Below are 288,358 nucleotides of genomic sequence, written 5' to 3' on the forward strand. Positions count from 1 at the left end.
TTGACTGTAGATTGTTAAAATAATTGATTATTTTCTATATTGGTAAATTATTTTATGCTTTATTTCTGCTTCTCTGTCTCTGTTCTCTGTGAGTGACGCAGGTCACTATCAAAGGTCAAACCTTGACTGTAATAAATATCTCTATGCATTTATATTAAGTCAGACAATATGATTTGATACATTGATTGTGTTTGTGTGTTAATATTGATGTAGAAAACTATGATTACTTTAATTACATATATTCCATTTGCTTAAACTGATTAAGATTCTATACATCACAAAGAATGACATCCAGATATATTGATGCACAGTTTTTGCTGTGTGTGTATGTGCATTTGTGAGTGTGTGTGTGTGTGTGTATGTGTGTCTGGAGAGGGGAGACCACAGAAGGCCGAATGAAAATCCCGTGTGAGAATCTCTGTAAGTCATAACAAGATACTTTTTTTTAGATGATTAGATTTTTTAGATGTCAAAAAAAACCCTGACTTTTAGTCCCTACTTTGGGTCTTATTCTAAAAATACCATGATCCTACACTTCCCATGATTCAACTTGATAACGTCTTTCATCAGACCCTTCCTGTCTAGTCAATGGCCACATATTTTAGTTTTTACTCTATCTGCTGGTCTGATAGGAAGTGTACAGTGTGTTTATGTCTGAAAACAAGGTCCACGAGGGCTGTGAAAGTCAACCACAACACCAGAAAACCAAAACAATGACCTGCAAGATGCTGAAAGCCCTGAACAGCTGAAAGGTGAGTCATTCTCTGAGGGATTATCACTTCTTAGTCATTTGATTGGTGTTTATAGAAAAGTCTGGATTAGTGCAGCTTTAAACAGACGCGTGCTTTAGGCTGCATTCACTTGATTGACCGGTGTCTTCCCGCATCAGTCAGCCCATTGTGTTCTTCCTTCACTCTGACCCCTGCAGGGTTCACACACACAAATAAAAATTAGTCGTCTCATAATATGATTTTCTGAATCTACCAGGACCACACCAATGTTTTTCTACTGGCATCATTTTTCTTTCACTCTACCAACTGGCACCCTCACCTCAAGATCTCATGTAAGGTGCATTTGTGATGTATGTGCATTGACCTGACCATGTGTCAAACCTGGGTACCACATAAGCAAGACACAGGTTTCATAGTTGCCTTCTCTCTTTATGAGTTTGTATCTCTTTGTGGTTGTGTTGCCTTGGTTGTTGTGTGGTCTCATTGTCTCTTTGCAGCTCTTTTGCATTAAAAATGCCTCACTCAGGTCATTTTGAGTCTCTAGAGTGATATTTTTTAGGTGAAGACCAGAGGACGCATGACATTTCGGGGGCCTTGGGGCCTGTTCAGTAATCCATCCACTGATCAGATATTGAGCTTTCTGGAGCTGTGTTGCTGTGCTGTAGTTTCCCGTAATGCTCTGACTGACAGGGTGTGAATAATGAAAGAATAAATAAACTACTGTGCTGTTGCTGTGGGGAAGAGACAACCCTCCCCCTGGCCAGGACCTGTGTGTTTTTGTGTGTTTACTCTCCTCACTCCAACACCCTCTGATATGGATTTCCTCTGGAGTAACTATCCAGATGCTCACATTTCATTATATAAGAAATATTAAAACACAAACTGTTTAAACAATGCTCTTGGTGTGCAGAAACATAATGCAAACAATTGTTCTTTTTTCTTTCTGTGGTATGCATCCTTTCTCTCATTGGTTATTCAGCTTCCACTGTGGGCGTTCACATCGTGCAGGCGGAGCAGCATGACCTGTTGTATAACTGTCCTGGCTGTACGGCAGCATGCGTGTGTTCATGTTGGCTCACAGCGCCACCCACTGGTTAGATGTCATTACTGCGTAGCGGAGAGACGTTAAACTCAATCAGGGGTAGGCAACCTGAGGCTCCAGACCCAGATGTGGATCTTTGGCCCCTCTCCAGTGACTCCCTGTTGCTTTGACCAAAAAAATATATGGAATTTGTCCACAATTGAATCCACATTGTTGTAGTGATTCTAACATTCTCCAATTGTAAAATAAAAATAAAATAATAAAATAATTGACCCTATAGACAGGGGGAAAAAACCCTATATTTTAGTCGACTTAAATGTGCATTATAGACTATGACCGGCTCTTCGCCCTATCCTACGTTTTTGCCAAAACTAGCTACAACAGAAAATAAAGATTCGTTTACATTCACTGCCAGTGCTTCACGCTGCAAACGAGTGATTTGCAGCTAGAAATTGGCTTTCATTATAAGGCTCAAAGATGCGGCTCCAGCAGAATTTTTCCTTTCTGTTTTTTGGCCAAAAATGGCTCTTTTCACAGAAATGGTTGCTGACCCCTGCACTAGATTATAAACTTTTATTTTGATGTTTATTAGGAATAATGCGGATAACTTTTATTTTGAAGAAGCACACCGAGCATGTTGGATTCAGAGCCGTTGGTTTTTGTGTTAGATTTTTTTAACCATTCTTAATCAACGGCTCTGGTTGGATTTTGCATAATCGTCACCCTGTAAAAAAATTCGTCTATTTTTTTCAAGTTTTGCAGGAAACACAAAAAACTTCAACAAAAGTGTAACATATGACATTTATTGATAATTTCACTCAAAGGGGACGTAAAGGGTGGCTATTGGCATAGTAATAACACTGTGTGTAAATTATGTAGCTTAAGAGAAAAAATGACTTAGGCAATTTTTGAACATGCCTTTGTGACTTAAGCAAGATATAGTAACACTTAATTTTGAAGGTGTCTACATAAGTCACACAAGCCTGTCAGAAACATGACATGTATCATGAGCATTAATGTTACTTCAAAGTGTCATTAATGTTCATGACACATCCCATATCATGTTTATGACTCGCTCATGTCACCCTTATGTAGACACCTTCAAAATAAAGTGTTACCATATCTTGCTTAAGTCACAAAGGCATGTTCAAAAAATTGCCTAAGTCGCAATTTATTTTGATTTAGGCATAAAAAATCCACTGAAGTCACACACTTGACATAGGCCATTATCTTAAAGGGGTAAAATCACATGATCTGATCAACTGAGGATGTAGGCGATTTTACTATAGGTGGCCGGCGTCATAAGGAGATGATTTAGGCAAAAAAAATGTTTTGACAAAAAATGACTTAGGCGATTATTTTGACAGTGTGACATCTTGTTTTTATATTTCAATTTTACAAAGAAAAAAAAATGTTTTCTGTATCATTTTGATGTAAGCAGAGGTAATTACACATACGTTTAAGTTAGTATTTTGCCATTGTAAAAAGTTTAAATGGATACTCCCGTTGTGGACGGAGGTTATTTCCCCCGCTGGCTGTACTCGCTCTCTTTGTTTTGGATGTTGAGAGCAAAGGTGGTGACAACAGGAGGTGATCTCTATTGTTCACTACTGTACCGTTATTAAAAAGCGGAGAGGGAGCTGCCAGAAAAAACAAACTTTAAATAACTGTCGTTGTGGTGTCCTCAATAAAAAAGAAATCAACACAACGCAGAGCACTACAACTGCACGAATGAATTCTATCATAGCACACCCATTAGTGTATTGTACGGAAGAGGATTAGGATTAGGATTTTTATATATTATATAAAACAATACAATATACAGTCATGGCAAAATGTAGACTACCCTTTTTCATACATTTCTTGTTCATTTTAATGCCTGGTACAACTAGAGGTACATTTGTTTGGACAAATATGACAAAAATAGCTCTTAAGTTTTATTAAAGAGCTGATATCTAGACATTTCCATGGTTTTCTTAATAACCAATGTCATTATGAAGAAAACCACGGAAAATAGCTATCTATCAGCTCTTTAATTAAACTCTTTAGAGCTATTTTTGTTATATTTGTCCAAACAAATGTACCTTTAGTTGTACCAGGGATTAAAATGAACAAGAAATTGAAGAAAACAATGGTCAATTTTTTTTCATTTCGGCACGTATATGATACAATATAGCCTATGTCTAAAAATTTCACATAAATTACATAAAAGCAGATTTTGCCCAAAACAATAGTTATGGTAGGTACTACCAAGAACAGCTTATTTAAGTGTAGGTGGATTCGGATAGACATGCGTTTCTCTGAAAACAATGTTGTTCTGATGTCTTATAGACACAAATCTGTGAATAACTTTCCAAATTTACTGAAAACAAAAACTTCACTTTATTCTCTCCATTTCGACTTTTTTCTCCAAATTGTATTTCAAGCATATTCTCGTCGTCTCGAATTCTTGTTATTGCGACTTTTTTTCTCGAATGGCATAATGAAAAAATAAATCCTCCTCACATCTTTTTCTCCTACATGGCCCCAATCATCTTCAGTAGTATTGTAAAGGATTGGTATAAGATATTAAATTTATTATTGATGTGAAAACAAAGACGATTAGAAGAGACAGCTGAATCTGCATTCAGGGGCAGAAGAACACTTTCAGTCAGGATTTTCATGGTCTTGGTTTCTAATGAATCACACATAAAAACATGCAAACTCAAATATATCATTCTCTCTGCCCAATCAATAAAAAGCAACATATACAAGTACTTATTAATTTATTTACACTTTTAAAATACACAAATACAGTGGCATTACAAATGAGGAGCAAAAAGTGGAAAGAAAGCTTTCCCATGAATCCACAGTAGGAGATGCATTGTGGGACATGAGCAACCATATCCACTGCACAGTTAAAAGCAAAAAAATGGACAGGAAGTGACAACATAAGAAAATAACAGAGAAGCAGACATGACAGACTGAAAAAACTATTATCCCTTGTAAAGTGTACTTGCATCTATCATAGCCATCATCAGTGAGACAAACAAGTTAATCTATCACTTTTTTCAAGCCCACAGGTGAGGTATATAAAAAAAAGTCCCTCAATACACCGTCACCATCATCTGGAGCCGTACCGAGGCTCAAAGTGGACGTGGTGGACAGAGTAAGCACGTCCTATAAACAACAACAGAACAAACATGTACAAGTTAGCACTATAACCCCTTCCCCCTCCAACTACTGAAAACAGCCTACAAAACTCTGCAGCCAGCCTACCACATCGACGATTTCCTACTTCAAAAATCTGCAGGATTCATTGGTCAGATCAGCCGAGCGCTCAGATGGAAGGACGCAGGTCACTGAACGGAGCCGCATTAGACTCGTATAGCTCCCATACCGCCGGGACTTCCTTTCTTAAGACAACACAGGGTCCATAGCTCTCCAAAAACCTCCTCATTTCCATTCAGCCTCATTTTAAAAGCACATTGCGCCATTTTCTACCTGGAACTCTCATGTCGCTCGGCCAACGTCAGTCAGAAAGATCTGAGCTGAACGGGGTTTTAACTAAAGTGCACAGGTGACACTAAGCCTTGATGAATTCTTCGGTTCATCCGGTCTCCTGACCACACAATAAATGGGTGGAAGTACGAAGAAATTACTACAAGAAAAACAGTCAAAATTGAGGCAACAGGGGCTGAGTCAGACCCCTCAGATCCTGCATAGTGCTGTCGAACTGGTGTTTGATGTGTAAAATTGGTGCATTTTGCTTTAATTTTGTCATTTGTAATGGACGTGTCATGTTCACCGAGTGCTGTACTGTGCAACAATGCAGCAAAATGTTGTGTATTGGCACATATTATATGCGATAGTAAATGATTTGGAGTAATGGATCAGGGCCACAGTCACAACGGAGCAGTTGGTTTTGCTTACCAGGATGCATTTCTCCAATAGAAAAGTCTAGAAAAAGACAAAAACAAAATCCTGCCTCTGTGGAGCAGTTTTGATGGTGTCTTGGCTGTGAATTTAGCAGCTCCTCATTGGCTCTGGGCTGACTGACACAAACTGGTTTTCAATATTGTCTACCAGGCTAATATTGGAGAGGAACATCCGGACAAGCAAGTTGCAACTCCCTGAAATGTTGTCTATGAATGAGAGACAGCGAGCGTTCGATGAGGCCGAGGTAGAAAATGGCCAGAGGTGTGACTGGAAAAAGCAAAGAATGGAGGGAGAGAGCCAGGTGAGAGTGAGGTTAGGAGGCAAAGGAGTTCAAACCCTAAAAGAAAAAGCCCTCAACTTGTTCATCCCCCAACCCTTTGAGCTTGTAGAACCCGAAGACAGAACCACACAAACACACACACAAAACCACATCACTGCACCGGGTTATAAACATCATGTCATCCATTCACAGCTTTCCCAAGCAGCACGCTGTCGTCTCAGCCGGGAGACTGGAACAACAGTGTGCTGCTGCTTTTTTTGGATCAACTACATCCTGCTATTCTGCTTTCCAACGCACCTGAGGAGGACAAAAACAACTTGTACTATTGGATCACCTTTGAAAATAGAACATTAAAAAGACCTTTTGTCCCATTTTTAAAACATCCTACCTTTACATTTAAACCTCAAACACCTAAAACTAAAGAAAAAACAGTTGACTTGTGGGATTTAAGGAGTCTTTCAGGAAACGAAACAGAGTTTAGGCACTGTCCATTAACACTGCTACGATGGATTGCGTCTTCCTGCTTTCATCGTCAAAAAATTGTCCCACACACTATTTTCAACAGACTTGTCATTCTCCGTTGTCAAACCCCTGTAGAGGCTGATCAGGGGAGCTGGTGTAAGTAAGAGACGTTTTAATGCTAAACGATGAAAATAAGTAAAACCAAGTTTAAAAAAAAAAAAAGAATCCATGGCTTCATCAACATGAGGGAGGGGAGGGGGGAGGGGGTTCCCACATCTTCCATGGAGAAGAAGGGAGGCCGTGGCTGCTACCAAACTGTACTCCACCCACCCATTTCTCTCTCTCACACACGCACACACACACAGACAGAGACACACACACACACACACTCTCCTGGTTGTGCACCTTGTTGTCAGGTGAAAAAGAGCGCAGCCAGACTCTGGTGCATTGGTTGGTAGTCCTCTTTGTCATTTAGAGTCCTGTGTGTAAATATGTGTGTAAATATGTGTGTAAATATGTGTGTATGTGTGTGTGTTTATGTGTTGCAGGTGGAGCATGTCGAGGCCTCCATGGTGCACAGGTGGATGGGAGGGTTTCATCGTGGAGCTGCAGACTGGAGGCCGCTGGGTGTGACCCGGGACAGGGCCTGCCGATGACACATGAACACAAACGTTTATTACGATGACATCATCATCACACCTATACATCTAAAGGTGTCACAATTAGAAATGTTTAAAATTAGAACAGAAGTACAGCTGCTGGTTGTTGTAGTAGTAGACTGAAGTAACTTTAGCTGGCTGTTCACTATTTGACCACCAGGGGGAGCACTAAATCTAGAAGCAGGAAAAGAACAAAGGAGTCAATGAGGCTGCTGGGAGCTCAGGTCAACACCTGCAGCAGGATAGGAGGCGATGCTCTTAAATTACATCCCAAAAAAAAAAAAAATTCACCCCTAATTTCAGTTGTTGTTCAGTTGTTCTGAATCCTAAGTATCCATAAGTACTGCTGGTACTAACCTATTTGGTTGATTCGTGTGAGTAGAAAAGGGGAACAAAGTAACATTTTGTAGAAGTGAAAAGGGAAGTATGTAAATAGTGATACATATTGTGTGTTCTCTTGTGATATATAGTTCCTCTGTGTCCGAGCACACATTCTACATTTCAAAATATATACTCTTGTGCAATGCAAAGTCCTCCCTTTCTTTTCCTGCTCCACTATGAAGAGTAATTCACTCAGACCTGCTGCAGGTTTCTTACATTACATCACTAAACAGAGTGTTTTTGTCTTTTTGAGAGTGTGTGCGTTACCTGGGAGGACATGCGGGATGTGTCTTGGCGTCCCGTCAGGTCTGAAGAGGAGATGTTGACAGGTGCCCCGCGATGAAGACGCATGCTCACCTTCCTCTCCTTCTCCATACCTGAAAAAAGTTAAACAAGTTGATGATTTCAGTGGTAAAACTAGACATCGAATTAACTGAATACCACTTGAGTTCAGCTTTTAAAAGTGTGTGTGTGTGTGTGTGTGTGTGTGCGTGTGCGTGTGCTGACCTGTGTGTGAGGCGGGGTTGAGCGGTGAGGGGGCTGCCACTTCTTGCGCTGCCCTGGCTCTTCCTGAGGCCGAGGCCATGCCCCGGGCCCCGGGGTTCCTGCTGTGCCTCAGCCTCTCCTCCCGCTCCCGACGCTCCCTCTCTGCATCCTCCACGGCCCTGTTGGCCCCCTGAGACCAAGAAGACATGTGTAAGTCATTCAGTGTCTTTAAGGCTACTAGACGTGGGGGGGAATCGATACAGCATAGTATCGCAATATTTTGCGTGACAATATTATAATGATTCATGGCCGCCAAGTATTGATATTTAGCGTTCTGGCAGCCCGCTGTTTTATAACAGTATAAAACATATATATATATATATATATATATATATATATATATATATATATATATATAGTACTGGTATCATATGAAACTAGAAGATCTAAGGCGTCTATAGGCACCATGTGTGTCAGGATATCGTGTCGGGAAGTTCAAAATAACGCTGCAAAGGTTTTTATGGTGATTTTCAAAGTGCACATGTGACCTCTGATTTCATGCTATCTCAATGAAAATAGGCTCTCTGGGTTCCCACAAGTCTCCTCTTTACATATACATGGCATGTTATTTGACAAAACAATTCCTGATTGAATTAAATTTTATGGACAGAAAATGTAGTTAAACAGTTAAATCGCAATATATTGTCTCGCAATACTCACCATATCGCAAAATGCTAAAAATCGCAATAGTGTCGTATCGTGACTCAAGTATCATGATTGATGATTGATGACTGATGATTCCCAGCTCTAAAGGCTACATGTACATAACCCTGGACTTAACAACAGAACAGCTTCCCTGGAGGACCACACACGATGATATAACAACTTACAAATTTGAGCATGTTCCAGTCGAAGACGTAGTCGTAGGAGAAACCCTGTCTGTGGAAGAGGTTCCTGAAGAGCTGGCGGAGGTACGAGTAGTCGGGCTTGTCATCGAAGCGCAGAGAGCGGCAGAAGTTCAGGTAGGTGGCAAACTCCGCTGTTGGGAGGAAAAGGAGCAGAACACAGGAGCAATTGAGGGTTTGGACCACTATTAATCAATGATTCTTAAAATCCCACATAGAACATATAAAAGCAGCTGCACATACATGGGTAGCCTTTGCAGAGGACCTCGATGGGTGTGGACATTTTCTTCTCACTGATGCGTTCGTACTTCTGCCTTTTGGTGGCGGCTTTGAGGCCTTGCCAGGGCAGAGAACCCAGGTTGAAGTACATGAGGACGTAGCCCAGAGACTCCAAGTCGTCCCGTCTGGACTGTTCTGTAGACAGAGAGGATAAAAAGTCAGATCTGCAGCATTGAAGGGGTGAATTACTTCAGCATCTGTGGTTGTCGGTCTTACCAATGCCGAGATGTGTGTTTATGGAGGCGTAGCGAGCGGTGCCAGTCAGGTTCTTGTTCTCGCGATAAGGGATGTGCTGGTGTGTGCGAGCGTCGCGGTACTTCTTGGCCAGACCGAAGTCGATGATGTAGACCAGGTTGCCCTTCTTACCCAGCCCCATAAGGAAGTTGTCTGGCTTCACGTCTCTGTGGATGAAGTTCTTGGAGTGGATGTATTCGATGCGGCTGATCTAGAGGGAGAGGAGGGAGAAGATCTGATGAGTTACAAAACCCAGACACAGACATCAAACAATATGGAATATGAAGTCATAGAGAGTCATGAAAGTCAAATGTTTCCTCTCACCATCTGGTCGGCCAGCAGCAGGACTGTCTTGAGGCTGAACTTGCGAGAGCAGAAGTTGAACAGGTCCTCCAGACTGGGCCCCAGCAGCTCCATCACCATCACATTGTAGTCCCCCTCGGCCCCGCACCACTTTATCGTCGGAATACCCACTGGAGGGGAGGAGGGGTGACAGGGCAATATTTAATATTAAATCACTTCTTAAAACCCACTTTTATAGACTTGGTTTTATGTAATGCTTTCTATTTTACTACTCCTTTTTTACTCCTTTTACCTTTTATTTTCTGTGCATTTGAGAATGTCTTGTGATTGTTACTGCTCTGTATTATATTGTTTTATTGGTTTTAATTTTTATTTAGTACTGTGATTCAAAAGTTACAGCAAAGCAGCTTTTAGAGTTCTGAGTAACTATAAATTGTGGTTGGTATGTTTCTGTTTTCATTTCCTGCAGTTCTGTTGATCCATGAAAAGGTTTCAGGAAAGTAGTTGGGCAAGCTTCCTTTGACATGACTTATTTTTTACCATCCTCCCAGAACTGTGCCAAAATACAATCTCTGTCTTCCTGATCCAATTGTCATTTCATTAGATTGATTGCTTAGTTTTTCATGTTTTATTTTCTGTTTACACATAGCATTTGCCTTCATTTATATGCAGGGTTTTCCCCTACATTCATTTAGCAGCAGCCTCCCCTCTTTTCCCAGTGCATGTATTTACTAAGCATTACAGTAAGAAAACCTTCAAAATAAAAGCAAACACATGTAGCTTTCATAATACAAGCACATGGGTGTGTGAGTCCACCACAGAATTTACAAGAAGACTGTTAAAATATGATGCCTTAAAAAAAACATAGGACCCATATTCTCCTTTACAATAATTAATTATAATATGCAATGATTAAGATTAAATAGTGGCATTAGAATGAGTGAGAGGCCATCAAATTTAGGCTTTAGGAGTAAAAATGTTCTCCGGACCCCCCAACTTTTTTCGGGTCCGCCCATCATAGTCTCATAAAATCTTGTGGAAAACACTGGTTCTAAAGCTTGGTTTACGTCCGAGTGTAATTTTTTTATACTTTCTAAATTGCTGATTGATATTTACATGTGCAAACCATCCAGGTGACAAATAACCCTTTACACCCGCTGCTGAAAAAAATCCTGGAGGAAACACTGATGACTCAGATATGGTGTGTTTTAATGATTACATGAAATAAGGGGTGGGAGCCCTTTGCAAAACAAGATTTTATATGGGGGCCCCCAAAAAAGTGAGAAACAGCCCTGCTAGCCAGTGTATCAAAGTGTGAGAAGTTGCAGGACACGATGCATCCGTGATGGGGAGAGGCACAGCTTTTCACCAAGCACAACATTAGATGGAGAGATCTGCCTCCTTGTTGTGTTCCAGAGAGGATGAAGAGGAAGTAAGTAAGTAAGTGCTTAATGATGTTGACCTGCAGAGTTGATTCCTCCTTATTAACGTCATGTTCACGCGATCTTTAGCTCACTCACTGCCTTGTTGACTTTGGTTTAAGTCCCTGGTGTGCTGTCTGTTGTGTATATGTGGGTAAGTTTATGTCTACAAGTTGGTTTAATAAAAAATCTGTGTGTTTTTATGTGCAGTCATCTATCTATTGCCTCAAATAAACACTACAGGACCAACAGCTTCCTAACCTTAATGATGTAGGTTTTAAATGTTTCACCCATGTGCATCACTCAGTCAACTCCCTGGTGGTGGGACAAATGTGATACCAGTATTACAACTTTTAAAAAGTAATCCACTGCTGGCCACAGTAATGTGTCTACAGAGAAGAAAATGTTGAGCATGCATACACTGCTGTCCCTGCACACACTCAGGAGCAGTGTAAAGGCAGGAGCCAGCTGGTTTAGTCGTAGCTGGTAATTGGCTGACGTTGCCAAGGCGAAGAGGCCATCTGGCATTTCCTTCTACAGGCAGACCGCAACAAAATGCTGTTGCTCAGCACTTAGCGCGCACACGCACGCGCTATTTATATACATACAAACGCGTACACAGTCTGGGTCAGCCACCATGCCCCGATACATCCTACCATGCAGGAACAAAAATACAAATGCATGTGTGCGCACAGTTGTGCTGACGGAGACAAACTGTCTCTTGGACAGTTCTTGTACATGCAGGCGACGACACAGAAAACACTAATAAACTAGTTGTAGTTTCAGTCCCAACTGTGCAGTATAGGACGGCCGATTGATATTTTTTAAACTGATCTGCTATAAAATAAATCAATGACTTACTCAAATTCATTACTAAGGCTCTGATCAAGCCGCCTGTCTGTCTGGAGCGTCACTCAAGGTCCTGACCACTAAAAACATCTGCGTCACGAGTAATAACACCACTGAAGGACAGTGAGCGAGTGGAGCTATGTGACCCTGGAGAATTGTACGGTAACATTTTCAAAACTAAGATTCTTATTTTGACTGTCAATGTATATCTCTCCAAAATATCATAATGTGTCCTTGACTGCACACTGGTGGAGCCCACTGTAAAGCTGCATCCGTGACATCCTCTGGTGAGCAGTGTGATAGGAGAGTGCAGCTGTCCGTTTCCTTCAACGTGCTGTCGAGAGCACTGCGCTGATACACTTTTACCTTACCTAAGGTACTTAACATGTTCCTCCGCCTCAACGTTCATGGTTCAAGGGAGAATTTTTCTACACCGCTAATGATTTAGAATAATGGATAGACGCTGGCTTGAAATATTGATGCGGAGGTTTCGTAAAAGCACAAACAACACTACATAGTGGCAGGATGTGTGTGAGTTAAGAAAACGCAGCAGCTCGGCTTCTTACCGGTTGTAACAGACGATATCACATCACTTCGATTTGAGCTTCTTTGCACTCACTGTTCGTTTTTAGGAATGATTTAAAGATTTTACTGATCACTTTTAAACCTCTTTTAGGTCTGGCTCCCAGCTATTTAAGATAATTATTAACTCCATAGAAGCCTACCAGCGTTCTTAGATCCTCGGGTGGTGCCCTTCTGACCGTTCCAAAGTCAAAACTAAAAACCAAAGGTGACAGGGCTTTCCGTACCAGAGCACCCCGACTTTGGAACGAGCTGCTCGAGGAGATCAGTCAGTAACTTCTTTTAAATCACTTCTTAAAACCCACTTGTATAGGCTTGCTTTTATGTAATGCTTTCCATCTTACCACTCCTTTTTACTTCTTCACGTTTTACTTTTTTACTACTTTCACCTTTTATTTTCTGTGTATCTGAGATTAGGGCTGGCCGATATATCGATATAAAAATATATATTGATATATTTTTAAATGTGATATGGAATTAGACCATATCGCATATATCGATAGTTATTTTTTTCCTTTTATATACAAATGCTGCCCTTACTAGGGTTTTTTTCATATTTAGTTATTTTGTAATGTTCGTTATTCTTTTCTCATATAAATATATTTATTTCAGAAAAAGACTGGCTTTTTTTATTTCATAGGTTATTTTTATTTAAGATTTTTTTATTTAAACGTGCACTTTATGGAACTTTGATTTAAAGAAAGGTGCTCCTGTTGTTATACAGTATTTATATTCACTTAAATAAACGGTTTCAATAAAACTACTTGTGACATGTCATATTTGGCTTTGACTGAACATTTGCTCTCACTTTGCGCTAATATATCGGGATATATATTGTATATCGATATTCAGCCTAAATATATCGGGATATGGCTTTTGGTCCATATCTCCCAGCCCTGCTGAGAATGTCTTGTGATTGTTCCTGCTATGTCTCTAATTGTTTTTCTTTTAATGTAAGAATTGTTTTTAGCCTTATGGCATCATTCTCTTTGTCATTAACTGCCCTTTGTTGCAGCGCTTTGTAAGCTGCTGTTTTAAAAGTATAAAAGTGTAAATATTATTGTTGTTAAGAGTATACAGTACCTCCGCCCTGCATCATCTTGTAGATTTTGCTCTCTATGTGGAGCTGCGGGTGTTTGGTCTTCACACATTCCAACTTGATGGCGACCTCCTCTCCAACAGAGATATCAGTACCTAGACAGACAAACAGAAAAGACATGTTGCATTAACAGTGCAGAATGTTTACCAGAGTTTAGGCATTTATCCTATCTAACAGCGTCTAGTCTGCTGCAGACTGTGGACAATCTAAGAGGTATTGCTGTCAGGTCAAAGTTCAGTGTTGAGCCTGTCCTTACTTTGTGTACAGTCATGGAAAAAATGATTAGCCCTTTTTCTTCAATTTCTTGTTCATTTTAATGTCTGGTACAACTAAAGGTACATTTGTTTGGACAATTATAATGATAACAACAAAAATAACTCATAAGAGTTTCATTTAAGAGCTGATATCTTGACATTTTCCATGGTTTTCTTGATAATATCCAAAATCATTATTAAGAAAACGATGGAAAATGGCGAGATATCAGTTAGATATCATGTATATTCAAGTTATATGGAGCCAATTTGATATGTAGATAACAGTTTGCTCTGTCAAAGGGTTTCATGGTGAGCAGGAGAAATCACGTGAGTGGCTGGTGATTAAAGTGGAGAAGGCCGCCTCAGGTAAACAAGGACATTTCTGTGGTTGTTAACGCAGGGAAGCCAGCCAACATGAAGGAGAAGCAAACAGTGTGCACTGGATGTACCCTGCTCTTCTTTCATGTAAACCAAACTCTTCACAGCTATAATTACATCTTCATATGCCTGAGACCAGTAGTCTGGATCTGACAAACGCTTTCTTCCTAAATATGGTGATGGGTCCAGTTCCCTCCACATAAACACTGCCACTGGACACCAGGTTACATAATCCCATTTCTCACAAACGCAGGCATGCACGCGGTCCTATCGTTCAGGCTCACAGCAGCACCAATAGAGCATCATTGATTTCCCCGTTGATGTCATAGAGGTGGGGCACACGGGGCAGGGCCATGACTCATTTTATAGTGGACATGTTGTAGAACTAGAGTGTGTGCGTGTGTGTGTGTGTGTGTGTGTGTGTGTGTGTGTGTGTGTGTGGATAACTGATATTTGCCTGTCCCTAGCTGGATCCAGATTGGTCTAAGTAGTAACGCCGAAGGTTCAATACACCACAAATCGGATTCAGCTTCATCTAGTAAATAAAATCAGGGAGGGCATTTAGTTTATCCACAGAAGGGACAAAAGTGGGATGTGAATTTATTACCAATATATTTATATAAACACACCCTTTTTCCCTACTGGTGACGAGTGGATGACTCATTTACTTCAGGGATGTCCTGATCCTGATCCGAGTCATTTAATACGGACTATCTGCTGATACCAATGTGCTGATATCTGCCAATTTTTTTTCTCTTAGATGATCATTTACATGAAAGTTACCACAATCAACCAGCAACTAAATAATAATAATAATATATAATTATTATAATATATAACAATAACTAAATAGTGAGATAGCAAACAAAATATTGCCAGCAACAAAAATAAAGTATAAAAACAACAAAGTCTTTGGCCTCGTCACTGTCTCGAGGGAATATCTCTGTCCTCCACTGTTTGTTGCTTCAGTAAAGTAACCTGAATAAACTTTATTCCACTGAGGCTCATTTATTTTCTTTGGGAGTTAATTAAAAAATAAAACAATGCTCAATGGGCAAAGCTTTTTTAAATTAAGGTAATTGTTTAATTATTAATAATGCAACAAACTATTTCTTGCAACTCAAAAATGATTGTGAGAGATTCATCATAACATAGTAACTAGGGATGGGCGTTGGGAAGGAACCTGCCAACTCGATTATCTATAACATTAACGATCAATTACATACTCCAGTATGTATAAAAACATGCTTACATCCGCAAAAAATAAAAATAAAATAAAATGTGTGTGTATATATACACAGTACTGTGCAAAAGCCTGTTTTGATAACGGACGCTCTTATTTTGAAAGGACGGAAAGAGCCTTCCTATCGATCGTAAAACTAAATCAAGTGATATTAAACTGTAACTGTCAAGGAGTTCAATGTTTTATGTTTCAGCCCCCGAAGAGGCACAAGGTTAGTTTTCACAGTAATCTTGCATATTTAAGTGTGTTTGGTGTTTAAATAAGTTTTGGATAAAATTAAACATAGTAATTCATGCTAGCATGGCTTGATGCAGTAAGCTTGTTTTGCTCAAATGAATACTCTTGTATTTCTCTGTGTGTTTTTATGATTGTTATTGCAACTTTCAGTTTGCAAACTGTAGCTTTATCCAATTTAATTCTCAGCTCTTTGGCTTATTCACGTACGGCCGCAGAACTACTGATACGCAGTCAGAGATCAAATTTAAAAATACACAGATCGATTAAAAATTCCACGTGGTCGACCAAATTCTTAAAAGGCCATTAATAATAGTAACAGATAAACACTTTTGCTTTCAGCACACTTTGTTCTAGTTCTGCACTTAGCCAAACAATTAATCAATCAATGTAAAAATGTTTTCTCTGCAAAGGCTCTTCGCAGTCTGAGCAGCACAGTTCAATTCAGTTTGTCTGCTCTATTGTATCACAGGAATGTGATTTGTCTGAACAGATTCTCCCCCTGAACTTCTCAGAGAGGAGAGGCTGTGTGTGTGTGCGTGTGTATGAAAGTGTGCGGTGTTTGTGGTTCTCCTGAGTGTTGCTGCTGGTGAAACCTGTTCAGACACGTCCCCCTACACAAACGGCAACAGACTCCATGTACACTTCAGTCAGCTGCAGCGTGTTCTGGAGCTGTGGGAGCTGTGGTTCAGAAATCAGACCCAGCTTACTGGACCACTGGTTAAACAATCCTGACCAACTCTGAAGTGTCTGCTTCCTGCAGGGGAGTGGGGCCTGAATTTTGCAACTACAAGCAAAAAAAAAAGCATTTCTCAACTCCAAAAGTTAGCGAGAAGTATAGTTGTCTGAGATGACGTCAACATAACCACTATAACAGTCAGTTTTTTTTACGCAATCCAAGCACAAAGCTTCATAAGGAAGAAGAGCAGAGAAGCAGTGAGTCACAATGTGAATCACAGGCAGCAGGAGGTCTGAGCAGGTCCGAACTTCTCTGTTGTTGTTAGTTTTGCTTATGTAAAAAAGGGCCCAACCCTTTTAGCATACTCTGCTTTCAGTTTACCTACATATCACAAGCCAGGTATCTGTTGCATAAGCCCTAGTCAAACAAGTCATAAGCTGATGCAGTGTTTTCCTTTTACAGCATGCAAATCCTGCTCCAGGTGCCCCAGAGCAGGCCTCAACCATGTGGATAGGAAAGTTATTGAATTGCAAATTTGTTTATCTTCTCATCTTATCTTCGGTATTATGTGCTATAGCATTATATCATTCTGTCAACACTGGATAAACTGCTCTGTCAGCAGGCCGGACCTTCGCGTTGTGATGAAATTAGATGAATTAATATAAAAAAATATATGTTTTTCACAGTAGAATACTATAGGTAAATATAATAATCATGACTAAACTTAAATAAAATCTGAGAAAACAAAAAAATGAAGACAAAAACACCCAGGCAACATTAAATTATGTTACTGATCTCCACTCGGTAAAGACGACACAGTATATAGTGTAAAGGCTGACTATTTCTCCACCACTCTAAATGTTTAGATAAGTCAAAGATTTCACAGAGGAAGCAAAACACAGTAACTTTAAATGGGTTTGTTTGTGAATGAACAGAAACCTACACTCACTGTACATTTACAACCACGAGACAACTTTACTGCAAATTTGTTCTCTGGTCAGATCGCCAACACCTGTTCTGATTCACAGCCACACTTTCTCTTACATCAATGCAGTATGTAAACATGGATTGCACTTAATCCTGACATTTGCACATTGTGCTGTGAGCACCAAAGCTTGTCATAGCATTTTACAGGTAGTTTTCTCTTTCTCTACTCTCATTTGCATAAGTCACATGGGCAGAAGAAAAGATGTTCCCGACACTTTGGTTGGTTAGATTGTGTTGCATACATAAATATTATCACAGATTTTGATAGCTGAAAATTGCATTCTGTTAAAATGTTATGTTGGTTTGAACTGGTTTAAATCATTCATGTTTAACGCTTGCATTTGCTAGATTTGCCAACGCAGTTCATTGTCAGATGACGATGCGATACACTGCGGGAAATGCTAAGCTTTTAGCACATGACCGAAGAGAGCGTCCAGGAAGTGACTACAATCTGGCATGAGACGTGTCCATCAGTACGGTGGATTCAGAGCCAGCCTGGCTGCCATCATTACAAACTATTGTACCAGTTCTGACATTTGCACCCAGTCAGACTCGCACAGAGGGAACCGTTGCCCTCATCTCCTCCTTTTGTCAACAACACACAACCTCACACACCAATACACGCAGACACCATCAGCATAGTAACAGTGGTCAAACACTGGATGCTTTGAAGCCTTACTGAATTACATCTATTGTCAGGTATTGACAGGTCATCCAACCCACTGCCCTAAACTTTATTCAAATGTCTTTGGCAAGTTTATGTAAAAACATGATTTACTTTAAGCACAAAACCCTGCCTTTACAGTCACACTTCTAAACGTTTGACCGCAGGGTGTGCCCGGCTCTGTGTTGTGGCTGACTGTGTTACGTCACATTAGTCAGCAGCCTCTCAGAGGGGAGGAAAAGTACTGGCAGCTCTCACCATCAGTCCAATCAACAGGTCATGTGGCGAACAGACTGGTGCACTCATTAAGCTTCCCTCTCCTGTGCTTTCAAACGTTGGGTTTAAAGGAATCCTCAGAGGGCGGCTTAGGTGCCGTCTTACCCACGGAACGACACAAGGGAAGTGTGAGATGGGTTTCTGTCTTTAAAACTACTTATTTATACTAATATTGCTAGTATAACATACAATACAAAAACAATCACAATATAGGATAATATAAGATAATTGGGTAATATTTGCAAGCTCAACTGCGCTGTGAAATCCATCAAAATAAAATATCAAAGTTTGATTCAATGTGTTGTAGGGAATGCGATCCAACTCAGCTGACATAATAAATAAGGAGAACTTTGGTACTTCATGGTATAAATCATTAACCATCAGGGGGAGAAGGCACAACATTTCACACACACAACAAATAGCACACAACACAACAGACATTTAATGAGTGTATATAATCTGTGTAGTTTTCCACATCCACACCATTTATCTGGAGGAAACTCAAACTCATTTTTTGATGATACATCATTAAAGCACATGAGCTCAAATGCAACTAGCTGTATGCTTCTTTATTAAATAGGAGTTCAGATTAAAAAAACAAAGTAGAACAAAACCACACTCAAAGGATAAGGCTTCCCTTGGCTCTTAATAATACTGGCTATACTACACTTTTGAAGTACTGAAAATTATGATTTAGGGAGATATTTTTTAAAGACTTTTATAGAAGATCAATGAAATAGAACTTATCCAAATATATTCCCCAATGAACAGCAGTTATGCAGATACTTCTGTGTTATACTGGCAGTATATTGGTTCGTTTCTGAATCGAGCCATACTGAATATCAATAATATAACATTGTGTCATAATTAAATCATATTGTGAGTGAGTGCCAATGGTCAGACTTGGGGGGTTTTCTCACTGGGTTGATATGATGTCAGTGATGAAGTGATCAGTCCACAGCCAGTAAAAACCACTTCATTAATTAATAATGTTTCCTCTCTATTGTTATCCAGATGACTAAGTCTTAAGCTGAGAAATGTGATCAGCTGTTCTCAAACACTGTGGCCAGGAGCTGTGGACCACCAATATGGCCACCAGAGGATGCATTACGATGGAGGTGGTGTAAGTCCATATCCCTGTGTTTAAAACATAATCTAATGAGACCGCTTTAAAAGTTCAACTTCAATGTTTGCTCAGTAATGATACACTTCCAATGTCCCCTCTGATATGATAAAAAGCATCATGGGTGACTATGTAAAACATCTGTTTGTGGAGAGAATAATGTCTAACCAGCAATGTTGATCTCTTCTACATGTACCTTCACTGAGAGGCAACACATCCAATCAGTTATTACCAAAACTGCCAAATCGATAGGCCACAACACACACACCCTTGGGCACTCTGCAGATGAAACTCAGTAATATATGAGCATGTCCCCTCAGGCTCTAAACAAGCAGCAGAATTATTAACCAGCTCCATGTCAACTCTACAAGACAAGCAGATAGAAATGCTCCTGTTTGGTAAGTACAGATAGTCTGGTGCTGAATCTGTGCACCAAAACACAGAGGTGGAAAATTAACCGACAAGCTGAGTTTAGTTTAGTTTCATGTACCACTTCAGAAAATCGACAGTAATGAAACTTGTGGCCTGGTAATTCTGTCTCCGGACTACTGCTGCTGCTATGCACAAAGTCAACTCAAATACATCTAGCAGCTAACGTTAGCTAATCGGCAATAAAGGAATTAGTTAGCTCCTAGCAGCCACCAGTCATTCGTTAACACAGTTCAGTTTGTAATTAATTTGATTTATGACAGGCCAAGTCAAGCTCACTGAACAAGTGAATTATTACCAGATAGCAGACGTCCTGTTACTGCTAGCTGCTGTGTTAGCTTCAGGAGCTAATGTTGCTAACACTAAACAGTGAACAGCTGATCAGCTAGTTGAGGAAGAAAGGACAGCCAGCTGACAGACTGCTGGAGCTTGTTTGCGTACCAGAATTAGGAGCTGGAAACAAACAACATAGCATTTATTGGACTGTAACTCACCCAGGTAAATGTCCCCAAATGATCCACTTCCAATTTTCCTGCCCAGTCTATATCGGTTCCCCACTCTCAACTCCATGGTCTGTGTTCGGCTAGCAAGCTTGTTCGCTAGCTCCAAAATATCCCCAAAATGTTCCGGTTAAAAGTCCAGGCCTGTTTTAAGAGCAAAACCGGACAAAACCCCGACACATTAAAAACCTCTTGGAGCTGTGATCTGTGTCTTCTGTGTGTAGTCTCCGGGTGAAGGCAATCCTTCACAATCTTTCGCCACTTATTTCAAAAGTCCAGAAACGTCATATTTCGGTAATACGCAGCTTATTGGAAAGATTAAAACGTGTACTTTATGCTCTCGCTGTTTTTGATATGGATACGAGTTACTAGTCCACGGATGAAGCTGGATTTTGAGGAGGTTAGTTTGGATTCTGTTCTTCTTGGTGTCTCTCCTAATCGGTAATCTGCTGGAGGTGTGTGACATCACTTCCTGTTGGGTGATGAGGAGGACGCTGCAGTCAGAGAGCGTCTCAGAGCGGAGAGCTGTCAGCGGACACACGGCCGCCAACAGCCGCAGCACACTGACAGTAGAGGTACAAGACTGAGAACCACCTCATCTATATCCACAAGATTTATTTGGATGCAGCCAGATATTAGCACTCACACAAACAACCAAGCACACAATGTAAAAAACAAAAAAATACATGTATACTTGAAGATTAAAACAAAGACTTGTGACTCTGTCAACTGTGATGAAGTCCAAAGAGAATCTGAAAACATAAAAGGCTTACACTTGCCACCACAGACAGATGTTTTATCAGTCAGTTGTGGCAAGTGTTTTGTTTTATGCTGCAGTCTGCTTGGGAGGCAGCATCAGACACAGAGATGCAAGGCGGTTGGACAGACTGGTCTAAAGAGCTGGTTCTGTGGTTGGAGTCAGGTTGGACACACTGGAGGAGGTGGTGGAGAGATGACCTGTCAACATGTTCCATCCTGAAATATACAGATCATCTGCTACACAAAACCTTTATGGACCAAAAAAAACAGCAGTGGACGGCTCCTCCTTTGCTCCTACAGACACCAGGCTGTCTCATTCTTTCAGAAATTCTACCAGACTAACTGAATTTCCCCTATAAATATAGGGGATAAATGAAGTAATTTTGATTTGATTGATTGATTTGATTTTACACCTCATTCTGATTATTTTAAACAACGAAGGCCAATAATAATAATAATAATAATAATAATAATAATAACAATAACAGTAATAAAAAAATAATTTAAAAAAATGACAATAGTAGAACTAGAATGTATGTATGTATGTATGTATGTATAGTTTATAGGAAATAAAAAGTTTGTGTAAATAAGTAATGATTAAAGTCCAATCATAAAATAAATGCTGGCATTTATAGCCTATATTATTCATCATACATTCTAGGCATGGGCAGTATATTGGTATTACGAGTTATACTGATATATTTTAGAAAGAGATATGTAGTTGAGACAATACCGCCATACAGATATATATAATATATCTTTTGATGTTGCCTAACTTATGACCGCTATTTGTTTGCTTGTCTCTGCACACTAGCAAGAGCTAGTTCCTAAGGAAAAAAAAACGTTTTTTTCTGTAATTTGGAGGTATTTTGGATTTTGGCTTGCAGATGCAGAGCAGAGCATCTAAATCTGATGAAATTGCTTCAAAAGGTTTAAGGTCGATGATGATTTCTTTTGGCGTTGAGTTAAAACTAATCTCTTGGCATGTGTTTTTTTAAAAATACCAATATATATCGTATATCACCATCCAGCCTAAAAATACCGGGATATCAGTTTTGGTGCATATCGCCCAGCCCTTATACATTCATCTGAAAACTTTTCAGGGACCCCTGGGGTCTACCTGGAATACCTGGTGATAGTTAAAGATCATTAAGCTTTTCATTTGAAACCTACCATTGATTGATTTGATAAGATCAGGCTCCCTGCCTGCCACACTTTTTATCATACATTTTTGCAGTGCCGCCTTGATTGATTAAATCATTCGTTAAATCTGAGTTATCACAGTCTCCAGATTAAAATATAATGAATCAAAATATTAATTATATGGGATCTACCAAATCAAATCAAATCAAATCAAAATTACTTTATTTATCCCAGAGGGGAAATTCAGTTAGTCCGGTAGAATCTCAGAATAAACCAATACGTGATGCCTGAAATGCATAACTAGGCATGTTGCAAGGCACTATTAATGTGTAATATAATTGTATATATTATCTTCCTAAAGTTCTTATTATATTTGTGTTTTAATGTTTAATACTTTTTATATTTCTACTTGTTTATAGTAAATTGTTGATACTTTTTAAAAATATTTTTTTAAACTCGTTTTAACTAATACCTTTCTTATATTTTTATTTTTTTTGCTATCCACTTTGTGAGGCTAATAAAGGAGATCTTAACAGTATGCCCCCATACACTGTATCTTTAAAATTAAAATAAATTCCAATGTCATGTAAACGTCAATGGGTTTTGGCAATTTGTAAAATTCAGCTATGTATATATGTATATATATATATATATTTATACAGTCTATGGGTTGTACATACCACGCACACACACGCCTTTACTGCACATGCGTGGCCGCCATATTTGCCTTCCCCGCTTATTGTTGTGTGTGTGTGTGTTTCCTGTAAGGGACTAATCTCCTCGAAGAGAAGGAGTCTGTTCTTGCACAACAACAAAAGACTGGCTCCTTTGTCCAGCTGCCCGTTAGCTAGTCAGCCAGTCTGTCCTCTCAGGGACAATAAACTGCACGGGTAAACTAAACACAGTCGCTTGTAAGTGTTAAAAGGAACTTCAGCATTTCTGATATATAACATTGTAAAAACGAAACTTCAGTCGTCGCACTTTCTTGAATAGGGAGCACAACACGACACAGCTGTATGTGACAACTCCAGTGTAATTATTGAAGTGTTTAAATTAACATAAAGTAACGTAAATAATGCTACTTTAGTTTTTCCGTATTGTTTATTGGTGGAAATTGCGCTTTTATTGTGAAGGATTGTGGTCGGAAGTCTGTTCCTGTCGGCAAGAAGGACACACCTTTGTGTTTCCTGCTTCTGTTTCCTCCTCAGAGAAACTTTGTTGTCATCATGGCTCAGACTGTAGACGGAGACGAGCTTTCTCTCCCGAGTGAGGCCGGAGAGGAGCCTCTTCATGTCGGCGAGAAGAGTGCCCCCAGCCGGTAACTTAACCTAACCTACTCCGTTACTATCTTAGCCTACGTGGTGCCATGGCAACCGTTCACAGGTTTAATGACTTCACTTTCTGTTTACTACATCGTCACACTGTTAAAATAATCGCGTAAGTTATTTTTTATCTGCTCATGTGATTTTACCCCTTTAAGATCATAACTTCTTTGACAATTTGCCACATTCATCGGGATCAGATAAGAACCCAGCAAAGAAGAGCTAGAGGGAGGTTGTTTAGTTATCAGTTTAGTTTATCAGTGTTTTATTGTTGACACTAATGTTGGTAACACTTTACTCTAAGGTGTCTACATAAGAGTGACATGAGTGTGTCATAAACATGACATGGGATGTGTCATGAACATTAATGACACTTTGAAGTAACATTAATGCTCATGATACTTGTCATGACAGGCTTGTGTGACTCTTATGTAGACACCTCCAAAATAAAGTGTTACCATATCTTGCTTAAGTCACAAAGGCATGTGCAAAAAATTACCTAAGTCATTTATTTCTCTTAAGCTACATAATGTACACACAATGTTATTACTATGCCAATAGCCATCCTTTGTTACATCCTTTTTGAGTGAAATGATCAATAAATGTCATATGTTACACTTTTGGTGAAGTTTTGTGTTTCCTGCAAAACTTGAAAAAATGAGTTAGGCGATTATTTTAACAAGGTGACGACATTTGAAATGACATTCAGTATAAGCCCTGCTTATTGACTTTAGCAGAAAACATGCATAATTTTACATTTATTCTATTACTGTACTTAGGCAAGCATTCTTATTATTATATTATTCTTATAAGTGCACCCCATTCTTAGGACCTGTACTTTTCTTGAGTATTTTCCTCTCATGATGTCACTTTCTACTCTACAACATCTCAGATGTAGTGGTGGAAAGTACATTTACTCAAGTACTGTACTTAAGTACAATTTTGAGGTACTTGTACTTAAGTGTTTTCATTTCATGTAACTTTATATTTATACTTCACTGCATTTTGAGGCAAATATTGTACTTTTTACTCCACTACATTTAGCTGACAGCTTTAGTTTCTTTTCAGCTCAAGATTTAACATTAAAAAATTAACAATTAAAGTGATTTGACTTTTTTTTTTTAATTAAACCTCATAGGCTAACAGTATATTAAGTAGTTAAAATTAGTCCTATCCTAAGATTAAAACACTTCTTTCATGAATGTATCAATGAAAATAATCTAATAATATATTTAGAATATATTTAATATTCTGAGCTGGTCCATTCTGCATAATGATTACTTTTACTTTTGATACTTTAAGTAAATTTTGATACTTTTGTACTGAATGCAGGACTTGTACTTGTAGTGGAGTGATTTCACTGCGTGGTATTAATACTTTTACTTAAGTAAGGGACCTGAATACTTCTTCCACCACTGCTCAGAGGCAAATGTGATACATACGTCTGACAGCTTTAGTTACTTCTCTGACAGTTTTTCATCTCCTGACTTGACAGACCTCCTCCAGAGCCACACGAGACAAGATAAAAGTTTTCGTAGACTAATTAGTACTTTCTGAAGCTGAGGTGTAAAAAATAAGTCAGAAAAATCAACTAGTTTTTGTACAGTTTACACAAGTCTCAGCTGTCACGTTGCATTCTCGGCAGGTTGGAGTCTTGTTTGGATCAACCGATGGGTTCAGGCAGTGTCCATGAAGACATCAAGTACACGCCCTCTCCACTGCCAGGTGAGCTGACTGTGGAGTTGCAGTAAAGTCTTGTTGTGTTGAGATCATTACACCACATGACACTTCATTTCCTTTCCCTCTCAGCCACACATTATGACGCTGACACCACCGAACCAATCAGCTGTGGTCTTCAGACTTTGGAGGAGCTGTTGTCGTGGAAACGAAGCGAGGCAAACCCCTTTAATGTGGCAGTGGTCCCTCTGGCACCTCGGGATCCTCCTCTGGCCAGCAGTCAACGTCGGACGCTGGTGTCTCATGACATGATGGGCGGATACCTGGATGACCGGTATGGAGCATATTAAAGAACAAAAAAACAACCTGACTGAACACAACTCTCATATCACTGTTGAGTGTGTGATTGAAAACCGGATAACAGTCCACTTTTCTGGGGAGGTTTTTTTTCCAGATGTAGAACCTGCTGCAGAGGTTTGCTCTAGAGGAGGCAGAAAAATTTATATAGCATAGTATCGTGATATTTTGCATGGCAATATTATATTCATTCATGGCTGGCTAGTATCAATATTTAGTGTTCCGACGGCTGGCAGTATTTTCACTGTTTTTTTTCCAGAGGCTGTAGCGTTCTCACTTTTAAGAATATACTGGCTGGTACCTTATGAAACTAGAAGATCTAAGGAATCTATAGGCCCCATGTGCATCAGGATATTGTGTTGGGAAGTTGGCGAAATAACGCTGCAAAGTTAGGCTTTTTTTTTTTCATGTTTCATGGTGATTTTCAAAGCGGTTATGTGACCTCTGATGTCATGCTATAGAGAAAATAACACAATCCGTTACTTTCTTCATTTGCAAAGACTTGAGGCCATACAACGTTTTGGAAAACGAGGGTTCTAGCTACATGCTAAAGAAACTGGAACCAGGTATGTGACTCTGTCACGACATTGTTTCACAGACACAGCCGTATCGAAGCTTTACAGAGCAGTGAAGCTTAAAATTGAGGACAGTGTGAGAAAATTTTGCAGTTGTTGTCGTCCATACATGTTTGATATCAGTTGAGTTCCGTTTGACTGAATACTTTGTTGGTCAGTCTGTCGGCTTGACAAAACAATTCTTGATCAAATTTAATTTTGTGGACACAAAATGCAGTTAAACAGTTGAATCGCAATATATTGTATCGCCATACTCACCATATCGCAAAATGCTTAAAATCGCAATAATATCGTATCGTGACTCAAGTATCGGGATAAAATCGCATCGTGGGGCCTCTGCTGATTGATTCACACTTCTATTTACTCCCATTTAAACAGCACAGCATCAGTTAGGACCAACACTGATGGTTGGTCACTGTTTCGCAAAGGTTATTCATTTCTTTATGGTATTCTGACAAAGGGTGTCCATATACTGGCTGTGTCCTTGCATCTTTAAACAGCAGTGCAGACTGATCACTTTAGAGCAAAAGCAAAACGTGACATTTCATGTTGATGTTCTATCTAGCTGAAGCATGCTCTACGAAGCACTCTGACTAGCTTAGCATTACATGTGAATTGGCCTCATGCAGGAACATTTCTGTGTTCCTATCCCGAATCTCTGTTACTTTTTCAGTGAGGTTTCATTGTTTCCCCTATTTAATTTTGAAAGTTTGATTCCATAATTCTCATTCATTTGCTCACCGTGATGCCATTGGATGCTCTCCGTTGTGCAGGTTTGCCCAGGGGACCAAAGCAGATGCTCCGTATGCCTTCTACCACTGGCCCTACATTGATATTTTCAACTACTTCACACACAAGCTGGTGACCATTCCTCCTGCAGTTTGGACCAATGCTGCACATAAACATGGAGTGATTGTCCAGGGTTAGTCCACTTCGATGTGTGAATCTCATATACAGTCATGGAAAAAGTTATTAGACCACTGATATCTAGACATTTCCATGGTTTTCTTGATAATAGCCAACATCGTTATCAAGAAAACCATGAAAAATGTCTAGATATCAGAAACTCTTATGAAATATTTCTGTTGTTATCATTATATTTGTCCAAACAAATGTACCTTTAGTTGTACAAGGCATTAAAATGAACAAGAAATTGAAGAAAATAAGCGTGGTCTAATAATTTTTTCCATGCCTGTAGTTTCAGTTCAGTGTCTCTATCATTCTTCCTGTCCTGATGTATCAAATCTGTTGCTTTCCAGGGACATTTATCACAGAGTGGACTGATGGAGCTGTGATGTGCGAGGCCTTCCTGAAAGACGAGGAGTCGTACCGGGCGGTGGCTGATAAACTCGTCCAGATCAGCCACTGTTACGGCTTCGACGGCTGGCTCATTAACATAGAGAACGCCCTCAGTGTGAGTTAGACTTTTATATAGTTATAGTCCTAGTGTGTCCATAATGAGATACTCAGTTATGATTCTGACTTTTAAAATCCAAATGATGAGATGAAAAATGAAACTTAACAAGTCAAAAATATGATTCACACTTAGTCTTGACTTATAAGAATTGTAATACATCAAAATTATAATACATTATTATATTTTTGTAATATCTAACTAACAGCAGAAAGAGGCTCCACCGACTTAAAGTGCACTTTATATTCTATTACGGTGAAAATGCGTTTTGATAAAATGAGGTAATATTTCCATCAACTCTATTTTAAGAGCTGCAAGCAGACAGCAGGTATGCTGATCTCAGCACATTCATATCCACTCCCATATATTAATCTAAAAATGGAGTAGTGTTCATAGTTCACACAGAGCTGTCTACCAGTTTGCTTCAGCCACTCTTCACAGACATATGATAGGTTCGGTCAAAGGGTTTAAAGATCCCTACGACTGCTTCCCTGAGTAACTGCACCAACAAGTGTGGAATCAATTTTTTGTCAACTCCAAGAAAACTCTTTGCAAAAAATCATTGAAGCAGTGGACAAACGACTCTGGGAAGAACAAGCAGGTTTGTAGAGATGAAGAAGGTGCTGAGCAGGTTTTCACTCTGGGTAATGTCAAAAAACAGTGCACAGAATGGAAAAAATCTTTCGACATAAACTTCTGACGGGCCTATTCACAGGGTCAGTTTAAGAAGAACATATGGGATTCTACAACAAATCATCCTCATCATTAAGAGTTTTTACACCAAGTTCACATGCCGAGGAGGAAATGGCAACCACATTTTTAAAGTTAAGATAAGACTGAGGGAAGTATGTGTGATGGTCTTTAACTGCATTTGTGTATGTGTTCCTGAGAAACAGACTACATGAACACAGCAAACGAATGGGCCTCATTATTAATTCTGGAAAGACCAAGGTGATGAGGGTCAAAATCAAATCTGACCAGGCAATAAATATCAAGAAAGTGGGGCTGAGTGCGTCTACCTTGGAGCCAACTTCAGCACAGATGGAGGAGCAATGAGCAACGCATCAGCAAAGCAAGACCTGCCTTCAGAACACTCTGACCTGTAAGGCTCTCTTCCCAGCTCTCCAAAAACACAAAAATCCAAATTTGAACTCAAATGTAAAATCAGTTGTTCATTATGGCTGTGAAACCTGGAAAACCACCAAAGCAATCATCAATAAATTGCAAGTATTATTTAACAACTGCCTCCGATAACTCCTGAGGATATGGTGGCCCAACAGAATACCAAATATAGACAACAAAACAGACAAACCAGGAGCAAATTAACACTCAATTCAAATGAAGAAAGTGGATGTGGATCTGTCACACACTTAGAAAAGAACCAACAAACATAGCTAGACAGGTGGTGGATTACAACCCACAAGAAAGGAGGAAGCCAGGAAGACCCAAAGCGAACCTTTCCCAAACACATTCACAATCCTGAACAATGTGTGGTCATCCCCCCCAATGCAGCATCAACACCAAGCTACTGACAGTCTTAACAAGGAGCCTCAGAAAACTCCGACCAACAGACACCGTCATTATGAGATGGATTGGACACATCACGCCAAGAAGTGGCCTCCACTGGACAAAAGCAGGAAGACAGACCTGTGGAAACTTGACGTGGAACAGAGATCTGAGATCCCTGAAGCTGACGTGAGGTACCATCCACAGGCTGGTGGATGTTGCTCTACATACAACGGGGCATAAAAGGCAGAAATTAAGTACACATATTCATGTTCCCCAGAGGAAGAGGGGTACTGAATTTACTCCTTTCCTCTAGCACCACCAGCAGGTCAACAATGTCTCTTATCCTGATGAAATATCTCAACCTGTACTGGATGGTTTGGCACAAGATTTTGGATGTTTCTGTTATAGAAAAATTATTGATCTTGACTCAGAGACAATGAAAGCTAGGGGACTCCGATGGCTTATGTTGAAATATTTTATGAAGCTCGTATGAGGTGAGATAACAATTCATCATGCATAGACGGGAGAACAGAGCAGGCGGGATATCAAATCATCTCTGAAAACCTTTCCCCTGGAATAATGCTTACATTCTATTCTGAAGGACAGAGATCAGTCTGGGACAGGGTGGAATGGTGCCCCAGAAACCAAAACATTGATAACATGTAGAGACGAACCCCTTGACTGGCACAACAAAGCTCTTATAAGACAAAGCTGACCTAAACTAGGGCACAGGTCGGTTGTAATATGGAAAATCCACCACAGTTTCCTTGGCAATGTCTTTTATTGACTTTGGTGATACATAATAATGTACATATGCAGGGTTTCCGCTATATTCATTCAGTAGCGGTGGCCCGTTACTAAGCATTACGGTAAGAATGTGCTAGACCCGCCTCCAGAATAAAAGCAAACACCTGTAGCTTTCAAAATAAGAGCACATGGATGTGTTAACACCACCGAATTTACAAGAAGACTGTCAAAATATGATGCCATAAATAAAACAGAAGAACCCTTATTGTCCTTTTACAATAATTCATTAAATTATGCAATGATTAAGATGGAATAGTGACATTAGAATGTGCAAGAGGCACCAAATTTAGGCTTTTCGGGGGAAAAAATGTTCTCTGGGGGACCATGCCCCCAGATCCCCCTACTTTGTTCAGGTCCCCCAATCATAATCTCAGAAAATCCTGTTGGAAACACTGGTTCTAAATCTTGTTTTGCATTTGAGTGTCATTTTTTATACTTTCTAAATTGCTGATTGATATTTACACACTCACACCATCCAGGGCACAAATAACCCTTTACCCCAGCTGCTGAAAAAAAACTAGAGGAAACACTGATATGGATTGTGGCAGACACACTTTAAGGACAGCATGAACTGTAATAACTGTGGTGATCATCTAGCACTATCACCCGCTCAGCATTTCAATGTGTCCAATATTTGGTTTTATTGCCTATTGACTTTCCATTAGCCTCAGCTGTACTGTATCTGAGTGCTAAACTGAGGTGGTGAATGTGGCAAACATTGCACATGTTGATCTCTAATGACCTGTAATGTCCTTTTTCTGCAGGAGACGGCGGTGAAGAACACGCCATTGTTTCTGCGCTATCTGACTGACCAGATGCATGAGCGGGTGTCCGGCAGCCTGGTCCTGTGGTACGACAGTGTGATCCAGACCGGACAGCTGACGTGGCAGAATGAACTCAACCAGCATAATAGGTGGAGAAAATTCAAATTAGAAACCGATGGTAAACAATCATTATGTCCATTTAGATGACGTTAATAACTATCATCTCTTGATCTCAGGGTGTTTTTCGATGCTTGTGATGGTTTCTTCACCAACTACAACTGGACAGAGCAGAATCTGGAGTGGATGGCGGACTACAGTGGGATCCAGGGTCGCCAGGCTGACGTCTTCATTGGAGTGGACGTTTTCGCTCGAGGCAAGGTGGTGGGAGGAATGTTGGAAACAAATAAGGTACACAGTGTGAAACACGTGTTTGTGCTGATAAGGAAGTGTTGATCATTAGAGGTGTGAATCAGCAGAGGCCCCACGATACGATTTTATCCCAATACTTGAGTCATGATACGATATTATTGCGATTTTAAGCATTATGCGATATGGTAAGTGTTGCGATACAATATATTGCAATTTAACTGTTTAACTGCATTTTGTGTCCACAAAATTAAATTCAGTCAAAACTTGTTTTGGCATTTTCTCAAACTTTCCTCAATTTTAGGCTTCACTGCTCTGCTAGCTCGGCTGTGTCCGTGAAATGACGTGACGACGGAGTCACAAACCTGGTTCCAGTGTCTTTAGCATGTAGCTCAAATGCTCGTTACTTTGCAGCGTTATTTCATCAACTTCCCGACACAATATTCTGATGCACATGCCTATGGATTCTTTAGATCTTCTAGTTTCATATTATACCAGTGTCTCTAGTATATTCCTAAAAGTGAGCCCGCTATGGCCTGTGGAAAAAAACAAAAAACAGCAAAAATTATTGACACTTGCCGGCCATGAATCGAATAATATTGCCACGCAAAATATTGTGACACTATGCTGTATCGATTGTTTCCCCTACCTCTATTGATCATTGACAGCGTGTTTGTTGTCTGCAGGCACTGGAAGTCATTCGGAAGCACAACTTCTCAACAGCCATCTTTGCTCCGGGATGGGTGTACGAGACCCACGAGGACAAGACTGAATTCCGCAAAAATCAGGACAAGTGAGACCAACACAATATAAACACACACATTAAGTACTGAAGAAGACGGCAGTGGCTGTTAGTTGGTGGAGAAGTTAAACAGAGTTGTGTCCTGTGTGCAGGTTCTGGGCTCTTCTGACAGACTACCTGTACATCCATCGACCTGCCTCGCCTCTTCCGTTCATCTCGTCTTTCTGCCAGGGCTTTGGGAAGGCCATCTACAGGAGAGGACAGGTACTACATGAAATGCATCTGCAACTTCTTGTCAGATTTTTCCTCACTGCAGTATATAATATATATATATATAAATGTTATTGGAAACAGCACAATCGTGGCTATAAGTAGGGAGAACTTAAACATGACTTTTGTGCAATATAAGTAGAATTTCTTTGGTTATTTATTTTACAAAAATTGTATCTATGCATACAACATTTCTGCACACAAGTGTTACCAATATTGTAAAAAAAAAAAAAAAGTTTGCTAAACATTCTATACATATTGACCGATTTCCATATTTCCAACCTCTCTTGTCCTCTCCTCTCTGTTCTGTGTAAACATCCTGCAGGGAATTGGTGTCCAACAATAAAGTTGGAAACATTTAAACAAGATATTTTGATGAAATATACATTCCGGTGCTCGTAGTACCATACAGAAAAAGATCTAGTATGTCCCAATACATAGTTTGTCTAGTGCAGTATATCATGAATACCAGGATGTCCTACTGTTTATGGCTACATTTCTGCAGTAGACAAGCCAGCATGTTCTTCTGACTATTGTGACTCAATTTGGGCGGCTGTGGCTCAGTTGGTAGATTGGTCACCCACTGATCGGAAGGTTGGTGGTTCAATCCCTGACCATGGCAGCCTACATGTGAAAGTATCCTTGGGCAAGATACTGAACCCCAAATTGCTCCCGATGCTGCGTTCATCAGTGTGTTATTTAATTTCCAATGGTGGCAGGTGTCACCGTTTAGGGTAGCCTCTGCCACCAGTATGAATGTGTGTGTGAAAGGGTGAATGAGCGCAGTTTGTAGTGTAAAGCGCTTTGAGTGGTCGCAAACTAAAAAAGTGCTGGTCCATTAATATTTACCCACAACCCTTTGCACAATATATATATGAGCCAGAGAGTCAAAGTTCAAGGCGCCATGTTATAAAGAAGTAGCCAGTCCCAAGTGTATTCTAAATACTGCCTGTAACAGTATGTACTTTGTATGGGCAGCTGCAGAACATACTAAAAGTTTAAAAACTGTGTTTGGTTCGTTGCTGTGTTCACTGAACAAAGGACTCAGGCCACAAGCTGCAACAGGTTCCTACTTTTATATGAAGCGTGCTTGCTGTATCGCCCTGTACAAGTCAAAATTAAAGCACAAAAGTCTCTGTAACATGCAGTCTCTCACAGACACACGGGTCTCTGGCCCCCTCCACATGGGAAACTCATTAACTACTTCTTTTTTTAAATGTGTAATCACTTTTTCTCATGTTTTTCATGTTAAACCTAAAAAGCTGTCAGTTAAAGGTAGTTGAGTAAAAAGTACAATGTTTGCCTCAAAATGATGTGGAGGAGAAGTATTACACATAATTTGGCTGACAAGATAAAAGATTAGTATAAGTAACATAAAAAATAAATACTCAAGTAAAGTACAAGTACCTCAAAATTGTACTAAAGTACAGTACTTGAGTAAATCTACTTAGTTACATTACACCACTGCTTAACAGCAACTCATAAAAGCACGCTACAACATTTTTCATTGGTTTCAAAAGGAAACTAGAGCTTAACAAAGAGCAGCAAAGAAAAACCTTACCTCCTCTTAGTAAGCAGGGTGAACTGACAGTACAGATGTAAACAGATATGTTTCAGTGAGCTAAAATAACACACATTGAAACTAATAAAACACATTTTTTTCTTATTAGAGCGGGATTTACATTTACATTTAGTCATTTAGCAGACGCTTTTATCCAAAGCGACTACAGGAAGAAAAAAGCAAACAATCAAGGTATAGTGCAGTAAGAGCTATTAGTGCATCAATAAGTGCTAGTGACAATTCTTTAAGGAGTAGAATTATCGTGTGGTGCTAGGAGAGAAGATGCTCTCTGAAGAGCATTGGATTTGGTTATTATTTTCACCTCTGGGTAACTTTTATTTCAATTAACACCAAGAGCACTTTTCATTCTACTGAGGATGACGGTGTGATCCTCCTCCTCCTCCTCCTCCTCTTCTATCTGTGTGTGTGTGTAGCTTGAGTCCAACAGTGGCTGGTTCAACCTGACTGCCCAGGAGATTCAGCCCTTGTACTACAACATGAAGCTGGAGGACCGGGGCTGGCTGTGCAGTCGCGGCTGCCCCGAGGATGCCTGGAACGGAGGCTGCTCACTGCTGCTGGACGGACTTATCCCCGTCACTCAAATGTCGCCAGTTTCTGCCAGGTGTGTGTTTTTTACTCATTGCTTCCTTTGTTTTGTGTGTGGTCTCACAGTTGATACTCTGTATGTGTCAGGATCTTCTCCCTCCACGTACCCCTGGCATCCAAGACTCTGGTGACCCTCATCTACAAGCCATCTGCTGGGATCACAGTGTCCCTGGAGCTGAAGACCACAGACGCTAGTCTTTGCACACACATGGATGTCCAGGATGTCAAATGTGAGTTTCTCACAATCCATCCACTGTCCATCACCCTGATCCTCAACCATTTAATCATTAATCAGCTTTAATCAGTAATATGTCGTCAAAATTTCATAAAAAATGTCATAGTATGTCATCAATTTAATAAAGAAAGCCATAGTATATAGTATGTACTCCAAATTTCATTAAAAAATGTCATAGTACCGGTGCATCTCAATAAATTACAATATCATAGAAAAGTTCATTTATGTCAGTAATTCAATTCAAAAAGTGGAAATAACACATTACATAGATCCATTACACACAGAATGAAACATTTCATGTCTTAATTTATTTAATTTCGTCTTCTAATGAATTATCATAAATTATAATGATTATGGCTTACTAATTTGGCTTACTAATGAATTTGAATATGTATTGAGTAGGCCTATGTATTTAGATGCACCTGTATATAGTATGTTGTCACAATTTCATAAAAAAAGTCATAGTATAGTATGTCATCCAAATTTAATAAAAACTCATAATATAAAGTAGGTTGTCAAAATTTCATAAAAAATGTCATAGAATAGTATGTCGCCAGAATTTCATAAAAAAGTAATAGTAAGTCGTCAAAATGTAATAAAAAATGTCATAGTATAGTATGTTGTCCAAATTTCATAAAAAATCATCGTAGTAAGTCGTCAAAATTTTTTATGAGTAGTAACAGTAAGATCATGAGGTCCAATGTATTCTCCTCCAATGCTTATTGTAGTTAGAGTGTCCGTGATGTCCTGGTTTTCATTTGTGTTTCAGCCACTCCCAGTGTGTCTCCTGTGGTCCAGGACGACGGGCTCCAGGTGATGAGCCACTTCTCACAGCTGTGTGGAAACCTGGGTCCAGACGGTTGGACTGTGGGGTAAGGCACTCTACAACAGCGGAAAAAAAGAGAAAGCTCAGTTTATGGATTTTATTCTAACGTCTTTATGTCTTCTTCATGTCCCCGTGTTTAGGTGTTCACAGTTGGAGCTTCGTGGCTGTTCTCTGAGAGAAGTTTGTCTGAACATCCAGAGGAACGGAGAGCCTCAGGACACACCGTTCAGCTGCAGGGTGGGAGAAATCATGGTGAGACACCTTTCTTCACTGTCTCCTCTGTACTGTACATTGGTAGAGGCTATTTGAATGTCTTTCAGGATTTGCTTTTCAACTGTCACTCCAACTGCATCTAGTTCAACTATGTTGCAACTAGGAATGGGAATAATTAATCGATGATCGATTAATGGTCGTTAACAATTGGGTCTGTGTATTTTTTAATTTAAATTTTATCTCTAACTGCGTATCAGTATCACTAAACTGAAACACTGCGTTCAGTTCTGCAGCCGAACGTCAATAAGCCAATGACCTGAGAATTAAGTTGGATAAAGCTACAGTTTGCAAACTGAAAGTTGCAATAACAATTAAACACATAGAAATACAAGAGTATTAATTTGAGCAAAACTAGCTTACTGTATCAAACCTTGCTAGCATGAATTACTAATTTTATACAAAAACTTTAAACATAAACACAAAACACATTTAAGTATCCAAGATTACTGTGAAAACTAACCTCAGGCCTCTTGGGGTGCTAAAACATAAAACACTGACATCATCTTTACAGTTTAATCTCACGCAAGTTAGTTTTACGATCAAAAGGAAGTCTCTTGTCGTCTCTCGTCCGTTATCAAAACAAGCTTTTGCATAGTACAGTATGCGGCCGTACGTCAGTAAGCCAATGAGCTGAGAATTAAGTTGGATAAAGCTTCAGTTTGCAAGCTGAAAGTTGCAATAACAATTATAAAACACACAAACATACAATAAACTTAATTTGAGCAAAACTAGCTTACTGTATGAAACCTTGCTAGCATGAATTGCTAGGTTTAATTTGATCCAAAACTTATTTAAAACATCCAACACACTTAAATATGCAAGATTACTGTGAAAACTAACCTCATGCCTCTTTGGGGGCTAAAACACAAAACATTGAACTCCTTGACATTATCTTTACCTACAGTTTAATCTCACGTGAGTTAGTTTGACGATCAGCAGGAAGTCTCTTTTCGTCCTTTCAAAAGAAAAGCATCCGTTATCAAAACAGGCTTTCTCATAGTACTGTGTGTGTGTGTGTGTGTGTGTGTGTGTGTGTGTATATATATATATATATATATATATATATATATTTTATTTTGCCCATGTATGCATGGTTTTATACATACTGGAGTATGTATAAAACCATAGCGATTAATCAATTAATTGATCGTCAACGTTATAGTTGTTCAAGTTGGCAGGTTTCTTCCAAACGCCCATCCCTAGTTGCAACTGCAAATTATCAGCACTAAGGACCCTTAATGTCTCCACATAAAATGTCACTAAATCTTCCCTCTCTCTCTCTTTAAGCTGCTTGATGATGCAGGTCTGCAGGCTCCCCCTCAGCTCGTAAAGGGCTTGTGCATTTATGACGTGGTGTGGCTGCGTGGTGCTGGTTCCTCTGCAGAGTCTACCTCTACCTGCCTACGCCTCAATGCCACTCTGCAATGGGATTACCCAATCGAGCTTGTGCGCCACTTCAGGGTGTACTGGCGGCGGCTGAGAGGACCTGATCCTAGAGTCCCCCCGGGTCAGCTGGCTCTGGTGGGCCGGGCGTACTCTAATATCTTCAGAGTAACAGAGCTGGAGGTGCCCGAAGCACCCGGCCTGCTGGAGGTGGTGGTGGAGCCGGTGATCAAGAAGGGCTTCCTGCTCCCAGAGAGCCACTGGGGAAGGAGAAGCCTCAGCTACTCTTAAGAATTAACACGATGACTGCTATCAGGACTCTTTACTCAGTGGTGCTGCAATCCTGGTCCTAATGACCTTCTCAAGGTCCGGCACTTCAGTGTCCTCCAGTTTGCTTTCCCCCGCTTAATACCTTAATATCTCAATGTTACTATATTTCACATTGATGCTAATGTGCTGGAATGATTACGCCTTGCAACTACTTGAACCGATCCTAGGTTTTCTTTAATAAAACAAAAGGTCCACATACAGGGGTTATCGACCAGAGCCAGTTCCTGGCCGGTGCCCAATTGCGAACGGTTCTTTGGTTTTCCACCGCCAAAGAGCCGGCTCCCGGCTGGGAAAACTGGTTCAACAGCGAATGGCCAAAAAAGTCATACCAGGGGCATCAGGGGCTGGGGGGTATCTGACCAACAGGACCAACTCGGTGCGTTGAGAGAGACCAAATAAAACGTCTATCATTCATTTATTTGATTTGATAACTGCAATGTGATTGATACGGGCAAGCTAGCGTGCTAACATTAGAGAGCTATCGCTAGTGTGCTAACGTTAGCAGGCTAGCATTACCTTACAACAAAGTCCAACATTAATGTCTTATGTTAAGTGTTAATAAGAATGTATTCGCCGTCCACAGTGATCAAATGGAGCAGCACAGATGTGTTGTAGAGACATGTAATCTGCCGTTGTTGTTGTACTTGCTGAGAGGGCAGAGACATATAGACGTTAACAGTGACGTAATGACGTGGCTCCAGAGCCTGTGGAAACAAACAGACAGGTTCGGAGATGGTTCACAAGTTGAACCACACGAGCACCGCCTCCAAACTGGCCGGGAACTGGTCAAAAAAGGGTAATAACAAGAAGATTTTTATCAGGGGTACAGCTGAAATCATAAGAGCTAGACAAGCTAGACCTGACTCTGCCCAGACGTTTGTTATTTTTACTGTATTTGGTAACTCACTGCTGGCTGTAGCTTCATATTTACTGCTTTTTTTAATCCTCATATAACTCTTAACGTGTTACCCAAAATGTTGAACTATTCCTGCTTCGCTACATTGTCCTTGTTGTATGTTCTTGACCAAAGAACTGTGTGCTATGGTGGCCCTGAAGTGCAAACCACAACAGCAATTTACACAACACACCAATTCATCACAACGGAAAGGGTAGGTACATATTTCTCCATGTACCTACCCTTTCCGTGATGAATTGCTGTGTTGTGTGAATTGCTGTTGTGGTTTGTACTTCAGGGCCACCGTAGTGAGCCAAGTGTCTGTGCTGCCGAAGACACAAGTCACTTCACGTTGGGAAATGCAATTATTCTGAAAATGACCCAGTCCTTTTGAGATGGATGGGTTTATGTTAAAGTACTCACGTTGAACCATATCCACGACTGACATGTACATACAGAGCATGACATTTGCACTGTGAACTCAATCAAATGCACTTCTACCACTACATCTCAGGTTTTTCAACCACACAGTGGACTTTTTCATTTCAGTCCACCTTCAGTTAATGTAGCAGTTTGCTGTGTGGTTGATCCCATGTTGATAACATTTTTACTAGGTTACAGGTCTAAATGAGTGATGTATCAGGACTCGTGTCATTTATATATACAGTACAATCATATGGAAAACAACATTTACAAATATAATCCATATGCTAAATCGTTTCTTTAAATTCTAATCATTAAATGTGATTGATTCATATCTTATGCACCATATAAAGCTTCCTGATCCACAAATAAACTGTGTGTTTGATGTCTTTGTTGATTTAAGGAGAACATTGTGTAACTGAAGGATCATTTTCATTGTTGTTGAAATTGAAATGCCATACTAACACAATAAACTACAACATGTGATCATCATTGTTACTCACATACAGCATTCAAGTCTTGGTCCAGGTCCCATTGGCCAAACCAGGTGCATCATGGTTAATCAAGTACTAACACTTTAACATTGTGTTTTTTGTACTGAATCTCGATCAGTTTCTCCTAATTTGTTCTAACTTTGACATTAAAAACGTTTTGATCATTGTGAAAAAGTATTTTTTTCATTTGGACGAAATTAATCTTTTCTATCTAACATACATCATGTTTGAATGAATGGATTTCAGCCATGCTAGCACCTGTGAGGCTGTACTGCACAGTGCTGCTTTAAGTTCAATACTAACATGCTGATGTGTAGCCAGCGCCCATACAATTTAGTATGCACGGAAAATTTTTATATAAGCACGGAAAATATTTATAATTTAGGATGTCCCAATACATACAGGTGCATACATTAGATACATTCCATATCATGGAAATGTCAAATTGCAGTAGTTCAAGTCAAATAGCCCCAACCAAGTATTGAGTGCATATAGATGGACATACTTTTCAGAGGCCAACATTTCCATACTTTTTAAAATTGGTCTTTTGTAATCAATTTTGAGACACTGAACTTAAGGTTGTCATTAAACGTAAGTCAATCATTATAATTAGAAGAAATTAAATTAAGACATGAAATGTTTCATTCTGAGTGAAATGGATCTATATAATGTGTTATTTCCACTTTTGAATTGAATTACCCAACATGAATAAACTTTTCTATTATATTCTAATTTATTGAGATGCACCTGTAGTTAGTCAAATGCAGTATGCAAAAATTACCAGGATGTCCTACTGTATCCACTCATAATTTACAGTGTTGCAAGCAAGCATACTTTTCGGGATATTCTTATCCACAATCCTCTGCATAGCATTTACAGTGGCGATAAAAAGTATTAGTAAAAAAAATAATAGAAGGATTAACTTAACTTTTCCACCAGCACTATGAATGGTTAATGGATGTGTCCAATAAAGTCATGAAATACTATCATGGTTTGTGTGGTCCAGCACATTTTTTTTGTCTATACTCGGGACTTGGATGCAGATCAGATCATTAACGCAGAAAAATAGGCAATTTCAAAGTGTTCACAAACCTTTTCTTGGCACTCTTTATGATCCAGTGGGTCAAAGTTCAAGGTGTAGTGTTAAGATGTAGTAGTTTGTCCTTATTGTCTGCATACTGTATGTAACAGTAAATACTTTATAAGGACAGCAGGAGTACTTACTAAAAAAGTAAAGGGAGAAAGTATGTAATTTGAGTAATTTGGAATGCAGCTCTGATCTTTACCATGTTCACCATCTGAGGTTAAGGCAGACAGTTGACTTTGTTAAAAAATGTTTTTATTAATATTGCCCAATCACACACATTTGCAACAAAGGGCTTTACACTAAAGTATACAACAACCTCACAAAAAGTAAGGAATGTCACTGTGAAGTTTTCTGTCAAACATTTGTATGTGCAGGTTATCAGAGATTTGACTTAAAACATTCTTTCGAGAAAACCCCCCAAAGCAATCATTCCATGATTCCAAGCTTCTCTGATCCGTAGAAAGAATAAGGACAAGCGTCTTTGAACAGTTTGATAGTGGGCCAGAGAAGGAGCAACAGCAGCTTTTACAAAACAGAAAAGTGTCTTTATTGTTGCCATGGCTGAAATTTACACAGGTCATTGCTGTAATCAGAGTACTGAGATTCTTCATTTGGTTTATTAAGTAAGTGGAATACATACAAAAAAAAAAATCACATCATTATTGTAATTGATTGTCAGAGCCATTCCAGCTGGCATCAGAGTTAGTGGATCAATTCTGGTCTGTGATCATCTTCATCATCTGCAACGCCATCGGTCCCTGGTCTGAGGGAATCTGTGACCACAGCAAAACACAACACTTGACTGTTTGAGGACTGAGCAGAAGTTCTACAGGTAGTTGAGCAGTCACCTAAATTCAATAGTACAGACTTCTTACTTCACTAGCATACTGTTCATACCACCATGTCACTTTACTGGTTTATTTGCACTCTGTTTACACCCGATCACATTAGGCCTTCTGTATTTTTTTCCTGTATTATACATGTCATATACCACTAACAGGTGCATCTCAATATCATGGAAAAGTCCATTTGCAGTTGTTCAAGTCAAATAGCCCCAACCAAGTATTGAGTGCATATAGATGGACAAACTTTTCAGAGGCCAGCATTTCCATATTAAAACATACTTTTTAATATTGATCTTTTGTAATATTACTTTTGAGACACTGAATTTTAGGCCTTCATTAAATGTAAGCCATAATCATTATAATTAGAATAAATTAAGTTTAATGGATCATTTCCACTTTTTGAATTGAATTACCGACAAACTTTCTATGATATTCTAGTTTCTTGAGATGCACCTGTATCATATACTGTGTACATCTCTGTACACATTTAAATATATTTATTCATTGATGTACATACTGCTTGATGCAACAACTTATTTAACCTATTTAACATGCTAAAATAGATTTTCTCCAATGTGCATTGATCAATATCTGTCAAATGCAAAGTACTTACAGGAAAACAAACACAAAATATATATTAATAAATGACAAAAAGCAGAAATGTATGTATATAATGTGTATAGAATGTATGTATATGTCTTATTTTTTTATATTCTTATTCTGTCTTCTATATTTATGTGTCTGTATATTGAGCTGCTGTGGCAACTAAATTTCCCTACTGCAGGATAAATAAAGTCATATCTTATCTTGCTTCACTAGGTCATAAGGCTTGCTAATATGAACAGTGTACTGCTTGGTGAAGATCCATGTTGATCACATTGGAAGGCTGTAGTAAAGACTCATATCAATGCCAACTTCTACTTGATTATACCAAAGAGGAAATACGATCTGTGATTTTATATCGTCTTACCATGTGACCGGCTTTAAGGATCCAATAGAAGGCAAAGTTCTTATAGGTCTTGCAGAAAGCTCCAGTAACACCTGGGGAAACAGGGTCATCCAGGGGGGTCCACCTCAGGTCGTTAAACCCAGACAGCCCCTCCCACTTCAGCCTCTTCACCCACAGCTCCTGACCTGTGACAGGGAGAAGAGATCCCAGTGATGCAGAGAAACTCAATACAAGGCTGCTTCACAGGAGCGAACACACTGAGCAAGTTACCCATGGTGTCCACTATGAGGTCCAGCTGTCCGTTGTAGATGGTGACATTGACTCCAGCATCCAGCAGCTGGTCGACTACATCCACCACAGGCCTCATGAAGTCTCCCGCCATGTAGCTAAACACGTACTCTGCCTGGCCTGGAAACACACAGCAGAGTGTCAGCACCTGAGCTCCCTGAGCCCTTCTGTGCATAATTAATCAATGATCGATCAATGGTCGTTAAGAATTTGGTTGATCATGTGGAATTTTTAATCGATCTGTGTTTTTTTAATTTTGTCTCTGAACTGAATACGACCGAGCGTTCAGTTCTGTTCGTTAGTAAGCCAATGAGCTGATAATTAAGTTGGATAAAGCTTCAGTTTAAAAACACACAGAAATACAAGAAACTTAATTTGAGCAAAACTAGCTTACTGTATGAAACCTTGCTAGCATGAATTACTAGGTTTAATTTTATCCAAAACGTATACATATATACATACAGTACTATGAGAAAGCCTATCTTTTATTATAAAAACATAGCGATTAATTGATTAACTGATCGTTAACATGCCCGAGTTTCTAACCAGGTTAGGTCAAGGCCTAACCCTAACCATGCATAGTACAGATCGGGCTTCTGGGACATATTGGGGAGTGGCAGAGAGGAGACCCAGAAATAAGACGAGGAAAGAAAATAAAAAAAACTAAAAACACTGAGTAATACACTACCTCCCCAGGTGACATTCTGGGGGATGATGCCCAGTTTCTTCCTGATTGGTCCATTCATGAGCTCGCCAAGTGATTGGCTGTGGAGCGGTCGAATATGACGACGTGTCAGAAGAGCTGATGGAAATAAAAACAGATAAAGCTCACACCTTTAATGAATAAATATAACCAGAGCCAATGAGCACAGTGTCTTACAGATGAAGTCTCCTCCCGCTGCAGATGTGCGTCTCTCATCTGGGTCCTGGGTCAGGATGTTGTAGAAGTTCACTCCATTGGTGTTCTGACATGAAAACCAGAAAATGACCACATCAAACCACATGCATGCACACCACACACAAAGAAAATAATCAACAGAGACTCTGAAGCTCAATAATTAACAAGAGAAATCGTGTTCATTTGTACACAAGCATCAAACTAGGGATGGGCGTTTGGAAGAAACCTGCCAACTCGAGCATCTATAACATTAACGATCAATTTATTGCTATGTTTTTATACATGCTCCAGTCTGTATAAAAACATGCATACATGGGCAAAATAAAAGATATATATACAGCACTAGGCAAAAGTCTGTTTTGATATCAGGCGCTTTTATTTTGAAAGGACGAAAAGAGACTTCCTGTCGATCGTTAAACTAACTTGAGTGAGGTGATATTGTAAAGATAACGTCAAGGAGTTAAATGTTTCAGCCCCCGAAGAGGCATGAGGTTAGTTTTCACAGTAGTCTTGCATATTTAAGTGTGTTTGGTGTTTAAATTAGTTTTGGATAAAATTAAACCTAGTAGTTCATGCTAGCAAGGTTTGATGCAGTAAGCTCGTTTTGCTTAAATGAATACTCTTGTATTTCTCTGTGTGTCTTTATGATTGTTATTGCAACTTTCTGTTTCCAAACTGTAGCTTTATCCAACTTAATTCTCAGCTCATTGGCTTATTCACGTACGGCTGCAGAACTGAACGCTCGGCCGTGTTTCAGTTCACTGAGTACTGAAACGCAGTCAGAGATAAAATAAAAAAAAATACACAGGTCGACTAAAATTTTCACGTGATCGACCAGATTCTTAACGACCATTAATCTATCATCGATTAGTTATTCCCCTCCCTACATCAAACCATGCTGTGTTATACTGACCTGCTCCACCACCGTCTCAGCTACCGACCACAGCTCTGTGGCCTTGGCGAACTGCTCCTGCTCCACAGCTTTCTTCACATCCTCGGCTGCACTGCTAACGTCCGCCAGGCCATGGTCGTCCAACAGCGACTGCACAGCAAAGCACCCAAATGACAACTCAACAGACCAGCTTCACAGCTACAGTGACATTTTATAGAAGCCTTTGCCTGTGGTTTGTTACTTACAGTAGTGTAGAGGTACGGCCCCCAGGTCATCACAGAGTCTGTGGGTGAAGCACACAAAGGCTTAGAGAGCAGACGGGCCATTTCTCCATGCAACATCTAAAGACAAGTTTACTTTCTTCTTGCTGATCAGAAGTAATGACCCCAGTAAAAGTCCTGAGAAATTCACCAAACTCCCTTTCAAAAATGGATTTTCATTTAAGTCTGGGAAAATATCAAAACACCTCTAGAATATACACTTACTGGCCACTACATTATGTACACCTGTTCAACTGCTCATTAATTATCTAATCAGCTAATCACATGGCAGCAACTCAATGACATCATCAGACATGTAGACATGGTGAAGATGAGCTGCTGAAGTTCAAAGCGAGCATCAGAATGAGGAAGAAAGGTGATTTAAGTGACTTTGAACGTGGCATGGTTGTTGGTCTGAGTATTTCACAAACTGCTGATCTAGTGGGATTTTCACACACAACCATCTCTAGAGTTTACAGAGAAACTTTACTCAAATAACCACTCGTTACAACCAAGGTGATATACAGCTATACAGTTCAGAGGACAAATGTGTAGTTTTAATTTGGGGGGTGAACGGTCCCCTTAAAAAGGGACTCTGTGGTGTTTGCTGCCATATTTTCATCATTTGACTTCTTTGTCACATTACGTTTTACAGACACAAACTTGCTGTGAAATCTACACAGTAGCAGTGCATAACAACATCTATTGCAGAGCAGCCTCCACTATAAAATCGTATCGTGGGGCCTCTGCTGATTCACACCTTTACAGCTCAACATGTCATCTCTTCCAATAGGCCATCCTTGTTTAAAATAAAGTGTGCTGTAGGCATACAGAGTCTGATTGATTCTCCTTCCTCAGTAAGCAAGTGTTAGTTTCCTTTATGGACCAGTTCACTGAATAAATCAGGAAGTAAGTGGTTTAGCTGAGGACTACAGTAAAGCATGTCTTTGTGGAATTTCAAAGGAATTTTGCTGAATCTACATGTGCAGCGTTCCAGTGGCCGTTTATGACCAGCAGGTACAAAGGTTATGTTAAAAGAACTGACTCATACTGACCCAGCGGGGAAATCCAAGAGTCCCCAAGTGCCACACCAGCAAAGTTACATTTCACTTTCCCTTGTCCTATGGCCTGGACACAAGAGACACAAATCAAAGAGTTAGATCACATGGTGTTGAGACAGTTTGTCCCGAGTGAGACACCAGAGAAAAGGTCCATAAGGTCAGTCCAGTTAAAAACAAAACAACAACTCTTTACGTATAAACCATGAAAATTACAATCTGAAGTCAGAGGAAGAAGATAAAACAGACTTCCATAGAGTTAGAATACACTAATTCTGAGGTCACGTGGGACCCAGCTCAGGATGGCAGCATAGACAGTTAGCTCCCGATCGAAACTCGAGAAAAAGCCCCGAACTCGGCTATTAAAACGTGTTTTAACATTTGGTTCTGAATATGGAAAGGGGAGGAAGGTCAAGAAGACGAAAAGGTACCAAAAACCCAGCTAAACAACCCGAATTGACCGACGACGGAGGAGACGTGTCGGACACGGGGGAAGAAGATGAAAGCATGGAGACCGAAACTGTTGAAATGCTACGTGCAGGTCTGAAAGACATCGTTAAAGAAATCAAAAATTTCAAAACGGAGATGAAAAACCAGCTCGCCACACTCAAGGAGGAAATGAAAAAAGAACTTAAGGAAGAACTCGAGGATTTTAAGAGAGACATTAATCAAAAGTTAACAGACACAGGGAAGGAGCTAGCTACGCAAACGGTGAGAATTACGGAGGCTGAGCAAAGAATTGAAGAGGCGGAAAACTGGAATGCAGAAGCAAAGGAGGTACTGCTCCAAACACTGAAGCAACAGAAAATACTACAAGAAAGACTGACAGACCAAGAGGGAAGAAATCGCAGAAACAACCTTCGGATTTTTGGCCTGGAAGAGGGAGCAGAGGGCACCTCAGCCGCACAATTCATAGATCAGCTGCTAAAAACAGAGCTCGCCTTACCGACAGAGATGGACCTACAAATACAACGCGCACACCGAGCTCTGGTACCAAAACCGGACTCCAGCAAATCCCCGAGATCTATCGTGGTTAACTTCCTCCAGTACACAACAAAAGAGACGGTACTGAGGGAAGCCTGGAAGAAAAGACCCCAACATAACAACCGGGCGCTGTTCTTTGATCACGACTATGCCACGGAAATAATTCAGAAAAGGAAGGAATACGCGGGGATTAAAAAAGTTTTAAAAGAGAGAGGAATCCGTTTCCAGACACCCATGGCCAGAATGAGGATACATTGGGACACCGGCCCGAAAACATACGAAACTGCGCGAGAGGCTGCAAAAGACCTGAGCAGGAGAGGGATTGAAGCGACAACCGTCCCGGCGGGGAGAGGTGCACCTGATACGGAGATGGAGGGCAGGCCATCGGTGAGAGGAACGTCTTCCGCGGAGACGGAGGAGAGACTAAAGAGAGCGTGGCCATGGCAACGGGTAGGAAACCAGGAGGACACCGCGACACGAGCAAAACATAAGCTACAGAAATACAAAGGAATGGACATATAAAGTATGTGAGTGCATCTAAATGAGTAAGTAAGTGAGAAATAGCACACGTAAGACACTGAAGATAAATAGTCTAAAAGATTGTATCTAAGAGGACCTGGGTAATTGGACTTAATAGTTTTCATTGTTAAGATTGATCGGGCTCTGTATATGTGAGCAATAATGAGACAGATGTTCAAGAGAATCGAGATATTAATAATGGACCTCAATAAGGAGGGGCCCTCATATTTTATGGGGATTTCCCCTCAACCCACGGGGGAAACGTGGGGGGCAAGTGCCTACTGTTGTAATCTTAGTTCGACTTTTTTTGCAGTTGAATTGCTCAATGTTCTTTGGGCTGTTGTATGTTCTCATGGCTGCAATATGGGTTCGAGGGAAGTGTATAACGTCATCTTCCAAAGCTATAAATGAACAGCACATCGTTAGTGTCGTTAAATGTGAATGGGTTGAACAATTCAATTAAAAGACGTAAGGTAATATTGAAAATGAGAAAACTTAAGGCTCAAGTTATCTTCATGCAGGAAACACATCTTTCCCAGGAAGAGCATGAAAAGCTGAAGAAATTTGGTTTTAGAAAGACCTATTACAGTACTTGTAAACAAAGTAACAAAAGAGGGGTGGTAATACTTATACAGAACTCGACTCACTTTGAATGTCTAAAAGAAATCAAGGATAAAGAAGGACGATACATTATAGTTAAGGGGAAACTACAGGAAGAGATGGTTACGCTAATTAATGTATATGCTCCTCCGGAGAGTACTAAACAATTCTTTAAATCATTATTCTCAGTTATGGCCTTAGAATCTGAAGGTATAGTGATATGTGCTGGTGATTTTAACATGATAATGGATCATAGGGTAGACACAACAAGTATAAAAAGAAATAAGACACACATATCTAAATTCATAAACATGTCGTTGAAGGAACATGGACTGGTTGATGTATGGCGTGAACTGCATCCGATGGAAAAAGATTATACACACTACTCTACTATATATAACACACACTCTAGAATTGACTATATTTTTATGAACAGTTGGGATCTATACAAAGTAAAAGAATGCAAAATTGGTGTAGCTGACATTTCAGATCACAGTGCAGTCCACTTAAATGTGCTTTTGAATAAAAGGCAGAAAAACACCACCTGGAGACTGAATGTAAGCATATTAAATAATAAGACAACAATAGAACAAATTAAGAATGAAATAAAGAAAAGCATAGAGGAAAATGACACAGAAGGAATCAACCCTACTATCTTATGGGATGCACTGAAGGCGGTGATAAGGGGGAAACTAATAGCCATCACATCAAGACAAAAAAAGCTTAAGCAGGCAAAATATCTCAATTTAGTTGAAAAACTAAAAAATCTCGAGGTAAAACGCCAAACCACTTGTACAGCCCAACTCCAACAAGAAATAAAGGTCATTAAAGGGGAAATAGATAATATATTAGGAAGTGAAATAGAGAAAAAACTTAGATTTCTGAAACAAGATTATTATGAAACAGGCCCTAAAGCCACAAGGCTTCTGGCGAGGAGAATTAGGAAACAACAAGTGATTAATACGATATATAAGATCAGAGACCCATTCACAGACCATCTAAGACATAATGAAGTAGTAATAGAGAACACATTCAGAGATTATTATGAAAAATTATACTCTCAACCACCCTCATCGGATGAAGATGCAAAAAGGCAGTTTCTTAATTCTCTTGATTTGCCATCTATCGGAGAAAAACAAAACAATGCTCTGACAGCACCTATAACTCCTGAAGAAATATCTAAGGCAATATCCAGGCTTAAGGCAAATAAATCACCAGGAAGTGACGGGTTTCCATCAGAGTGGTACCGAACTTTTAGAGAAGAACTAACCCCTCTCCTCGTCTCATCCTTTAACTGTACCCTTAAGGAAGGTAGATTGCCACCCTCATGGAATGAAGCAATCATATCTGTAATCCCTAAGGAGGGCAAAGATGTAGAATACTGTAGCAACTACAGACCCATTTCTGTACTCAACGTGGACTACAAGATATACACATCAATTATAGCAAAGAGATATCAGACTCTCATGACAGAATTAATTGACGAGGACCAAACTGGATTCATTACAGGACGACAAACATTAGATAACATAAGAAGGACTCTGCAAATAGTAAACTCAATACAAATGAAAGAAACTAAGGCTATATTGCTGAGTCTTGATGCTGAAAAGGCTTTTGATAGTGTAAATTGGACATTTCTTTATTTAACATTAGAACGTTTTGGGTTTAATAAAGAAGCCATTAAATGTATCAATACAATCTACCAGAATCCTATAGCTAGAATAAAAATTAATGGTAGCCTAACAAAAAGCATAAAGCTACAGAGGGGAACACGCCAAGGATGTTGCCTGTCCCCTCTCCTCTTTGCCTTATACATTGAACCTTTGGCGCAGGCTATAAGACAGAGTGAGGAAATAAAGGGAATACATATTAAAGAACAAAAACATGTAATAAGTCTGTTTGCAGACGACGTAATAATATATTTAGAAAGACCCGATACAAGTCTAACACATTTGATGAAACTTATAAGTATATTTGGAGACCACTCAGGATATAAAATAAACGTGAACAAAACACAGATTCTGGCTTTTAATTATACCCCTTCCCAGGAAATTACAAGAGCTTATAAATGGAAATGGAACTCAGAACACATAAAATATCTTGGGGTAACCCTAACAAAACAGATAAGCCATCTTCAGAAGATAAATTATGATCAGATTCATACACAAATTAAGAGGGATATTGAAAGATGGTCGACTATATCACTTGACTTTAGTTCAAGAATTGACATTATTAAAATTAACATCTTTCCTAGGCTGTTGTATTTCTTCCAATCCCTCCCTGTCAAGATACCGTTAGAAAGATTTAAAATTTGGGACAAGATGATATCGAGGTTCATTTGGGGTGGTAAAAAACCAAGAATAAAATATAGCACGCTACAAATGGCTAAGAACCGGGGGGGTATGGCACTCCCAAATTTAAAAGATTATTATGAGGCAGCACAACTTGGACCAATAGTTAAGTGGTGTGACAAGCACTATAACTCCAAGTGGAAGGAGATTGAGATGAGGGTAACTAACATACCAGTACAATCCCTTTTGGGCAACATTACATTAATAAAAACATTAAAAGACTCAATAGATCCAATAACCTCCCACACACTGACTATCTGGGCTGATTTCATAAAACGGCATAGATTAGAACAGGAAGTGAGATTGTTGAGCTGGATTGCGTATGACGAAAGATTCAAGCCAAACTTGAATGACATGACATTCAGAAATTGGGAGAGGAAGGGAATCACTGCCATGTGCACAATATTAAAGAATGGAAACATAATGTCTTTTCAGGACCTTAGGGAAACATATGGGTTAAAAAATGATGATTTTTTTAGGTACTTACAGCTAAGGGATTTTTTCATAAAAGAAATAGGGAGCTCAAAAATATTAAACGGAGTGATAGATGTACTAATGCGAGTGTATAATGGGTCAAAAATCAAGGTGGTATCTGTACTATATCAAAACCTGAGAGATTGTACGGGTGCTTCAACTGATTACATTAGGGCTAGATGGGAGAAGGAGCTGTGCATCGACATCACCCCTGAGGAATGGCTTGATATGTGTGAAACACCACACTCGACTACAAGTTCACAAACGTGGAGGGAATTTGGGTGGAAAAATTTAACCCGTTTCTTTATCACACCCAAGATTAAAAGTCGACAAAGTGCTACAGAACAACTATGTTGGCGGGCATGTGGGAGCAAAGAGGCTAACCATGCACATATTTTCTGGATGTGCCCCAGGCTGCGCTCCTTTTGGGATGGTGTCGGTGCCATAATTAAAGATATATTGGGGTATGAAATACCAAATGAAAGTAAAATTATGTACCTTGGAAATGTAACTGAAAGTGTAACTGGTAATGATAGTTATATAGTCAAGATACTGCTGATTGCGACCAAGAAGACAATAACAAGAAACTGGTACAAGAATGAATCTCCTACCATAGAACAATGGCTAGGGATTGTAAGAGAAATATACTGTATGGAAAAAATGACCTACCAACTTCGACTGAAGGAAGATGTTTCTATTTCAAAGTGGAAAAAATGGGTGTTGTATGACATAACGAAAGACATGTGAACTGTAAATTGTATGAATCTGATTTTGTAGAATATCGATACCCGCAGCCATGACTGTTGATACTGTTTTATTAATGTTAAGTGTTTTTTCTTTTGCTGTGTATGTCTCTTGTGTACATGAAAAAATACAAAACCTAATAAACATTACAGTTTAAAAAAAAAAACAGACTTCCATAAAGCATAACATTCAAGTTTATTACTTAGACTCCACACTCCCAATTCTACTGCTGTTTCTGTCAGGCTACTTTTGCAGATTCATCCATCACATGATAGCTGAGAACATAATTAAGAGTGCTGTAAACTCACCTTGTGGAGCTCCAAAGAGATCGCAGCTGCCATCTTCCCTCCATACGACTCAGAGAAGATGTAGAAGGGGACGCTCTGCAAACATTCAGTTTTGGAAAATAATCAAAGCCAAGGCTGCAATCAATACACTTGAGACTGTAATTAAAATGTGGTATTAACAGAAGAACGGGGATGAAGAACTAGTTTGTATCAAATGCTTGATTCACTCTGTTTAGTCCTTTCGTGTGAATTATGTTTTGGTCCAACTTTTATGATAATCAGCTCCTTGTCCTTGGCCCTGAGTTGGAGGGACTGCTGAAAAATGTATTTGAATCAGTGTCAGGTTCTCAGCTGTAATATGTGTAATTGCTGTAAGGTTTGCCCTGCTAATTTAAATCTAGCTGTAACATCAGGCAGCCTGTATCCGCCAATATTACAATAAGCTACAATTATATATTTTATATCCACAAAAATGTTTGAAGTGTCTGACAGAGATGAATCAAAACAACCAACTCATGTCCCTCCAAAAATAGCAATTTTGAAAAGTTGGGGCAAGTCAAACAGAAAGTCTGAATGATTCCAACTCTGGATGTTTACTAGAGGTGGAATATGATATTATTGCGTCTTTAAGCATTTTGTGATATGGTGAGTATTGCGATACAGTATATTGCGATTTAACTGTTTAACTGCATTTTGTGTCCACAAAATTAAATTCAATCAAGAATTGTTTTGTCAAATAAGAGAAAATTCTCAGTCTGTTCATCTCACTTCAGTCTTGTTATTTCTCCACAATGAGAGTCAAACACAGACTGATATCAGTTCAGTTCAGTTTGACTGAATACTTTGTTGGTCAAACATGTATGGAAAACAACTGCAGCATTTTCTCAAACTTTCTTCAACTTTAAGCTTGACTGCTCTGAATTTTTTTGGAATGAAACATAAAGCCTAACTTTGCAGCGTTATTTCACCAACTTCCCGACACGATATCCTGACGCACATGGTGCCTATAGATTCATTAGATCTCCTAGTTTCATATGATACCATATGATAATGTATCTATGTAAAAGTGACAAACATTGATACAATTTTATTGCCATGCAAAGTAACGGGATACTATGCTGTATCAATTTTTCCCCCACCTCTCATCTTTACACTTACTTTATGACTGATTGTGTTGGACCAGATAATAATGCCAGTAAAATAAAGCATAGAAATATAATATCATGCTTAAGTGAAGTAGACTGGTCTGCTGAGAGTCTCCAGAAGGACACACCTGGAACTCTGGCGCCTTGTTGAAGAAGTCTTGGAGCAGCACCAGCATGTCTGAGGCCACTGTGGCCACGTTGGTGGCGTAGCTGTCCGGCCGGTCAGTGTAGCTGAAGCCGGTGCCCACAGGGTTGTCTACGAACAGCACACTGGCTGCCTGCACCTGAAACAGCCAACAAACACATTCACACCACGTTAATCTGAATGTCAAAGTAAAATATAGCTCCATCACAATCCCATCCACACAGTAACAAAAGGAAGTCCCAGTGAATCACGGTCACAACTCTACACCTCGACAAACAAAAGGCTGATTACTTTAAATGGAACATTCTTACCCAGCTTGTCTTTCTGGGCTTGAGGTCCTTGTCCAACGGTCCAATCTCCTCAAAATTCCCAAAGCCACTTCCTGATCCTCCTGGTCCCCCCTGAAGACAAACAACAGCAGCAGATGGGCCATTTCAGGTTATACACAGGAGGCAAAAACATCTCAAAATACGTTTTTACTCATGCTCTGAGCCATAAATATCAACTTCAGCTACACTTACATTCACCACATTTACCAGTTTTATTCCTAAATATTTTCTGACGGTTTTTACAGAGGGGTTTGTGTGTGTATATATATATATATATATATATATATATATATATATATATATATTCATTCATACCCTGATTTATAGTACATTACCTTCCTAAAAACATGAAGAAAAATTGTTTTGTTTAATGGCTTTTGACAGTATTTTCTGATTTATGAAATAAAAGATATCCCAATTTCCTTCTGTAAAAATTCTGCATTTAATATGCCAACAAAATATAAATAATAACTTTAAATGTGAACATTGGATAAAGCAAATTTCATAGTCATGGAAAAAATTAGACCACCCTTGTTTTCTTCAGTTTCTTGTTCATTTTAATGCCTTGTACAACTAAAGGTAAATCTGTTTGGACAAATATAATGATAAACAAAAATAGTTTATAAGAGTTTAATTTAAGAGCTGATATCTAGCAATTTTCCATGGTTTTCTTGATAATGATTTTGGTTATTATGAAGAAAACCATGGAAAATGTCTAGATATCAGCTCTTCAATTAAACTCTTATGAGCTATTTTTGTTCTTATCATTATATTTGTCCAAACAGATATACCTTAAGTTGTACCAGGCATTAAAATGAACAAGAAACTGAAGAAAACAAGGGTGGTCTAATATTTTTTTCTGTGACTGCATGTCCTGGAAATGTATGCAAATAAGCACATATATAATGAGTTCATGCCGCATATCAAAACATTACATTTCGGAAAACTTGTAATGCAAAAAAATTTGTCCATATGTAAATATGAAACTGGGGAAGTTTCATGGTGAGCTCCTAAGAATTCTATATGCACCAACACTTCTATATACATTTAATAAGCTGTTATTTAAGACATGAGTGGTCTAAGAAGTAATTTAAGAGAAAAAACACAGTATGATCCACAGCAGGAACAGACAATCTTTTCCTCAGGTTTCATTTTTAAACTCAACTCTTTTTAACATCATGTTACTTCATGAGTCACTTCCTCCTCTGCAGGTGAAAATAGAAGCAGCACTGCTGTTACTCATCTCTCCTTTTTCTATCTTTGAGACCTTCCAAGTGTTACCACACCACAGCAGTGTCTCAGTGAGTAGGCCTGTTTACTATTAAAACGCTTTGTGAGTGACTGCCAGCAATTTACCATCATACCATAGTATCAGTGGTGGAAGAAGTATTCAGATCCCTTACTTAAGTAATAGTACTAATATCACACTGTCAAATTACTCCACTACAAGTAAAAGTCCTGCATTCAAAAACTTACTGAAGTAAAAGTACAAAAGTATCAGCATCAAAATGTACTTAAAGTATCAAAAGTAAAAGTACTCGTTATGCAAAATGAACACACTTACATGGTTTTATATATTTTAAATATATTGGATTATTATTATTGATGCATTTATGTACGCAGTGTTTTATTTTCTCAAGGTAGGGCTCATTTTTAAATACTTGTTATATACTAGGTCTATTTTTTTTTTTTTTTTTTAATCAAACATTACTTTTTATCATGTTTATGTTAAATCTCAACCTGAAAAGTGACTAAAGCTGTCAGCTAAATGTAGTGGAGTAAAAAGTACAATATTTGCCTCAAAATGTAGTGAAGTAGAAGTATAAAGTTATGTAAAATGTAAATGCTCAAGTAAAGTACAAGTACCTTCACATTGTACTTATGTACAGTACTTGAGTAAATGTATTTAGTTAAATTCCATAACTGCATAGTATTCCTGAGGCAGACATTCAGTTTCAGACTACTTTCACATTATAAGAGATGACAGTCAACAGCTTAAACAGAGCAGAGGGATCTTTATCAGAAAAAAAGAAGAAGTGGGGAAATCAATGAAGCAGAACATGAGACTAGATGACAAACCAATGCACCATAAAAAAACCCAAATAAAAAAAAATTAAAAACACTTCCCATAATGCAACTCAACATATTTGTTCGAGCTCTGCCAGGGGAATACCTATCACATCTTTTAAACATTGTACTTAGTTACTTTCCACCAGTGGTGGAAAGTAACTAAGTACATTTACTCAAGTACTGTATTTAAGTACAATGTGAAGGTACTTGTACTTTACTTGAGCATTTCCATTTTACATAACTTTATACTTCTACTTCACTACATTTTGAGGTAAATATTGTACTTTTTACTCCACTCCATTTATCTGATAGCTTTAGTTACTTTTCAGGTTAATATTCAACATTAAAAACACGACCAATTCAAAGTAGAGTATACTTAGTAGTTGAAATTAGCCCTAAAATTAAACCACTGATTACATAGATTCATCAATAATAAAAATAATAATTCTAAAATATTTTGAATATATAAAACAATCAGTGGATCCATTCAGCTTTCAGTCATGTTAAGTTACTTTTTAGGTTGAGATTTAACACAGATTATATGATCAATTTAAAGTGATTAGACTTTTTATCAACTAAATCTTATAACAGAACATTAAGTTCTTAAATGAGCCCTGTCTTAACGAAATTTAAACACTTCTTACATAAAAGCACCAATACAAATAATGTAATAATATATTTGGAATACATAAAACAATCTGAGTGGGTCCATTCTGCATAACGAGTACTTTAACTTTTGATACTTTAAGTACATTTTGATGCTAATACTTTTGTACTTTTACTTCAGTAAGTTTTGAATGCAGGACTTTTACTTGTAGTGGAGTAATTTCACAGTGTGGTATTCGTACTAATACTTAAGCAAAGGATCTGAATACTTCTTCCACCACTGTTCTCTAATAGGAGTTTTTTGTTGTTGTGGTTGCTTACTCTAAATTAAACAAGGAACACGGAAAGGGACGTGGACGTGTCTTACCTGCAGCCACATGATCAGAGGCAGGTCGGTGTACTGAGCAGTCTGGCTGTCAGCATAATACAGCCACCAGAACATGTGGGCCCCGTCCCTGACATCCACATAGTCCCAGGCCTCTTTACCCGCCAGAGGACTGCAGAGCCCTGCACAGACAACACAGACACAAGAAGGGAATCACAGCACCAGCATGACTCTGCGCTACTTGGACTAGCTGAGTCAGCACATGACTTCCAGCGAAACAGTTTCTGTTTGGCTTTGGGAAGTATTACACTGAATTACATACACACATGAAGCATAACAAATCATACCTTTGTTGGCGACAACAGCCAGTAAACACAACACACTACAAAAAGCTTCTGTCCGGCCCATTGTTGTGGAGTCTGGAGTTGTGTGTGGGAGTGGACCTGCACTGTACGGCTTTATGGCTACAAAGAAATCACATGACCGCGCCCGGGTCAGCTGACTAACGGCGTGTTTTTTTTCTTTTTCTTTTTCCAAGTGTACTTCCCTTCAGTGTGTTAGGGAAGTGACATTATAGATCAAATATAAAATGTAAAATATTTATTTAAAACAACTGTGTTTTAACTGATAAAGAGTTTTAAATGCAGGGCACTGTCTTTTGGTTGTCTTTCTAATTAACTACAGTTCCCATGAGTCATTGCGCTCAGTTTTTGCTGTTGCTTTCTGTCCCGCCGTGTGAGAGAAGAGCCTGACCGCCTCCAGGCCACCAGAGGGCAGTGTTGAGAAAGAGTTGGCTCTAGAGAGGCCACTGGCTAAACATTAGTCCTTCAAAATATAAGCCCAGGAGGACCAAGTATACATATTTAACTGATTTTAAGTCTTCAAAAGCCATAGACTTCAGGTGACTACATTTTAAAACTTTATTATTAGTGTATGTAGCACATATATCATTTATATGTTATTTATTCAAATTCTGCTACTACAGAATATAGCATTTTCATAGCCTATCATAACATTCATGCAAAAACACCAAACTCAATTATAATAGGTATATTACATTAGTATAATCCAATATGTCGATACATTCTAACTAATAGGCAGTGGTGGAAAGTAAGTACATTTACTCAAGTACTTAAGTACAATTTTGAGGTACTTTTACTCTACTTTACTTGAGAATTCCCATTTATTTAACCTTATACTTCTACTCCACTATTTTGAAGCGAATATTGTACTTTTTACTCCACCACATTTAGCTGAAAGCTTTAGTTACTTTACAGGTCGAGATTTAACATAAAAAAAACATGATCAATTTAAAGTGATTTGACATTTGTTGAAATTAAACCTCATAACAGTATGTTAAGAAGATAAAAAATAATTCTACCTTGAGTAAATTAAAATGCTGCTGACATAAATGCATCACTAAGAATAATCCAATAATATATTTGGTATATATATAACAGTCTGAGTAGGGCCATTCTGCATAACTTTTGATACTTTAAGTACATTGTGATGCTGATACTTTTGTACTTGTACGTCATTAAGTTTCTAATGCAGGACTTTTACTTGTACTGGAGTAACTTCACAATGTGATTAGTACTTTCACCGAAGTAAGGGATCTGGATACTTTTCCACCACTGACTAAATGTGAAGGAGCTGTTAATAAACTTATTTTGATTCTCTTTTCCACAGCTGAATACTAAACTAATTTGACACTCTTATTTTGAAGATCCCGAGTGAAAATCCTCTTCCTGTTGCGGAGTTTCTTTCGGCGGAGTGTGTGGTAGCCTGTCATGGCTGCTCACAGTAACAACTTCATCCGTGTGCGCCTACACTTTGACTACCCGCCGCCGGCCGTCGTGGACTGCCGCATGTGCTGGTTGCTCGTGGATCTGAACACGTGCCGTGTGGTGGCGGACCTGGAGAGCGTCATCAGGCAGAAGTTTGAGTTCAGCCGCAGGAGCATCCTCAGCCTGTTCGTGGAGGACTGCTACCTGCCGCACACAGAGAGCGTGTATGTGGTGCGCGACAACGACTGCCTCAGGTGCGCGTGATTCTTCATAAACTGTACCTGCGACCTGAGCTGGACTGCACGTGTCCAGTTCAGGTCCAGCAGCCACAATAAAGTATTTATTTCAGGGGCCCAGAAAAAACAGCACAGAGCATCCCTTATAATGGTGCCCTGAACCCATAGGGGCCTTGCTAGGACCAGGCTGGACCCCTGTCTTAATCCTGGGTGTCATGCAGAGGTGGAAAAAGTATTCAGATCCCTCACTTAAGAGAAATCACAAATACCACACTGTGAAATTACTCCACTACAGGTAAAAGTCCTGCATTCAAAACTTACTGAAGTAAAAGTACAGAAGTATTAGCATCAAAATGTACTTAAAGTATCAAAAGTAAAAGTACTCGTTATGCAGAATGGGCCCACTCAAATTAATGGACACACTAAAATTTTTAAATTCTAAATTTATCATGTTTTTCATGTTACTTCTCCACCTGTAAGGTAACTAAAGCTGTCAGCTAACTGTAGTGAAGTAGAAGTATAAAGTTACATAAGTACCTCAAAATTCTACTACAGTACTTAAGTAACTGTACTTATTTACATTCCACCACTGGTGTCATGGATATTACGGATGATGTGAATGTACCTGTTCCACCTCATCCTACAGGATCTCTTTTGTACTGAGACCTGGTGACTGTAGAGGTCATGTAAGTTCAGTGGACTCATCTCATCTTCCAACAGACCAGTGAAAGATGGTTTGAGCTCTGTTATCCTGCTGGAAGTATCCATTCGAACATGATTTTCTGTGGTTTGAATTTTCTGTAATTAACTGTTACCACCATTTCAAGGTGGGCTGCTTTTTACAGGAAGTATCAGACTATAGGCCCATTAAGCAGCACAGTGGCACAGCTAAAATAATGGTGAAATAGGAAGAGTTAGAAAGTTTTTGATGTCAGGACTACTATAGGCCACTCACACTTCTACTTAGTGTAGCCAGCATGGTAATAGAGGTGAGAAAAAATCGATCCAGCATAGTATCGCGATATTTTGCGTGTCAAAATAATATTGATTCATGGCCATCAAGTATCGATATTTATCGTTTTGACAGTCTGACAGTTTTTTGTTTTTTTTACAGAGGTAGCGGGCTCATTTTTAGGAATGTTGATACTGGTATCATATGAAACTAGAAGATGTAAGGAATCTATAGACATGATCTGTGTCGGGAAGTTGCAAAGTTACAATGGTTTTAGCTACATGCCAAAGACACTGGAACCCAGGTAAATCGTGTCGGGAAGTTGCCGAAATAACTCTGCAAAGTTCGGGCATTTTTCATGTTTCATTAAAAAAATCAGAGCAGTGAAGCTTAAAGTTGAGCAAAGTTTGATAAAATGCTGCAATTGATATTAACCATACATGTTTTATATCAGTTCAGTTCAGTTTGACTGAATACTTTGTTGGTCAGTCTGTGGGTTTGACTCTCATTGTGGAGAAATAAAAAGACTGAAGTGAGATGAATAGACTGAGAATTTTCTCTTATTTGACAAAACAATTCTTGATTTAATTTAATTTTGTGGACACAAAATGCAGTTAAACAGTTACATGACAATATATTGTAACACAATACTCACCATATTGCTAAATGCTTAAAATCGCAACAATATCGTATCGTGAGTCAAGTATCCGGATATAATTGTATTGTGGAACCTCTGGTGATTCACACCTCTAGTGGCCAGCAACAATACTCAATATGCACCACGAGCAGCAGCCTGAACCGCTGACATGAGGCATGATTCTGAACTTCAGAAGTTGACAAGCCAACGCTTTGACTGAGCTTTGTCTGTGACACGGCTACTTCCTGCGAGATAACACAACATGCCATCAAATTATGTCAAACTGGTTTATTAAACATGACAATAAATTCATTGAACTCACTCACATGGCCTCGACAATCACCTGATGTCAGACCAACAGAGCATCTTTTGGATCTGATTGAAGGTGAACTTTACATGATCAAAGCTGCAGCAGCTGCAGCATTATAATATGAGCAATATATTTCAGCACCTTGTTCAGTGTGTGACACTAAGAGTTGAGGAAATTGATGCAACCTGGTACTAGCAAAGTTTACCTTATAATGTAGCCACTGAGCCACTTTGTGCTATTGGGCAGTGTAAATAAAATGTAATTTATTTTGGTAGAGTTCTTCTTACATGGACTCTGTTATTAAATAGACTGTGTGTCAGAGCTGCTGTTCGGTATTCAGCTCGTACACGTCCAGCCTGACAAAAGTCTTAAGTCTGGTGTCTAACAACACTGCAGTGATGAGGTTTTCCCCCTCACATCCCTGCCCTCAATATTTCCTTTTTCCTGGGATCCTAGGAGGAGACTAGGTACCTAGGTACAAAGGGTGAGAGGTGCCCTTGAGCAACTTGGCTACATTGGAGGCAGTGGAAAAGCCTCAGTATTTTGTTCCTTTTTGTTGGTCCATGTCACTTGCTAAACTCTGACAGTTTCCCCAGACATTCAGTCTGCTCACTTTTTATGTGACTTAAAGCTCTGTGAAGTTGTGACAAAGTATATTTGTGAAAATGTTTGTCTCTTCTGTTAAATACGTGTTTCCAAATGCTCTAGTAAGTTCCATCTCCATTTTCTCCAGGGTGAAGGTTGACTGTCTGGCTCAGGGGAACGGGTACAGCAGCTGTCCAGATACAAAGAGTGAAAACTCCAGAAAGAGACAGAGACCCACAGAGGATGATGGACCAGGAGAAAATGGAGTGAATTTGGAATGGAAGAAGAAAAAGAGAAAGAAAAAGAGCGAGGAGAGCCCGGAGAGGAATAGCAAGCAGGCTTCAGAGGATGAAAAGAATAAGAAGTCAGGAGAAAAGAAAAAAAGGAAGAAGGCAGAGGAAAAAGTTCCACCTGTCAGCCCCAAACCTGCAGCTTCTATCAAAAAACCTCCAGTTAAAGGCACCAAGAAGTCGCAGACCGTCTCTTCTTCAGACTCTAGTAGCAGCAGTGGTGACGAGGATGAAGCGCCCAAAAAACCAAGTACCCAAAAACCAGCACCCAAAAAACCTGATGCACAAAAACCAGCACCCAAAAAACCTGATGCACAAAAAGCAGCACCCAAAAAACCTGATGCACAAAAAGCAGCACCCAAAACGCCGTCCTCCACCCCTGCTGCTTCCAAGGCACCTCCAACGACCAAACCCAACCAGACAAAATCTAAATGTGCTTCATCATCATCTTCAGACAGTGACTCCTCCTCCGATGAGGTCAGTGCTGTAAAAAACAACAGTTTAACCTCCACAACCCCCAAAGGAAGAACAACAGTACCCAAAAAATCTGATGCCCCAAAACCAGCACCCAAAATTCCATCGGCCACCCCTGCTGCTTCCAAGGCACCTTCAACGACCAAACCCAATCAGAAAAAACCTCACCCTGCTTCATCATCTTCAGACAGCGACTCCTCCTCTGATGAGGACAGTGCTGTAAAAACCAAAAGTTTGACCTCCACAACCCCCAAAGGAAGAATAGGCGATAACTCCAAACAGCAGCAGGCTCTTCCTGCCCTGCAGCTCACAAATGGTGCTCAGAAACAGGCTGCGAAAGATAAACCTTCTAGCTCAGACAGCGAAGAGGAGATCAAGCTGGTCATCAGACGGCCGCTGAAGCAGCCAGAATACGCTCTGGGCAGTGTGTCATCTTGGAACGGTCGTGGCCGCGGACAACCCAGGCATGGTGGTCCTGGTGCAGGTAGAGGGAGCAACAGAGACCACAGCAGCAACTTTGAGTTCAGCTACAACAGAGCCAAGGAGCCGTCCTGCCTGACTGATAGACTGACCAACATGTCTGTGGTCCTTGAGGTCAGTCTGTATGCCTGTGTCTGTCTGTACGTGTGTGATTTCATCACTAATAATCAGTGTACTTCCTGGGGGATACTGTTTGGATTTCAGTTTTTTAAAGGCCTGTATCATCAGGGTCGAGTGTCTCCCTGGAGAACAAACTGTCATGGATTAGAGGACGTCAGCTGAACTGCAACTAGTCTCTTCTCAAAGCCCCGCCCTCTTTTATTACTGTTGCTACACTGCAAACATTCTCTACCTGCATGCAGTTTAATAGAGGTGTGAATCCCCAGAGGCCCCACGATACGATTTTTTCCTGATACTTGAGTCATGATACTTTAATATTGCGATTTTAAGCATTTTGCGATATGGTGAGTATTGCGATACAATATATTGCGATTTAACTGTGTAACTGCATTTTGTTTCCACAAAATTACATTTAATCAAGATGTGTTTTGTCATTTAAGAGAAAATTCTCAGTTCTAAATTAGGAGGCATCCATGTATATGTAAAGAGGAGACTTGTGGGAACCCAGAGAGCCTATTTTCATTGAGATAGAATGACGTCAGAGGTCACATGACCAATTTGAAAATCACCATGAAACATCAAAAAATAGCCTAACTTTGCAGTGTTATTTGTTTCCTGTACTTGGTGCATATAGATTCCTTAGATCTCCTGGTTTCATATGATACCAGTATCGCCAGTATATTCCTAAAGTGAGCCCACTACAACCTCCGGAACGGCTAATACAGCGGGTCGTCGGAATGCTAAATATCGATATTTGCCGGCAATTAATCAATATAATATCGGCATGCAAAATATTGTGATACTATGCTGTATCAATCTTTTTCCCCCACTTCTAGTTTAAAATGTTCGTAGTGATAGTATTGCCAGTGCAAATAAGCCTATTAGCTGGACATGCTAATGTCTGCAGCCTATGTTGAAGGAGTCATGCACCAACAGTCCTGCAGTCTGAATGAATGTCAGAACCATTTCATTCCATGTTTATATCATTAGCATCCTAACAGAAATTGATTTAGGCATTAATGAGAGTGAGCCTAATTACTGCTTGGAATTGTTATTGTTATTATATATAAATTTTTTATTTGGGCCGTTGTCCATTGCACAGTGCCAGGTTGCAGCTGAAAGAATAAGACTAAATTTCTCATTGTCTAATTTTGCGCTTCATTGTTGAAAGACTGTAGACTTCTCCGTGTTTGTGATTGGTCATATTATGCAAACAAATCCCTGGGTTAATCTACAGTTACAACAGAGTTGATAATGAGCATTATAGGAGCGTTTAGCCCAAGTTAGGTTTAGTACAGCTCTAATGAAGATTACAGCTTTCAACAAGTTGGAAATGTCTGCCTTGCTTTTCAGTTTTGTGAACTAATACATAACTGTTTATCAGGTTTCCTTTCTTTTGTTGCATGAAGCTTTATGAAATAAGTCCTTGTTCCTTTTGTATCTAAGCTAGCAGTCCCTCGGCTGTCCTCACCAAAAACAGCCATGTGTGCAAACTAAGCACACAGCTTGTCCACTAAGAAATACTGTGTATGAATTGGCATTAATGATGTGCTGTGTTTAGCAGAACGGAGCAGAAGCTGCTCCCAAACGGGACTACAGCTCTATGCCCCTGCTGGCCGCTCCTCCACCGCCGGGGCAGAAGATCGCCTTCAAGGTGAGTCTTATTGTCTACATAGTCTGCTCTGGGGTTGATACAGCATGTCCACTGGGTCACCTCATTACTTTTGCTCCTACTGTTCAGTTTCATAAAGAAATGGTCAAATTCACCAGAATCCATCAGTAGAGATGACGTTATATATATTTGTTAGTCCATCAACAAATTTGTTTATTTCTCCAATGTAAGCATTTGTGATTATTGATTATGATTTATAAACAAATGGATGCAAATCATAACTTGGGTGACGCTCTGCTGCAAAAACAATTACTTCCTAGGCAGCACACATGTGCACAAAATGACAGCTAATCTTTTTTTTGAAATTGCATCTAAGCCAAAAGAAATACCAGACAAATTCTTTTGAGGCAACAAAGGTTCTTTTAGCAGGTCTATAATGTGTTTCTATGTGGATACCTGGGTTGTATGCAATGAAAGTACCTAATTCTTCACACTTGAATACTGACAGACATGTATCGAAGAAGAAATCTAAAGTTTAGATAACTGTGGAGCTATGTCAGCATTGAGATTCTTCTCCATCAGAAAACAAGCATTTTAAAGAAGTTTGCTTGTCATCTTGCAGATGGACCTGGCATGAATTCAGCCTTTTTACACATCAGCCTCATGCTGTAGTTATTTAAGCATCCTTTTGATTTGCTTATTGACTGATTAGATCACAACTAAATGTATTGTCCCGTCATGGACCAAGCTAACATTTAGCAGCTCTGAAAGCTTCTTTTCCCTCTTAAGTAACTGTCCTCTGATAATGATAATATGCACAGTCACGAGAACAAAATTCCAACAAACATATTCACTAACAGATCAAAAAACAGTGCTGTTAGTAAGACACTTAACTTTAAAGCTTGTTGCAGGTCTAACTTCCTAACTCTGTTCTTGTGTGTATGTGTGTGGTCACAGTTGCTGGAGCTAACAGAGAATTATACACCAGAGGTATCAGAATATAAGGTGAGTGTCATTGTGAACTGTTCTGTCATACTGGAGTCACCTTATCACCACTGACCGACCATCCTGCTGTATGTTTTAGGAGGGAAAGATTGTGAGCTTTGACCCAACCACCAAACAGATTGAGCTGGAACTACTTCATGCCTCTCAAGGTAGGGATCATTTTTCCCACTGATACAATAGGAATCATATCTTTGAATGTCTAATTTGGAGTGAATATGTCAAGATTCCAAATACATGGCAGGAACCTGTTTTATAAGATAACTCCGCATCAACAGAAGATTAATAAATAATTCAATTATACCATAGTTTAATCAAACTATGGTTCGTTTAAATCCTTGTTTCAGTGTGTTTGGTTGCTTGTGAATGCTCCAAACGTACTCTCACCAAGCAACTGGTCCAAGACCACTTGCAAAGAGAAGGGTTCGTTTTCGTCAGTGTGAAAGCATCAATCGCACTCTGGTGCGCACTAAGGGTGCTTTCACACTGCTAGTTCGATTATTTGGTCCGCACCAGGCAGTAAAATTGTTACATTGTAGCATACATACTGTGTGTGGTCCGCGTTCACACATGCAAACGAACCACATTGGTCTGAATGACGTTTCGTCATCTTCTGGTGGAAATAAGCTCCAATTTCAACTTTCACAATGGAGCGACATGTTTGCACACTGTTTCTTGCGCTGGTCCTTGCTTTTTATATCGTCAACATTACCCATTTCTGGCAAAATATACAGTTGATGATATGACTGATATTGACTACTTGCAGTCTTTTGCTTTGTGAAAACATTTTTTTGTATTTTGATTCATGATTTCATAGGTTAAAACATGTAAACTTGTGTGTTCGTGAGCTGTGTGCCGGTAAAACACAACACAGCTGATCAATTAACTACGGAAGCTGCTGCCACCCTTATAAAAAATATCCTCCATTTATCTCGTTATAACGAGATACTATCATGTTATAATATAGCCCTAATAACGAAACGAAACAACAAGCAAGAATAGGCTATGGCTCGTTTGGAAGATTTAATTAAATTCTACTTTCAGCTTGGTTTGAGACATGGTGAGATTCGGCAGATATTGAACACAGTGGATGATGTTGTTATCAGTATGCTACTCTGAGAAGTATTTTGAAATGTATGGGGTTGTACCGAATGAAAATTAATTTAATAGTGTTTCCCCGACATTATTTCAGCAGCGGCACAACACATGGTTAATTTGAATATTTAAATTAGCCATGTGTTGATAGACACGATTTGCGCTGCTGCTGAATGAATGTATGTAGGGGAATATACACGCAGCACGCAAATTAAGCACTAATGCATTTCGAATAGTTCGTTTAGACCTGAGTTGGTCCAGGTTCGTGTTCTCACCAGAGGGACCGCACCAGAGGTTGGCATTTGGTGCGGAATCAAGCGCACTATCTCGGTTGCGCACTAAATCAAGCGGACCGAGACCTCCAAAAAGAGGTGGTCTCGGTCCGCTTGATTTAGTGCGCAACCGAGTGCGATTGATGCTTTCACACCAACGAAAACGAACCGAACTAAGAGCTTTTAGTCCGAATGGACTGTTTAGTGCGCACCAACTGCTGTTGGTGTGAAAGCACCCTAAATCAAGCGGACCGAGACCTCCAAAAAGAGGTGGTCTCCGTCCAAACGAACTATTCGAAATGCATCAATGCTTAATTTGCTGGTTTGAATATTCAAATTAGCCATGTGTTGCGCCGCTGCTGAAAGAATGTAGGGGAAACACTGATATGAAATTAATTTAATCTGTAATATATATATGTTTCATTCGGTACAATCCCATACATTTCACAATACTTCTCAGAGTACGCAGACTGATAACAATATCTTCCACATCAGCAGGACAGCATTGGTGAAAATAGCGCGTCTCCTCTGCCTGAAATGACGCAATATGTGTCTTCGCCGGATCCATTATTTCCGAAGATTGTTCTCCAGCTGCAGCCGCGACTCATTGAGGAATTGGATATTTTGCCAGAAATGGGTAATGTTGACAATATAAAAAGCAAGGACCAGCGCAAGAAACAGTGTGCGAACATGTCGCTCCATTGTGAAAGTTGAAATTGGCGTTATTTCCACCGGAAGATGACGAAACGTCATTCAGACCAATGTGGTTCGTTTGCATGTGTGAACATGGACCACACACAGTCTGTATGCTACAATTTAACAATTTTACTGCCTGGTGCGGACCAAATAATCGAACTATCGGTGTGAAAGCACTCAGTCTGTTTCCAAACGGATCCTAGTGCAGTTCGATTGCACTGTGAACGTAATCCGACCAGAATCCGACCCAATTAAAGGAAATGAACCAAAACGCAGTGGATTGTGGGCTACCTGCGCGGTGAGATGTACACAGATAATATTATAAAGATGAAATTTGTGTCCTTCAGTTCCACTTTGTAGGCTACCACTGAGCTAAAGCTAATTTGTCATTGCTGAATTATCAACATATCGCTCAAAATAGCAGATCGTGGTAGGAGCATCAAGGCTGGCCTTCTCTGATTCTACAGCTGTCTGATCGCAGCATGTTGGAAATAATGGATCAACACATTATTGACGACCGGAGCCTCAACAGGAGCTTGCTCTGAGCGTTTCTCTCCTCATTAGATTGGTCAGAACACCAGAGCAGATTAAGACCGGTATAATTAAAGTAACTCTGTTTGCGATCTGTTCCACATTGCTTTGTTTACATTTTTCATCGCCAACTTTTCAACCAATAAGAAATAAGAGTGTGAGTAGATTTCCAGCCTTCCACCTTCATACACGCCCCTCTTCAAATCTTTTTTTTCAAATTTGGTCTGCTTACATTTCTGCATCTTATATAGTATTCTGGTGCTATAATCTGCTGCTTCTCCCTTTAGCTCCTATAGAGCCGGGCAAGTTTGACCTGGTCTATCAGAACGCAGATGGCTCAGAGAGTGTGGAGTATGCAGTATCCAGAGGATCTCAGGTAAGCCTCAGAAATTTTAATTTCAATAAGGCCTTCAGTCAATGCTCGGGTTTTAATAAAACAAAAAAAGGAAAGTATTTTTTAGATTTTTGCCTTACAGCTTAAAAAAAATCAATAATCCATCATCGGTGAGGTAGTTGTTAAATCCCTTTATAAAATCTCTGCACTATAGACTCGTTAAGGGTAAATGGAGGAGTCCAGGCACCTCATGTAGCTGTTTATTTAAATCAGCTTATTCTTTATTAAATGCATTCCCAGTTTGGAAAACCAGATGCACGATCCAGGCAGGAAACGTATGAATGTACTTCTGCAAACAGGACTGACACAAAACATTTTCTAACCATCTAAACAAAGGCCCACCATAAAAATATACCTGTTTATGCAGGTACACATTTAGCATTTATGTGTACGCTATATTTACAATATGTCCACCGATTTTTGTTAGCCATTTAATTTGGCACTATTTTTTTTTTCAACTATAGTACTTCCATGCATAAGCGCAGCAGATCAGCTGTTCTGGTCCGAATCTTTTGTATGTTCCAGTTCATAAAGATATCCTTTTTGACTCTATATTGAATGGCATTTCATCTTCACTGTCACAATCAGTCTCTTCTGGATTCTGACCAAAACAGCTGATCTGCCGCAGTGGGCAAAGCATATAGGGTTGGGTGAAACGGCTGTTTATAGCAACAAAAATCAGTGGATATATACCAGTTTATCTGTACGCTATATTTAGAATAACAATTTTAGGGTGGACCTTTGTTTAGGTGGTCAACATATGTTTTATGTTAGTCCCCATCAGCATGCAGCAAAACATGCATTAGTTTCCTGCCTGCAGTGCGTCTGGTCCTCCAAACTGGGAACATGCAGACCATCATCGACTGCAGGGAATACATTGGTTGGCTGAGGCAGTGATCTCTTTTAAGTCTCTTCTTAAAACATACTTTTATCTGAGAGCCTTTCCTGATTTTACCTGAATTTTAACTTCCCTTGAACTGTCTTAACTGCACAGAATAATGTAATTTTCTAACATTACTTTTATGTTGTTTCATGTCTACTTGTCTTTGTAAAGTACTTTGTAACATGTCTTTTGAAAAGTGCTCAATAAATACAGATTATTATTATTAGTAGTATTATTAATAATGATGACTGTGGGTAAGTGCCTCATACAACCCACTTTAAAAAAAGCCAAACTATCCCTTTAAAGCCAAAGCCTTTGTTTTGTCATTGAGCCCAGGTGATCCTTTTTCATTTACCGACACACAGAAAGTATGTTTTTCATTAGTCACGTGTTTCCTGTCCTGTCTGTGGCCATCCTGTAGTAATCTTTGTGTGATCAGAGGTAAAATAACTTCTTGACGTCCTCCCTCAGGTGACCGAACGCTGGGACTCCCTGCTGGAACCAAGGCTCATCCTTTAAACACAGACTTTGGAGAGACGGATCTAGCTTTCATCTTTTCAACTTGATTTCAGGATCCTTCAGCACCTGAGTTTTAACAGCGGACTCTCCTCTGTACACTGTATGTTACAGCTGAGGGGTAGGATTATATTATCTTCTCTGTCATTTTAAATGAGTAAAGACTTTACATAGCTGCTGCAGATGTTCCAAGTGTTGCATTTGAATTGAAATGAAATGCTGTTTTTTTTAAAAAGCTGTAAGTGGAATGAGTGCTGAACATGTTGGTTTTATGTTTTGTACAGTTATGTGACTGTGGATATCAGTCTGTATTAACCGTTTTTCTAATAAAATGCCTAGGATTGATGTCTTTTGTATTTTTCCAATGTAATGAAATGCTCTCTTTTAAGGAAGGCCGTTTCTGTCAGTATAAGTAAAACATGGCAGGAATGTTTTCAACTAGAAAATGAGAGTTGAAATCTCTGTAAAAGGTATGAAATCCAAAATTTAAATCTAGAGTTACTACAGCAAACTTAAAGCTGCTTGCCATGCCTCAAAGACAGGAAAAGCACCAGTGCCTTCAGGTATCCAAGGGTTCAATCATAATCATAATCAGAAAACTTAGTCATGAAAGAAAGTCGTCTTAAGCTCACAAACAACAAAATACAGTGCAAAAAGCAAACTTGGACAATAGACAACATGTTTTCCTAAAGAAACAGAATAAATATACCTAATGAAGATAATTTATGCAGGATAAAAATGAAAATATACTATGTGTGCAAAGCAGCAAAGTGTCTGTGTGTGGATCATCACCTTTTATTTAAGATGGTTAGGGGGGATGAAGGAGTTTTCATAAGTACTTTTCTTGGCTACGGGAACTTTATAACGATGGCCCGATGGAAGTAACTGGAAAGATTTGTGCAGGGGGTGAGTGGGATCTTTAGTCATGTGGTTCGCTTTCCTGTCAACTGCTTGGGTGTGAAGAACTGATAATGGATTATGAGTCTGGCCAGTTATTTTGCTTCCTTGGTTAATGATCCGGGAAAGCTTTGATTTATTCAGATATGAGATATGATTTATTTGATTTCTGCAGATATGACGTTAAACCAGGATGAGACGTTGAAGGTGAGTACAGTTTCAATGAGTGATGTCCTTCCTGACATGAAATCCCCGGAGTTTCCTCAGCAGGAACAGGCGCTGTTGTGCTTTCTTGTATATGCTACTGAGTTAGGATGAATGAAGGGAAAAATAATCCTCATTATTTTTTCCCCCTACCTGGCCCCAATCCTCTGCACTAAAACTGTGACCCTCGTATCACCGCGATTATTTATTTGATGCTGTGAAAGAAAACAATGGATGTCCACAAAGTCAGGTTACGTCACGGTACTGAGATAACCATTTCCCCTGAGGACTTGCAGCTATACGAGCTGCAAGTCCTAAAGGGGCGCGTGCCCGCGTCAGTAACTCGTGGCACGGGTCTCTGTTTACACACCTTTGTTGAGACAAGATGAAGAAATTACTCTCGTTGATTTTCCTCTGTCATGTGGCATCTCCAGGTACGATCAGCTTTTTAATCTTTGCTTCACTTTTCCAGCCAGCTCTGCATTTTTTCCTGCGCAGTTTGTACTTTCACTTTTAGTTGACACACTGAATAAACCATATTCACGATGTTTTTACTGATTGTATAATCTTGTTTTTCCGGCAGTTAAACACTCCTTGAAGTTTTTTACAACTGGATCTTCTGGATTCCAAAACGTCCCAGAGTTTGTGGCTGTTGCATTGGTTGATGAAATTGTTGTGGGTTACTGCGACAGCAGAAAAAACATAGTTGTTCCAAAACAGGACTGGTTGAGAAGATTATTCGAAAGTGAACCTCAGCAATTGGACTTCTACAATCGAGAATGTGCTGAGATTGTGCCGAACCTTTTCAAATCCTCGATTTACCATCTGAAGCAGCGCTTCAACCAAACAGGAGGTACAGTATACTGTCTTAATATATATTTTTTACTGCTCTACCCTTTAATTTTTTTTAGCTGCGTTAAACAGTTTCTTATTATTATTTTGACGGTTCAACCTCAGTTCCTATAATAATAACCTGTGTAGTCAGGTTATTATAGACTTATTATAGGAACTGAGGTTCAACAGACACTCTGGACCTTAGAGACAATTCAACCTTAATGTTTGATCCTATGGTCATCATGCATTGTGTTTGATCAGGCTTTCGGGTCATTTCCCAATGTTAGCCCTGGTCTCTTAAAAGATATGTTCTAACACAAAACTGCATAATAAGACATGATATAATAATGCATGATAAAATATGATAAGATAAAATAGCACTTTATTAATCCTGAAAGAAATTCTGGTTCCAGATTGCTCCAAAGTTACACAAACAATCACAATATAGGATAATATAAGGAAAATAGCTGGGATTGGCTCCAGCCCCCCACAACCCGAGTACGGATAAGCGGTTAAAGATAATGAATGAATGAATAAATATAACAATATATTTAAAAAAGTGTTGAAGGAGTAAAGTCAGTAGAGTGCAGATGACATTGGCAAGATGTAATATACAGATATATTGCACATGATAATTATAATGAACATTATAGTCTGTGGTGTTGAAAATGGTATTGCACATGATGTAAATTAGTCAGTCCTATTAGCTTTCCTGCCTGAAGAAAGGGGAGGAGTTATACAGTTTGATGGCCACAGGTAGAAAAGACCTCCTGTGGCATTCTGTGGCGATCTTTGGTAGCCTCAGTCTAAAGCTGAAGGTGCTCTTATAGGACTCCAGTGTGGCATGCAGGGGAGAGAGAGAGGTGTTGTCCATGATGATGAGCAGTTTCCTCAGCATCCTCCTCTCTGACACCTCCTCAACACACTCCAGTTCCACTGCCAGGACAGAAGAGGCCTTCCTGATGAGCCTACTGAGTCTGTTAGTGTCAGCTGCCTTCAGTCTGCTGCCCCAGAACACTACAGCGTAGAAGATGACGCTGAACACCACTGAGTGATAGAACATCTGCAGCATGGTTCTGCAGACATTGAAAGATCTGAGTCTCCTGAGGAAAAACAGACTTTTTAAAAAACAGCATCTGTGTTTTTTGATCAGTCCAGTTAATTGTCAATGTGGATGCCAAGGTATTTGTAATCATCCACAATTAGGTTTTAAGGGAAAACATCTAATACAAAATACAAATAAGTGTGTAATCAAAGTCCACAAGTCCATGTAGAGAGAGGTCTGGGTGGATAGATAGGTCAGATTAAACAGGACTTTGACTTTGTGTGTTTGGCAGTTTGATATCACAAAGAAAAAGTGCTCTGATTATCTGCTCTTGAACCTTAAGCACACCACAAGGCTGGGAGCCTAACCTCATGCCATGCACAACATGTTTAAGATCATCTTTCCACCTGAGATATCGTCTGTACATCCTGTTTCAGTCTCTGTTTCTCTCTCTCAGGTGCCCATATTTTACAGAGGATGAATGGCTGTGAGTGGGACGATGAGACTGGAGAAGTTGATGGTTTTATTCAGTTTGGTTATAACGGAGAAGACTTTTTATCATTGGATCTGAAGACACTGACATGGATCGCTCCAAAACCACAGGCTGTCATCACCAAACAGAGATGGGATGCTGAGAAAGTTACAATGCAATTCCATGAGTATTCCCTCACTCAGGTATTCCCTGAATGGCTGAAGATGTATCTGGACTATGGCAAGAGCTCTCTGCTGAGAAAAGGTAATATCCCACGACCTGATATAAAATTAATGGACACAGTAATGTTTATACAGCTTGCTGAGATTTATTGTATTATGACTCTTAAGCAGTAAGATTTGATTTAACAAATGTCTTATTGCGTCTGCATCCCCTTTTCATTATTTCTCCCATTTTCATGTTCCCTTCCTCTCTCTCCCCCTCTGCAGACCTTCCTTCAGTGTCTCTCCTCCAGAAGACTCCCTCCTCTCCGGTCAGCTGTCACGCTACAGGTTTCTACCCTGAGGCAGCCATGATGTTCTGGAGGAAAGATGGAGAGGAGATTCATGAGGACGTGGACCTCGGAGAGATCCTCCCCAACCCCGATGGATCCTTCCAGATGAGCGTTGACCTGAACCTCTCATCGGTCAAACCTGAAGACTGGACGAGGTACGAGTGTGTGTTTCATCTCTCTGGTGTGAAGGACGACATCGTCACCAGACTGGACAAAGCAGTGATCAGGACCAACAGAGGTAAGTGGCGTCAACATCGGCTCCATCCAGGAGTGGAGACAAAGTGTCAATGATCTGTGTTGGTTCCAGTTTCTCCCTTAGAGTTTCCTGTTGGTGCTGTTAGTGGAGTTTGTATTGGATTGATGCTGCTAGCAATCATCTGCATCACTGGACGTTTCTGCTGGAAGAAAATAAGAATATGAATGGTAATGAATAATGATTTTTTCTATTATCATGAAGCATTTTTTTAGTGCACTGTCCATGGTTGTTGTAGTTTTTACTTCACTGTTTCAACACAGAATACCATTTAGAAGATAATGTTTCATTAAAAAACAAGTACAATCTGACTTGATATTCAGTAGAACGCGGTACTGTTTACCTTCATCTCGTATTTGTATTTCAGGATTCATGGCTGCAAACTGTAAGTATTATGTCACAATATCTGTCTGGCCCTCTCTCTTTAATAAATACCGTTATAGTTTTAAATTCAACTACCTACAATTTGCTTTAACAGCTTCTGAAAATTCATCCTCTCAAACTTCTGCGGCCAATGATACAGCTCAGCAGAGTACTACATCATGTAAACAATGTGCAAACACTGAAGACATAATCCCTCCTCTGGTGCTCCTCCTAAAACTAGCAACTCTTTAGTGTCATACTGATATAATACTCTGATAAAGTCTTTGGTAAAAGTTGAAACAACTTTGTACTGTTTAAATGGCTGATATATTTACATCTTAAATTCTTCTTATTAGCCAAGTGATCCAGTATAGTTAGAGGAAACGTCTGAAACTAAGATTTTATAATAATTTTGACTAAAAAAACTTTGTGGTCCAAACATACTGTATATAATGTGAAAGTATGATTCCAGGTTGCTTTGTCCTCTCTTTACAGCTATTCAGTGAAGATTAGAAGAAGACACATATCTCCAATGAAGTGGTTGTGGCACCAATATTTTATAAGGTTATGTTATGCAATATAAATATGTATTAACAAAACTTGTTTTACTGAAACATCGAACTTGTGAAGTGTTCATAGTTCGAATTTAACTGTTTCAGATTGTCAGTGGATGCAGTGAAGAATAATTAACTGAGAAGTGATAGAATAATTTAATCTGCAGATGTTTCTGCAGAACTTTGGTGTAAAGATCACTGCAGCAGCTGTCACACAACCATTGGTGGAAAAAATGTTCAGATCCTTTATTTAAGTAAAAGTACCACACTATGCAATTACTCCAGTAAAATAAAAGTCCCACATTCAAAACTTACTGAAGTAAAAGTATAAAACTATCTGCATCAAAATGTACTTAAAGTATCAAAAGCAAAAGTACTTTTTATGCAGAATGCACCCACTCAGATTGTTTTATATATTCCATATATATTATTGGATTATTTGGATTGATGCATTTATGTTTGTGTTTTAATTTTGTAAAGATAGGGCTCATTTAACTACTTAATATACTTTGATGAGGTTTAATTTAAGAAAAGTCTAAGCATTTTAAATGTATCATGTTTTTTATGTTACTAAAGGTGTCAGCTAAATGTAGTTGTTCTTGTTTCTGTCCTTGTTTTAGCTCGATATTTAAAAAAAAATGTTTTACTCATGTTGTTTTGTGTTATGATTGTCTTAACTATGCACCTTATGCAGTGGCACTTTTAATTTTGTTGTATAGTTGCCTATATAATGGCAATAAAGGCTATTTGATTTGATTTGGAATAGAAGTAAAAAGTTGCACAAAGCCACAGGGCCACATGTCTTCTCTGAAAACCTCGAATCTCAAAGTCAATGATGATGTTCATCCCAACTAATAGATCTAATCCTGTGCCCAAGAACATCTTCTTGGGGCATGCTGAATGTCCTTCTGATGGATGTTCATTGTCTCTGGGAAGGTGATGGACTTCACAACCTTTCTCAGTGTTGGTTGCAGGGTTTTGTATGCTGTAGTGAGGTTCTGAAGGCTGTGCTTGGTAGAGCTGAGTATTTTGGCCCATTCTTTTACTATGTAGGCTTGAATAAGCATTTTGTGGGCAAGCTCCGAGAGGATTTCACTAGCATTGCTGGGTGTTAGTATCCTTCTGCAGCAGTGGTTATCAAGGATCTCAATTAATTATTTTTTGGGCTTGTACACTTAAACAGCATTTTCAGTGGTAGCTCTCACAGTCATAGCAAGTCTGTTACAGGGGGAGGGCACAGCCCCAAGGCCAGTGGTGGATGATTTTATCCATTGGTTTGATGTATGACTTTTAATCTTAAATGTGACAAAAACCAAGGACATGGTGGAGCGTGTCACCAGTTTTAATAAGTAACTTGACGTGGTTGTAGATAGTAAACTGTCTTTTAATGAAACACTGATGTTGTGTACAAAAAAATCACAGCAGCGACTGCTCTTTCTATAGGCTCTACCGGTTTGGGGTGTGCAGCAAACTAATGGAAATGTTTTACCACTCTATAATCGAATCTGTCCTGACCTTTGCCATCATCACCTGGTTCGGCAGCCTCACATTAGGTGATAAGAAAAGGTTAGAATATATTGTTAAAGTTGCAGGTAAAATTGTTGGTGTCACATTACCCGATCTTTCTACAATATTTTGTAGGAGGGTAAACTCTAAGGCTCAGGTCATTATACAGTGTCCTGACCATCCTCTCCATGCCGAGTTTGAGCTCCTATCCTCAGGCAGGAGATTTAGAGTGCCAATGGTTAAATCGAATAGAATAAAAAAAACTCATTCATAACTCAAGCCATCACTCAAGTTAATTTGGATTTTAAAAAGTGAACAGTTAGGATACATCCAATGTATACTAATGTAATGATGGTCCTGCTTTCAGTTGTGCCTCATGGTTTATTGTGTATTTGTCCTCTTCCAGTGTTGTCTTTGAATATATGTGGTTGTGTTTTCTATGTCTATCTATCTATCTATCTATCTATCTATCTATCTATCTATCTATCTATCTATCTATCTATCTATCTATCTATCTATCTATCTATCTATCTATCTATCTATCTATCTATCTATCTATCTATCTATCTATCTACCTACCTACCTACCTACCTACCTACCTACCTACCTATCTATCTACCTATCTACCTATATGGATTTTGAGTTCACAGCTCAAAGGTGATTCCAGGTCAATATGCTGTTAAATAATAAAATCTGTCGTTAATTCACACCTGGATTCTTCATCAGCAACTTGCCTGTGACGCAATACCTCGTGTCCTTGTCGTACATCATCGGCCTTTTCCGTAACTCCTCGCGCCTCGTCGATGCTGCTTATGTCACAGCAACACCAGCAGCAGCAGCAGCAGTCGGTCTGGCGGAGCTGAGGATGATGATGGCGTCCGTCGGAACGGTTCTTTAACGGGAAAACAAACAAAAAAACAGCAGCTCTTACGATGGACGGACACGTTCCAGACCAGCAGCAGCTTTTCCAGTTTCTGAGGAGGCTCAAGGAGGTTTTCGACGTGTGCGACGAGGATGCTGACGGCTTCATCCGGGTGGAGCACCTGGTGGATCTCGGTCTGCGGTTCGGTCAAGGAGACGAGGTGAGAGGCTGGGGGGACTGGGAGGACTGGGAGCTCCTTCACATGTCCGTTCAGCTGATGTAGCTCATCCAGCATTTAGTAACAAGTGTCGACTGATGGAGCTGATGACAGACAACCTGTCCTGACGTCACAGGTCTTTACCTACACATTAACGTGGTTAGTCTATAGATATCCTATGATATGTGTCGGACTTCTGCTGTATGACACATATGACATCTGTCTGCCATGTTCACCACCTCTTAATTCAGATGTGTCTTCTTTAAAGTGAAGTAGGCGGCTTAACAACAGATAAGATTACAATATAGAAACATATTTTAAATGAATGTGAGACAAATTACAATGGTAGGCCACTGGTATTCATAAATAGCTGTCTATGAGTCCACACTGGCTCATATTTATACTAACACACATGACTGAAACAAGGTTCGGGTCTTTCTTTGTCTCATTATGCTCCATTGTGGGCCTGATGTATCAAACAGTGATTGAGCACATTTCAACTACAGTGTAATTGCAGAAAATACCACAGTGATCAGAAACATCAGTGGTAAATCAAGGGGGTTTGGTGGGAGCTATCAATGATTGCACGAGCATTCAGCAATCATTCCTGCAGAATAACACCGTTTATATGGTGCTATCTGTCACTTTTATATCCTCTGGTGGATTAGGCCATGTAGGCAATTCTGCAACTTCTCCATAGACAAGGCTTATTATATTCTTTTGTGCATCATTTGATGACGTTCTCTAATTTGTCTGGTATTTAATTTACTCAATGAACTGAAACATTCCAGTCATGTCACAAATAGACACATTCTGTTGGGATATTCCTGAAAATGTACTCCTTTGTAAATTTTATATGTATATATTTCTATATATTGGTACTGAGATTAAGTTGGTGCAGCTGTCATTGAAGTTTTGCCTCAGATATGTTTCTGTCTATGCCATCATGTGACAACATGCTCTGGTCAAGCCGCAGCTAAGGATTCACAACAGTGCTAGACTGTACTTTACTACTTAGTATTTCACTAAAGAATACATAATGAGAAAAGAACCAGCATGTTGTATAGCAGAATTGTGTTGTTTTATTAGTTCCTACAAGGGATGGGACAATTTGAAAATTTCTCATCAAGATGATCCTGGCCGAAATAATAGTGATTTACAATATTGTCCTGATAATCTTCAAAAATAAAACTCAATTATAAATTATACTGGAATAATTTATTACATTAAGAAGTTAAGAAAAAAAATATCCCATCACACATATGACACGTCTTTTTGTGTCGGATTAGCTAAATGTTGGTGCAGATTAGCTAAACATCGGTGCAGATTATCCAAAAAATTGGTGCAGATTAAATAAATGTTGGTGTAGATTAGCTAAATGTTGGTGCAGATTAGATAAATGTTGGTGCAGATTGGATAAATGTTGGTGCAGTTTAGCTAAACATTGGTGCAGATTATCAAAAAATTGATGCAGATTAAATAAATGTTGGTGTAGATTAGATAAATGTTGGTGCAGATAGAATACATGTTGGTGCTGATTAGCTAAACGTTGGTGCAGATCTGTGGCAAGGTTGCAACAGGAAGTGTCAGCCTCAGGTTCAGTGTCATGGAGAGCACAGTGTCAGTCCAAGGTCCAGTACCAACCGGGACTGGCAGGGCTCTGAACCTGGGGCTAGCAACACTAACTCTTGATTCATCATTTGATTATTTACCCCAGGGTTCCGGTTTCCGCAGTTTACTCATCTATCATATTGTCATATTATTAATAGGATTTGGAGCCAAACACTGTGTGTGGTGTCTAGATAGAGCTGCTCAGTTTCAGGGTTGGGAGGATTAAACTGTGGACAGTGTGTGTGTGTGTGTGTGTGTGTGTGTGTGTGTGTGTGTGTGTGTATACCAACATAATCTTAAAATTTCATTAATTTCAGTATGCTATGAAATTCAGAGATGTTGTGAAAATACCGCCTTCATTACATCAACAACGTTGATGATGTTATTATTTTCCATTAGCTCTGGCAGCCAGGGGATGACAGCAAAGAGTGCTGAATCAAGAGTTTTGAATATGGTCGGTGTTTTGCAGCTGCATTAAGACACAAAACTTAATAAAGCTGTCTGGGTTTACCTCTACCTTACTTGAAAAAATGTAATCTGGTGGCTGGCTGACAGGGAACACTTGGTACACTCTGGAAATGTGAGCAAAAAGGTCAAATATAAACTGAAGCACCATTTATTTAGTTATGGTTAGACATGCACAAGATATATACACTCCCCAGTCACTTTATTAGGTAGCAAGGTGTAATCGAAAGTTAATAGTAAGTCCACCTTAAGCAGAGTCCAAACAATCGCTCCATCAATACATATAACAACACTGCCACCTAGTGTTGAGGAGGGCGGGCCATTTGTGAATCACTGTGTGTTTGTGGATTCTCTTGACAAGAATGTTTCAAAAATACGTCATTGAGGAAAGAGATGCGTGTGTGTGATTGGCAATCCACAAATGCTGAAATACACTTCACAAGCACAATTTTCAGTTTTACAAATGCCTTTTTTTTTTTTTTTTTTACAAATACACATTTATTTGTAAAAACCAACACACAAGTTACAAATCCTAAATACGTGTTTGTGGAAGGAATATTTGTATGCAACAACACTGGTTGACGAGGGCGGGCCATTTGTGAATCACGTGCTATTTGTTTGTGGATCTGTGTGGATCTCGTCAAGAATGTCTTAAAAATGCGTCTTTGAGGAAAGAGATGCGTGTGTGTGATTGATGATTCACAAATGCAGAGTCACACTTCAAAAACAGAATTTTCAGTTTTACAAATGGCTTTTTTGTTTTTACAAATGGAAAATTGGGTATTTACAAATACACAATATATTTACAAATACACACTTATTTGTGAAAACCAAAATACAAGTTACAAATTAGAAATTTGTATTTATGGATAGCAAAAACTAATCAAAATGTGCATATCAAGGACTATTTGTAGATCACCCTCTGTGCGTTTACAGGTATTAATGAGACAAATTTAAGCCCATAGAATTCTTTGGCGCAATAATCTACAAAAGACAAAGTATGTTCGTAAAGTTTACTTCAGTGTTTTTGTTTAGCTAACTATGGAAGGTCAGTTAAATTTAGAGTCACGGCGAAAGTTAGCCTTTCTGAACCGTATCAATATTGGTCACAAGAAGCAGGTAATTATCAGTTGTTGGTATCTGCTCTAAAAATTCCACATCTTGCTTTCCTAGTGATGTTTCCAGATGAGGCACAGACGAGTGTCCTTCACTTGTAAGAGGACCAGCACCCAGTGCCTCAGGTTCATTGTTCTACTTGTGTTGGAGAGACTGTGAGAAGCCTGTGAACTCGGAAGAGAAATAATCTGAACAGAGGGGGAGGACTGGGACTCACATAAATTATTTCTAACAGTGAGAGGAGATTCTGAAGCTGTCATGGCGGCTGAGTGCCTTTAACACTTTTCTAAAAATAACTCAGCCGTATTAAGAGGTAGCTACTTCTCCATCTTCCTCCTCCCCTCGCAGCCCCTCTCATCTCTGTGTTCTTTGTCACCATGGCGACGAGAGCTTCATGAAGGGAGTCTATGAGCGGATTGGTCGGTTATGAAGTAATAAAATAATCCACCTAGCTGCTGAATCCAGCCTATGAGAAATACTCACTGCACCATCCCGTATTCACACTAGTTTAATTTGGAAAACCAACATTGCATCCAGAAACACCCGTTTCTATGGTGATGACTTTGCTGCAGTGAACATACAGTATGAAATCCTATCTTTATAAATATTAATCTCACTGCTGTTCCTATACTGTATGCATGCACACGTGAACATCAGGGGTTGCTAAATAATGCACGTAATGCATGTAATGTAATATACAAATGTTTTTATTTTTATCAAATGTAGATTTTAAAATGTGTTTCACAGATTTATGTAATTGGAAACTGACTGTTGAAAGGACCAAACAAAACAACTGCAGTGCCATGGGCACTAACGCCCCCCCCCATACTATCACAGATGCTGACCTTTGAACTTTGTGCTGGTAACAATCTGGCTGGTCCTTTTTCCTCTTTAGCCTGAAGGAAACAATGTCCATGATTTCCAAAAACAATCTAAAATGTGGACTGGTCAGACCACTTGGTGTCATTTCATCCCAAACGAGCTCAGGCCCAGAGAAGTCAGTGGCGTTTCTGGATGTTGTAAATCTATGGCTTTGTCTTTTCATGGTAGAGTCTTCATTTACATTTATAAATGCAGTGACAAACTATATTTATTGTCAACGGTTTTCCTGAGCCCACGTAGTAATGTCCTTTATACATTCATGTTGGTTTTTAATGAGTGGTACTTGAGGGGTCAAAGGTCACAGGCATTCAAAGTATTATGTCACATGTACATTGCTGGACAACTCTTACAGCTGATAGAACAATAAAGTGAATTTAAACACATTAGAGATAACAGTAGAACTCGCACAGTAATGTTGTAATAAGAGATTGTATGACACTGTCTGTGCTGTGTGTGTGTGAGAGATAACACAACAGACACCGTGTGGTTGTGTGGATGCACAGGTTCTTCTACACTAATGTATTCATCCACTGTCAGAAACCCTCTCCCACTAAAGCGTGTGTCTGATGCTATTCACAACATCTACCCTGAGTATGAGTGTCAGAGCCGCAGCCTTAATCTTGTGATGTGTGACTGTAGAGTTATTTCAACCAAACAAAATGTCACATCAACGCTGGGTGAAGAGTAGCTGATGAAGGGGCTGTAACAAGCTCAGCAGCGCTCAGTGCATTGAGAACATCTGACTGTATGATGAACTGGAAATCCTCATTTAAGTGTCACAGTTTTCTTCACAGTTAGTCTTTAGAAGACATTAGGCTCACAGAACGATCACCAGACTTGACATTTTCTCAGCTCTATGGAGCGTTTTACAGCCTATATCATTCATCATTCTCACCCCAGTAGTTTATTTACTGTCCACTACTCAGCGACTGGCTGCTGAACATAGCTAAACATCTAAAGGCCAGACATTTCGTAAAGAGTAGGTGGAGAACAAACCAGAGATATGGAAATGTTTAGATATGTGTGTATATAAATAGGCGAATGAGCATCATCGGTAGTATAAAGCGATTTGAGTGGTTGCAAAGACTAGAAAAACGCTATATAAGTGCAGTCAATTGATCTGTGAGATTTATTTTGATGCTTCTCACTGCTCATCCTCTTCTTTTATTTTTCTTTCTTCTGAAATTAAATCTGACATCAGTGCTTTGTTTGACAACAAGTTGGTAGCGATATTGGGACTGACTTGGTTTATGCAGTGTTGTCACTGGGATTAAAGTGCGCTGAGTGGACAGTGTGACTTGAAGACAGAAGAAGAGCTAATTTTGTATAATTCAATAATGATTTGCTGTTCTGTTTGTGATGGTTCTCGTTCAGCTGCAAGAAAATGGAATTCTCGTGAATTTTAATTAACAGATGCGTTTTATTCAGATACGTTTGAACAGGATCCCGTTTTTCTGGACTCAATATATTGTCGTTTACATGCGTGACTTTTTGTGCTTTTTGTGTTGTGTTTAAAGTAATGCTGCAAATGTTTGACAGGCAGTATGAATTGCTGAAAAAAACCCTATATTTCCCAAGCAGCCATTCCAGCTGTTTATATGTTATTTTAATAATAAAATAATATAATACATAATGATTATCTCATTGCAATGTTTTGTAAACAGAGCCTGAAAGTCTATTTTATTTGTTTTGGTTGTAGTTTATTGATTTATGTTTTATTTATCTATTTCTTTTCCACTTTTCAATTCCAATGTGTATTACTATCAAGATTTAAAACTTCATTGCTGTGGAAAAGGATGTACTTACTATGCTCTAATATCGTTATAAAACTAAAACAACATCGGTACAACGATGCTATCGTTTATCGTGATAGTTTCTGGTTAAAAAAATGTGTTATTGTGACAGGCCTAAACAGCAGACACATGGACATATTCTCAGGGTTGGCATTCTTAAGGTTACAGCAAGAGTAACTGAAAGTGACTGCTGACTGTCTCAGAAGTTACTGCAGCGTTTACTGTCGGCCCAGGCATGTGTGTGTGAAGTACAGCTTCCCCCCTCAGTCCAAAGACATGTAGCTCAGGTTTAATTGGTGACTCTAAATTGTGCATAGGAGTGAGAGCGTGATTGGTTGTCTGTCCAGGTGCACCCTGCCTCTTGCCCAATGTCAGCTGGGATCAGCTCGACCCCCCCGTGACCCGAGTTCAGATAAGCAGTTAATGATAATAGATTGATGGAAAGAGGCTGCAGTATTGTGTTGTAAAGATCGCTGACTGTCTGCTTCTCTCACAGGTGAAGAAGTTAACCAGTTACCTGGATCCTAACGCTCATGGGAAGATCAACTTCAAAGACTTTTGCCATGGAGTGTTCGCCATTAAAGGTAGGATATGCACAGTGCATATAGCTCATTTAGCTCACTACTGAATTTTATCTGCATTAAGAGGAGCTGGTACTAATGGAAAGAGCCAGGCTAGCTGTTTCTCCTTGTTTCCAGTGTTTACGCTAAGCTAAGCTAAATGCTGCTACTTCAGAGTGGTGTCAATGTTTTTACTAAAAAGTGTGGATTACCTTCTTGAGGTGAAGTCTACTGTGTTTCAGTTCATTTCTCTTCTGTCATATTTACCTCCTACCCTCTTCCCGCCAGGTTGTGAAGAGATACTGAAGATGGGTGTTGGTCCTCGCAGTGTGTCCTCCAACCAGCCGTCTGTAACTGACAATGGTTACATTTACCAGGTTTGATCTTCTATTCTCTAATGGTGAAGCTTTGAGTCTGTTTTATAACTTTAACCCTCCTGTTACTTTGACCCATTTCAAAGTTTAAAAATCGAAAAAAAAAAAAAGTATTTTATGGGGATGGAAAAAAAGGATTGAATTATCCTCATTGAACCATGATCTGTGAGAGGTAAAGAACAACATTGAACTAAATATTGATTGAGAGGGTTAGTAATGGAGTAAATCATGAAATATAAACAATGTTTATTTGGAATTTTTGGTTTCTGACACTTTTGGATAATTAAACATGTCCCAGGCCAATTTCACCCACGAACATTATTGCTGTTCCTGAGAAATGAACTTAACAGGAGGGTTAAGGGAATGCTTTATGCAGGGCTTGATATATATTCATTGGAGGTTGTATAAATGGACTAAGGCACACTATAAAAATCGAGCCTAGAAACCAGATAATTCTGTGTATGGAGCCTTTAGCCAAACACTGTCAGCCTACAGAAAACACAGGGTCATGGAGAGCAAAGAGACGGTAAAAGTTGTTTAAATATGGTGATAACAGCAGAAACACGGACATATTCTCAGGGTTGGGATTCTTAAGGTTACAGCAACAGTAACTGGAAGTGACTGCTAACTGAATCACCTCTGCAGAAGTTACTGTAGCGTTTAGTGTTGGCCCAGGTGTGTGTGTGTGTGTGTGTGTGTGTGTGTGTGTGTGTGTCTCAAGTACAGTTGAGGCTGATGAGAGAACTGATTTATAGCTGTTTTAGTGATAAACACATTTTAAATGCATACATACCCGATGATTGCGCTAGATGATCATCTGTGAAACATGGACATCCCTCCCAAATGATCTTTTTCATTTTAAAAATGAAAGAAAGTGCTGACACATTGTCACGTCATTGATTTAATTTTTTTAAATTGGTCGTTAAAAGTACTCAAGGCGTTCCTGATATATCTTATTCACAAGAACGGCACAGATGTTAGTTATTATGACTTATGCACTCACAAATATATTTGCACTACCTCTTACCTTATGTTTGACTTGCACTATTTACACCTGTACCTGCCTCTCTCTTGCAGTACCGTATATTTACATACATGTATATTTTTCTTTGTATATTTGGACATATTTTTTAATCCTATTTTTTTAAATTCTGTTTTTCTGACTTCGGTCTTCTCTGTCACTGGCATTCTGACAGACAGCAAAGTAAGATTTTATTGTGCAAGGAAATGTGTTTCTATTGTGTATACGACAATTAACTTTGAATTGAATTTAATCAAATTGAATTGAATTGAGATGTGTGGTGGTAAAACCGCAGAATTATAACTTTGAATTACCATGTTGTGGGGATTAGGAGCTAGTAAATCATAATGATCAGAGTCAGTAGTTTGTTTAAATGCAACAGCATGTTTAGACTCCAGCATTCACAGCAGCATAAATAATAAAAAAAATCTATAAATATGCAATATATGAATATAAGTTGCTGTGTGTACATGTTGCAGTGCATGACTGCTCATATCCCCACAACAGATTAACCCAACTGAACAGTTGCTTAGCAACAAGAGAGAGGGGGTGGAGAGATGGTGGGGTAGAGAGTGAGAGAGATGGAGGCGTGGCTTCATCACAGCTAAAATGTGAGTGACTGAGCTGCAGTGACAAATGTGTGTGAGGGAAGCTTGTGTTCACCACACTGAGCCCCAAAAAGCTTCAGGAATACAGTGGATTTTTGTCAGCCTCCACGAGAAAGGATACCGTATGTTTATTTGGATTACACACACACACACACACACACACACACGCACACAGCCACAGTGGTGTGACTGGAGAGGAGACGTGTCATACACATTTGATTGATAAGGTGTGCAGTGTGAAGCAGTGTGATTGTGTGATGCTTAATTTACTTTGTGTGTGTGTATGTGTGTGTTGTGTGTGTATCCACTTTGAATGATCAGAGCCAGTGTAACAGACTGCATGTCATTTGGGTTAAGAGTAGCATAGTCCATTTTAAAACATGTTTTATGTGGTTTAATTTAAGTGAATAATCATACTGCTGATAAAGTGCTTGTACACCCATGGTACACACACACACACACACACACACACACACACACACACACACACACAAACAGTCCTAATTAGCCAAAGCAAGTTAAAACACCTGTGTGTGTGCATGTGTGACATCTCCCTCACTGTGCTGTCAGTTATGTTGCACCTGCTGGGGCAGGATGTCTTCCACCTTTGTCTTTCTTATGAGCACAAGTAGTTTAATATTGGTCTTTGTGGATTCGCTCATGTGTTGTGAGTTAGAACATGGAGGAAGCTGACAAGAAAAAGTGTCTGCTTGTTTGTCTTATGTTGGCATGATGGTGACTTCAACCAAACATGATAATGTATTGAATTATGCCTGCAAAATACTGTGATCCAACTCTGAACTGTAGCCTTTTAAGATCATGATCAGAGCACACATCCCTGGAATAACTCTTTTAAATTCATCCTTGACTCTTTGTCATAGATCCATATATCCACATACTGCTCTTCTTCAGACAAAAACATGTGTATAATTGATGAATGAAAGCTACTCAGCAGTCCCTCAGAGACCATAACATGTCTTCAGGGCTGTGGGTGTGTGAAGGCATGCATGTGTGTTAAAAAAAATTATTTGCACGATGGCATATTGGGGCGAGAGAAAAAACTCACAATTTTACCCATTAAAAATCACAAATTTACGAGAGCAACACTTATGTGGGTATCACAGTTCAAAATTATCAAAAATAATCATTGACCAAATTATCATATCGATATTTAGTAAATATTGAAGGAAGTTGGAGTTTTTTGCATAGAAGGGGTTGGTATCATTCATTCTTGTACAACCTATAAATGGACAGCATGTATTCAAAAAGCATTTATTCACAAGAAAGCAGGTGAGGAGCAGTTAATCTCGAATGAAGTATAAACAAAAGAAAAGCACATGTGTGGGTGGGAGACAGGGTGTGTACCTGCACTAGCAGCTTATTTGGGTGAAGCCAGACAGACATGCATAATTGATGAGCCACATATCTGGGGCATGTTTCTGATAGATCAGCTAGAGGGCATCTTCAGGTCAAATGTTGGAAGTGTGCCGTAGTATCCCTGTCTGCAAGGTGTATTTAAAGACACAAACTGCAAACTTGCCACTGCTTTTTGTTTAATGATAGCCCCCCAAGCAGTTGCCTGCCTTAACCAGCAAATCAGTAATGGTAGCCAATGATGGGAAGAATTGTTAGTTGTAGCTCTATTTAGAAGTGATACCAATCATGGTTTTATGCAATAGAGAAATGCTTTTATGAAATAATGATAATAATAGGGCCATTGGATCAAGTTTGATGTTCTCATACCAAATGGCTTTCAAAAAAGTACAGATTTATCTAATACTAGATTATCTTATATTGGATAGTACAAGATATTACATAAATTACTGTGGTCTCATATAAAATACCATTGGCAGCCTGCAGTTTTAATGGTAGCAGTTTCCAAACTTCTTCAGTGACAGAAATGTCTACATGCCAACAGTATTAAATGTATGTGAGAGATAAAATTGTACTGCAGTCTGATCTTCAGTGCTACCAAGTACCAGTACTAGAGTACCCTGGGATAGCTTGTGTTTCCCTGCCAGTTGCTCTGATTGCAGAAATGACAGAACCTTGTGTGTACCTCCTGTGTTGTTTCAACCTGAATGATGTAATATTCTGTCAGTGGGTCGAGTGTTTCAAAAACAATATCTGATGTCACCAACTGTGCTGACTTGCTAATGTTTCATTTTGTTTCCATGTGTAGAACGGTGAGGCCAAACTGGGCCCTCCCATTATCATGTGCACGCGGTCCTACCCAGAATGCAGTGAGTATGCTGAGGCTGGTGGCGCTGACGGGGAGTGTGACATGGACAGCAGCACTGAAAACGGCAACAGCTCTGACTCTTTGGATCCGAGACGGCACGACGGGTGAGTCACAGCAGTATGTGGGAACGGGCCCTTATTGGGCCATTAGTGTGGAGCATTTGATTTAAGTGTGCTAGTTTATTGTTTTTTATTAATCACCAACCTTCCTGCTGTGTAATCCCAGTCGCCGAATTGGCTCAGCGTCTGCGTCAGTCATCTCTGGGGAAGAGCAGTTCGAGGACTATGGTGAGGGAGAAGATGTGGATTTTACTCCCAGCAGTCCTTGCCCTGAGGACGACACCAGAACAAATGGCTTCTCAGACCTGGGGTCCTCCCTCCCCTCCAGGTTGGTGGTTGAGCCAGAATCACACACCCTCAGTCACACACTCTTGTATCTTGAAGCATTTTCAAAACGTAACAGAAGTGTAATTTTTTCCTGGCGGACTGTCTGACTTGTCTCTGTTTCATACTCCATTCAGATTCTATAAATGTTCAGATATGTCATATTGTCTGTCTGGAAACTTGAACAATCAAGTATAGTCAAAAGAGTATGTCACAAGGTTATTATAGTTAACGAAAACTAACGAAATAACAAAAACTAGAATTGAAAAAAGATTTTCGTTAACTGAAATAAAAATAAAAACTAGAATTTTTGTAAAAACGATAACTAACTGAAAATGTATTGTGTGGTTACAAAACTAACTAAAACTAACTAAAATTATAGTGAAAATGTCCTTAGTTTTCGTTTTTGTCAACTTTTTTCATTCATAATTCAGTGTTTCTATTTCAACATGCAACACATGGTAAATATGTTTACTGAGACTGGGAACTAGAACCAAAATTCAAAACACCCAGAACTGTAAGAGTTAATAACCTTATTGGGGCTGAGGTGGATAAACCAAAGGAAATAAAGACAAAAATCTGGCACCCAACATATAGCCCATTACAAAAAAACTAAAACTAACACTAAAACTAATAAAAACTAAACTAAAACTAAGCATTTTCAAAAAATAAAAACTAAACTAAAACTAGAAAACTCACTCTAAAAACTAACTAAAACTAACTGAATTTGAAAACAAAAATTCACAACGAAATTAAAACTAAAACTAATGAAAAATCCAAAACTATTATAACCTTGGTATGTCAGTATGTTTCCTAAATGTTGCTTTTTTTTGTGTGTGACGTAAACGAATAATCCTCTTCCAAAATGCAATGCACAAAGGAAATTGAAGGGCTGCTCACAGTAGCAAAACATGAAACAAATCGTAGTAAGGATTATATTGGAATAGAAAAAACACTTTTTGACATGACATGTGACAGCTCAAAAAGCTCAGTCGTCAGTGATAAAAAAAAAAAAAAATACTGTCTGTTGTTGTCAGTTTCCTGCTCCTTCTTCATGGGTTGCTGCCTTATTGTCAGTCTCACTGGGACACTTGAAGGGAACAGAAGTCATCTTTAATGTAGTGTGCATCAGATGAGTCAGGCCTGCACAGAGAGGTTCGGCAATGTGCACAGCTCAATGCAGCAGCATAGACTTCTGTTTCACATGCTTTGACATCATGCAAACCTTGCAACTTCAAGGCAGTTGTTCTTCGTCTACTGCAAAACTTGAAGGCATGATGGGAAATGTCTGTCTGTCCTCTGTCACAATAGCTGAAACGTTATAGAGATTTGGATTTGGAGAGGCTGAATATATTAAACTGATAGTTTTCACAGACTGCATACAATCTAGAGGAGTTCAAGTCCTTGATTAGAATATTTCTGATTACATTCAGTAAGTATCATGAACCATAAGAGGATTTTTAAAGTGTCATCTATTGCAAATCAAAAAAATATTGTGCCCTATTTCTCTATTTTCACTACTGGTTTGTGTTTTGAATGTCTTTAGTTTAAGAAGGACCGGCCCCGAAATCAAGTCTGTGTGTAAGGCTGCGGCCACGTGTGATTTTTGAATTTAGATAATTTAGATAATGACAAAATAATGCAGACAGAGGTACCAAAAAATGATAGTGAACAGGGGCATTTTGTAAAACTAATGAAACACAGCATAAATAAATGAGTGAGGCTGGGTAATTAGGAGCAGGTGAAAACAGTTGTGGGCGGGGCAGGTAATCAACACAGGTAGGAAACACACACGCAGGAAGTGAAGGGGCCTAAAACGAAAGATGAAGGGAGTCACAAAATAAAACAGGAAACAGAAATGACCGAGACAGAAAATAAAAGACCTCAATGAGATGCCAGACTGAGCAGCTAATTTATATTTAACTGATGACTGCGGCCTCACGTGTGAATTCTCAACCATCTAGATTTTTCCTGTAAAAAAAGAAAAAATGGGTAAAACTGATGTTAAACCATTGGACAATATGATCACAGATAGCCTGTATGGTATTTAAAGAGGCTGTCCTTTTCATACACAAGAACATGAGTAAAGTAACGTTACCTACCCAATGTTCACCCACCAATTCTTAGAGTATACAGATGTGGTCAAATGATGCAGCTGTTAGCCCCACTGAAATGTGTATTTACAATAAAACAAAGACTGCCTCAGTTAATTTATATTCACACATTTGGGTTGAAGTTAGAAATGCATAAGATCTGTACATATAATGAGCCAAAGCTACACAGAGGCGGCTACTATACAGCGTACATTTACTCAAATACCGTACTTAAGTGCAATTTAGGTACTTGTACTTTACTTGAGTATTTAAATTGTATGTAACTTTATACTTCTACTCCGCTACATTTTGAGGCAAATATTGTACTTTTCACGTCACTACATTTAGCTGACAGCTTAAGTTTCTTTTTCAGGTCGAGATTTTACATAAAAAAACCTGATAAATTTCAAGTGATTAGCTGTTTTTATAAATTAAAAAAGTGTATTAAGTAGTTAAAATGAGCACTATCTTGAGAAAATATGAGAAACATAAATGCATCAATAATAATAATACAATAATATATTTAGAATATATAAAACAATCTGGTGGTGGGTTAATTCTGCATTATGAGTACTTTTGATACTTTAAGTACATTTTGATGCTGATACTTTTGTTCTTTTACTTAAGTTTTGATTGCAGGAATTTTACTTGTAGTGGAATAATTCTGCAGGGTGGTATTAGTACTTTTACTTAAGTAAGGGATCTGAATAATTTTTCCACATCTGCTACTGTATAATATTAACTGGCCAATATAAAACATCCAACTCAACCTTTTATTCAACCACATGAATTTTGGGATTTGGAACCTTAGCTAAGCACTCACCAAGATAAGACTGTACTCCCTTTGGTGACCACACGCTTACTATAACTGAAAATGGGCAATGATGCCTCTGTTGATAGTTAATGCTGTATATGGTCTGAGCAAGGCCAAAATAATTTCAGTGCATGAATAAATAAATTACAGTAACACCATGGTAACACATTTGTGTTTGTTCCTTATCTCTTATCATGAGATTGTGCTGCATGTCAGTTGTATTGATGTATCCTTGTATTTTCAGTGCCGGGCAGACTCCTCAGAAGATGAGGCAACTATATAACAGCGAGCTGCTGGACATCTACTGTTCTCAGTGCTGCAAGAAAGTGAATCTACTCAATGACCTGGAGGCTCGACTTCGAAACCTCAAGGCTAACAGGTAAAACACACAACACATGAAGAGAGCAGCAGGAACACCAAGATCCACTCAAACTGCTGCCTCAGCATCACCATCACATGATAATAATGGTCAGATACACGTAAGCCAAATGCTGACCCCCCCCCCCCTCAGATGCTGCACACACATCAAAGGGTGAGCACGAGCTGTTGCCATAGTAACCGTATCCCAATCTGATGGGATGGCTGGTTGCAGAAGTCTTTGTGTGTGAGATGCAATGCAGCAACAAAGAAGCACAAGCACAGGATCAATGAATCAAACAACTCAGCATTCAATGATGATGATCTGTGATGATCATGCATTAAAAAATGCACCCAATGTTCTGATACTTAAACTAGACCAGAACTAGCACAACTCTGTTAAGCTTTAAACTTTGACCAGACGTAGCAGAAGTCTTGTATATTAACTGATATTAACCCCTTATCATGATGCCCCCTTTTATTGAAAATTTGGGGATTGTGCAGTGGATGTTTAGGGGGAGATAGCAGGGCCCATAAATGCCACATAGAATATTCATTAAGATTGTGATGCAGCTGTGTGTCAAGTTATTCTGGTCATAAATCTCTAATAAAAATAACTTCGTGTTCCGAACATTATTAGTTTGCTTTCTGAAGTCCATTTCCATGCTCAGCTATGTACCATAAGTTGTTGCAGCAATTTTTGTTACAGTGTTTTACACATATGATGCTGAATTAGGCATTTTTGATCCACGCGGTAATTTAGTTTTAAAAAGAAATTTTGGACATTTTGGAGATTTCTGTATTTTTGGCTATTGGATGGCAAGCACTTGTGTTCTTTAAGCTGCTGAGAAACCCCCTTATTCTCATTATAGGAAAGCTATACATCTTCTGAATGCTCTAGGTCTACTGTTTTCTATTGTAAAGTTTCATGAGGCTGTGATTATCCTGGAGGTCACAGCAGCTCATTTTATCCAGTGAGTCAAGTTTCATGAAATACTTTCTCTCTTGAGACCTGCTCAAAAAGCGGTCTGCTGATAAATATTATTTTTTGTTAAAGGTGCTTTTTACTCGCAATAATTCAGTTTCCAAAGACTTCCTTGTTCCACATTAGGCACTTTGTGCTCAATCAAATCCCCCAATTTCCTAACCGCCCTCTAGGGTTCTCTAATCGAATGTTTTCAATTACTTCATACAAGGCTAAAGGCCCTCACTTCCATCATATATGATTACATTTTCAAGGTAAACTGAACTTGTTTAGACTTCCTCAGGGCCACCTAGGACTAGGACCAATGATTTACTTGTCAGATAGGGACAATTGGGCACAAATGCTAGACCTTGTTCACACCTACTCTCCATGAGCAAGGCATGAGCCCTGATACAACCTGACAGAGCAGATTGATACAGTCACATGCTGACTATATGCACATGTTTTGGTCATGTTCACACTTCATAGGGTCTTGGGTAAAACAGTCCTGCTCCCAAAGCCACACAACAAGTGACTGCATTTACCACTCTGCTTACTGCAGGCTTCTTCTCATTAGAGCAGAGCGGTTATGACATTAATGCCAGTTCAGCAGAATAGGCTCTGTCTGTCCAGACAGTTAGCAGTGTAAACTAAAGGCCTGTCCTTCACACTAGTCACTCTGTTTACAACCCTCTGAAGGCAGCAGGTTTCGGTTCCATCTGCAGTCTCTAAGAGAGATGGTGTCACTGTTAAGCCACAATTATGCACAGCAGATCTGTTGGTTGCATTTTGTGCAGCCAGCATCAGATTGTTGTAAAATAACCACATATTCGCCCCTTGCTTATGAGCTCATCAAACGTGATTTTGATGTCTGATTCCTTCCCGTACCTGAGTGTCCTACAGAAGAGCAAAAGGAATCTGGCCACAGAATTACCAACCTGCTCTTTGCAGATGGATCATACTGTTTCTACACTAGTTAATCAGCTGTTTATTCTAAACATTAATCAGTAACATAGTCATAGATATACAGTATGTTATCAGTTCTAAAATATATTTTCTCTTGGTGAGGAAATGGTGTGTAATTGTTGTAATATTAAGTAGTGCGTGAGTGTGACTCAGTGTCTCTTGTGTTTCAGCCCAAACAGAAAGATTTCCAGCACAGCATTTGGACGGTAAGTGACCTGACCTTCCTACCAATGACCTTTTAAATGAAAATACTGCAGTGAATCTGTAATGCCGGAGATAAAGTGTAAGAGGGATGGCTTCAGCATTGAGCAGGGGGAGTCCTGTTTTGGAAGAGCAACTTCAGAAGCTGACACACTGTGAAGATCAGCATGTAGAATGGATCATAAAGTTGCTTTCTTGTGTGTCCTGTCCTCCCTGCAGTCAGCTGTTCCAGGCCAACCACAGTGTGTTTGGATCCAGTCAGGGCAGCAGCACAGAGGATCTGTTCACAGACAGCATCGACTCTTGCGACCTCGACATCACAGAGAAAGTACAAAAACACACAACGCACTAATACAGAAATACAGCCAGTTATTGTGCATTTTGGAGGAAAGCTAGTTTAAAAACGATTAAGTTGTTTGTTTCAGGTTACCCTGGCAGGTAGTAGCAATAGTAGTAATGGTAGCAGCAGCAGTAGTAGTAGTAGTAGTAGTAGTAGCAGCAGTAGTTCCAGTAGCATGAAAGTAACAGTAACAAAAGTAACAATAGCAACAGTAGTAGCAGTAGTAACAGTTGTAACGGCAACAGTAGTAACAATAGTAACAGTAATAACAATAGCAACAGTAATAGCAGTAATAACAATAGCAACAGTAATAGCATTAATAACAATAGTAGCAGTAACAGTTATAGTAGTAACAACAGTAACATCAGTGACAGTAGTAACAATAGTAACAGTAACAGTAGAAACAGTGGTAACAACAGTAAGAGTAGTAACAATAGTAACAGAAACAGTAATAACAATAGTAACAGTAATAACAATAGCAACAGTAATAGCAGTAATAACAATAGCAACAGTAATAGCATTAATAACAATAGTAGCAGTAACAGTTACAGTAGTAACAACAGCAACAGTAGTAACATCAGTAGCAGTAGTAACAATAGTAACAGTAACAGTAGAAACAGTGGTAACAACAGTAAGAGTAGTAACAATAGTAACAGTGGCAGCAATAGAAACAGTAAGAGTAGTAACAATAGCAACAGTAGTAGCAGTATTAACAATAGCAACAATAGCAACAGTAGTAGCAATAATGACAGTAGCAGAAGTAACTGTAGTATCTGTAACAGTAGAACCAATAGTAACAGTAAGAGTAGTAACAATAGTAACAGAAGTAGCAGCAGTAACAACAGTAACAGTAGTAACAAAAGATACAGCAGTAACAGTGGCACAGATATTAGGAATGTCTATGGTACAAAGTTTCCTTAAACCAAGTGTGTGTGGTCGGAGGAGTCAAAGCCTGGTTGTCTTCCTCAGGTCAGTTATCTGGAGAAGAAGGTGACAGAGTTGGAAAGCGACTGTCTGGCCAATGATGACCTCAAGTCTAAACTCAAACAGGAGAACACACAACTTGTCCACAGGTAGGAAAACACAATCACTAAATCTATTTATACATGCATTAGGTTTTATGTTGTTCTAAAATATTCATATTTACTTGTACAAAACATATGGAATATGTTTGAAAAGCACAGTATGCCTAAATCATGTGTGCCTGTTTACCATGTGATATTACTCATGAATGTGATATTTTGATGTAATGTCTTCCATTTCCAGTGCTGCTTTATGTGGACATTCAGTATATCTGTGGATCTTTTCCACATAAATTCCCATGTGACTGGGCTAGAAAATTACGACTGATCTGTAGCTCTACGGATACAACCTGCTGGCAGCTTTACTGCTTTACTCAAATACAATTTGTCCTTGTAATACTTAAGTATTTCCATTTCCTGCCCTCAAAGGAAAATACTGCACTTTTAACTGCACCATCAATGGTGATGTATTATTATAGAATAAACTTCAAAGGAGTCCATAAAGTAATTAAATGAGCTCCACCTTTACCAGCTGCAACATTAAAATGATGAACACATTAATGCATCAATAACTGTAAAAAGTGATATATAATATTCTGAAATTCTCTCTTCTGGTACTTTAGGTCAATTTTAATGCCTATGTAATGTTGTATCCCAGGGTGCACGAGCTGGAGGAGCAGGTGAAGGATGCAGAAACTAGGGCTGATCAGAGTCTGGAGGAGGAAACGAAGAGGCACCGGGAGGCTTACAGCAAGATGGACAGGGAACGAAACGTAGAGATAGACCTACTCTGTAACAGGTAAACTCATCAATAATACCAGTATATATATCAAGCGGAATTTCCGAACAGGATCCAAACCCTGACAGCTGCTGGTGCCAACTTTGGTTCCGACTCTAGGTCAAAACCAAAAGCACCTCATGTAAAAAAGGTTATTGGAAGGTAGTTACTCTCACAAGTGAAACTGTCCAAACTGACCTCCACAAAATCAAGAAAGATGCTGACTTGCTTCTAAAAATCTTTTGAAATAGCCCAAGTAGAAGTTTCTAGCCATTGAGTTCTTACTCATCGGTTGTGTTATTTTATTGTGTCAAAAATGTGACAAGCCCAAGCAACTAATTCCTTCCTTATTCTGTGGTTGTGGCAAATCACCATAAACTGCAAAAAAGGGTATTGCCTTACACCTACATTCTTTCTAATGGCAGTCTACCAGTTGAACAAAGAAGTCTGACTGTATAGCAGTGGTGGAATGTAACTAAGTACATTTACTTAAGTACATTTTTGAGGTACTTGTACTTTACTTGAGTATTTCCATTTTATGTAACTTTATATTTCTACTCCACTACATTTTGAGGCAAATATTGTACTTTTTTACTCCACTACATTTAGCTATTGTTACTTTTCAGGCTGAGATTTAACATGAAAAACATGATAAATTTTAAGTGATTAGACTTTTTTTATTTGTTTTTATTTAAACTCATAACAGTATATTAAGTAGTTAAAATGAGCCATACTTTGAGAAAATTAAAACGCTGCTTACATAAATGCATAATTAATAATAATCCAATAATATATTTGGAATATATAAAACGTCTGAATGTGTCCATTCTACATAACAAGTACTTTTGCTTTTGATACTTTAAGTAAATTTTGATGCTTATACTTTTGTACTTTCACTTAGGAAAAGGTTTTGAATACTTTTTTCACCACTGCTTTATAGAAGTCTATGAGAAAATGAGCCTCTTTCTCACTTGATATATGACCTAAGTAAACATTCTCATAATACATTTATGGTCTTAATGGTTAGTTTTAAGTAGTCTTCAATACAGCATGATGTTCTTTTTGTAAATTATGGTCCTATTAAGAGTAAAATAGACGGTCAAGCAGGACATGTTTTAGGGCTACACAGTGATTGACAAGTCACTTCCACAGTAACCAGTCAATCAGGGTAGAGGCGTAGCAAAGCCTTTGTCCAAAAATGCTCACTTCTGAAGTATTTTGCTGAGAGCAGTGTGTGTGTGTTTGTGTGTGTACACGTGTATGTGTGTGTGTGTATACAGGGTACAGCTGTTAGAAGAGGAGAATGGAGAGATGAAGATAAACGTGTGCAGACTCAAGTCGCAGACAGAGAAACTGGACCAGGTGAGTGTGATGATTCAGTTGATCATTGGCTGTTATTTTTTGTCGTTTGGGCCATCTTTATTGTTACTACATTGAGTAGGAATAACAACATTAAAGTTAAGAAACCTCTCCGCTGTAAACATGTCACTACGTTCCCAGATCTCAGCAATTACTTTGGTGAGTACAGTGTTATTATAAGTTTAAAATGAGTGGGCGTGTTGATGATTTTTCTATTACGTGAAGATTTGCATGAGAAAAGCTTGATGGAAACAAAACATTCTTAAAACTTTAGAAAATATGCATACAAGTTTTTACGCTCGCTAACACTTCTTCTACTGTTCACTGACAGTATTCAGCATAAATCCTAAAACGACATCAGACAACTAATGCATACATGGTTAAAAAATAACGTTTTTACCTCACATCGTAGCTACAAACACATATGAAAAGGTAGCCTACATTTCTAGCTGAGCTGGTTAGCTAAGCCAGCTGGCTAACTTTGGCCGACTTTTGGCCGACCTTTCATAGGCTACAATGAAAAAATAATGGAAGTTACATACCATAATTTGATTTCTCAGCAGAGGTATTGGTCTGTAATTTAGTCGTCCCCTCCGGTGTCTTCTGTTAGTAGCATACAGGCGCAAAAATAAAATGGAAAATGGCCCAGGCAACAGACATCACAATTTGTGTGGCTGGCATTTTGGTTTGTGTTGACACGTTCTTCGGGGAACGTTCTCACCCCTACCACCATCAACTCTGCATTATGAAGATTTGCATGAGAAAAGCTTGATGGAAACTCCAACATTCGATAAAACTTTTGAAAATATGCAAGTTTTCATGCTCGCTTATGCTTATTCTACTGTTCATTGCCAGATTAGCCTACAGCAATACATTACACTGCCATCTTCTGGCTAAAGTACGTTTATACAGCTTCATTTATTTGATCTAAACCAGTTTGATGGAAATGTCCCTAATTTTCTTTAATGCGACATTTCGCATTAAAAATGTTGCTTCAAAATTGGATTTGACTTTAATGTAAACACGACGAATGAGCATGTCTAAATTCCTCTTTCCTCTGCAGGAGAAGCAGAGGATGACAGACAAGCTGGAGGACACAAGTCTGAGGCTCACAGATGAGATGGACCTCTACAGGAAGATCATGGACAAACTCTGGCAAAACCGCCACGAGTTTCAGAAGGAGAAAGAGGCCATGCAGGAGGTGAGGCACTCTGGAGAACATAACAGCAAGGTTGCATGGTTGAGGAGTGGATTTAATCATTAATCATGTCTATTCTCTGCAGCTGATTGATGATCTGCGACGGGAACTGGAGTATCTGCAGATGTTTAAACTGGAGATGGAGCATCCAGGACAAGGCAAGGGGCTGGCTGAGTTCAATGCCAGGACCAGAGAGATGGAGATGGAGCATGAAGTCAAGAGACTCAAACAGGTTTACCCATTATTCTTCTGTCCTTATGGAACTTTCCATTCATTCCCAACATATAGACTGTTAGTGGCTGATTGATATCATTCTGGATATTATCAGCCAGTATTGGCTGGTCATAGATGCCTCAGTGTGGGTGCATGAGTGCAGAAATACAAAAGATGTGTTTGAGGACATTTCATCACAGTAAATCCATCAAATCAGTTACTAATTATGTTGTGACGTTTGTCTTCATGATTTTGAATACTTTTTGTTACTGCACAGTCAAAATTCACGTCCACAATCCACACTGAAAAAAAACGCTCTCTTTATTCTTCCTCAGGAGAACCATAAGCTGCGGGATCAGAACGACGACCTGAATGCGCAGATTCTCAGTCTGAGTTTGTACGAGGCTAAGAACCTGTTTGCCTGTCACACCAAGGCACAGTGCCTGGCGGCTGAGATTGACAATGCGTCCAGGGATGAGGTCAGTGCTGCTGCTGCTGTTGGATGGATACTTAAGTCAAAGTACTAATGCCACACTGTGAAATTACTCCACTTCAAGTAACAGTCCTGCATTCAAAACTTACTGAAGTAAAAGTACAAAAGTATCAGCATCAAAATGTACTTCAAGTATCAAAAGTAAAACTAATCTTATGCCAAACGGATCCACTCAGATTGTTTTATATATTCTAAATATATTATTTTATTATTATTATTATTATTGATGCATTACTGTAAGCAGCGTTTCCATTTTGAAAAGATAGGACTGATTCTAACTGCTTAATATACTGTTTTGTGGTTTAATTAAAAAAAAAAAAAAGAAGTCTAATCACTTTATGTGAAATCTCGACCTGTAAAGTAACTAAAGCTGGCAGCTAAATGTAGTGGAGTAAAAAGTACAATATTTGCCTCAAAATGTAGTGAAGAAGAAGTAAAAAAACATAACATAAAATGGAAATACTCAAGTAGAGTACAAGTACCTCAAAATTGTTCTTCCACAACTGCTGCTAATGCATCTCTCTGTCTCTCGCAGCTGGTCGATGCTTTGAAGAATCAGGAGGAGATCAACCTGCGTCTGAGGCAGTACATGGACAAAATCATTCTGGCCATAATTGACCATAACCCCTCCATCCTGGAGATCAAGAGCTAGATGCCACACACACACACACACACACACACACACACACACACACACACACACACACACACACAGACACACACACACACACACACACACACATATATATCTGCACCACCACAGCAGATTGTCTTCATATCCACTATTTATGAGGCGATCTGTCAATCAGTGTAGAACTGCAGTGCCAAGTTAAATCTGTCCACCAGTGTTTTGTGATCATTTCTTTGAAACTACTGAAATGTGGAGACTGTAATAAATTTGGAGATAAAAACAAAACAAAAACAAAAACATATGTTCATTTCTTGTGGAGACAACACAGAGCTCTACAGTGAGTGATTATAAGAGGCTGTCGCTCATTGAAGCTGAAACACATTTAAAGAGTGTAGGACATAAAATAGTATAAAGCAATTTAAAGGACCATGTCAGTGTCTCACATTTTTCTTCCAAAGCAGTCAGAAAGTTATAAATCAGTTTGTATGGACTTAAAATTAGCTTGACTTCAGTTTTCATGTGAACATCATGTTTGTTTTATGGTTCATCATAATATATAGCGGTGCTGGTCCAAATTTAATAAATACACCTTGAAGGATCACTAATTAACACCTTGTATGTTTGTTTGAACAGAAATGTTAAATGGCAAATTGTAGTTTAAGATTAGAAAATAAAAATCTGTCTTTATGTGATAACATTTGAATTGTGTGCAATTGCTACGAACAAACATGTTTGAACACTGACATGGACCTTTTAGGTGAAACAACTTCTAACCCTTTAATTTGGCTGTCTCAACACAACTGAATGTCTCCATGGTTAATATATGCTGTTTACATCACATCAGTGTAACTATGTCATTAAGCCTCTGTGTTTCTGAAGACTACTCACGATGAAGGTATTTAAAGGTGCTAAGAGCCAATATTATGTGCCAAAACTTTAACATTTCACTGTTTTCATGGACTGAAACAGTTGAAGGGTGTCACTTTTTCCTCAAACAGAGCTGGATGGCTCACTAACATCACATAAAATGAGATGAATTGCCAACAACTAGAGCTGAAGAGGTGGAAACATTAGTGCTAAAGTTGAGCGGTGGCTATTCCCATTTCAGATCTCCTTAAAGGTGGTCTGTGGAGATGGTGACCAATAGCAGAGCTGTGTTTTGCACACACTCAGACACGCAGATGATGGGCAGTTGGTGGTGGTTATGCACCATCAAATGTAGGGAACAAAGGCAGTGTAAACAGCAGCACTTAGAACATGAAAACATCCACTTTGCAATTGTTTTATTGGGGGAAAAAATGGACTCAACAAGTTCTTTCAGATCCCAAAAATACAGTGTTCTTATAGTTACACGAAACGCCAAAGGCCACCTTAAGTACAGTTGTGCATACACTTATCCTTAGCCTACTACAAATACAATATTAGTGTTGTATGAATTGACATTATTTCCAATAATACTGTTTACTTTGCAATGTTCTATAAAAAAAAGCACCTGCTCACTTCAAACAACCTACACATTTAAAACGCTGCCTTCAGTGTCTTTGTGAATGAGGGGAAGATCCTCATTATTCCACCTGTGTTGTAAATTACTTGAAATAATTTCACCTAAATATTTAATAATGTATCGTTTGACACATACTTGTCACAGCCACAGTGACCTGGATAAGCTAGCTAAACACACTGAAAAGGTATTCCACGCAGTGAAGAGAGCAGTCTTAAGCTGCCATAGTGAGCACTATATGAAGTTACAAAGTTATCAAAGTTTTGCTTCATTGCACAAGTTGTTCACCTTGTGAATTTTTCATAGTCCATTTGCTTGTTCTTTCACATTATTTGTGCATTTGCATACAATGTATAAAAAATTGATTACTGAAGCAGTCCAGATATGATTTTATCCACTGTTGCCATTGTGAGTGAGCGTTTTTTTATGTTGACATTTTTTTACTTTAAGACACAGTATTTGTGATTTCATACATTGTAAATGTTGTACAGAATCTAGTTCCTATTTATGTGCAAGTAATTTCGCTAATTTTGACACAATAAAACGTGTAGTAGATTGTATTATAGAGTCAATAATATATACCACGCTTAAAAGTGTCATAGCCAAAGTATTTAACTGGATTAAAATTCAACATGATGAAAAAAATATAATCTGTAACATCACACATGTTCACTTTGATTTCTTTTACTTGTGTATGGCAAATTGAATTCTGGGTGACCATGTTATACAAACTGGATGTGTAAATAAAGTCCATTGGCTTTGGCATGGAACAGGTTGGGCTCTGGTTGTTTGTTGTAGGATTCCTTTACATGCATGCTCTCAGCGCTTTAGTGGTGTTCAGATGATTCAGATGGATAGCAGGAAGTATAATATGGTAATGGGGACGCTTTTATTTTAAAGGACGAAAAGAGACTTCCTGTCGATCGTTAAACTAACTTGAGTGAGGTGATATTGTAAAGATAATGTCAAGGAGTTGAGTGTTTTATGTTTCAGCCCCCGAAGAGTCATGAGGTTAGTTTTTTATAGTAATCTTGCATATTTAAGCGTGTTTTGTGTTTAAATAAGTTTTGGATAAAATTAACCTAGTAATTCAAGCTAGCAAGTTTTGATACAGTAAGCAATTTTTTTTTCAAATTAATACCTTCGTAATTCTGGGTGTTTAGTAATTGTTATTGCAACTTTCTGTTTTCAACAGCTTTATCCAACTTCTCAGCTCATTGGCTTACTGACATACGGCCGCAGAACTGAACGCTCGGCCGTGTTTCAGTGAGTACCATAGACTGTATATAGGTGAGTACGGATACTCAGTCATATTTAAAATTGAAAAAAAATACACAGATCGATTAAAAATTCCAGGTGATTGACCAAATCCTAAACCACCATTAATCGATCATTGATTAATTATTCCCATCCCTAGTAAGTATAATAGTTTGTGTTTTCATGTAGACAGGTTTTTCTAATGAATGTGGGAAATACCCTGTTTTTAAAAAAACAAAAAGACCTGTGTATATGTGGACAAGGCCTTAATCTGTTAACATGGGCAGCAAAATAAGATAAAAAACAAATGGGTCTCTGATGCTATTCAACCATCAGAAGACCACTTCAGTAGATTTCACCATGTTCAACTGGCTTCACCGTAGAACTGTTAGGCCTCATTTATACTCCCTCTATATAGGCCTATAACAAAAGATCGCCCATTTCAAACTACAGTGTGTAACCATCACTGCCTGCATAGATGGCATAGATGTTAAGCAATATGTCCACTAGAGGGCGGATTAGTCCAAAGTTTCTGACAATAATAATTGTAATGAACTTCTTGAGGCAATAGCAGAGGCAGTGTTGTAGACAGCAGTGCTCTGTAAGGCCATTAAACACATCGCAGCATGTATATGGAGAATTCTTTTCACTTATTTCTCCTCAAAAAGGTTAAAAATGTTGGTTGCGATTTGCATGAACTATTCGCTACACTGCCCCCACGATTTCCAGGGGTACTGCACTTTTTTGTGTCTGTAAACTTTCAGAAAATGCGCACAAATGCAGACAAAATCAATGTTAAGTACAGACAGAAGGATCAATCCATGTCTGTGGAGCAGAAATGAGCCCTTAGCCAGTTTTCTCAACTGAAGTATAATTCATTACACCTTCCATTCAGCAGTTGTCTACATTAAACAGTGCATGTTTCTTCGGACAAGATGTCACTTTACTTTGTCTGACACAGAGAAATTGATGATTCAGGGTTAATGGAGTTTAAGCCAAAGGCAGGATAGAGGGGTTCAGTGAAAGTGATGTAGAAGGTGTGGAGGTGGATCAGTGTGTCAGATGAGACTCTGTAGAAGGACAGAGTGCCAGCATGATAGTCCACATACACTGCTACTCTGCCAGCATCAAAGGAATACTGGATGGGAATGACTTTTCTTCTGTTTTTGTGACAGGCAGAGTAATTATGATCGCAGCGTAACAGACTCCAGGACTTGGCATTCTGTCCGATCCAGCAGACATCATTCTGCCCTTTCCTTTTGATTCCTTTGTATGCCACTCCAATATTAACCCATCCTTTCCACTCCATCTCCCAGTAAGAGCGCCCAGTCAACCCATCTCTACACAGAACCTGCTTCCAGTGGTCAAATCGCTCTGGATGATCCGGATAAGGCTGCTCATCTTTCACCTCTGTCACCTTTCTATTGTCCTCAGACAACAACAGCTTCCTGTTCGCTGTGTTTGGGTCCAGGGTGAGTTCACAGGCGTCTGATGACACAATGCAACATCATTTAACACCTGTTACATTTTTTATCGATTCAAATATTAACAATTTGAGAAACACCTCTACATTAAACCATAACAGTCTGCATCTTTACAACAAAAATTGGAATGATACTTTGTCATTATTATGAATTAAATCAGATAAATGCATACACTTACACTTTTTTGGACCTGACTTTAACCTTGTCACTCCCCCATGTTCCACACTAGGGATGAGAAATACAAGTGAAATTAACATTCTCATTAAGAAATATTAATATACATGTATCACAGCTATCACCAATTGGCAGGCTGAGGGCCACATACGGCCCGCCAAAGGTGATAAACCAGCCCGCAGAATAATAGCCTGATGAAAAGAATACTTTGTTGTAGAAGTGGGCGATATATATCATCTACAATAATATCGTTAACGTTTTTTTGACGATATGCAATTTTACATTATCAAATATTTATAATATCTCAAAAAGGAAACAAACGAAAGGTGCATAGACGGTAGAGGAGAGGTGCATGAAAGTCACTTTGTTAACAATATTTAAAAGTGATAATGGGGCACTTATTTGCGCATGCTTGTATGGTGCACAATTTACCTCAGTAGAGAGAACGTGAATGTTTACCCATTTAATGTCTCTACATGGAAGTTTAACTGTGAGTCTCTTAAATGCTTAAGTTTAAAGAAAATAAACAAGAGTGGTTCTGAAACATTGTGTCCATCCATAGATGTCCTGGTAAGAAAGAAGAATTTTAACAGCTTTTTTTGGTAAAGAAATCACATTTTGAAGGATATTGTCCAATTATAGTTATCAGAAAATAAAAAAAAAATCATCAAGATTTTTTTTTTTTTGCGCATATTGCCCACTCCTACTTTGTTGGTAACCCCTGATTAGAGAAGTTGCTGTGTGGTACAAGCCCCATTAGCTGATGTAGCCTTGGTAGTAGTACACTCCCCTCATGAAATACCACTACACCACTGAGGAGGAGTCTTGGCAAAGATTAATCCCCTGGGCCCAGTATTTCATATTACAATCACTTGTGTGTTAAGCAACTAGCGGGCTAGCGAGGTAGCTGCTTTGTTGATTAATTTTAGTCTATGGTTTAACTTATAAAGGAACTAATTGGACGTACATCATACCTTAACTCTTTAAAATAACACCAACCTGTTCAGAGTTTATTAGCGTTACATCATTGGCAACACAGCAGACTTTAAAAAATACTTTAATTGTATTGATACATTCAAGGTTTTCAAGTTATTGGATTTTGCTTGAAATTGTAATTGCATTACTTTCATGGTATATAGCTTGGTCAGTGACGCAGTTAGAAACATGTTTTCATCCTTATTTGTCTCCCTTATATAGAAGGCTCTCACTAAACATAATTATGGTCATTTATAGCAAAATAGCATCTGATTTGATGAAGTAAAAATCATCAGTTTGTACACAAACACCTTACTGCATGTTGTAAAAATCACATTCAAGCTATTTCCAGACATTTTAAAAGTGCATTTTAAGTTTCTGACAGAAGTCAAATTTGTCTTCAATTAATCAGAAGCATGAAAATATACCTTGAAAATGCTTGGAAAGAGCTTCAATGTGCAGCATGATATATTACAGCAGTTTTAGAAAGTGGGGTCAAATATTTTACTATGCTTTAAATTTCTTTCAATTAGGCTACTTTATTTATTAAAAGTAAAACACTAACACTTAATTAAGTGTAATGCACATCTTGAGTAAAAATATCTAGGAGAAATGGCGCTGAGACTTTGTCAATCTAAGTGAAATCCACCTCTGAGGTGGGATCAAAATGATCCTGCGATTTTAGTGTCAAGTTGATCCAGATATCTGCCTTAAGTTTTGTGTGAAATACCCTGTTTTCAGATCAGATCTAGATTTAATCCAGTCTAACCAGGATAATCCTATCTGATCACTTTTGAAATACTGGGCCCTGGCAAATCTTCCCTTTGATAAGCCTAGTTAGCGGCCAGATTGGCGGGACCTGTTCTTTGACTCGCTGTGAGGGTCAAAGGATAGAGGGTGTTGTATCCACAATAGGCAAGAAAGAAGAAATGGAGGACTAAGTGGGAGTTACCTCTGCCTGGCAGTACGTTTCTCCATACCTGAGAGTAGTCAGTTGCAAGCGTGGGTCCTTTAGGGCATTGGAGAGCAGCTTCCCTCCCAAGTCTCCTGGATGGTTGTAGCTCAGGTCCAGCTCTCTTAGATGGGAAGGGTTGGAGCTCAGAGCTGAGGCTAGGGCAGCACAGCCTTCCTCTGATACCAGACAGCCTGACAGCCTGCACAAATATATTTAATTTATACATTTGGGCTTCCCAAAACCTAAGAAGTTTCTGAATCCTAACATTAAATGTAAGTCTTTGTCCTGTGTTTGACACAGGCTATGTAGTGTTACAAATGGTTGTTCTTTTAGAGTAAAGGATACTGACCTCAGAGTTTTCAGTCTACAGTGTGGACTCCCGAGTCCAGCAGAGAGTAATTTAACTCCTGTATCCTGCAGATCATTGTCACTCAGGTCTACCTCTCGAAGACCAGAAGTTTTGGTACTCAGAACTGATGCCAGAGCTTCACAACTTCTCTCTGACAAGTTACAACGATTCAGCCTGAAAGCATAAAAAAAACAGTTTAACTTTTAGTACGTAGTTCACATATGTGAAATTTAAGTCTGCTTTAATATATCTTCTTTATTTCATTAGTTGTGTACCCACAGAGCTTTTTTGGAGGTTTTGATCACTGGCAGCAGCCTCAAGAGACCTTCCTCTGAAGCAGAGTATTTCTTCAGGTCAAACACATCCAGGTCTTTTTCGGATGACAGTAAGATGAAGGCCAGAGCTGAGGAGGCTTCCGGGTTGATGGCTGACTGAGCGGACGCGTGGAGGAGAGCTCCCGAGTAAAGTTCATTTAACTTTTGAAGTTTCGCCTATAAAGTGAACATATTCGTACGACAACGACCTTCTCAGGTTAATTATACACTAGAAATGTCGGAAGGAAGCAGAAAGGAGAGGCCGGCGACTAGAAGTACCGAGGCGGCTACGGCGGCGGAGCAACAGCAGCTAACGTTAGCCACGTTGGTAACTGAACTCGAGAAATCCCGGAGTAACATCACGGAAGCACTAAAAGCAGCGCTCTTACCGATTCAGACAACACTGGAAGCCGTCAAACACCAGGTGGAATCGTTTGAGGCTCGTTTTACCGAGGCGGAGGGCGCACTCTCAGACCACAGTGACCGGATTACCACGCTGGAAACGTCTGTAGACGAACTACAATCCACCGTGCTGGACCTTGCTAAGGAAAATGAAGGATTAAAAGATACACTGGATGGATATGAAAACAGGCAAAGGCGTATGAACCTGAGGGTCCTCGGTATCCCTGAGGACAGCGAGCGGGGACAGTGCCCCCTGAAATTTATGTCCGAGCTTCTGGTGAAAGTGTTGAACGACAAAAGCTTCACAAAACCTCCGGAGCTGGAGAGATGTCACAGAGCTCTGACGGCCAAGCCGGGCCCCGATGCGCGCCCCCGCCCGTTCATCCTATGCTTTCATCGCTACCAGGAGAGGGAACGGGTGCTCCAGCTAGCGATACAGAAACGCCAACTCTTCCACGAGGGTAAGAAAATTCTTATTTTCCCGGACTTTAGTGCCCGGCTGGTGGCCAAGCGCACTGCCTATAAGAAGGTGAAGGCACAGCTGTACGAGAGGGGGATCAAGTTCAGCCTACGGTACCCTGCGACGCTCATGGTGTACTTTAATGGATCCCGACACTCATTCAACAGTGCTGGGGCTGCGGAGGCATTTTTCAACCAACATCTCGGCCCAGATGTCGGAACCCGGTCCAACTCTAACCGTTGAAGGCATGGACGGATCTTCCATCCACAGGGGATCGATCTCGGATGGATTTTCACCCAACGACCTACTATCAGTCAGCGGTCTCTTCCTGGTACCATAACGAACGATTACCATGGCAACGGAACACCGTAAGAGCCTTACTCTTTGAATTGACCTCTCTACGGTATGTAACTGTAATGTACAGGACCATTTAAGTTTGCGTATAACATTGGCAGCTCTTAGTTCACTGCATTTTATTTATTTATGTTTTTATTCCTCACTGACAGACTTTTCTTTCTTTTTTTTTTAATATGGACAATACAATAAGTGCCTCATTTTCAGAACTGATTTTAAAGAAATTCATTTACTGTGGGAGTCTTTCTGCCTATGTGTTTTTACTTTATTTGTGCATTACTTTACTCCCTTTCCTGGAAAGGCACCCTAATAAGCAATATTATTTTGGTTTAATATGTTATTGACACCTCGGCTTTTCATTTCGTTATGTTTTATGCTGTGGCTCGCTGGGTATTTCCTGGTTGAATAATTGCTATATTTTCTTTCTTTTTTATGATGACCAGTTATCTCTCATAAGAACTCCAGACAGTCAGTGGTTGTCTTCTGGTCGGCAGTCCTCACTGCATCGCCATGTCTCCTTATTATTTGAATAGCTAAATAACTGAGATGGGAGGAGACAGGGATATACTCTGTTTGAGATTTAAGAAGTTACTTTTTGCTTTCAAATCCCATTTTCAACCTTATTTCATTCCGTTAATTTTACACTATTTTATTTCAGTGTAATATATTGATTTTGGCGTTATACGTTTGAAATTAATACTCGGGAGCTCTACCAGGTAGGGTAGATAGCTCAAGGTGGTTACAAGGAAGTTATGTGTATATCACAGAAGGGAGGGGGGGTGGGGGAACACACAGGGATGTTATACAAATCACATATCAGGATTACATTCCATTCTGATCAGAGGTCATCTGGATGGCTAATTACATTGTACTATCCCTTAATGTTAGGGGATTAAACTCACCATTTAAGCGCTCGAAAGTTCTAGAATTATTAAAAAGAAAGAATGTCGATGTAGCACTCCTGTCTGAGACTCATCTAAAACCACCTGATGTCCGTCGTATGCAGAACAAACACTACAGAATGGTTGCATCCTCGGGGGATGGATCCAAGACCAAGGGGGTCATGATCCTCATGAAACGTAAACTAAATCTGGCAATTGAGAAAATAAGTTCTAATAATTCAGGGAGACTGGCCTTTTGTGGAGTTTCTATCCAAGGGAAGAAAGTAGCCTTCGCAAGTATATATGCGCCCACAACCTTTGACCCAGCTTTTTTTCCGTGGTTAACTAAAGAGTTACTGTGTCTTTTTAATTACTCACTTATTGTAGGATCAGACATGAATACATTTTTTGATTGTAATCTAGATAGATCTAATCCATCCATTACGCACTCACAAACTTTATCCTCTGATGCTTTAAAAAACTTTGTTAAGGACATAAACTTGGTGGATATCTGGAGGGTTCAAAATCCTACGGCTAGAGATTATACATACTTTTCCCCTTGTCATAAAATGTTTTCAAGGATAGACTATATCCTAGCCACACCAAACCTGATCCCATCTGTAGACAAGGTTGTATTCCTACCTCGTATTGTTTCTGATCATAATGCAATACTAACCTTATTTAATCTTGAATTTCTACAAGGTACTTCGTCCAGATGGAGATTTAATACAACTCTTCTCAAAAATGAAAAATATCTCTTACAAGTTAAAACCAAATTAGTAGAATTTATTAATATCAACAAAGGTTCAGTCTCAGATAACGCAATGGTATGGTCAGCGATCAAAGGCTTTCTACGTCACAATGCGATTGGTTTCTCATCGTATCTCCGAAAATGTAAATTGCAAAAGATTTCCCAATTAGAACAGACTTGCAGTAACTTAGAGAGAGAGCTCAAGGACAACTATAGTAATGAGGTGGAAACAAAGCTTAAATCAGTGAAAACAGAACTAGATGATATACTTAGGCAGCGGGTTGAATTTTTGATGCACACCACCAAACATAGATATTACACTGATAGCAGTAAACCAAGTCGTCTCCTCGCTTTAACTTTGAAACGGCAAGAAAACCAATTTATTATTCCATCTATTAACTGCCCAGTAAAGGGATTGGTTACTAAAACCGCTGATATTAATAAGACATTTAAGTCATTTTTCGAGAACCTGTACTCCTCAGAGGACAGACTTTCTCCGGAATTATTCGACTCATTCTTTGACAAGCTGAATTTACCCACGCTATCTGACAATGAATCTAAGGAATTGGATGCCCCAATAACTTTAGATGAACTATGCACAGCAGTTAAATTTACCAATAGGGGGCGCTCCCCAGGAATTGATGGGATCCCTGCCGAACTATATTTAGAACTATGGAATATTATAGGTCCGATATGGTTAGACACTATTAATTCAGCTATAAGTAAGGGCTATTTTGACAAAGATCTTAACACAGCGCTCATTTCAGTGCTTCTTAAGCCTGGCAAGGACCCCCAGAATTGTGCAAGTTACCGCCCTATTTCACTAATAAATGCAGATATCAAAATTTACTCCAAAGTTATTGCTATGCGTCTGGACAAAGTTTCGGGGAAGTTAATCAATCCGGACCAAACCGGTTTCCTGAAAGGACGGTTGGCATCAGACAATGTCCGCCGGCTTTTACATATCATCGCTGATGCCAAAAAGACAGGCTTACCAGGTGGTCTCCTATTTCTCGATGCGGAAAAAGCGTTTGATCGCTTGGAATGGGGATATCTGTGGAAAGTCTTGGAAAAATTCAAATTCGGTCCAAATTTCATTAAAATGATTCAAGTTTTATATTCTAATCCTTCTGCTAGGGTTGCTACCGCTGGGCAGCTTTCTGATCTTTTTAGTATAGGTCGTGGTTCTAGACAGGGGTGCCCGGCATCTCCCGCTATTTTCAATCTATCACTTGAACCTTTAGCCCAATACATACGACAAAGCACACTAGTTGCTCCAATTCAAATAGGGTCCACATCACATTCCATTTCAATGTATGCTGACGACACACTTGTTTACCTCTCCAACATACAACATTCCCTCCCAAATGTGCTGAAAATCATAGAACACTTTGGTGCACTTTCTGGCTATAAGATTAACTACTCCAAGTCGATCCTACTATTGCTGAACACAGATCTGCAGAAATTGAAAATCCAATCCAGCATACCGGTGGCTCAAAAGGCAGTATATTTAGGTATAGAAATTAGTCCATGTGTCCAGGCAATAGCGAAAAATAATTATTCGTCCATTTTAAAGAAAGTTGAGGATGACCTTGAAAGATGGACAGCACTCCCCTCATCAACGCCAGCTCGGGTAGCTACAATCAAAATGAACGTGCTTCCACGCATAAACTTTATAAGCTCTATGCTCCCTTTGCCAACCCCAGCTGGGTTTTGGCAGAAACTTGACTCAAAGCTTAGAAAGTTCATTTGGAATGGAAAGAAGCCTCGCATCAAATGGTCAACATTACAGCGAGACAAACCCCAGGGTGGATGGGCTTGCCCAAACTTTAAATTATATCATTGGGCGTTCGTGCTGCGTTCCTTGAAACAATGGTTTGATGCAGATGTAGCTTCACCCTGGAAGACACTAGAACAGGAGCTGGTCCATCCTTTAAGACTGAAAGATGTAGCTTTCTCTGGATTTAAACATAAGAAATGTTATTTTCAATTTGGTCCAATAGTATCATACGTAATACAAACTATGATGAATGTAGAGAAATATATGGGTTTTAAATCAAAATGGCACAAACACTCCCCTATTTGGTATAACACCAATTTATTGACAGGTGGCGAACCATTCATTTCACAATTATGGGCTCAGCATGGTATTTGGACACTAGGGGATATCTCGGGCCAAAACACAATTTCGGATTTTCCTAATCTAATGTCCCAATTCGGTATCTCAAGAAGCTCACAGTTCCTTTATTTTAGGGTAAGGTCAGCTCTTAATTCTCTCAAGGTTCCTTGGGGGGCTGAATTGAGGACTCATCCTTTAATATCTCTGATAGAGAAAGCTCCCCAAAAGAAAACTGTCTCTTATATTTATAACAATCTCCAGTCATACACTCCTGCAGAATCCCCCGAACGCAGATCTTGGGAGGCAGATATACATTTAGGAACAGAGTCCATTGATTGGGATACTGTGTGGGAAAATGTCTTTCGGTCATCTAAAAACCCAAATCACCAATTAATCCACTACAAAATTTGTCACAGGACCTATTTAACACCACGTAAAAGACATATGATGGGTTTAGCTCCCAATCCTGACTGTACCTTCTGTAATCAGGGTGTTGTGGGTACATTGATGCATGTCCTGTGGGAGTGTCCAGATGTGCAAAGGTTCTGGGTTAAAGTAGTGTATAAGGTGTCTGCTCTGTTGGGGAGGAAACTCCCGCTGGAACCAGCTTTTCTTCTCTTAAACGATGACTCCAGGTTTAAGATTGCTGGGGTAGAGCGTAAACTCTGGTTGGCTGGCTTGACTGCAGCAAAAAAAATCATAGTTTTAAGGTGGCTTCCACCACACCAGTTATCAATAACACATTGGTTACAAGCTCTCCTTGAGGTGATCTACCTGGAGTGGTCATCAGCTCGCATTAATGGTTCTAAGCAACAAACACTGGAAATGTGGAAAAAAGCTGCAGAGGATGTTAAAAAATTGCTGTCATGACCTCTGAGGCTCACTTGTAACGCTGTGTGTTTGTAATCCTGTATCTGACTTTATCCTATCTGATTATTTTGATTTTGTTTTTGTAAGCATGTCTCTGTACAACTGTGTGTTCCGTGGGGAAGGGGAGGGTATGGGGGGTGTTCTGTGTATTTCATAGGGGGGATGGTGTGGAGGGGAGAGGGAGTCTCCCTTGGGGAGGGGGATGTAGAAGGGAGGGATGGGTGGGGGTGTTCTATGTGTTCTATGTATGTTCGATTCATGTGCTTTTTTTTTTGTTTAATGTTTAAAATCAATAAAAAGTTGATTACAAAAAAGATGAAGGCCAGAGCTGACCACTGAGCCGGAGACAGTTTGTCTGTGGAAAGACTTCCTGAACTCAGGGACTTTTGGATCTCCTCCACTAGAGAACTGTCCTTCAGTTCATTCAGACAGTGGAATAGGTTGATGCACCTCTCTGGGGAGGGATTCTTCTGTATCTTTTCCTTGATGTACTGGACTGTCTCATGATTGGTACATGAGCCACATCCTGGCTGCTTCAACAAACCCCGTAGAAGAGAGTAATTGGTCTCCAGTGAGAAACCCAGGAGGAAGCGGAGGAACAAGTCCAGGTGTCCATTTGGACTCTGTAAGGCCTTGTCCACTGCACTCTGAAAGATTGGCTCTTCATTTGATTTGAATGATAATAGCATGGGCCACCACCTGGATCTTGGCTCTGGTTCTGACAGTAGGTTGACACCAGTGTTGATGAATGTCACAAAGACATACAGAGCAGCCAGAAACTCCTGAAAGCTCAAATGGACAAAGCAGAACAGCTTTTCCTGGCTCAGCCCACACTCCTCTTTAAAGATCTGGGTGAACACTCCTGAGTAGACTGATGCTTCCCTGATATCGATGCCACACTCTCTCAGGTCTGATTCGTAGAAGATCAGGTTGCCTTTCTGCAGCTGCTCAAAAGCCAGTTTTCCTAGAGACAGGATTATCTGACTGGTCTCAGTGTTCCAGAGTGGATCTGTCTCAGCTCTTCCACGATACTTGACATTCCCTACTTTGGACTGAACCAACAGGAAGTGGATGTACATCTCAGTCAGGGTTTTGGGTAACTCCCTGTTCTCCTCTGCTCTCACAGCATGGTCTAGAACTGAAGCGGTGATCCAGCAGAAGACCGGGATGTGGCACATGATGTGGAGGCTTTGCGATGTCTTGACGTGGGAGATGATTCTACCGGCCTGCTCCTCATCTCTGAATCTCTTCCTGAAGTACTCCTCCTTCTGTGGGTCAGTGAACCCTCTGACCTCTGTCACCACGTCAACACACTCAGGAGGAATCTGATTGGCTGCTGCGGGTCGTGTGGTTATCCAGAGGCGGGCAGAGGGGAGCAGTTTCCCCTGGATGAGGTTTGTCAGCAGCACATCCACTGAGGTGGACTCTGTGACATCAGTCAGGATCTCATTGTTGTGGAAGTCCAGAGGAAGTCGACACTCATCCAGACCGTCAAAGATGAACGCGACCTTGAACTCGTCAAAGTTGTAAATTTCAGCTTCTTTGGTCTCAGTAAAGAAGAGGTGAAGAAGTTCAACCAAGCTGTACTTTTTTCCACTCAGCAGATTCAGCTCTCTGAATGTCAATGGAAATGTGAACTGAATGTTGTGGCTGGCTTTGCCTTCAGCCCAGTCCAGGGTGAACTTATGTGTTAGGACTGTTTTCCCAATGCCAGCCACTCCCTTTGTCATCACTGTTCGGGTTGGTTGATAACCCCTGCCCGGTAATGGTAGGAAGATATCTTCACATTTGATCACAGTTTCTGGTCTTGATGGTGTCCTGGACGTTGTTTCAATCTGTCTCATCTCATGTGTGTCAGTGGGCTCTCCACTCCCTCCCTCTGTGATGTACAGCTCTGTGTAAATGTCATTCATGAGTGTAGGGCTTCCTGCTTTAGCATTTCCCTCATACAAACACTGGAACTTCTCCTTCAGGTTACTTCTAATTTTACGTTGGCATATAGGAACAACAGCTTCTGAAAGAACAAACAAAAACATTTAATCAGTTAATAAATGTGAAAGTAACAAAGATAAATCTCCTCCATGATATCTCAATATCCCACAGTCCCAAACTATCATCATCAGTAAGATAGTGCTATCCATCCATTTTCTTCCACTTATCTGGGGCAGCTGGCTAAGCAAGGTATTTTAGATGTCCCTCTTCCCAGCAACATTTTCCAGCTCCTCCTGGAGAACCCAGAGGCGTTGCCAGGCCAGACGAGATATATAATCTCTCAGGCGTGTTCTGGGCCTTATACCAGTTGACATGCCTCAGTGATTAGGTATCTTCTAAAAAAGTCAAGCCTAGATGCTTCTGTAATTCTGTAATTTGCAACTACAGACTTAGGTCAAATCTGCCATTTTGAAGTATTTTTGGTGATGTGGTCGTAAAGTCATTAACTTTAGTGGCTTTTCCTCTAAACACTCTGAGATTTGTTGTTTCTGTTTGGAGTAAAATATCTCATCTGTTGGATGGATTATGAGTTGACTATTTCCTGGGAAGACCGGATGGAGGTGGCCTTTGAGAGGAAGAGGGCCAAGTACGAGGAGCTGGCAGGCAAATACAGAAGCAGGGGATGGAGGACCCGATGCAACCCCATCGAGGTTGGACGCAGAGGATTCGTCCTCCAGTCTCTCATCAGGGCACTCAAGATGCTGGGAGTGAAGGGACTGCACAAAAGAAAGGCCATCAAGAACATCATTGACGTGGCAGAAAAGGCGTCCGGTTGGCTTTGGATCAAGCAGGGAGGTCCGTGGGCCACACAAGCTACTTAGACACAAGTCGGGGCTGTGGGTCCGTTGGTAGAGTGGTCGCCTACTGATCGGAGGGTTGGTGGTTCGATCCCTGACCATGGCAGCCTACATGTCCTGAAGTATCCTTGAGCAAGATACTGAACCCCAAATTGCTCCCGATGCTGCGTTCATCGGTGTGTGAATTAATTCCCAATGGTGGCAGGTGGCACCGTTTAGGGTAGCCTCTGCCACCAGTATGAATGTGTGTGTGAACGGGTGAATGAGCGCAGTCTGTAGTGTAAAGCGCTCTGAGTGGTCGCAAAGCGACTAGAAAAGCGCTATATAAATGCAGGTCCATTTACCATTTACTGGGTCACCTGGGCGAGGGTGTGTGATGTTGTGAGACCCAAAACACCCAGTGAACCCAGGATACGTCACTTAGGATGTGTCTCAGTTGCACCGAAAGCTATATTAGAACATTAGACATTTGAGGTTCTACAGCCCCTAAGGAATGTATTTTGATTATTCTGTGATCCCCAAACTTTTGTTAAGTGCCATCATGGCAAAGTCTTTTCAAAAACTTTTTAAGTACCAGATACCTGCAAAATGAATGAAATTCCAATTAGCTTCAGCCAACACAAGCATTTTCTCTTTAGATCATCGTAAAGATTCTTACTGCTCCTCAGACGGTCGGCCAGCTCCTCATGCTCCATTCTTCTCAGGAAGTGTAGTGTGATCTTCAGAAGGGCCTCTCTGCTGCTCCTGCGCTCTTCCTCCTCACCGTCCACCATGTCTGTCTTTTTCTTCCGACCTTCTGAATCTTCATCACAATCTGAACAGAGATCCCTTTGAAAGATTCTCAGCTCATTCTTCACAAATGTGATCACGTTTTCTTCAAGCAGCTGCAACACAATAACATGTAAATCAACATGAGAACACAACATCACAACCACTTGGTATAAACTGGCTTAGCATGGAGTTGATGGTGAACAATATTATGTTGCATATTATTTGTCATTGTAGTAACATACACACCCTAAATATGGACTCCAGATCTGTTTGATGCTTCTGGACAGACTCTCTACTGGTAGACTCTGAGCCCCTCTGGTGGACTCTGAGAACATGATGTCCAAAGACATGAAATGATAGATGGATAGAGTACTTTATTAAGATATATACTGTATATATTGTTCTCATTTGCTCATGATAAGTTATTAGCACAAATCTTACATTTTTTCAGAGGAAGGCTGCTGGTCTTTAAAATCAATCAGGCCTCCCCTTGAATGGTCACTGTGCATGGACACACAGCTTGGTGCAGGTGAGTGAGAGCTCTCCTGCTGCTGGCTGCTGATTGACATAATAAGAGCAACTTCATAGTGAAAGCCTGCATTTCAAATCAAGACAATCAAATTTTAAAAAGTGGGTTTTTATCACACATGGAGTGTTTCATAGATGATGCTCCTGAATTTAATTATGGGAAATTCTAGGGCCAAATGTCACGCTTCAGTGACATTTGGCATTTTAGTTCATCCATTGTTTTGGACAGGAAAATCAGTAACTTACCTGGTTTCCTGTCTGCCTTTAAAGTCAATCAGGCCACCCCTTGAATGTTCACTGTGCATGGACACACAGCTGGCGACAGGTGAGGGAGGACTCTCCTGCTGCTGGCTGCTGATTGACAGAGAGTAAAACCCTTCACTCTTGGTCAACTGAGCTGACACGAGAAAAAATTCTCCAGATGTGAAACTATGTGATTCTATTGGGAGAGTTAACAATTGTGAATACATAACATCATGAATGCAAGCATCAACTGCTTTTACTAGGTTCCATCACCGTAATTCTATTAGAAAATTGGTACATATCATATCATAATGAAATACAAATCTTACATGTTTTCAGAGGAAGGATGCTGGTCTTTTAGATCAATCAGGCCTCCCCTTGAATGGTCACTGTGCATGGACACACAGCTTGGTGCAGGTGGGTGAGAGCTCTCCTGCTGCTGGCTGCTGATTGACAGAAGAAGAGCAACTTCATAATAAAACTTGTAACAGAAAGCCTGCATTTCAGATCAGGGCAATCAATTTTTTTTTAAAATGGGTTTTTATCACACATGGAGTGCTTCATAGATGATGCTCCTGAATTGAATTATGGGAAATTCTAGGGCCCAAATGTCAAACTTTCTTGGTATCTGCTCCCTCAAGTTGGATTTTCTTTTTCTTTTACATACGTATGTCTTGCAAGTTCTCCAAAACCATAAAATGCAAATCAAAATCTCAAGATTACGACCTTTAATGACTAACAGTCAGTGGTGGATAGTAACTAAGTACATTTACTCAAGTACTGTACTTAAGTAGAATTTTGAGGAACTTGTACTTTACTTGAGTATTTAAATTTTATGTAACTTTGTACTTCTACTTCACTAAATATTTAGGCAAATATTGTACTTTTTACTCCACTACATTTAGCTGACAGCTTTAGTTACTTTACAGGTCGAGATTTAACAAAAAATATATGATCAATTTAAAGTGATTTGACTTTTTTAAAATTAAATCTTACAACAAAATTAAAACACTTCTTACATAAAAGCGTCATTACAAATAATGTAATAACATATTTGGAATATTTTAAACAATCTGGGTGGGTTCATTCTGCATAACGAGTACTTTTACTTTTGATACTTTAAGAACATTTTGATGCTGATACTTTTATACTTTTACTTCAGTAAGTTTTGAAGGCAGGACTTTTACTTGTAGTGGAGTCATTTCACAGTGTGATATTAGTACTTTTAAGTGTATGTTCAAGGATTTCATTATACAAGAAATTTGTAGCCCAAATGTCTCTGTATCATTTCTGAACACCATGCATCCAAAAAGCAGTAATGTTAACAAGCTGTTTAGTTCATCCATTGTTTTGGACAGGAAAATCAGTAACTTACCTGGTTTCCAATGCATCCTGTCTGCCTTTAAAGTCAATCAGGCCACCCCTTGAATGTTCACTGTGCATGGACACACAGCTGGCGACAGGTGAGGGAGGACTCTCCTGCTGCTGGCTGCTGATTGACAGAGAGTAAAACCCTTCACTCTTGGTCAACTGAGCTGACACGAGAAAAAATGCTCCAGATGTGAAACTATGTGATTCTATTGGGAGAGTTAACAATTGTGAATACATAACATCATGAATGCAAGCATCAACTGCTTTTACTAGGTTCCATCACCGTAATTCTATTAGAAGATTGGTATATATCATATCATACTGAAATACAAATCTTACATGTTTTCAGAGGAAGGATGCTGGTCTTTTAGATCAATCAGGCCTCCCCTTGAATGGTCACTGTGCTTGGACACACAGCTTGGTGCAGGTGGGTGAGAGCTCTCCTGCTGCTGGCTGCTGATTGACAGAAGAAGAGCACCAGGGGGAGACAGTTATCAGCAGCCCTTTTTTGGTTTTGTCCAAATGGATTGTTACAGTGCAACGACTCCTATGGTTTCTCCTGCTTTAAATGTTAAATCCTCAACAGTGGTGGAATGTAACTAAGTACATTCCCTCAAGTACTGTACTTAAGTACATTTTGAGGTACTTGTGCTTTACTTGAGTATTTCCATTTTATGTAACTTTTTACTTCTACTCCACTACATTTTGAGGCAAATATTGTACTTTTTACTCCACTACATTTAGCTGACAGCTTTAGTTACTTTTCAGGTCGAGATTTAAGATGAAAAATGTGATCAATACAAAATGATTATGCATTTTTATTAATTAAACCACCTAACAGCATATGAAGTAGTTAAATGAACCCTATCTGGACAAAAGTAAAATGCTGTTCACAAAAATGCATCATTACAAATAATTCAATAATATATTTGAAATATATATAACAAGCTGAGTGGGTCCATTCTGCATAACAATTACTTTTACTTTTGATACTTTAAACATATTTTGTTGCTGATACTTTTGTACTTTTACTTCAGTAAGTTTTGAATGCAGGACTTTTATTTGTAGTGGAGTAATTTCACAGTGTGGTATTAGTACTTTTACTTAAGTAAGAGATCTGAATACTTCTTCCACCACTGATCCTCACTCAACAGTTCAATATTTTCTGTATATTTAATTTCCAGTCTAAATGTTGAATGTAATCCCCTCTATTTAATCCTCAGGGGGAAAAGTCCATGAAGGAGTGGAAGCTGAAGGCCAGAAAATTAGTCTCTAATTACACTTGGAAAGCTGTTTTATTGGTTTGGTGTTTATGTCATTACTGTGTGTTGGATATTTTATACTGGTCTGTTGTGTTAGACCAGTCTTATACTAATCTGAGTCTTAACACAGACTTGTAAATGTCCTCATACCAGTTGAGTTTCCTGCTGCTGGATTGATGTAGCTGAGCACTATGATGTGATATGATCCTACTAAGATGAGCTGACACGAGGAGAACATGCAAACTCCACACAGAAGACCAAACCGGTGACCCTCTTGCTGTGGGGCAAGAGTGCTAACCACTACACCACCGTGTTGCCCACAATCAAACATGAGTAACTCAAACTACACAACAATAAACTGTTAAGCTGTTTTATAGTTTAGTATCAAAGTCTGAAATCATATGAGTCCGTCTCCGTATCAGAGACCAGAGTCCAGAATGCCAAGTTGTTTTATGAGGCATCGATCAAATGTTACTTTTTTTTAACTGAATTATCCAAAGAGCAGCCTTTCAGTTTGACACAATTGGCTTTGAAATCTTTTCAACAAAGAATCATTTTTATGTGCATAATGTTCACAGCACCAATGTATAAAGAAACCGCCTTTAGCTCTTTTTGATATTACATCTACTATAATAATAGAATGCTAATCATAATATCATTAGTAACCAGTAATAGTGTGAAATGTTGACCACTGTACCTTTCCATGTTGAGATGAACCTCCTGCTGAGACAGTAAATGAAAGTAAATGGCAGAGGAGAGAAAGACAGAAAGATATATTATTTGAAGTTAAATGAAAATCCTCTTGAATTTAGAAGAATGTAAAGATACTGGGACAAACATACACATTAATCTAAGAGACAATGGATTATTTCTGGAGACTTTAAAAAAAATAGCAGTTAAACTTACTTAAGCTGCTCCCATGAATGGTTTCTAGTCAAAAGTGTTATTCTAGGCTGGACTCAATGGTATATTGTATCCTCGTGACCTTTGTATTAAACACTATCAGGTGGTGCAGCCACTTTATTACGCTGAAATATAATCATCAGTACTACAATAAGAGTTTTACAGGCTTGGAAAAGTTTTACATCCAGTAAACATATTCACAAGTTCAATAATTTACAGACTTACAAAAAAGTATCTACTCTTCATACTTAAAAAGTGCCTTAACTGCTGGAGGTGATTAAGAACATTACAACACAAAAATATATTTTTATTCTCAAAGAAAAAGAGAGGAAACAGCTTAAGTTATAAAACTGTCCTTATAATGTTGATGTCCTTAATTACAAAAATACCACCTTTTACATAATTTTACAGTACTAATGAAAGTTATCATATGCTTTTTTCTTCCAGAAACTACTAGTACAATCCAGAGCATTGTGCAGCCACAGAAGCACACAAGCCACACAAGGGAATTTGTGCTATTACCATAATTACCACATATTCTGGTAAAATACAGATTAAATAATATGCTATGGCCTTTGGTTTGCGAAATATCAACTAGATATTTAAACGGCTGGAGAAAGGGAAGACACAAGATGTTTCTTTCAGACAATAACACATTTATTAATACCCCCATCACCACCACGTCATCTCCATGTCACCAGACTATCGTGTACTCTTTTAGAGACTTCTTCCAAAAAAGAAAAAAACATAAAAAACAACATTTAAAATAAATGTATAATTAAAGTAATAATCTTTGTTGAAAAAAAACCCAAACAAACACTGGCTGGCGTTTAGCGATTGTGACTTAGGTCTCTTTTGTGTTAAAGGGGAAGAGAAAGGATCTTAGACTTCAACAAAATGGTCTACTTTCGCATACTTTTTAATTATTTTTACTGTGCAATTTATTCTACTCTCAATTTATTTACTCTATAATTGTTTTTAGCCAGGGCCAGATTAACACTTTGCTGTACCCTGGGCAACAATATTCAAGGGCCCCATCATCATGAGTTAAATATAAGCGAAAGATAACCAGATATTTTGCTTGTGTCCAAGCACTGCCCTGGGCCCTTTAGAGGTCGCCCAGGGTACAGCAAAGTGTTAATCTGGCCCTGGCTAAAAACAATTATAGAGTCTTAAATTGCACAGTAAAATTAATATAAGGTATGTGAAAGTAGACCATTTTCTTGAAGACTAAGATCATTTCTCTTCCACTTTAACACCAAAGAGACCTATATCATAAAAGCCAGCCAGTGTTTGTTTGATTTTTTCAACAAAGATTATTACTTTAACTTTACATTTACTTTAAATGTTTTTTTTGGAAGAAGTCTCTAAAAGAGTACACGATAGTCTGGTGACATGGAGATGACATGGTGGTGATGGGGGTATTAATAAATGCGTTATTGTCTGAAAGAAACATATTGTGTCTTCCCTTTCTCCAGCTGATCTAAAAGACCGGCATTCCTTCTCTGAAAACATGGAATATTTGTATTTCAGTATGATATATGTACCAATCTACCAATAGAAATATGATGATGGAACTGAGTAAAAGCAGTTGATGCTTGTCATGTGGTTAATCCGGCCTTGTTTTTAGCGCAACAAAAATAAGCGCCAAATCACCTTAACTCACCGTTTAAATGTCAGCCATATTTTCTGGAGAAATTGGGAGAAAAGCATTTGCTTATCCTTCAAACTACGTGACGCTGTCGCGAGACAATGAGGGGCCTGAACCTGCAGCTCTCCGGTATTGCAGGATTCCCCTATTGACTGAGTGACTCTCTCGCACCGTGTCGGCAGTCCCACTCCGGTCCGGCAGGGGGCGGTAGTGCTCCGTGTGCTGCGATATGTCCGCCGCCAAAACGCTCGTTTCACAGAAGAAATATTTTTCTTTTCGGAAGAAGATCCCGACAAAGCGGCCCTATTTCTTTTCAGCCCGAAAAAAGTCGAATAATCCGAAAAGCGACGATGTACGCCAGGACAAATACCGGCAGCACACATGGAGACTTTCAAGACAGAAACGGAGTGAATTATGTGACATCGACAGAATCTTTCGGCCACTGCTCTCAATTGTTCTGGAAAAAGGATCCCAACGACTCCGGAGTAAGAAAGCCAGCTGCTGCCGCCGTCAGCTAACACACAGCCACATTTAACGGCTAACGGAGCGACGTTTTGTTAAAAAGGCACTATGCAGAGGCTCTGTTTTTACATTGGGTTGGTAAATGAGCGTCTGAAATCCGGTTTAGCAGCCAGGTGTGATGTGAAGCTGCAGGTTACAGAACAGCTTGGTTAGCTGTTTGCTAAGGCACCGATCGTCATGCTGAGCGGCTCATGGCCTAGTCTGACTCTTAGCTGCCGAGCTATGTGGCTAGTAATTACTAACTCATATATACGGTATCTCTTACATCTCCATTAAGAGTTGAGTGAAATTGGACGTGTTTACCCAACACTATGCCAGAACTGTGTTGTGAAGAGACGCCGACGGGTTAGCAAAATGCATGTTATTGTAGCCAAGCATCCCACAGCTAATGCTAACAGAGCACGGTGAGCTAACAGCAGAGCCCATGCAAACAAGACAGCAGCCTGTTTGTTTTGGGTAGCACCTTGTGTAAACGGTGCTTTGAGGGTCTGCTCCCATACAGTGAATCGTAGGGGTGTATGTGAGAAGAGACAGCAGAGGTGTATGCATGAGGCCCGCAATATTGTCAGCGATCAGCGTAAAGTAAACAGGAGCGGGCTGTCCCACAGGAAACGGGAGCGGAAGACGCCCCGCGGAGGACCGTGAAAGAGCTCTTTGTGATGTAGCAGACTGTGCGGTTCATTCATGCTCTTTCTCAACCCACACATCGTCACCCTGTTAAAATAATCGCCTAACTCATTTTTTCAAGTTGTGCAGGAAACACAAAAAACTTCAGCAAAAGTGTAATATATGACATTTATTTATAATTTCACTCAAAAAGGATGTAACAAAGGATGGCTATTGGCATAGTAATAACACTGTGTGTAAATTATGTAACTTAAGAGAAATAAATGACGTAGGCAATTTTTTGAACATGCCTTTGTGACTTCTATCCTGAGCATTAATGTTACTTCAAAGTGTCAGTATTGTTCATGACACATCCCATGTCATGTTTATGACACGCTCATGTCACTCTTATGTAGACACCTTCAAAATAAAGTGTTACCATATCTTGCTTAAGTCACAAAGGCATGTTCAAAAAAATGCCTAAGTGACATTTTATTTTGACTTTGGCATAATAAATCCGCTGAGGTCACACTCTTGACATAGGCCATTATCTTAAAGGGGTAAAATCAAATGATCTGATCAACTGAGGATGTAGGCGATTTTACCATAGGTGGCCGGCGTCATGAGGAGATGATTTAGGCAAAAAAAACAACAATTTTCACAAAAAATGACTTAGGCGATTGTTTTAACAGTGTGACGACATTATTTGCACAGCACACACGCAGACTTCCAAACGTAAATTTTTATACTTAAACGTTTTTGAAAAAATATTTGAATGTGGGCGTCCTCACGGGCAGCTTTAATGTCAAAGTTTCTTTTGCTGTCACCACACAAGTTAAAATCAATATTCATGCACCCTGTGTGTGGGCAGCTCAACCAATTCCACTGAGTTGTTGAATTTCCAGAAACTTCTAGGTGTAACTTAATGTTATCATTCACGTCACTTTCCGGGTGTCACTCATCTTATATTGGGTCCTCTTACTAGGAGTAGTCTATTAAGATATATGTATTCATACACTTGAATAACTTAATTGATTGACATGGAAAACATATTTCTTGTGTTTCTTTATATGTTTTATGTGTTTGCTGTCAAAATTGGTGAATGTGTTGGTCTGTTGCTGTGATTTAAAAAAAAAAAAAAATCTTAGCCATGAAGATCATTTTTTATTTAAAGCTTAGGCTCAGGCTGGATTTGGCTGTTTTTTAATTATGTATTTTCTTAAATTTCTCTCTTGTCTCCTCTGTGAATGGCCCAATAATTTTTGGACTGTGTCACATGTTGCCTATAATAATGCTTTGGGTCTCACATTTGGCAACACTTTTCAGGTTTGCTCACCTTAAATATGCAGTAATTGTCCAGATTTGGTTCTCAGCTTCAGGCCCATGCAGATTGTTGTTGAGTCTTTCTATTATCGGCAGAGTTGTTGTCCGTGGGATTGAGCTTCCTTTCTTTAAAGCATAGCTATCAAATTGTTTTCACCTGACAGGTGTTCTGTGAGTGGCCACTGTAAAGCCATATTTTTTATGAGGACATCATAGTATTTACCTAAATTGCATGTGCAGTAATCTCCCCAAATAGATCATAGGACAGCATGTCTTCTCTCCCGATTATATTGCAAAGTGTTAAAAAAATATCTTGTTATATTTCTATATAGGATGTCACAAATTATTATACAGAAATTGCCAGTTAATTGGAAAAAATACTCATGAAAGGGTCAATGACCTGTTAATATGTACGTTATAGTTCGAGCTTTAATGTGTTTCTCCTCTCCTCTGTGATAGCCGAGTTCAACCATCAGCTGGTGCGATCAGCTCCCTTCATCCTCAGCAGCCCTCTCCAGTTCCAGTCTCTCCTCAGCGTCACTCTCCAGCTCCAGTCTATCCTTGGAGTCCCGAGCAACTGCAGCAGCACCGGCGGCGGCGACCACAGCGTCAGACGACATGGAATCAGACGAAAGGCCGTACGTCTGTGACCTGTGCACCTGCGCCTACAAGCATGCCAGCTCCCTTCTCAACCACAAGCTCACCCATAAGACTGGAGACTTCAGGTAGGGACATGAGACTGTTTACATGGACGATCAATATTTTCCTGCATTCTAGACATTAACTGATTTTATTTATTGTACGTAAAGATGCCAAAATGTTGTTGGGTAAGACACAGAGCTCCTAAATCTTCACTCATACCCCTTTTCCAAGGCTGTTCCAGGGCCAGTTTGGAGATGATGCCTAATTTTAGGCTCTTGGCCAGGAAAACTGGTTCCAGAGCGGCACTAACTCTTTGCTGGTCTTGAACCATGAACCACTTTTGTAAGGTGCTGTGGGCGGGATTTTCGTGACCTACAAGACAAACTAAAACGTTTATTGTTCATTTGATTTGATTTAACTGCAATGCGATTGATACGGGCTGGTGTGAGCTTACAAGAAAGTCTAACATTAAAATCTTTTGTTCAGTGTTAAGTAGAAGGTAATATCCGTCCATAGCCATCAACACGAGCAGAACCAATGTGTTGTACCACTCGTGTGTGGATTCCAAGAGACAATGTAGTCTGCCATTGTTATTATAGTCCTGTAGACGTTTCCAGACATATACAGGTGCATTTCAATGAATTAGAATATCATAGAAAGTTTATTCATGTCAGTAATTCAATTCAAAAAGTGAAAATAACACATTATATAGATCCATTACTTACATTTCCATGACATTAATTCCTTCTAATTATGATTAAAGCTTACATTTAATGAAGACCTAAAATTCAGTGTCTCAAAAAATGTGAATATTACAAAAAACAATTAAAAAAAAGTATGTTTAATATGGAAATGTTGGCCTCTGAAAAGTATGTCCATCTATATGACTCAATACTTGGTTGGGACTATTTGACTTGAACTACTGGAAATGGACTTTTCCATGATATTCTCATGTGTTGAGATGCACCTGTACAGTGATGTAATGGCATGGCTCTCGATCCTGTGGAAAAGCAAACAGGTTCTGAGAAGGCTAGCAAGTTGAACCAGCATTGGTCAAAAATTGTAGGCCACTATAGGCGGAGAACATCAGGTCATCAATGTCTAAAACCTCTTTTCTCTCTAACCTTCAACCATCCTACTTTTGTCTTCAAAACATAGGTGCGACTTTTGCAGCAAGCCCTACACCAACTATATGTCCCTGCGCAACCATATGCGGATTCATGGTCAGAAGCGCTACATGTGCGACCTCTGTGGGAAGGCCTTCCGTCTGGCCCGGTACCTCCGTAACCACCAGAGGATCCACGATGACGGGCCCAACCGGTTCGACTGTCCCTCCTGCTGCAAGAGCTACAGGACCATGCTGGAGCTGGCCCAGCACCGCTGTACCGCTGCTACGACCAACCAGGTGGGTCTGCGTGAAATGGTGCTGTGAAAACAGTGATGATTGTATGGTGGGGTGTGTGTTGGGCTGTTTTTGTATTTCTAATATAGCAATTCTTTGACAGCAATTTTGCATTCAAGTGAAAGCTTACATATTTTATATATGAATGACATGTATTGAGGTATTAAAAACTTAAATCAGTTTGTTTTACTACATAAATGCATTCTGAATAATTGATACCTTGATCAAGTTCATGAATCACAGATCCAGCTGAGGAGATGAGTAGAATCTCACAGCATGCAGTACCCCAATTAGCTGTTCATAGTAATTCAGAAATGCATAAACAAGTGAAATCTATTTCTAAATCTTGTAATGTATCTTATCATGGAAAATGTACAACCTCAAGTCCAAAAACTTTGGGATGCTCTGTATACCACAAGTAAGAACACAAGGCATAATATTCAGAGTGTATATTTACAAAAACAAAAGTTTGAGTTTAAAATATATTGTCTTTGTAGAGTTTGCAATTGACACAAGGCGTAGCAAATTATTACACACTGTTTTTAAGCATTTTAGACAACGTCCCACGTTTTTTTTTAATCAGGGTTGTATCGGCCCAAGAATGAGAAGGAAAATCTATCCAAATGGCCCACAAATGTAAAGTTTAAAAACAAAACGCTCAGTGGCTCCCGTGACAGGGCAATAGCTGGCCAGAGGATCTTGTGTTGCGCTCCTGTGTTCTGAGTTGGGGTCTCAACTAGACTGCAGTGGCTGTACAGGCATATTCTGGACAGAAATAATTGCGGGCAGACAGTGACCTAAAATGTAAGAAGAGAGGAAGGAGGGTTGCGCTGCTTGTGAACAACTGGTGATGGAAGGCACATTCCCTATTAAAGAAATCATGTGGAACCCGGATATCGAATTGTTAACTGTGAGTCTCCATCCATATTATCTGTCTGTCTGTTTATTCGACGGAGAGAAAATAGTATTGCCGTGGTCGGGAACAAAGTGACACATTTTTCTTTGATTGTGTAGAACATCTGTATTCAATTTGTAAGTCAATTGTCAGCAATGTATAGGTATATTATTATACCTACTATAGGTATGTAAATTATATCTGTTATAGGTATGTATATTATAAAGTAGGGATAGGGGTTTGGAAGAAACCTGCCTGATAATCTAGATGATCTATAACATGTACGATCAATTAATCAATTAGTTGCTGCATGCATACATGTGCAAGATAAAAAAATACATACAGTACTATGCAAAGCCTGTTTTGATAACAGACGCTTTTATTTTGAAAGGACAAAAAGAGACTTGATCCTGTCAATCGTAAAACTAAATCAACTTTTTATACTGATTATACTGTAAAGATAATGTCAAGGAGTTCAGTGTTTTATGTTTTAGCCCCCAAAGAGAGGTTAGTTTTCACAGTAATCTTGCATATTTAAGTGTGTTTTGATTGTAAATAATTTTTCGATGAAATTAAACTTACTAATTCATGCTAACAAGGTTTGATACAGTAAGCTAGTTTTTCTCAAATTAATACTCTTGTATTTCTGTGTTTTTATAATTGTTATTGCAACTTTCAGTTTGCAAACTGTAGCTTTATCCAACTTAATTCTCAGCTCATTGGCTTTTTCACGTACAGCCGCAGAATTTGAACACTCGGCCATGTCTCAGTTGAGTGAGTACTGATATGCAGTCAGAGATAAAATAAAAAAATACACAGATCGATTTAAAATTCCATGGGATCGACCAAATTCTTAACAACCATTAATCGATCATCGATTAATTATTCCCATCCCTACCAGGAACCATGAGTTACCCTGCATAGTGGGGGCGCAGTGCTCTAGTAGGGTAGTGGGGAACTATAAGTTCTTTAACATATGATGATGCCTGATTGTTGCGGGCTTTTTAAAATAATTTCTGGATTTTATGGGGGTACCAGTGCAGCGAAGCAAGTACAGGAGAATATGATCTCTTTTTGTTGCAAAAAGTTTCTTTGATAACGAGTCAAATTATTACTGTTTAATTCTCTGGTTTGTCAGTGAAATGTATGAACTACACTGCTTGCTGAGGTTTGTACTAACAGTGACAAACAGAGATGCTGACGTGTCAGTCCACCGCGTCTTTGTCATAAACGTCTCATGTATGAAATGCCTGTACAATCACTGTGCTGCATATTTATAAACTAACTAGATGATCTGGGTTTGTGTCACATCTGTATCCCTGTTAGTTACAGTTCTCGTACTCATTACTGAAATAATGGGCAACATGTCTGTCTTTGCTGGTTGTGTCAGGCCAGCCTTCAGTGTTTGAATGGCAATAATTCGTGACATGTAATCAATTGGATGGTTCTGTGGGTGGGCCATTGAGCAAGGCTATAAACTGATTTAGTATCCCTACAGTTTTAGACTGCAATTTCCTTCTACAACGCTGTCGTAAATATTAACAGCTTGCATGTGGATTTGATATGTTTACAATAGTTGTGATAAACTAGTCCATAACTTTGCTAACAGCCAAACATCAAGCAAAAGCAGCAGCACAAGAATTAGCAAGCCAGCTAATGGTACTCACTATTGTTTTATCAGTCTGAGATTTACTATGTCAGCTTCCTCATGCCTCCTTCTTGGCAGCTCTTTAAAGTAATGGAAACAAAAGTTGGTAACATGGCGCTGTTTATGCACATGTGCACCAACAAGTTTTTTTGCCCCCAATCCTGATCCGACGTGCTTATCTGCAGACATCTAGTCCCAATCAGATTTCTATTTTCATAAGAGTGTCTCTGTCCTTCTCTCTCCTCTCCTGTCCTCCAGTGTTTGTTGCTTCGGTACAGTTACCTGAATAAACTGTATTCCACTGAGGCTTTATTTTGGTCGTCTGTACAGCCTTTGTGCAGATTGTAAGTTGCTCTTCAGCCTTTTGCTTGCTTGGCTGTCTGTTTCTTCTCCGAGTCGAGCGTGGGCTGGAGCATAGCGGTGGCAAATTCACCACAGATGACAGTAAATGCAACAGACACTGAACTGAAATGAGTGCACATACATTAGGTAAATACACAGTCTCATACTGTGTTTTTTCTGTCACGTATTGTGTGTTCAGTCACTTCAACTTCTGCTCTCACACACACAGCGGAGGGGAGGAGACACAGCTGTACTTTTACTGGTTGCCTGTGTATTAATGCTTCATGGGTAAAAACAGCTTGATGACACCTGACAAAAGATATGGGATCAACATAACTCAATGTCGAATACAGATCAGTTAAAAATGTTTCGATTACCCCTAATACATTCTTCTGTATACAGAGATTGGATAGGGGTATCCCTAAATGTTTTTGCGGCACAGGTGGTAAAACTAGTGGCGCACCATGGCCTATGTAAGAGAAACTGTGTGTGTGTGTGTGTGTGTGTGCGCTTGTGTGGTTGTATGAAAATATGCATTAATATATTTAATATTTCTTGCTTTGTTGAAGTGTGTGCATGTCACATATTGTAGCACATTTTGGTTGACCCTCTGTCCTCTGCAGCTCACACTTCATGCTGACCCTCGTGCAGTGAAAGTGTGCTGTGGAGTTAGCTAGGCTTAGACCAGGGTTAGGCTCAGTTTAGGGACAGTCAGGCTTTAGAGGTTAGTGAAGGAACACAATTCAGTGGATTTTCCTCACAACTATAGTAATCCAAATTTATGTGTGTGTCTGTGTGTGTGTCTGTGCGTGTGTGGGGGATTGGTTCATAAGAACCGGTTCAACTGCCCGTCCTGCTTTAAGAGCTACCGAACCATGCTGGACCTGGCCCAGCACCGCTGCAGCGCCGCGGCCAAAAACCAGGTTGGTGTGAGCGTGAGTGGGCATGTGTGTGTAGTGTGTGTGTGTGAGGCAAAGTCAGCAGATTGACTGTAGCTGTGAGTAAGGACTTTTAGATGTGATGGTCAGGAACAAAAGATTTCTGATCTAAATGCTTTCATATGGCTTTTTAACAGAAAATCATCCTGACACTATTTGCCCTGGTGCCGTCCTCTGTTTCTGGGTTGCTGCTCTGCTGGCAGTGGTCACTTGAATTGAGGCAAACTATTGATGGCTGTCAGCAGGGCTGACCATTACATCTAAAAAATAAAATAATCTAACTAATACAGGAGAAATGCAAAGAGACTGGGTAGGAAAGAACGGGTGCTGAGGGATTTGATCAGATTTGCCTTTCGTTTAGACGGCAATGGCTTTTTTGGGGGCTTAAAAAAGCAGAGTGGAGATCTTAAAAACGCTCCACCTTTGCGTTTCCGTCTAAAGAGTTGAAAACGCAAAAGTATGCTGTGATCAGCTCACGCTGGCTCTCGCCGGCTCTCGCCGTGTACTCGTTTATGTAACATCCATGTGCACTCCAGGCAAACTACAACAAACAAGTGGGACTAGTACCATCAGTCAGAGATTCAAGTTGCCCTAGCAGCTCGAATAACTATCCAGGAGTCATTTCAGCAGTTAAGCAGAATTATCACGGATAGTATAACAGAACAGAGAAGGTGCATTAATTACCTTGGGCAATTTTTTCTATTTCTATTCTATTTTGCGCTACTAGGAAGAGAAGTGTCTACGGTTGCAGAGCCCTTCACCGTTACACCTAGCCACCTGGTGTGCATATTACATCGAATTTCACAGACTTGGGTCACCGTATGCAGGCAGATTTCCCCCTAAAGATGCTAGTCTAAACGCAGAATTAAAAAGTCAGAATGCAACGCCACTTCTGCGTTTTCTGTCCAGATCGTCTCCATCTAAACAGGGCCTAAAAGTCCACTGGTCATCTCCGGGTTTGAACACATCCAGTTTATCTAAACGACTTATTTTAGAAGCCATGTGACATGGTCAAAGGAATGATGAGGCTGAAGTTTACAGTAGCTCTAAATCTTCAGGGAGAAGGTTAAACACGAATGCTTCAGTTGCCAGGGTCAGAGGACACATTGACAGGGCAACATTTATAGATGCAGATTGGATTCATGTTAATATTGGAGTTCACACTGACTATTTAGAATTTCCTGGTTGGGTAGAATTAATGTTTGTATGTAGGTGTGTGTCTGTGTGTATGTATATGTGTGTGTTTGCGTGTGTGTACACAACTTGACCACTCCATCCGCTCATATAAAACAGGTTTAAAACAGGGTAGTAAAAGGTAATAAGTGTGTAGGCTATATACTGTAGAATTCGACACTGAATGGCACAAGAAGAATCTGATTCAGTGTGGAAAGCAGAAGGGTTCATCACATTCATCTGTCACCTCTCCTCCAATCTTTCTCTTATATGTGCATCACTGTTATGCATGTGGTCCAAAGGATGTGCATAAAAGACTTTAAATTATTAACAAAATGTCTCTTCCTCCTGTCTCTCTGCTCTCTACCATCCTCCCATCCAGTCTGGTGGTCATGGTAATCGACGGTCCAATTTCTCCAACACTCCTCGCCGCCAGCAGCAGCAGCAGCAGCAGCAGCAGCAGCAGCAACAGCAGAACAGTGCTAACTCCATGATGCAGCCGCAACATGGGGGACATAGCCAGGAACCTCTGTCCTCCCACTGCGTCTCCCCCATGTCCCAGGGAGGGCAGGGCGGTGTGAGCAGCCAGCCGGTGTCTGACCCCCACCAGGTAGGGAGGAGAAACATTCCATGTTAAAAGGAGGGTTTTTTTGTTATAAAATAAACCTAACTAACCAACTACCATATATTGTGGTAAATTGCTGTAACCACAGTATTTGATACAGTGTACAGACTTGTGTGTCCAAAAGGATCTTAATACAAGAAGTATTTAAAAGAACTTATCACTCGCTGTGAAAGTACTCTGCTACAAGTCCTGTTTAGAAATGATGGTTTATTAGTAAAGTACTAATTGTTAAATGTCCCCTGTGATTGTTAAAAGTCACAAATTATATCAATTGGTTATTTTGGCTCATGCATTAATGTATAAGCAGAAGTTTACTGTTGGTTAAGGGCGAGCTTAATTTGAACTAAACAAAAATTTTCACTACTTTTTACAGAGTTTCAAGTTGTTTTGTCCAACCAACTGGTCAACATTAGCATTAGTAAATTGATTCATTCAATTTAACTGCTACCCCCAATTCCAAATAAGTTGGGACTCTTAGTAAAACAAATAAAAACAGAATGCATCAAATTCAGAGTTTATATTTACATACTCAAAGGTTTAGATTTTCTGGGTTTTAAGAGGTTAAATATATTGTCTTTTAGCAGTTTTGAATTAAATATATGTCACAAAGGTTTAGCAAATTATTGAATTTTGTTTTACTTACATTTTAGACAACATGCCAAGTATTTTTGGAATCAAGGTTGTATTACATTACGTATTTTTTTATTGTTTTTTTGTTTATTTAATTCATTGTATTTTTAAACTGTAATTGTGCCTTGGCAACACATGTCAAATGTCCTGCAAGTAAAGCATGTTCAGTTGAATTGTACAGTGTGTTAAGCTTCTGTCTGTCCCTGCAGGGCCGTCCCAGCTCGGTGTCCTCCCAGAGCAGCCAGCAGAGCATGAGGAGCTCGTCCTCCAAACACATCTCCTCCTCCAGTGCCACCCCGTCCTCCTCCTACTCCCTGCTCCAGCCCCTGGTGCCTGAGGTAAAGGAGCTGAGCTCGGGATACACTAGGCTGAGCGCCAACCCCATGGTAGGAGAGAGAACCATCACACACCGCCGTCTGCTATCTGCCAGCTAGCTGCCTAGCTACCATCTCCCTGTCTGGCTACTAACACCAGGAGAGACGGACTAATATTTGAAAGCTTTACATGTCCACCAGGAGCCTCTGCTCACAGCTCATGTCTTTATCCTCTTGACTGGGATAGGACTAATAACTGGGTGTAGTTAGGATTAGGTAGGGGTGCAGTGGATCATAAAACATTGTGGATTGTATCATGGTTTTAATTCATGGATGGGATCATTTTTTTGGGATCAGCAGAGATATTTTTATACATACAACGTATATAATAAACATAATATAAACGTCTCTAAAAGGGGGTGGGCGTTAATAGGTAAGATATGGATCCGATTCAAACTTCCCCTCCCATCCGACCAGTATAATTTCATTTTGCATGTGTGTTTGGTATTGAAATCTTAAGTAGTGTAAAAACATCAAATGACATTGGGATAATCTGCTTATCTGATGATGATAATTATAATAATTTGCTAATTTGAAAATCATCACACTGGTTTGTAGCAGTTACTCCATCAGCCATTAATTTTTTTAGTTTGAAAAGTCCTGCTCGGGCACTTTCAAGCAGCAATGATACACTTCAAGGTTGATTTAATTACCCCAATATGTAGATTAGCAGAATGAGATGAAACTAAACTGGAAGACGAGTCCTTCTCCTCACTAAATTCAGGCAGCTCCCTCCTGCACATTCAGCCCTTGTCAAAGTAATAACTAATTGAGTGTTGCATATATGCTACCACACTCACACATACTGTAACTTTGTAGTGAAAACCAAAGTAAAGAATAATAGTCAAAGGCTTCCATGCCGCTACAAAGTTTCAAGTTTTAGATACTGTTGACACATTAAAGTCAAGAAGGAAATTGTGAATATCTTTTTTTAATCACTGCATGATTAAAAAAAATAGTAGTCAACCACCAAAATAATAAAATAAATTTGGTGTTAAGGATATAATGTTAGATAAATCAGACTATGAATAATATATATGAACAAACCACCCACACTTCGACTCGGCGCAGTAATATCATCACTCCTGAAAAATCTTCTCCCCTCAGGAGTGATGATATTACTGCGCCGAGTCGAAGTGCTCCCAAGTGCTATTTCGCCATACATTATAGTTCTCCTTTTTATCCGCTTCGAAAAGCGCCACGTTTTATTTTGTGTCGCCATACTTGGTCGTTTAACTACTCGTGTAGCTGTATTTAAATATGGAAAACGTGGAGGAGTTTGGTCGCTTCTAACTGTCCATCTGTTTGGATCCTACTGAATGAACTGGGCTAAGCTAAGTGCTAGCCAAGTGGCACCGCGCGCCAGGGCGATTGAGTGCATGCATTGAGACGCAAGAGGTCTGTATCAACTCGTCTTACTTGACCGAATAACATGTTTTAATATGAAAAAACGGTGGAGTGTTCCTTTAAGACGGGTGCATTTGTGGGAGTGGGAGTATCTGCTGAGACGCCTGGTGGACACACACCCAGCTCTTTTCTTAAAGCTGGCTTTTAGTCTGCTGTTTTCGTTTCAAATGTTTTTGAGGCACTGATTGGGATGGGTATCTACAATGTCATGGCAACGAATGATAGTGACAGGATAGTTAAAGTGTCCCATCACTATGGCGTCGCCATAAAATCAGCTGTAGCCAGGTCATGTTCGTTTTGTGGCTGTTTTGATATATAAAGTCAGGTGGGTTTTGGCTTTTTTGCAGTATAAAGAATTAAACCTTTAAACAAATCATCATTTTCTAATTTGAAAATCATCACACTGGTTTGTTGCAGTTACTCTGTCAGCCATTTATTTCTTTAGTTTGAAAAGTCCTGTTTACCCAGATTCACTACAAATAGATCCTAGTGAGCAACTAGACTAGGCTTTAAACAATGAATGAATTCAGTTGAGGTCTTACTGTTAGTTACATCTAAGCCGCAGTTGAAGTATATCTTTGTAACTGTCCCCTTGACTCTGTAGTGTGAGCACAGTTCTGTTTTCCAGCTAATTGCTATTACTATTAGTTCTCTACCTGTGAAGTTTAGTTCCAGGTAAAATACTTTACAACTGCTGCAATAACAAGGTGCAGCAGCTTTTCTATCAGTCATCCACATTTCATAATGTATTTCATCTAATTGAAAATCAAAGTCTTGTGTGTCTATTATCACTTGTGGCAACATTTTGATATTATTCAGCAGAACTCAGCTGCTATAGATGTGTACAGGGTTCCCCAGTACTGGCACATGCACTGGCGCCTCAAACAACACAGGCCTCATTAGTATTGGCAGCATTATCAGCCTACTGATGGTGGCACTCAATAGATTCAGTAGGAACCATTAGTAGTACTAATAACGATCTCAGTTTTAGTGTAGTTTAAGGAACAGTTAAAGCTTTCCCTCCAACAATGCTCCCAGTGCCCCACAGAGGAACACAGCAGATTGAAACCCAGGCTCTTGGGCTCTTAACTGGCGGTAGGACACGACTAACTTGGGGCTGTGCTTCTACCTCAGTGCTGTTTTTCACACCGGGACACTAATCATTCACTACACTTGATGCTGCCCATGTTGATGTTGTAGTCGGGGCTGCACATGAGACATATTTCATCATATATTGGCAATACTGAAGCTTGCCTTCTCTGGTAACCCAGCAGCCTCAAATGTTTTATGAAAAGCCCCTTCTACACCTTCTCCATGTTCTCTGTCCGTCTCCATCTCTTCCTGTACCTTCATGTTCTGTCTGATAGCCTCATCCATCTGAACTCCACCAGTACATCAACCAGTTTTATTAATGTGAGAAGTCACTCAGCTGACAGATATTTTACTCTCCTGTCAATTCTTTTTCCTCCATCCCTTTTTTCCCTTCCCCCCCTTTTTTCTCCTCCTTTTAAATGTTTTGCACTAATTCTTTCTCTGTATTTTTTTCCCCTTTATCTCCTCCGCCTCCCTCTACAGCCGAAGCACCAGGACACTTTCTCCCTGGCCCCCCAGCGGCCCCTCACCACCATCAACCCCATCGGCCACTCCCTCCATCCAAACGGTGCACCCACGCTCAAGCCTTCCCCCGTGCCACGCACCATCCAGGCCATGCCCTGGGAGCAGCGCTCCCTCTATAATCAATGAGACCCCCGGGACCCAGCCGCCCCCCTTCACATCTCGCGTCCGCCACCACCCCCACACACCCTCTTCATCCTCCTAGCCCTTTTGGACCCAGCATCAAGGAGGGAGGACTTTGGATGCCCCTCTACCGCCTCAGCCCTCCTTTGGAACATTGTGTTTGGGATTGGGGAAGGGCACCGTTGAGAACTAGTTGAGATTGATTACTGAGTAGTTAGGTTTAAAAATGTGTTGCCTTGACCCTCATGTATGATCTATGCCATGTACTGGATATAAGTTAAAATGTCTGTCCTCTCACTAAGAATTTATCTGTCCCACTCTTGTTATGAAAATATCTATCCTTCTCATTATGAATAGTGTCTCCCCCCGCCCCCACCCCCACCCCCACCCTTTTTCCATATGTTTAAAGAAAAAGGCTATTTTTACCAAGACTGTGTTTCAAACCCTGAACGAGGGATTCCAGGGCGCCAAGTTGTTAAAGTAAACGTGACAAAATTCTCCCTTCGTTCTGATATGTTTTTGAACATAAATCCTAACATTTTAGTTAAATAAGGCTTCTCAAAGGAGAAGGGGAAACTTTATTATTATTATTATTTTTTAACATACCCCTTCAACGTGCTCCAGAATGAAGATTGTGTATATTGTTGCGTTAGGAGGTGTCATGACCGTTTCCGTTCTCCCTGACATCACATTGTTCACACCCGTCATCTCCAAGCACCAACAGCAAGGACCAGGACCAGGACCAGGATGGAGACAACCCAGCTGACTGTTGTAGACATGAACATGCCACTCTGTGTTGTGAAAACTGAAGCCCTGTCCTGCTGTGGAAAAAAGGACCTCAATGTTAGCAGCCACGCCCCACCGACAGGGACAGTGTGGCGCGGTTACCTTCTTTTAACACACAACTGAAAGCTCACTTTTTTCTAAACTTGCATCTGACTGGTGGCTTGTTGTTATTATTGTAGTTTTAATAATCTGTTGGCTGGGAATCAAATCTAGAAGATAACAGTACACATCTCCACCCCTTATGTTCCAAACTGACTGTTAACATGTGTGTTCCTTTCACTTCATGGCACTTTAAGACAAGTGCTGCATAATTTTTCCTGTCTGGCCACCCACCACCCCCACCCTATATCTAGAGCTGTGTCGGCTGTGAAGATGTAACATTGCCTTACATCAACCTCTTCATGACTCACTCACATGATCACCAGTGACTTAGCAGCAGTACTGGCTTAGAGCCCGTATCATGGCTGCATCTGGAAGCTACAGTGGCCAAAATTCAGTCTCCCCCCCACACACACACACACGCACGCACACAGCTCCCACACAGTGTTCCTTTCCTCTAGAAAACACCATGCCTCTGTCTCACTACTCCCAGGATGGATTTAGTTAACATCTACCTGCAGGGTGTTTCAATAAGCAGCCAATCACAATCTGTTAGATAACTCCAATACACATGGAAAAAACAGGTGAATTTTTGTAAAACGGTCAATTTGATGAATAACAGTTTTCTCATGGTTCCAAAATGTAGTTCTGTTACGTTATCTCGCTAACATGGTGTTCATTGAAATACCCACAATTCTACTGACATTGTATTTTCTCTTTTTAAAGTTGTTTCTATTTTTATTCATGACATGTTTTCATTGTTGCTTTCTCTCTCCTTGTAAAGTGTCTTTGAGTATTTAGAAAAGTGCTATACAAATAAAATGTTTTATTATTATCACCATCAGGGCTTCTTTTCTTATGTAGACCACAAGATAACTGTGTACCTGTACCCCTGTTTTTTAAATGAACAAAGGTCAACAATGAACTGTCAAAATTGTAGAAAGACAAAGTAGTAGAAGTTTGCTTTGATCATTCAGGTTTACTTTACTTATTTCATCGTGTAAAGGGTTCATTGCATGTGTGAAGTATTTAAAATGAATATGTTTTTGAAAGAGACTTGCATTTTCACACATGTAATGAACTAATGAAACAAGTCATGTCCCAAAAGTTTTGCTGCAGGATAACGGAAAGTTTACACACCGACAGTTCATCGGATGAAGAAGACTGTGATCCGGGCAAAAAGCACAAAAGCAAGTGGAGCGTGAGTGACAACTAAAACACACTTCGTTTTTCAGTTCAGGATCTTCGTTCCATTTTCCAGTGATAAACAACAGCCACCAGGGGGTGACATGTCTTTTTGTCCATTCATCTCAATTCAACTAAACCAATAAGTCAATAATAAATATGATAGTAGCTAATGAAGTCATTCGGACTTCCCCTGAAGATTCTTTATGTTCTCTCTGGTGAAGAGCCACAGTGACAATTCACACATTTTGCTGTTAATGATGGTGTGAATACACCTTTAAATTAAATGGTGCTTGTCTGTTTAAAGTACAGGAGATCACCAGAACTACTTTCTTTGTTTGATAAAAAATTATCAAACAAACCTGCTGATTCTCTTATGATATATGGACATGGCAATGATGTTTCTCAGGTAAATGCAGCACACAGACCAGAGGGAAATGAAAGGGAAAACAAGAATAACTAAATTGGAGAGATGTAAAACACACTTCTGTGCACCAATAAGATGCTTTGGATCTCAACCCAGATTCACCTCACATTTTGAACCAACGTGTAACAAAATTATCCTCACCATTATCTAATATCAGGCTAAATAATATATAAAATGCATGTCTCTGGTGATATATGTCCCTCTTCTAACCTAATGGAGATGGCGTGATGAAATGAAGCTGTTCCAGAGGCTGCTGGTGGCCTGACTCCAAATGAGACGCTTCATGTTCTGCTTTACTTTCGTTCATTTTGTTCCCTATATCAATATATGTGTGTGTATATATATATATATATATATATATATATATATATATATATATAGACCACATCATCTCAATTATGAAATTAGTGAGAAATATACAGTGGTGGAATAAATATTCAGATCCCTTACTTAAGTAAGGTCTGTAAGTCACTTTGGATAAAAGCATCTGCTAAATGACTAAATGTAAATCTAAATGTAAGTGAAATCACTGATAGCATGCAGTGAAGTTACTCCACTCCAAGAAGTCCTGCATTCAAAACTTACTGAAGTAAAAGTACAGAAGTATCAGCATAAAAATGTACTTAAAGTATCAAAAGTAAAACACTGGACACACTCAGATTGTTTTACATAGTCTGAATATCTTATTAGACTATTTGAATTGATGCATTTATATAAGCAGCATTTAATTACCTCAAGATAAGGCTAATTTTAACTCATTTTAACTATACTGTTATGAGGTTTAATTGAAAAAACCCCAACATCTAATCACTTTAAATTGAGTAAAAAGTGAAAGATTTACCTTAAAATGTAATGGAGTAGAAGTATAAAGTTACATTAAATGGAAATACTCAAGTACAATTTTGAGGTACTTGTACTTTACCTGAGAACAGTACTTAAGTAAATGTACTTAGTTACATTCCACCACTGCAAATATATAACAAGTATTCACCTCTTCCAGGTCAGTGTTTAAGTATGTGAGGTTGTGAAGAGTTCTCTGCAGTAAACTCTCAGGACGTCCAAGCAGCGTTGAGTCTCATGTGGAGCTAATGCTTACATACTCCCATAATGTGTGACAATAATTTATCTAGTGTAGGCTACAAACCATTAAACAGCTCTAATAATAACCTGTTCTGGACAATAACATCAAACAGTATTTAAGATTGACTGCTGCCATTGTAATCTGGGTAATCACAATGATCCGTTTGTTTTTCATCTAGAACAATCAACTCAACCCAATGATCTGATTATGAGGGGACAGTGGTGGAAAAGTATTCAGATCCTTTACTTAAGTAAAAGTACTGATCCCACACTGTATAATTACTCCACGACAGGTAAAAGCCCTGCATTCAAAACTTACTTGAGTAGCCTAAAATTACAAAAGTATTAGCATCAAAACTATCAAAAGTAAAAGCACTTGTTATGCATAATGGCCCCACTCAGGTTGTTTTATATATTCCAAATATATTATTGGGTTATTATTATTGATGCATTTGTGTGAGCAGCATTTTAATTTTCTTAAGGTAGGATTAATTTTGGTCTTCTTAACATACTGTTATGAGGTTTAATTTCAACAAATGTCCACCTCTCGACCTGAAAAGAGACTAAAGCTGTAATCTAAATGTAGTGGAGTAAAAAGTACAATATTCACCTCAGTACTTGAGTAAATGTACTTCGTTACCTTCCACCACTGAGAGGACACACACTATGTTGAAGTTAAAATGTGGATTAGAGACGAATAGGCCCAACATTGTTATCTTTATTAACCTATTATTATAACTACAATAAATGACGCCATCATTAAATGACATTTCACATGTTTTCGTGTCCTCCTGATGTTAACAGGTGTCTCCAGTTTATACAACCAGTTCAACATTTTCCATCAAACCGCGTGCGTGTGGCGGGAACGCGCGTTTTTATCGGACTCTTAAAGAAATGAATGGGCCGACCCGTGCGCCCTAACCGGGCTGATTAAAGGCTTGGGAGTTTTCCGTCTCGTGCGGCTCCTATGCTGATTATAGTGAATTAATATCAGATTGTCGGTTCACGGAACCTCCGTTCAGCACCGACGCTGCTTATTGATAAAAAATCATTTAGCTGTTCGATGGCCGGGCTCGTGTCAAGGCCTCTGCGGATCCAGCCCGGTGCTGCCGCTGCTGCACCGGCGCTTGTTCGGTACAGCACCGAGCGGCGGGAAGCGGACACCGGGCAGCAGGCAGCCGATAGCGGGCACCGGGCACCGAGCAGCGGAGAGCCGACAGCGGGCAGCAGACACCGGGCAGCGGGTGGACCGGGACCTGTGACGCCTCCATCGTCTCTAAACCGAGGCATTAGTTACCGGCTGTGTCCGGAAACTTTATTTTGTCAAAAGAAAAACACGCGTTACCTATCTCCAATTCAATCAATGGAAGTTCATAGAAGTAACTAAATTATTTCCATGCGAAAATTTGTGTTTTTGTCATATTCATTTGATAACGTAGGCGCTATAATGTAAATAGCCTAATAAGGAGGAGATAAATTAAAGCCTGGGATGATTAAGTTAAAATTAAATTAGGCCTATAGCAGAATCATTTTTAATAACTAATGCCTAACTGAAAAAATGACTTTTGAAGACAGATGCTTCAGTGTAAAAGTGCTATTTATTCACGATTAATATTGTTGCGCCTCAGCAGGCCTCCAGCTGAAGGCCCCGGCCTCCGCCTCCTCCTCTCCTCCTCCTCCTCCCGCACCGGGCCGACCGCAGGCCCGGCTGTAGTGGCCCGTCTCGGCCGATTGGTGGCGGTAATGGTCCGGACAGGAAAAGACGAAGAGTTGAGTTTTTCCCATTCCAGTCTTCAACACAACTAGAGAAAAACAACAGCGTTTGTCGTTTAGGCATCTTTAACAAAAGTTTTTTAAAAAGAAGTTTAAACGTATAATGCAAACAATACGTGAACCCATGAAAGATAACTTTGCGTAGGCCTATTTATGGAAACGAAAACGTTGTTTAATCAGACTTTTATCTAGTAAATGTGACCAGAGTATTTCAATGACAGTTTGATCTGAGCTGTGAGGATAATAATGTGCCTCCTCTCCGGGATACTCCCTTTATTTTCCCCGTGTTTCTCTTTTTAAAATTGAATTTAAATATCCTTAAAAAACAAATTCTACAAGAAAACGGACACTTGGTGTTTACATCTCGTTTATAAAATCTCCTCGACTCGTTGTTAGTAAGAAGAAGGGACATTTAAAGTGGACTTTTTCTCCTGTCAGTCCAGGTTTTTGTGTCTCCCCTGAGAGGACCCTCACCCCCCAGTCGCGTTTCGCCACATGAGGGATGCTGGACTAATGACTAGATCCAGCTCGTGTCAGTGAGACTAAAGCACAAATATATGCTGTTTTATTTGATTATATTTGAATAATTATAAGAAGGCCGATAGCTCAGATAGCAATTGTGTTTTGCTCCCACAGATATTGCCTGTGGGAGCACAGACAGTTTGTGTTCTCAGAAGTAAGATGTGACTACAATTATGTTTACACACACACACACACACACACACACACACACACACACACACACACATATTGTGTATCACAATCATCTAACGAGACTTGGACAGCTGTTGGTCTGTCCACGTCTTTGGTAACTGGCCAATAGAACTCGGTTTGCGTGTAAGTCCAACTTCTGTAGAGGATGAAATGTGAATAATTACAGAGATCGGGGCTCATTCTGACTGGGATCCTGCAGAGTGATGTCAGTCTGAGTCCAGCGCTGCATAACTTCACCTGTGACCTAAATAAAGCCCTGTTACATTGAGACCAGTTTTTTTTCTCCGGTTGTGTTTATTCTTGGGCTTCCAATCAACGAACCTGAAACCTTTTCACATTTTTATTCGTTTATCCGATGGTGAAAGCATTTAGACACACGGGTGCAGATTGCACGTTTTATATTTCACATGGTCTTTATTCCCTTCATTTGGCTGCTATTTTTATTTATTTATTAAGAACTATTATTTACATGTGTCATAAAGGCTCATCTCACTAAGTACCTTTACTCAATAACTGTGCATAAGTACAATTTTGAGGTACTTGTACTTTACCTGAGTATTTCCATTTTATGTAACTTTATACTTCTACTCCACTACATTTAGAGGCAAATATTGTACTTTTTACTCCACTACATTTATCTGACAGCTTCAGTTACTTTTCAGGTCAATATCTAACATAAAATCAAGATACATTTAAAGTGATTTGACATTTTTAAAATTAAACCTCATAACAGTATATTAAGTAGTTAAAGTGAGTCCTAGCTTTACAAAATTAAAACACTGCTTACATAAATGCATCAATACAAATGATCTAATAATATTTTTAGAATATATAAAACAAGTGCTTTTACTTTTGATGCTTTAAGTACATTTTGATGCTGATACTTTTGTACTTTTACTTCAGTAAGTTTTGAATGCAGGACTTTTACTTGTAGTGGAGTAATTTCACAGTGTGGTATTAGTACTTTTACTTAAGTAAGAGATCTGAATACTTCTCCCAACACTGCTCATCTGAAAATTAGTCTTTTTAATGTTCAACCTTGTGATGTAGTTTTGAATAAATGATCCTGGCTGAAAAAGTCAGATGAACTACTGAATGACTGTTTGTAACATGAAAACAGTTCTTTGTAAGTCTTGATTCAGGCTCTGAAACCTCCTCTGCCTTTAATAGAAGAAGCAAACTTTTTTGTAAAATCTAATCATTTATAGCAACATTTGTATCAACACAGAAGCTTCAGCACAGAGTCAGGACTCATTGATAATGATGGAAACATTTCAAGCAAGCATTTCATGCATTTACTCCAGTACAATCCTGTGGTACTTGTACTGAAGTATTTCAATTTTATACCTCCTTATACTTCCAGAGGGAAATTATTACGCTTCTATGATCAATATAGCCTAGTTAGTTTGCAGATTATGATGGTGTAGTATGATACACTGTTTTGGATCAAACACTTAATCTAACAGTAAATAAATTATCAGCAATCAGCTCCACCTCAACCAACTACTGCAATAAAATACTATGTACATATTGAGAAGCGAGTAATTGTTATTTAATAATATTATAGGGAGGCTATTAATAATTTCTGATAATATTTGTGTACTTTTACTAAAGTGACAGTTTTGAATACCCTCTGGTTTCAGAAAAAATACTGTTAGGTTTAGAGTTTCAGTATCAAATTACATGAGATCATCATATATTTTAATCTGCAAACTAACTTTAATGGTGAGACAAGAGTAATAATTAGAACATTTCCCTCAGAACCTTATTGGAGTGGAAGTATACGGTGGCATGAAATGGAAATACTTCAGTAAGTACAGGTACCACAGTAATCAAAATATGACAATAATTTACAATACTCTCTTGTTTCAGGAAATACATTAATACAAATTTTATCCGTGTGGTTTGTGGCCTTTTATAAACTGATTTCATAGGCATGTAAATGAAGCATACAAAAAATGTTTTTTGTTAAACATTTGACAGCTCTCTGAAGCTTGTTACAGTTATTATAATAATTATTATTATTATTAATTGATATGTACTGTCTGTGCAGTACAGGCCGTTTCACTCTCCAGCAGCTGTATCTGTGATGTCACTACAGGAAGTGAGGCCTCCATGCTAAAGGTGAAAGCAAGATTAAAATGGTTTTGAAACTTGCCCCTCCTGAACAGAAATGTTCCTAGTAGAATTTGTAAGTATTTTTTGTTCCACAGTGTCTGTATGTTGTTCAAAAATAATTTTCTCCAAAGTTCAGCAGGACATAGTCCATATTATTTTCAGAAACACATGATTGGAACTGATCGGGACAGTTTAGGCCTCAAATTGTAGATTTGTAGCAGCAGAATCAGTGTTGTGTAGGTAATGAGGCTCAGGGGAAACCTGGTGATGTAATCAGCACTTAAATTAATCATGAATGTACAACAATGTTCAACAATGTTCTGTTGTCTTCTGATTTTAAACATGAAAGTTTGTTGTTGACCTTGAAGTTTTTCTGTCCAAAACAACAAGAAGACTGTGTCTGGTGGTGGAACGCTCAGGGGGGAAAAACAGTAAGTTAACCTTGAGTTTTCACTGTGATGTTTGTCTTTGAATACTTTAAAAGATACTTCAGTTACAGTGGTGGAATGTAACTAATTACATTTACTCAAGTGCTGTTTTAAGTACAATTTTGAGATTACATTTAGTTGACAGCTTTAGTTTGTTTAGTAACTTTTCAGGTCCCGATTTAACATAAAAAACACAATACATTTAAAAGGATTATGCATTTTTATGAATTAAACCACATAAAAGTATATTAAGTTAATAGCCCTACCTTGACAACAGTAAATTAAAGCTTACAGAAATGCATCAAAAATATTAATACAAAAATATATTTGGACAATCCGGTGGGTCCATTCTGCATAGCGAATACTTCTACTTTTGATACTTTAAATACATTTTGATGCTGGTACTTTTACTTCAGTAAGTTTTGAATGCTGGACTTCACTTGTTGTGGAGTAATATCACAGTGTGGTATTAGTACTTTTACTTAAGTAAGAGATCTGAATACTTTTTCTAACACTGATTAGTTTGTGTCAGAACTAAGATATCAATTTACAAGCAAACAAACTCTAAATATGTGGTGTGAAGATGTTGTGCTTAGGTGATGAATAAGGCTTTCATACAGAAAACAATTAGTTCATGACATATCCAGAAGCATTGCTCGTTATCATTTCCAATGCTCTGTTGTTTTGCTAACAGACACACTGAGGATAATTCGAGTATTTTCTATCGACCTTGATTAATCATCACATAAATACACTCAGCCACTATAAACAGTAATCAGACATTGATTCATGATTTTACATGATTTAAATTAATCTACTTTAAGCATAAATCAATGCATTGGTGTATATTTTAACATGCTGCCCAACTTTTCATAAATTTGTTCCTCAATCCAAGTTGTTAAAAATATTCCTTAAAGCTTTGTATTCTTTCAGATATCAGATATTTAATATTGAGACATGTTGATATGAAAACAATGCTGTGGTAGTGAAGACACTCAACACTTTTTATCTATCTATCTATCTATCTATCTATCTATCTATCTATCTATCTATCTATCTATCTATCTATCTATCTATCTATCTATCTATCTATCTATCTATCTATCTATCTTTTTGACTTTGGGCATGTTTGTGTTTCCGTTGTCATATTTCATATTGTTTTTGAGTTGATATTTCTAATGTGACACCATTCTTTACCTCAGAAACCTCAAGATCTATTTAGTCCTGTTCTGGAGCTGTCAGTCATTTCACATTCATCAGCAGTTGCCCCTGTGTTGTATACATCTTTGAATATATATATTTTTTCTGGGCATTTGAGGATTGTCTCCATTTCCCGATGAAGATCAGGTGAAATGATAGGAAGCTTCACACGAGAGTAGACTTTGATGAAATTCTATTCAGCATTCTCAACTGTTCCTAACTGTTATCAACTGTCCATTAATGAGGTCGCTTATTTTTTTAAGTGGTTGTAATGAATGAGGTTACGACTAATCCTAAATACAGACTGTACATTCGACCGTCAGTCCACCAACACTTCATGCTGCTTCACGTTCCAAGAGCGTGTATGATAGAGGGATGTCAGGGACAATCAGACAGAAACTACAATGATGGTGGATGTTAATAGTCCAGCAGCAGACTTCATGTTTCTGTTCTTCTTACAGCAAATACTCAGCAGACAATAAGGGACATCTTTCAACATGTGAAGAAGACCCGAGGACAACAAATGCTGCTTTGTCCAGTGGTGGAATGTAACTAAGTACATTTTCTCAAGTACTGGACTTAATAAGGCTACAATTTTGAGGTACTTTTATGTAACTTTGCACTTCTACTTCACTAAATTTTAAGGCAAATATTGTACTTTTTACTCCACTACATTTAGCTGACAGCTTTAGTAACTTTACAGGCCAAGGTTTAACATGAAAAACATGATTAAGTGATGGGACATTTTTTTTTTAATTAATCCTCATAAAAGTATATTAAGTAGTTAAAATGAGCCCTATCTTGAGAAAAGTAAACACTACTTACATAAAAACATCAAAACCAATAATCTAACATTATACAAAACAATCTGAGTGGGTCCATTCTGCATAACAAGTACTTTTTCTTTCAATACTTTAAGTACATTATGATGCTGATACTTTGTTTTTAATGCATGACTTATACTTGTACTGGAGTAATTTCACAGTGTGGTATTAGTACTTTTACTTAAGTAAGATCTGAATACTTCTTCCACCATTGGCTTTGTCTTCAGTCTGGACATAGAAATGAAACTGGACTTGTAACCATCTTGCTTCACATTTCAATCCCTTACTTACAGGTATGATTTTTAAATGATATAGAACGTGAATATACTGTTTACACACACATCTGAAATCATACAGTAGCTTCTTCATAAAATAACAAAGATGTCTATATAAAAGCTCAACCTGGGGCCTCAGCACAACATACAATGTATGCTTCTATTCTAATCTATTTTTAGATGTTCTTATACTTTTTTCTGAATAAGGGCTTTTTTAAAGTTAAGTTTTGAAATTATTGTTGTTTTTTTACCAACAACAGAGGAAGAACATACATCAGGCTGTGATATACATACTAGTTAGCAGTGGTGGAATGTAACTAAGTACATTTACTCAAGTTTTGAGTACAATTTTGAGGTACTTGTACTTTACTTGAGTATCTCCATTTTATGTAACTTTATACTTTTACTCCACTACATTTAGAGACAAATATTGTATGTTTTACTCCACTACATTTAGCTGACAGCTTTAGTTACGTTTCAGGTTGAGACTGAACATAAAAAACATGATACATTTAAAGTGATTAGACATTTTTTAAATTAAACAAAATTACAAAACACTGCTTACATAAATGCATCAATACAAATAATGTAATAGTATATTACAAATATATTTAACAGTCTGAGTGGAGCCATTCTGCATAATGAGTAATTTTACTTTTGATACTTAAAGTACATTTTGATGCTGATACTTTTGTACTTTTACTTCAGTAAGTTTTGAATGCAGGACTTTTACTTGAAGTGGAATAATTTCACAGTGTTGTATAAGTACTTTTACTGAAGTAAAAGTAATCTTTTTACACCACTGCTAGTTAGCACATACATTCACTGTTACTTTGGCTCTGAAGGTGAAAACAAGAAAAGTGTAGCTTTACACTCTAAAACTATGTAAATGTCTGACTGTTGGCTTGACTGAGCTCGCACCACATTTCCCCCGATGCCTCAGCTCTGTGACTAATAAACATGTGATTTGATTATGTTGCTTTGCTGGCAATAAGTAAATATCCATACCGTTTCTCTGTCTGCTTTACTGACCCTATTATTTGATATGTGAGTCCATCTGAAATATTTTAAGTATGTAGTGCTCAGTGTTTCACAGAGACTCATCAAGTTTTTTTTTTTTTGCTTGAATATACTCTGTTGATTTGTGCAACCACTGAGAATTAGAGAGAAGGTGATCACAGGACAACACCTCATCATATATGTAACACTTCAAAAAGACAACACTCATTTGAAGCATTGTTGTTACGTCCCACACAGTCGTCTCAGCAGGGAAGTGGAACATGAACGCATTTGAATCTCCCGGCAGTTTGTTCCCGCCCAGTAACCCTGTTTCTGCACAGCCTTTGACCTATCCACCCCTCCCCCAACACACACATGCACACACACACACACACACACACACACACACACACACACACACACACACACACACACACACACACACACACACACACACACACACACACAGAGGAATGTCTTCCTCCAGGTGTGTGTGTGTGTGTGTGTGTGTGTGTGTGTGTGTAGCCCATATGAACAATGGCTGTGAGGTGGTGGAATGTAACCAAGTACATTTACTTAAGTTCTTTCTTTAAATCTGGAGTATTTCCAGTTGATCTTACTTCTAAAACTTATTTTACAGATGGAGATTTTCCCTTTAGGACAGATATGATGGACTTTTGTTAATTATTACTGTTATAAATATTGTTATAAACCCTGCCAACACTGTATAAAAATATAAAATTGTAATCATAGTATGGCAGCAATTGCTAACTTAGACATATCGAGACATTTGAAGACATCACCTCAGCCTCTTGGCGATTGCAGAAGCCATTTTTTTTTCTTTTGTTGGAGGCTGAACAGTTCTCTATGACGCAACCAGCTACAACATGACAATGCTACTTCACAGAAATCAGTAATGATAATCCATTTATATAGAATAACAGTTATAGTTCATGTGTTTTGGTGACATTTTCAATGCAGGATTCTACATGTAAGATAGGTTTTATTTTGCCACTTTTGCTAATAATATAGTAAAAGATCAGAATACCTTATAAGTCCAATATTACAGGTCGGCTCACATAGTACACATGTTCCTGAAAAACGTGATGATGGTTGTAATTATATGTAATGATGTCAACTTTATATTTGGAACCAGGAGGTGGGCTGACGAGACACCCTGAACCCTTTAATGAGGAAGTGACTGTTTGGATCATAGAACATGGACAGGGACTGTCAGACACATCCGTGCTCAGAAATGTAACAAAAATCCCATTTTTCATTTTCATAATCATATATGGATGAAAAAACAATAGTGCCATAATATTAGTTTATAAAGCTTTGTGAAATTCCCTGGTCTCAAAGAGCAACTGATTGTGTCCCCCTGTCCCTGTAAAGGCCTGTATATATGTCCTCTACCTGACCCTATAGGCTATATGTCCTCAACTGTCCCTGTATATGTCATCAACCTGTCCCTGCATGTCCTCTAATTGTCCCTATATATATATATATATATATATATATGTCCTCTATCTATTCCTATATAGGCTATATGTCCTTGATCTGTCCATGTATATATGTCCTCTATCTGTCCCTACATAAACAGGGCTATGACCTTATGACTGCTGCACATATTTCCGTGAGTTGTTTTGGAATATTTACGGGTGAAACCTTCATTTTATGTATCACTGGAAACAACATGGAATCAATGTTTGACCAATAGAGATCATAAAGGATTTTTTGTTGATATTTTTTTTTAGAGTTCTGTTTTGTCATCATTCATATTGCTTATACAAACGATTGGGGGGAAATACAAAACCAAATATTATTTATTATATAAATGTAAATACAACTTTAAAATCATGAACCTAAAGTACAAATGTACAATTTATGTAGAATATGATAAAAAACACTAGGAGAATATGTTATGGTGAGATGTGAGAATAATTGTTGAAATAGTTAGATACATAAATCTTAATCCCAGTTCAAGTCTATTAAAAAAGGTACATCTTTTTTGCTTTCTTAAACACTTGAGAAAGGTCACTTTGGTTCCTACGTGGTTATGTAACCCTTAGAAACCTGAAGGCGTGACCTCACCAGCTCACCTGGGACCTGTGTGTGTGTGTGTGTGTGTGTGGTCAGAGGGTTTCAAGCCATCCCAGCACAAAAAAGGAAAGGAAAAAATGTGATGTATGCTTTCAGAGAGTTGAGGTTGTGCAGACAAGAGAGTGTAAAGTGAATGTGGAGCAGCTTTACAGTAAGACAATGAAATTAGTTTTTATTTACTCCGTGAAAAGAATCCTGTAGATGTAATAACAGTATTACTGTCTTCTTGTTCCAAGGGCTCATAATGCACTTGACTGTTTCACCTTATAAACACATTGGTGTGACTGAGATGTACCATGATTACAGTTTTAATGTTGGATAAGGTAATTAGAATAATTTCAGTCTAACAAGGTAAATTGTTTTCTCAATTTGCTGATTTGACTCACTAAAGGCTATATGATTTCAGGATTAATATACAGGCTAATACAGACATGGTTAAACATAACCCTAAATTATTATTAGAAAAAAAAGGAAGGGGTAGAAACGTAGAAAAACGTGCCAAATAAATTGGAAATGCCAGATTTGATGAATATGGCAACAAGAGGGATTTCCTCCTATCTGCGAATGAAAAACTACATTTATAACAACACGTCCTCGTTTTTAAACGCAATTGATGATGCTGCAAAGGTTACTGTAGAAGCAGTTTGAGGGTTTGGATCCATTTTGTGCACAGGAGCCATTTTCTAACCATGCCGAGCGCACGAGAGTGCCACGTTGCCTGCGGGCGTGTACAGTTTGGCTACAAAGTCTAAATGGTCTCTCACACAGAGCAGAGGGCCCTGTAAAACCCGGGTCCAGACACATGTAGACCAAAACACGAGGGCGGAAAATAGGCACACAGGGAACGCACAGAGCGCCACAGAGAACCACAGCCAAAGTGTGTGTGTGTGTGTGTGTGGGGGAGGCCTGCGCATCAAACTGCCTCCATTTTGAGACGCCTCCATACACGCAGAGGGGCGCGTGGTGTGTGTGGTGCTGTAGCCCAGCAACTGCGCCATACTGTCACTTCCTCTGCGCCACACACACACACACACACACACACACACACACACACACACAGAGTTGAAACAGAAGCTAAAGAGCCTGTTTTGAGGCGAGCGGCTGCAAATGCAACCACAGCCAGCGGAGTGAGAGCGGAAGGGCCGTGCTCTGTAACCCGGCATGAGCTCCGGAGATCCCCGACACCGCCCGCCCGGTCTGCGCTGTGGTCCACTGTAGCGCCGCCATATCGCATACATTGTTTCACTTCGCAACAGTGTGTCAAAGTGAGGAGAGGGTTTCCGCAGGTCACGGGAGCTGAACCCTAGCGGCCCCTGAGGCAATATGGGGCCCTGGACCTCCTAGCCCCCGTCCTCCTCCGCCAAACAGCCCGAGGTTCACCATAGGTCATTTATGTAACATCAGGCATGATATTCAGAGGGTGGAGCGGCACAGAGGTGGGGGTGCTATGCTATAGAATTAGCAGGCGGTGCCTTGTTATTTAAATGTAAATGGTTTTCCCACCTAGGCCTTGAGATATTCAAAGAGGGGGTGCGGGGCAGCTTTGAGTCCACATTACTGTGTCCTGTAGCCTAATCTTTGCTGCACGGACGGAAGCGCATTTAGCGCATGTGTGGCCACGTCGTGTTGCATAAAGGCCCGGTACAGCGTGCACAGTACAGTACAGAATGGAGCGAGCACAGTACGGAATTAGGGGTCTCGGCTTGTGTGCACATGGGCGTGCACGTGCACTCACGCGCTCATCTGGTGAATACCCTAGCTAGGATGAGAAGGGGATGCCCCCTCCCCTTCCTCCTCTCGCCAACCTACTCCAAATAGACCACGTGGTTTCCTCTTTGCAAACAAAAAACGAAAAAAAAAACGTGAAGTGGAGTCGGTGGAGGGGCGGCGTCACCCCTCTGCCGGCAGCGGGCGGATCACTGAAAGAGGGAAGGCTACAAAACCAGAGAGAGAGAGAGAGGCGGAGAGAGAGAGAGAGAGAGAGAGAGAGGAAAACATTTTCCCGACCTGATCCCGCCATAGTTTTTCCCACTCTTCCACCATAGACCCATCACCAAATCCACCCAGTCCAACCCACCTCCTCACTGAGCGTTAGAGAGCTCATAGGCTGCTGCTTTATCCGTCTGCCGGCCGGCTGCAAGTCTTCTCCTGCTCCACTTATTCTACTGGATTTACGATCCCATCTGTTTCTACACTTTTCAAACCCTTTTTTTCATTTTACTTTTCTGTGGAGTATTGACACCTGTTTCGATTTGTATTCTTTTAGATTTTTATACATTTTTTTTAGATAGTCTTGCCCTCTAGAGTGATTTCCACTTTCCGTTAGTGTGACAAGTGTGACAATATCTTGTTGCGCTAATCGCAAATTCAGCACAGAAACTTTTTTTGCTGGCTCCGATTCTGGTCATTGCGGGATTTGTTTTTTTTTCGTTTCTGGACTTGGAAAAACAATTTCCACCATGCACAAGCTATATATTGGGAATCTAGGCGACAACGTGACTGCCGAGGACTTAGGGAAAACCTTTGACGACCACAAGATCCCATACTCCGGACAGTTTCTAATGAAAACCGGCTACGCGTTTGTGGATTGTCCGGACGATCAATGGGCCATGAAGGCTATCGAGACGTTTTCTGGTGAGTTAAGGTGGACTACTGACCGCCAAAGACCCCTTCCACCTTTAGTTTCATTCATTCTGAAAGGGAGCGGTAGACGCCGGTGCACAGCTCCGGCTGCATGCCCACCTTCAGCCGTGCGACCCAGTTTCACTGTCCGTCCACCTCCGAGGTTTCTATGTGAACATACGGGATAAAAATAAATTCACACAATTATTTTATTGATGCTAGCTTAATAGCGTGTGGAGAGCTATACGCCCTGGGGAGCCATTCAACTTTTGCAGGGGGAGGGACACACGATTTGTAAACGTAAAGCCATACCGTTAAGCCAAAGCCCGTGGCGAGCGTAAAGCACTACTTCACATTATTCTGCTACTGTTGAACAAATGGAATTACTTATTTTATTATGATTGTACCCGCTCGTGCCGTGTTTCAGCCCTAATATGTGCATGTGAGTGGCATTTTGATGTGTTGCACGCCGAGCATTGGACTGTGATATAGTATGAAGCCTGGTTGCCTCCCCTCCCCCTTTAAGCCGGCAGTCCACTATGACAAAGATAGAAAAATATCTTACACCGTGTAGGCTACTTACCAAAGCAGGCCCCACACCAGTATCAGTCCAAAATGATCGCTGAGTGGCACCGTTATTTTTAAAGCTTGATTCAGCCCGTGGCGGCCAGTGCTTTGGAGCATATTTCTCATGATTTGCTACATATGTAACGTGAGGAGGCAAGGTCGCCATGTCAGCTCCCCCTGCTTCTTCTTCTACATGAAACCAAACCTAACGGCAAAATCTCCCAAGACAGGCCTTTCATACTGCATGTGGACACACAGTCAGTCACACACAAGAATGAATATTAGTATGGTTGTCATAGTGCATCTCTGAGGCTCTAAGTAGCTCATTATGGGACGCAAGTGACGTGTTCCACTGCCTTTTTCATGCTGTGGCCCTTTGAACCTGTCCTCCTCGCGCCCTCTTCAGCTGCCTTTACTTTCTTTTTCAGCTCTTTTGAAAAGCCGCACGTTTGTAAAAAAGTAAGCTTTTAGGGCTCCTCCACTTTAGCTATGTACCCTGAATACAGCACGTCCCCTCTGCAGGCCTGTAATAGCTACTAAACCGTTAGCTTGAAGCCACGGTGTGTGTTTTCAACCCCCCTTTTTATTTTTATTTTTCAGGTAAAGTGGAACTTCATGGGAAACGTATTGAGGTGGAGCACTCCGTCCCCAAGAAGCAAAGGTACAGAGCAGTGAGCACTATCTCCCCCTCCCCCTCCTCTCTAAGACCCCTTTCATGTGTTGCATCACCTTACTCAAGCCTTTATTTCATGGAGTCATAACTGACTACAACCATTTAACTGAATTTGCAATAAGTGGTTGTTTGAGACGTTTCCATGTGTCTTCATGTATTAAAAGCCAGTTGAAGGCGGTGCTCGGCGCCGTAGGAGCTGGTTTAGTTGTGTTTTTTGGTGTTGCTGTGACTGTGGAGCCTCAACTTTGTCGGCCATTGCTGTGAAAGTGAACTGTGACAGCTTTAGCTAGCTGCCTGCCGTGCTATGTATGCTATTTAGCTTTTTCTCTCCATGTGAAAATGCTGTTGTTGGTTGAGTGTTGACTGAAGCCATATATATGCACAATTAATATTCTTTGGAAAGTCAAGACATGAAGCTGTAAGCTGGTCCTGTAGCCTTGGAGGCTGCAGACCCAGCCTGTCATCAGCTCCACTTCGGTTTAACGGGATTTTAAAAAACACACACAGGGGAATCTTCATTTCTGAAATGAAAGTGTGTGTCCTGTAGTTGTTTCAACCAGGGCCTTTTAAACTATTGGAACTCAGCTCATTAATTGTGTAGGCCTACACATTATTTCCTTCCATGTCTTTTTATGTTTTGAAAATATGATTTACTATGTATGCGTGACGATTTGTGTTACAATCACCTCAGGCTGCAACAAAAAATATACAATTCGTTATGATTGATTCACGTGATATGCTGTCTTATTTTTACGTTATTTTTATGACTTACTAAAATATTTCTTGCCAAAATGCAAATTAATGATTTAACGGAGTCCCAATTGTTTCAAAATATAGAATAAATTGAACATGAATATTATGTTGAATTTCGTCCTTTCCTGTAAGAAGAGTTTTAATTGGTCATAATTGTAATAATGCTTAACATTATTTGACCTCATGTTTTTGCGGCGAGCTGTGGAAGTAAAAGGGTGGCAGTGGTGTAAATATTTTCACAATAATCAGGACATTTGATTGATCTAAAAAACGAACCAGAGGATAAATTGGGGTCCATTGTAGACCAGCTGCTCTGTGCTGAGAGCCAGACTTGACCTGCTTTAAACACTATTATGGAATTCGCCTATAGCCCATCATTCATGCCTGTAACCTTTGGCACAGATACGAGGTGAGCAGTGAGCAGTTCTCCATGTTCCGCCATTTAGCTACACGCGTACATGTGTGTGTGTAGTAGTAGTAGTATCTCATGGTCAAAACGGCCAGTGAATAGCAGTTCATCCTATTAGTTAATTGAATGCTTTAATTAAATATGAACATTTTGAATAATTAGTATCCATGTTATTTAGCATGAAAGTGGCCAAACATTGAATATGTGCCGGGTTTGGCGCACGCTTTGCGCCACCAGATCAAACCATGAAGAAATGTTGCAACATCGCTGTGGCGCAAACACCCCAGCAATGTTGTGTGGTGTTTCTGAATATGAGGGTGTTATATGCAGTGAGGCTAAATGCCCGTTATGGTCAAACTGCACAAACAGGTCTCTCGCCATGTTTAAGAAAGCAACATGGCTGCAGGCTGTCATATGTGCTCATCTCCCAGCGGCTAGCTTCATCACTGTGATGTGTCTGTGTCCCCCACCTTCTCTGTGACCACATTCACAAACCATAATGTTAAAGGTGATTTGTGAGAAGGAGGCCACCATGGGCGAGCTGGGGCCTTCCGTGGCTTCAGAACACGTGGTGTGTCCACGCAGAGAGAAGTAACTCCACGTCAGGCAGTGAGGGCAAAATGGCGAAGCAGTGAAAGAAACAGCAGAGCTGTGCGGGCTGCTGGTCTTTCACTGTGTATTCCGGCTCTCCTCAGCGCTCTGTCCAAACACAACTGGCCACAGTGTCCCATTTATATCACCCAATGCAGCACGAGCGGATTCATACGAATTTTTAGGAAGTCCCATGTTAAAATGGCCGTTCATATTTTTGCCAGCGAGAGCCAAATTATCCAACTTATGCCTCTAATGAACATATTTAAATATTGATGTCAAACATGTTGGGCTACAGTAGGGACACGCGCTTGTGGGACGTTTGCGTTAAAACGCATTTATGAAATAATTCAATTCATGTTTAGAAAAATCCCAGTAGTTACACAACAAATGTGTTGTAACAAAAATAATTTTAAGCAAACATGCAGTGTTTTTTTGACGTGTTTTTAAGGCAAATCACTACACTAGGCCTACATGATTAAACGCAAAACTACCGGTTTTGCGTCATTTTATATTTTTAATTTTGATGAAATTCTCAAAGTAAGCTCTGCTCTGTGTGTATGTGTGTGTGTGTGTGTGTGTGTGCGCGGAGTGGTGATGTATGAAGTCAGTCCGTCAGTATTTGTTTAAAAGACACCATGATGTGAGGTCTGCTTTTAACGACATAACGTTGCTCTGATGCAGTTTTTCTTTTTTGGGATGAAACCTCAATTGAGGTGTGTCGGTGGGTGGGTGGGAGCTAGGGAGGGGCAGGTATTCAGAGGGAACAAACACTTTATGTGAGGGGGAGGGGGCGGGCCTGGTACTAGAAGTTTGAGGGTTCAATTCCTTCTTTCTAATCTATAAGTGTTTATGCTGAACCCCTTATAGGCTGCAGGGGGCGCCGCCCATGGGTGCCCCTGACCTTAATGTAGACATGTTCTATGTATGTGCGCAGTTAGATGAGATAGTGGTAATATTCATCATGATGCTGATTGAAATTTGTGGCAGGCTGAGGTCAGAGTGTTAGAGGGAAGGAAGAGTGGGTAGGAGTGCAGCAGTGGGGGCTGAATTGTGTGTGTGTGTGTGTGTGTGTGTGTGTGTGTGTGTGGTGGGGGTTGCTCAAAGGGAACAAGCCATCCCTTCTGGTGGAAAACATGTATAGAAAGACTGAAGTGAGTGTAAACCAAACCTACAACAGCAGTAGCACCCACCAAAACCACTTCTTAAGACTGTAAATAACAAACAAAGCTGCCTGCATGTTGCCTATGTTAAGTGTGACCTCAGTGTAAATTTCATAAAAAAAATGAACTTCTATCCAGTTTGAAAAACCACATTGTGTTACAGCAATCATGAAAAATCCTTGCATTTAAATGTATTTTTACTGTAAATGTAAAACACTGAAAGACCATTACTTATTAGTTTAATCATGAGACATTTTAAATAAGTATTATAATAACAAAATCAGTTTTCACTTGTTTTATATCAGATTGTATTCAATAAAAAAAAGTAAACAAATCTTATTTTTGCACATTTTCATTAGAGGCCACTCCAATTAGATTTTGTCTAAATTTATAGTCATGATATTTTCACCACAACTGCTTAACTGGTATTTTTTATTTTCAAATGTATTTTAGGAGTTTTGCATATGCACTTACTCTATGGTGCTGAGGAGGGATTTATATCAGTGTTTCACTTCTGACATGAAATAGTTATAATCGTTCGGCTGCTCTGAAATTCAAAATTGGCATATTTGCTCTAGGAATATGGCAGATTTGTGACCCCACTCGCCCAACGAGTGGTTTGGATGTTCACAGTTGCGCAACTGACTCCAGATAATTCATAATTTGTGAACAATATCATTTGTCATTTTGTTGTCCATGTCTCCAATTTAGCTGTTGTTGGATAGCTGGACCAATTGAGATGCTAAAATAATTAAATAGATCCATTGCCTGCATGTAGAAGGATCTATCAACACTGACTGGACACACTCACAGCTTTGCTTTATTAACAATGCTCTTATGCTAAATTAAATTACTTCTGCACCTTTTAGGTAAATGCGTTATTGTCATACGGCCTGATTCATAATGGCTGTTGTATCAATATACACTGACTGACATCTGCTCTATGTGTATCTGGGATTGCTGGTCACACAGCATTACCCTCCCAAATCCCAAACAAATTGTATTTTGTTGGATTGGACTTTCATCACACTATGTCCACTGGAGGTCTTATAGGAAGTACAACCTGTGATATCTGTAACAAAATGAATGCACTGGTTCATACAGAACCCTTAGAAATATTCAACATAAAATATGAATTCCTTGTTTCAATTAATATTTTTTTAACAACCACAACATTTGTTAATTTTGCTGTTATCACTACTATTATTATTATATTGCAACCCCAATTGAAAAATATTGTAAAACAGAATGAGGTAATTTGTTTATCCTCTGCGACAAATATTTAATTGAAAACCTTACAAACTTTTGTTTGATCAGATAAACTTTTATTTTTGTAAATGTAAACTTCTCAATTTCATGCAAACTGTTTTTATTTGTTATATACACTGTGAGTGCAGCAACACTAACTCACCAGCTCAGGACCTCTTTGCACTTGACACAAATGTCAGAAAATAAATGTTCTTATTTTGTCTGTTTACTTATGGACTTAAAATAAAACGGTATAAAAACTTAAGATATTCACTTTCTAGGATACAGCAACTGAGTATTGCAGGTCAAAAGACTGTGTTGCTCCAAGGTCCAGTGGAGCCAATCAAATTATATTATTACTCTAATTTCTACATTCCAGCTGCAACACAGAATTTCTCAGGTCTAAGAAATATAATCAAACTTAAATGATAGTATTAAAGTATAAAGTATTACAAATATATTTTCCATAGAAATGTCTACAACACACACTAGCCCAACTATTTTTGGAATTAGGGTTGTATTATTATTATTATTATTATTATTATTATTATTATTATTATTATTATCATTATTATTATTATTACATATCTAAGGGACCCCAGACAATAAGAAGCAAAGCCATTCTTAATTAAGGGTTAGGAAATAGCATAGAGAGAAGTTTTGCATATACTGTGTGTTTCTTACACACAATGCAGCATACAGCGTTTGTACAAAGTCTGTTTGTTTGCTTAATTTTGTGTTGTGTTTAATGTTAGGAGTATGTTTGATTTTGAATTTACTCAATTGAAATTTGCTTGATGAACATAATCTGGTGTTTCATTGACACACACTTAAAAAATAGTTTAAAATGAAAAGATTCTGTTGTCATATTTATATTTCCTGGTGTCTAGTATGAGGCGTGGAGGGGTGTTTTTCTTTTCCACTCTGTGGCGTGATGAGGGAAACCACCTGCTTTTGTCCTGCAATTTTTCACAATTGCATTTATAGCAACAATTTTGGTGTGATGATAAAGGCTTTGAGAGTCTGGACATCTTTTGTTGAGGTACCTTGAAAGAGCTGGAATTTTCCTCTGTATGAACCCTGTTAAACTGTTATGTAATTATATGGCTGAAGCCAAGTTATAATTTGTGGCTTCATTTTTTATCCTTTGGGAGAATGTTTTAAAGTGTAAGACGTATGGTAAGACGTGTGTAACTCCCCCTCCTCATCCATACTGCAGAGAAGAGTTTCCTCTTTGTGTCCCTGTTTGGTTGATAGAAGAAAGACACCGTTAGGCTCATTAGCATCTTTCCTTCTGCTGATTTACTAGCTACAACTTTTAGGGCTGCCAGTCAGAGCTCATCTGTTGTCCTCCAACTTCACTCATTGATTCCTGTGTAGAGGGACAGATCTCACTCACCACAGGTGTAGCACTGATGCTCAATCTTCATTTTTTAAAATGACTTCATAGAAAGCAATTCAGCAGAATGACAAAAGTCTAACAACAGTCAAGTGTTAAGAGGGAATCCTGAAAATCTTGGACTGTTAAAAAAAATTGCAATTGGATTGAATATTTTCCTCATCTCTGGCTGCCTTATGCAACCTTTTAGTATACTCAGACAAAAACATATTTCATTTATTAAATGAAAAGTAAATCTGCATTGCCAAGCAACTGTAAAGCCTTCTGAATGTCACCGTGTATACAGCAGTGTGTGTGTGGATGTAAAAGACAGAGCCCCAACCTTTCACTGTCACCTCATTCTTAGGACCTATACACCACCATAACATAAAGATGAAAATTTCCCAATCATCCTTCTATCCATCCATATTCATCCTAAACTGAAAACGCCTCTTGGTTTTGTGAGTCATTCCTTCTGTCCTTCATCATTTCCAGCCCATTAGTCTGATAGATGCTGCCACATTCATGTTGACAACATTTTCTGATCATCTCAGTCTGCTCACTGTTATTTCTATTGGACGTAAAGATGAACTGATTCAGTTTGGGAGGTCAAAGGTCACTGTGACCTCACAAACCAAATTTTTGACCATAATGCAAGAATGCATATTCAAATTATGACAAAATTCTCACAATTGTCTAATAGAATAGAATCTTTAATGTCATTATACCAGCAGTACAACAAGATTAAAATGGGAATTACTAAAAAAACAGTTTTATTTAATTGTAGAAAGTGATGACATGATCACATTTGATATCTAAAAGGTTGAAGGTCAGCTTCACTATGACATCACAATGTTTTCTGAGCAGGAGATGCTGGATACTGAAGTGGTGACATTAGTCTTGAAACTTTGGTGATTGTAGAGACAATCTGCATGTTAAGCATTACAATTTTCAAAAGCTATATTTGAAGCATTGTCTCCTGTTATTTCTGTTTCTTTCAAAAAACGCACACACTTACAGACACAGAACAGATCAAGAACAAAAGCTTAAAGTCAAATCTAATCACTTTTATTTATATATATCCCCATATCACAATTCAAAATGTTCCTCGAGGGGGTTTCACAATCTGAACAGCAAACAACCTTCTCTATCCTCAAACCCTCGATACGAGCTGCTGGTCTGCCACAGCTCATTGTAGAAAGGTTCAGAAAGGTTATCCAAGATGGCTTTGATTTTGTCCCTCGTTATCCTCTCTGCCACTGCTCAGTTCTGTCCTGATCACTTCACTGGCCTACGTTAACAGCTTGTTGAGACGGCTGACCTGTAAGCCTTGATGCCACCCTCTTGAAGAACAGTTACTAAAGACTGCTAGAAAATCTTGTGGTGCCTGTTCCACACTGAAGGATGTGGGTCTCCTCAGGAACAACAGTCTGTTCTGAGTTGATTGGTTTTGCTGATACTGCACTTCAGGTCATTGCACCATGTGACAGTCCTTATTATCCACTGGAATCATACGTGTCAATATAATAACTTCCATTTCACCAAACATAAACCAAAGAAAGTGACCGAACAAGAGGCTACTGGCGAGTCAAACCTATCACAATCTCTGCCTGACTTTTAGAGAGCTTTGTGAAAGAAAAGCCTGTAGGCAGATGCCGAGCTTGACTCTTTTCTGTTGGACAGCAGTGGAAGAAGTAATGAGATCCTTTACCTCAGTAAAAGTACTAATACCACACTGTGAAAATACTCCATTACAAATAAAAGTCCTGCATTCAAAACTTACTGCAGTAAAAGTAGAAATCATCATCAAAATTGACTTCAAGTTTCAAAAGTAAAAGTACTTGTTATGCAGAATGGACCCACTCAGATTGTTTTATATATTCCAGAAATGTATAATTGGATTAATATTATTGATGCATTTATGTAAGTAGTGATTGCCATTTTAACTAATATACTTTTATGTGGTTTGATTTATACACATGCCTAATCATTCTAAATTTTTCATGTTTTTTTGTGTTAAATTTCAACCTGAAAACTAACTAAAGCTGTCAGCTAAATGTAGTGGAGTAAAAATTACAATATTTGCCTCAAAATGTAGTGGAGTAGAAGTATAAAGTTACATAAAATGAAAATACTCAAGTAAAGAACAAATACCTCAAAATTGTACTTAAGTACAGTACTTGAGTAAATGTTCTTACTTACTTTCCACCACCGCTGTTGGATTAGTGAATATTATTAGCTGGCCTGCTGCAGTTCAGTAACATACTCTTTACTGCTTGTGTGATTATCATACTGAAAAACAGACCTCAGTGTCTGGGTTTTTGCGACTTGTCTATTGCCACAATTCGGTCCTACAACAGTTATTTTCATTGGCATTGATTTAAATAAAAACGGCCAGTCTGATAATTTAATTAATATAATAATCTATATAAATAATATGATAATAGTATAATTCTATGCACACGGCAGTCAGCTGATAGCGTGTTTGCCTCTGTGATCATCAATAAGTGGATAAGTTGCTGCTGCTGTCACCACTATTTTAATGGACAGGCTTACCGGGGTTCTGCTAGTAAAGTCTTTGTCAGTAAAGTTGTCAGGTGGTAATAAATGTGCAGTGTAGGTTTCAGTTTGTCCATAAATAAATGCAGAACAACATCTGAAGCTGTAGGCATGTTCATAACTGTCGGTGGGGGTGTAAGTACTGTGCTGCGCAATTCATAATAAGAATTTGTTTAAAATGGCATTATTAGAGTTTTCTCAAACGTAGTGTAACAATGTCATGTGATGTGTTACTTCATTACACATTAACAAACATTACTTTATAGATACCAGAGCTGGCTATTATTGTACCTATTTGGCCACAAGTTATACAGGAGCAGACTTAGGTTTTGACCTAGTTTTGCTGATTAAATTTCTTAAAAGTCTTTACCGTGTGTGTGTGTGTGTGTGTGTGTGTGTGTGTGTGTGTGTGTGTATGTGTGTGTGCGTTGTAACTGGTCGTTGGAGGCACAGATTGTTATTCTCATTGTTGAAGTTTGTTCTCTGTCGAAGTCAACTAGAAACTCTTTTTCACTAAGACACACTGTCGCCTCTAGGCAGCATGCATCAGTGCTGCACCTGCAGATCACCCTGGTAAAACGTACATAGCTCTGCTTAAAACTCATGCATCACCTTATGATGTATAGCTGTTAATGTTACGATAAAGACAAGCCCACACATCAGTGGCTCCCAAACTTTTTGGGCTTCTGAAAAGAAACAATGTAGGCTTTTTGATCCCTCATCCTAGATGTAGTATGGGCAAAGGACGTTCTCCTGTGTCTAGTGTCCTCCTTAGGTGCAGAACAGATCTACTTTCTGTTGCCACACACATCCTTTTGTAGTATTTATTTGCACACAGCAGGGGAGCTTGAACCTTTTTGTACAAATCACAATCTGTGTTTCTGTGTTACTCAAACTGCTGGCCTCACTATTGACTGTTGACCACCACTCTAAAGCCTTGATTTCAGTACCTTTGCTTGTTCTTTTGAAGGCAGAAGTGACTATATTTGGACGAGAGAATAGATCCGTCTGAGGACACGATGCTCTCCCACTTATGGCTGCACTGTACAATGTTAGCATACATAGTTTGAGGTAAACCAAAAAAATAAACCCACAAGTATTTAAATGTACACAGTGTGATGAAAATGCATCGCTACACCTCTGTAGCAAATTGTCAACCAATAACCCCTGCTTCATTGCCTGGTTGACTCTAAATGGGACCATCATTTCCAAAATGAACATGATGCTGTATTGAAGAAGATTTTAAACTCATGATTGAGACCATAAACTCATCATGAGAAAGTTTACTGAGATAGTAAATCCAGTGATAGTAGATCCAGTGAGAAGCATAGGCTCATTTTCTCATAGACTTCAGTGGAGTCGCCTCCTGATGGGCGTTAGAAAGAATACAGGCAATTCAGCATTTTGCTTCAATTTTCAGAGATTGAAAACTTTGAATATAACGCCTAGATGATGTCTTAACATTGGTGTATTTTATTAATATCTACTCTGTTATCAACAGGCTCTCCAACTGTGTTTAAACATAGATTCTGACTGTACATACTTGACATGATGACAGTTCTGCTCTAATGTTACCAACAAAGAATTTGGGCTTCAGGAAGAGAAGAAATTGTCTAATTTGAGCTCAAGTCTGTTCACAAATATTAATATATTTTTTAACTTTAATGACCTGGTCTGCAGTCATGTTGTGAGAATCCATTTTTCTGTCTTCTTGTAAAGAATTCCTCTCTTTAGTTTCTGTCCTTTAAATTTGACTCTTATCAAGCTTTCACTATGCAGCTGCAGGACTTTTCAATTTGCTTCTATTCTATAACTCCAAGAGCTGCAGCCATGTTGCTTATTTCACTTTCTGTGCATTATATTATAGGTGTACTGCAACTTTAAATGCATTGGCAGTGTATCATGCGTGTGTGTGTGTGTGTAGCTGGGGCTTCCACAGAGAGGCTCGGAGAAGAAGTAGCACGCCATGGTTTGTCTTCCTTTCCTCCCAGTGCTGGCGAGGAGGAGGGGCCGGTGGGCGGAGGGAGCAAGGGGGGTGCGACCAATCGTTTGTGAGCAGCGAGGGAGGCGGTCGCCCAGCGCAGCGACGAGAGCAGCAATAGGTCCTCCCTCCCTCCCTGCTTAGCTCTCCCACACGCATGCTCTGACTTTACCCCCCTCCTCCCGTCTCTGTTCATACTTTCAGAGTCTCTCTCTTGTTTTCTTCTCCCCTCTCTCTGGTACAGTATGTCCATCTCTCTCTCTCTCCCTAGCTCTTGTTGTTCCTCCCTTTCTCTCTCTCTCTCCCTTGGCGTGTTGCCATGTTCTTTTCACCATTCCAGCCAAGAAGGAGGGATAGAAATACAGGCAGACAAACAGATGAAGGGATCCCGTGAGAATGAATGAAACATAGATGCATGTGTTTTAAATTTGACGTCAGCTGAACTCTATCTCTGCAGCGTCTTGGACGAACCGTTTGGGCGATAGCTGTGTTGTAATCTGATTAGACGGCCTGCTGCTGCCCGACATGTTTGTCTAGTGGCATGTCTGTGGCCAATGAATGTATGCTGTGGTTTTGGTTTGGGTCCCCTATTTGCATCAAACCATCAACTGTTTCAGGACACAGAGAGGAAGAAGTCATTGCAATTGTGAGATTCAGTGAAAAGGAACTGGTAGTTAAGTTCAGTTGTTTGTTAACCGACCACTTTCAATAAGAGAAGTGGTGTAATTAACATATTTTAGTCATTCTTAATAGATAACTGTTGTGTTCATATTGGCTGTCAGCACAAATACACTGAAACAAATCCACAGTCCCTGTTGTGTGCAGCATTAAACAGTTCAGGTGAAGTGAATATGAGGCTCAGATCTGTCTTGTGTATGGTGTGCTGTCAACAAACCTAAAAACCTCCGTTATGGACACACTATCATCCTAAAAAAATCAACTTTAGAAGACACCCACCTTATTGCGCTAACTCTGCCTTCAGAAGTATATTAAGGCCTTCAGCAATTGACAGAAATCTTTTTTTAAATATCGTTTTCTAAATAATGCTAAAACTTCCCCAGTGAGGAATGGATGCTTTCCCTTTTCACTTATAATGATATGGATATTGAGACTGGATAAATGATGCTGCTTGAATACATCACCATGGGCTGTGGTAAAATATAGCAGGTATTATAGGAGAAAAATAACCAATAATTGATGAAGTAATTTGCCAGTGGTGGAAAATTTGTACTGTTATATATTTATATATTTAGTAGTATCATATAGTTTTAGGTTCTACTTTCTATTTCATCACATTGATTTTACAGCTTTTGCTACTACTACTACTACAGATTAAATATGTTCATATCGTTATGAATATGTATATATCTATGTTCCTCTATTTGCGTGCGCACACACACTTACACACACACACACACACACACACACACACACACACAATATGATGCATTATTAAAGAAAAACTGTATAAACTACTGTGTCAGTGCATTGGTAATAATAGTTTACATTTTTTTTTTTTACATAAAGAGTACTTTTAACATTTTACCTTTCAATTTAAATGAAAAGTGAAATGCTGGACTTTACTTGTAATGGAGTATTTTTAGATTGTGTTATTGCTACATTACTCATGAAAATAATTCAAGTGATTTTGACTCAACTTTAAATGTAGATTTTGTCTTCTTTTCCTTACAGTAACACTTATTAGTATGACTGGAGTGGATGTTTGTCTTTCATGTGTTGTCTGATTAGTGTCTCTTTTCCCCCTTGTTTCCCCTCTGGCGATGAATCAAGTAATCTAATCTGAAAAGCATTTTTCTATGAAGAAAAATCAGTTTTCCTGCTATTCCATATTCTTTGTTCAGAAAAAAAACCCCTGATGATGCCATAGTGATGTCATTGGACTGCTATAGCAGCAGAAAGCCTGCGTTCTTACATCTGAAAGACGAGTAAAAAGATGCTGTCATGGTGCATATGGGAAATGTATGATCCAGTGCTCATACTCTCTGCTGCTTCCATATTCTTCATTTTCTTTATTTCTTTAATCAACAATCGATGGTAATGGATCATAAATGTCTATTGCGTTCAATCTAATAAAACGTTTAGAATTTTTTTTTAAGAATTAAGTTCTATTAGGAGGTATTATCCAGCATAAACCAGACAGGTAAAGGACAGATAGTCCACACTGTAAAAAAAAAAAAATCTGTTTAATTTACTGTAAAATACTGGCAGCTGTGGTTGCCAGAACTTCGCCATAAAAAATACAGTGAGGGGGTTTTCTACTGTAAATTTAAATGTAAATACCAGCAAAAACTAGAATTTAGACTGAGTCATCCCTTTATGTTTAGGGTAAATGTGCCCTTATGACATTATTGTATTTCTCAATTATTTTACATGAAAAAAATTATGTTTTCTACAGTTTAAAAGTTTTGTACTATTCCTTGATTTACGGTTATTAAAATCGTCTACTATGTTGATATTACATTTTTAATTTTACACCCTATTTCTAATGCAATTTGAGAGTGTTTTTTCTGTAATTTCTACAAACGTTTTTTAACAGTGCAACCTATTCAAAGAGACATTTGAATGAAGGATGTGATGACAAAGCTCAGTTTCCCAGAAGCGAAGAACAACACAGAACACATTTCCAAATGACAACACAGAGGAGAAAGTGAAGGAGAGGGCTAGAGGAGATGCATGCAGGCCTTATGTAGGTGAAGGGGTAAGAGAGTCCTGTCTCTTTAAGAAGACCCCCCTCCCCCGCCCCATCTCTCTGATTGTTTCTTCTCTCTGGTTCAAACCATCTGTCCTCTTACTCTCCCTCTGTGTCTCTTGCTCTTTTTTCTCTCTCTCTCCTTCATTCTGGCTATATCTCGCTTTTTTTGCTCACTAATAATTTGTGCACACACACATAGACACACATCTGGGAACATGCACGTTACACTGGCACATTCATGAGAAACGATGAGCAGGGCGTGGGGAAGAGGAAAGAGCAAGAAATGAAAAGAGAGAGAAAGAAAAAAGAAAGAGGGGGGTGGAGGGCTTTTGGGGGTTGGGGCCCAGGGGTCAGGTCTGCATGGTGGATGGGGCCCCTCGTGCATATATGTGTGTGTATGTTAAGAGAGAATGTGTGCATGTACAGAGAGTATGCCTCCCTGCAGCCCTGCCCCAGTCATCATCCATAGTAATGTCACCCAGTGGGAGACACTGACCCGTAAGTTTCTTTCATATGTGTTAAAGGGTCCAATCTTTGAGCGTCGACCCACGATCCTCTGAGAAATGTGTTGTAGTCGTGTAGCAGAAGCTCTTAAGGAGGCTGTCACTTTGTGTTTTTATAGCTTTGTGAACATTTTAACTAAAAAAAATAAAATCCTTGGCTGTGAGATTTTTCCCTGGAATCTTGAGATTAAAAGTAAAAACTTTAAATAGTAGCCTGAATCATTTCCAAACAAGACTTATAATCACAGCATGTGACATTTTGTTAACCAGGTCTTAATGTGACTAAATTCCACATGTTTTCATTTTGAAAGGATTACATGCTATGTTTTCATTTCTATTATTACTGTATACTATAATTAGTTTATTAGACCACCCTTTTTTTCTTTAATTTATTGTTTATTTTAATGCCTGGTACAACTAAAGGTACATTTGTTTGGACAAATATAATGATAAATTAAACTCTTATGAGCTATTTTTGTTGTTAAGAGCGGATCGCTATTTTCCATGGTTTTCTTGATAATGATTTTGGTTATTATCAATAAAACCATGGAAAATGACAATGTACCTTTAATTGTACCAAGCATTAAAATGAACAAGAAATTGAAGAAAAAATGGTCTATTCATTTTCTACCATGACTGTATGTGGATGTCTCACACTTACCTGAACTTAGATTAAATCTTATTTTCTTTATTGTGCTAATGACTCGAGCTGTGATGATCTCTGACATTTCCACTGAACCGTACAAAAACCTGCAAATACAAATACAGCTATATATGTTAATTAAAACAAAATAACTTGTTCTAAACTTAATCCCCCAGACATTGAGACAAACATTCAAAAATATCAGTCAGCAATCCTATAAAAAAACAAGGTGCTTACTGTTACTTTCTGTTGGATAAGGTAAGAAAATGAGCTGTTTGTGAAAGTTGTTGAGGGAAACTGTAAATTAAAAACAATTAAAACCAATCCAGATAATTAGTACAAACAGCATGTAAGAAAAGAACCTGAGCAAAAACAAACATGAGTTTTACATTCTTCTGAAATCAATTTCACAACGGCATGAATATCACATGATAATAGGAGGTCAACAGCTGCAACACACACACACACACACACACACACACACACACACACACACACACACACACACACACACACACACACACACACACACACACAGTCGTACATTGAGAGCATTAAAAAAGAAACATTTCTACCAATGAAACTGATATATTTACAGATAAAATGGATTAGCAGCATATTCTCCCTATATTCACACAAACTAGTTGTACAGTCCAGATTCCAAAACAGTTGGGATGCTGAAAAACATAATAAAAACACGAAAAACCTTTTTATATGTATTTAACTGAAGTGAACAAAATGTTCAAACTGGGAAACATAAGTTCTTGGTAAATCTATACACTTGTTCTGAATGTTCGGTTTTTCTCTGTTTTACACAGTGTCCCAACTTTTTTGGATTCAGGGTTTTAGTAGTTGTATTTATTATGATCCTTATTAACATTTTTCCAGAATTATTGGACGTATCAATAAAAACATTTGAAAACTAGAGGCTGAAAAAACTGACCAAAAAAGTAGGCTGAAGCTTATTATTTTATTAAGTATCTTCTAACAGGCTACCCTTCCATATAGTCAGAAATTATATAATCATACATTTGCTATGTAGTACCAACATTTGCATGTTTTGGTGTAATGGTGTAAATCAGTAAAGTCGTAATTGCAGTACTTGTATTTCAGCAGCCATGTTACTGTGCACTACTGTAATCTAGGACACTCATAAATACCAACCAATAGGATTTCACTTAGGAGGAGGAAACGTTCTGATTGGATGGAACGAGGAGGGCGGATCCTTGGAGTATCAGTGATGCTTTCATTGGCTGGAGTTTTTATTTCAAACTACAGGAACAGTGTGAGATTTAAAAGCAACTAACTGTGTTTGAGATTTAACTGTAACTTCGTGGAAAATGGAAAAAAAAAAGTTGTCTGTTGAGAAGCAGACCTGTTTTAGAGGACTAATGAATGAATAATGGTTGTATATTCTTTAATATTTTTTTCATCCTCTGGCAGAAGCTTTTATTAAATTAACAGGAATAAAAAATCGCTAACAATACAGGTGTAGTTTCGTAATATCTAATTACTAAATAAAAAAACTTTTAAAAACACTCTATTAACCCTTCATTTTATGTTGCAGGTCAAATAGACACATTTCAAAGTTTAAAAATCTAAAAAAAATAGTTAAAATAATTTTTTTAATAAAAAGAAAAACATTTAAAGTGTAAAATAATAATAATAATAATAATAATAATTTTATGTAAAACCATTGTATGTTATCTGTAGGTCTTTCCAAAGTACATTTTTTAACATGCTTTAAGTATCCTCATTGAACCATGATCTCTGAGAGGTAAAGAACACCATTTCACTAAATGTTGATTCAGGTGGTTAGTAATGGAGTTATTAATGTAATATAAACAATGTTTATTTTTTAAGTATCTGACACTTTTGGATAACTAAACTTGTCTCGGGTTATTTCTGTTCCTGAAAAAAACAAACACATCAGGAGGGTTAAAGACAGGGTTTTTTCTTTTTGTAGATGTTTATTTTCCATTCATAAATAGGGTAATACTTCTGGACATTAAGGTTTCCTGTGATACTGGAGGAAAGTGTTTTTATATTTCTGTCCAGAAAAGGCATTTTCTGATAAAATAATAAAACTATGGAAAACATCACTACTGTTTCTAAGAGGTTATGACTTGGAAATATTTGCTATTCATGTATATACATCTCAGTCTCAGTTTTGTGTCTCAGAAAAGTGTTTCTGTTGATGGAAGAAACTCTTTTCCTTCAGCTTCTGTCAAAAAAAATTTCAACACTGTTGCATTTTTAATGCTCCTGATTCCAGCTTTAAACCCACTCTCCCATTTCAAGTAATGATTTAAACTATTTAAATTGTTAAATAATGAGGAAAGTTGAAGAAAGGTGTTGAGTAATCTGCACTCTGGTGGTGAAAGACATTTTGGTGTGTCCGTCTTTTCCTCCTTCCTTCCTTCCTTCTTATTTTTCCTTCTTAGTTTTTATGACCTTTCACCTTTTAACTCGCCCTCTGTCTGAAGACAACAACACAACCTGCTTGAGTGTGTGAGAATGTGTGTGAATGTGACATTTTTCAGCAGTAATGAGAAAGAAACTGGAGATTGGGGAACATATATAAAATCCATGATTCTGATTGGCCGGGAGGCATACCAACCTGGTCTCTGATTGGCTGGGAGGAGTTCTATAGTTGCTCTTTCACTTATAGAACTTCCTGCCGTGTGTGTGTGTGTGTGTGTGTGTGGCCTTCCAGCAGTTTGACTGTTTTTGTTTATTTTTCCTTGAAGATATTAGTTTCCTTCACACTGGATTTTTATTAACCTGATTAAAGAAAGTAAAACTCCTATCATTTAGAAATGTGCTGTGAATACCTCTGACAAGAGCCTATAAAGTTAAAAATAAACATATACTAACATAATAGTGCAAATAAAAGAAGAGCTAACCACAGACATTTTTAGTCTTATTTCACCATAAAGAAATAACAGTTACACCATCAGGTTAGTTTTCGAAAGAAACAAAACATAAATAAACAAAATTCAATCAAATTAAAACCATAGGTATAAAAAATGAATATGGGAATCTACATGCATTGACTTTAACCTTACAAACAACACATTATAGGAAAGAAATTAATCTCATGGTTTTGATGATGTGCAATTTCACATTATCGAGTATAATAATAATATCTCAAAAACCAAAACAAACGAAAGGTGCATAGACAGTAGAGGAGAGGTGCAAGAAATGATAATGTGCCACTTATTTGCTTATGCTTGTATGCTGTACAGTTTACTTCAGCAGAGAGAATGTTTACCCATTTAATGTCTCTACACTGAAGTTTAACAGTGAGTCTCTTGAATGCTTAAGTTGTAGATAATAAACAAGACCTGTTGTCCTGAAACATTGTGTCCATCCATAGATGTCCCGGTAAGCAAGAAGAATTTTAACAGGTTTTTTTTGTTGGTAAAGAAATTTTAAAGGATATCGTCAGATTATCATTACTGGGGAAAAAAATAAATAATAATAATTAGATATTTTTTTTTTTTGCCCATATCGCCCACCCCTACCACAACCCATAAGATAAAATGCAAATCAATGTTAACATTTTATTTCCAGCATCTTTGTAAGAGAATATCTAACCACCTATCTTTACCTGTCTTTTAGTACATCCTACAATTCCCATATTGCCTTTCAATAAGATAAAGACTTTATTTATCCCACAATGGGGAAAATCAATCGTCACAGCAGCTTAAGACACAGACAGAGGAGTTAAAACGATATATATATATATATATATATATAAACCTATACATACATACATATGTAATATACTTACATGGCTGCTAAATGTTGTTATTAATATATTTATTTTGCACATAGGTCGTTGGTTAGACTCTCCTTTTCATAGTAAATGTCCGTCTTCCAAAACTCCGCCCCCAAGTGAGTTACATAAATAACGAGCCTAATTTAAGATAACTGCGATGACATAATTTTCCTGGCTTTAAAACCATTCATAAAAAGATTTTGATGGGGTGTTGAGCTGATCTTGCTGTTTAAAAATGTTTACTGTGATGCAGAGGAGAGCCAAGAGTTTTCACACTGTGCAGCCTCAAACCAGCTCCACCAACCAGACGTCAGCCTCCTTCACCCTGCGGGGGCCAGAAGTCCACTAATCAACAGTAGAGATGGTGGTGTTATCTTCCAGATGCACAAAGAAAGGTGATCAGAGGTGACATTTAGTTCTACTCTGAAGAGAAACATCCAGTCATGGTGCCACGCCTGAGGGAGCTGTCGCTGTATTGCTTAGACATAAAGACATCTATTCATTTTATTGAAGATGCAGTTTCTCATGTTCCCCTTCATCGTTTCTGGATCACATGTTGCAGTGATCTCCTGCCTGATGGCTAAAATGAGTCAATGCTTTGTTTTGATTGCACTGTGCTATTATGGTGTATTTAAAGTTATAATAGAATAATTGTTTTTGAATTTAAAAAATGAAAATACAATGATTAGCTTTTATTGTATTTTTATATCAAAACCCTGCCTTGATAACTGATTGTTATCTTTATGATTCAGGGTTCATACAAAGTGTGGCAGTGTGGCAAAAATGCAAGTAATATCATGCATTTGAGTTGGGGCTGTGTCATTATAGCTGCTGTGAAGCTGCCTTCAAGAGCACTTGGAAATGCCAACAATAAAAATAAAAAAAAAAGCTCAGATGGAAAACAATGATTGTGAAATGTATAGTCTACTTGTGCTGTGGTGGAATGTAACTAAGTACATTAACTGCAGTACAATTTTGAGATACTTGCACTTTTCTTGAGTATTTCCATTTTATCGAGTTTTTCCATTTTAACTTTAGCTGACAGCTTCTTGGGTCAAGATCTAATATGAAAAACATAATAAATTTAAAGTGATTAGACATTTGTTTGTAAATGATACCTCATAACAGTATATTAGGTAGCTAAAATTAGCCCTATCTTTACACAATTAAAATGCTGCATACATGCACCAATACAAATAATGTAATAATATATTTAGAATATATAAACCAGTCTGAGTGGGGCCATTCTGCATAACGAGAACTTTTGATACTTTAAGTTCATTTTGGTTCTGATACTTTTGTACTTTTACTTCAATAAGTTTTTAATGCAGGCCTTGTACTGACTACTACTTGTGGAGTAATTTCAGTGTGGTATTAGTACTTTTACTTAAGTAAGGGATCTGAGTGCTCTTCCACCACTGTCAGTGAGCTGTAAAAAACAGTGTTTCTCATTTGGTGAGGTTGTATGTTAATGGACCTGAGGACATCAGCTCCAACCACCAAGCCAAGTGTGTGTTTGTCCCTCTGTGGACAGAAAGGATCTATGCACTTAGTGGTAGGTCATTGACAGACTGGATGCTCCATATTATTTAAGAGATGGATGTGTTTTATTCCAAAATGAATGTGTAGTGTTTCAGATGGGTCAGTGTGGTTCCACCATCGTCTGTCTTTCTGTCTGTCTGCAGCATGTTCCACTGCTTTTGCTGGTTATTTGAGTAAAGATGGAATCTGTGTACGTCTATGTAAGTTGTGTGACTTAATGATGGCATGCATTTCAAATAATCACTTCTAAAATACTTCAGCAAAGAGTTATTGTATCTGTCTGAATGCTAAGCTATTGTGTAGCATTAGATACATGTTATTCTAGCATTTAGCAGTGGCTGTAGTTCTCCAAAAGAGAGAACCCCGCCCACTTCCATACCTCCACACATCTGGCCATTGTCTGCATGATGCAGGGGCCACACTCTGAGGCCCTTAGTGTGCATGCATTGGTAAAGGACACTTTACTGGGCTGTTGGATTTGTGCAGCCATATTTTTCTCACTGTCATTAGTTCCTTTATTGGCGGCTGACAGGCAGCGAAACCCTCTTTAGCTTATTGTTTGACTCAACTCCCATGATCCTCTTCTCTCTCTCCCTATCTTCCTACACTGGCAGTTTAAATGGAGATGATGCCTGCTGGTCACATGTCTGACACACAGGCATGTGCTGCAGCCAGCCGTACACACACATACATGCACATACTCGTGCACACATGCAGACATATATGTGCTGCAGAGGGAAATAGAGGAAGCAGGAGCGAGCGAGCGAGTGAGAGAGAGGGAGAGGAGTCCCCTCCCCCAGCAGCGCTATAATGTCTTATATCTCCCTCCCACACACACTCCCTCTGACTCCCCTCCCCCCTCTCCAGAGTGGGTGTGTGCAAGCCGGGGGTGTGCCATATCACATCCACTGCACTCCCTCACGTGGTCTGGAGGTATGTGTGTGTGTGAGTGTGTGTGTGTGTGTGTGTGACAGTTTGATGGGCTCCCTCAGACGAGATAATAATGAAAGGACTTGTTCTAACAGTAGGATTAATTTTTAGGAGGGAAAGAAACAAACACCACCTACTCTGACAGGATGATTGACAGCTACCATGAGTGTATTTTTAGCCCCTTAAGGAACCAAAGTCTCTAAATGACAGCATATTTACCGACTACATCTTTAGTATTTTAGCAGTCAGCGTAGTTTGTGCAGGGGAAACGTCTCCTTAATATTTAGGACAAATTGTCCCCCCACTATAAAGCACCAGAGAACTATTATTTTGACTAACTGCTAGAAAACGACCGGTAGATACAACAATGCCTCCGGGTAAAGTAGCTGGCGGCAGAAAGTGTGGCTGCAATCTGCCACAAAATGTAAAGAAGAAGAAGCAGAGAGCTGCTGCTGCTGCAGTCGTTAAACACTCAGCCGCTGCTCTAGCACAGCTGCAGATTAGAGAGAGAAGACGACCAAATTCTAGTCTGTCAGCAGCTCGTATTAGAGCCACTGTTAGGAAAAAAAAGATTAACTCAGGAAAAAACAGGTTTTCAAGAATAAAGTCATAAAGTGTCTTTGAGACACATATGCAGTGGTGGAATGTAATTAAGTACATTTATTCAAGTATTGTACTTAAGTACAATTCTGAGATACTTTTACTTTACTTGAGTATTTCCATTTGATGTAACTTTATACTCCACTACATAGTTGACAGCTTTACACTGTACTGTGAACACATTTTTATATTTTATATTTGTTGTCTGTGTACAAAAACACTTTCTGCTGCTACACTTCTGTGCAATATAAATATTCTATTTTAACAGTTTTATATTTTACATTCATATTTATACTTTATTAATCTGACATTCCAGAGTACAATCACTGAACGAAATTTTGTTGCATTGGCTCACAATGTGCACATTTTATGTATAACTGAATGACAATAAAGTCTGTCTAAGTCTTGTTACTTTTCAGGTCAAGATTTAACATTAAAAAACATTATACATTAAAAGTGATTTGTGGATTTTTTAAATTAAACCCCATAACAATATGTTAAGTTAGAATTAGCCCTATCTTGAGAAAAATAAAATGCTGCTTACATAAATACTTCAATAATAGTAATCAAATAATATATTTAGAATATATAAAACAAGCTTAGTGGGGCCATTCTGTATGAGTACTTTTACTTTTGATACTTTAAGTACATTTTGATGCCGATACTTTTGTACTTTTACTTCAGTAAGTTTTCAATGCAGGACTTTTACTTGTTGTGGAGTAATTTCACAGTGTTGTATTAGTACTTTAACTTAAGTAAGGGATCTTAATATTTCTTCCACCACTGGATCTGCATGTTTTAGCATTTGGTGTCTGATCTCTAAACTTCAGGATGCTTCTCACTGAAAAGATGTGGCTTTTTTTGATGAGATGGTAGGGCTCTGTTTGGGAATCAGGTGTCGGAGGTTGTGAAGTTAACAACCGTGTAGACAATAAGCCCCACAGTGGTGATATTTTATGATCAGAAGTGTTTTCCATCTGTGATGAAGAGAAGCAAGAAACATTGACTCATCCACGGAGTGTTATATTAACAAATTAGCAGAACAATAATGTAATGCACAGCAGACTGTTTCTAAAATGTTATGAATTTATTCTCATTTAATTCTGACTGTTTGCGTGACTGTATTGTTGACTTGTGGGATATATTTGAAATTTGCAGAAATCTTTTGCTCAAACAAAGAGGAGCTATTAAAGTCAGGGCTTTATAAATTAAATAACATAAATTAATTTAAGATGTTTGTGGGAAAAGAAGCAACATTTAAAGAGGTCACTTCCCCAGAAGAGTAAATAATCTCAATTTGTGTTGACTCAGCAGTGTTAATATGAAATTTGAGAAGTTGTGGACAGGAGAATAAATATGTCATTAAGTGTGTATATATATACACACACACACACACACACACACACACACACACACACTGCCCTTAATATTAAATTGAATAATATAACTTAAGTGAGTGTTGGTGCTGAGTTACAGTAAAAGTCAGTATATTGTGGGCCAACTTTGTAGAAGAAGGTGAAAGGCGTCCTCAGTTTGGGAGCCGCCGCCCCCGCCGCTCCTCTCGGCGCTTCAGACCCACTTGCTGCCAAAAATAGCATTTCCTCTCACATGTTTAAATGCCACAGATGATGAAAAATTCACTTGTTTTAAACTTTCTTTGTCTGTTTTTTTTGTTTTTGTCTGAATGAAAAATAAGCTAATTTTATCCACATGTTTTACTTCAGGCTGCTGAGGGCCACACAAAGGGGCCCCACACTGGAAAGTATAAATTATTATATTAATTCAAGGCTTCTATTAACCATCCTGTTATGTTCGTTTCTCAGGAACATGCTTCAGGGTCAATTTGACCCGAGGCATGTTTGATTATCCAAAAGTGTCAGAAACTAAAAAAACAACAATAAACATTGTTTATATTTTATTAATAACCTCATTACTTTACTACATTTACTATTACATATTGTATTACTATTACATCATTTACTACATCACATCTTAATCAATATTTAGTGCAATGGTGTTCTTTACCTCTCACAGGTCATGGTTCAATGAGCATTATTCACTGGTTTTTCATAAAAAAAATACATGTTAAAACTTTTTTTAATGTACATTGGAAAGACCTACATATGAAATACAATGGTTTTACATGACTTAGATTTTTAAAAATTTGATTTTACATTTTTAAATGTTAAATCCTTTTTATACTTTTTATGAATTTTTTTTTAAAGATTTTCGTTTAGATTCTTTAACTTTGAAATGGGTCAATTTCACCCACAACATAACAGGAGGGTTTAAAAGATGTTGCACAACATAAAGTTAATTTATTTTCCTTTTTTAAAGTTATAATAATTGTATTTACTCTAAATTTCTTCTACATATTTTAAAAATAATAATTTGGATTTTATGTTTTTCCCTGAATTCTCATTGTGTAAAAACATAATGAGGAATCGATATCTAAAAAATGCTGTCATATGGAATCGTAATCAAAGTTTTCAGTCAGCGTCATAATTAAATCTGTACAGCAGTTAGAAAGGCAGCAATCAAAGTCAGTTTGTGCATACTTTGTGCATGTTTCCCTTCTTGTTACCTTGATGTTTTAGCTAAACTGGAGAATTAGTTTTTTTTTCCTGCATAAGGAGGAAACGCTGACGATGGACTTTTGTGATCTACTGAAAGACTCTTAATGCAGGAGAGGAAGTGAATGTCATTTAAAGTGTTTTGTCAACATTTTATAAGGTACATGAATTATCATGAAGTCATGCATGACTTACTGCTTGAAAAGGTATCAAGTAATCCATGAATCATAAGGAACGTAATAGAATTAACAGGGGAGATCGGGGCTGGCTGTATAACATTTCTTACATTCTCCTTCATAACTCTGTTATGATTGTTTGAACATATAGATGTTCCCAAATTAATATAACAACTGATATATTCTCACTTACAATGACAAGACTATAATAATACATTTCATGCAAGAAGTCAGTGTTACAATTGCCCCTTTGACGGAATGAAAAATAAATAAATCAACCATTAAATCCACTATACAGACAAACTTATAATACTCACATGTTTTGTCAATATCAATAACGCATTTAAAACACTCATTATTTTATACAAAAGTATGTTTATTGAGAAGCTGCTATTATGAAACAAACACGTTTTTTAATACATATTTCTTTAAATGTAAGTTTACATTGTCTGTTTACAGCTTTTTATATTATGTTCCTAAAGTTTTTATTTTATTTTTTTCCTTTTTATATTTCTACTTCTTTAGATTGTAAATTGTTAATACTTTATTATATTTTTTTACTTGTTTATTTGCGAATACCTTTACCTATATTTATAATTCATACTGCTGTTTACTATGTATTGTTTTTTGCTGCTGTAACTCTGGAAATTTCCCCGTTGTTGGATTTATAAAGGAAATCTTAATCTTAATTAAAATTTAGGGACAATGTTCATTTTCTAAAATAATGCATGTTTAAATTTGCAGTCATCTAAACTTTACATAACAGAAGAAAATACTACATCCCAAAAAAAGTAGCCTTTAAAGCTGAAAATCAATGTTCTGTTTCTGAGGTCAAATAATCATTTTATTATAATGCAGAGAGAGAATCCTACTGAGCATGAGCAGAGGAAGTATCGTCATAAACTCAGTAATTGGGTGTGTCTATCTCAGGCACGACTTAATGCAGGCACGATGTGATTTCTGAGTTTTAATGATGTTGCATTGCAGTGCATACATATTCTGGTATATTCCTAGTTTTGTCATCCAGATATTTTCTGACTTCATTATATTTGTGGCCCTTCAAATATCTTCAACACTGATAACTTTGATTAATGGTTGTGTATGAACCATTTGATGCTTATGAATGATTACAAATTGTTAATAACGAACATGGTGTAATTAACTATTGGAGAGTGTATGCTATTTCCACATATCTTGTGTCTTCACCAAGAAAATGTTATTGCTTCCTTAGTTGACATGATGTGAAAATGTTTGTCAATATTATGCATAATTTGAAACTAATATTGTGTGATGCATGCAACTTTTAATTTATTAACCAGTGCTGATTATGGAAATGGAGTCCAACATTCTGATCACATTTGTAATTTTTGTTCAAAAGCCTTGATTCATAGAAGGGCTGACTAGATTTGTGGGGTCACAGAGATATTGATTTATATGCAAAACAAGTTTCATACACCACCATTAATCACATGCTATTAATCAGTGTTAAAGACTTCATTTGAAGGTCCACAAACATGATCAAGTAGTAAAATGTTCATATGGAATTTAACAGAATCTATGTGCACTGCAGTGACTGGCCTGGCCCGTTAACTGCAGACTCCTAACCATCATTAATAACTAAGAAATCACCACGATTCAGAGACATTAGTTGCATTAATCCTTGCACATTTTTTTCAGTTCATGCCATTGATTACTTCAAGTTTTTTTTTACATGCATTAAGTTGTGATGATTCATGTACCTTTAATATACAGAGTTGCCATCATTTTAACAAGTTGGGAAACTTTAAAAAAACAAACAAACATATGTGACAGTAAATTTAGTGGCCGACCCTGCACTGTGTTATGATGTCCAAAACAGCAAGTGTATTCTAATTAAACTTTTATGTTGCTGTTATTAATATCAGTGGTGGAAAAAGTATTCAGATCTCTTACTTAAGTAAAAGTACTGTGAAATTACTCCACTACAAGTAAAAGTCCTGCATTCAAAACAAGTAACAAGTACAAAAGTAACAGCATCAAACTGTACTCAAAGTATCTCGTTATGCAGAAGGACCCAGTCAGATTGTTTTTATATATTCTAAATATATTATTACATTCTTTGTATTGATACTTTTATGTAAGAAGTGTTTTAATTTTGTAAATACAGGGCTAGTTTTAACTACCTACTATATTGTTATGAGATATAATTTAAAATCAAATGTCTAATCACTTTAAATGTATCATGTTTATGTCTTGATCTGAAAAGTAGCTAAAGCTGTCATGCTAAATGTAGATGAGTAAAAAGTGCAATATTTTCCTCAAAATGTAATGAAGTAGAATTATAAAGTTACATAAAATAGAAATACTCAGAAAAGTGCTTGAGTAAATGTACTTAGTTACATTCCACCACTGATTGATATCATAATTTCACTATTAGTATTAATAGTAATAGTGGCGAAGAAGTGGCTGAATATTTATAGATTTAATTTTCTGAGGTAAATAAGGTGATGAGATGAAATATGGAGCAGTGCGTGCAGCGGGCCACAGCAGAGAGGAGCCCTCTGCTGTTCAGAGCAGCTAACGGGAACACGGCCAGCGAGGAGGGAGGCTTCTGAGTGCGTGCGTGGAGTGGAGTGGAGACGGGCCCCTCTCCTTGCTGCCTCCCTATTGGCTGCCGTCGGTCCCGCCCTGTTCCTCGCCGATTCAAAACAAAGTCGAGGCTGACGTCACACACACGCGCGCGCGCGCCCCCACACACACTCGCTCTCATTTAAGACAAAGCAGGAACTCCCCTCCCTCCCGTCTTCTTCCTTCTCCCCCATCTTGTTTTTTAAGAGAGGGAGTGGAGCGGAGGCCGGGCCGGGCCCATGCAGGCACTAACTAACCCGGGTTAAAAAACAAAAACAAGGATAGGAAACAATGCAAAAGCTTTTATTCCTTATTGTTCTGACGCGAGCACAAATGACGCCAACTGTGTTTCTATTAAGGTGTTTCATAATTTCTTAAAATTATTCTAATTATTTATCTCAAATAAGGATGAGCATTGTTAAAGATTTCAGATGGGTTACATATACATTTTTATTAAAGCAAATCATTTCTTATCACCACTGCAACACTTTTACTGTCAGCAACATAATTACTTTTATATTATTGAAAGGATTAAACACATCATGAAACTATTTAACTAAAGGATAGACCTAACAGTGCAGCATATAAGTTATTTAACTGTGCAGGTAAAGGCTAAAATATTAACATAACATCAAACATAATTTTATTTCTACAAAACAATTTTAAAGTTTTCATGCTGTGAGCTTTTTAAACATTAGAAGATGAACAAGTTTGATTTGCAGATTTTTATCAGATACATTGAGATAAGAATTTGTTTTAAAAATGGCATATAAAATCATGTGTTTGTTATTAATGTTACTGACTGATGTTAATGAATATTATAAGTTATTAATGTAAAGGTCTTTTAAAAATTTTGTTTCTCCCAATTTATTTTTTAACATAACCTATTATTTTCGACTTGTGATTTTTTTTCTGAGCGTCTCAGATAATCTTAAATGATTTGATTTGATTTCATGAATATTCACAAATTATTAAATTTCAATAGGCCTATACATGATATTGATACATGTCTTACATGTATCAATTATCTGTTAACTAAAATCTTCAAATTGTGATAAAACTATTGTGATAAAAAAAGCTTTTTCAAATTATGAAAATATATTTAGAATTACATTTGAAGCAATACCTTAAGTGAGGGTATTTCTGTTCGAGCTAAACTTAGCTAATTGACGAGATAGCTGGAATTATATTTTTATTTCATTAATATTTCAGTTTTTAATGATACAGTCTTTGCTGTGAGGATATTCTTCATGTTTTTCTAAGGCTTAGCCTTAGTTCATCTTCTTCATCGGTTTTTCAACAAATTCATATTAAAAAAAATAATTTCTTCACTTTTTTAAAAGAGTTTCTACTGCAAGATATTTTCTCCATATCACAAGAGAATGGAAATATTCTGCATGTTTTTTTGTTGCTGCAAAATACCGATTTTTATTTCTACTATTAGAAGTTAGTGCTCACATTGTTTTGCTGTAATTAAGAAAGTAGTTGGATGTTGCAGAATCAGCTTGAAAGCATCTTCAAATCACCAAACAACATGTTATGAAGTTATAAACTGTAACATTACTAGTGGAGAAATACAAACATAGCAATATTTTAATATCTTTGTAACCGTTTGTAATCTTTGTCACGCGTTCATTATTCTGCCTGGCAGTGGAAACAAATGTTGCGACTCTTAACAGCTTCGGCTTTAATTCGGAAGCTCGTTATTTTCTTTGTTGCGCTGCTCCTACAGGAAGCTGTTGAGTCCGTCTTTATTCCACACCTTTACCTGCTGCTGCAGCTGCGGGCAACGGCTGAAACCATTCTCCTCCTCCTCCTCGCGGCCATACTACAACACAACCCCCTGCTGTATATTATGGCACACATCCTATGGAATAACCCCCTCCTTCCCTCCTCGTTCAGGGCTGTGCGCTCCGGCGGCCCCTCCCATCCCTCGCGCTGCTGTAGTAACTCCAGAGTAGTTTTTACGCACTTTGTGAATGAAGGGGACGCGCTCGTGCTCCTCTGCTCTCTTCGTGCACGCGCAGAGAGAAAAGCAGAAAAGCGAGTGCGAGGTGTCCATGTCCAGATCATAAAAGAGAACAGTATGCGCTGTAACACGAGCTGTGCGCGCTCCCGCTCTCCAAACGCTCTCTTTCAATTGTTTCTTGTTCTGTAAGTGACGCACGCATCTGTGCGCGCACACGGAGGGGGGTGTGTCCGCTTTAACGGCGCGGTGGTCGGCACACTTGGCACGTGAGACTTCTATATAATATCGGTCATTCTATACATCTATCTATACATTACGTCTCTCTGCAGGGATCAGACAGCTGCCCGCCTGCATCAGCCCTTAGTGTTCATGTAATGGCGTATGTGGTCCGCGCGCCCACCTCCTCCTCCTCCTGTGTGCTCTGTTCTGGTGAATTCTCCGCTGTCACGTGATTGCACTCATTGTAGTAAATGGGCGTTGGTCAAGATGGCCGCCTCCTGGCTCACGTGTGTGCGTGTGCGCGTGAGAGAGAGATGATAGAGAGAGAGGGAGAGAGATGGATAGAGATACATGTTGGAGTGAACTATTGAACGTGGTTGTGTCCACAGTCGGCGTCCTCACAGCTCGGAGAGGAAGTATTTGTTACTGTTAGGGCTACTTTGACACTCAGAACCTCGGGGACGTATATAAACAGGTAGATGAAAACTTATGATGCTCCACCTGGAACCAGCGCGGCCCTGTCATCTGAAGAAGTCTCTAGTCTCAAACATGACATTAAAGTGCAGGTTTCGTTCACTAAGACGGGCATACAGAGCCAGCAGTGTCTGTTGAAGGCCTCTGTCCCCGCCCAGCACCATGAAATGGCTATACGCATCACAAAATGGCGAGCAGCGAGGGGGAGGCGCTACCAGCGCTGGTTAAGATGTTGAGTTGTTCACCAACAAGCTCCTCTCGGTGAACGCGCTTCCACTGGCGGGGTTAACACCCACCAGGAAACACCTTTTTGGTGTCATTTAGTGAACTTCCTATCACGGAGGGTCCGGTATCTGACAGGGCTGTGAGTGCACCCGCTGTATGAGACATACTATAGAGACCAGCCTGCGGCTATTTAACGCACTAAAATCCTCGCTGTGGTTCCATACCGGCTGAGGCCCTTCCACCGGCTCAAAATGGAGATCACGCCGCTGCAAAATGGAGGCCCGCCGCACCGCACGCTCTGCAGGCGGGTCAGAGAGGAGAACAGAGCCTGAACTTTGACCCACCCCCCTCTCTCTCTCTCTTCTGCCATAAATGAATTCCAGACCTGAGGCCCCCCTCTCTCTAACATGTCGCCCACCTTCTGTTAAATATTACAACATCTTTAAACTTCTCTCAGATCGTCCGTTCTTTGCTACAGCTGCGGGCCAAACAGAGACTCTTTATGTGTGTGTGTTCTATTCGTCATGTGTCCGTGTGTGTTAATAAAAGAGGATGTGCACACACAAAAAAGCAGCATGCATCCATAATATCAGGTGAGTGTGCTTTAGAAACAGAATTAATATTTCTCATCTATTTGCAGTCCCCATTGTGTGTGTAGCAGGAGCATCAACAATAATACCTATTATTATTATCATTATTATGGATTGGGATATTGTGAAATTGCATATGGATAAACACTAGCCTGCTCAAAATTCAGAGTATATACTGTCAAGGACAAAATGATAAGACCACGCTTGTTTTCTTGTTCATTTTAATGCCTGGTACAACTAAAGGTACACTTGTTCTGAATGATTTTGGTTATTATCAAGAAAACAATGGAAGATGGCTATATCAGCTCTTCAATTAAACTCGTATGAGAGTTTAATTGATATAATACATCATTTTATTTGTCCAAAAAAAGTACCTTCAGTTGTACCAGGCATTAAAATGAACAAAAAATGTTGAAGAAAACAATAGTCTAATTCTTTTTTTCCATGACTGAATGTATACATTGTATATTAATATTTAAAAAAAAACAAACTATGATGGAACACATATGGAATTATGTAGTAAACAAAAACGTGTTAAACAAACCAGAATATGTTTTATATTCTTCAAAGTAGCCACATTTTGCTTCGATAGTCTCAAACACATGAAGGCAAGATATTCCAAAAATGAACTCTTTATAAGGCACACCTGTTAACTGAAAACCATCCAGGTGAGCAGCTCATGAAGCGGCCTGAGAGAATAACAGAAGTGTGAAAAGCTGTCATCAAAACAAAAAGGTGGCTACTGTGAAGAATCTAAAAAAATTTAAAAGCTACATAATTGCATATGTGTCTTTCCATAGTTCTGATGTCTTCAGTATTAATCTACAATGAAAAAATGAATAAAATTATATATATATATATATGAGAGGGAAAAGGCAATTTTCAGCTTGTTAATGTTTTTATTTAAAAGAGAAGCTAATGCTAAGTTAGTGGAAGGACAGAAAACATAAGCAAAGTGTATGATACACACACACACACACACACACACACACACACACACACACACACACACACACACACACACACGTATAAATATTGTATAGTTGAGTGCCTTTGCAGATGGCTGCTGAGCTGTCAGCCAGCTCCACAATGCTCACGGTGGCATCAGTATTAAAGTTTGATTGGAAAAGATTCACCCTAAGTGGGGTTTAGTGGACCAATGAGATTGCAGCAAGTCAGTGAGTTGACCTTTCCCCTATAAATGTGGGCCAATCGAAGTGCGAGGACAGCTGTGACGGGGCTCTGCTGCTCCTTGTTTCTGTGTTCCACCTGTGAAGGAAACGGCTAACAGACTCTTCCGTGATGTGTAAGATTGCTTTTCATCCCCGGTGACCGGATGTGTAGCTTGTGAGTGGACTGTCACTGTTGAGGGATCTGGATGAAATGGCTGTCCACATGATGTGGCAGTGCTCTAACTGGCTGATGGTGTGGCACCCACCCTCTACTCCCTCACCCTGGTTCCCACCACCACCTTTCATGGTTTCTCTCCTCCCTCTTCCTGCCTGAGCTGTCTATTTACAGCTCTCGTGTTACACTGGCTGGAACTTTCCTTCTAGCCTTCAGCATCGAGGGAAGGCTCTGAGGGAAAATCTCCAGGAGATGGACCTGAGGAGAGGGAGGAAAGGAAAAGGAAAAAAGCTATAAAAATGGAATATGAGAAGAGATTTAAAGTTGCCAAGATGAGAAACAGTCAGGCTGCTATGATGAATATTTTCAATTCATGCTTCCACATAAATGTTGCACAAGATTCTATAAGAAAATGTGTTTACTTTAACGAGGGGGTGCCACAGGATCAGCTAATAAAGAGTCAGCCCCCCTGCCTGCCCCAGGTGTACTGTGTGGCTCTTTCTGTGGCAACTGCATCCAGCTTGTCTTCTAAACAGGTAGATGTTGAGTTCACCTCAGCGTTTGCATCCTCCAGAATTTCTTTCCCCTTATCTCAACTCTCTCCTCTCAGCACCCGTATTCATTCATGCAGTATCTAATTGTCGGCTCAGCAGTGAGGAGGCACATTGATGATGACTGTGGCGATTGTGGGAAGGGTCAGCAGGTGGAGTTATGAAGATGTTTAGCTGACGGAACGACAGGTAGATTTGGATTAGGTGATATAAATCTGGCTGGTAACGAGGACGGTAAGCACGCTGCATGATGATGTTGTGTTGCCTCAACCCACTTGTTCCTCACCATTAGCAATAAAAAATTAATCTGTGATTTTATGCTGGGTAGATAGCTCTTATAAAATATTAACCCCCTGCACTTCTGTGCTCTTCTAGCCTGCAGCCAGCGTTTGCTTCGTACGAGGGGACACTTGAGAGCAGGCTGTTGTACGGGCTTTGTAATCGTAGCAGGTAATGGCTAGTCTGTAGACCCAGGTCTATATTTATGTGTTTCATGTGCCTTGCAAACAGTAGATACAGATGAGGCCAGAGCAGCAAAGACTCCAGTCACATGATCATCTTTTAACTGCTGCTGTAAAGGACCATTTTTATCAGGTCCAGTTTAAAGGGACATTTTGGGAAGCATTCACTTTTCTGGAGAGAGAGTACGACACGTTTGTCTGTGAGATATAAGGTCACAGACATAGACTGTATATAAATAATGGACATAGTCACGGTGACGTCACCCATTGGTCTGTGGACTGCTCGTTTGTTGCTATCTTGCTTCACCATCTTTGTTTTTGAAACCAGCAGAAACCATATTTGGACTGGGGGAGGAGCGAGGGGTGGATATATGGGTGTATCTAAAAATAAAATGTTAGTGCTAAAACAATATGTATGTTACGTACCGGAAAAATGTAACATCTGACTCCTTGGAGTGTCTTTAACAGTGGTGGGAGAAGTATTCAGATCCATTACCTAAGTAAAAGTACTGATAGAACACTGTGAAATTACTCCACAACAGGTAAAAGTCCCGGATCCATATTTTACTGAAGTAAAAGTACAAAAGTATCAGCATCAAAATGTACTTAAAGTATCAAAAGTAAAAGTATTCCCTGTGCAGAACGACTTGAGTAAATGTACTCAGTTACATTCCACCACTGGTCTTTAAGTACAACCAAATTCTAAACAAAACATTTTTACATAAAGTAAAAAGTTAAAATAAACTTTCATGAAGTCACAGCTTGCCATGTTAGCGACCTGTCAATCAAAGGTGGCCACACACAAAAGCATACCCTGGTTTATCATCTGTTTTCTTCTAAATGGGTTGTTTATTTTCACAGCTAACATCATGTTGTACTGAAGAATATTTAAAACTAGCGACCGCGACCATAGTTTTGCCACAATAATTTTTTCTGAGGTAATAAACCAAGTGAGAAGTAATTTTGTATTGAGATAGATGGGACCGAAGTTCTTTTGCAACTGCTGTTTGTTTTTGTTTTTGGGTGTGCTTCACTGCTCAGACCAGGAGGTTGCCGCCTGGTTATAGAAACCAGGGAAACATTCATTCATTGTTTTTTCAGTCATACATAAACAAAAAAAGTGTGTCAAGAAGTAGTCCACCACATAACACCCCTATAAAACGGCAAATTGTCATTTTTCCACTGGTGACAGGAAGAGAGTTGTGCTTCACAAAAGAAAGATTGTGGTGAAATAGGGCAGAGTCGGGCTGGAGGCGCCTGAAACCATGCAGCATTCTTTCACTTAGTTTATCTAGTGTGTAATGCTGATTTGTTTAGTGTGGTCCAGAGGAGCTGTGGTTTATCACGTTGTCTGTTGGTGAGGTCACTTGAGACCCCTGCAGACGGCAGCTAATGCTCGGCGCAGTGAAACTGTGGATAAAAGGCTTTGCTGTGTATCGATGAGCACTTGTGTAGCAGTCAGTTGGAACAGAGAGTCAGGTGGGTCAGCTGCAGCATCCTGATGTCTGTTGGACTGAATATGGAGCCTGAAGTAAACTCACTGTGGCTTCCTGCTGCCATCTTCTCTTTGATTTGATGCAGCAGATTCTTACCTTATTAAAGCAATTAATAAGTAAAGCAATTCTTAAGGTGAAAGTAATGAAAAGATAAAAACTCTCTGCTAGGGATGAGTGTTTGGAAGAAACCTGCCAACTCGAGCATCTATAACGTTAATGATCAATTAATTGATTAATCCCTATGTTTTTATACATACTCCAGTATTTATAAATACATGTATACATTGGCAAAATAAAAGATGTATACACAGTACTATGTAAGAGCCTGTTTTGATAAGGGATGCTTTTATTTTGAAAGGACAAAAAGAGACATCCTTGTGATCATAAAACTAAATCAAGTTGGATTAAACTGTAAAGATAACGTCAAGGAGTTCAGTGTTTTATGTTTAAGCCCCCGAAGAGCCATGAGGTTAGTTTTCACAGTAATCTTGCATATTAAAGTGTGTCTGGTGTTTTTAAACAAGTTTTGGATCAAATTAAACCTAGTAATTTACGCTAGCAAGTTTTAATACTAGTTTTGCTCCTATTTATCCTCTTGTATTTCTCTGTGTTTTTATGATTGTTATTGCAACTTTCAGTTTGGAAACTGTAGCTTTATTCAACTTAATTCTCAGCTCATTGGCTTATTCACGTACGGCCGCAGATCTGAACACTCAGCCGTGTTTCAGTTCAGTGAGCACTGATTCGCAGTCATAGATACAATTGAAAAATATACAGATTGAAAATTTCACCTACTTTAACTCATCCACAAGTCTTCTTTTCTTTTCTTTGTACACTGGAACCAACCAATCAATATGTATACATATTTACCTGCTTTAACACGTGTAAATAGCAGTCAACACCTGCCATCTGGGTGCCATACACTCACACTACAAGGTGTCTCTCTCACACACACACACACACACACACACACACACACACACTCCTCATCATCATCCCTGAGTTTCATAGTCTTCTTTGATCTAAGACTGTGGATGATGTGTGGCTGTGTGTATTAATAATGTGTGTGTGTGTGTGTGTGTGTGTGTGTGTGTGTGTGTGTGTTGCCCCAGTAGAGTGTCGGGAACAGTTTTCATTGACTTTCCAGCTTGTAATCTCTCTCTGTCTGACTGTCTCAGACGTAATCAGCTTAAAACATGCACTGGTAACCGTACTGTAACACACACACACACACACACACACACACACACACACACACACACACACACACACAGTTTTAGAAATGTTCATGGCAGCACCTACATTAAGCAGTTTTTGACAATACATTCATAATGCATCACATGATCAAAAAGTCACCTGAGGTCCATTCATGTCCTACAGAGCTGAGCCAAAAAAACACACTCTTGTTTTAATCGTCTTCCTAAACAACTACGGCTATCTAGATATTGCACCATCAAGTCAAATCTCCTAATGAGTAGATAAATTTTTTTTAAACTAATCTGAAGCACTAGGTGTTAATTTAAAGATTTCTTTGTTGTTGTTGAGCACAAGTTAAAATAAGACTCAAAAGTACATGTGTACAAATACATAACTACTTTTATAACAGTGTAACAGTGTTCAACACACACTCACTTAGAGGGCTTGTATAATATGTATGTGTTTATGTTTCTACTGTTCTTTTTTAACTTATTATATATGATTAAAGATTATTCTATTCTATAAGTACCATACGTGTGTAAATTGTTGACGAGGGTAGTTAAAAAAAAAAAAGAATATTTTACATTTGTGACAACGCTGATTCCAAATGAGGTGGTTTGTTGCCTAAAAAAGTATATAAAACAGAAAGCGATAATTTGTTAATTCCCTCTCACAAATATTCAAAAGCTGTACAAAGGCGACATGTAATGTTTAAACTGATTTAATTCTGTTTATTGTAAATACATGCTGAATTTGGAAGTTGATGTTTTTATAGGACACTTCAAATGTGAAATGTAAAATTTAACATGTTAAATGTCTAAAAAGCCTGTGTGCCTTTATAATGTAAATTCACATGCAAAGATAAGATAAGGGATAAGATGTGACTTTATTTATCCCACAGTGGGGAAATTTAGTTGCCACAGCAGCTCAACACACAGACAAATAGATATAGAAAACAGAATAAGAATAAAAAAAAATAAGACATACATACATTCTATACACATTCTATACATACATTTCTGCTGTTTATTATTTATATATATATATATATATATATATTTGTGTGTGTTTGTTTTCCTGAAAGTACTTTGCATTTTACAGATATCGCACATTGGATAAAAAAATATTTTAGCATGTTTAATAGGTTTAATAGGTTAAATAGTTTGTATGTAATGGTATGAACATCAATAAATTTCTACATACTAAAATTGAGCGGTCTCAGGCTTGGCTATAATGTATAACGTTCCTTCCACCACCCAATATACCTGTCGTGATATCTTCCTGGAGAGTCTTGGTGTTGTATTTGGTCATAGTCAAAAAAGTCACCCGTCACAATAAATCTTAGTCAGGCAGTGAGCTCCATATGTGTATGTTGCTGTAGCAGTGAATGTTACTCCTTAGCTATGAAGCGACTCTGAAAGGAGGTGATGGAATATGTTAGTGTGACCTGGCTGGATAGACAGTATAGGAGCAGCTGTATGTCATGGCTGTAGAAGGACACATGAAAGTGTAAGACAACACACACACACACACACACACACACACACACACACACACACACACACACACACACACACAGGGCTTGCTGTGGTCCCAGGACCCCCTCTGTCTGGTCTGAAGCGCTCTAACCCTTAGCCTTTGACCCCTCCTAGAGGCAAGCCTTTCTCCCCTCTTGCTCCTCTCCTCCACCTCCTCCTTGAGGACCACACTCTTTTCATTCTCTTGGCTTCTTTTCTTGCTTCCCCTCTTTCTCTCTGCTCCTTTGTTCAGCTGGAGGCTGGAGCCGAGCGGGGATTTAATACCTTCACAGCTGAGGGAACCTCAACAGCTCCAGTTTCCACATTAGACTTAAGACATTTTCAAGCTTCTTTAACAATGTGTTTCGATCTTTGCACATCAACAAAGAGTCAAGGACGCAGCTCTTGGAGCACATTTCTTACTTGTTTCAGTGGGGCTAATTTATTTGAAATGGAAACATTTTGACAGCCATATTGACATGTTCAGGTACATGTTCAATCAAAACATGGATTCCATTCATCAAGTGTTAATTAAGCATTTAGTTCAGGTTGACAGGACGTCTCACCACCATGTAGGTAGAAGGCAAAGATGTTTTAAAATGCAAAAAGATGAGCGAGCAAACATGTAAGCAAATGTCGCCTGCCCGCCAATGCATCCATCTTCTTAGCCCGCCCATTCTTAATGTGTTGCCATGGTTTCAGCCAATGGGATATAGGTCTGGGTTGGCAGGCGGCTGTAGTAGGGGTCAAACAAGTTCACTGTTGGTGACTTAATGGGGGTTGGGATGTAAGTGTGTGTGTGGTGGGGGGTGCTAGAGAGGATAATGGCGAGTTGATGTGTTGATAAGGTGGGACTTTACATGCATGTGTTGAGGTGATGAAGGTTTCGTGTATACTGCAAGTCCTGCATATGGAGGTGTGGAGAATAGGTGTTTTTGGCAGCTTGGGGGATGGTGCTAGTGATTATAGCTAAGCATTGATCACTGATCAAAGGACTTTGGTGTGTTTTTTGGATGGGGGATGTCAGGTATTTTGGATGCACAAAAGACTATTCATCTGTGCTGGAGCCTCCTGGGGGTGTGGGTGGGGCTTAGAGTGGGAGGTGGAGATGGGGGTTGGTTGTTGTTGGGGTTTAGGGCCATTGATGCTCAGTTGCGTGGGGTGTGAGCTTGGATAAAGAGTGGTAAAGATTGAACGTTGCACTGTTGCAAGCAGCTTTGGTAAGAAGGCCAAGGGTCAAAGGTGCTGCACTAATGCAACAGATGGAAAAGTAGTCAGCTGTAGAGATCTGGGACACAGTCTAGTTCTTGAGAATCATTCAGTCCCAAGTGTAGTTTTCCTATATGTGAAAAAACCTTGATCAATGCTATACAATATGTTGGTACTCGAAAAGCAAAATCAATGATGAAACCACAATTGTTGAAACCTTCTTGGTACTGAACAATACCCAAGAATTAGAGCTCTCAAAACATCCTAAGAATTGAAACCCCAGAAGGTCATGGCAGAGCGAAGAAGTCTTTGTGTTCTAATGTGTTGAATACTAAAGTGGAGGAGGCTCACGTGCAACAGTGAAGAGCTTAATGCACAAGACCTACACAGAAAACCTACACACATATATGATGACAGTGGTAAACATCACATAACCGCTCACACACCGATGCAAAAACTGACATGATTACAGGATTAAAATGCACACATACACCACTGCCTCCCTGCTATTCAGCACCCATCCCCCACTGAGTGTGTGGGTGGTGGAGCGGGATGCTGTCCCACTACTTGCTGTTGATTCAGTGGTTTTCTCCAACAACTGGAGCTCTAGCCTTACAATGGCGGACTATAGCAGCTGGGGTGTATGAGGGCCGTTGGACCCCCCACCTACCTGCATAAATGTTTCTGTGACCATTTCACAATTGGGATCTGTACAGCAGCCAAGAACAAGACGTTTCTAGCAGATTCTCTGTTGGTACAGATGGTGTAGTGATATCAGGACCTCATGGGCAACGTACAAGGATCGTACAAGATATATCAGAATTGCTGCCTGATTTGCTCATACTCACCTGCTCCATCTGTGAGCAGTTATAAATGGAAAGGTTCCTTTCTAAAGTAGAATTTGGGCCGAAAGCAGAATTTTATATCCAAGCGAAAACCGAGCTGTTGGCGTAAGATGAACAAACCAAATGTGTTAGCACTGGCTGACCTTGAACACGTGTCTTGTGGTGAAATATCTATGTTTATTAATTGGCAATCATGATAACTGAAGTGCATTCCTGTCCTGTTAAAATGGCTGCTTTTCTGGAGCATTGACATGCATCCTTTGCATCATGTTCCTAACTGACTCGGGCTGGGTATCACCAATGATTTTTAGAAAAATCTAACCAGTACTGATTCACAAGGTCCTGATTCTTTTAGATTTCCGATCCAATGTGATTTGATTACATATATTTCAGTTGCAATAAAAAAAATGTTGTATATGCAAGATATTTTCAGGGATTCCTAATGTAAAAAAGTCTATCTTTTCTCCCTGTCCCCTTAAAACTGCATGATGTAAGCCTCTATGTAGGCCTGTAGAGTCATGTGAGACTAATGCGGTTTAAGATCATGGGAAGAAAGGTTGGAATAAAACCTGAGAATATATGTTGAAACTTGAGAATATATTAAACCTGAGATTATATATAGAAGCTTGAATATATGTTAAAACCTGAGAAAATATAAAGAAACTTGAGAAAAAATAAAAAATATATATATCAGGCTGTGTGAACGGTGAGCAGGACAAATGTGGTTGTACTGGTGTTCAGTGCTTGGTGTCCTACACAGGGCCTGGTCGGAGCTGATGGAGGGAGTGCTTGGACACCGTTTGGGTTTAGTGTTCCTATCAAAGGGAGTCACTTCAAACAGACTCTTCTTCTCTCCACCTATTTATCTTTCAAGACACGTTCTGGCTTCAGTCAGCAGCCTCTTATCCCCAACCCACTCAGTGTTTGACCTGTCATTAGTGTCCAGAGTCAGTAGCATGGCACTCAGTGAACTGTGATCATTATTATAATCATTCCTATCTCTGACTCCTGAAACTTTGTGCCACTTCTCTTTCTGTTTGTTAATTTGCTAACATGTCTTTCTCCTCTGTCCACAGGACCAGGAAACTGCAGATCAGAAACATACCACCTCACCTGCAATGGGAGGTTAGTGCCTTTTTTTTCCTCTTTAATTTTCAACCACATCACATTCCTATCTTCTTTTCATGGAAAAACATTGTTTTTAGCAGTGTGTGTATTAGAGATGTGTATCAGCAGAGGCCCCATGATACGATTTTATCCCGATACTTGAGTCACGATCTGATATTATTGTGATCTTAAGCAGTTTGCGAAATGGTGTGAGTATTGCGATAAAATATATTGCAATTTACCTGTTTAACTGCATTTTGTGTCCACAAAATTAAATTCAGTCAAGAGAAAATTCTCAGTTTATTCATCTCACTTCAGTCTTTTTATTTCTCCACAATGAGAGTCAAACCCACAGACTGACCAGTCAAACTGAACTGAACTGATATCAAACATGCATGGACGACAACAACTGCAACATTTTCTCAACTTTAAACTTCACTGAATTTGAAGAGTGAAATATAAAAAAGCCTAACTTTGCAGCGTTATTTCTACAACTTCCCAACACACATGATGCCTATAGATTCCTTAGATCTTCTAGTTTCATATGATACCAGTGTATTCCTACAAATGAGCCTGCTCCGCCCTCCGGAAAAAGATGGCGAAAATACTGACGGCCCTGCTGGCTGTCAAAACGCTAAATATTGATACTTGGCAGCAATTAATCTATATAATGCCACGCAAAATGATGTGATACTATGCCGTATCAATTTTTTTTCCCTCACCTCTACTGGGTATAGGCTCCTAAAAAAGGCCCTCAGGCTGGTGTGTGTGTGTCTTATTATTAGTCTTTCTGAAAAGCTGGCCACAAAACGAGCAGCACCTCGACAGGAACAGTCTTACTCAGGCAGTCCATTACATACCCAACTAATGCAGTTAGGTTTGTGTGTTAGGGTGAGGCCCCTTTTGTTTCTGTGTATTTGATCAAATGTTTAACCTAGAAATATTATATTTTTCAGTTCTGTTGCCTTATATTATTACTGAGTCTACCAGGGGCCTTTAACTGTTTGTCCATCTTGACTCAATCTTCCTCCACAACAGAACAACATAGAGTGGCCAGTCACATTTACAGACATCTTGTCATCTTGTAACCCCTAACCTTCTGACATCACAGCCACTTCACTCAGTGATTGGTCAGCTGTGTGGAGGCAAGAAAGTGAGCACAGTTAGAATTTCTCTTTCTAAACCTGTCTGTAAATGTTCTATTACCCCTCATAGTCGATAAAACCAGCACGTGGTGGAAAAAGTATTTAGATCCCTTACTTCAGTAGTAGTACTAAGTAGTACTAAGTACTAATACCACACTGTATTACTCCACTACAAGTAAAAGTCCTGGTATCAAAACTTACTGAAGTAAAAGTACAAAAGTATCAGCATCAAAAAGTACTTAAAGTATCTAAAGTAAAAGTACTCATTATTCAGAATGGTCCCAATCAGATTGTTGCTGTGCTCATTTTACCTACTTAGTATCCTGTTATGTGGTTTAATTAATAAAACAGTGTATTCATATTAAATGTACCATGTTTTTGAAAAATGACGAAAGCTGTCAGCTAAATGTAGTGGAGTAAAAGTAAAAAGTTGCATAAAATGGAAATACTCAAGTAAAGTACAAGTACCTCAAAATTGTAGTTAAGTACAGAACTTGAGTAAATGAACTTAGTTACATTCCACCACTGATTAGAAGCATGTCTCACTGAGCATCAGGGAAATATATATTTTACAAAGTTATCTTCCTACAGAAGCCACAACTGTTTGGTGGAGTGAAAAGTGTTTTTAGTCAAGAACAAAACCTGCTCTGTGCAACAGATGACCTGACGGTAAGACTAAAGATGTTCAGGTGAAGTTTGACGTTGAGGGAGAGGAATGAAGGAAGCACACAGCCAATAAAGCCAGCAGCATTAGCATGAATGATAATCATTGCTGTAGTGTGGCTCAGGTGGAGCTGGCTCCTCCACACTGGTACATCTGCTCCGGTGTCTCTGATGCTGGGAGACGTATGTGTGTGTGTTTGTAGGCTGAATGTGAATCATGGGGAACCACAAAACTTTGCGCGATTATATTCTCTTCTCAAACCAAAAACAGCTTTGGGTGGGAATGAATGAGTTTGAGTGGAAAAATCAGCTTGATTGTAATGGAAACATTAACTAATAGGCGCATATTGATTACCTGTTTTAAGCCTTAACCTATTGATTTCAGGTAAATGCTGCAGCCACTTCAGCTGAATGTCGAAGTACAGTAACATTTAACCAGCACTGGAAGCTGATTGGGTATCAGCAGACTGGCCCCGATCACTGACCAGCGTGAATGAACCACTGCACAGAACACTGTAGCACAATATACAGTAATAAAAGATTAAACAAAGGTTTATGAACTCCACAAACACAGATCTTAGAACATGCATTCTGTGGATAGAATACCCCTATTTAGGGAAAATCTGTGAATTCATCAAACAAGACTGACACATCAATACATTCCATAGATGTGGTGTGTCTTCTTGTGTGTGTGTCTTTTGCATCATTATTGTTTTGGTGAGGGTGTGGCACATGGTCTGCCTGCCTGTGTATGAGTGTGTCTGTGGGCCTCTGTCTCTCCACTGCTCTGATCCTCCAAGCTGACTGAAACAAGTAATTTTTAATGCGTCTGACTGATAATGAGGGTCAGAGGTCACAGCAGAGTCAATTGTTACTATCTCTTATGTTAACTGGTCTGTTTTGTCCCATGTCTTAAATGATCCATAAAATACCCTCAAAACAATCATCCAATTTTTGCCTTACCACTTTGTGACCTTTTTAGGCTTCCTTTTCCATGAAAAGATTAGTTTTAATATTTGTGGGTGTGGCCCCATGGGCCTTTCTTTTGACAGCAAAAAAGAAACTGTAAAATGAACCTCGAGATTAAATAAATTAAAATTAATTATGTTGCCTGACTTTTACTAAGGGGTATTAGAAGACATCTCAAATAAATATTTTATTTTAATATTGACTTTAGTAACATCTATGATGTTACGGTTCAATTTTGAACTGTATATATTTCACTAAATATTGTTTTATAATCTTATATTATAACTGAAACAACACAAACATTATAATTTTCCCAAGGGCATTTTATAATTTGTGACAAAGCCAAAGCCTTGATACAATAAACAAAAGTTGTGTGGTACTTTTATGCATTTAAAAGCTAAAACGGGTCGGTGCCGAACCTTACACAAGAGGAAGGTTAAGTAGAGCAGTAGACCAGGAAGACTTGTGTCATTGTTAATATTACAATTTTGTTGGTATAATATATATATATATATATATATATATATATATATATATATTATTGATCCAATTATGTAAGCAGCGGTTTATTTTCTCAAGTCAGGGTTCGTTTTAACCACTAAATATACTGTTATGTGGTTTTATTTAATAAATGTCTAATCACTTTAAATGTATCGTGGTTTTATGTTAAATCTCGACTTGAAGAAAAATAAAGCTGTCAGCTAAATGGAGTGGAGTAAAAAGTATGAAGTTAAATAAAATGGAAATACTCAAGAAGAGTACATGTACTTAAAAAATGTACTTAAGTACAGTAGTTGAGTAAATCATACATCCCACCACTGATAATATCCATAAGTGGTAGATATTAACAATGATGAAAATTACACGATCAAACTGGAAGTCTTGTCTTGCAGGCAGTGATGGAAGAAGTATTCAGATCTCTTACTTAAATTCACCTCATTATTTTCACAGTGTGGAATTTTGCTTGACCGTATTGTCTCCTTTTCTCTCCCTCCCTCTCTCCCGCTGTGTCAGGTGCTGGATGGTCTGTTGGCTCAATTTGGAACTGTAGAAAACTGTGAACAAGGTAAGACTTCTGAGTTTTACTCTCACTAAACTTTAAGCCTGTGTGAGCTTTGCTGTGGTTCGTGAACACTGCAGACCCCTGTCTTCTTTATATAAATCACTGTCTGCCCTGATGATATGAACCATTTTGACATTAGAAGTTGCTAACAGAAGAGCACAAACAGAACATGCAAGTACAGCCCTTAAACAATTCCCATCCATGCCACACTGTGGTTTATATGTGGTGCTTTGCTGCCCCCAAGTGGTAACAGGGTGACACTTGTTTTTCTGTCACAGTGAAGACAGTTAAGTTACCAGTCAGACTTGAGGATTGGGGCAAGATAGGAGGGCAAAAATAATGAGGAGGATTTTTTCATTATGCATTTTACATTTTTTAAAAACTTTCTGTGTTCGGTGAAGTTGGAAAGATATTGACAGATTTGTTGTTCCAGTGTCAGTTAGTCATCAGAGGAACAGTGTTTTCTATCCGAACAGTTGGGTAGACGGTACGCTACAACAAAGTTACTAAAACAAATTTTCATCAATGACGTAAATAGAGCAATAAGCACAAGTATTTAAGGGTGTAGTAGTATTAAAATCCCCCGACACATAAATTAGATTTTCTTGGTTTTAACTACTACAGCTATTGTTTTTGGGAAAATCTGCTTTTATGAAATTTATGTATTGAGGAAAATCAAGTTTTGTATTCTACTTTACCACACTCAAAATGTTGGCTTTATCCTCAATATTTCAACTTTTCCTGGCCCTAATCCTCTTCCCTGCGACCCTACACCTGTGATCATGAAGACTGCTGTTTGTCCATTTCAGCTGTTCTATAATGTGTAGAAATAATAGTCACAGTTTAAAATTTTTATATAGAAAATAATATATAATAATAATAATAAATAAAATAATTTATATAACTGGAGTGAAAAATGTGTTTAATTAAGATAAGATATTCCTTTATTGATCCCCCATGGGGGAAATTCAGGTGTTGCAGCATCACAAGTACAGAGTAAACGGATTAAGATAATAAAAATAGAATCAATTAATGTTAAATAAATTACTATAATGGCCATTTATGCCTACTGTCAGTAATTTGCATCATACCTACATTTATATCTATTGTATGTGCTGTATTGAAGTTAACAATCACCACTTTATTTAGCATCTGCTTGAAAGCCAAAACACAAATAACTTCAGGTTTTATATAATTGTAAATAAATTCAGGCAGTAAGGGGTTAACGTTTCAGCTTTGAAAAGAGAACAGAAGGAAAAAAAGCTTTTGGCTGAGTATGAAAAAGCACACAAAGTTTTTTATTATTTGTTCATATTTTGTATGAAACACGCATCTAAAACATGTAATATGTGTATCTGTCTTGTGAGAGCCTCTTTAGCTTTACAGAATACAAAGATCTCTTGTATATCAAATTACAAAACAAACGCATTTAAACTAATCTCACTCTTTACTGAGCTGTGATTTTAATCTGATGTGTCCATCACTTCCCGACACTCACCAGAATTTAATTTGGGGTGAATCAGCCTTTGATGCAATGTGAGGATCCAGTCCTCTTTCTCCAGCCGCCTTCATCAATTCATGCCAAGTACTGGAGCTTTGATAGCAGTGTCTGTTTTTCCTCTTCCTCTCAGTGAACACGGACAGTGAGACTGCAGTGGTTAATGTCACATATTTGTCCCGGGAGCACGCCAGGCTGTAAGTCTCTCTTCCTTAATTCATATCCTGTTGTCACTTTCTTTATCTCTTTCCAGAGTTTTTCTAATCTTTTTGATTCTACATACTGTAGCTTGTAGCTTCCTGTAGTGGTTTCTCTACCAGATTGATCTCGCATTAGATTTGTGCAGCTGCTCTAAAGAACCAGTTTGAAAAGTAATAATGTAATTTATTTTATTTAATAAGTAGCTCAATAAACCCGTATTGAGATTTCCAGCAAGTTGTATTGGTCACTGAATGTTACTACATCTTTAAACCTAAGCTTAGAATGTGTACAAACACTTTCTGCTGCTACATTTCTGTGCAATATAAATATAAATAAATATATTCTATTTTTACAGTTTACAGCTTTATTCATCCTACACCCAGAGTACAATCACTGTAAGCCAACTGCATTGGAATTTCATTCAAAGTGCATATTTGTATATATAACTGAATGACAAAGTCTGTCTAAGTCTAAATTTGAGTTTTACCTTCTGTCTTAGTTATAGTGTTAGAAGTAATGTGATCTCTATCAAAAAATGTTCTTTGACAACAGAATAATCAGTGTTTAAAACTTTACTCAATCTCTCAGGGAACACAGGGAGTAACTTAACAAGTTTACCCAAAACCTTTGGACCAAAACAGAAGAATAGGTTGCTAAAACACTTTAATTGGATATGTTTGATTATAACTTGGCTCTCACTTACATTCTCCTACTTCACATCAATTTGATGTGTGCACCAAGTTGACTCTAACCATAACTGTATCGTCATTATCATCATTACTGTGCTTTTTTTATACAAAAAAACAAAACAACAATGCCGCATGTAAATATTCCAGTGGTTTAATGACTCCTGGACCCTGTGTTTCTCAGAGCCATTCAGAAGCTGAATGGACACCCGTATGAGAACAACATCCTGTACGCCTCCTACATCGCCGAGGAGAACTGTGAGGAGGGAGGCCAGCGGGGGCCTGATAACGGCCGACGCGGTTACGGGCCCCGAGGCGGCCCTCGTGGTGGGTCCCCGAGCTCCGGGATGCCCCCCAAACCTCCGCACGCCGACATCCCCCTGAGGCTGCTGGTGCCCACGCAGTATGTCGGAGCCATCATCGGTAAGGAGGGAGCCACCATCCGCAACATCACCAAGCAGACGCAGAGCAAGTGAGTGCCCAAATTCTGATGACTTTGATATTTCAATTGCGATGAGTGTTCGGATATTGGATTGTAATAACAATTTAGTATCATTGTTGTTTTTATAAAAAAATATATGGAATTGATCAAGGTGTGATTTTGTGGGATGATCCACAATAAACAAATTTTTTTTTTCTTCAGTGTGTAGAAAACTATTTGTTTGAGTTATTATTTGGTCTTTTTATTCAAACATGTTAAAATATTTGTATTTTTAAAAAGTATTAATTAATTGAAACAAAATGAACAAGAATAACCATAAATCTTCGTCATAAATAAACAAAAAAATAAAGCACAAATAGTTGGATAATGAATAGATTTGTTGGCTGGGAAATCTCTGCAGCAAGACAATACTTCATTCAGAATTATATTTTGGCACAGATTTTGTCTTACGCCTCTCCTGCGTTTTGGATATTGCACTCATCCATCTTGCGATTTCAATTAAACTTTGATTGTGCAGCCCAAAGAACAGAAACAAGTGATTACAAAGTTCACAGGGGATTACAGAAGCCCGACATCCAGGATTTTTCATGGCTAGCAAATGCTAATTAAATTAAATTTAGCTGTTTTATAAAGTTAATTCTTTATATTTAGCTATGAAAAGGTAAAACAAAGAAAGTATGGTGCACACACACACACACACACACACACACACACACACACTACTGAACAAAAGCTTTATAAAGTGATTCCCATCTTTTTCCTGTTACTGCAGGATTGACGTGCACCGCAAGGAGAATGCAGGTGCTGCTGAGAAGCCCATCAGCATCCACTCGACCCCTGAGGGCTGCTCAGCGGCCTGCCGCATGATCCTGGACATCATGCACCAGGAGGCTAAAGACACCAAGACGTATGTTCTAAACAACAGCACAGCATGCTCAAAGTGTTCAACATTATTCTGGACTCTAAGGTTCTATCTAGCTCTGAGATAAAGAGATGTTCCTTCCAACTCACTTATGATTTGTGTTTGCAGTGCTGATGAGGTTCCTCTAAAGATTCTGGCTCACAACAACTTTGTCGGACGCCTGATCGGGAAAGAGGGACGCAACCTGAAAAAAGTGGAACAGGACACAGACACAAAGATCACAATTTCCCCGTAAGACATATGCATGCACACACGCACACACACACACACACACACACACACACACACATTCATATATGCACATACATACACAAGCACACACACACATACACACGCACAAGCACACTCTCACATGCATACTCATGCACACACATATGCACATTCACTCACATGCAAGCACATATGCACACACTGACACGTGCATGCACACACACACACGAATGCACACGCACACACGTACACTCATGTATGCACATACATGCAAGCACATGCACACATACACACACACATCGAAAAACAGACACAAGCACACAAGCACATGATCACACATTCACACACGCATACACATGCCCATACACACACACACACACACACACACACACACACACAGCCTGGATAACGAGGTGATTTATTTCACAGAAAATAAATACAGCACATAGACAACAGCACATGTTTGGCTCTAGAGCAGCTGATCACTTTAAAATAACCGTCTTCGTGTGTGCAGCCTTCAGGACCTGACACTGTACAACCCAGAGAGGACCATCACAGTCAAAGGCTGTATTGAAAACTGCTGTAATGCCGAGGTGGAGGTCATGAAGAAGGTCAGAGAGGCCTATGAGAACGACATTGCTGCTATGAATGTGAGTCTTCATTATGATGTGATTCTTTTCATATTCTGTTTCTTAGAAATATTATTATTTTACACACACACACACACACACACACACACACACACACACACACACACACACACACACGGTCTCTAACCTGCAGTCTTGTTCTCTGCAGCAACAGACTCACCTGATCCCTGGACTCAACCTGGGTGCCCTGGGCCTCTTCCCCTCCTCCTCCAATATGCCCCCACCCCCACCTGGAAACTCCTCCTCTGGTAGCGCCCCTTATGGTTGCTTCGGGGTAAGAATACCTGCTTGCTGCAAACCACCTTCTACAATGCAATGCTTTTGTCCTCTGAACCCTTATAACTCCTTGTGTGCTGATTTTTTTGTGTTTTTGAGTGATATGTTCAGCATTAAAATGACTCATTCTCATTACTCATTGTCTGAAATGAGGGGACTGAAATGAATCTTTCTGTCATTTCTACATCTCAGTTGTATTTTGTTTGTCCTTATTCTGAATACCTTAGACACATAAATGTCTATAGTCTTCTATATAGATTACATTTTCTTCTTCTTCCTTCTTCTATACTTAAATCCTGGTATTATTCCCAGTATTTGTTTCATAACAGAGTTTCTGTTTGCTGTGTGTGTGTTCAGGCTCCAGAGCAGGAGACGGTCCATGTGTACATCCCAGCGCAGGCAGTGGGGGCCATCATTGGAAAGAAAGGACAGCACATTAAACAGCTGAGCCGCTTTGCTGGCGCCTCAATCAAGGTCTGTAAAATGAGCCCACATGCTACATGTGACATGCTGTTGACTCTAACTACACTGTGTTCCAAATTATTATGCAAATTGTATTTAAGTGTCATAAAGATTACATTTTTTGTTTTTCAATTAAACTCATGGATGGTATTGTGTCTCAGGGCTCTTTGGATCACTGAAATCAATTTCAGACACCTGTGATAATTAGTTTGCGAGGTGAGCCCAATTAAGGAAAAACTACTTAAGAAGGGCGTTCCACATTATTAAGCAGATGACCATTTCCAAGCAATATGAGAAAGAAAAAGGATCTCTCTGCTGCCGAAAAGCGTGAAATAGTTCAATGCCTTGGACAAGGTATGAAAACTTTAGATATTTCGCGAAAACTTAATCGTGATCATCATACAAGCACAAACTCTCCAAACACTCACAAGGTCAATGGATGCAAGAATTGTGAAGCTGCTATCAAATAAGGGGTCCTATGTTAAAATGTAACTTGACTTTTTAAGATGATTTTGATTGAAATAGCTTTTGATTTCAGTAAATATGACCTCCGAATGCTGGAAAATCCAAAAATGCGCATTTTCAGTTCTTAAAAACCTATAAAATGTTATAAAACTCTGTCGTGCGTAATAATGTGGAACAGTGCATTTTAAGTTTTTTATTTTTTTTTAAATACTGTTATCATTGAGAGGTTTGTCCAATCACATTACAATTGATTAAACTAATGGTTGATGACTTAAATTATGCTGACTGTCATTTGCATCGACTATTTAGGAAAATCGGAGAAAAAACTCAGTTGCATTAGCCTGGCTAACACCAGACCAAATCTCATTGGAGATTAGGTCTGGACACCTGCCGTTTATTTCTCCGTACAGGAGGTGTGGTTTACGATCCTCCAGAGCCGTTTATTGGACGCTTAGAATGTCTATTAAAGCATCTGTAGGTAGCTCTTAGCCAATCAGATCAGTTATACCAGATGACGTAGTAGAGCAACAGAGATGGATGTTTGTTGTGTGTGTGTCTGTGAGAGAGTGTTGTTTGCTGCTTTGCTTCCCCAGTTCCTGCTTTCTGCAAGATTATTTATTTTCACGCTTTATTCCCCCTCATGTCATTCAGCCACACACATCCACTGATTTTATGGGCAATAAACAAGCTGCTGCGGGCCTCTCGGCGGCTCCGCTGTCCGCGGTAGCGGGGCTATTAGCTGCTAGCGACGCTAATAGCTATTAGCCGCTAGCGACGCTAATAGCCCCGCTACCATAACGCCGGTGATCTCAGCGGAGCCGCCGAGAGACCTTTCGCCTTTCAACTTTCGCTCTAAACTATTTAAAACACCATCTGCAGCTGTAGAGAGTTTTGCGTCTGCAGCAGCCATGATGGATCCGGAAAACTACAAGCTTCCAAGTGCCGAGTAGTACGCGTCATCGTCTCACCGTCCCTCCCCGCTCTGTGATTGGATCCCTAAAACAGGGCTACAAAACTGGCTTGGTTGCCAGACTGCCTGGAGGTTCGAAATTAAATTCGAGCGCGCAAGGCAGTCTGGGTATACCCAGGCTACAGTTGCATAATAATTTGGAACACAGTGTAAAGTATCCTCTCACCATCCTCCTGCTTCATGTGATGCTTATATTCATGAGGGGCTCACAGCAGTAGCACCAGGGAGGGGTTGTGGATTTTCTGCCCTGAGTTTCTGCTTCTATCTTTGGTTTGTTTGAGGACGTCATCAAACATAATGTATTACAAACTAACAAAGTGTGAATTTAAGCCCATTTATGTATGATTGTATGCATGCATGATTTATATTTTTTTGTGTGTTGTGTAATGCAATGGCTTAGAGCCCAAGACAAATTCCCCTATGTAACAATAAACTATATTTATTTGCATAAACACTGCACTACAGGTGTGAATCAGCAGACGGCCCCACGATACGATTCTATCCTGATACTTGAGTCACGATACGATATTATTGCGATTTTATCAGGTCGAGATTAGGTGATACAATACATTGCGATTTAACTGTTTAACTGCATTTTGTATCCATAAAATTAAATTAAGTCAAGAATTGTTGTCTATTCATCTCACTTCAGTCTTTTTATTTTTCCACAATGAGAGTCAAACCCACAGACTGACCAACAAAGTATTCAGTCAAACTGAACTGAACTGATCATCAAGCATGTATGGACGATAACAACTGCAGCATTTTCTCAAACTTTCCTCAATTTTAAGCTTCACTGCTTTTATTTTTTTGAATGAAACATAAAAAATGCCTAACTTTGCAGTGTTATTTCGACAACTTCCCGAGATTCCTTAGATCTTCTAGTTTCATATTATACCAGTATCTCCAGTATATTCATAAAAGTGAGCCCGCTACGGTCTCCGAATATACTGACGGCCCGTTGGCTTAATATCGATACTTGGAGGCCATGAATCGATATAATATCACCACGCAAAATTTTGCGATACTATGCTATATCGAGTTTTCTCTACACTACACTAACCACACTAACTTGTACAATGCCTGAGAGGAAGCTCTGCAGACAAATCTCAGTATATTACATGTATATTCAATGTCAATACAACATTATGTATCATATCTCTAACACTAAAGCTAATTGTGGTGTTAAGCAGTCTAAAATCATCAAATTCTTTTATTAGAATCCTGTTATTATGAAAACCACAGGAAACACTTCTCAAAGCAAATGTGATGTTTCTTCTCTCCTCTAGATCGCCCCGGCTGAGACTCCAGAATCTAAACTGAGGATGGTGATCATTACGGGAGCCCCCGAGGCTCAGTTCAAGGTCAACACTAATAGCTTTACTTTGCTTAGTACAACCCTGGTCACAAAAATGTTGCAATGTTGCCTAAATCGTTAATAAAACAGAATGTGAGAATTTGCTAATTCTTTGTGACATATATTCAATTGAAAACTGTACAAAGACGTTATATTTAATGTTCAAAGTGATACACTTTCACAATTTTTCTGATTAAAACTGTGGGAAAAGTAACTGAAATTAGAATCCATCAAATTCAGAGTTCAGTGTTCCAACCTTTTGGGAATCAGGGTTGTATCTTTGCGGGCTTTGTGGTTTTAATACAACAATATTAAAATAGATTATTGAGCTCTTTGTCTCCCTCCTGCAGGCTCAGGGCAGAATCTATGGCAAACTCAAGGAGGAGAACTTCTTTGGACCGAAGGAGGAGGTCAAACTCGAGACTCACATCAAGATGGCGGCTGCTGCTGCAGGAAGGGTCATCGGCAAGGGAGGCAAGACGGTAAGCTGCCTCTTGGTTTCCACAGCAAGAACAATGTTGGAGTGTCTTTAACATTCAGCTCTCAACTCGTGAAGTGAACTCCAACATTGTGCCATAAGGTTGGTGCTTCCTCTTAAAGTAACCAGAACTTGTGTTTCTAGGTGAATGAGCTGCAGAACCTGACAGCAGCGGAGGTGGTGGTCCCCAGAGAACAGACACCTGATGAGAATGACCAAGTCATTGTCAAGATCAATGGACATTTCTATGCCAGCCAGGTAATCATTAGGCTTCAATTTATATTTCAGCCAATCTATATTATCGTCAAATTACTCATGTCACGGTTACGCCACTTATTGGTGGCATTTACATTAAACATTTGTCATATAGTCATATATACAAATGACATCTAGCAGGCACCAATGGTTATTTAGTGGCATGCTGCACTTTGAACACTGTAGTCAGCAGTGGTGGAAAAACAGTGTAAAGTTACTCCACTCCACTCCACTAAGTAAAAGTCCTGCGTTAGAAATGTATTTAAGTACAATAGTATCAGCATTAAAATGTACTTAAAGTATTAAAAGTAAAAGTACTTGTTATGCAGAATGACCCACTCAGATTGTTTTATATATTTTAAATATATTATTAGATTATTATTATTGATGCATTTATATAAGCAGTGTTTGAATTTTCTCAAGGTGGGGCTCATACAAACAACTTAATATACTGTTATGAGGTTTAATTAAAAAGAAAAAGGTCTAATCACATTAAATTGATCATGTTTTTATGTTAAATTGCGACCTGAAAAGTAACAAAAGTTGGCAGCTAAATGTAGTGAAGTAAAAAGTACAATATTTGCCTCAAAATAGTGTAGTAGAGGTATAATGTTACATAAAATGGAAATACTCAAGTGAAGTACAAGTACCTCAAAATTGTACTTAAGTACAGTACTTGAGGAAATGTACTTAGTTACTTACCACTGATCAACGCTGCCACTCTACCTGTGTTCCTTTTTCACTACATGCAGATTCCTCTCCCTCACAACAGTGGGAGGAGAAATAAAGTCAGCTGTCTTGGCAGAAAACCCTTCTCAAAACTTGATGGAAAACTCCACCAGTGGGGATTGCAAAATAAAACATATATGTGCTGCTCACGTCTCTCTCCCAGTTCAGTCTAGCTACCAAACAATGCAATTATCAGTGATAATGTCATGTGGTTATTTCCTTGGCTTGGCTCTTGACAGGTATTTCTTTGTGCTACTTGATAGCTTAATTTTTTTTTTTACAAAACTCATTTGTGGTGTCAATCCTGGGCCCTATTTTTTTATTTTATTTTATTTTGTTTTTACATAATATGAATGGGCACAGAGCAGCGCTGCATTTTTAAGCAGATGATACTCCATTATATCCGCCTGTTAACCTTTCCTATATTTAGATTTTCTCCAACTTAAACTTACATTATTTGATTTCTTTAGCCTCTCGAAGCAAACAGTAACAGAGCAGCATTAGCATTTATTTTGAGACCCGTTTCCGGCCACCTAAAATAATACATACATACATACATACATACATACATACATATAAATGAATAATAATAAAAATGTATAAAAAACGAGTGAAAATAAGTAGATAAAATAGGATAATAGGAAAAACGTATATAGAATTAATACATAACAAGGTACAAGAAATGGATCAAATTTAGGAATAGGTAATTATAAAATAAAAATAGTTCAAAGGTAGAAAAGTATTAATACTAGTAATGACAACAGGCAGAGGAAACGATATCTATCGATGGTAGCGAGGCAAGAATTTTAGCAGGTATATTTTTTCCTTGCCATAAACAACTCATCTGTTCTCTGTCCTGCAGCTGGCTCAGAGGAAGATCCGGGACATCCTGACCCAGGTCAAACAGCCACAGAAAGGCGGGATGGGCATGGGCTCCGGCTCTAACCCCCAGGGCTTCACAGAGATGGGCAGCCCTACGCAGGGACTGTCTCAGGAGCACCAGCCACGCAGGAAGTGAGGGTCCCGCACCCTCCTCAAATGCCGTGGGCCCCCCCCACCTGACAGACAGACTGACAGACACATGCACGGACGGATAGACAGACGGACAGACGGATACAGGAGAGCAACACACGGACCCAGCGATAGACAGGGAGAGATATTAAGAGGGAGGGAGTACGCCCGACAGTGTAGAAAGATCGGCGTTAAGAGAGAGGATGAATCAAATCAAAAGATGAAATGAATAAAAAAAGAGGATTAAGATAAAACATAACTTGAGAACAGACACCAGATGCCAGGCCAGAAGAGAGGCTGATTGAGGATGGAGGGATGAAGGAAAGGAGGGATGGAGAGAGGGAGGGACGGCGTCCTCCTAGTGTGCCTCGTGGGGCTGTAGCCAGCTCGTCTCCTGTTGCAGCTTGGACAGATCCTGAATCAGGCAGGTTTAAACAACACGGCCGGCCTCGGGGCGAGGACGGAGCTTTACTGTTGTTGTTTGCACCTGTCCACACGGGGTCACACGTACTGCAGAGACACACCAGCAGGGCTCGTTTGTTCCTCTGTTCATTCCACAGACCTCTCCCACCATCTGCCCTCAGTCCTATATTTTAACGGTGGTTTTTTTAAACATAGAGATATATGTATAGAAATGTTTTATTCAGAGCTATTATTGATAGAATGCAGTGAGGCAGAGCCGGGAGAGGGAGCAGGGAAACTGCTGCAGCGGCACGGGGAGATAGGTCACGGGTCTGGCAGTCGCCCCACCCACCCCTAACCTCCCAGCCAATGAAAGTCGAGAAGAGGGGCCGCAGATGTTAACACCGCTCTTTAAAGACCTCTCCGAATAGCGGAGAGTTTAGAAGAAAAAAAAGAAAAAAGGAGAAAATATGAGGTTGTAAATATATAATCTTCATGTAAATGTTAAGAAATGCTGTGTCTGGCCGCCTTGCCTTTTTTTAAAGGGGTGTTCTGTATATTTCCCAGTCCCTTGTCTATGATATGTAGCATAATGTAGCCTACAACGAGGCCGGGGGCTGGGGAGGCACTGAGGCCCTTCCACATTTAGCTGTGTGGCGGAAGGCGCAGCAAGAGACAGTAAGGGGAGCGGAGGTCGCAGCTAGTCCTGCAGTTCTATTGCAGTGGCTTAGCTCACATGTGAAACCTTTATAAAACAACTTCATAGAAATAGCCAGCAGCTATGCTAGCTGGCTAGCGACCCGCACCTTAAACGGCATATTTTATATATATTATATATATATGATATGTGAGTTAGCCCGGCCCCTCTGGTGAATGTATTGAAGGCAGCGAGTCAGGTGTGAGGTTTTGCTGCACCTATACAAAAAGTTCTGCAATGACAGACAGACAAGGTGTGTCTGAGACTTTCTGCTCATTGCCTTCTTCCAGCGCTCAATACTCGAGGCCAGTCTTTCTCCTCAGAGCAGAGGAGCTAAGGTCCTCAAGAACATCCCTGCATTAAGGTTGTCTTTGATGATTTGGAAAAATATGGCCTCCAGTGCTTGTACTACTAAAAGAATGTTAAAGACTGGCCTCAACCAAGCGTGGGAACCAAAAAAAGCAAAGTCTTCCAAAGCTCCTTGCCTTGAGCTCAGAGAAGGTAAAATCAGACTGAAGGGGGGCAGCTTCCTTGTTCTCTCTCCCAATCTGCCAAAGGCCTGTAGGCGGAGCCTCCAGACCCTGCCCGCGTATGATAATGAGGGGCGGGGTCTACGCCTGGACGCTCTCGCCAAGATTAGAACAGATTAGAGAAGAAATGAAAAAGAAAAAACCTACCTCAGGGTAAAGTTACCTCAGTATTCCTAACTTTTTTTTTGCTTGCTGGTGTTTTATATAAGAAGAAAAAAAAGAAAGAGCTGATAGTCCTGAATATTTTTTATTTTTTTAAAGAAAAAAAGTATTTTTTTTTAGGTATTGTCTTGTTGCTTTGGTTAATTTTTTCTGTTTTTTTTGTGTGATGATGGTTGAATGAGCTCTGGATGATGAGGAGGCTGTGTGTCTTTTCAAAGCAGACAGAGATAAACTGCTGGTCTAGAGAGGAAATGGGTTGAGTGCCATTTTGCCTTTTTTAGGTGAGGAACATGCTCTCTGTCTTCCTTAAGTGTGATTGGAGCAGGCGTTGTCTGTAGAATTAGCCAATGGGGAGTGGTGTTAACTGGAGAGGGGGTCCTTAAGAGCACGCGGTGAGCAAAAACACGCTACAGGGCGCTCTTTTTTTTCCTGAGGGATGATACCAATGATTCTTCCTAAGGTCGCATTGTGTCTGCTACTCCCGTGGCTGCAGGCCCACCCTCTGCCCTGAAGGACCTCCCTCTCCTGCCTTATTGTGATGACACCATCACAAAGCGCCAAACATTTTGAGAGGGCTTTAAGTGTTCAAGAAGTTAAGTTTCTCACCCACAAAGGAAGACGTGTGAGAGTGAGTGATTTTCTTTACCTTCCTCGCCTGCTTTTGGATCAGAGTAGTGGCGGTCCATTTATAGTGAGACTGTACACGGAGGCAGAAGAGGACATTCAGCTACACACACACCTAAACTAGCTCTGACTTCTCTGAATGTGAATATTTATTACCTGTGCACTGACCACGACACCTCAGATGCTCCCTGTTGGCTACATGTGTGCTTGGTGTGTGTATGTGAGTGTGTGCGTGTTCATTGGTTTTAAATGTTCATTTCTGTTAAGGGGATGTGGTTGGGTGAAACTTAAAAAAAAAGCAGAAAAAAGAAGGACGAGAACCTATGGCCCTCCGTCTGTGTTCCAACTGACGAGGAAAGAGAGGTCCGAGAACCTTTGAAAAAAATGGGAGCAGAATAAAAGAGCAAAAGAAAGAGAATTTAAAACATTAACACAGCTGAGTAATAGATTCAAACCTGTACATAAGATGTTAAAAAAATAAGGTGGTCGCGATACTTTTTGTATTTTTGGAGAAAAAAGCATGAAAATCAGAATGGGAACAAGCCGTTGAGAGAGGAAAGATTGAGCCAAGTCACTGAAGGACACTGCCAGATAACTCACAGTCTTTATATACCTGCACTGGGCGACATACACCGCCACACCTCATCGGCTACCCCACCAGCTCGCCATCAAAACAGGGAGAGTCTATTCTACCGTGTCTATGCTTCCATTTTTGTCCAGAGGCGGCAACTTCACAGCTCAACAGGGTTGTTGTTCTTGTGCCAAGTTTCCACCTCTTTCCAAAACCATAGAGCTCTGTTCACAAACCACCAAGACACGCTATTTAGGATTCATTGTTCAGCCTGCAGCCATTCGGATTGCTTAGGATTATTTCTTTTTATTTTATTTTGTTTTTGTTTTAGTTTTTTGACAATACAGCAAGCTTTATTGGACGTGACATCTGGGGACGTACTGTTGCACTAATTGATGAAAAAAATGTCGACAACGTCACACTGAAAAAGGACTGAGAACCTCGTGTAACACCTGATGCAATTCTTTTTAAAGAAAAAGGTGGAGAGTGAAGAAGAGGAGAAGGAAGGATGAGAGGAGGGAGGGAGGTCAGGTGTCATCTACAGCTGAAATCCACTTTCTGACTGTCCCCTCCCTCTGTCCTTCCCCAAACGATTGATTATTTCTCCTTCGGTTCTCTGGGAGAAGAGTGAGATGTTTTTATTTCCTTTTTACTTAAAAAAAAAAAAGAAGAATCATTTCATTTTTGGGGCGGGTGGGAACGTCAGGGTCCCTCGCCCTCTCTTGCGCTGGTCTCCATCGTGTTCGTTTTGCTCACTTCTGTTCAAGACCTTTTGATTTCTTTAATTTTTTTTCACTATAACCACCTTTTTTTTTTTTTTTTACACTATCAATGTTCTGACTCTCTACTTGGAAAAATAGTTGAATTTGATGATATGTTCTTTTGTTTTTGAATTCACAAATCTAACAATACAGCTACTAAATACAAGAAGTACTAACATGTAGCTCAGAACATGACAGTAACTGTGCCAAACACACAGGAAGAGGCTCAGTTCAAAGTGCAGTATAGAACCGTCAGTTAAACTGAAATACTTAAGATAACTTGAGAAGTATTTCAGAGCAACAATGATTCAACTGGTGATATATCTGGACTTGGAACTGACCTCTTCTCCTCTTGTTTTTGTATGTACAGTAGAGACGATACATTTTAGGGTCGTGGTGTCTCCATGACAACAAAGTGAGACACCAGAAAGGAACGGCTCACACTAATCTCAGCCTGCGTCCTGACCAGGACAAAGAGTGTTCCTTTCTGCTGCCCAGGAGATCCGAACTGGATTATTTCTGGACCCAAAAGTGAACCCTCTGTCCTTTTATTATACACGTCGATTGATATATTGAGAAGTCGTATCAGCTGGAACAGAGTTTGGCAGTGTGAGGTGCCACAAACTTAAATTTAGCATAAAAACTTGCGTGTTTTAGTTGTATCAAGCTTATTCCAAGACTGGACCACCAGTGCACATTTTAGCCCATATACTATACATCGTTATGTCACATTACTGTTGACCATTTTCTAAAAGATACAATATTTCATTTTAAGATTCGCGAATCTTAAGCATATGAAACGTGCTCCACAGTGAACATGGCAGGATTACAGTTTTAGGTGCCTCTGGGCATTAAGCTGCTGTTGGGGCCCCTCAGGACACCAAACACCTGCCATAGATGATATTATACGTTCTGCATATACAGGTGCATCTCAATAAATTAGAATATCATAGAAAAGATGTCAGTGATTCAATCCAAAAAGTGGAAATAGCACATTATATCGATCCATCACACAGAATGAAACATTTCATGTCATGTAATTTATTTAATTTCTTCTAATTATAATGATTATGGCTTACATTTAATGAAGACCTACAATAAAGTGTCTCAAAAAATTGGAATATTACAAAAGACCAATTTTAAAAAATATGTTTAATATGGAAATGTTGGCCTCTGAAAGTATGTCCATCTGTGTGCACTCAATACTTGGTTGAGGCTATTTGACTTGAACTACTGGAAATTGACTTTCCCATGATATTCTTATGTATTGAGATGCACCTGTACATTTACAATTGAAGGTACCATATTGTCAGCCTCGTAGCATAATTGCCTTAGTCATATTTTGGCAAAGTTGAGACATCTACCCAGCTCTACTCTCCTAACACTGCTCACTCACCATGCATTACTGACGGTGTCTACCTCTAGCCTAAATATGGGCAATTGGGCAATTCTGCTATGAGGCTAATAGTCAGTAATGCATGGTGAATCAGTGTTATGAGAGTAAAGCTGGGTAGATGTCTCAACTTGGCCAAAATGTGACTAAGGCAATTATGCTATAAGGTTAATAAAGAAAGTTTTGGCTTATTACACACTGGGAAGGTACCGAGCAACATCGATTTGGAGTCTTGTGTCTCCTTCCAACTCTCTTTCTGATCTTCGCTAAACTGCTGAGAAATTCAGGCATGGAAAACATAATTAGACCACCCTTGTTTTCTTCAATTTCTTGTCCATTTTAATGCCCGGTACAACTAAAGGTACATTTGTTTGGACAAATATAATGATAACAAAAATGGCTCATAAGAGTTTAATTTAAGAGCTGATATCTAGCCCTTTTCCATGGTTTTCTTGATAATGATTTTGGTTATTATAAACAAAGGGTGGTCTAATCATTTTTTCCATATATCTGAGCGTCAGCTGGTAAATGCTCCACTATAGTGTACAGTGTGGCAGTGTACTGTGGGCTTTTAGAGGTAAACAGCAAGTGATCTTATGAGCTGTAACACCAAAACAATGAGCTCAACGACACCACAATGCTCTGTAGAATTTGAACGAATGATTCTCCACAAGTTTCTGCAGCCTTACAGGCACAGTGCACGGAGAATTTTAGAGAATGGTCAGCAGCACTACAGTGAAGGAAACGATCTAAATGTGCTAAAACTCACTGGTGTCGTCCTTTTGTTTAAAGATTGGAAGCTTGTGGGTGAAGTATCTGAGCCAGCTGCTTGTTCATGAGCACAGCTTTGCTTTGTAGAGCTCAACACGGAGCTGAACCCTGACAGACAGTAAACAACAGACAGACAGACAGACAGACAGACTCTGAGCTCTTGCTCTTGCTCTTGCAATACAGCAGTGCAAACTGTCCCCCTGTGTCTTCGTTGAGACGGCCGCCAAGTCTCCACAAATTTGAAGCGAAACGGAGACTCGGCAGAGGGACGCGCTACCGATACGAAACAAACAAACCTCTTGACACATAACTAGGAACGCTACCTCAAAACATAAGCAAACTCAGCTAGAAGATTGTTTCTTTTATTTTCTTTTATACAAAGAGACAAGAGCAAACAGTCAGACATGCAGACAAATGAAAGGATGGACAGTCTGTTACACTTACAGATTTTTTTTTTTTCACTCTTCAACTTTAATTTATTTTTTGTTTTTTTGAAATTATCCCTCTCCAGCTCAGAGGAGGGATTGTAAAAATAAATGAGTAAATAAGAAAAATGACAAAAAGACAAAAAAACCCAACATGGACACATTGTGGGGTGGTGTGGTGTGGGCAGCTGGGACGAGGGTTATCTTTAGTAACCCCGTTGGTCCGATCAAGGCCCGACCATAACGAGGCGTTTACTTTCACTCTGGGAACAGTCGCTGTCACCTCACTTTGAATCTCATCTTAAAGCCACAGCTTTTGTTTTTAACCCGCCTCCACCCTCCTCCAGCTCCGCCCTGCTGCTCCGCCCCCCTCCCTGTGATTTCACCTTCTGAATCGAGGGGCACGACACCTGTAAACATGTCATTGTTTTGTTGATCTACCTCTTGGGGAAAAAATAGGTAAATGTTTTTTTTTTTTGTTTGAAAAAGAACACGAAAATAACAAAAGGAAAAAAAAAAGTTGCTCGAAAGAAATATAGGTAAATGAATAACTGGGTAGCGGCATCTCCATATACTGTAGTGGATAGTCTATTAAAGGAAAAAAACTTTTACTTCTTCCAAAGATGATTTTCTTTTTCTTCTCCATTCTTAGTTGTTTTTCAAAGGATTATGAAATGGAATAATAATAATCTGGATGGGGGGAGACAAGAACTTGCCACCCGTTTTTAATTTTCTTCTTTATAAAAAAAACCCAACATAAATGAGATTTTGTTTTTTACTCAGTTTGTATTTTCTTTTGTTCATTTCGTTAAACTGACACTTTTTAACTTCAAAATATTCTCTTTTTTTTGGTTGACTTCTAATTTTTCTCTTTTTTTTTATGACAGCAGATTGTATCTCTTGTGTTTGGGTGCATTTAGTATTTTCTTTCTCTCTGTGAAAAGCCTACATGAGTTAGAGCGCCCTGCGAGGACCTTCTTCACTGATCGATGATCTATTTTCCCTTCTAATGAGTCGTTTGAAAAAGCAAAAGGACCTGTTGTTTTTAGCTGACTGTGTAGCTGCGGGTGGAAGGAGGGAGACTCGCTATCATTTCTGTCCTTGTGCTGCTCTGAGCCTCCAAACTGATAATGAAGACACTCAGTGCAGCCATGAAGAGCCTGTTTCTGCTGAGAAGCAGCGTGAGAAGACTCGAGCGTTCCTCCTTCCACCAGATGGCGCCTTTGGTCTTTACAGTATATGGACTTTCACCCTCTGCCTGCCTGATTCCTTTAGTCCTCATCAACACTTGTTTTAAACTCCTTGTAAACAAAACAGAGCATAGATATGAATGTGTTATTAAAAGATGAGAAAATGGATCCTCTGGCCTCCGTGTGGTCTTTGTGTGTACTTTATATACGTTTCACAATTACTTAAGGCTTTAGGGTGGGATTTGTGTGTCTCGGCCATAGTCTGTATATATATATATGTATATATATATATATATATCGGTCTCGGCTGATCTTAGGCCCTGATCCAAAGCCTTGATCCCCCAGAATGGACCATGATTAACAAGCAGAGCAGTGGTGGAAGAAGTATTCAGATCCCTTATTTCAGTTAAAGTACTAATATCACACTGTGAAATGACTCCACTACAAGTAAAAGTCCTGCATTCAAAACTTACCTAAGTATCAGCATCAAAATGTACTTAAAATATCAAAAGTAAAAGTACTCAAAGATTGTTTTATATATTCCAAATATATAATTTGATTAATATTATGATGCATTTATGTGAGCAGCATTTAAAAAAAATCAAGATAGGGCTAATTTTAACTACTTAATATACTTAATATTATTAACCACTTATGAGGTTTAATTAAAAGTCAAATCACTTTAAATGCATTTTTCATGTTAGATCTTGACCTTAAAAGTAACTAAAGCTGTCAGCTAAATGTAGTGGAGTAAAAAGTACAATATGAACCTCTAAAATGTAGTGGAGTAGAAGTATAAAGTGACATAAAATGGAAATACTAAAGTTAAGTACAGGAACCTCAAAAATGTACTTAGTTACTTTCCACCGCTGGTTTCATGAGAAGTGTCCGAGCAGCCACAGGTCCTCTCAGTGAACCTCTAGTTTTTGGGTGAGCACCTGCGTTCAGGGGCAAAAACTGAGGTCAAAGAGCCATCCAATTGAATTGTGTTCTCATTAAATGATTGCACGACTTCACTTTATTCACTTTTTGTGTCTGCACTTTATCCTACACTGAATTAATTTAAAGTAATTTAACAAGAAAGAGCAATAATAATGATTATAAGCACTACTGTATACATGACAAGCGATTAGCCTACTACCAAGAATAGCTCATTTATGTGTCGGGGGATTTAAGTAGCCTACCACTACCTTAAATATTGTGGTTATTGCTCTTTTTATGACATTTATGAAAATCAGGTTGTAGCTTGCAGTCTACATAATTGTTCAGATAGACGAGCCGTTTCTCCAAAAACAATGTTACTCTGATGATTTATTGACAAGAATCTGTGAATATCTTTCCAACTTCACCGAAAACAAAAATTTGACTTTATTATCGTCGTTTCAACTTTTTCTCGAAATCGTATTTCAACCTTATTCTCATCATTTCGACCTTTTTCTCGAACTGCATACAGTCCCTAATCCTTTTCCGTAGTAATGTTCCTTTGGACAACAGAGAATTTAAATTCATATATCTCCAATTCAGCCTGGCAGCAACTAGTGGCCTCAACTAGTGGTTCAGGCATAACTTTATACTTTATACCATCCATGAGATGAGTTTTGCACCAGAGCTGCTCTTTGTACAATGACGTGAGAAATGTCCAGTACTCAAGGAACAGACACAGCTGACATCTGATGAGTGAGAGGCTTCTCCTCTGTCTGTCCACCAGATGGCGCTGTGGGTAAAAATGACTTAACAAATATTTAGTATTGTTCAGTGGTGGAACTATTTTAACTAATTACATTTACTCAAGTACGGTACTTAAGTACACATTTAGGTACTTGTACTTTACTTGAGTATTTCTATTCAATGTAACTTTATACTTCTACTCCACTAGCCTACATTTGAGGCAAATATTGTAGGCTACTTTTACTCCACTACATTTAGCTGCCAGCTTTAGTTACTTTTCAGGTCAAGATTTAACATAAAAAAGACAAAGACATTTAAAAAAATAATAATTGAACAGTAACAGTATATTAAGTAGTTAAAATGAGCCATTCTTGGGTCATTCTGCATTACAAGTTCTTTTGCTTTTGATAATGCTGATACTTTTGTACTTTTACTTCAGTAAGTCTTGAATGCAGGACTTTTATTTGTAGTGGAGTAATTTCAAAGTGTGGTATTAGTACTTTCACTTAAGTAAAGGATCTGAATAGTTCTTCCACCACTGGTATTGTTGTATACATGAAAAACAGTGTAGTCACTCACCGGTGTATTGACCTTATACATGAGAGAACTTTGTACAATAATGATATCTTATGTGAACTAGTTTAGCAAAGTGACAGATTGTTCATACATACTATATGTTCAATTGAACTTTGTTATTTCGTTATAAAATGTCACAAAAAATGTATTCTGCACACTGATGCAGTATGTCAAAACACACTGTATGCTGTGTCTAACCCTAATCACATCACAAAATGACACAAAGACAACAAGAAAGAATAATTATTAATATGAAGAAAAATAAACAGAGTCCACTGCAGTGTTTTCAATCATGTAAACGTCATAATAATGTCATCTAACAACTGTAAACATATCATTATTTTCATTTCTGTGTATGACTGAGCATGTTAAGTTTCTTAAATTATTTCAATACAGTTCAGACAATTTTAATCTGCTTCCTGCCAACCTTACGCTGACTCATTTAATAAACCTCCTGCTGCAACACAAAACCACCACTTCCTCTTCTCTCAGATGTAACCCTGAACAGCTTTAGATTTGTTGCCGATTAGATAAAACACAAGATTTCTACAGGTTTGGCCTTATTAATTCATTATTCATTATCCAGTGTTATACTGGAGGACCAGAATACATTATTAATTTACTTTTATTTTATATTTCTACTTATATATTGCTGATAACCAGTGGTGGAAAAAGTATATAGATCCCTTACTTAAGTAAAAGTACTAATACAATACTAAAATTACTCCTGAAAAAAGTCCTCCATTCAAAACTTACTGAAGTACTTTTATACTTTAAAAAAATGTATTTCTTAATTATTTTTATTTGATAGAATTATGTAAGCAGAATTTTACTGTTGTCGTGTAGGGATAATTTATAAAAATGTATAATCACTTGTGTTTTTCATGGTAAATCTTGGCCTGAAAAGTAACTAAAGCTGTCAGCTGAACAAAGTGGGGTAGGAAGTACAATATTTGCCTCTAAAATGTAATGGAGTAGAAGTATAAAGTTACATGAAATCTCAAGTAAAGTACAAGTACCTCAAAACTGTACTTAAGTATAGTTGTTGAATAAATGTATTATGCTAAGTTACATTCCACAACTGCTGATAACACTTATTTCTAACATTGCTTGTATGTTTTTATTGAAGTATTTTTGCATTGGAAAATGAAATATAAAAAATAATATTATGCCTCATATTGGTATATTTCTCAGTTTCTTTTCTTTCATTTTCTTGTGGTCTGTTTTGCTGACGTAAAAGGAAACTGGCAGCTCGATCTGCATGCTTCTCTTTTTGCTCAGAGGGGAAATAACTACCAGGACTCTTCAGAGGTGAAGAAACCCAGGCTGACAAAGTAAGTGTCATGTGAAAATACCATATTTCATATTTTCCTCTTTTATTAATCTTGTTGTAGTGTCTTATCTCCTTTTTAAGTTTCTGGATTGCCACATTAAATATATTCAGTTCCTTCTGTTCCATTTAGTCAGATTTTATAGTCAGGCTTTTCTTTTTGTTTTGCTTACTTTTCTTTATTTCTGTAAAAAAAAAATATATATTGTTGTAAGCCAACTGTTATTTAAAAGGGCTGTTGGCCTGAAAAATGCATGTACTTTATGGTGGTTTTGTTTGAAAATATGGATATTCTAATGTATTTGTTCTTGTTAATGAGCTTAGTTTAGTTTTGCTCCATTTCTCTTATGCAGTACATGTCTCTGTGCTGAGGTTCTTTGTCAGTGAAGTTGTAAAAATGAACCCAACAATAAGCACTCTGTGTGCTTTTTTTCACTTTTCACACAATAGATGTGGAACTTGCCCTCACGCCTGAATGAAGAGTTAGAGCTATAAAATACCAGTTTGATTATAAGAAAAAGATTGTTTTGTATTCTAAGACTAAACCTCAAAACATAGTTTGGTTGGATGTTGTAAAGATAGGACTCATTTTGACTACTTAATATACTGTTATGAGGTATAATTTAAAAACAAATGTCTGATCACTTTAAATGTATCATGATTTTCATGTTAAATCTTGACCCAAAAAGTAACTAAAGCTGTCAGCTAAATGTAGTGGGGTAAAAAGTACAATATTTGCCTCAAAATGTATTGAAGTAGAAGTATAAAGTTACATAAAATATAAATACTCAAGTAAAGTACAAGGATCTCACAATTTTAAGTACAGTACTTGAGTAAATGTACTTAGTTACTTTTCTCCACCGTTTTACGTCACAGCATTATGATCAGTTATGCCATTGCTTGATCATAATTTCGAATGCATTTGAATTCTTACTTAAAATAAAGTATCACAGTGAGGCTTTAAATCAAGACATAAATCATTTAATGAACATTTATAAATGCAAATGCCACAGCAGATATTGGTTAACTGGGGTCAGTTTTCAGGAAATGAATATAACTCAAGCCACTTCCTCAACAATTATGCTGAATCAGTGTCTGATATCTAGACCAGAATGCAGTAGGTCACTGCATTGTGGCCACCAAGCTATTATTAATATAATTGTATTTGACAATACATGCAAATTTTGTTTCCTTTGCCAAAATCTGTGTTGTTCCCAATTAATGCTTCATGCAGATCCTTCTAAAGACAATATGTTATATCATCTTATTACACTGCAATATGCAATTTGTGCTGTGTTTTGTATGACTCTCACAGAAATGAAGACAAGCACCTAAGCGTAATAAATCAGGGTGCACTCAATATGGATCTGTGTGAGGAGAGAGAGGATGATGTATCACCTGCTAAAGTCTCTCTCTCTCTGGATCAAAGAGCAAAGAGGTGAGATTAGTTTTTTTTCCATTTCAGAGCGTGGATGTCAAATCATTTAACTCAAGTAACAAGTATCTATTTTGCCTGCTAAAGCCCAGTCCAGCAGGGGAGACCAGACTCCCATGTACCCAGTGGTGTATCTATGAAGAGCACCCACTCCATAGCTGAACCCTTAACTTTTAGAGATGGAAATCACTCCACACAGCAGAGGTGAACGTGTTAAATACATGATAAAACACACTTATTCAATCAAGACATTTGAAATGACTTTATTTCCTTTCTGTATTTCTATCAGAGTCCAGCATGAGAGACCAGGCTCCTCTGAACCGGACTATGTGTCTATAAAGAGTGACCACTCAATGGAGCCACCGCTTGCCTTCAAACATGGACACCACTCTGCCAGACAAAGGCAAGACTTTAAGGGAAGGACTTTGTAAGGGTAGTTTCCAGTGGTGGAAAGTAACTAAGTACCTTTACTCAAGTACTGTAATTAAATACAATTTTGAGGTACTTGTAGCCCACTTTATTTGAGTATTTCCATTTCATGTAACTTTATATTTCTACTTTATACTTTTACTCCACTACATTTATCTGACAGCTTTAGTTACTTTACAGGCCAAGATTAAACATAAAAAAATAAACTTAAAATGATTTTTTTAATTCAACCTCATAGCAGTATATTAAGTAGTTAAAATGAGTCCTATCTTGGTAAAATAAAATGATGCCTACATAAAAGCATCATAATAATAATCCCATCAAATAATTGGAATATATAAAACAATCTGAGTGGGTCCATTCTGCATAATGAGTACTTTCACTTTTGATACTTTAAGTACATTTTGATGCTGATATTTTTGTACTTTTACTTCAGTAAGTTTTGAATGCAGGACTTAACTTGTGGAGTAATTTCACAGTGTGGTATAAGTACTTTTACTGAAGTAAGGGATCTGAATACTTCTTCCACCATTGAAAGTTTCACCTTATGAACAGCAGAAGTGTGTGAACCCTTTGAAATGGTTTTCTGCATTAATTTGTCATAAATGTGATCTGAGTTCCAAGTAAAGACAAACACAATCTGGATGTGTTCATAAAGACGTAAATTATTATAATTGTTTGTGTGGTATAATGTTCTTCAAAACTGGGGACTTAGATGTAGATTTATGACAAATTAATGCAGAAAAATTCAAAGGGTTTTCTCTTGCCACGGTGTGTGTGCGTGTGTGTGCGTGTGTGTGTGTGTGTGTGTGTGTGTGTGTGTGTGTGTGTTTTGACATTGGTGGATCATTTATTGTTTCATGTTTTCTCCACAGAGTCCACCAGGAGAGATCTGACATCCTCATCAGTCACACTGACAATCAGCACAATGAAGCTGATATGGCCTCCATATTTATGGTATGTACATTGTCTGAAAAATAAAAAAATAGTCATTGTTAACTTGAAGTTGTTCCTTAGGGATGGGCCAGACCAAGCGTGATTCACATGACTGTATATGAATTGTCTCTGTGAGACGCATGTCGAGGAGTTTAGTATATCATTAAGTGTATTATTATTACTTGTTTGTATTAAAGGGACAAACACATACAAACCACCAATATGATGTCGGACTACTGGTTGTAAGACTTAAATAGTTTGAAGCATACTGTGCCTTAACCATGCTATGTTCCATGAATTCCATATGAAAATAAATATTTTTACAAATCATTCCAGTCTCTGCAGGAGAACATCATCACTTTTGTGAAGACTGAGCTAAAGAAGTTCCAAGGAGTCCTTAGTCCGGATTATCCAGAGTGCTTAGAGAGACAGAAGGAGGATGAGGATGAGGAAGAGGTGGATGGATGCAGCAGACAGGCACTTTTGAAGATCACACTGCATTTCTTGAGGAGGATGAAACAGGAGGAGCTCGCTGTCTGTCTGCAGAACAGTACGTTTTGTCCATGCTTAACATCATAGATTGGAAAATGGTTGAAACTAAACCAACATTGATCACAGAAGGTCGGTCTAGGATCTTTAAAAAAAAAAAAAATTATATATATACAGGTGCATCTCAATACATTAGAATATCATGGAAAAGTCCATTTCCACTTCAAGTCAAATAGCCCCAACCAAGTATTGATTCATATAGATCGACATACTTTTCAGAGGCCAACATTTCCATATTAAACATACTTTTTAAAATTAGTCTTTTGTAATGTTCAATTTTTTTGAGACACTGAATTTTTAGGCCTCATTAAATGTAAGCCATAATCATTATAATTAGAAGAAAATAAAGACATGACATTTTTAATTCTGTGTGTACTGGATCTATATATGGTGTTATTTCCACTTTTTGAATTGAATTAATGACATAAATAAACTTTCTATGATATTCTAATTCATTGAGATTTACCTGTATGTCATGCATAATGAGAAAAATCTCAATGGATGATGTGGGTTATTGGTTGAGCAGATCCCAACTTGCAAACGTATATCTATGCCCACCACAGATGAGTCGTACATGCGGCACCCCTGGTAACAAGGCAAAAAAAAGTAAATCAGTCAAATTGCATCATATCATTGGGGTACTGGAATTACTGGTCTGCACTCGAATGGCTTAATATATGGCACATGATCACAGAATACCTGGGTTCTGTCAGAAACCTTCCTTTTTTTCCCTAGCTCTATCTATTGAAATCCTCCAACAACGCAGCTCCAGTAACGCTGTGCATCTGTCACTAGTGATATGATGCCATATGACCCAAAATGAATATATTGATCATATAGTTTCATATGTTTTTTTTCTGTGTAGGAACTCTTGCTGCAGTATCCCAAAACAAACTCAAAAGTAACCTGAAGGAGAAGTTCCAGTGTTTGTATGAGGGAAATGCTAAAGCAGGAAGCCCTACACTCCTGAATGACATTTACACAGAGCTGTACATCACAGAGGGAGGGAGTGGAGAGCCCACTGACACACATGAGATCAGACAGATTGAAACAACGTCCAGGACACCATCAAGACCAGAAACTGTGATCAAATGTGAAGATATCTTCCTACCATAACCGAGCAGGGGTTATCAACCAACCCGAACAGTGATGACAAAGGGAATGGCTGGCATTGGGAAAACAGTCCTAACACATAAGTTCACCCTGGACTGGGCTGAAGGCAAAGCCAGCCACAACATTCAGTTCACATTCCCATTGACATTCAGAGAGCTGAATCTGCTGAGTGGAAAAAAGTACAGCTTGGTTGAACTTCTTCACCTCTTCTTTACTGAGACCAAAGAAGCTGAAATGTACAACTTTGACGAGTTCAAGGTCGCGTTCATCTTTGACGGTCTGGATGAGTGTCGACTTCCTCTGGACTTCCACAACAATGAGATCCTGACTGATGTCACAGAGTCCACCTCAGTGGATGTGCTGCTGACAAACCTCATCCAGGGGAAACTGCTCCCCTCTGCTCGCCTCTGGATAACCACACGACCCGCAGCAGCCAATCAGATCCCTCCTGAGTGTGTTGACGTGGTGACAGAGGTCAGAGGGTTCACTGACCCACAGAAGGAGGAGTACTTCAGGAAGAGATTCAGAGATGAGGAGCAGGCCGGCAGAATCATCTCCCACGTCAAGACATCACAAAGCCTCCACATCATGTGCCACATCCCGGTCTTCTGCTGGATCACCGCTTCAGTTCTAGACCATGCTGTGAGAGCAGAGGAGAACAGGGAGTTACCCAAGACCCTGACTGAGATGTACATCCACTTCCTGTTGGTTCAGTCCAAAGTAGGGAATGTCAAGTATCGTGGAAGAGCTGAGACAGATCCACTCTGGAACACTGAGACCAGTCAGATAATCCTGTCTCTGGGAAAACTGGCTTTTGAGCAGCTGCAGAAAGGCAACCTGATCTTCTACGAATCAGACCTGAGAGAGTGTGGCATCGATATCAGGGAAGCATCAGTCTACTCAGGAGTGTTCACCCAGATCTTTAAAGAGGAGTGTGGGCTGAGCCAGGAAAAGCTGTTCTGCTTTGTCCATTTGAGCTTTCAGGAGTTTCTGGCTGCTCTGTATGTCTTTGTGACATTCATTAACGCTGGTGTCAACCTACTGTCAGAACCAGAGCAAAGTTCCTGCTGGTCTCCACTGTTAAGGGACAAATCTAAGGTAAATCTGCTCTATCAGAGTGCTGTAGACAAGACCATAGAGTGTCCAAATGGACATCTGGACTTGTTCCTTCGCTTCCTCCTGGGTTTCTCACTGGAGACCAATCAGACCCCTCTGCAGAACTTGCTGACACCATTGAGAAGCAGCGTACAGAACTATCAGGAAACTGTCAAATACATCAAACGTAAGATAAGGAGGAGTCTATCTCCTGAGAGGTGCATCAATCTGTTTCACTGTCTGAATGAGCTCAATGATCATTCCCTAGTGGAGGAGATACAGCAGTCCCTGAGTTCAGGAAGTCTCTCCACTGACAAACTTTCGCCGGCTCAGTGGTCAGCCCTGGTCTTCATCTTACTGTCATCAGAAAAAGACCTGGATGTGTTTGACCTGAGAAAATATTCTGCTTCAGAAGAAGGTCTCCTGAGGCTGCTGCCAGTGATCAAAGCTTCCAACAAAACCATGTAGGTGCACTGATAAATGGGGAGACACACAATATTAAATGTATTTATCTTTTTCTTGTGATAAAATACAAGCATTTATTTTTGTTATGCTGTTTCAGCCTGAGAGACTGTAACCTGTCAGAGAAAAGCTGTGAAACTCTGGCTGGTGTGCTTCAATCCAAGTCCTCCCATCTGAAATCCCTGGATCTGAGTAACAATGACCTGCAGGATTCAGGAGTAATGCTGCTGCTTGCTGGACTGCGGAGTCCACATTGTAGACTGGAAACTCTACGGTAAGTATTCATGAACAAATTCAATACATGACTAATAAAGAAGAATTTTTTTGAGCAAGGGTTTAGGCCCTTAAAGTTTTGCCTTTTCACAGTCGTGTTTGGCTCAGTTTGGCCCAGTATCCCTAGGCATTCGATTATTATTAGATAATTCCATGGGGGACCAGATTTCATATCCTGTAATAGACCTGATTTCTTATTTAACTGTGACTATGATCTTTTGTTTTAGTTGCCTATTCTCAGGATATTTGCCATAACAACAATATTTCCCAAACCAAAACCAGATCTATCAGTCAGATATTAAAGAAATAAATAATTTTAAAAATGTGTACATTGAATAAAAAAAACTTAATTTAATGTAATCCAGGATTTTGCAGTATGGTCCAACATTGAGACTCTTGTATGGTGAATACTGGTTGGTTGTTTACATTCACAAACAAAATTCAATTCAGAGAGAATTAATTTTTGTTGCCAGGAGTCAAAACATCTAGTATATATTTTAGGATATATAACTGAGCTATTTAATTCTATCAAAAACCGTTTCTGTATGACAGATTAAATAAGTATTGTGTACTTTCTATTACTCATTTGTATTTTTCTTGTAAGGATGAGTGGCTGTAATCTTTCAGAGAGAAGTTGTGAAGCTCTGGCCTCAGTTCTAAACACCCACTCCTGCAGTCTGAGAGAGCTGGACCTGGGTTACAATGAACTGCAGGACACAGGAGTGAAGTTGCTCTCCAATGGGTTGGCGAGTCCACACTGTGGACTGGAAAGTCTACGGTCAGTAGTCATAAACAATTTTAACATAATTAATAAAGCAGATATTTCATCTATGGTATAGGCATACATTTCACAGATGTGTTAGTTTTTGAAGATTAGTGTTACGGATTAACGAGTGACCCTGTTAACTGGCCACTTTCAGCTGAATGCGCCTGTAGTTGAAGTAGTTATTGCAGCTGTTGAAAACAGGAAGAGAATATTAAGTTTTCATTACAAAGAGTAATGTGACTTTGGAGTCTGTTTGAGTATGCTTATAGATAGATAAGCTGTCCAGCCTTTTTGTGTATGAATGTAAAATGCTTTTTTCAACAGCTGTAGTAACTATGCCACCCACAGACACATTTGGCTGACTCTCACTCAAAATTTTCTGTTCAGTATAAACTTCCTTGATTGAGATCTGAAATATTACAAAGAATGCATAAATGTATATGACTTATTCATTGGGGAAATTAAAATGTAAGTCAGTCGTGCGTATTTCTAGACAACTTGTCCAATAACAATATGGCAGTATGACATCACAACCAGTAGTTGGAAAAGTATTCAGATCCCTCACTTAAGTAAAAGTACTAATATCACACTTTGAAATTACTCCACTACAAGTAAAAGTCCTGCATTCAAAACTTACTTAAGTTAAAGTACAAAAGTATCAAAAGTAAAAGTATTCCCTATGCAAAACGGCTCCTCTCAGATTGTTTTATATATTCCAAATATATTATAAGATTAATAATATTGATGCATTTATTAATGGCGTCAAGGTAGGGCTCATTCAACTACTTAATACACTGTTGTGTGTTTTAAATTGATATATTTCTTCATGTTAAATCTCAACCTGAAAAGTAACTAAATGTAGCAGAGTAAAAAGTACAATATTTGCCTCAAAATGTAGTAGACTAGAAGTAAAAAGTTACATAAAATGGAAATACCCAAGTAAAGTACAATTACCTCCAAATTGTACTTAAGTACAGTACGTGAGTAATGTACTTAGTTACATCCCACCACTGATCACAACTTATCAAAAAAACTAGAGGCAACCAGTAAAAAAACTGTCATGTAACAGATATGTCTGTGTGTCTATTCTACACATAAAGGTTGTCGGGCTGTCAGGTCACAGACGAAGGTTGTGCTTCTCTGGCCTCAGCTCTGAGCTCCAACCCCTCCCATCTGAGAGAGCTGGACCTGAGCTACAACCATCCAGGAGACTCAGGGGTGCAGCTGCTCTCTGCTCGCCTGGAGGATCCACAGTGGAGACTGGACACTCTCTGGTAGTTTTTGTTAGTTCACAGTTCCAGCTTATTAACAGTGTGTGGATTTGTCTATCTGACATGCTTTCTCCTCTTTCTTGTGTCACCATTTATCAGTGTTGACAATGGTGGAAGGCATCGCTTGAAACCATTCATGTGTAAGTTAAGCTTTCCTGATGTTTTCCTTGTCTCAAGAAACATTTATATAGATAAACAACAGCATACCCAAGAGTTATAAACAGCCCATGCTTACTGCTTACTTATCAATTATACAACCAGTGGTGGAAAAAGTATTCAGATCCTTTACGTAAGTAAAAGTACTAATAGCACATTGCAGAATTACTCCAATACAAGTAAAAGTCCTGCATTCAAAACTTACTGAAGTAATAGTACAAAAGTATCAGCATCAAAATGTACTTAAGTAAAAGTACTCATCATTCAGAATGGAACCACTCAGATTGTTTTATATATTCCAAATATATTATTTGATTATTATTATTATTGATGCATTTATGTGAACAGTGTTTGAATTTTCAAGGTAGGGCTCATTTAAACTACTTAATAAACTGTTATGACGTTTAATTGAAAAAATGTTGCATTACTTTAAATGTATCATGTTTTTGATAATTATTGATGTGAAAACTAACTAAAGCTGTCAGCTAAATGTAGTGGAGTAAAAGTAGTAAAATATTTGCCTCAAAATGTAGTGGAGTAGAAGTATAAAGTTACATAAAATGGAAATACTCGAGTAAAGTACAAGTACCTCAAAATTATACTTAAGTACAGTACTTGAGTAAATGTACTTAGTTACTTTCCACCACTGTATACAACTACAATACTTACTTAGTTAGTTGAAAAAGAAAACTGTTGTCAGAATGGATAAGGTGTCTGGATAAGTCGGAATAAGCAAAATTCAGACTGAATAAGCAAAACTAAACATGATACTAAACATCTATTAGATTTACATCAGCTCGGAGTGAAACCAGATAGCATAATTTAAGATATCCTGCTAATAAACAGTGACAAACACAATATCTTCAGCAGAGTTCATATCCAACCAAATAATAAGCAAATGAATCATAAACTGAGATGGGGACTTTGGATGAATTTTAATAACTTGACTTGAGGCTGGACTTGGACTTGGACATGATGACTTAAATTACTTGTCTGTGATAATGTTTAGTTATAAAATATTAAAAATATCGGCACTACAAGAGTCTGTGTAACACTACTTTTGTTTGTCATTTGAAAAATCATTCAGATCAGTGTCTGTGAGAACTCATGCTAGCTAGCATCCAGATCTGTTCTCTCTCAGTTCTGTAGCGAGCCAATGTTAGCCTAATAAGAATTTTAACAATTAAGTTAAGATACACTTCAGTGTTCAAAATGACTTGCTTGTGACTTGGACCAAATGACTTGGATCACATTTTTTTTCATGAATTAAAAAAACATGTCAAGATAAAAGCTGTCTGTGCTGTGTATTATTCTGTTCATCAGATGCCTGTGAACTCACCCTGGACCCAAACACAGCGAACAGGAAGCTGTTGTTGTCTGAGGACAATAGAAAGGTGACAGAGATGAAAGAGGAGCAGCCTTATCCGGATCATCCAGAACGATTTCACCACTGGAAGCAGGTTCTGTGTAGAGATGGGTTGACTGGGCGCTCTTACTGGGAGGTGGAGTGGAAAGGATGGGTTAATATTGGAGTGGCATACAAAGGAATCAAAAGGAAAGGAGACTATGACGACTGTTGTCTTGGCGAGAATAATAAGTCCTGGGGTCTCTTCTGTTCTGGCAATGGTTACTCTGCCTGTCACAATAAGAGAACAACAGGCATACGAGACACACACTGTTCCTTTGACGCTGGCAGAGTAGCAGTGTATGTGGACTATCATGCTGGCACTCTGTCCTTTTACAGAGTCTCCTCTGACACACTGATCCACCTCCACACCTTCAACACCACTTTCACTGAACCTCTCTATCCGGTGCTCAGGTTTAAGTCAACATCTGCGTCTGGTTCTTCGGTGTCTCTGTGTACGTTTGAGGTGGAAGAACCATCTCCAAGGTAGAGAAACAAACCACACAGAACACAGACAGACACACACAGACAGACAGACCCCCCCCCCCCCCACACACACACACAAAGGCACACACACACATACACACACACACACACACACACACACACACACACACACACACACACACACACACACACACACACTCACAGCTTAGCTTACCGTAGTCATAAATTCTGTATTGTATCCACATCTGTGTTCTATTTAGAGTCAATGATATAGTAGTTACTGACTTTCAAAATCAAATATTGTTTCAATAAAGCAACATGAAATTTGTCTTTAGATTTCATTACTGCTGATCTTAAGAGATTATAATTAAATGTCCATTAAATATGACTGTTTCACTATGCCTCAAAGCTTAGTATCAATGAAACTGTAATCTTTTTTTCATCAGATATCTGAGTAGTGTTGTTTCATTCATTCACGATACAATTCAACCTATTAACCTATTATATTTATTTATCATGTGGGATGTGGACAACAGTTGTTGTCCAGGTTTATGTTCATGTGTAATTTGACATAATTTCACCAAACAGTGACACAGTTTACATTGTGTTGAAAGGTAAATGAATCATGATGAGGTTTTTAGATGGAGTGAGGGCGCCCTCTTGTGGTTTGAAGTGATCACAGCAACTCGTAACAGGCATTGCTCAAACCTGTTCTTTTTAAAATCTTTTTCGTTACTGACAGCTATAAGGGTCGAAAAATGACATAAGTATAAATAGATAAATAAATACATTTATAAATAAATAAATACATTTATAAATAAATAAATAAATAAATACATGTGGTAATGTAAAAATAAAAAAAATAAAAAGATAAATGAATATCCTTTACATTTATTTATATATTTATTTATGTATTTATTTCTACATTCATTCACTTTTTAATGTATTTAATTATTATTCATTTTTCGTCCCTCATAGACAGCAACTTTGCATGGATATAAGTTTAAAATACAATTACTGGAATCAATAATTTACTTTTAAAATCAGACATATTTATTTACCAAAAAAATATCCAGAATTTGAAGCAGTGATATGCCCAACTGGACTTTAGCACTGGAGAAGAGTTTAACATGTTTACATTCACCCGGAAACAAAATTGGTATTTGTAAATGGTATTAAACTGAGGTTTATACATCAATTTGTATGTTATGTATAATCCAGATGTTGTAAAAGATTGACATGTATCCAGAAAACAAGCTTTTAAGGCAACTTTCACATAAAAAAAACCAAGTAGAAGAGTGCTTGAATCAAGTTTGAATGAACAATTTAAATCTGATGGATATGAGTTTTCTGGATGGAGCAACGCTGCCCTCTACTGGGTTTAACTGGAGACAACGTGCAGGTTGGCTGCTTGATTGTTGGCATGCAGTGTCTTTTGTCTTCCAATGTAGAGGGTGTGTAGATAGATACTACTGCTGATATGCTGATTTGAGCCCAACCAGGCCACTTGTTCATTTCAAGTAAAGAGTCATTGATATAAAGACCCATAGCTCCTTAATATGTGATTCAGTTGCAGGACCTGACCTAACCTTACCTAACCATTGTACATCAGCAGTGGTGGAAAAAGTATTCAGGTCCTTTACTTAAGTAAAAGTACTAATGCCACTAATGCAGGAACTACTAATTTGAACTAGAGTATAAATTAACAATTTCAGAGTGTTTCTTTATAAAAGCTTGAATGATTTTTCTTCACATCAACTTAATCACAGGGACACTAATTTACATTGACAGTAAACAAAAGTAAAATAGTGAAAACAACAACAACAAAAACAAAAACAAAAACAACAACAACAACAACAACAACAACAACACAATTACCACAAATTAATTAACCAATCTGATTGGTTAAATGACAGAATATGTGAATCTTATTATTTATCTCCAACATAGAGTCAATAGAGGTTACACTGTCATTTTGACATCTTCAGGTTTATTTTGTCTTTTTTCTATAGGTAGATAAAGTTTTCTGGGTTTTTTTTTGCTTTCATCTTGTGATGTAAACTATAAGCCTCCCAAAGCATACTTTTGGATCCTGATATCACAGGTCCAGCCACAGTGTTGTCCTACACAGCCAAGTTGGTCTACTTTTCTGATAATCCGTCCAATAACGGAAAGGTCACAAGTTTGATCCGAGTGTATTTAAACAATAAGAGCTTGTAATGTAAAAACCAGGCACATTTTTTCCACAAGTTCAAGTCACAATTTCAGTTATACTGATGAGTGTCTTAGTAGTCATTTTAAAAACGGTTGAAGAACATACTAAGGTTCAGAGTCTTTCCAAATTTAGGCTCCATGAACTGACAACAAGGTAAGAGAGCCATAAACCTTAAATGCATTATTCTAATCTCTACCCATTTATGCATCACAATTGATTTTAGAATATGTGTGTCACTTCCCAACCCTCTGGTTCTCATCTCTTGTGGTGTCGCCTCCTGGAAACATGTCGGCGTTCTCCGCCAGAGTGGCTCGCACTTTCTTTTTCTCCTTAAATCTCCCAGAGTGAGACACCTTGACGTGACGGCCTTTGCTGCCTGTTTTGTCCACGATCCTCTCCAGTCGGGCGTCCAGCTGAGAGTCGTGCACCATGGCCTCAGGGTGGCCAGCAGCTCCAGTGGCTGTGCTGGACCCGTGCTGGCTAGTGGTGGCGTTGGAAACAAATTCCGCAGGGATATCATACAGAACCTTGGGCTGGGATTTTTTTCTCCTCAGGAAAGTCAGCTTCCACCAGCTTGGAGATGGCTCTGCCATGATGGATGAATGGTAGGATGGAGGGAGGGCTGAAGAGAGAGAAAAACAAATACACTGGGTAATAAAACCAATATTAAGAAGGAGATTTAAAAAAATAATCTGCAAAACAGGTCAGTCTTTATACGAGTATATACGTGTTTCAGTATACTTGTTATAATGTGTGTATGTGTGTGTATGTGTGTGTGTGTGTGTGTGTGTGTGTGTGTGTGTGTGTGTGAGAGTGTGTGTGTTTGTGTGTGTGTGTGTGTGTGTGTGTCAGAGCAGCACCCAAGACACTGTTAATATTTCATTGTTATTCAATAGCCTCTATATGCTGTGCATGCACACATGCTCAGGTTACTGTGTGTCAGTGTGTCACATCAGAGAGTGTGTGTTAAAGAGATAGAGAAACAAATCTGAGGTCAGGCTATTGAGACAGTGTATATGTATATATGTTTTCAATGAATTGATTTCAAAAGCCTTTAATGGGGAGAAGGAATCTCAGGGAGCAACTGTAGTACACTACACTGTGGCCTATGGCACTAATGTTGGAGAAATAGATCAAGATCGTAACCTCCGAGTAATTTTTACGCTTCAGTTTTTATTAAGAGAGAAACTTAAGAGACATTACATAATAGCTATTAAGCTTCATTAAAGGTGGAGTTAGATGGTGGATGCCTCTGTGTTGGTGTGACGGTTGGTCGTCCAACACTTTGGTCCAGACTGAAATATTTCAACACCTATCAGAGGATGGATTCTTGAGACTGTGGTGTTTCTTTTAAACTTCCTATAGCACCACCAACAGTTCAACGTTTTTATTTATTCTGTGAAATATCTCAACACCAATGAAATGCATAATGACATTCCCGTGAGTCTCAACTTTACTCTGTATTTTGTGCTAATGCCCAAATTGTAGCATGCTAACATTCTAAACTAACATTGTTCTGATGTCCCTTTGGTCAGATGGAGGAATAGTCCAAAAAATTAATCTTTCTCTAATGCTAACCAAATGTTTTTTTGTGCCTAACCCTAACCATGCTTACACTGCAGCATTGTAACATCATTATTATCAAACTAAGAGGGTGAATATAGTAGACATTATACTTGCTTGACATCACCATGTAGATGTTGTAAGTGTTAGCATGCTAACCAGCTAACATGTTAACATCATTAACCAACTCGGCTAAATAACCAACTTTAAATGCAGCCTCACAACCCCCTTTTTGACCAGGCTGGTTCCCGGCGGGTGGCCAATTGCGAACGGTTCTTTGGTTTTTCTCCTCCAAACAGCCGGCTCCCGCCTGGAGAAACTGGTTCAACGCATAAAAAATAGGTTCAACAGCAGCAGCAACTCTTTGCTGGTCTTGAACTGCGAACCGCTTACGTCAGGGGCTGGGTCATCTGACCAACAAGACCAACTTGGTGCCATTGTGAGAGAACAACTAAGACATGTACCATTCATTTATTTGATTTGTTTAACTGCAATGTGATTGATACTGGCGAGGTAGCGTGCTAACGTTAGTGGGCTATCACTAGTGTGCTAATGTTAGCTTACCACAAAGTCCGATATTAACATCTTATGTTCACTGTTAATAAGAATGTATTTGGCGTCCATAGTGATCAAGATGAGCACCATAGATGTGTTGTAGAGACATGTAGTCTGCTGTAGTCTGTCTCGTGGAGACATATACAGACGTTGGCAGTGGCGTAATGAAGTGGCTCTAGAGCCTGTGGAAAAGCAAACAGGTTCAGAGCTAGTTCGAAAGTTGAACCAACTGCGAACCAGCACTAGCATTGGCTCTGGACCAGCTCTGAACTGCTTTGGTCGTAAAGGGTTAACAGAAAACTAACACAACTCTAGACTATAGACTTGTTTTCACACCTATACTCAATTTGCTCCGAGTTCATAAACTTGGAGACTTTTTTCTCTTTTGGTTGGTTTCTTTTCACATAGAGAAAAATCAAGGTCAGATCTTGTTCCCACCACAAACAAACCATGATATGATATGTATACTACCAGGCCATTAACATGACAACAAGTATAACAGAGAAAGGGAAAAAAAAATACAACAAATATGAGTAAGACAAATGATCCACCAACACTAAGTTGTGACCACTTTAGTTAACTGTTCCATTATTTGGACTTTAAAGAGATCAACTCTCGCCAACTGTCCCAGCTGCCATGCAAACTGGCTGCAGGTCAGTTCCTGATTGTCTTCTGGCCCCGGGGCAAGTTTTCATTGCAGCTGAACAAACAGAAACTAACCCACATTGTTTTATTGTTTCTTTTCTTCTCACTCTCGCTCTATCTCTCTTTCTCTTTTTCATGAAGACGTGATACGCTCTGGTAGCTGATTATTGTTTGGCTCCTTTGTTTCTTTTTCTATACGACTTTGAAGTGATGGCAGGTATCGACTTCCTAGCCGCACTGTTTGACTGCCTTTCAGTGGGAGGGAGTCTGGGGGAATAGACATTTGGTTGCTTGTGGTGCAGAAAACAATCCAAAAGAAAATTTTTAGGTTTTAGGATTTTAGGAGTTCTTTTGTGGTGTCAGACAGGCTTGGTGAATGATGTGATCCTCTGACTTTAAAACTAGTCCAACCAAGATGATGAATTCTAATGATGTTGGTGACCCTCCGCCGTTAGGTCAACATTTCATTGTCTGATACTTTGCATTATGGCAAAAATCCTGCAAATTCCCATGCCATTCCCATAAGTCTCAGCTTTATTCTGTGTTTTGTGAGAAATGTTAGCACACTAGCATGTATAACTAAGAGCAGCGGTTGAAAGTAACTAAGGACATTAACTCAAGTACTGTACTTAAGTACAATTTTTAACTACATTTTGAGGCAAATATTTTACTTTTTACTTCACTACATTTAACTGCCAGCTTTAGTTACTTTTCAGCTCAAAATTTAACATAAAAAACATGATACATTTAAAGTGATTAGACAATTTTTTAAATTAAATATGAAATAAAATATGAAAGACAACTGGATGCAGCCTGAATCACTTTAGTGATGTATAAATGCAACATTTTGGTGGATTATAATGCCAGTCTTGTAGAATGTATTATTATTATTACTACAGTAGAATGATGCAAGTTCTGGTGAGAAACTGAGGCAGAAATAATCAATGCAATTCAATTCCTAAGCACAGACTTTGGTCACTGCAGGTACAATTGTCTGGGTGTAGTCACTGTGGTACCAACCACCATGTTTACTTTGTGTGAGTGTGTGTGTGAGAGAGAGAGAGAGAGAGAGGGAGGGAGAGGGAGAGGTAGAGGGAGAGAGAGAGAGAGAGAGAGAGATTATCAAACATGGGAAGGAGTTTTCAAAGGTTGCTATGCTGGCAGGTAGAAGACTATTGGCCCAAACGTGTTGCTTAATCTCTTCATGCATCCACTGAATTGGACATGTGAAGTGAGGGTTAAAGCTGCTACATACTGCCACACAGCATGCCCACCTAACAGACAACCCCTGAAAAATAACTAATGTATTTCAATTGCAGCCAGATGTTTGAATAGTTTGCATAGGCTGAAAGTTCTTCCGAACTTCAGAACCTGGTTGGGATTTAGTACCCTGTCTGAGGATTATTCACTAGGACTTTTAGTGACAGGAAAGTCTCTCCTGCCACTTGGAAATCTTGTCAAATGCTACCATAACCTCATACGATGTTTCTGCATTAGAAAAGGGTTGGACAGTCTCTCAGCACCCAGAACTGTGTACAATACACAATAACTGTTATGTGACTAAAGACTCTGTCGGTTAACTATTGTAGCTGTAACCAGCCAACACAAAAGAAAGCCTAGATATACTAGATAGTCAGTCATAACAACTTATTTTCCTGCTGCTCCTAACTTTGCATACCATGTCTCTGTTGTGAAGCATTGTATGCTCTCATAGAGGAGGGTAAATAAAAGTGGTTAGTGCCACACTGCTAATAAGCTACAATAGCTTCTTCCATAGAAGGTCAGCAACGCAAAGTCAACTTCGAATTCATGAGTCAAAGTTCAGCAAAGTTAACCTTGACGCAAAGTTAAATAATAAAAATAACAATACAAATTATTAAATAATGATACATATACTTGAATCTGCTAATTTAACTGGAATTAACTGATCAAGGCATCATAGACGATGGTGTGAGGCCTGTAGGCAGAAGAAATTTTAATCCAAAAAAGATGATTACTGTAAGTGAAACCCAAGCCTTCACAGGACTGGTGTAGAAAGTACTGGTTCAAACTGAGTGTATATGTTCCTTCAATTTCACAAAAAATAACTGAATGTGTGAAAATGACTGAAACACATTCTTGGACAGCAGTCTGTTAACTTATATATTATCTAAACTACATTTTTGGGTAAGCTCTTAATCTGAGAAGAAACTAGTACAGCTGACAGAAAAATTGCAGAGTATACCTATAAAGTGAAATAAAATAGAAATACTGTAGTACGTAGCTAATGTACTTAGTTACTTTTCAACACTTTGCGACTCTGATAGACTCACCTATTTGAAACGGCTGTTGTCTCTTTTCAGCTGTGGTTGTCTTCAGCAGGTTTCAGGGTACATTTTCAGCCTCTTCTGTCCCAAAATTTGTTCTGAATTCATAGTTCAAGCCACAAAATACTGTATGAAACTGCCTTTAACTTGCACTGTCCTGTTGACTTCTGTCTATGTTTAGATGCAAAAATAACACTTGGAGATGCATTTATATTGGCCCATAAGCTGTCGACGTAAGTCTCACCTGACAGTTTTTAATTTCTGTTTCTCCTCAGAGGGGAATCCATGATTCAAGCCAATAAGCATAAAACTAGCAATGATAAAGAGTTTAGATGTCTGTCCTGAAGGTGGCAATAGAAAGTTACATGAAATAGTAGAAGTTAGAGTAAAAATTTGTTTTTGTTAGTCCACAGCACGGTTACACTCCCTCTGGTCTGTCATCTATTCTGTCCACGTTCACTCCTCTGTCTGTCTTCTACTAGGTGCTGAGTTACAGGTGCTGTGGTTGGCCCCTCCCCCTCGCACACACACACACACACACACACACACACACACACACACACACAAAGCTTACTGTACTTGTGAGGGCTTTGGCTGAACACACAATACTGACTACAATATTAACCTTAAACTAAGCCATGACCCCAACCCAGACTTGCTCTAATCTAAACCTATACCCTATAACTTTCACCGAAATGAGGCGTTATTTCATTGTCAAGACATAAACCAGAATCAGTTATTTACTAAGGTGAATGGTGTTGAAGTTGGAGCATAACTCATGCATAACAGAGCTGATTATTCATCAATCATTCAAAGTATTCTTGGTATCTTTATAGTCTGATTTCTTTTGGTTAATTATGCCACAAAAGTCACACAGTGGACCAGATGAAGGCAGCAGGTTTGCTTCTGAGGGAGGCTCAGTTTTCTTGCCGACTTAGCAGAAGTCAATATAGATTTTCACTAATTACCAGTTTTTAAAGTCGCCAGTAGCTTCACTAGTAGGTAACTACTGGCTATTTCACACCACACAACTTCAGCCAGGTGGTCAGGTGGCTGTACTGTCCATGCTACACCACTTACTGTCTTGTAATCAGTGTGGGAAGTAACTACATTTACTCAACTACTGTACTTGCGTACAATTTTGAGGTACTTTTACTTTGCTTGAGTATTTTCATTTTATGTAACTTTATACTTCTACTCCACTACATTTAAAGGCAAATATTGTACTTTTTACTCCACTATATTTTGCTGCCAGCTTTAGTTACTTTTCAGGTCAAGATTTAACATAAAAAACATGATAAATTTAAAGTGACTAGATATATTTTAATTAAACCTCATAACAGTATATTAAGTAGTTTAAATGAGCCCTATCTGGACAACAGTAAAATGCTGCTTAAATAAAAGCACTTTTACTTTTGATACTTTTAAGAACATTTTGATGCTGATATTTTTGTTCTTTTTCTTCAGTAAGTTTTGAATGCAGGACTTTTACTTGTAGTGGAATAATTTCACAGTGTGGTATTAATACTTTTACTTAAGTAAGGGATCTGAATACTTTTTCCACCACTGCTGAGCAGAGACAAGAGGTCACACACTGGATGATCTTTCACTGGGAGGAACCCTCGATGAGTATATCTGACATAACTCACCTCCCTGGGATAAAACCTACTGGATCCAGGTGAATATGGCTCGATACAATTTTTTCGAAACATTATTAATGTTATTAATGTTCTTAACTTCTATTGTGTTTGTTAGACAATAACACATTTAGGGAATTACATGTTCAACAGAACATGAATTAAAACCAGTTTCAAGTCGGTAAGTCCGATCAGAAAAATCCCCGGCTGTGAATGAATAAACTGTCCTCTGTACAGTATGTATTCATATCTGCTGTGACTGCTCCAGCAAGTAGGACAGGTGCTAATGAGTAACCAAGTTATAATCTTCAGCATGGTCACAAGAGCTACACACACACACACACACACACACACACACACACACACACACACACAGGTAAATGTTGCCTTACTTAAATCTAAACTTAAACCATACAATCTCAATCTATATGTATATAATCTCAAAACTACACCGCTGAGAGATTTGTTTTTATGACTCATTTCATCACAGGATTATTTTTTACATTGTCAAGGTGTGGTAGTTATTACTTCCTTGGCTCATATCCCAGTGAAACCTCAACTTTAGGGTTGCCTTGAAACTGTACCCTCTTACATCAGTGCGGGTTAATCATAAGACGTGGAGAGTCTGCAACGCATATCTTTAACCAAGAGAGGAGGGGCAAATTTCAAGAAATCACCTGATATCATCAATCTGCAGACTGTTTGGGATGTGTAATCTCTTAATTAATCTAAAGGCTCACTCGTTGCAAGTCACATATTCAGATTTTTTTCAACAGGGGTTAGGTCAAGTACATTTTATTTACAGCTCTTCTGTGTGGAGTTTGTTCTCCTCGTGTCAGAGTGGGTTCTCTCCTCCTTCTACTCACAGTCCAAAAACATGAAGCTTGGGTTTAATTGGTGAGAGCAGAGCCGGCCCAAGGCATAAGCCAGGGGTAAGCAACCTGTGGCTCTGGAGCCACATGCGGCTCTTCAGGCTGTATGCAGTGGCTCTTAGTCACTGTAACAAAAAAATTATACGTAATGAAACGGTTATTTCTTTTACATTTTAATTGTCATTTATCATTGTTGAAGGCCCAACGCAATTTGTATTCTTCAACTGTAAAAATGTGTATTTTATATATGGCATTATTAATCAACTAAAATGGCCAACAATGGCTCTTTTGCTCTTAATGGTTGCAGACCCCTGGCATAAGCGAACTAAGCGACTGCTTAGGGCCCCGTGGCCGCTAGGGGGCCCCCAAGAGCAATTAACAAAAACATATTTTTATTTTTATTTTTTCATGTATGAGTGATGAATTATATATGATCAAATATATAGTATTGTACAAAAACACAATTTTATGTCAACAGATGTTGCTGCTGATGTAGGCCTAGTGATTCTTACTGCCTCTCTTTAAGCACCGGTAATGTGCGAGCTCTGCCGTGCAGTGTGCACTGCTCATCCAAAGTGCAGGTAGTTGGAGGCAAAACAATGTCTCAAAAAAGGACATATCCTTCAGTGGCAGAGAAAAGGAAGAGGAAGAGGAGAACGCCAAGGCAAAGGTATGTTTTCTTGTCTTGGTAGTGGAATGTTTATTAAAGCGATTTGTGTAGCTGTTAATAGCAAATTAGCTTGTTAAAAATCAGAGAAATGCATCTTTTAACTGGCCGGTTAAGTAGCTTAACATTCACGCTAACGTGTTTGTATTTGAGTAATACTGAGCTTAATTTTGCGTTGATTCTGGGGGTTGGCCCTATATATTTCGGCTTTTTCTTTGGGCTTCAAAATAAAGTTTTTTGTTAACGTTCGATAGCAAACATGAATTAAAACGTCACTTTGTTTGCTAGTAAGTTCGGTGCTAGCAGTCTGTTTTTGCATCAGGCTACTAGTTTGAAATGTGTTGTTTTGTTACCCGCAGAGCATGGTCATTTTTGTGGGTAAAAATAAACTTTATTTCTTTATTTCATCAACTCATAAGTTATGTGGAACTTCCCCAGGATCTGTTAAAGTCCCTTGGAGAATCAGCCCAGTGCCAGTCCACATCCTCAGGCTCCACTGTGGGTAAAGCATCAGGTGAGGGAAAGACTGTCACCATGCAGTATACATTTAATTCATAAGTATAAGAATTACACTTACACATATGTGTGTATATGTAAGTATGTAGTTCATCATAGATTCATCTCCATCATCTACAGAGCTCTGTCTTGCCCCCGATCCCATGTGTCCACTGTCCCCTCTGTGTCTGCAAATGTGAACTGTACATATGCTAAAGTGATTGTATTTCTATTGTTTGATTTCTCAATAGATTGTATATTAATCTGCTCATTATGTGTGTGAGTGTGGTGCAGTACCTTCTTCCGGTCTCACAGGTTGGTTTGGCTTGTCAGCAGGATTCCATCCCTCTCCGACAACCCCAATTCACTTTCAGTCCCATTTGTCCATCGGCTTTGAGAGCATTTGGTAATGGGCATGTATGGCAAGTAGAGATGAATTTCCCACACATCTGGAATGTTGTTTAATTCATCATGTAGTTGAAGGCAACTGTAGGTGTTGAAAACCTCTGCTGTTGTTGGGTCAGGCAGATGTTGTGAGGCTGCTGTGATGTCAGCAGAAGTACATGGACGGAAAACCAACCTTCTGGTCCTGATACTTCTTCCTTACTTACTACTTTAAGTAGCATTTTACTGTTGTCCAGATAGGACTAACTTTAACTACTTAATACACTGTTATGTTTTATAAATGTGTAACTAAAGCTGTCATCTTAATGTAGTGGAGTTAAAAGTACAATATTTGCCTCTAAATGTACATAAAATGGAAATACTCAAGTAAAGTACAAGTAACTCAAAATTGTACTTAAGTACAGTACTTGAGTAAATGTACTTAGTTACTTCCCACCACCGGTTACAAGCGGCAGATTATTTCATAAGGAAAAAACCAGTCACTTCGAATTCAGGGGACCAGTGATAAAAAACCCAATCGCTTCGTTTTGATATGCTACAAGCGAAAAAAAGCACGTATTGTGAATAAGATGAGAAACAAAAATGTTATGCCAATTTCAAACCCAATTTTTAAAGTCAAGATTCAATATTTCAGTGCTCACCAGATGAATTTAGCTGAATTGCGTTCTTGGAAATCGGTGACGATCCGGGGCGTTTGCGGTCAGCTCTCCCTTCTCAGAAGATTTTTGAGGTTGGAGACTGAAAGTTTTTCTTCCAGGATGGCCCGTCACTGTCCGCATCCCGTCCCAGACGATCACGCGAGGGATCCCACTTCTGACACCAAATTGTAGTGGAAATTTTCTCTGCTGCTGGTGAAGAATGAAATAGAGACTTCTGCCGGCCGACAAATGTTTTATTTCTTTGCAAAGAAAGGTCGATCAACACGCGAGCGGTCAAAGTGGAGAAAGACCCCGAATGAAGGAGAAACAGCCCAATTTATAGCTGGAGAATGCCCACTAGGGTGTGGGGCATCTCACAATATACAACATAAAGAGGACCTTGCTAGGTGTGAGAACTTCGTCTGGACATCCCATTTGAAATACAAAGAGGACCTTTTCAGGTGTAAAATCTCATCTGCATATCAAATTTGAGACACAAAAGGGGACAAAGTGTTGGCAGGAAAGGGGGAAGAGGAGTCTGGCATTTCAAATGGGCTGAGATGAAAATTACTATTACAGCAACCACAGCTGATCTACCTGGTAAGTTCAGAGAAACACTCTTTATAATTTTTCATTGTACAGCAGAACTTTCTGAGATTAATAATTATGTCCAAAACTGTAAATAATGTCCATATTGTTTGTCATTGTCTTTTTTTGGTCACTTCCTCAGCACCACAACATCCCCTTGGCACCATGGATCATCATCATCAGCTCACCAGTTGACCCAGCTGAGTGGACTTCTTTCCTCTCAGATTTAGACAGGACTGAGCAGGTGATCAGAGGGCCACTGCCTATTAAGGAGAACTTTTCATTCCCCAAAAGGCATGACAGCCGAAGTTACCATTATCACTATAACTATAGACAGTTAGTCAATGGGGAAAAAGTCAAGCGGAGCTGGCTGACTTTTTCAAGTAGTAAAGGTGTGATATGATATGTAGATATTTCTAAGTTTTTTATTTGTTGTTGCGCTTTAATTTTGTTCTTGTACTACAGTTTATTTTTGCACAATGCTGTTGTAGTTTTTTGAAAGGCCAAAAATAATAAACCAGATGACACTTTTACAGTGAGTACAATGCTTTACCATTTGGATTGTTGTGTAAATCAACCCCAGGTCACTATTGTAGTTGAATGTGCTACATTTTGAGATTGAAAACCATATGTGACACCCTGGACATCATTCATTCATTTGTATTATTTGTATTATTATTGCATTGGTATCTATTATGTAATTAACTGGGCCACCCCCATAAATGTGTGAAGACATCAGGCTGACAATAGGAAAATGTAAACAACACTGCCAGAGCCGCAGTGAGTTTGTAGTAGGTGTGTGAATGATCAACAATCAATATTATTGGCAGAAATAGAGGGCCCAAAAATGGAATTTTGCTTAGGGCCCCATGGAGGCTTGGGCGGGCTCTGGGTGAGAGTGTGAGTGGTTGTCTATTAACATGCATTTTCAGACCCTTTACTTAGTACTGAGTTGAAGCACCTTTGGCAGTGATTACAGCATTGAGTGTTCTTGGGCATGAAGTGACAAGCTTTTCACCAGGATTTTATCTGCCATTCCTCTCTGCAGAACCTCTCAAGCTCTGTCAGGTTGGATGGGGACTGTGGACTATATATAAAACAATCTGGCTGGGTCCATTCTGCATAACAAGTACTTTTACTTTTGATACTATAAGTACATTTTGATGCTGATACTTTTGTACTTAAGTAAGTTTTGAATGCAGGACTTTTACTTGTAGTGTGATTTCACAGTGTGGTATTTGTACTTTTACTGAAGTAAGGGATCTGAATACTTATTCCACCATTGGAGACGACTACTGGATGCACAATGTGATGTTTTGCATCCAGTATTTGTGGAGCAAAACATAAATCGAAGTAACCTCTGTTACTTCGATTTAGATCATTTTTGCTTTGTCTCTTGCGAGTTCTTCAGTATTGTGGAAGTCCAGTACTAGATAGCTGCTGTCCCCCTTTCAACACAGTGGTGTTTCATTAGGTGCAAATGTGTCTGTTTTTGTCAGCAGTGTGTCATGCAAATCAAGAACAATAGCGCTGCTGTGATCTTTATCCAGACCACTGTGTTGGCTGTGAAACTGTTTTTCCTGAGAGAGAATAGGCTGATCTTTGCACCTTTGTCTTTGATTTCCTGTATTAAAATGAGGCTGTGAAATGTTTCACAGATGCACACAAGATATAAAGGACCACACCATCACAGATAATGTATCTCCCACACTGATAACAGTTGGAGCATTTCATTACTAAGAGCAGTGGAAGTTCACCTATCATCATTGAAGCACACAGTTTAGCAGCTGGAGAAGTATTATAACCTCTGTGGCATATTAACATATATCACCTGAGGGTGCCACTGCACCACTTACAGGCCAGTGACCTCCGTCTCTCAATTATATTCAAATCAGCCCAAGTCCCTCTGATAATACTGTGATTAAAAAAGACATCATCAGTGGCCTGATGATGAGAGAGAAAGAAAGAAAGAAAGAAAGAAAGAAAGAAAGAAAGAAAGAAAGAAAGAAAGAAAGAAAGAAAGAAAGAAAGAAAGACAGAAAGAAAGAAAGAAAGGCCCAGGATGTGTTTGCTTTTGTCAACCATTGCCATCTTGTGGTGAACTGAATCAAGTGCATCTCCCCCTCCAGCTGGACTGATACCAGTGAGCCAGTCCAAGTGAGTCAACCTTCAGGTGCTCAGTAACCTACGGTAGTCACGTCACAGTCGTAACTACTTCACTTCTGGCATTTATGTACATTTATTTACTTTGTAAACTGTCTTTTACAACGCCTTACCAGGGCTTTTTGGCCCGAAAACGCTCATAGGCGTCATTTTGACAAACACTCATATGTATCGTTATGGGTGGTATTCTATCGTTTAGGTTGGACATCTTGTTGGTATAGGCACAAAGACTACTTTGTTCAGACTAGGGACAAAAAATACTTTGTTAGGCTGAGGAAGAGATGTTATTTGCAGTGGTGGAAAGTAACTAGGTACATTTACTTTAATTTTGAGGTACTTGTACTTGAGTATTTCCACATATGTAACTTTATACTTATACTCCACTACATTCTAGCATCTTTAGTTACTTTTCAGGTCAAGATTTAAAAAATTTGATTTATTTTAAATGATTATGCATGTTTTTAAATTAAACCACATAAAAGTATATAAATTAAGCCCTACACTGACCCCAGTAAAACGCTGTGTACATATATGTATGAATAAATGATCATTCAATTATATATTTGGAATAAATAAAGCAATCTGATTGAGGCCATTCTGCAGTGCTGTATTAGTACTTTTACTTAAGTAAGGGATCTGAATACTTCCTCCACCACTGCAAATTTGGTTACACTGGAAGTTGTCTTGGGGGACGTTTCAAGTGCCAGCCAGAAGCCTTGTCCTTTGTATTTGAACCTTTTGATTCATAGTGAACCTGGAATGAAAGTGTGATGGTGAAAATGTGTGTCCCCGTCCCCCTATCTCTCATATTAGTCAACCGCCCCTCCACTCCTCTTACCCTTGTTACTAAAGGTAGCGATAGGAGTGGATCAGTGGTGACACACACACACACACACACACACACACACACACACGCACACACACACGCACACGCGCGCGCGCACACAGGCAGACACTGACAAAGAGACATTCACACATGAAATGTTAACATCTGTGTTGTCTTTAAATCATGTACTTTTATTTTGCAAACAAGGGGAAATTCATGAATTGTTTTTTCTAAATACATTGTTTCTTTATATTCTTCACAGGTCATCCACCTCTCCCTTTCCTTTAATCTTCTATTCTCTTCAGATCTTGTCCCTTCATCCGTTTCTCCTCTCTCTCTCTCTCTCTCTCTCTCTCTCTCTCCTTTGCTGCATCTTTCTCCATATCATTTCACTCTCTACCTACACCCACGTCTTCCTCCCTCTCTGTCATATTTCTCCATTAAGCAGGATTTTTAACCACCTCGTGTATCTCCTATTAAAGAAAGTTCTGCTTCGTTTACCACGGCCAGCCATCAGTCACTGTCAGCTACAGCCCTCTCTCTCTCTCTCTCTCTCTCACACACACACACACACACACACACAGACACAGACACACACACACACACACACAAAGATCATAGATGTCCTCATGTGCACACATGCATCATGCATAGATGGATATAGATACACAAACAAATGGGTACCACACATTTACCCACATATTCACACCACCACCAACACACACACACAAACACACACACACACACACACACACACACACACACACACACAAAGCAACTGTGTGTGAGAATCCATTTATCACTGTGGTAACGCCTGGCTGTGTCAGAGGAGAGAAGGGATGGAAGGATGCTAATGGAGAGGTGGAGAAAGGAGAGAACCGAGGCAAGTATGGAGGGAAGCTTGAAGTGATGAAGGGCAGAGAGAAAGAGAGAGAGAGATAGAGAGAGAGGGGGATGAATGAGCAAAGGAAGACGAACGAGATAGAGGGGTAGAGAGAGAGTTGGAGAAGCAGTTAGGGAGGAAGGGTCAGGGGGTTAAGGATGGAGGTGTGGAAAAAGGGAGGGTGAAAGGGATGGAGGAAGGCATGGGAGGAGGAGAGAGAAGGTATCATTAGTCCTCTTTAGCTTCCATTATGAAGATTAAAGTGAAGACTGCCTGCTTGTCTTAACCCTTTCAACCCCTTCTGTGTCGGACCGACAGATTCCAGCTCTCTGCAAGCACTTTGTAAAGATGATCAGAACACCTGAAGTCAAACAAATCTCGTAAAAATAGAGATCCAGAACATTTGAACAAGTTTCTCTGGGTGGCAACAAACATGATTGGTGGAGTAATATATAGCACTTTTGCCTTACAGCAAGAATGTCACAGGTTTGAATCTGGCTGGAGTTTACATGTTGTCTTTGTGTCAGCATTTATTCTCTCCAGGTCGTAGGTGTGAATGAAAACTTGAATGGTTGTCTGTCTCAATGTGTTAGCCCTGTGCTCATCTGGAGACCTGTCCAGGGTGTACCCCGCCCCTCAGCCAATGTCAGCTGGGATCGGCTCCAGGCCCCCACGACCCGAGTTCAGATAAGCGGGTAAGGATAATTCAATTCATAAGGTTGCCAAAGTGACTGCAGTTTATCCTTAATGTGCAGGCAACATCAATGCCTGAGCCCGATTTCATAAAAAACCTATTCAGTAGCTGAGATATTTTACTCAATGTGACAAATGTCACCTCCTGGTGGTGCTAAAAGAAAAGTCAGGGAGTCACTGAAGAAGTGGTGGAATCTAACTAAGTACATTTACTCAAGTATTGTACTTAAGTACAATTTTGAGGTACTTGTACTTGAATATTTCCATTTTATGTAACTTTTTACTTCTACTCCACTACATTTAGAGGCAAATATCTGTGTTACGAGACCAGTCAGACTGGTCCTTAAACTCAGACGTTCTACAAAAAGGGGCAGAGCCGCCTCTTTTTCTTAAGGAAGCTCAGATCTCTTCACATCTGTAGTAAGATGCTGCAGATGTTTTATCAGTCTGTGGTGGTAGTGTGTTGTTTTATGCTGCAGTCTGCTGGGGAGGCAGCATCAGACACAGAGATGCAAGGTGGTTGGACAGACTGGTCTAAAGAGCTGGTTCTGTGGTTGGAGCCAGGTTGGACACACTGGAGGAGGTGGTGGAGAGATGACCTGTCAACATGTTCCATCCTGAAATACCCAGATCGTCCACTACACAAAACCTTTACGGACCAAAAAAACAGCAGTGGATGGCTCCTCTCTCTGTGTTGCAGTACGGAGAGATTTAAAAGATCCTTCTCTCCTACAGCCATCAGGCTGTCTCATTCTAACAGAGATTCTACCAGACTAACTGAATTTCCCCTCGGGGATAAATAAAGTAATTTTGATTTTGATTTGAAATATTGTACTTTTTACTTCACTACATTTATCTGACAGCTTTAGTTACTTTTCAGGTCGAGATTTAACATAAAATATACATTTAAAGTGATTTGACTTGTTTTATTTTGAATTAAATGTCATAACAGTATATTAAGTAGTTAAAACGAGGCCTATCTTGACAAAATTAAATGCTGCTTACATAAATGCATCATTATAATAATCCAATAATATACTTGGAATATATAAAACAATCTGAGTGGGTCCATTCTGCATAATGAGTACTTTCACTTTTGATACTTTAAGTACATTTTGATGCTGATACTTTTGTACTTTTACTGCAGTAAGTTTTGAATGCAGGACTTTTACTTGTAGTGGAGTAATTCTACAGTGTGGTATTAGTACTTTTACTGAAGTAAGGGATCTGAATACTTTTTCCACCACTGCACCAAAATCAGTTTTCAGATTTTCATCTTCTGGGGACCAAACTGTCTGTACCAAATGTAATGGAAATCAATCTAATAGCTGGTGAGACATTTAAGTCTTGATTAAAAAATATTGAATATAATGTGGTTGCAGGGATCTCATAGACTTTGTGTTGATGAACAAACTCTGTTAAGCAAGAAAGAAGCCCACAACATAGGGTTCAGCCTTCAGTCTGCTGTCTGTGCATTACACAGAGCTCAATGTGGCTCTAAAAAACATTATACTAAGTGCTGTTGCTGCTCTCTCAAACTATGTGTATATCATTCCCCCCATGTTACCTGAAAACAGGGTTTCTCACATAGTGGCAGAACTCCGAATGCAAAAAGTTTATGCAGGAGAGTTTTAAATAGTAAGGTTTTAGTGAAAAATGCATTTTATGAAGTAGTGAGCATGAGACTGGATGAATGAGACTTTGATTTAATTGCACTGAGTTGTGTTAAACCTTTATAAATGGATGTCTTGATCTAGTTTTGCTGTTGTTAATCGCCTCTGCTTACGTCAATTAATCAGGGATTTACTTTTACTTTAAGTTTTTGGATTGTCTGTTCACTGTGGAGGCATGACTGAAGATTTCTGCAAGAAGTCAAGATAATACAGGATTAGCTAGTAATATATAAAAGGTAATTTTGGGTTGAAGTATATTCAGTGGTGAAAGTACATTTACTCAAGTACTGTACTTAAGTACAATTTTGAGGTACTTGTACTTTACTCGACTATTTAAATTTTATGTAACTTTATACTTCCACTTCACCACATTTTGAGGCAATTATTGTACTTTTTAGTCCACTACATTTGGCTGACAGCTTAGTTACTTTTCATTAAAACACAAAAAATATGTTAAAATTAAAGTTATTAGCCTTTAAAAAAATAATTGAGACAAATAACATAAATACATCAATAATAATAATAATAATAATAATAAAATAATATATTTAGAATACATTTAGAAGATATAACACTTTGAGCTAGGTCATTCTGCTTTAAGAGTACTTTTACTTTTGATACTTTAAGTACACTTTGATGCTGATACTTTTGTACTTTTTTGAATGCAGGACTTTTACTTGTAGTGGAGTGATTTTACAGTATGGTACTAAGTGATCTAAATACTTTTTCCACCACATTAGTATAATCCTATAATTCACCGTCTGTATATTTTTTTAGTGCTGACAGCTAATGCTTCTGCAGGTTGCAGTGAATCCTCCAGAGGGAGCTTTAGAGACAACTAAATGTACACCAGGCAGCTTCAGTGACTCGCTGGTTATCGGTTGGCGTAGCAGGACTGAGATAAGCAGCATCCAAAAAAAATGTCCCTGTAAGAACATGTGAATATACAGTAGAGGTGTCCTTACAGCTCACGCTGAAACAAGATCCACAACTGTTCATTTTTCCAACTGTGTGATCTGACTCTTGTGATGTATTGGTTCTGTTATCAGGCTTTCAGCTTCCCATTCATTCTCATCAAGTCATCATCCAATGCATCCTCTTTTCTTTGCTCAGTCTGAGGGGCTCCTTTGTTAGTTAGATTAATGTTATCATGTGGATATCAGAGGACAAATTAACAAAGCCTCAGGGCTTAGTTCTGTTTTTTTTTTTTACATTGTTTTAACATTTCAAATATAATTTGAGTACTGAGTACTGTATATGTAATTTTATCCAAGTGGAAAAAATAAAGAATAAACAAAGAAAGAATAAAGAAGATGACATGTATTTTTAAAATGTCAGTTGAAGCCCAATTCACCCACAAAAAATGTATCTAAATGAACAAAAGCAATAAATGAAAAAGTTGACATGATAAATAAACAGTTTTCCAATTGTGAATTGTGAATAATGTGTTTTGCTATATTCATGTCAAGTCTTAACATTCTTTATACTCGCCTTTTCCTATGGGTAAAAAATTACCAACTGTTACTACATCTTTATAATTAAACAGTTAAATTAAAGTTCAAACCTCAAATCTATTTCCATGAAGAAACATCCTCTCATGCATCAATAATTTTGTCAATATCAGGGTTTTCCGCTGTAACAGTTCAGAAAAACGGAGTGAAAGTGAAACAATGACAAATTTGAACTTCTTTAACATTATATTTTAATAGTTATATGTCTAATATAAGGTAGAATAAGGAAATTGGCTACAAAATACTCATCTTCTCCCATTTTTTAAATTTATTGTCCCCAACCACAAGGTGTATAAACAACAGTAAATAACCTTCCAACCAAATTTCAACTTGAAAACAGATAATTTAGGATTTTTTTCTCCTGTTCAACGTAGTGGTGGGTCAATTTTCACCCTTAAGTCAACACAAGGGTTAAAAGAATAAGATTATAAAATATATTTAAGCTTAATTGTTTCATTAAAACAAGATTATGGGACAGTGAGTTAAAGTTTGACTTAGTACCTCATAACTGACTTAGTTGGTTGATAAAGAATGAACTTGGCCGAAGTATTCCATAGTTATAGTAGAAATATATAAACTGTGATATATATGTGCCCTAAAGTAGTTAATGCTAAATAAATAAAAAACATCATTATATATACATAATAATTTGTGAAATATATACAACAGGAAAAAATAATGAATCATTAATTTCCATTTCCGTTTTATTGGAGATAATTTATATTTATTTATTTTATTTTATTTTTTTCCAAAAGTCTTTGACTTAACGTTATATTGTAAAAAATGTCTTATGTGTTAAAATGTCTTAAATGATAAAATGTCTAAAATGGTAAAACTAAATAATAATAATAATAATATTAATAATAAAACTAAAAGAGTAAGAATGGTGAAATAAGTTATATAATCATAGATTTTAAAAATAATTTCTTGAATGTTTCTACATTCTACAAGTTTCATTCATGTATTTCACACAATTAATCAACATGACAATTTGTTTTAAATCTGTTCATTTTTAATATTAAACATATTGCACCATTTACTGCTGAAGTACTATGCCTCACACTGTGCTTCTTGTAGGTGGTCACATATATTCATTAGTCCAGACACACATACATAGAGTGTACAGGTTCATCTACATACAAGGAAAAACAGCAGAAACACGCACGCACGCACGCACGCACGCACGCACGCACGCACGCACGCACGCACGCACGCACACACACACACACACACACACATATCTATCTATCTATCTATCTATCTATACGCACATAATACATGCTAAGGATGTGCAGCAGATTTTTCTCTCTATTTTGGACTCTTTCCTGATTTCTCTTCCCTCTGTTCCTCTGGAGTGCACACACAATACTAGCATGCATATTTTACACACACACACACACACACGCACACACACACACACACACACACACACACACAATTTTATGTAAATCAGATCTCTGTTGGCTGCCCAGCTTTGTCTTTGTAGCCTTATGCAAATAAGCAGTTAATAAATGCTGGCTAATGAATTCATTACATGCTTTCTGACACTGACACACACCCACATCCACACACACACACACACACACACACACACACACACACACACACACACACACAAAGAGAGAGAGAGAGAGAGATAGGCAAAAGTGAGAAGTGAGCGAAAGATTGGAAAGAGAGAGACTAGCTTTAGCTCAATGTTACTCCTCATTTAAGGACATAGAGGAAAGAATAGAATAGAATAGAATAGAATATGAAAAAAACAATAACATAAATGTGATATATTTATTTAGACTGCCAGACCAAATCCATTTTTTCCATATCAAGATTGTATCCAGATTGATTTTTAGAAATTCTAGACAGCAGAACACCACATGAAATGCTTATTTTCACAAACTGTAATCAGACCACATTTGAAGGTAGTTTGAATGCAAAATGCCATGTGAATTTTAAGACAGCCACAGAGCCTGCCAAACGTCTGCCCCAGGTGCATTCTGAATTTGGCAAGCCACCATCAAACCCACCAGGAACCAGCAGAGTCAGACGCCCATACTGCTGCCTGTGCCTCCTTTGCCAGGCCGTGGTGCCAGTAAGCAACGTTGACGGCTGCACTACAGCTACATAGTTATTGATACCTGTGTTGTAACTATGGCAACCAATGCAGATAGTCTACCGATGACTGGAACTACAAATCTTTTTCTGAACATTAACATCACCAACACTGTAACAATGCAGATTAAAAAATATCTAAAATATCTGATTTGCCTGCAGTCTGAATGTAGCCTGAGCGATTCACCCATTCTAACACTAACATCACATGCTTATCCCCTACATGCATGCTCACACACCAATGGGAGCAATTTGGGGTTCAGTATCTTGCCCATGGACAACATGAGTGCAGCGGCCAGTGATTGAACCACCATCCCTCTGATTATTGGACGACCAAGATCAAATCAAGATCTTTTACAAAAATATGGTGTAGTGGTTAGTACTGATACCTCACAGCAAGAGGGTCACAGGTTTGATTTTGGCTTCTGTGTTGAGATGCATATTCTCCCCGTGTCAGTGTGGTGTTCTCTCAAACACATACAGCTTAGGTTGAATTAGTGACTCTAAATTGCCCGTCGAAGTGAATGACAGTGTGAATGGTTCATGGCAGCCCTCCCCTCTTCCTAATATCTGTTGTTTGTGCATTCCTTGTCTGTCTGCTCCTCATGTTTCTCTCCCCTGTCTGTTCTGTGTGAGTGTGGTGGGCGTGGCTTTCTCTGCACAGGCATCCCCAGGTGATTCTCATCTTATAATCAAGCCATCAGTATAAAGACTCTGGATCTCCTCCTCACTGAATCCAGATTGGTTTGTCAGCTTGAGTTTTATACTGGTTTTATCCAGTTTATTGTTTGCTCCCCTGCAACAAGTTCTCCAACCTCAATGGCAGAAGAGGTCGTGTGTCAGTACGTATCACGGCTTGCAGTACAACAGCGCATTCTAAAAATAACACATACATACGGTCTGCGGTTGTAAAAAAAATGCTGCAGTTTTTGTGGATTTATGTTGTAAAACCACTGACCTTAGGTTTAGGGCAAAAAAAACGTCCTGGTTAGGCATTATAAAAGACAGTTTAAACGGTAAATAAATGCACATTTATATGCCAGAAGTGAAGTCACAAGGGTCATGTGACTACCGCAGGAGAACGTACTGCAAATTACGTTCAAAAACGTGATTCACGTAACTTAAGTTGAAAATGGTTTACTTTTTCTGTTTTTCTGTTTTCACATGGGACAGAAACCCCGCTCGTGTTTGACCCATCCACCACCCAAACCTCCAGCAGAAGGCTACTACGTCAGCAAGATGGCAGCTGACGCATTGCAGTGGTTGGTGAAATACGTCAATATTGCTTGTTTTTTGCTGCCTGTACACCCAACTTATATTGCCGTTTTTGACGGAAGAACAGGCTGTCCCATGATGTTCCCCTGTGTAGTTGTGATGCCCTGATCCTCTGTCACTGTCGTTAGTGATTTCGGACCCTGAGACCCCTGGGACTCCTTCCCTTCCACTTTTGATCACTTTGTAAAAGAATCACCTTGTTCACTGTTCAGTCGTGTTCTGAGTCATTCTCTTGGGTCCACACCTTGCCCAAACCCTAACAGTCTGTTTCAGGGTGTATAAAAATGCCCTGATTCTTGATGACCGCCGCTCATTTGCTCATGGCATACTTTGTCCTCTGCAGAGCTTGCATTAAACTTGACAGAAATACAGACAATTGTTTTTGACTGTGCTTTATTCAACAGAAATTTTCACCACCATAAGCTCCTTACCTGCTTCAATGATGTCAAATGCTGGATGCCACAACATTTTTTAAAAATGATGATGAGACAGATCATAGCCATTGGTCCGAAGTGTCTGAAACAGGCTTAAAGACGTCTTGCAAATCTCGGCTTTGATGCTCATGTAAAGACTGTTTTTTAATTGTGCTTCTTTGAGTTAAAAAGATCTATAAACTCAGTTTTTCTATTTATACACACTTTCATTTTTCCTCTCCTGGACAACTGTGATGCACTTTATGTTGGCTTCATTCAACCATAAATAGATTTCTACAAAAAGAGATCCCTCCCTTTTTATGATCCCTCAGTTGTTTGTATTTTATCTTATTGTTGTTGTTTTTCTGAAAATCACTCCTTTCAGAGTTTAGGGCAGGTAAATTAATTAAAGCAAAGTTAATTACCTTTCAGCTTTAGACCTCAGACCTTTAAAGGTCAGAGGTCACAGCACCTGACACAAAGAATGATCACAAAGGAGCCAGAGGACAGGAGAGGCATTTGGAAAAGTGTAGAGGAGGTTTCTGTGTCACTGGTCTCACTGACAGTCAAACTGTGTGGAAAAACACAGAAAATTACCACCATGAATTATTATGGTAATATAGATCGCTTCAGGCTATATCATACTGGAATGCATTTATGTAGTTTGTCCAGGCAAAAAAATGGTTCAGGCCAATGTGTGTGTGTGTGTGTGTGTGTTCCTAATGAATGTGATTTTTCATGCCTTCACTTTGTTTTGCAAAACACTATGTTGTGTATTGTCAAAAATAATTAACCCCTTTGTGCCCAGGGTTTCATCCATTGTATTTTCAATTTGATGCAATTTAATCAAGAAGACAAAGAACACGTCTTTTTCCCTTTTCTGAAATCTTTATCATAGTGTGCTGACACTATCACAACAACTTCACATTCAGTCTGTATAGAAATACTGACGCTTCCCTATGAGGGGCTATATGGGCTATAATTCATTCTTCCTTCCACATATACAAAAAATACCTCTCACATACACAGTTTTACCTCTCACATACAAAAAATACCTCACATACACAGTTTTACCTCTCCCATTCACAATTTTACCTCTCACCCACACACATTTTCTGTGAATGTGAAAGGTAAAACTGTTAATGTGAGAGGTAAAACTGTGTATGTCTCTGTGAACATAAAAAAAGGTGTGAAGAAATGTGGGTGAACAATTGTAAAATAACTGTAAAATCCACATTTTCTTCCATTGACATTCCTAAATGGCAGCTTATTGCAACTGGTTAACTTCTAATGACTTGAAGTACTGAAAACTGTTTTCATATGTTGTGTTTAATTTCATCTACTTGTGATTTAGTCTCACCATTTAACCCCAGTGCATGCTGGTAGCCCATAGGGACTGACCAATCAGAAAGCAGGAGGGCCACGGGCACTTCCTGTCAGTAATCAGCAGCATTCAGGTGTGATGGATGGATATGACACACACACACACACACACATACAATACACACAAGCATGAAGTGTCGCCAGTACACACAAACGCACACACTTACAAAGCAATTTTTGAACACACACACACACACACACACACACACACACACACACACACAGTCTATAGAGAGGTTGAAGTTAAACAGTGCTTGGTGTGTGTGACACCACCATCCATTACACTAAAACTGGAGTGTGTGTGCCAAAACCTGACATTGCACAGACCCTGTGTGTGTGTGTGTGTGTGTGTGTGTGTGTGTGTGTGTGTGTGTGTGTGTGTGTGTGTGTCGAATGTGTATTAAATCTTTTGTCAGTTCACTTTCCTTGCTCTCCTTCTCGCTCTCTGTGTCTGATCCTTTTCTCCTTCTGTCACACTCTTTCATCCCTTTCTTGATTATCGATTGTCTCCTCTCAGTGTTTGGTTCCCTCTTCGTTCTGAGATTGTTAAACAATTCTACTTTGACTGAGTTGATCACAAAGTCATTATGGAGTGGGAAAAACAAGAACCACTCTGTTAAAATAAAATAACTGATTATCTGCATCATTATTTGTTTTATTAGACTGCATTACCACATAATGACTCACAGGAAGAGACGGGGTGAGAGAGAGTTACCGCGGCAACATGAAAGACGTTCTAATGGACTGTAAGAACAGTTTGACTGCTTTTAGCTGTCTAGATGTCGTCCACTCCTCAGACTCTCTCACACCAGTCTGCACATTTTGTCACTTGTTCCTTCTGCGCTCGAGCTAAAACACCTATTTTTTGTCGATACTGATTTTCAAAAGCATTTCTAATAATATACGTTGCAATTTGAGATGGAGTTTCAGTTAGTAATTTAGAAAAGCAGTGGTTTTTAATCCACTACATTTAGCTGATAGCTTTAGTGACTTTTCAGGTTAAGATTTAACATGAAGAAATATATCAATTTAAAATGACACATTTTTATAAATTAAACCACAAAACAGTGTATTAGGTAGTTAAATGAGCCCTACCTTGATGTCATTAATAAATGCATCAATTGATAATCTAATAATATATTTGGAATATATAACACAATCTTAGTGGTTACTTTTACTTTTGATACTTTAAGTACATTTTGATGCTGATACTTTTGTACTTTTACTTCAGTACGTTTTGAATGCAGGACTTTTACTTGTAGTGGAGTAATTTCACAGTGTGGTATTAGTACTTTTACTTAAGTAAGGGATCTAAATACTTCTTCCACCACTGTAAAAAATTGATACCTCCTCAGACAATGTGGCAAAAACAAAACAATGAAAGCAGTTAGTCCTCAGCTATAGCAGCCCTTTACACTCAAGTCACATTTTAAATTATTTTAAACATAGTTTATGAAACATGATTGAGTGAGAAGTCTGGTTTCAGTATGACATATGGATCACTTAAAAAGATGACACACAACAAATACAGCTACTTTTTCATCCTGCCTACAAACATTGTATTTGAAAGTGCTCAATACTTTAACTTGAATTATGAACTTAAGCTAATTCATTTCTATTCTTTTTTTTCACATATAAACATATTTTCGAAAAAGCAAGCGCTTCATCTGTGCGTGTTTGATTACCATTGATGGGGCCAGTGTGAAGGACAGATAACAGCCACCTCATGTTTCTCCCTCAGCTACCATTAATATGGAATTCTGATAATGAAATTATACTTAAATTGTAGCTGCAGCTTTAAAATCTCTCCTTTGTGCAGATGAAGGTGGTGTTGGTGTGTGTGTGGGTGGGTGTGTGTGTGTGTGTGTGTGTGTGTGTGCGCGTGTGTGTGTGGGAAGGGGTGGGGTTTCGTGGAGGCTGTTAACGCTGCGAGCCGCTGAATGAAACGGTGTGGGGAGTCGGTGAGTGCAGATAAAGCCCTGCTCATGTATCAGCCTGCTCACCTGTCTGCAGCCAGACCGCTGTAATGGATAGACACGGGCTGCAACCATCACTCATACTCACACTGGCTGCCTCTGTGTGTGTGTGTGAGAGAGAGAGGGAGACCGAGAGGGTGTGCACGTGTGTGTGTTTTGTGTATTCGGTGGTGGTGGGAGTGATTATATGTCTGCATGGGTGCATGACAGAGAGAGACAGAGACAGAGTGTGTAACTGTGTCGATTTGTACGTGCATGTGTGTGTGTCAGTGTGTGTGTGTGTGTGTGTGGTTATTTGTGTAATTCCTGTCTGTCTTTCTGTCATTTTGATTGATACTTCTAACACTGACACCATTTTAGTAAGAGTCTCTCTCCCTTTCTTTCCATCTTTCGCTCTCTCTCTCTTTGTGTGTGTGTGTGTGTGTGTGTGTGTGTGTGTAGGAGGAAGGGGTTATGGGAAAGGGTCATCGGTGAGAACCAATTTTGACGGACAGCTGGCAGGACACATAGGGTGCTGGAGTAGTAAGGGGTGAAGCTGTGCTGTCAATCCAAAGAAACAAAACACAAAAAAGGTTGGGGCTTTTACTGTGTAATCAAATCATTTTTATTCAAGCATGTGTGTGATGAAAAATCTTTTCATCATTGGGAAGACCAGACAAACAACAACAAACAATCTTTGAGCTTTCTTGGCTCTTGTTTCTGTTTTCTCTGTGATCTCTTGATTCTGTGCATGTGTCTATGCATGCCATGCTGCAAGTAGATGCACCATGTCCAGCCCAGTATCAAGTTAGTAGAGTTACAAACTAGACCACAAAAAGGGTGAAGTTTGAAACGGCCAGGTAGGGGCCGAAACAGGCAAGCAATGTCAGACAGAAAGGCAGGAAAGCTTCAGCATGGAAGCACTATAGATGAAGTGGTGGGTAATGACTGGAAATGGGACGGTATATTTACTGCAGAGGTAACGAGGGGATAGGGGAGAGTGCACAGGGTTACTACAAGGTGGGATGGGTAACTATCTGGTAACTATGGGTGAATTAGCTCAAACAGTGACAACAGGTGTGAATGTTTTAACCCTCCTGTTATGTTGCAGGTCAAATTGACCATTTCAAAGTTCAAAAATCTATCTAATCTAATCTTTTTTTTTTTCAGGGTAAAACTTCTTCTGCATGGCTTGATAAGTGTCATCAACATATACAATTAAAATTCAGTTCATAATTTAGTTCAGTTCATAATTTAAGTTCATTTCACATATTTGAAAAATGTAATGTGTAATGTAAAATTGTAAAATGAAATTTCAATGCCATGTAAAACCATTGTATTTTACAAGGTCTTTCCAATATACATAAAAAAGTTTTAATGTGCATTTTTTATGATCAACCAGTGAATTATTCTCATTGAACCATGATCTGTGAGAGATAAAGAACACCTTTGCACTAAATATTGACTGAGATCGTTAGTAATGGAGTTATTAATGAAATATAAACAATGTTTATTGGAATTTTTTGGTTTCGGACACTTTTTGATAATTAAACATGCCTAGAGTCAACATGACAGACAAACATAATTGCTGTTCCTGAGAAACAAACATAACAGGAGGGTTAAACAGTTACAGTATTTCTCTCATTGGAGCCTCTTTGCTTTAATGGAGTGCAAATATCTGTGATTTTCAGACATCATCAACAGCACACAGGTTTATTCAAAGTAGCTTTTGAGACTTTTATTTCTTGAGCTCCAGCCTTAGACCTTTGGTTTTAACATAAAAAAGGGCACTCTGCCAATTTTACACATGACATTGAGTTTATACTTTTACACAGGAGTAATACTCCTAAACTAAAGCAGTGTGAAGTCTTCTGTGGCACAGTAGGGAGCTAAATAACCCTGATGATGTCATGGGGTTATCTCTGCTTGGGCTTTTAAAAAAAAAAAAAAAAAAGCATTTAAAGGCGGGAAGGGTCTCATGAAAAGATGCTGTGGAATTGCATTATGTAGGTTCCAGTGTGTTTGAGTTTGGCCCTGTGGAGAAAAAGATATCCATTTGACCATTCATATCTTAAATGACAATAGTAAATCACTGCAGTCTGTCTTTATGTATGATGCGTTTGTTATCTCTGTGGTTTCCATTTGAAAATACATGACAGAAAATCTGGGCAAACTCACATGCTGTGAACAGTTACCTCTTTCTGCCACCTCAGTGAAAAGGCCTGATGGAGATTTAAGATACACATATTTAAATCAAATATATATATATATATATATAAACAATGCACACAGACCTTCCTTGTTTCAAGCCAGATGCCCACATGTCTTCCTGCTCAAACAACAGGGATCGTTGCTATGCCGACCCCTGGGACCTGACCTCCAGAGAGGTGAAAGGTCAGCCTCCCAGCCTGCTGCTGTTGCTACAGTGATGAACAGCATTCTGAGGAGTGTGTTTGTGTGTATGTGAGAGATAGAGGGGTAAGATTATTTATGCATTTGCTACATACATTTAAGAGAAAGATAATGAGCAATTATTAGAGACAGAGAATCTCTTTGTGTGTGTGTGTGTGTGTGTGTGTGTGTGTGTGAGAGAGAGAGAGAGAGAGAGACAGACTGACTTACTTTGTTCTCCATCAGTCATAATCTGGAACAGAATTCTGATAATTTCATTAGGAATATTACAATCTGATTATGAGACAGCAGCCGGTCCTGTGTGTGAATGGCCCACACACAGAGCCGGGACTTGTACTCACACTGAACCCTCAACACACACACACACACACACACACACACGCACGCACACACACGCACACACACACACACACATTTTAACTCTTACAGAAAACATGTACACAACTCAAGCACACGCAAACACACACACACACACACACACACACACACACACACACACACACACACACACACACACACACAGCACCAGAGGGTCCCTGTCTCCAGGGGGTCAATTTGCCTCAGGCCAGAGGAATGACATCACGAGGGGAAGTCAGAGGTCATGACCCAGGGGCATTGGGGGAGGGGGGTCCTCAGGAGGAAAGGGATCATCTGTTTTTCAGCAAAACACAAAAAATCACTCCTACATTAATGTCCACTTATAAAATGGACTTGACAAATACAGATGGGTTTAAACAGATGAGTTGAAAGCTGAACTTAGTTTTATATCACTCAGAGCAAGCAAAAGTTGAAGGGTTGTATCGTAACTGGTCTGTATTTGAAAGCATATTGAAAGAAATCACCAAATAGTTTTCATTGCACAGCAGCTTGCACATGAAACCACTCCAACTGCAATTTCAGTTTCCTCCATGTTTGCTTTCATACTGTAGTATGGAGGCAAACTGAGGCAAGGAAACCATGTAGCTCGCTCCTTCTGTGACCCTCAACTAATGGAACTTACTTCATAGCCTGTGGCCCCCCCCAAAAAACTTTTTCCCTTAAAGTCACAGTTACCTGCCTTACTGCTCAGAACAAAAGGTACAAAAATAGCATCTTTATACAAATGTTATTCTTATGTGAACATGAATTACATCTACTGTAATTATGTTTAACTGACTGATTTTAACTTAAAATAAAACATTCTGAAATTGTTCCTATTTATTTACTTCCATAAATATAACTTGGCTCCCGCATATGCTGCATGTTACTTCTTTATTGTTCTTTTCCACATGTGGGTCATTAAAGACCCATGACCATTTCACACTGCAATTCTCCCCATTTAAAATAATAATGTGAAACAAAAATATTGAATCCGAGCAATAAATCCCAATTGAGAGCTAAGGCTTGCAGTGTGTGTCTTCATGCTGTCATGCATATGTCTGCTCTTAAATACAGTATGTTCTTCACATGCATGCACAGGATTCTAATGCTCAATTATAATTGTCTTTATTTTTCACCTCTAAGGGGCAGCAGGACAAGTTGAAAAAAAACAGTACTGACGTATTGTGACCTAAATTCTATCATATACATGTTTGTTACATGTAAGCAAACACTGGACAGGTCACCAGTTCAGGCCTCATAAAGAACCAATTCAGAGTCACTAATTTCCGTGGACTGTAGGAAGAACATGCAAATCTCACACGCAACCTGGATTCAAACCAGGCGGCAACCTTCGGGTCTGAGCAGGGGGGCAAATCAGGAAGTGCCTTAAGATGCATTCTACCGAAAAATTCCAGCAGGGGGCGCTAAGTGTGGTTGCAAAATAATTCTGTCCATTCATTTCAATGCAAAATTAGAAAAGTTCTCACTTGATTTATTACCTCAGAATTTTTTTAGGACAACACTATAGTCTCAATCGCTAGTAAAAAATCATCTTCAAGACAATTTGATGTTAATAGTTTAAATAATGGCCCCATTTATTAGAAAATAGAAGATAAAGAATCATGTGATTTGGGGCGTGGCTACCTTTGATTGACAGGTCGCTAACAAGGCGAGCCGTCATCACAGGAGAGGCAGAACAATGCGTTTCCATGGCAACGTGTCAATAAAGTTATATATACACCGTTATATAGATATAAAAAAGGTACCGGTTTGGTCTCATAACTTTGACCCTTTCATTGTATTTTCACTTAATGAATGTTTTGTTTGGTAAAAATGTTTCGTTCAGCGTTTGGTTGGACTAACAGACACTCCAAGGAGTCGCTGCTCAGTTTTCTTAGGTAAGTAACGTAGATTTAGTTTTGTTTTCTGCTAGCCAAAACTAACATCCCAGTTAACGCTCCAGTTAATGCTAACATGAATTAGCAGCGACTTCTCTCAGTGTCGTCAGATCCCACTCGCTCCTCGTACAGGACACAAGATGGCGACGAGTGTAATGATGAACTCGACGCTTCCAACGGGCAGTCCACAAACCAATGGGTGACGTCACAGTGACTACGTCCATTATTTATATACAGTCTATGATTCAAACTGGTGCGCTTCGGCTCCACCGTCTTGCTGGAAGGAATAGTGCTAACCTCAGAGATGAAGAAGAAAAAGTACTTTATTACCCACCAAGCAGATACATGATAGAGAATTAGCATTCATTATGAGTTATGTTTCTGACAAATCTAAATCCATTATTCCCTCTTCTTTTCACTCTGTTTTTAGCTGCGAAATGCTCAACTATGTTCACCAAATAGTCGCAAATCACCTTCATCATTTGGCTTAGAAAGCTTCACACATCACCCAACTGTTTAGATGTGGGTCTTGCAAAAAAGGGTTCCTCCCTGTTCTGCTTGCTCCAATATCTTGTGAAAAAAAACACCAGAAGAAAAAAAAACAACACACATCTATTCTGCTCTGTTAAACTACCTCACCACCTCGTGCTGACTGGAACCTCACCATCACTCATTTATAGCCACAGCCATTCTGTATGTCAGGCTGCCTAAATGCATTGTGGGAGCAGGATGAATGTTTATGGTGATATGTGTATTCTACCTGTGTGTGTGTGTGTGTGTGTGTGTGTGTGTGTGTGTGTGCGGTGTGCAGTCAGCAGGGGAGGTGGAGAACAGCAGTTGCCTCTGCAGAGATACACAGTGGGCTTGTTCACTAAGAAAATAGATATCATTAGCTAGCTCCTGCCAACACACACACACACACACACGCACACGCACACACACACACACACACACACACGCACACACACACACACACACACACACACACACACACACACACATGCACGCATGCACACACAAAAGAGATATCATTAGCTGGCTGTTTAGTATTCATACCCATCCACTCTACCTCTCCTGCACACTCACGTCGAGGCAGAAATTAGCCGGCAGCACCTGACACTCCATCATGATGTCACAGCGGGATTTGGGTGTGTAGGTGTCCATCTGTGTGTGTGTGTGTGTGTGTGTGTGTGTGTACCACATTAGAGGCTGGGAGGAATAAAAAGCCTGCAGCTATTAGCTACATAACACACCCTCTGCTTTCTGTGTGGAGAGACACAGAAGACAGAGACAGACAAAGAGAGACAGAGAGAATGGACATTTAAGAGAAGAGTTAGACATACAGTGAAGAGGAGGAATAAAGAAATACTTGTAGAATAGTGTTTGTTTTTGATGGTGTACATTTCAAATGTTGAATAAACATCACGTACACTTTGTAGTTTTATTTGCTCTTCGCCTTGACAGGCTGTGATGGGGGCCCCGTAGACTTACGTCACTGAGCCTGTGCAGCAGTATACATATACTATCTGTACAACTTTAGCTTCACTGAAAGATTTTTCTAGCCATGGACAAAATGAAGCAATATTCCGAGTGCAGTTCACACATGATAAGAAGGGACAGTCTTCCTGCCTGCTACCCCTGCCTCAGACATTGACCCCCATCTTATGCATTGACTGCACAAAACTCCCATTCTGAGGGATTTATTTAGCCCGTTTCCTGCTCCTTCTTGTACTGCTGAGAAGCCGACAAGTGCTTGATACCGACAACACCCACTCACCAACTTTCCCGCTCACTTTTTGCCAGATTGAGCAGGACTTTTTTATTGTAGGGCCACAAAAACAAAAGGACTTTTACTGCTCAGTGGGCTTTGGATGACGAGGATGGCGGGGAGGACGAGCCATGCTTTAGCAAAGGGTCCCTACCATCCAGAGCCATTAGGTACCTCTCTTACTTACTGAGCTTCTATGGGTGTGGCTTGGAAGAGAGAATCCGCCAAAGACACGGCCAACTTCACCAATTAGCAGCTCAGGTAGTGGCTACCAACTAGTCAACGCTGATTAGATACAGTTGAGGCGGGATATGACATGAGTAGAAGTCGACACAACCACAACATAACAGCGCCATTTTTAAAAGAGATAAGCAGAGCAGACTGAGACGAGAGAAACAACAACAAGAAACCAAAGAAGAGAAGACGATGGACAAAGGAAAAAGTGTTTGGACTTGCTGCGTTGGTCTGTTGTCAGTGTCAAGTCACTGACGTCCCGGTCAAAATTGTCACTGAATAATCACGTAAGTGTCACAGAAATATTTACATCACATTCAAACTCCGTTGGTTAGCTGCTACAAAAGTACCTGTATGGGAACAGAGGCTGAGGGGAACTAACTAGTGGGCGTAGCCAAAATACTCAGCCACTTTCCAAAAAGTACTCAGTGGAAACACGCCATATGCCTCTCCTCGAAATGGCTGTTTAGAAGCTAGGAATTTTATGGCTGGATGGCTCACCTATGTCCCTCCTTCACCACGGAGTAGCCCTCCCCCACCCCAAGAGGCATGAGGTTAGTTTTCACAGTAATCTTGCATATTTTAATTATTTTTTGTGTTTAATAAGTTTTGGTTGCAATTAAACATAGTAATTCATGCTAGCAAGGTTTGATATATTAAGCTAGTTTTGCTCAAATGATTAGTCTTGTAATTCTGTGTGTTTTATAATTGTAGCTTTATCCAACTTAATTCTCAGCTCATTGGCTTAATCATGTATGGCCGCAGAACTGAACGCTTGGCCGTGTTTCAGTTCAGTGATACTGACACACAGTCATAGCTCCGGTTAAGTACTGAATGATTCGTAGTACGAATCTCTTGTACTTATCTTTTTAAAGAACGGATTCTAAAGATTCAGTACACTGAAAAGATCTTCACCGTTCCCCCCACTAGCATTGATGTCTGTGCCCAATGATCTTCTCTTCCTCTTGCATTGGCATCAGCTGGCTGCAAACTCAAAACAACAACAACAACAAAAAAAAGTGAATCAAAGTTTGTTAGAACAGGAAGCCCTATTAATGGTCATGGTACAAACATTAAACACATAAAGTGATGACCTATATAAACAAACCGTACATAAACATGACAACTACTGTGAATTTGCACCAACATTATAACAAGCAACAAGCATAAACATCGCAAAGAGTGGACAACTGCAAAGCATCATGGGACCCAAAAAACTTGAGCTGAGCTGGACAGCATGGAGTCAGACATAGATATAAACTGCGCATGTGCCGTGATGTAATGAATATGCAAATTAAGACATTGCAACATCTGGCAGCTTTTTGCGACTAGTGGCAGCTACTATCATTGGATGCAATGGCTGATGAAATTATGCATATAGTTATTTAAGGATGCAGTTCGGGTCGGGCATCGGATCTAATTGGCCATATGTGCTGGGGCGCGGGGAGAATATGGTATTACATGTTGTGTTGGCCATGCATGGCTCTGAGCCCTATGTTTAATTTGAAAAAGGTTAGTAACACTAACTGGGTTTATGTTACTTTTACTAGCCACTCCGGCAGATGTCTCACTGTTCAGCCCGATAGTACAAATCATCATCATCATTATTAATTTGGGGACAATGACTTTGCTGACTGGCCAGCTAGACTTTTTGTTTAGCATACAGGCCAGTTGCATTTACTGTTTTTCCACCGTATGCAGTGTTTTTGACTTTGAATCTTGTTAGCTTTCTGGTTACAGCTGAGCCGAAGCCTGCCCATCGGACAGTTCTCGTCGTTGGGCATTATTCCTTATACATTACACATATACTTTAGCAGCACTGCTAACTACTCAGAGCCGTACTGTTACCATTCCTGTGCACACTCTACACCTCAGTGTTCTACACGCAACTTTCACTTCAATTCAGGAATCTTTCAATCTTCTCTGCTGTTGCCAAGGACAACAAGGAATACAGAAAGCAGATGGAGAGCCTTATGGTTGTGCAGCAGCGACCACTGGAGGTTTACCATCGGTAAACCAATGAGCAGGATGATAAGATATTATGATTCTACAACTACGTGAACTAAATTGGTATTAATGTGTTTTTATTTTTTGTATTATATTCTGTATCATGGGCAGCACAAGTGGTGGGAATCACCAGAGACACAATACAATATTATTGCAATTTTAAGCATTTTGCGACATGGTGAGTAATACGATTCAATATGCTGCGATTTAACTGTTGAACTGCATTTTTTGTTCACAAACTGAAATTCAATCAATAATTGTTTTGTCAGATAAGAGAAAATTCTCAGTCTGTTCATCTCACTTCAGTCTTTTTATTTCTCCACAATGAGAGTCAAACCCACAGACTGACCAACAAAGTATTCAGTCAAACTGAACTGAACTGATATCAAACATGTATGGACGACAACAAATGCAGCATTTTCTCAAACTTTCCTCAACTTTATGCTTCACTGCTCTGAATATTTTTGAATGAAACATAAAAAAAGCCTAATTTTGTAGCGTTATTTCAAAAATTTCACGTCACGATATCCCACATGGTTAGATTCCTTAGATCTTCTAGTTTCATATGATACCAGTATCTCGGTATAATCCTAAAATTACCTGCTAGAGACTCCGGAAAAAAACAAAACTGCAAAAATACTGATGGCCTGCCGGTGCTAAATATCTTTACTTAGCGGCCATGAATCGATTCTCCACATGTCAGTGTGAGTTCGCTCAGGGTTCTCCAGCTTCTTCCCCCAGTCCAAAGACATGCAGGTGTTAGTTTATTGGTGGTTCAGTGTTATAGTTGCTATTGTGTCAACCCTGTGATAGTCTGCTGACCTGTCCAGGTGTACCCTTCCTCTCGCCCAATGTCAGCTGACACATGTCAGCCCCCCATGACCCTGTAAAGTCTGTCTGTCCATCTGTCTGTACTCTGTGATCTGTGATTTGAATTACAAGATGTTTATAATCGGCAAAGAAAACTAAACCACACTACTGAGTAATAGAGTTGAAAAGTGTAAAAACAATAACGTCTCTCTTTCTCCCTCCACCTCTGAATCCATTCATCCATCTCTCGCTCTGCCTGCTTGTAGCTGAAGAAGATAAAACGCATGTGACGAGGATGAAAAACAGACAATAAAAAAAGATGAAAACAGAATAGGAAAAAGGAGGAGGGAGGACAGCGCTGCGGGCGGACACCAGGCTTTTCTCCAGCCTGGCGAGTTTATGACCGTTTACAAACACACACGCACACACACACACACACACACACACACACACACACACACACACACACACACACACACACACACACACACACATTACAAACTCACATTTGCATACATGAGCTTTCACAATATAATGTACACACAAACACACTAACATGTACGTGTATGAGATACACACACACTCAGCATGCACTCAGGAGGTAGGGTGTGTATATGTGTGTGTAGAGTTGGCACAGCTGCAGCTCTGGGTGGGGGGTCTGACACTGTAATGCCTTAGGGTAAACACTCTGCTGCTGCCGTGTGTGTGTGTTTGTGTGTGTCTGCACACGCTAGAAATGCTTAACACAGTATTGTAAGCATGTACATCTATATGTGTGTGTGTGTGTGTGTGTGTGTGTGTGTGAAGGTCTTGACCCCCATCAGTCTCACTCAGGACTCACTTAACGGCACCAGAGGGGGCCTCCAGCAACACAAGCACCAGTGTGTTTGTGTGTGTCTGTGCTGAGCAAGCAACAGATTTAAACACAAACACAGCTCACTGTTACTTTCTATTGGAAATCCAAAATGAGAAGCATTAAACGTGAGTTAATGAAGACTGACACATGATGAACTTATTCTCTTCAGTTTAAGATAATTGATAATCTGAACTGATATCAGTGTAACAATAATTTACTGCTACTACTACTGCTGGTACCAATACTACTTTTGGACTTCTTCAAGGTCTTCTGCTGTAGCTACTGCTACAAGTCAACCAGTGCTACCTCTACTACTATGACATGTGTTGTTACTGCTGCTCGTGTTGCTGATGCTGACACTGTTACTTACTGTTACTTATATTCAAATTAATGTCCAACCCTTTCCTTGGTTATTGTGTGTAATATGCAACATACAAGCATCAAACTGCATCTAATCCAGTTCTCATCCCATTAAGAATGCCAAGTAAAGCAGAGTCCACTTCAAGGACTTTATCTTGTTGAAATTATATATATATATATAATTTTGTTTCTTTCTTTCTTCATTTCTTGATAGTTGGAGTTTTATTCATGCTTGTTCTGTCAAAGCACTTTATGTACGCTGTTTTTAAAGTTGCTATATAAATAAAGGTATTATTATTATTATTATTATTATTATTATTTTTATTATTATTATTGTATTCAACATGGGTTTGCAGTTCCCCAAGTCCCCGGGTACTATTCTCACTATTACCACCAGCCTGCAATTTAATCTACTGTGATTACTACAAGTATAGCACTGCTGCTGCTATGACTACTAACAATACTTTTATTACTACAACAGCAATAAATGATTCAACCTCTGTACAACCACTCCCACCACTAGTGAGACTATACTTACCAGAGGTGTGAATCCCCAGAGCCCCAAAAATACGATAAGTTTTCCTCAACTTTAGGCTTCGCTGCTCTCAATTTTTTTGATTTTTTGTTGTTGAATGAAACATAAAAAAAAGTTTAACTTTGCAGCGGTATCTCAACAACTTCCCGACACGATATGGTGACACACATGGTTCCAATAGATTCCTTTGATCTTCTAGTTTCATATGATACCAATATCTCCAGTATATTCCTAACAGTGAGCCCGGCGAAAATACTGACAGTCTGCCAGCCGTTGGAACGCTAAAAATCGATACTTGGTGCCCATGAATCGATATAATATCGCCACACAAAATATCGCAATACTATGCTGTATTGACTTTTTACCCTACTCTGATACTTATCTCTGTGAAGCATAAAGTAGGAGCAGCTCTTGGTTCAGTTTCTCAGACGTTCTTCAGCCTGGAGTCCACAGGATGTGTGGTAATGTGATATTTCTCATGAAACCAGGCAAAATAAGTCAAAAGACAGCACTGAAACACTTTAGGATGTGTGTGTGTGTGTGTGTGTGTTTGTGTGTGTGTGTGTGTGTGTTTGTGTGTGTTTGTGTGTGTGTGTATGTGTGTGTGTGCTGTACTGGATGAGTGGGTGTATTCGAACAAGACAGGGTATTTATTAATTTGGGAATAATTGACTATCTGCTTGTAAATTTTATTACCAGGCTTGGGGAATGTGTGTGTGTGTTTATGTGTGTTTCTTGCTGTTATGAATCGTACCTGTGAAGCCCATGATAATTATTGTAGCGCACAAAATATCTCCTCTGTTTTCTTTCATGCTTCGGTGACCTCTGACCTCTGATTCTTTTCTTGTTATATTGATCTGCTTCTCATGATGACCTCAGTGTTGACCTCAGTCTCAGTGGATAAATGAGGAATTATGAGAATGTAAAAGTGTGTATTTCCATCCAGATGCCCTGCAGTGTGTGAAGGAAAAGAAAACACAGCAACACAATAAAGGATGTGAGAAAGAAACACTTCAGCACTTGCTCTCACACCCTGAAAGACTGAAATAACAGCTCTCATGTTTGAAAATATTTTTCTTGCTTCATTTTGAGGATCGATGCTGTTTTCAAGCAGCGTCACCTCCCACACATTTATATTTAGGAGTTTCTCAGCAAAACTATGAAGTGCCACACACACATACCCTGCTTGTACTTCAGGACACTAGAGGGACAGAAAACAGACTCCTAAACTTTGTGTAACAGGTTCTAAACAAGTCATTATGCATCATTTAAGAACATTAAATGCCAGAAATGTTGTCATGAGTTGTAGATGTTCAAATGTTTTTTGGATTTTGTTGAAGTCATGAGGGTGATGACTCAAGTCTGTGTTTCCAAGTCAAGTGAGTCTAATGAGTGTGTGGTTGGCAAAGGTCTTGTTTTTGGCCTACTTCATTGGCATTTGTCTCAACCTATAACTATAGGTGTGTCCCCAAGCCTTTTAATTGCATCAACATTTCCCTTACTTCTAATGTCTTTCGCTTCCAAGAGACACAGGAAAAACCATGCACGGAGAGAGGAAATAAGGATATATGTTTTTGAGACATGAGCAGTGGTGTAAAATAACCAAGTACATTTACTCAAGTACTGTACTTAAGTACAACTTTGAGGTACTTGTACTTTACTTGAGTATTTCCATTTTATGTAACTTTATACTACTACTCCACTACATTTCGAGGCAAATATTGTACTTTTTACTCTAGTACATTTAGCTGACAGCTTTAGTTACTTTTCAGAGAATAGACTTTTAAAAAAAAAAATCTTATAACAGTATATTAAGTAGTTAAATGAGCCCTGTCTTTACAAAACACACTGCTTACATCAAAGCATCAAAACAAATAATCCAATAATATGTTTAGAATATATAAAACAATCTGAGTGGGTCCATTCTGCATAACGAGTAATTTTACTTTTGATACTTTAAGTACATTTTGATACTGATACTTTTGTACTTTTACTTCAGTAAATTTTGAATGAGGACTTTTACTTGTAGTGGAGTTATTTCACAGTGTAGTATTAGTACTTTTACTAAAGTAAAGGATCTGAATACCTTTTTCACCACTGGACAAGAAGTCCTTTCCTCTGAAGCTTGAAGATAGGTCTGTTTCTGATGATGGCAGCAGTGGATCAGCTGTCATGTGCACTGTACTGATACTAAGATTCACAGCAGACAGTTATCAGTGTTATAAGTGTTGGATTCTGACTTTTATTGTATCCCGATGAAGGTTAATGGAGGAAATAACAGATCATAAAAAGAAAATCATACAAGTAACACAGTATTCTACCACGGCATATTAGGGCCAAGTATAAAAAAATTAAATATATGTTCAAAAAGGCGCAGATTTATGAGAAAAAGTCGGAAAAAGAGGCTCATGTTTTGTTTTTCAAGGAACCACATCACCGCAGAAGCTGTAATTATACTTTGAATTGGGATTAAGCAATAAGGAAATACTCATGGTTTTAGACCAGAATCACCATATTATAAGTATGGACTTTGAAGACACATTGCTGTAAATTGGGCCTATTCAGAAGAAAACACCATACTAATATGGATGAAATAATATGCGTTGAATACAACGCAATAGATAGATGCAAGGATATCGCTGGTTACATCTATGCCACTTTAATCTCATAAATCTGCAACTTTTTTCTCAAAATATTACCCCCCTCCCCAGGTCTGTATTTTTTTGTATACTTAGCCCTAATACACCATCATAGTTTTCTCACTTAATGAAGAATCAGATGACAGATGATAATTTAAAGCTGCAAGCAACATTGAACAGGCTCTTACACATTTTTGGGGGGGTTTTCCAAAACCTATGACTTGTGAGTGACACACTTGAGTTTAATCTGTTTCTGTCTTCACACAGGTATGAAACCTAGTCCGATCAGCTGCAGCATATCATAACTGATATCCAGTAAGCGGTCATGTCATATAGTCAAAAGACTTTACCCAGAAATACCTCCTCGTGCCTCAGAGCACATATAAAGGCTTTAGGAGGGTTCTGAAGATGGTGCACCAGAACAACTTCTGGTTCAAGCGAGGATCGGGGAGATATCAAATAAGTTACATGAGATGCACCCTACCTATCTAATGGTGCTGCCCAGATTCAGCATCCTGGACATTTCCTCAGCACTCATTACATAAATTCTGAGGCAATTAGTTTTTTTTTTTCTGATCTGAGTGTTCAGACCAAAAACAGTAGTGTGCCAGGAGAACTGCTTGTCAGGTGGTTGAGCAACACTTGAAACAAAATATCTGACATTTGCACCAAGACATCCCTCTCAAGCTCCTTTTTTTATTCTTCACACAACCTCTCTCACTCTTCATGTGTACAGATCAGTGCAAATGAAAGGCCTTTCAGACCAAATGCAGCAACTACAACGCTGTGCTTTGAAACCCACCATTTCCGTCGGTTGCACTGCACCACGGTTTCTCGAACAGCAACCAATGCTCGATGAGTTAACGCAGCCGCTGGGCTCAGTGGTGGAGTACTGTACTTTAGTACAGTTTTGAGGTACTTGTACTTTACTAAATACTTAACTATTTTACTTTATACTTCTACTTCACTAAATTTTGAGCCAAATATTGTACTTTTTACTCCACTACATTTAGCTGAAAACTTTCAGGTCGAGATTTAACATAAAAAAAAACACGATCAATTTAATCAATCTAAACAATCAATTTAATCAATTTAATCTTCATAACAATACCTTGAGAAAAGTCAACACTGCGCGCATAAAAAACATCAAAACTAATTTTCCAGTAATATATTGGAATATATTTAACAATCTGTTGGTTCCATTCTGCATAACGAGTACTTTTACTTTTGATAGTTTAAGTACATTTTGTTGCTGACACATTTGTATTTTTACTAGAGTAAGTTCTGAATGCAGGACTTTTACTTGTAGTCGAGTAATTTCACAGTGTGGTATTAGTACTTTTACTTAAGTAAGGGATCTCTGGATCCCAGTGTGCTGTCGCTGGACACTTTTCTTGCAGTGGAACACCTAACAGAGCTGAAGGAGCTGCTCCACCAAAAAAAAAAGTGAATAAATTGTTGTGCAACACAAGATGGAAATGGTGCAACATTTTATATGCATTCATGAGGTTTACAAAATTAGTTATAAGGAATTTAATATCGGCATTATTGTTTCAAAGCCACAGTGTGATTGACATCAGAACTTCCTGTACATTAATTTCTTTGTTTATATTACTGTTTATTATACAGTATAGAAATGTGCATGAATAGAATTCAAGCTACACTATAAACTATTTAAAATATTTTGAAATACGGTATTCACAGTGCATATACATACAGTTTGCTTCATGATAAGATGGAAACAGCTGCTGATGTTAATTTGTTTGTTGGGCCAGGACACTGGGACACCCCCTCATCATCCCACTCTTAACCCTTGCTTGCCACACAGACCTGCTCCTCCTAATCACATTTACTGAACGACACCACTGGTTTTTGTATGGGTCTTCAATGTGGGTTATATGTATGTGTTGTTGTTGTGTGTGTTCAAATTTCTAAAGATCTGTGTGGGAGAAGCAAAGTAAGAGAGAGCAGCTCAGTGTGTGTGTTTGTGTGTGTGTGTGTGTGTGTGTATGTGTGTGAGAGAGAGAGAGAGAGAGAGAGAGAGAGAGAGAAAGGGAGGGGAGGGGTAAGGGAGACAGGCAGCATGGCGCCACAACTACAAAATCCCCCCGATCAACCAGGCCCCTCTGTTCCTGCTCCCTAACTCAATAAGAAGACTGTGTGTGTGTGTGTGTGTGTGTGTGTGTGTGTGTGTTCTGGCACAGCCTTGGTAGGTGGCATAAGGTAATTTGATCGGCTCCAAAACCAGTCGAAATGGAAATTTTTTTTTAACCATCCCAATATGTCAAATATTACTTCTTAATTTCAACTTTATATAAAAAGCATATCATTGAGCTCCTGTTCACTCTATGGAGGTTAAAAAGCATACATAAAAAAACAGAAGGATGTTTTAATGCAAAAGTCATTTAAAAGTGTCCACACTGAAAGACATAGGATACTTTACAACTCTACAAACATACTACTAAACATACATTTATAAAAGGAATTCAATAATACTGGACAGTTTCATTCTCTGTTTTGCACTATTTTTGCAAATGTTTAGTTTATCTGCACATTATATATTAAAGTCCAATTTCTCTGCAAAATTTTAATATTCTAGCCAAGATTTTAATTTAAATTCAGATTGATCATAGGTTAATTATCTATAGGTTAAGTTGAATTTTAATGTATGTATAGTGTATGTTTGAAATCTGCTACTGGATGCTTGAAGTTCCCTCAGGATAAATAACAGGTTAATCTCATATATAGTTATGTTTTATTCTTGCTAAATCGCCTAGTAATTATTCTTATAATTATTAGTTAAAAATAATGTACCTTTTTACAGAACTTTCAACTGCGTCTTTAGTCTTCAAAAGACACTGTGGGAAAAGCTGCTAATTTATTATCATTGAAATTATTTCTTGAAAACTACATTTAAAAAAAATTTATAATTGACTTTTATACTCACATAGTGAATTAACACAATAATATCATATGAAAATCCATGAACAGACTTCTGTCTGAAATTCTGTCATAAAAATGTTTGACATTGACTTAATTTAATAATGATCATTTCAATACTTTTTTATGACTTTAATTACTGTAACATATAGTATACTTATTTTGTAACAAATCTCACATAAACCTATGAAGCTATATACTATACTATATATATATATATATATATATATATATATATATATATATATATATTCAACAAAATTAGTGCTAAATTTAACCATTTCTGACCACTGGAGAATTAATAAAAAATTGTCAAAATCCCTCCAAAATATCACATGAAGACAGCAATAACTTTATTTTCATGTGGGCCTATAAATAATTAATTCTAATTTATTTTCATATATAAATACACTGCATATAACATCATTAATTATACCTTTACTTTAGAACAACTTGAACACTTTAAATTATTCATTTATTAGTCATTTCTCTTTGTAACCACACAACAAAAGTTTAAAGATATGATACACACACTATCTCTCTCACACACACACACACACACACACACACACATGTAATCATGCAATCAAAGTAAGAGAGAGAGATTTACTGATGGTAATGCTGGATCTCTCTCCTTCTCTCTCTGTCTCTTTGTGCTTCAGGGGGAGATCAAACTCCACCTGCCCTCTTGCTCGACCATTCTCTCTAACCCTCTATTGGTTAAGCGACCTTTTCTCTGCAACATGATTGGATAGCTGAAACTCTGTCGTTTTCTCTCCCTCTCTCTCTTTCTCTCTCCCCCCCCCCCCCTGTCCACCCCTTTCCCTTTTACTCTCGCTCTCTCTCTGTATTTCCGTCCAATCATTGTCTTGGCTATCAATCAGCTCTGACAGAATGTGGGGCCCACATGAAAAGAGCGAGCGAGAGAGAGAGAGACAGACAGAGAGAGAGCGAGAGAGAGAGAGAGAGAAAGAGAGAGAGAGAGGGAGAGAGAGCATCAGCAGCTGTTAACCTCTCTCTCTCCTCTCTCTGTCTCTCTTTGTGCTTTGTTTTTTTTGTTCAGAGAGAAGGCGGAGTGATGGCGGGGTGGGCATTAATCAAAGTAACCCCCTGGAACACACACACACACACACACACACACACACACACACACACACACACACACGGGAGTTCACAAGTACACTCCTACACATGCATGCCCAAGAACACACAGACACACTAACACCCGTACACACAACACACACATAACGGTCAGTGGGTTTGGCTCTTCATGGACAGATGCTCTCTCTCTCTCTCTCTCTCTCTCTCTCTCTCTCTCTCTCTCTCTCTCTCTCTCTCGGAGCTCAGCTGGTGGTAGAAGTGTATTCAATTCCCTGTAGAAGACTACGGCAGCTGGCAGAGCTCTGTTAGTCTGTGTGCATTTTGTGTGTGTTTCTGTGTGTGTGTGTGTGTGTATGTCAGGAGACATGGACCCACTGGGGTCTGGCCTGGCTAGGTACCACCTGATACACACACACACACACACACACACACACACACACACACACACACACAGATAAATGTGACACTAAAATGACGCGTGGAGCCGTGAAAGTGATGCACCATGGGTGTCACGCTTCCCTGCTATGCACGGCATTGTTGGAAGTTGGCAGCGTAAGGGGGGGGGGGGGGAGCATTTGAGAGAGAAGAAGAGAGAAGAAAGGACAGAAGAGAAGAAGGGAGGCAGAGGGAAAAGGAAGAAGGACAGAGAAAATAAAGAGAAGTGAAATAAAACAAGTTGACTGAATGGGCACAGTGAAGGATGTTATGAAAATGTCTTTCAAGGGACATCACACCATCTGGAAGGACTTCTGCTTTTGAAAAACAATGGCTGCAAACAGTTGATTGTTGGCTTCAAATGGAACTCATTAGCGTCCTTTTTGAAATGCAAATTCCAGTATGCAATATGTTTGATCTGGTGAGAAAATGGCTGCTGTAAAGATGTGTTCAGACTGAATACCAAGAACATTTTCACCTTAATTTATTCATGCAAGTTTGACCACTGACAGATTTATTTTGAGACTGCTTATTTAGGTGAAAAAGCGAATGTACTTTTGGTACAACCGCTGGCTGCAGCTACTAACATACATGTGTGACTCACCGGATGTAGACTGTTGGGATCAGCCTGCCATTGGCTGCTTATTTCAGATGAAGTTCTCCTCCTCTTCTACACTGTAAAAAAAATCTGTTTAATTTACGGTAAAATACCTGCAGCTGTGGTTGCCAGAACTTCACCGTGAAAAATACAGTGAGTGGGTTTTCTACTGTAAATTTAAGCGTAAATATCAGCAAAAATTGTAATTTAGACAGAATCATCCCGTTATTTTTAGGGTAATTGTGTCTTTGTGACATTATGGTATTTCTCCATTAATTTTACATACATGTTTTTTAAATTTTCACAGTTTATTTTTTTATACTATTCCTTCATTTAAGGTAATTAAATGTCTACTACGGTGATATACACTTTTTTTTTAGTGTTTTTACAGTGTTTCACTGTAATTTCTACAAATATTTCTTACAGTTTATCTTTTTTGGAAGCACACTGTTGCTGCATGCTTTTTTACTATTCCAGTACTGACACAGTGCTGTGGAGAAAGGTCTGGCTATCTCAAATACTCTCCAGGAAGTTCGGCTCTTTAGAACGAGCCAATAAAAAACAAATTAGTTTGTATGAGCACTCTGGCATGAGGCCCAATGTAATTCGACAGATCTGTGCACTGATGACTTGTTACTTCCAGGTTTAATTTATATTCCCAGCTATTTTGTGTTTATTTCTCTGATCACTAGATTCTTGTTGTTAATAGCATCATTCTTTAAGCTCATAACAAGCAACAATCTGCTGGCGCTCACTGAGGGAAACTAAACACTCTCTAAACAAAACAAATACACAAAAAGCACATCAGGTCACAGGATGTGAGGAGATCATTATTGCTAATCTGGAGGTCACACACACACACACACACACACACACACACACACACACTGACAAAGATAGGGCGGCCTCGGTGTGTATTAGACACATTGACACAGTGTGTATGTGCTTGTGTGTGTGTGTGATAAGTAGATTATATATTGATTTTGTACCACTATACAACTGCCCCAACATCAATTTGTGTGTGTGTGTGTGTGTTCTTCAACTGGATGAATAGATCTACAGAAAGATGTTCATCTTTTTCATTGAGCAATGAAATTAACTTTTATAGAACACCATTCTATAGAGAATTTGGGTTGTGGGGGGTGGTAGCATGGTAGTGCATTTTTAGGGGGAGATAGCAGGTCAACAGTATGTAACATAGAAGTGTTGTATACCATCTGAAACCTGAAGATTATTTGAGATGCAGCTCAGTGCTGTGTCAAGTTGTTCTGGTCATAAATCTGAATAAACATTGTGTTTTTGTTAGGCAACTGTTCAAATGTTGATAGTTTAATGTATAACAGCTTAGAACATAATAATTTGAGTATCGTGTTTCAAAAGTTACATAGGTTTGTGTGAAGATTTCTTACAAAATTTGTGCTAAATTTAACCATTTCTGACCACTGAAGAATTGAAAAATAACTCCAAAATAGTTTTGTTTTTTCCCCCAATATATTTATTGTCTTTTCTCATAATGCAATGTCTCATCAATGAAACATTCAATAACTGGGACTGGAAATACTTATATTGCATAAACACACATACGCACACGCACACACACACACACACACACACACACACACACACACACACACACACACACACGACTTGCACCAATATCAGAGAGGATTAACATAAAATAAAAATAAAACTGTTCCCCTACATTGTTCACAGTTGCCTCTCAGGTAAAGCCTACTATTCCAGCTTTCATGATAATCATGTATGGTTCCCAAAGCTGAACAACGTCTTTCTGTTTGCCCTTAGCAATGTAAGTTAGTCTTTTGAGTCCAATGCAGTCCAAAAGCTCCCTCATCCACATTCTCAATGATGGAGCGTCCATACTCTTCCAACATAATCTTCTGGCTTGAAGTAGTCCAAAGTCCAGAAGTTTAGTCTGTTTCCGTGTTTGTATGAGGTCCTTCGGATATATTCCAAGCACGCAAAGTTTAACATTTAAAGAATTGTGGTATTAAACATCTTTGACAAAAATGTTATAACATTCTTCCAGAAGTTTTGAATCTTTGGACATTCCCATAGACAGGGGAGTAAAGCACCTTTCTCATTTAAACATTTAGTACAGACATCTGGAGGATTAGCAGACATATGATGGAGCTTGACAGGAGTTATGTACATTCTCATTAACCACTTATACTGAAGTAATTTAAACCTTGTGTTTATTGTCTGTTTTTGCGCTTTTAAACCAGCATCGTTCCAATCCGTCTCATCTATGTCTTCTTGTATATCTGTTTCCCAGGCGTTTAACTTATCTAATGTTGATTCAGTACTATATGTGACCAATAAGTTGTAATATTTAGATACATGTCCCCTCCCTTCTACATTCACCAATGTTGTTTCTTCAAGTTTTGATAAAGGTGGTATACGTGTTATCTGTTTATATTTCGATGACATGTAGCTTTTTAATTGTAAATATTTGAACAGGTGCTTTTTGGGGATTTGGTATCTCTGGCATAGTTGATCAAAAGAAAGCAAAACTCCGTCTTCGTAAAGATCCATCATTTTCTGAATACCCTTCATGTTCCATGACCGAAACCCTCCATCCTTTTTACCAGGTGCAAACTGTTCATTACCCCAAATAGGAGTATATTGAGACAATGCAGGCATATCACCTATATGTTTATGTGCAGCATGCCAGACCAAAATCGTGTTTTCGAGAAAGGGATTTTTCGTATGCTTTTTTAACTTCTTGATATCCGAAGAATAAAAATACAGATTCAATGGTAGATCTGGCATAGACTCCTGTTTGATGCTTACCCAGGCTGGGGGGGAGGCTGCTGTACAGAAATAGTATGACGCTGAGGTCCGTTGGGCAGCCATATAATACCACTTAAAATTGGGGAGTCGAAGCCCCCCTCTCTCATAAGGCATATATAAAAGCTTGAGGCGGAGCCTGGCTTTCCTGTCGTTCCATATGAATCGTGAAAACAGTTTATCGATTTTATTGCAAAACAAGCTTGGTAATGGTAATGGGAGTGTTTGGAAATAATATAAACATTTTGGTAAAATAGTAATTTTTATTAAATTTATTCGTCCGACCATAGAAGTTGGACCAACGAATCAGTGTTTCAGTTATTCCGTCTAACAAGGGATCATAATTTGCTGGGATTATTTTACTGAGTTCAGGAGTAATTTTAACACCCAAGAACTTAAATCCTTCAGTGGTTGTTACAAATTGAGTATTTATGATGGGATTATGTCTTTCATCCTCATTAAGAAACATTAATACTGATTTAGAAATATTAATTTTATAACCAGAGAACCCCCCGAAATTTTCAATTAATCTCATCAGGTTGGGAATACTATTTTCTAACTTTGTCAAAAAACTCCAAAACTCCAAAATAGTTGGTTATGAAGTGCACATTTGCAGCTTCCAACAAATCTCCACATCCGTTTGCAACAAATACAACATCTGACAGTTCATAAACAGACCAAACACAGTTGACAGTGTGTCATTGAGAGAGTAATTTCTCCTTTCATTCCATTTCAAACCACATCTGCCTCCATTATGTAGTTGTAATTTGAAGAATAGAAACATGTGGTTGGTTCAGGTCTAAAATAAATACATTCATGAGTATTGAAGACCAGAGAATAAGGCACAAAATTATTTTTTGAGAATAGTTTGGGGCAGACACATGACTCAACAGTCTTTATGATGTATGTATATGATAATGTTAAAGACATGCAGTGGCCTCATATGTGCCTCAAATCAGAGTGCCTTTGGTTGTGAGTCTGGCACTTGGTCCTGGCACCTGCTTGTCAGTCTAGTTCAGGTTGGAGTTTTTACAGAGAGACAAGATCACAAAAAATATTCATCATAAACCAAATCTCAAAGCTTCAGATGTCAAGTCTTCAGGTCTGAGCATAGACTGTACATAAATAATGGATGTAGTCACCGTGACATCCCCAATTGGTTTGTGGACTGCCCGTTTGAAGCATCAAGTTTGACGTTATGGATGTCTCCATCTTTGTTTTTTGAAACCAGGACAGACCATATTTGGACTGGGTAGGCGCGGGGTTGGGTGTATCTAACAATAAACTGTTAATGCTAAAACAAAATATACATTATTTCCTGGAAGAATTGAACAGCCGACTCCTTGGAGCGTCTTTTAGTACAACCGAAACACTGAACAAGACATTTTTAAATTAACAAAATTTTCATGGACTGAAAACTTTTTCTGAAAAGAAAACACGACAAACAAGTTCAGGGCTATTTAGATGTACACAGTGCCGTGGAAATGCATTGTTTTTCATTATTTACACAATTAACATCCTATTGTATTGGAGACGAAACTAGGGATTGAGACCATGATGTAATGACCATAACTGTTGGATCTTAGAAGAGAATCCAGGCTTAAGGCACTTCCAGGTTTGCTTCACTGCTCACATCGGGAGGTTGCCTCTTGGGTCTGAGACATTAGGTGTGGTCCACAGAGTCCTTTTTGTCCCGAGCCCTCACTTCTGGAGGCTATCATCATCTTAAGCAGAACAGTTGATGAAATAATAGTTTTTTTATTCCTTCCCTGCTTATTGTTGTCCTTCTCCTCCTACTTCTTAGTTTTTTCATATTTTTGCAACTTCCAGTCTCCCCGCCTGTGTTTTGTGACACCATAAGAAACAGCAACTGAGGGTGAAGTGGCAAAGCTGGTAAAATATTTCACAAATAGAATGTTTAAAAATCATGAATCAAATTTTATGCAGCAAAAATGTGTTTTTCCTATCATCTTATAGTTGGCACATAAAAACACAAACAATTCCAAACAAACACACAAGCTGACAGGATGTGGTCTTAAACAAACAGAGACAAAGTGAGGCAGTACTGTTGACACACCCATAAACAAAATGATTGTATACACACACACACAGTACACAGAGACAGAAGGCCGCCAGTTTAATTAGCCGCTAATTCCCTGGATGCAGCCCTGTTTGGAAGCATCCTCCTAGAGAAACAGTCTGCTCCCTCAGCGGTGTGTTTGCTCTGCTTCTGTCTCATTTAATGAGACTGAGGCTGAAGATGACATCAGCTTGCAGAATTTCCAATATGAACCAAGGAGACTGGGCAGCAAAGATGGAATAAAAATACCTACATAGCGTGTGGACACTAACAAAGTTTGGGGACATGCCTTATTTATATACAGTCTGTGGGACATGCAAACACTTCGCCCATTTGTGGTTATTATGTGTTATAAACATCATAAGTATTAAAGCTGTTGAAAACACAGCCTGTACAGATGTTAACCCTGAGCTGGTCAGTAATGATGTGGATTTGTAATTTACTGAAGTAAGCTGAAGTAAGCTTCTTTAAATATTATAATAGTTTACATAGAGACAGATGATCATATTGTCTGCATCGTCCAACTAACTGCTGCTCTACACTTCTGAATTTCTTCTTACTATCTGTTCATGGACGGATTGCACAAAGTAACTGCACCTTTCTTCTTCTTTTTGTATCATCTTTGGGGACACAGCCAGTGGTGGAAGAAGTATTCAGATCCCTTACTTAAGTAAAAGTACTAATACTAAACTGTGAAATTACTCCACTACAAGTAAAAGTCCTGCATTCAAAACTTACTGAAGTAAAAATACAAACATATCAGCATCAAAATATACTTAAAGTATCAAAAGTAAAAATACTTGTTATGCAGAATGGATCAATTTAGTGTTATATTCTACATATTCCAAATATATTACTGGATTGATATTGATACATTTAAATTTTCTCAAGGTAGGGCTCATTTTAACTACTTACTGTTACTGTAATGAGGTTTAATTTTATCTATATTTATCTTTATTTTATCACTTTAAATTTATGATTTTTTTAATGTTAAATCTCAACCTGTATATATATACTTATCCACACAGGCACATGAATTCACACACACACACACACACACCCACACACACACACACACACACACACACACACACACACACACACACACACACACACACACACACACACGCACACACACACACACACACACACACACACACACACGGAGTGACTTGTTTTATAATAATGAAGACCATGGTGACAGAGATGGATGGGGGTGGGAGTTATGGAGGCCAATGAAATGACATCTCCACCAATCACGAGCCTGCCGTGTGACCTTTGGACCAATCACAGCACTTCCAGGTCAAATGTGGCCGGAGGGCAAGCACCAAGACAATGTGTCCATCTGGGAATGAATGGATGAAGGAGAAAATGGATAGATAGAAGGGAGAGACATAGACTGGTAGAGAAAGAAAATAATATATATACACATATATATCATCACCAAAACATCATCATCTTTTTATAATACCTATAAACTATTTTCTCAGTATTTCCAACAATCTATTCAATTAATCCTAAAAACAAGAGTGAAACAGCAGTTCTTCATCCACCTGAAAAACTGCATCATGAAAGCACCATTGCCCTTCCAACTTTAACCTCCTGTTAATTTTTAAAAACCTGTACTCCACCTGCCCACCGCCACTTCATTTACTTTACAAATGTAATCCTCAACAGTGTTCTCTAGTTTTCAAAATATCCTTCTGTTTATATAGTCTTTACTGAAACCACAATGTGATGTGTTTCAAAACTTGGTAAAAGCCAGCTCGCCATAATACTGTACAGTTCTATGAAAAGTGTGTAGAGTATGGCTGACAGTCTAACCGCCCTGCTCACACTGAGAGTTCTGCTGAACAGCCTAATGAGCTGGAGACGTCAGAACATCTGTAATCACCGACACGCTGTCTATGATTGAGCTTCCAGGCACACAGGTCTGGTCCAGCTGAATGACTGTCTATCACTGGTCCTACTCTGTTTGCTAGAGCTTTAGATAACATCTTAACAATATTGCCTACGGTGTCCCAATGAATATGATCTGATATCACTGTGTATTTGTTACCTTTCCCCCACTGACCAAACAAACTGACTAATCATAATTTCACACAATTTCATTTTGAATTCTGTATGCATAATATGCATTAGTAAGTTTGCATTTTATCATTTGACTGGAAGGTCGCAATTTACAATACTCACACTGCTTGCAACTGTCACTGGGCAACAAGATCTCCAATCTAAAAGACAGAATAGACCGTTTGTCAATCAATACCACCCATAACGTACCGTGGATCTTTCTGAAAATAGCACACACGTCATTATACATCTTTATACATCTTTATACATCCTTAAACACATACGGTTTGCGGTTGGTAAAAAGGCTGCAGTTTCTGTGAATTTAGGCTACGAAACCACTGACCTATAGGTTTAGGGCAAAAAAGGTCCTGGTAAAGTGAAAATAAAAGACAATTTAAACAGTAAATCATCATAAGCCGTAACCATCCATGGGTGCACTATGATGTTTTTCACCTGTTCTTTCCATTTTGATCAGTCTTCCGCAGTTCTTGTCATATTGTCATATATGTCAAGGTGTCATATTCGTCCAACTTGCAATATTCGAGAGCCGGTTCTTTCTAGGTCTTTCTCTTCTTCGTTTTCCAGTAACAGTAAATAAAATTCACATAAATGCTGGAAGTATAGAAGTTGGACGTGAGCCACAGAAATCATGTAAAAATGTAAGTTAATTAAAAAGAAATTTACTTTTGTTTTCACATGGACACAAACCCCATTCTCCTGGGTGAAAGTCTGCCGTTTGTTCGACCCATCCACCTTCACTCCCTCCCACCCCGAGTTTGATATCTGCCATTTAAACTCTGCATCAGCATCAAGATGGCATCGGAGGACAGTCTAAACCGTAAATGTGAGTCATATTTTGCTGCATGTAGAAATGCCTTATATCAATGTTTTTGAAGGGAGACCAATCTACTACTACTGTCCACTGGGACATGCTAACTGGCAGGATTTACATTGTTAAGGGCCTTGGACACCTGATTCTAACATGAAGCTGTGTGGAGTTTAAGAAAAATTAGTGTGTGTTGGTGGGAAAGTGAGCTTCACCATGTGTTAACCATTACAACCAATCAGGGGAAATGCACACACACACACACACACACACAAACCCACACACACACAAACACACAAACACACATACACACACAGTAAGAGTAGGTAAATGACGGCACATGGATTGCGGCACGGTCAAAGTGATGGATAGATCGTAGAACTACTTCCCTTCTTCCCATTCCTCACCAGACATATGGAAATTGCACGCACACACGCACACACACATACACACAGGTCTGTTTATTTACAGCTAATGTCAGGCGTCTAAGATTGATTATAAATGAACACTGGCTCATGATTAGCTCCAACATGATGGTGCGTGCGTCATGTGTGTGAGTGTGAGTGTGTGTCTGCATATATAATATGACATAAGAAGAGATGCAGACCTCAGCCTTTAACAAGTGGTTGCAATTAGCTGTATTTTGCTCATAAATTACAGAGAGAGAGAGAGAGAGAGAGAGAGAGAGAGAGAGAGTAGTGTACAAGTGCACACAGTTTGTCCCACACACATATGCACAGATTTGTCAATCACACTGTCAAGAGTCATCACTACAGTCATCATCATCATTATCATCATCATCATCATCATCATCATCATCATTTGGACCTGCTCAGGTTACTGTTGTGTTTATGTGTAATTTATTTAAAATGGTCTTGTGTATCAAAAGAAGTTGCTAATTTATACTTGTAGTTTCACTGTAGATAAAGTTATTGTCTTCAACAAAGAGAAATTGAAGCCAAAATATCCCAGTTACAGCCGCTGCCATCTTTCACTGGTGATATCATTTGGAGCTAGTAAGTTCCCACTCAAACACCTGCCTGACCCAATCACAGCACAATGTGAGCGGTCAGTCATGATGTTGCACCCCCATTTTATAGCTCTGAATAAGTATTTACTTAACTTTTCAGAAAAAATTAACACTTCACAAACATCAGGGTGATAAGAATCTAAAATGAAAGAAACCATATTTTCACATTTCACCTCTACTTTGAGTTTTCAGTTCATGTAGGCTCATGTACCATCCACTAACATGGAAGAGTGGGATTTATCACTTATTTATAACATCTTCAATGCACATCATCGTCCAAAATTGGCCCAATTATAGTCTGTTGCATATTATAGAATGTCCAAAAATGGGAGGAAGCAAAAAAAGTCATACTATAGTATGTCGTTTTTTTGTCAAAAATGGTCAAATTTTTAAAATGCCTAAAAATGTTAAAAAATTACAAAATAATGTTAATACATATTACTGCATAATTTGTCCTGAAATGACCAGTAATATATGTTGTTTTATATAATATATACTATAATATACTAATGACTAATAATTTATGCTGAAAAACAAAAAATGTCATAACATAGTATGTCGATTTTGCAGTATCAAGTGCTATCATTCCTGGTGAATAGGGGATAAAAAGAACTCCCCGTCGGGGAATCGAACCCCGGTCTTCCGCGTGACAGGCGGAGATACTGTCCACTATACTAACGAGGACGGTGGTATACTCCATTTTGCCGTGTTCAAGAACTCTGAGCCAAATCCAGTAAACCGCAGTTATGACTAACTCCGGGTTACAATCTCTAGAAATTATATTTCTATTATCATTCCTTAATTTTGTCAAAATTATGTGTTGCTTGCTGACTCGAGATGGATGATTAGAATAAAAGAACGATATATAATGATAGAAAAAACTAGGGCTATCAGATTTTTTACAATATACAGGGTTAATTGATTCATAAAGTTTGAATAATTTTGTTTTTAGACACAATCCTCTGTTAATTGCGGTTTCATTTTTATTTTGATATGTTTGGAAGAGATTGATAAATAAAGTTTTGAGAAGATCACTCACACACACACACACGCACGCACACACACACACACACACACACACACACACACACACACTCCAGGCACAACTGTGAGGCGGGGACACTCCCACACACTACACTCAGCTACCGTCACATGTCAGTCAAAGTCTGCCATGACCAATCAGAGGGGCTCACCACTCCCCCTTTGTCTCGGACCTTTGGTCATTTTAGACAGGCAGAACTGACAGCCATTCAGACCACTGTGAGTGTGTGAGTGTGTGTGTGTGTGTGTGACAGAGACAGGTCACCATTTGATCAAAGCTGACTAAGATGTCATGGTTGTCTCAACAACACATAGCAACATCATGGTAAAACAATTTTTACCGATTTTCCATAAACCACTCCCCCTCCCGTGCCCCCCCCCCCCCATACACACATCCACACTCTCTCTCTCACACACACACACACACACACACACAGCAGGCTGGCTGTTCCACTGTTGTACAGTGGGCTTGAGTAAGACACGTTAATGTTGGAAGAACAACAACGTTTAGCTATAGGCCAAACATCCTGCCACTGCACTGTGATTATAATGGTCAGAATTGAATCAGTGAGGTAGAATGTTTCTGTTAGTCCAGAGTGACCTTTAAATTAGTGTTATAGTTTATTTGTCCGGGCCATGCTCTCTGTTCATGAGTTAGCCTTTTTTATGCACAAAAAATGGAACAAAATCACATATGTTTTAAAATTAAGATAAACTGTAGGATGATAGATATTATGCACAATAATAATAATGCCCATGTTAATACGGCATGACCATGACAATATGCCCATACAAAATGTAGCTATTTATAAATGTAGCTATCATTTATATTAATAAAATATATATAGTCCGTGTTGGGGAGTAGTGATCTACATGTAATTGTAGTTCACGTACATTTTGCAGTAACTTGCTGGTAGTTCAACTGTATTTATATTTGTGCAGTGATTCAAGGAGTTAATATATATGTTTTTTTTTGCCTTTTTTGTGTTGTTAAACTACTGAAACTACAAACTATAAATTGGGCCATAAAAGGAAAGGAATGTTATTTTTAAATTACTGTTATTATTTTACCAATTTACATTGTCCAATCTGCCTTAAACTTGTCATCATGGGTCTTGCTGTATATATGTGTGCATAGGGCATGTTACGCAGGCTGTAACAGAAGCCCAGCAGTAGAGAATAGTGACTGTTGTCTGGCTGTATACTGGCTTTTTGCATCACCCAGTGGTTAGAAGGAGCAAGTGCATAAATGACAATTAAGATATCTGCCTCACTTTGTGTTTCTGTTGGGAGACAAATGTGCCGTGCTCTGGTGCAAGAGTTGATCCTGAGACGTGTATCAAGGGTTCTGTTGAATTAGTGTTGTCAAAGAGAACTGTGTGGGCACTATTGAAAAAATGAACTCAGTACAGGACAGCTACAGATGTAGAAATACAGTCAATCGTGTTTCCTGCACACCTTATGTCCTCTCTCACACACCTGGGGAATGTTTTTTTCTGAAGCCTGATCCATCCCTGCTAGTCCTCTGCTCATGTCTTCAGGTTCACCTCTGTGAGGACAAAGTTCCTCTGTGGTACTGAGGGGTGGACAGTAAGGTAAAAAGAAAAGTGGCTCCATCCATCCATTCATCCATCCTAACTGCATTCATTTCCTCACCTGGCAAAGTGATCAAGATTATGATTAAGATATTCCCTTATTAGTCCCACAGTGAGGAAACTCAACCTCTGCATTTAACCCATTCTTTACACACCACTGAACACACACCATGCTTAGGAGCAGTGGGCAGCACATTACTGCACCTGGAGTCTCTCTAACCTCTAGGGGCAAGTACTGGCCAGGAATAAAAATATGCACTCAGTGTTCATTAATTCATTCTTATATTAATTTATTATTTTTAACTGCTTATCTGAACTCAGGGCTGGATCTGGGCTGGAGCCGATCCCAGCTTACATTGGGCCAGAGGCGGGATACAGCCTGAACAGGTTGCCAGACTATCACAGGACAGACATAACCATTCACTCACTTCACTGTCTTAAGAGCTCATCCAGTTTGAGATGTAGCAGAAGGCAGCCACTTACAGAACATAAAATGAACAGCTTTGACCAAAATTATGTAAACAATGGTGTCTAAATACATTTGATTTGAATTTGAGCGAGACTAGTGGTAACGTGGTTTAAAAAAGCTGTTTAAATTTTAGGTTTAACTACAGTAACTGCTAACTTTACTTCTCAGGGACTTTCATTTGTCAGCAAGCAAATTGAAATGTTGAGCAACACACAAAGGACACCTCAGAACCTCATTATGTCCTAACCTAAAAGAAATAATTCAGAAATTTGCATTCACTAAATAGCATCCATGAATTTGTGTTTCTATCAATACTAAACACTGGCCATCATCTTTGAATTTAGAGGGGAAAAAATGAGGTGAAGCTGTGGCAACTTGGTTTTGTAGGACTGAGAGACTGCTTTCTGGCTCCATCGCCCCCACACCACATTTCCTTTTCCTCTCCTCTATTTTCACTGACTTGTCTCTACATGTTTACCCTCATACTGGGATAAATGGTTTTTCTGTTGCTAATTGCGACTGTGTGTTTTTTCTGTTGGCTGGTTTTGTGTTTCTCCAATCAGAGCACCCAGATCCTGCATAGAACCAGTTTGTTTTTTCAAGCACAGGGGCATCATTTATAATGTGTGTGTGTGTGTGTGTGTGTGTGTGTGTGTGTGTGTGTGTGTGTGTGTGTGTGTGTGTGTGTGTGTGTGTATGTGTGTGTGTGTTTGTTGTCTAATATGTCTAAAATGCACCACCAAGTACAGTAGATCCACAACTGTTTTCTAAACATAAGTTCAGAATTGCTATTAAGTGTGTTGAAGTTACAGTATAAGAAATAGTTTTAACTCTTGTTAATCCACACCACAATGTTTCCAGTGTAAAGCTATGTATAGTATGGTATGTAGCTGTTTGAAGCCCTAGAGGGATGTGTCTGTATGTGCACATGGGAAGGTGTGCTGCTGTTTTAATATTGAGTGATTCATCTTGTAGAACGCAGATTATCTTTGGCCAGATGGTGGAATAAGAGGCCCCTCGGTTTGCTCCAGCTCAGACCTGGGTTGTATTTATTTAGGTTGTATTTATTTCGAAAAGGAGGTGTGTGTCCCAGCAGTATGAGGGCCATGTGTTGTGTTTCGCTTTTCACTACTGAATGATATAGAGGTTCATGGGTACATTGACAGGATTGGATCACTGCAGGCTGAACAGATCATGCTTTCAACAC

General features: G+C 38.9%; 10 protein-coding genes, 1 non-coding gene and 1 pseudogene across 18 annotated transcripts; 7 read left to right on the forward strand and 5 right to left on the reverse strand.

The window, feature by feature from the left end:
* Window positions 1-5,888: 5,888 nt before the first annotated feature.
* csnk1da (casein kinase 1, delta a) lies at window positions 5,889-20,856 on the reverse strand. Of its 3 annotated transcripts, none has more exons than XM_059347735.1 (9): window positions 20,393-20,856; window positions 13,616-13,726; window positions 9,702-9,850; window positions 9,360-9,588; window positions 9,108-9,278; window positions 8,850-8,998; window positions 7,981-8,149; window positions 7,741-7,850; window positions 5,889-7,079 (listed from the first exon to the last, which is right to left on the reverse strand). In XM_059347735.1, exons 1-9 carry the CDS (start codon window positions 20,466-20,468, stop codon window positions 7,029-7,031), a joined length of 1,215 nt encoding a protein of 404 aa, XP_059203718.1. In that variant the 5' UTR covers window positions 20,469-20,856; the 3' UTR covers window positions 5,889-7,028. The 3 variants fall into 3 exon arrangements, with proteins under 3 accessions (XP_059203718.1, XP_059203720.1, XP_059203721.1); XM_059347737.1 differs by having other exon boundaries at window positions 7,741-7,788; window positions 8,131-8,149; window positions 20,393-20,855; XM_059347738.1 differs by lacking the exon at window positions 7,741-7,850 and having other exon boundaries at window positions 5,889-7,082; window positions 8,131-8,149; window positions 20,393-20,855.
* Window positions 20,857-23,079: 2,223 nt separating this feature from the next.
* engase (endo-beta-N-acetylglucosaminidase) lies at window positions 23,080-38,361 on the forward strand. Of its 2 annotated transcripts, none has more exons than XM_059347715.1 (15): window positions 23,080-23,211; window positions 23,509-23,618; window positions 25,268-25,347; window positions 25,432-25,633; window positions 27,005-27,153; window positions 27,491-27,645; window positions 30,726-30,874; window positions 30,962-31,133; window positions 31,778-31,884; window positions 31,986-32,097; window positions 34,099-34,286; window positions 34,358-34,500; window positions 35,275-35,377; window positions 35,472-35,583; window positions 36,892-38,361. In XM_059347715.1, the coding sequence occupies exons 2-15, from the start codon at window positions 23,527-23,529 to the stop codon at window positions 37,276-37,278; spliced, it is 2,151 nt and encodes a 716-aa protein (XP_059203698.1). In that variant the 5' UTR covers window positions 23,080-23,211; window positions 23,509-23,526; the 3' UTR covers window positions 37,279-38,361. The 2 variants fall into 2 exon arrangements, with proteins under 2 accessions (XP_059203698.1, XP_059203699.1); XM_059347716.1 differs by having other exon boundaries at window positions 23,106-23,211; window positions 23,434-23,618.
* Window positions 38,362-40,739: 2,378 nt separating this feature from the next.
* On the reverse strand, window positions 40,740-56,479 carry scpep1 (serine carboxypeptidase 1). The gene is made up of 13 exons (XM_059347732.1): window positions 56,333-56,479; window positions 56,028-56,167; window positions 52,967-53,056; window positions 52,639-52,794; window positions 51,387-51,461; window positions 45,404-45,476; window positions 44,334-44,371; window positions 44,110-44,238; window positions 43,179-43,263; window positions 42,987-43,100; window positions 42,281-42,418; window positions 42,032-42,195; window positions 40,740-40,989 (listed from the first exon to the last, which is right to left on the reverse strand). Exons 1-13 carry the CDS (start codon window positions 56,391-56,393, stop codon window positions 40,927-40,929), a joined length of 1,326 nt encoding a protein of 441 aa, XP_059203715.1. The 5' UTR covers window positions 56,394-56,479; the 3' UTR covers window positions 40,740-40,926.
* A 1,255-nt stretch (window positions 56,480-57,734) lies between these two features.
* coil (coilin p80) lies at window positions 57,735-69,202 on the forward strand. Of its 2 annotated transcripts, XM_059347720.1 has the most exons (8): window positions 57,735-58,026; window positions 60,641-61,059; window positions 61,090-61,850; window positions 63,421-63,510; window positions 64,426-64,473; window positions 64,553-64,622; window positions 67,352-67,440; window positions 68,813-69,202. In XM_059347720.1, the coding sequence occupies exons 1-8, from the start codon at window positions 57,776-57,778 to the stop codon at window positions 68,858-68,860; spliced, it is 1,776 nt and encodes a 591-aa protein (XP_059203703.1). In that variant the 5' UTR covers window positions 57,735-57,775; the 3' UTR covers window positions 68,861-69,202. The 2 variants fall into 2 exon arrangements, with proteins under 2 accessions (XP_059203703.1, XP_059203702.1); XM_059347719.1 differs by having other exon boundaries at window positions 60,641-61,850.
* A 1,071-nt stretch (window positions 69,203-70,273) lies between these two features.
* Window positions 70,274-74,581, forward strand: LOC131983127 (major histocompatibility complex class I-related gene protein-like). Of its 2 annotated transcripts, none has more exons than XM_059347744.1 (7): window positions 70,274-70,392; window positions 70,542-70,811; window positions 72,295-72,573; window positions 72,759-73,061; window positions 73,131-73,246; window positions 73,444-73,461; window positions 73,935-74,581. In XM_059347744.1, exons 1-5 carry the CDS (start codon window positions 70,344-70,346, stop codon window positions 73,241-73,243), a joined length of 1,014 nt encoding a protein of 337 aa, XP_059203727.1. In that variant the 5' UTR covers window positions 70,274-70,343; the 3' UTR covers window positions 73,244-73,246; window positions 73,444-73,461; window positions 73,935-74,581. The 2 variants fall into 2 exon arrangements, with proteins under 2 accessions (XP_059203727.1, XP_059203728.1); XM_059347745.1 differs by lacking the exon at window positions 73,935-74,581 and adding an exon at window positions 73,555-73,922.
* A 1,729-nt stretch (window positions 74,582-76,310) lies between these two features.
* rab11fip4a (RAB11 family interacting protein 4 (class II) a) lies at window positions 76,311-100,800 on the forward strand. Of its 2 annotated transcripts, XM_059347717.1 has the most exons (15): window positions 76,311-76,581; window positions 82,942-83,029; window positions 83,294-83,382; window positions 87,191-87,354; window positions 87,476-87,637; window positions 90,785-90,919; window positions 92,998-93,033; window positions 93,248-93,356; window positions 94,338-94,441; window positions 95,049-95,189; window positions 96,449-96,530; window positions 97,591-97,728; window positions 97,811-97,957; window positions 98,274-98,417; window positions 98,967-100,800. In XM_059347717.1, exons 1-15 carry the CDS (start codon window positions 76,432-76,434, stop codon window positions 99,081-99,083), a joined length of 1,806 nt encoding a protein of 601 aa, XP_059203700.1. In that variant the 5' UTR covers window positions 76,311-76,431; the 3' UTR covers window positions 99,084-100,800. The 2 variants fall into 2 exon arrangements, with proteins under 2 accessions (XP_059203700.1, XP_059203701.1); XM_059347718.1 differs by lacking the exons at window positions 76,311-76,581; window positions 82,942-83,029; window positions 83,294-83,382 and adding an exon at window positions 85,023-85,130.
* Window positions 100,331-119,577, reverse strand: LOC131983358 (NLR family CARD domain-containing protein 3-like). The gene is made up of 15 exons (XM_059348081.1): window positions 119,570-119,577; window positions 117,950-118,066; window positions 117,615-117,731; window positions 116,569-116,685; window positions 116,243-116,350; window positions 115,910-116,026; window positions 115,715-115,793; window positions 115,356-115,581; window positions 112,242-113,922; window positions 111,453-111,457; window positions 106,037-106,160; window positions 105,758-105,931; window positions 105,434-105,607; window positions 103,483-103,529; window positions 100,331-103,308 (listed from the first exon to the last, which is right to left on the reverse strand). Exons 1-15 carry the CDS (start codon window positions 119,575-119,577, stop codon window positions 102,764-102,766), a joined length of 3,639 nt encoding a protein of 1,212 aa, XP_059204064.1. The 3' UTR covers window positions 100,331-102,763.
* A 2,052-nt stretch (window positions 119,578-121,629) lies between these two features.
* LOC131983122 (zinc finger protein 646-like) lies at window positions 121,630-137,416 on the forward strand. 2 transcript variants are annotated; one of them, XM_059347733.1, is made up of 7 exons: window positions 121,630-121,911; window positions 124,337-124,602; window positions 125,678-125,924; window positions 129,640-129,729; window positions 131,300-131,527; window positions 132,382-132,558; window positions 135,529-137,416. In XM_059347733.1, the coding sequence occupies exons 1-7, from the start codon at window positions 121,777-121,779 to the stop codon at window positions 135,694-135,696; spliced, it is 1,311 nt and encodes a 436-aa protein (XP_059203716.1). In that variant the 5' UTR covers window positions 121,630-121,776; the 3' UTR covers window positions 135,697-137,416. The 2 variants fall into 2 exon arrangements, with proteins under 2 accessions (XP_059203716.1, XP_059203717.1); XM_059347734.1 differs by lacking the exon at window positions 129,640-129,729 and having other exon boundaries at window positions 121,638-121,911.
* A 14,282-nt stretch (window positions 137,417-151,698) lies between these two features.
* On the forward strand, window positions 151,699-212,448 carry igf2bp1 (insulin-like growth factor 2 mRNA binding protein 1). The gene is made up of 15 exons (XM_059347721.1): window positions 151,699-152,335; window positions 153,491-153,551; window positions 192,893-192,941; window positions 196,715-196,766; window positions 198,395-198,458; window positions 199,333-199,620; window positions 200,363-200,497; window positions 200,621-200,743; window positions 201,237-201,372; window positions 201,521-201,646; window positions 202,006-202,122; window positions 204,835-204,909; window positions 205,253-205,384; window positions 205,525-205,638; window positions 207,227-212,448. Exons 1-15 carry the CDS (start codon window positions 152,161-152,163, stop codon window positions 207,380-207,382), a joined length of 1,803 nt encoding a protein of 600 aa, XP_059203704.1. The 5' UTR covers window positions 151,699-152,160; the 3' UTR covers window positions 207,383-212,448.
* Window positions 212,449-218,465: 6,017 nt separating this feature from the next.
* On the forward strand, window positions 218,466-228,903 carry LOC131983109 (NLR family CARD domain-containing protein 3-like; annotated as a pseudogene).
* Window positions 228,904-231,260: 2,357 nt separating this feature from the next.
* On the reverse strand, window positions 231,261-231,620 carry prr15la (proline rich 15 like a). The gene has a single exon (XM_059347761.1). It carries the CDS (start codon window positions 231,618-231,620, stop codon window positions 231,261-231,263), a length of 360 nt encoding a protein of 119 aa, XP_059203744.1.
* A 53,038-nt stretch (window positions 231,621-284,658) lies between these two features.
* Window positions 284,659-284,730, reverse strand: trnad-guc (transfer RNA aspartic acid (anticodon GUC)). Its single transcript has one exon. It is a non-coding gene; the product is annotated as a tRNA-Asp (tRNA).
* Between the last annotated feature and the right edge of the window lie 3,628 nt (window positions 284,731-288,358).

Source organism: Centropristis striata, chromosome 13, assembly GCF_030273125.1.
Source record: "Centropristis striata isolate RG_2023a ecotype Rhode Island chromosome 13, C.striata_1.0, whole genome shotgun sequence".
Taxonomy (NCBI): domain Eukaryota; kingdom Metazoa; phylum Chordata; class Actinopteri; order Perciformes; family Serranidae; genus Centropristis; species Centropristis striata.

Bases quoted from the DNA above. Each gene is read 5' to 3' on its own strand.
- prr15la (XM_059347761.1), bottom strand. From the start codon at position 231,620: ATGGCAGAGCCATCTCCAAGCTGGTGGAAGCTGACTTTCCTGAGGAGA.
- LOC131983122 (XM_059347733.1), top strand. From the start codon at position 121,777: ATGTACGCCAGGACAAATACCGGCAGCACACATGGAGACTTTCAAGAC. The intron at 129,730-131,299 runs GTTGGTGTGAGC...CCTCCCATCCAG, and splicing joins GCGCCGCGGCCAAAAACCAG to TCTGGTGGTCATGGTAATCG. The intron at 132,559-135,528 runs GTAGGAGAGAGA...CTCCCTCTACAG, and splicing joins GGCTGAGCGCCAACCCCATG to CCGAAGCACCAGGACACTTT.
- LOC131983358 (XM_059348081.1), bottom strand. The intron at 113,923-115,355 runs GTAAGAATCTTT...TTGTTCTTTCAG, and splicing joins GGCCGACCGTCTGAGGAGCA to AAGCTGTTGTTCCTATATGC. The intron at 103,309-103,482 runs GTAAGTGTATGC...TTGTGTCATCAG, and splicing joins AAAGTCAGGTCCAAAAAAGT to ACGCCTGTGAACTCACCCTG.
- csnk1da (XM_059347735.1), bottom strand. From the start codon at position 20,468: ATGGAGTTGAGAGTGGGGAACCGATATAGACTGGGCAGGAAAATTGGA. The intron at 9,851-13,615 runs GTACTGTATACT...CCTCCCCTCCAG, and splicing joins CAAGATGATGCAGGGCGGAG to TGGGTATTCCGACGATAAAG. The intron at 8,150-8,849 runs GTAAGTTGTTAT...TCTTGGTCTCAG, and splicing joins ACTGGAACATGCTCAAATTT to GGGGCCAACAGGGCCGTGGA.
- engase (XM_059347715.1), top strand. From the start codon at position 23,527: ATGGCTCAGACTGTAGACGGAGACGAGCTTTCTCTCCCGAGTGAGGCC. The intron at 23,619-25,267 runs GTAACTTAACCT...CATTCTCGGCAG, and splicing joins GAGAAGAGTGCCCCCAGCCG to GTTGGAGTCTTGTTTGGATC. The intron at 25,634-27,004 runs GTATGGAGCATA...TCCGTTGTGCAG, and splicing joins GGCGGATACCTGGATGACCG to GTTTGCCCAGGGGACCAAAG.
- rab11fip4a (XM_059347717.1), top strand. From the start codon at position 76,432: ATGGACGGACACGTTCCAGACCAGCAGCAGCTTTTCCAGTTTCTGAGG. The intron at 87,355-87,475 runs GTGAGTCACAGC...GTGTAATCCCAG, and splicing joins GATCCGAGACGGCACGACGG to TCGCCGAATTGGCTCAGCGT. The intron at 95,190-96,448 runs GTAAACTCATCA...GTGTGTATACAG, and splicing joins ATAGACCTACTCTGTAACAG to GGTACAGCTGTTAGAAGAGG.
- LOC131983127 (XM_059347744.1), top strand. From the start codon at position 70,344: ATGAAGAAATTACTCTCGTTGATTTTCCTCTGTCATGTGGCATCTCCA. The intron at 70,393-70,541 runs GTACGATCAGCT...TTTTTCCGGCAG, and splicing joins CTGTCATGTGGCATCTCCAG to TTAAACACTCCTTGAAGTTT. The intron at 73,062-73,130 runs GTAAGTGGCGTC...TGTTGGTTCCAG, and splicing joins AGTGATCAGGACCAACAGAG to TTTCTCCCTTAGAGTTTCCT.
- scpep1 (XM_059347732.1), bottom strand. From the start codon at position 56,393: ATGGGCCGGACAGAAGCTTTTTGTAGTGTGTTGTGTTTACTGGCTGTT. The intron at 53,057-56,027 runs GTAAGACACGTC...GTTTGTCTTCAG, and splicing joins CTCTGATCATGTGGCTGCAG to GGGGGACCAGGAGGATCAGG. The intron at 44,372-45,403 runs GTCAGTATGAGT...CTTCACCCACAG, and splicing joins CTCTTGGATTTCCCCGCTGG to ACTCTGTGATGACCTGGGGG.
- igf2bp1 (XM_059347721.1), top strand. From the start codon at position 152,161: ATGCACAAGCTATATATTGGGAATCTAGGCGACAACGTGACTGCCGAG. The intron at 198,459-199,332 runs GTAAGTCTCTCT...TGTGTTTCTCAG, and splicing joins TCCCGGGAGCACGCCAGGCT to AGCCATTCAGAAGCTGAATG. The intron at 200,744-201,236 runs GTAAGACATATG...TCGTGTGTGCAG, and splicing joins ACAAAGATCACAATTTCCCC to CCTTCAGGACCTGACACTGT.
- coil (XM_059347719.1), top strand. From the start codon at position 57,776: ATGGCTGCTCACAGTAACAACTTCATCCGTGTGCGCCTACACTTTGAC. The intron at 63,511-64,425 runs GTGAGTCTTATT...GTGTGGTCACAG, and splicing joins GGCAGAAGATCGCCTTCAAG to TTGCTGGAGCTAACAGAGAA. The intron at 64,623-67,351 runs GTAGGGATCATT...TTCTCCCTTTAG, and splicing joins ACTACTTCATGCCTCTCAAG to CTCCTATAGAGCCGGGCAAG.